This window comes from Megalops cyprinoides, chromosome 2 (assembly GCF_013368585.1).
Source record: "Megalops cyprinoides isolate fMegCyp1 chromosome 2, fMegCyp1.pri, whole genome shotgun sequence".
NCBI classification, from domain to species: Eukaryota; Metazoa; Chordata; class Actinopteri; order Elopiformes; family Megalopidae; genus Megalops; species Megalops cyprinoides.
The window spans coordinates 40,509,886-40,785,580 of NC_050584.1; the positions used below are offsets into that span (position 1 = coordinate 40,509,886).

Below are 275,695 nucleotides of genomic sequence, written 5' to 3' on the forward strand. Positions count from 1 at the left end.
TAGCGTCGCGACTATTGTTAATGCACTCTCATAAATGAATTACTTATAAAACATTTTGCGCTTTTCTCACATATTTCGTATTTTCCTTTCATTATCTTTCAGACGAAGCAGCTCGTCGTGCCATTCTTTTGTTTCGCCTACCCCTCAGCACAAACTGCATTAGGCATACTAACAAAATTTGCATTGATACATTAGTCAATTATACAGTATTTTCCTGACAAAGCAAGATGCAGAAATGTATGTGACTGTTGAAGCCTGGAATAGGTGGTGGAACAAATACACCGGAAAAGATCTTTCCTAACCGTCCCTGGGTCAGTTACGCGTTACCCTGTCTCTGTTCCTCTACGCCCACTGACCCTGTATTTCCTCTGGGAGGCAAGTTCAGGACAGGTCTCCCCTTACTCACCCGCTAGTCTGAGAGCTGACATTCGTTGAAACTCTGGCTCTTGCAGCCATTTCCACATCCTTCGAAAGGTCTCTCGGCCCGACTTGAGTTTACTCCACGGTTTAGGATTCCGCAACAGGTCAGACAGCGTACCCTGTGAACGACACAAGATCCGCTGGGCGAAGATGGCCTGAGGGATGCTGTAGCGCTTAAGCTCCGCTGTTATTCGCTGTGCCACTTCTTTGGTGTTAATTTCCTCCACCTGTCCAGACCCACTGCCTTGAACGCCCCCCGCGGTCTGTCTCTCCCGCTCAGAAAGCATGGACCCGTTAGCCTGAGAGTGCGGGTGGCTGTGATGATGCATGCCATTTAGGGTTGACATCATGCCAGCTCCGTGGCCCCCTAAACCTCGGGCCAAGTGCTCCTCGCTCCGGGACAGCATCGCTGCATGCGACTCGAAGCCCCCCGGTGAGAGCATCTTGTCGTTTGAGAGATGGGCGCCGGGGCCGTAGGCGGAGAGAGTTTGCTGAGAGTTGTGCAAAGTACCAAGGCCGTTCGAGAGCGGGGACAGAGGTTGCCCCATGCCGGACATGTCTTTGGGGTAGTGGCTGTACAGATTGCTCATAGAGGCCAGGCTTCTGTCATCCCGCATAAGCGTAAAGCTACCACTGACGTTGCCGGCGGTGAGGCGCTGATGTGCCGGGTGGTGGTGCGGATGCGAGTGGGGATGGTGATGAAACTTGTCCGAGACGGTGGAGATGGGGGGCAGGTGCTGCAGCGGGGTCAGCGTGGTGTAAGTGCTGCTCAGGCTCATGCCCGAGTCGCACGACATTGTCATCGCAGGGTGCAGGGGACCGGACAATGCATGGTCTGTCCGGTACTCCCCGGCCCCTTCCAAAATCGAAGCCATGCTGGACACCATCGCTGACCGTCCGTGCGACACCAAGTTCCGATGCGATGCCGACGACTGCCGTCCGTGAGGAGAGCTCATCAAGTCGCCTGTTTGATGAGAGTGAGATACGCCGTGTAGGTTCCCAATGTTTTCCATTGTAAGTTCCATCGCTGAAAGAATCTTTATTTTCGCCTCCCTCCCCTCTCTCTCCCGCTCGCTCTCTTTCTTTCTCTCTCTCTCGCTCACTCTTTCGCTCCCTCTCGCTCTCTCTCCCTCCACACACTCCTCCTTTCCGACCGATAAAATCCAAACGATTTCAAAGCCGAGCCATTGATTGCTATAGCCCCTCTGTAGTTAATCCAGCATGATTTCAGGAGATGTTTCAGTCTGTCGGCGAGGGAACGGTGCCTCAACCCAACGCACGCATGGACGACTGGACTGGCAGTGAATGTGCTTGTATCTGATTCGCTATAGATCAGCGCGGCTACAGAATGCTGTGGCAGTGCTGTCAGTGTGTATGTTCGCGCGCGCGCGCGCGCGTGTGCTTAATATGTGACTGTGCGTGTGCATGTATGCGCGCACTGTATTGTGGTGTTGAAAACGAGCAGACTGCACAGACACGGAGATGGAGAAACAGACAGGCTGCTGGGTCCTTTACCCTCCTGACGTCACCTCTCAGTTGAGTTTACCAAATCTTCTTCACTACGTGCTCGACAGGAGATGGAGTACAGCGCGATCGCTTTGCAAACCAATAACTCTGTTTGTTTTCCCAGTCAATCAATTTTAAAATGCACAATTTAGTTACAACCACAAAAGCAAGATAAGATATAATAGCGACTGTGAACTGGGCTTCTGAACACAATCCATGGTTGTACAACGTTTTTAAGATAGACTAGACGCTGAGAGGTCGTCTTGGATAAGTGGCGCGCTCCAGTGGTTTTCCCAGATAAAACCTGGCGCCAGCATATAATTTCCACATTTTGGTTGTTTTGTGGTTTGTTTTCATTGCTATCGTTCTTTCTGAGAGCGTAGATGTGGCATATTCTTCTTACGTGAATACAATCACGGGATCAAATCATTGTAAAACATTTACCATTTGGAACCCAGTTCAGAGGTTATTCAGTTTAGACTAGCCATTGTCTTTCAAGGAGTAGGAGTAGGCTATATGTCAGCATCCTAGTACCCAAACCGAAATGTCAAGTAGGCTTTTAGTAAAATCCTGGCCCATTTAGTAAATCCCACTCAAAAACATCACATCACTCCTCATTTTCCAGGTCTCCTTGCTGAAGATGAGATGATCGCAAACATCTTCAGTTTTCTGTTCTTGAGTAGAACTAGAGCCACACGTTGAGTTACAGCAACCTGCAAGTCTTTTTACATCTAAACTTTTACATCTAACTTCTGCTATTTGTCAAAGTATGGAGGCAAGAATTATTATAATTCCAATTTGACATGATCTCAATTTTATATTTTGAGGAAAAATAAGGGCTGATCGTACTAGATGTGTGAATGGGTATAGCCTTTGAAAGTGCATTGAACTTTACTGTAAAAGTGAATACCTTATCACGCCTTACGTATTTTTTCTTTAATTATCAATGCCCTTTAATTTTGACCACCATAAAGACCTAATATATCAAGCTTCAGAGTTTCCAAGCAAAATCGATGTAGCTTTGCTGGAAAAAAACAACTGTCAAAATAACAATTCAGCAAGAGCCTATTTTTGAAATCAGCGACAGTTAAACCGTACACCCGTGAGATAAAGTTAACAAATGTTTTACTTTTTCACTGCTGTCAGTGAGCTATTGCAGGTAGACATTGTGATTAGGTCTGTAATGGAAAACATTACAACAAGTCCGAAGGAGAATGTAAAGCTTTTTGTTTGCGAATACATGTGCTGATGATTCAATGTTTTCACAATCTAATTAAGCTATATATTCCGTAATAACCAATATTTTCTAGATGTAATTAACGGGCTGATCTCTGGTTTTAATGCCAAGAGCGCGCCTCCTGAAGTGTAAGGGCACTGTGCGGTACAGGCTGGTGAAAATATAGTGAAATCTACAACAGAAGAAATATTGGAGTGTTAAGATTGCCCTAAAATGCACAATGAGCAAATTGTGGAATTAAGAAGGGAGTGCTATCTATTTATCTATCTATCTATCTATCTATCTATCTATCTATAGATCGACCTTTCTCCTTCTCTTCTCTCTCTCTCTCTCTCGCTCTCACACACACACACATGTATGTGTGTGTGTGTGTCTGTGTGAGTGTGTGTGTGTGAGAGAGAGAGAGAGACAGAGAGACAGAGAGTGAGAGAGAGAGAGAGAGAGAGAGAGAGAGAGAGAGAGAGAGAGAGAGAGACACGTGGTTTGCTATTATTATTGATATTGTTGGCATGGTGAACACAAGCCAACAACATAACGTAATTACAATAATGCTCACCGTTGGAGTAGGCCTACTCTGACTACTGAATATGATCACATTTTGAAGAAGGCAAAGAACAACAAGTATATCATAAAATCTTACCTATTACCTCGAGTATATTGGATGATTTACATTTTTTAAACAATTTTCTTTGAATTAAGTTTTCGTCCCCATATTCTACATATCATATCCAGGGGAGTTAAGTTACGTCTTTAACATAACATATTGTGTCTTTGAATGCAAGACAGAGTTGGAGAAATTATTTTATGCATAAAATGCATAACTCCAGCAACGGTATATCGTGCCATTCACGAACATTTTCATAAACAGGTCTGTTTTCTGAAAGCTGCAACTACTTTCAGTGTAGTTATTATCGTTAAAAGACAAAAATGAACTTAATGCCATTTGATTGCATACTATCATAAGCGACAGACATCCCTTTGCCTTTCAATTAAGAGTACGCAGAAAACCACGTGAACAACAGGCCTAAGAACTTCAAACACAATTGTATGAAGCCTTTGTATTAAAATTACGTTTTAACCTACAGGTATCGCGTAGAAGTATACAGGGTAACTTTGTGAAATTGGTACCGCTTCCTAACTTTTTCCTCACTGTTCACACTTTCTGACCTGTAGTTTCGTTGCTCCCTGACGTCACCTTAGGTCGACAATCCTAATTCATCACTGTCAGTGAATGTATAGATCAGGTGATTCATCGATATTGAAGCGGTAGAATGTACAGGATCAGGTGCACTTCAATGGAAAGCGTGAATACAGGGGTGTCCAGAATCCAAACTTACCTTTCAGGTATTTGTAAATTAGTACAGATACAGTACAACCGCAGAGAAATGTTTTTGTCTGTTGAGTCAAACGACGGAGATGCAAACTGAACTCTAGCCTACCAAAAACTGAGCTCTAGACGTTATCTTATTAGGACAGTGGTACGTGTTCAAAACTCAGTCAATTAAACAATTGAGTGGTGGAATTTAGCCCAACAATATAAAAAATGTCCACAACTTTTTATTAACAAAATTAAGTGTTAATTAGCCATTTCTTCGTCACTAGTTCAGTTTCTTAAATTTATAATAACCAATTTGTTTAACTTTCGTAAAGCAAAGACAAATGGACAAATCCATTTAAGTTGAAATCCTGTCCCTTACATGAATGATCCTTACCCCACCGTTGTTCTTGCAGTAGTGGTTAAAAATAATTCAGATATGAAAAGAGAACATCTAATATAAAGCGGAATGTTGGCTATAGTACATTTGTTAATTTTATTTATTTTTATTATTTTTATATATTAATTTCTTCCCTTATTATTTTGGAGATCATTTGACAGCTATCCCATGCTAATCTATCTCAACCTCAAGGCCAGTTGTTAAGTGTCACAATGAGGAGAGCACTGATTCTGTAGACCTATACCAAATGCAATCACTGTATTGTCATACGATACTGTCATTATCATAATCGCCATCAGCATCAGCAGTAGCAAGACAAACACCGAAATAATAATAAAATAATCAAAACCATACCAATAAAAAGTTAAATGTCAAAACCTGCAAGCTTTTAATTTAATTAGCAGGAAAGTCGTTTGCGTCTTAAATCTGGACTGGTGGAAATGTCAGATCGCGTCTTCATGGTACGGGTATAGCACGTACTAAGGTACCAGGCAGAATCAGAGGTGCTTCTCCACCCAAGTCCCCAGATGTGGCCTTGTTAAACGCCCAAGTGGAAAGCAGTGCCAACGGGGCAACAACGGTGTCCGCTTGGGTTAATGTCCCCCTATCGATCCAAACAACCACTGCTATCGGAAATGAATTACTGGAGCCAACTGTGAATCCGTCATCTCCACACAGCAGGGCAGGCAGCAAGCCCTATTGGCCGCCATGGTGATGGATGTTAACTTTCATCTTCTCTCGGTGCTAATTCATATGGGTTTACAGCACTGGAGGAAAAAAAAATTAAAATGGACAAAACTAAAGACAAGTAAAACTTCAAACATGCAGATATCGTTAAAGTTGTAGGTATTTATTTATTTATTTTCATTTTGTACTGTCAAATAGCTTTAATCTTTTATAGGCCTACTTATAAACACTCTTGGCCGAGCACTGCTCAAATGTAATTTCACTCATCAACTTTTTCTGTAGATGTCTGCGATTAAAGTCGTCGCCGGTTTTGGTTGGTTCTTTTTTTATGTTAATTTTTTGATAAGACGTGTATACTCACAATGTAAGGCCATATTTCTTCAGTAGGGTAGTACCTGAAGATGGAATGAGTTCAAACTGTTTGGCATGTTCACCTTTACAATTGTTGTTAAATGAATATGTGCAAATACTATAAATATATAAAATTAAATAAACTTGGTATGCAACATGAAGAGTGAAAATGAGAAACTCTTTGGGAGCTCTTACATGCCATGTCATGAATAAGCAGACAACACCGAGGCTCGTGCTAAACGCCTTAGCTTCAGTTTAAAGTGATGACGTTTATCATGGGATTAGTAAAAAACTGTGTGCATCCTTGTATATTTAAAAAAAGTATATTCCAGTGTGATTTTTTTTTCCATTTTAGTGGTTATTTTGAATTTGAGTTTTATATTCTAGCGATCAATCCAGGTTATAATTGCAATAGCCTTTTATTATTATTATTATTATTATTATTATTGTTGTTGTTGTTGTTGTTGTTGTTGTTGTTGTTATTTCAATTTTCACTTTTTCCTTCTCAAAGTTTGCAAGTAAAACGAATAGATCTAGCGGTACGGTCCCTCAATCCCATACAGCTCCGTCACCTCTGACACGCGCTCCTCCCGAAGATAAGGCCAAGCTGATGATATTTTTAAAACTAATTTCACCACCTTTTTTGTTTGTAAGTACTGATTATATAACCTATATCATTTCTATCTGAAAACGTTGTGTTGACCTTTCAGGAAAGCCTTGGAAAACATAAACAGCAAAATAGCAAATTTGTTCTCGAGTAAGACTGTCCTGAATGACAACGGTCACTGCCGAGAATAGAATGTATTGAATATTGCTTGTATGAGTGTTGCTGTCTCTGAAAAGACCTGAGAAACAGTTCTCTCCAGTCCTTTTTTTCGGCTTTAACCAAACCCATCTCACCACGCACAAATACTCGGAAGCATCCGCAGACACGCGTTGAAATGATAGAGAATTCACCCGTAAACGTTCAGTTTATTCAAATGTTGAAGTATGCTCTTGCCAAGGATTTGAGTCTAACTTTTCTGAGAGTAAATGGATGTAAATTTTGATATCCTCCATTGACCAATCCGGGACCTCAGGTTACAGGCAAAGTTCTGCATTGCAGTTTTAGAGCCTTCGAAAGTTACTTAATAACGTTTAAAGGCAATAAAGTTTACAGGTAAATAACTTGAAAAATCACTACTTCAAGGAGTCTTTCACAAATATTTTTGGAACCTCGTGAACAATCAACAATCTCCTTTAGCTGATTTAATCGACATGTAGTGTTTTAATTCATACGCTGGAAAGTTCTGTCTTTGGCCTTCTAAAATGTAGCCTGCAGCTATGCCAAACAAATTGAAAAGGACAATGAACTTTTGTGCAACTCCATGATTTCAGATTTCTTCTTGATAGTACTAGGCCTAATAAGTAATGGATTTCACAAATACTAACGCCGCATTTGACAGTTAAATGCATGAAAGCTCACCATCAAATGAATTTAGAATTTATAACTGAAAGTAGTCCAACTGATATTTTAATAACGTTTGTTATTGAGAACAAATAGCACTTACTGGTTGTTACATATGTCAATTGAAATTTACTCCTGCCGTAGCCTTTATGGGTTATGAGCAGCTTACTGTCTATAACGTAATAGGTATGACAGGCCTAGTCACCTATTCTCAAAATGATTTCATACATATACAGTCATACATGTTGTGTGTATATAAGTACTGTGTTTTTTAATCAAATATTTTGTTCCTTTGAAGTGGAATCATTGGCTGGCTGTGTATCTACTCTTGGCATACTGCAGTAATTAAACATCCTTTTGTGCCACTCTGTTTATGAATATTGTTGAACCAACAGCGAAAATATGTTAATAAGAATCTCCATGCCGAGCACCAAATTAAATATTAACGCTGTCGATAACAGTTGAGCGACTGGGGGATGCCGCATAGGCGCAATAATTTATTTCACATTAATAACAGCGGGTGAGTCGGTGGCTACAGCAGCACTCCGCCATCGACCCGCGTTAATCCCCGCTCCGCATCTCGCCGAAAGCCGCACTGACGCTGCTCACACCGCGGTAAATGACCATGCGGGGAACAGAGAATCCGGTTATTAACTCTCTGCGTGCCGTTTTTCTGGCCTGAAAAAAAATGTAAAGAATGGCAATGTCTTCTCATTTCAAAAATTGTGGTTTTCTCTGGTAATATTATTCTCTGATCATCTTTCAGTTTCTGTGCTAGGAATGACACCGGAGGACTTTTGTTTACATAATTGTTTCAGCAGCTTTTATTATGTGCTTACAACAGATCTATTTTACTTTTCCCAGTACGAGACTGTTCGTGAAACTCTGGTCTAAAATTCATACCCACAGGTATAAATCATCCACAGGATAGTAATGGCCCCTGCACTTTTTACAGGGAGTTGGGGCTACATACACATTGTTAATTACTGCTCATTTTTAAGTGAATGTCAGAATAGGCTAAATCAACATGGGTCAATGTCATTTAGCGAATGGAGCAGGCCTGCACTGTAACATCTATAACAGAATTAAACTGAACACACCTTTGCTAACACCGACCAGGAATATACCAGGAATATACTGTTGAATCTGAGATCGGAGGTCACAAAAAGCAGAGCTGTGTAAGAAGAGTGAAAATGTGATGGCAATGTTTTACCTGCATCTGTGTATAGCTGTAATTCATACAAATCAATGTTTTGGCAGATGATCCCTCTTTTTGCTGTGTGTTACACTCTTTCCCTTTGTTATGGGTTAAAATTGCCTTCATTAGGGCATACCAGGGCACACCACTGCACACGCAGGCAGTGGTGCAAGCTGTAGTGTGCTGGGATGTAACACAGGCTGTGGGCCTTGGTAAAAAAGAGGAACATTTTTATAACAAAAGTCAAAACTCACAAACAGAAAACTATTATGTTTAAAATAGAGCCTGTGAATGGGAATGATATAGTGTGGAATTTTGGTGACTGTCATGATTTTTTTTTTTTTCAAAATGGTAATTCATCATTTTTATTTTTGGAAAATTTAAATGCAAGCAAATACAACAGCTATTCAAACTGTGTATATTGTATACTGCTGTATATTGTCCCCTGTTCATTTTATATTGCTCAAGTGTTTTAGAAGAATTGTTGACTTCACAGGAGCTTCACGCAGACCAGAACAAGCTGGTTAACCTTCCCCAAAAATATCTAGACATTCTAATGCTGAAAGGGAGCAACAGATAATTAATGAGTTTGATGTATGAGTTTGGATGAGGTAACAACAACAAAAAAAAATGTAATTTAACCTGACCTTAAGTTAAATATTGATGTTGGTATCATCCAAGTTGATGATTTAAAATAACTTTTCTGAGGACAAGAGATGTGAAAATTTTCATCAGTAATATTTTGAACTCTTTAATCCTGGTGCTTGAAGGCTGCAATGATTCCATCAGAGCCCTGAGTTGTAAGACTGAGCTCATATCATGATGCTGATTGAACTTGTCATGTCTCACAGCACCTCAGAAGCACTACACCACAGCCCTTCAGGCCCGCTGTAACTCAGCCCTGCTCTTTTGAATATGTACCCGCTAATTCTCCTCACTCACAACACAAACCACAACCTAAATGCCAAAATCCCATTTTAGTAAAACTTTCATTCAGGCTAATTCCTGGATCTCTGTTGTTCAGCAATAAGACAAACTCTTGGTGATGTCTGAAACCAGTAAAAGACTCAGACCTGTCGGGTCACAACCTGTTTTCCTGTCCTTGTTGTTGAACTGAGAGAACCGATGACTTTGCCTGCAACATGTTGACAAGTCATGAGAACAAATGATCAAAACTGAGTTTCAACACTGTTGCACCAGGATTCAGCCTCAAGTGTTCTGTGGCTCCTCCTGACATTTGGCTGATCGATTAAAAAAAGTATTTTTTTTATCTACACACTTTTGTGAATGTCAACAACAACACAATGATAAAATGTAATACTGTATGTTAGTGACGCATTAGAAGAAAAATGTAGATATGTTTTACATGATAACTTCTTTCTACATAAACTGGTGAAAATTCTAAATCTCAAATATACCTCTCTGAATACAATTACCTTGCTTTGATACATGCTTTTTTGTTTGATTGTTTTTTGCTACCACAACATTTTAATCTAATTTATTTTGTTTGCTTATAAATACTTAACTGATTTTTGGGGCATTTCATATGCCACATACAAGAGGAACGAACTTTGTTGAAATATTTACAATTAAGATCACATATTTTTATCAATTTTATTGAGTTAATTTTATACCTTGGACAAAACAATCTAATTATGACAGTATTACATAGTTCAGCGTCTTAATTAATGGACAGACAGATAGATAGATACATAGATAGATAGATAGATAGATAGATACATAGATAGATAGAAAGAAAGAAAGAACAGGAAAGTCTTCTTAGACCATCCTTAAAGCTAAAGTCAAAGGGAAAATAAATAACAGAAAGATTAACAATTTGAACAGTTATAGAGCCCTGTCAATCATTGCATTTTGCAATAGCAGTATAAATACAAAATTGAATGAATTACAGTACCCAACAACATTATATGATGCAAAGCCCCATAATGGCCCTGTACAACTTGTATCTTACAACACCTTTTCTTTCTTACCATGAAATGAAATGAAAATGTCCATATATATCTATGGTGAAATACTGGTGTAGCAAAATGGAATTTTACACATCCTGTAGTTCTTTCCTGGCAATACTCATACAAAAATGTTTCTTTCACTCATTTTTTTTATTGACCACAGTTGGTCACTGTTAAGAATAGCATTTATAATGTGAAAATGCACTAAAACCTTTATACACAAATCATTAATGGGCATGTCAGGGAACAAGGGGTGGGTCTATTGAAAGGTTCACTGAGAGAGTTAAGCTACAGATAAATAAAAGTATAGCCTAACAGTACTCCAATTTTACAACTGTGAACTATATACTTCTGTGCCTATATGAAATCAATACAAAAATTTATATAATACTCAGCTGTTGTATTATGTACAATATATTCTGTATATAATACAATATATTTTGAATTTATTTTGGACATTATATTCAAAATATACACTGTTTTTTTTTTTTAACCACAACCTCACCTAAGCTGAAAAATGAACTGAAGACATCACGTGGTTCATGAGTGTGTTGCAGGACATCAGATATGTGTGATGAAAAAAATCATGATAAACCTGTGATCATTTTTCAACCACCAGAGTCTCTTTTTACCTTATGATTGTGAGTTCTTATCTGCATTTAGTTGGGGTGAGCCTATTCCCTTCTTAAGCCAATCTGCAATACATTCAATAGCAAGAGAAACAAATTCATCGTGGCTTACATTTTTACCCTGTGGTACACTGAAACTGAGAAAATTAAGTATAATACTCATGAAAACTTGGGTCTGCTGACAAACTGTGCCCTTGACGTATATAAGAATTCTGATCCACACCCTATTTCCTTTGAATCTTAGGTAATGTGCATGATCAATGATCTTTGTATTGTACCTTTTTGTTATTTTATGAGTTTATATTTTGTTGAAAATGATACAACGGATTGGATTTAGATTTACGTATACTTTGAAGATTAAGTTGAATCATTAATTTCAAACAACTGTTGAAATGTGTGTTTTTACAAGCTATCGTCATAAAAAAGAGTTTTTTATATTTTAGTTACCTTGTTCATTCCAAAACCAAGCCCTCGTGGTGTTTGTGATCAGGTTCAAAGACAATATGTGTAAATTGCATTTATTAATAAGATCTTATTAAGATATCTTTTTGAAACAAATAAGGGCAATTTGTTTACAGTATTCATCAAGGTATTTTTTCAAATAATTTCATGTTTCAAATGAGACCAGATACATAGTTGCTCTTTGTATCTCAGCTGTGAAATTCATCTCTTTCATCCATTTTACATCGCTAAAATGTAGGCTATAATAGATCGACCTCACGGGCATGTTTCCTGTGCTGTTGTAAAAACAATGTTTCGACAGAAACAGCCAAACCTTCATGTGACTGCCGCTGACCTACTACTCCTAATGTATGCTAAAGTATATTTGCTTGAATGTGTCTATTGGCAAAAGTTAAGTACCCGTGTTTAGTAATGTCCCATTGATCAGGCTGGAGCCGTAATAAGTCAGCAGGGTGCAGGCTGTGGGAGGTTCGAAGGAGCAGTGTTTTGTGTGAGGAAGAATAAGGAACAGACAGGGGTCGTTTGATGAGTCTGTGTTTAAGTGACTGACTGTGCGCTTCTATGGGCTCTCTTTTCACTGCGACTTTGTTAAATTATTACGCGTCTGTACATTGCCGCATATCAGTATGTGTGATTTTAGCGGTGTCCAGGTTTTTTTTAACGGTGTTGTCCAGATTAGAGAACGTATTTGCAAATGCGACTAAGAACTGTCAGATTTACATGTAGTCCGCGCTAATATCTCTGAGACTCGTTTTAACTGTTTGTGTGCGGTAGCCCATCCCTATACGCCTGCCTTGTCACAGAGACAGCTGTCTCTCGTTTATCCCTCTCTGTCCCCAGAGAAGTCATTTCACCTGAACAAGTTTTCCTGTATCGCGCTCTCTTTCTTCATTTTTTATCCTTACAAGACGTGACATAGCTATCTATAGCCCACACAAACTACATTTATACAAGCATTAGTATAAATGCTTTATCTGTGAACCGCATATTCATATAGTTTTGAAAACTGAAAAGTGTGTGTGTGTGTGTGTGTGTGTGTACGCATGTGTGTAGCATGCATTATTATTTCCGGACTGTTAGTTTTCCGATTGGACACGTTTTCGGAAAGAGTACTTCTAGTGATGTATGGCGCTGTTCCTAGATCGATATATCCGCAATCTGATCGATTGGTTAAGTGAATTGGATTCAGAAAGCCCTGGAACATTCATACTATTTTGGGTCTATGTAATCAATGTATTTATCTCACATTTTATGACATGGTAGTTGCAGGTGTTTTGTCAACTAAAAGCTCCAAATATTAGCATTTGAAAGCAGCATAATCAATCTGTTCCTATATAGCCAAATAGACTAAAGTGTCACTGAGGAGAAGCATTCATTCACTCTTGCAGCTTGCAGCAGAGTGTATACTTTGTATGCCTATTATAGTTACGTAAAAATAATTATTTATCGAACAATTAAAAATATTCAGATTTTTATTTCATTTTCTAATTCCACAATTTAAAAGTCAGTTGCAATTGTATTGGACAAATATCAAATACATTTTAACACCAAATGGCCCTCTTCAGATAATATAGAGAAAAGGGGAAAAGGGGCTGTATATATTCGTCCAATTATACTTTCAGCTTCATATGCCAGTGCTGATATTGTGACATACTAAAACGTGTTGTTTTCGATTGGATAATATTTCACTTCCAAAATGTGTAATCTTAACCATGCTAGTGACATCAGACCATGCATTTTAGATGTTACTTGGCGAGATGAGAAAGAAGGGTCGTAATGTCTCTCTGTTTTAGGCCAAGACGAATATATCATTTCGTCAATAAAGCTCATAGATCGGTAATCAATATGCTGAGCCAGTGTAAACCTACGTGTGTATTTATTGAAAATTTAAATAAGTAACCGTCGACCCATTTCTCTGTGAAAATATTTTAAAGATTTTTCGAATGTAGAATATTTGCAATCGTTTGCATCAGTAAACCCTCGAATATATTTAAATATATTCATACATATACTAGGTTTTTACTTCCTGTTTTGATTAGAGCTAATGTCTTAAGAACATTCAGCCGTTTTGTTATTTGGTTATTCAGTTATAAAGTAATTTAGAAGTATCTCCGGAGACAGGACCAAAAACAGCGTGCATATAACACTTTCATTTTAACATGCATTGTTTGGCAGTTTCAAAAACATGCCATAATTATGCAAACCGTTTTCCATACGATGGGATTAGAATTTTTATTATGAACTGCAAAATGTCAATACATTGTTAAATATGAAAAAAGTGTCATCATATTCTATATTAAATATTCTGTGATGAGCAAACACGACTCAACAGAAAACGTATTTACATATATAAAAATGACAAAAGTAGAGCAATGATAAATGAACAAATGACGCTGATTTCAGATCTATGTACACATTATGCGCTAAAATATAACTTATAAAATAAAATATAACTTATAAATAAATAAGTTCCGAGAGCTAAAGTTGTGACTTCTTACGTGCATCGATTCGAAAGTATTTTCTGGATTTTGTGACTGGAATAGTGACTGCAATGTCTACATTTCTTTGAAATATTTTGAAATTGACAGTTTCTTTTCTGTTTGCCATAAAGACGTTAAGGATCAATCCAATCAATGTATTGATTTCAATAATACTTTCTCATTTTAAAACTTCCTTTACTCCAATTTCTTTCTTGGTATATTCTTTGAATTGTACCAGTGTGTGGTTCCTATATAAAGTGGTTCTTCCTGAAAACATTTTAGACCTCGGTGTCGCATTATTTTAGGATGGTCGCGTTATTCAGGAACTCTTGTTGCTGTGGTCGATGAACTGTAATGCGTTGGTCTAAATTCGTAATAATAATATTCGAACAATGGATACTGCAAAATGTACTTTTGTACTGCATACATTTTTGTGTTGTAATCAAACGAGTGTCATGACACACAATGAAAGGTATGACTGTAGGCCGCTTCACCCGTTATCTTCGTCTCATTGCAATGATTCCACACGAGTAGCTTTGTTAGGATATGCCAGCAGCTCAATGCAACCTCGGGTCTCCAAGGTGATTGGGTAGTACCAGAAGACTGCACTGATAACAGCATATATTTTTTACCACGTAAAAATGTAAAACAAACAGTCAAATAAACGAAAACTTTTTTTGTAACAGGTGAAAATAAATGCGGCACACCATCCAGTGAATCGTTGAAAAAAGCTGTCGGTGTTTTCACAGGCTTACTCAAACCAGAGTCAGCCTAACGGTAATTGGACTTATATTAACCCTCAGAGCAATGAATGCAAGTCGATGGCGTCTTTGCAGATTTTAAGATCGCAGCCATTTTCCATTCCCATCCACCTCACCGCTTCACTGCGAGTTGTTGTATTCCCATGGTAGGGTGAAACAATTAGCTTTATGTGATTACAACTGATCACGTACCACCGCCTCACTTCAGTATGGATTTTCATGTATTTATTTTTAATTTGCTCAGTCTCTCTTAAGTTGACGCTTTGAGCTGTAGGTTAATGTTTACAAAAAAATGCTGTCTAAGGGATTTAGGCCCACTGTGCATTTGATGCCAAGTCGTAGAGTTTCTGACGATACCACCACATTATTATTATTATTATTATTGTTGTTGTTGTTGTTGTTGTTGTCATCGGCAGAAGCATCAGTAAGGGTGACGTCATTATCGTAATCATGATGTCAAGAAGAATAATTTTTGTTTAAAGTGTAAGACAGAAAGGGGCTACTCTGCAAAACGTATCGTCCTAGTTGCTTACGATAAGGTCCGTTGTCTGTCGTAGTGACCATTGCCATTTAACTGTGTCACATTACACCGTGGGTTTGCAGATGATTTGGGGAGAATCTACATGTTCAATACTATTATCATGGTGTCAGTCACTGTCCAGGCCAGACACTGATAGAATAATATATTATTCACTTGTTTAAATATTTGTATGATTCAAATGATAGCTAGTGAAATCAGACGTGAGCGCATGTGCGTGCCTATAAAATAAGAAGCTTTCTTCGCATAGACTATCCAAGATTATCAATTCAATTTACATGCAGAGGGACGGTAGATGTCATGTGAGTTCAGACATACAAGGTACTTTCCTCGGAGGCAACCCTCTTAAACCTGTTTGAGAGAAAGGTGATGCTCGCTTCCTCACATTCTTGTTTACGCTTTCGCAACAAAGACGCTTATTTCCCTTTTACTTTTGTTGAATAAAAAGACGGGGAAAATAGAAAGCAATCAATGTGGAGGCCTGTATTGAGAATCGTTGACTCATTTATCTCTCGCTCGCAAACATACCCTCTTTCCCTTCCATCACTATCCCTCTCGCTCCCTTGCCACTACTCAGGAGTCTGCGCGTCCAAACCCAAGGTGATCATGCCCGCAACAAAACAAGGTAGATCCAGTGTCCTATCCCAGAAACATGCTCTTTGTGGTGCTATGTGATAGGTCCTCATTAATGCCTGACAGCAGATTCTTTGAATTCTCTAAGGGAAACTTACCTGTTGAGGTCCAGCGGCATATGTAGGTGTACCAGCCGCTAAATGGAGGGGACTAAAGACTGGGATGAAGTTTTTTTTTTTTAAACATAATTTCTCCAACAATTTTGCGGCAGCAAATTTTCCCGTCCGTTCATCTGAGCCTCTGCCCTAATCTTTCATTGTGTACAGTGTTGTTGTCCGTTTCCCTTATCTTTTACACCTGATGGCCCAGTTCAATGCCACGGTCAATTGCATGTTTATATTCATTTGGAAAGTAACATTTAAAAAGAATTAATACTGAACTGCAAAAAAATCCTTCATAGTTATCATTTGGACTCATTCAAAGTATATAAACACGTGGGAAATATGAAACTAAGATTTAGATTAAATATACTCCATAAACTGATGTTTTCTTTAAATGTTGGTGGTTTATTTGGAAAAACCAAACAGACAACAGTGTGAAAACCTAATACAGGGATCAAAAAAATAATTAAATTCCAGCCTATTTTGGATCATTCCTATGTTTTTTTATCCAATTCAAACTTCAGTTCTACATCTACAATTAAATCACAGTCACACATAATTCCAGTCAGTCTGGAAGTTCAGCTGGCTGCTATCTTCCAATTACTCAGGGGCAAATTATTGCAGTTTATTCTCGTTCCTCTGCTTTAAATCACTCATCCTCAAATCACATCAAATCACTCAGATCATCCTCATCTTTGTCTTTTCATCTGCATCTCACTCACTCAACCACTGCCAACCCCCCCCCCCCCCCCCCCCCCCCCAAGTCTACACAGTCTATACAGTCTATAGGACCGGCCTGCATGTCCCCTTCTGATCACACAATATTTGAGTGGTGTCTTTCTTTTTGAACTTTGCCTGACTATTAGACATTTTTTCCACTGGTTTCTAAGCGGTTAACATGGTTGACAAGAAATGATTAAAGACTTATGCTTAACATTCCATCTTTAAAGGTGAACATACAATGTAAGTGTTATAAAGTTAAAACTACATTCTTTTTCAAAACACATAAATAAATAAATACATGTACAATCAGTGAGGGCAGAGAGATCATGTTTCTGAGAACAGAATTTAAGATGTCTCACTTTTTTTGCTTTCTCTCCCACCCCACCCCCTACATGATTTTACTCTCTTTGCCTATCTGTTATCCTCAAAGTCAGAGGGCTATCTTCCTGTGATGTCAAATAATGCCTCCCCCTCCAAATACCAAGCAGTCTTACATTAATCTTCAGTCTCCCATCTCTGGAAATACTCTCTTGTTCAGCACTGATAAGATTGATGGATGTAGCTTAACAGAAGTAAACTTGTATTGTAAACAGAAAATGGGCCATTATAAAATTACTACCTAGCTGTACACATAGGACATACCTTAACTAGCACAGTCCCTCATTGTATGGTGACAGAAGATTCTAAAAGTTAAAAGTGGTGAAAGGAAGGATTTATGAATGCCATGACAGCACAGTACAACCAGAGCAGAGGGTACAATTACAATTCATTACATTCTTGAATTGAATGACATGAAATGAATGTGTGAAAACTTAATTCAGTATTGATGGGCAGAGTTTTATTTTTTGCAATTTACCATACCTGTATGGACTAAACTGTTCAGAACTACATGTTCTTGATGCATCTTAGCATATCCAATAAAATATTAGAAGATGAGCAAATACACTACTCACTACTGTACGCTGTCATGAATAGCATTCAATAAAAATAATTTTCTGTGGCTGCAAAGAACCACATCCGCATAAACCAACACACAACATACACTGCCCCCCCCCCCCCCCCCCCCTCCCCACCAAAAAATATCTCCCAACCTCCACACCCGATAGAGCACTGGTTGCTAAGCGACAGTAGGAGAGATGGATTGAGAAGGCATAGTCGATCAATTCTACAGAGAGAGGGAGAGAGTGACCCAAAGAGAAAGAGAGAGAGAAAGAGAGAACGAGAAAGAGGAAGAAGGGAGGGGGCCAAAAAGCAATCCTCTTTTATTTGTGCTTTAGTATTGGGTAGGGTTTATAAAATAGTCACTTTACTGTAAAAAGATGAATCTGTGTTAGCTGCAATCTGTGTTACTGGATTCCACTTCTGTGAACAATTCCACTTGCAGATTTCTCCAGCTCTTCAATCTTCCTCACACTAAATTTCCATTTTCGCATTGTTATGAATTGCAAGCTCTGCAATGTCACTCTTAATGTGGCACTTTCTGCGTTTTGGTTTCCAACATGCACAGTCTGAACACAGCACAAAACACAACTACACAAACACACACACACACGCACACGCACAACTACACAAACACACACACACACTTGGGCACTCACACACACACACACACACTCGGGCACACACACACACACACACACACACTCGGGCACACACACACACACACACACACACCACCATCACCACCACCACATCTCCCCCTGTGTGTCTGTGCAGAGCTTGGTGTTGAGTGTATTGACTGAGTATTGATCCCTCCACTCCCCTCCCTGCAGTCAACTCTTGTCCTACATAGCATGCCCAGTCTGATTTCTCCCTTAATGGCTTTTATCCAGCTCCGATCTTTATTTAAACTGAAAAGTAGGAATTAGCGCTCGCCCCCCACCACTATCCCCCTTCCCATCTTTCTCACCCTGATTTCCAGGTAGTGTGAACACACCACTATCCCCCCCCCCCCGTTTACACTCTCACTCCTGTCCTTCTCCCGCTCTATTTCTCTCTCTCTCTCAGCATGACTGGAAAAAAAGTGTTCTATCTTCCTGGCACTTTGCCAAAAGGAGAGAGGGGGAGGGGGGGGAGAGAGAGAAAGAGAAACACTGATTTCTTATGAAAGGAGAGAAATATCTTTCAAATCTCTATGGCAACAGGACAGTACTGCTTCCCTGTGTGTTAAAAGTCTCTGAGCCTGCTGCGCCTCTGTACGTAGGGGGTATTTCTGTGTTTGTGAACTTTACACATAAATGCATGGTGCAAAATGGTCCAACTTCAGAACTTCATGGTCACATATGCTAGCATTTATCAGCATTATCTGTCAGCTTTAGAACCATTTATTTCAGTGAAACCTCTTCACCTTTGTTTCTCAACATGCTTCCTTATGTGTCCGGTTACAGTCATGAGCAGGTCAGCCTGCTTCTCCTCATTGTTTCTGTATTTCATTTGATTTGGCGCTTATAGTGAAAAGTGATGGGAGGCTCTTATCTTGCCTGTGCAGAAACAAGCTGTTCCTAATAAGACGCTGCATACTATCTGTGCTGGCACACACAATGGGGATTAATTGATCTCCTAATACCCACAGATAAATCAATTTAGACCTGCCCCTCACACCTTTCTGACCAATTGGGATTCATATTGCTTGAGTGACAGAATTTCTCTTGCCAATGGAAGAAGGGATTGAGGCAGATTGACAGCTGAACAGGGGTGGGCCATGCTTGAGGTACTGTGGAGAGTCAATCAGAATCCCATTGGCAAGAGAATTGTTACAAAGCAGTATAGCATAGAGTTAGTACTATATACATACTGCCCTTGCCTACAGTAAACTGCTCTGTGTTGTACAGAACGATTTCTTTGTAATATACGATTGCATGAACTATATTTTGAACTTTACAGAGGCACTGCTCACCCACACAGACATCATGGTGTATTCTATGAATTTAGTATGTACACAGACATTAATGAACCACATGTATGGTATTCTGTACTTTTACAGAAGCACTGCTGTGTTTACACACATACGCACACACCTCACAGTTCATAGTTTGCAGATGAATGTCTGTTTACAGTTTACATGTAGATATTTCTATGAAAGTCCACCCACAAAATCACTCAAATACCACAAATCAAAATGCCATGTTGCTGGACTATCCATTTCAATATTCATCTCCTAAGCTCTCACCCTGCTACTAGTCTCTTCACTGCCTTTTTTATGCTGTCCACTCATCCCATCCCAGTTCCATTCCCTCCATCTCCCACCCTCCTCATTCACACACAAGCTTTCATTTCTTTTGTTTTTCCCTTGTCACCCATCCCCGTCCTCACAACCAGCTGACCTCCCACCCTGTTTCTCTCTTTCTCACAAACCTGCTTCTCCTCAGCAGTCATATCAGAAGAAGCTAAAAATATGCCTGTCTTTTTTTTCTTGGAGGTATTGATTTTGCCTGTAGCATTGTCTATGAACAGAGAGAGATGGAGGAAGGGAGGGAGAGAGTGGGATTGAGGGGAAGCAGAGAAGGAAGAAGCACCGATAAAACAGCAGGGGAAGGATTTGTATTCATATCTATGTTCCCATACTTGCGTATCTGTCTGTGCTTTTGTTCCTTCTAGCATACCTGTACTGATAAATGGTGCATCAAGTATATGAGCTTGTCCCTGTTTGTTTCTACACAATATGGAAATATGTATGTCTGCGTTTGTGAACTTTGTGTCAAAAATTAGGAACATACAGTATATTATTTTCAACACTGCTGTACATTCATTTCACAAATGGTGTATTTACAGATACAAAGCACATATTTGCAGCAACAGCTGCTTACATTTTGGGATGATTAAGAGAGCAGGAGATGAATAGATGATGCATCTGATACACACACTAATTCAGCACTGTTATGCTCAGCACATTCATTTTGTGGATTAATAACAGAGGTGAAGGTTGGGGAAGTGGTTGCCTAGTGAAATGCTGGTGCTATACAGTATGGGAGAATGAGAGAGAGTGTTGGGCTTGTGTAAAGGTGATTAGTCTGGCTGGCCAGCGATAGAGAGAGCTGATCGATAGCCTATTGATCAAAGCTTGGAAGCATCAGGGGGATTGAGAGTGAGAAAAGGAGGGAGCTGGAGTCGGGGAGGTGGGAGGAGGGGAGGTGGAGGGGGTTGACTTTTAAAAATCCTTTATTCTGAGGATGAGAAATACTCTTTTTGAATTGAAAGGAGCATGAGAAGTATGCACATCCAAATTGCACTGAGCTCCATGAGCTTGTGGTCCTCGGGTCTTCAATGTCTAAGCTTTATGGATGAAACTGAAAGGGGGGGGAATTGAAACAACTGGGTTACAGATTGCTATTACTGGGAGAGTGATAGCAGAGTTCTACTCTAGGGCAAGGGTTTGCTGAAGAACATGCATATTCCCTTTGAAAAATAAACACAAGTGTCAATAAATATGAATGAAATGTCTGAACTCGGTAGGTTTGTGGTGCGAACGCATAGGCACAGTGGGATGGCTGCTGCAATCTATGTAAAGATGCTTATAGCTGGTGGTATTAGAGGAGCACAAAGGGCTCACAGCATGTGAAGGCAGATGTGTGAGAGAAGGCTCCAGGAGGCAGCAGTGTTATGGATTGGTCCATGAAGATAAAAGAACAGAGTCCAGAGATGTGTGCAATTTACCTGAGGGCTCTGGACACCATTTTTCAATGGTGATGTGTCTGAAGGAAATGAGCTTGGATTATGTGAAGCCAGTCCCCAGTTCTCATGCTCTAAGCCATTACAGCCATGGAGAGGGCCATCAGCCAACAGTGGATGAGCAAAGGTGGGTTGAAAGAATGCAGGCCTGAAAATGATTAAAGGCACTGTTGTCTTTCTCTCACAAGATACTGTACCTGAGTAATATGAGTTCCAAGGTATATACAACCTCTTACCATAACACTTATTTCCACTGGCAAAGATTTGGTTTTGAAGAAGGCTTTTCTATTGTCCTTATGTCTTGCTGCCATGGCTGTTGTCCATGACACTGTAAGTGTGCGCCATCTTGTATTCATTTTGTGGTCCATCACTCAATGGCCGATCTCCTTCTCCACCACTCTACCCTCGTGCTCATGCAGCTGTGTATCCATGTGTTTGTGTGCTATCTCTCGGATGGGGTGCGTGTGAATGTTATCTATACCCGTGCCATGGGCGGATGTGTGGGCATAGGTGTATATGCTGTGTTAATGTGCAGAGCTGGGATCCATTGATCCCTCTGCAGGATGTCAAACATTTCAGACCGGATCTTTCCATGGTTATTGCCCTGTACATCCAGGTGGTTAATGCATTAAAAATCGTTTGTCTCTATCTTTCCAAACCCATCTCCATGCACTGTCCGGAGCAACAGAAGAATACACCTCTGTGGTGTCATACACTACCCCTGCCCCCCCCCCCTTCCTCCAGTCCCTATTCCTCTCTTCATCTGTCCATCCTCTCTCTCTCAATCAATCTTTACGACACCCGGTTCCATCTCCCTAATGTTTCCGGACTTGACTGTATCCCCGTTCAAAAATTCTTAATTAAGCCCGTTCTGTCTGTTTACAGTTGGGCCAATTACAATCTGACAGGGCTAATAAAATATCAGAAAAAAGGAAAAAATGACAGTTCAGAAACACACTCTTCATTATATCCCCAACAACTATCCTCATCTAGCCCTGTTTTCACCTCACTCCGTTTTAGCAACTGCTCACGTCTTGGTGAGTGCTGGTAGAGCACTTTGGCTTTTAGCATGGTGAGTGCGTGTGGAACAATATGTAGCAGTATGTGCATATATCCCACGAATGCACATATTTATATTCATATCTCTGTGAACCATGATTATATTTATTCCTATGTGAGTCCTCCAGTTAATTTATTTTTGTGTGTTTATTTGCATGGATGGGCGTGGCTGAACTCTGACGCTCTAAAGATGTGATGGACACAGAGAGGAGAGAAACTGCGAGTGGTGGTCAGCTTCTCAATGCAGAGTCCATCTACACATGTCAGAGGTCAGAGGTCATTGCAGAGACAAATTAGAGCCTGTTTTTAAGCAGAGTGGCTATCAAGTGACAAAGCCAGGCAGGATAATGCCGCAAATATAGAGCAGGGTTTAAGTACAACCATCAAAGTGCCTCACGTTTCACCAGAAACAGTGTAACAAGTAGCAAAGGAATACTTTCTGGGTGACATTGTGGAGTATTGGTTACAGCCCTAGACATGTGACCAGGGTGAACAGGTTGATGTCCAAGGAGAGGGCTTAGCATTATTACATTTGTAATGTACTTTCAAAGCAGATATTGGAAATATTTCTTTATTACTGTCATGTTGGTTTAATTATTCACTGTATTTGCCCTAAATCTTTTCTTTCTTCAGTTATTCAGTGCAACAAGGAGTGGTAAACAGGTATATATGATGCATCATAGTCATTGCAATGGATTGTTGTCATTATAACAATGCAGCTGATGTTTGCCACCACCTCTACCCTTGAATCAAATGAATCAAAGAGGAGGTTAAACAGTTATATTTCACCTCTGACAGTGAACTATGCACATTTCAAATGTGTTTCTCAGTGTACTACACACAGAACCTCCTTAACTATTAGAAAAGCCTGTGTTGGGGGCTTTGAGCTTTAAAAAGTAAGGCAGCAAACCTCACAACTACATAGAAAATAACCCTTGACAAAGGCTACTATCCCATTTTGCAAAAAAGCCCTCCCACAGGGAACACATTTTTTTCACAGATTCCAGGGTGTGACATCACTATCCTTCAAAATGTGTCCATAAACACAATGATCTTTGTTTGACAAAAGTGGATTTGTGTTTGGGCATGTGTCAATCTACCATTTTCTATCACAGTGTTAGCAATATGTTCATGTGTTTGGCCCATAGAGAATTATAAACTTGACAGGCCTTCATTGAAGAGTGAGGAGCCACTGGCTGCAGCTCCCATAGGACACTTTCTGGCTCAGGTTCCTGGAATAGAATACCTGATGTGGGGATCCAGATTTGACAGCAGCGCAGAATGGGAGGGAATATATGGTGTAGTTATTTTGGGTGAAAATAAAGACACCTTATAGGGCATGAGGCTGATCCCTGTTTAACCCTCCACTGTTGATCACACAGACATTGGATGTGCTGGGCGACGAATCAATTTTAGAGAGATGAGTTATAAAAGCATATCTTCTCATTGAGCAGTGCAAGGAAAGACTGGAGCGCAGCGCAGAGTCAATGTGTCATTGTGTCAGCGTTTAAGTAAACAAGTGTATTTAGAGAAATCCAGTGCAGCTAATAAGAGGAGAGGACTGGAGTGTGTCTGTCAGCCTCAGCTGAAGAGCCCTCCAGTCTTCCCATCATCTTCTGACACCTCTTAACCCTGGTTATTCCTCTTAACCCCCTAACCTGCTATTTGAGCATGTCCTCCACTGCACCCTGACGAATGCTGACTCCATTTTCTCTCATTTTCTCAGGCCTGCTGTCCTTCTGTCATCAGTGGAGAGGTGCTCAGAGGGTAAAGCTCCTTCAGTGTGGAGTCAAGGCCTCTGCACACAAGCCCTGAATCTCACTTTAAATTACAGAATTAGTCCAAAAGCAAACAGTGGAGATTTAAAGCTCATATGTGCAATATAACTGTGGAATCCACACACTCTCTCTGCCACTCCTTCTCCTCCATTTTCTCAGTCCTCATTTCCTTGGCAATACAGTATAAACGGAAATGGTCTGAAAGAGTGGCACGGACATACACTATATGGACAAAAGTATTCGGACGCCTGACCATTACACCAACAGAGACTGTAGTGACATTGTATTCAAATACATATACTTTAATATGGAGTTGGTCCCCCTTTTGCAGCTATAACAGCTTCCACTCTTCTTGGAAGGCTTTCCACAAGATTTTGGAGTGTTTCTGTGGGAATTTGTGCCCATTCATTCTGTAGAGCATTTATGAGGTCAGGCACTGATGTTGGACGAGAAGGCCTGGCTCGCAATCTCCGTTCCAGTTCATCCCAAAGGTGCTCAATGGGGTTGAGGTCAGGGCTCTGTGCGGGCTAGTCAAGTTCTTCCACACCGAACTCATCAAACCATGTCTTTATAGTCTTTGCTTTGTGCACTGGGGCGCAGTCATGTTGGAATAGAAGAGGGCCTTCCCCAAACTGTTGCCACAAAGTTGGAAGCATAGGATTGTCCAAAATGTCTTGGTATGCTGAAGCATTAAGATTGCCCTCACTGGAGATAAGGGGCCTAGCCCAAACCCTGAAAAACAGGTGTGGCCAAATACTTTTGTCCATATAGTGTATATGGTGTGTGGAGCAAAAACAGAGATACTGGAGTGAACAGAACTAGAAAAATTGGGCTAGAGATATAACATGCAAATGTTGCATTGAATGCCTGTTTGGCAGAAGTCAGGGGACAGAATGTGAGACAGGGCAACGGTACCCTCACTTGCTAGTGTAAGCGGGGTCAGGAGGTTGGGGTCAGAGGTGAGAGGTTAAAGGTCACAGGGCAGTGGTCTTGTTAAAATACCTTTTAGCTTCCTACGGGGATGTTATGTAATGGCTAGGGGAATTGAAAGGGGGATAGCCGTTGTGTTTACGATCTGTCTTGGACCGGATGTATTTCATCTCTATTTTATTAGCATTCACAGTAAGTGCTCAAGGGTCCGCAAGGGTCAGGGTCAATGTTTATCTATTTTTTAAATTATCACTTAGATTTCTGTGCAGAGAAACAGAAAGTTTCACTGCCCTTCATACAGCAATAAAATTACATTCCCGTGCTAGGACTTCCTGTGATTACTTGCACCAGTGGAGTAAACGCAACAAAAAACGATGTCAGTGCTTGAGAAGGGACACAATTTGTGTTATTTATCCTTCCTGTTCCCTCCCACCTCTTTAACAATTGCCACTCTCTTCTCCCACATTGTAGTGGATAATTCACCATCTTTCCACAGCCCCTGCTGCTGTCTTTCTCAGCACATCTCTAACCTGCTCCCTCCCCTCCCTCCCTTCCTTGCTCACCCTTCCTCCCTTCCTCAGGGCTCTAACCCTGCCCAGTTCTCTTTATCAGTCTAGTGCCGTTAAATTAATAAATTGATATTGACGAGCTATCAGCTAGGGGGATAAATTATTTGGGAGCAGAAGGCTGAGATCACGTGACTTTTAGTACCCAGGATTCCATAATTACTCCCTATGAGAGGGGTGGTGGTGCATTACCCATCCCCCTTCCCACTCATATATTCACACCATCAACTATAGACATTTACCAGTTTAGTGGACTACACCTGACACTGAATGGGATATGATGCTCCTGCTGCTACAGCTAATTAAAATAGTAATAAGGAGAGAACTACAGGCAATATTTAATTAGTAGTAGAATTTTGAAAACAACAATACTCATTATTAGTTTTCTTCTCCAAAATAGCTACATCTACCCTGTCTGTACCCACTGTATATCTACTGTACCTATGCAAATTAAATACAGTATATGTGATATGTAAACTCTAACTAATAATAACTTACAATATCATACCTACAACAAATTTCTCAATATACACCTTTGCCACTATTGCTCTTTCTACCAATACTACAATTCCTATGCCTTCTACTTCCACATGTCTTTGCTAACGATTGTCTCACAAGTGAAATGAACACATATGTCTGCAGACCTTAATCATACTAAAAAAATGTAAACTAGCACCACTAAACATACAGCACCATACTTACAGTAAACACCATGCATGAGATGTAGTTATGCATGCTATTCTTGTGCAATTGTATTAAGTCTCGCCACGAGAAAACAGATGTGGTATGTATAGCTTCAGATGGTACAATGAAATCAAGGCCGGCCTCAGATTTTAAACAAGGCATGTAGCTTTGATGTGATACCACCCAAAATAAATCTAACATTAAAGTGATCTAGGTTCCATACTCTGGCAGCAACCAATTGGGAATAGGACCTGGCTGTGATGTATGTTACTCAATACAATGGACCCTGTCTGCACATTGACAGCTAACTAGTGAACCATCACATTCCAAGTGAAAGCATATTTTAGGATTAAAAAACACTAATGTTGTTATGATGAATGTAAAAGACATATTTTCTGAGCCATCAATGAGCTGCCTGCATTGCTTTGAAACACACCTGTGCCCAGTAAACCACACTGGTCATCCTCTACATCACAGACACACGGGATTCCAGGGTTTTCCAAAATAGGAGTCAATTGTGCTTAAAAATAAATTAATAAATAAAATAACATTGGACAGGGAACTTTCATTTTCATAAATGTGGTGTTAATTAATTAGTTATTACTTTGAACTGAAAATTTTGTCAGTCTTTGAAGAGACTGAGATTTTCATGCAATTAGGTATTTACAATTTACAATTAATTTACTGTATTTACAATGTGCATGTATATACACATGTAAACAACACATAAGTCATTCTATACATGGCTGTAAATACTTTTTTGATTCCTCTCTCCTAGAAAGAAAGTTGAATTTCTCTTTGTGCAATACAATAAGACAAAGGTCTGTACTTTTGAAGTCTTAGGCCGCATGTGTACTATATTTCATTGTTCCGCCGAAATGTCGAGGATGATGCCAGACTGTAAAGTCTGATATGAGTAAGATATGATATTGTAATAGTTGACACTTGGTGAGGCTGTGAAGCGAAATGTTCAATTAAAATTGCAGATGAGGTAGCAGGAGGCACATCTAGGAGCCAATCATGGAAGTGCTTTCACTGCCCTCAGGCCACTACTGACCCCCTGACCCTGGCCATGGCCTACAGGTCAAGGATCACCATCTTGGGTCAACAGGGATCACTGCTGCCCTGACCAGAGAACTGTCACCATGGCAACCCCACTGTCCCGAGAGAGTGGGCACTGGACTCCACACCATCCTCTCCCTCATTTCTGCTCCTGCATGATGTCAGAGCTGCCTGACTGAGCCTCAGTTGCCCCTTCAGGAACACATTGGATCAGCACTTTGATGTTTTCAGGAAAGGAACCGTAAACAGGGGGGATGCTGGGATTTCTGGTGGGAGGAATTTCTGCTGGATATTAAAGTCAATCCATATTTTACATGTTAAGTGTTTTGTTTTAAAAATAGGCCCACCTGAAATATACGGCATCCAGGCAGTAGTGTTCTGTGTTTTGTCACCTTTTTTCACACCCATGGCAGACCCCAGAAATGTTTCAGCCTTTAGCGGGAGACTGTCCCTAACACCACCTCTGCTACTGTTGCTGTACTGAATGAAGATGATAGAGTGGAAATTCTGTTAGGTTTGCATTCTACATTATGCCATTGATTGTGGCCAAGTGACATTTTCCACATTCAGTACATCAAATGTAAGGATATTAATCACAATGCATTAAAAACACCCCACTCCCATATAAAACTGTAAAACTGAATTTTACCCGCAAGTGACTTGCAGGTGAATGTGTGGCTACAGTAACGTTTCCATACTTGTGACATATGTGGAGAAGTTATTGAATGCATAAAATCACAGCGTTTTAATGACCTACAAGGCTGGAATTCATCCAATACAAATGCAATTACAACCACACAAAAAATTTGCAATCAAGGGGATTAAAAGATTTATTATTTTCAATTTATGGTTAAATTCTACATGGAACCATGTTCAGCAAGCAATGAATGGATGAACCTGTACTTTTCTTTTCTTTTCTTTTCTCTTTTCTTCATCTTTTTGCACTGTGATACCACGTTTTGGTCGGAACCAGACGTGTCCAGCCAACCATATTCAGAAGAGATCAGACGTGCTTGAAGCAAATGGACATGATTCAGTCCCTCTGTATAAAAGCTGCCCATGTATCACGTTACTGTTGCAGCAAAACTTACACTCAGTGCAGGACATATGAGTATTTAACACCTGCACTAATCAGTATTGCCGCAGCACATACAGGGGGGGCTAGCCTACGTTTTGTGGGAGCGCAGCGCACATTATTCAATGTTTTGCTGCGCTGAGCTGTGTGTCTCTGACCTAATTTTGCATGGGCATCTTGCACCATCTGGCGGTCGGTTTTGATACTAACGTTAATTGGCAGCACTGCAGCGCTGGTCTGCCGTCTGGGCTCCGCTGCTGCCTTCCTGCAGGAAAAAAATCACTCACGGTCTGCCTATCTCTCCTGGGAGCGCCGGTCGATGCCTCGTTTCACCATATGTCTGAGCCCAGCTGCCAATCAACAGGTCAACGCGACCCCGGGGAGGCAGAGGGAGATGGGGGAAGAGATCAAACAGTGCACCACTGGGTTGACAGATGCAGATGAAAAGAATGGGTTTAAGACATTACTTCAGAGATGGAAATGGGGATTGGTAACGCGGCACTCAGAGGCAAATTATTGTTAAGAATAGAGGGTAGAATAGCGCATGATGATCGATTGACTATTATCTGTCCTTTGACGCAGCAACAGCGCCTTTTGTCCCCAAGACTCAAGTCTACAGCAGCCGGTTTTCTCCATTATAGGAATGTTATTCTTTTACAAATTCGTTTCTGCTGGTCTGCCCGCTCCTACTGTATGTTTTCGGTGTAGAGATGCAGTGAATGCACTGAATTGAATGCATTGCGTTCAGTCATACAACTTTACGTTTTATTTGCTATGCGCCTGTCTCCAGTTTTAAGTATTGGATAGTGTCTGACGGCTCCCTTACAATGATGATTGGAGATGCCTGTATCTCTGTCTCTGCTTTCGTGTTCTAAGTCCTGTCGTCACTGTGTATTAATGGTTTATTTATGTTCTATAGGCTGTATAACATCGATCAAGATGCAACTAATTTTCTACATTGCGTTCTGTGGCATTAGGTGTATCCCCGTGCTTTAATCGCTATCGTCGTTATTTTCTATTATTATTATTATTATTATTATTATTATCAATGCTGATAACAACAATAATAACCCCCTTGTGACAACGGGGTTGTTGTACAATCTATATAGAATTCAAGACTGATTACAGAACTGTACTATTCAGATTTAAAGAGCAGCCTGGGTTACAGAACAATATTAGTATATAATGTAGAAGTGACTGTTTTCTTCTCACTAAGATGAGCAAACAAATATTAGCTGCGGATCTTTTTTTACTGTTTTGAGCTATGAAACTTTCTCTCCCTGTGGGCTTTCCACTGGCGCGCAGAAACCCGAACACTGTCCACTGTGGTCTGGATCATTGCACCAGTCTCAGTGCTGACTTCCCAACATTGGTAACTCTCTGTACTCCTACAGAACCTCCTACAGGTATCATCTTCGACTCTTAAACCAAATACGTGTAAATGAGCGCTGAATAGCTTGCAGTATTATCAGCTTTAGCTGATAGTACAGATATGTTAGGTCTCCACAGTAGGTTGGGCACACTAATGATTTGGATGTATATATGTAAATAAAACATGTCATGTTGGATCTTTGAAAATCACTCAGCTGGGTTGCCTTGTTTTTGCAGAGCCAGCTAGGTTTTAGGCTTTGGAACCCTTTTGCACTGAGGTGAAGGGGTGGTGAAGCTGGCTTGCTCTGCAGTGTGAATGGGGTTCTAAAACACATCTTCATTAGTCTGCACTGACTAGATCATCAGTAAAATGTCATCAAGATAGCTATGTAATGGTAAATGTCAACAAGACTATTATCACACCACAGCCAGATAAAGCCAACACATCCGCCAGCCAATGACAGCTGTTTTCTCTTTGCTCATTCCAAGAAACGTGACTGGCTCCAGCTTGCTAAAGAGGAGAAGAGACCTAAAAAGCATCAAGAGCATTACAGCCATGTGTCCTGTTTCTAGCTTATTTGCAGCTGCACACCACATTTTGTTTCCCTGTATTACATTTATATCTTACTGTCACCCTAGTGATGGAACGTGAATTACAACTATCAGAACATTAGCATTGCAATCCAACTTCACTCTTGGTCCCAGAATCATAACCTTTTCCTTCCTATACCTTGTACTCATTACATAATTACTCCAAACCCCGAGTGAAATCTGAGAAGGTATAATGTTGTTCTTACTAATAATTGTTTGAGTACATCAGTGTGATGTGAGTTAATGTTGCAGTTATGAATGCATTGTTTGGCACCATATGAGCATTGTGATATACGCTGACTTTGGTATTATAGATCATCATTTGGTTCTGTGTGTATACTGCATGGTTGTTGTTGTTATTGTTTTTGTTAATAATCATGATCATCATTATTACTTTCTAATGTGCAAAATATAAGAAATCAAAACATGCCTGGTTATGAACTGGATTCAGATTGGGGTTTTTTGCACCCTTATGATCCGAGACTGAAGGATTGCTAATGTGTTGTAACCAGTCAGGACTAAAAAGTGTAAATGGCAGACTTGATCACAGGTGAAATGCAGACTTTCAAGGCCTCTTTCAGTCCCGATTCACAACTGTCTTCTTAGGTTGGACCATATAAAAATTCAAGTAAGTAAAGATACTCAAACAGAATTTGAAAACATTTAATTTGACTTTTTCATTTTCATGTCATTGTCATGTATTTGTTCTAGCCATTCACTAAACAAGGTGATTTCACTAATTAGCTCCTCTACCTGGCTGAAAAGTTGTGCTAATTAAATTCAGCTGGTGCAGTGCATGGGTGGAACAAATACGTGGCAGGACTTTTACTTTCTGAAGCCGGGGTGTCCACCTCTGCTGGCCATGGGTGTCTTTAAATAAAATGGTAAAACCTTATCGTAACCTCTCCTTCTGTGGTATGTCTTCCCCCTGCTGGTGAACAGTATAATTTCAGAGATGCGCTGTGTGCAGTAAATGGTAAGCCAATTGTGCCAATATCATGCTGAATAAAATACTATCACATATCATATTTGTAGGTGTAAAATGAAAGGATATTTCCATAGAGCCTAAAGTTGCATGATTTAATGGAGAATTGTTTAAACAGGTGGATAGTGCATTAGACCTGGGGGTTGGTGGTTGGAAGCCAATGGGCACTACAGGCTACAGTTTTTTTTTAACATTGAAGATACTGCTTTATAGCAATTCCTTAGACAAAAGGCCACTACTGCAAGTTGGCATGTAAAACAATTTAAATTGCTGTAAAATACCATTGATAAGCACATACAATGTAATGTGTAAATGTAATGTTGTAACTGGTGGCAGGAGTTGAGGGATCACTGCTATTTCATTGGCAGGTTGTGCACAGTAACTTGGGCAGCGGAATAAAAGCATCCATTTTAAGGGGTGACATTTCATATTGCTGTAATTGATTCAAATTAAAATAGCGTCAGATTTCTGGCATTTAAGCAGATTGGGACTGCAATGTCCCAATGAACCGAATTCCAAATAACCATGCATGAAAAGTCGTTTGAAAATTCAGCCATGAATGAGATGCTGACAGCACTGGTGAATTGCGCTGGAATGTTGAGCACAACTGAACCAGGAACAGAATGTTTCAGCCGCCTTCACAGCAGGATTCATCTTCTTACCTCACTCTCTGCTAATCAGGCAGGAGTCCCCGGCCGTAATCTTGCCCCCCTGCTTTCTGCCTATCCTATTAGATTAAGAAGATAGAACAAAACCTGACATACCTCCCTTGTACACTTCTTTCAATCTAATTCTCATATAGGTATTAACACCCCAACTTGTATGTACAAATTGAAAACAAATATACCCTTACACCCAAAGGTAATCCACTAACAATGATATGAAAGGATGTGATGTTGGAATTAAGTCATATGGATACAATTATATATCATTTACTCATAGTTATATGTTTTTATATCTGTAAAAATGTGTGAATTTGTAAAGTGGAGGACATCTGAGCCATGTTTAATATGCTAACCTTAGAACTGATCATGAAAATACTGACATTTTCAATAGTTAAAAAATAAAAAAAGAGTTTGCCCTCCATACCATCTTAAACCACTAAAACTAAAAAACTAGATTTCGTCCTGAACACACTTTGTCTTCTACAAACTTGGTTATGCAAATTCATAGATTTTACATATATGTACAATTAATGTTGTACTACTAGTGTTAGAGGGAAGGGAACCAGTGATTAGTGACACAGTGATCTATATATTGTGTCTTGCCACAACCTACTTGAGATGGCATTCTATTTAACAGCAAACCAAGAAGAGTCAACACTGGTAATACACAAAGGAGTTTCACAGCTCTCGTATGAACTTCTGCTCAAGAACACTTGACATGTGAACTTGGGAACTGTTGGATCTGTTTTGAGTAAAACCAACTGATTTATCTGATCTTCAGAAGCAGTATGCAATTTCCCTTAAAAGAAAAAAGAAATCAAATATGCTATTCACATTCACAGATCTGAATTCAGCATTCAGCCATATTAGTCAGGACGACATCTGTTAATTACAACAATTAGGACATTCAATATGGACATATCCCAACTACCTCTATGAACATAATTTAAAATCCCCATTCAGATTTATCGAAATTCTTAAGATTTGCAATTATAGAAACCATGAAAAAATTTTGTGCAATGCATTAAATTACTGGTGTGCATGTGTGTGTGTGTGTGTGTGGGTGTGTCCAGGGGGTGGGGTGGCTTGAGGCTTGTTCCCTGCCGGCACACGGCATATGCACCGGAATTAAACCCCTAAAGCTGGCAAATGGAAGAGGATTTACTGCAGTGTGCTGTTTCCTAGGACTTAAACAAATTAGTGTCCCAAATTAGTTTTTTTTTCACTGAATGAGTGGACAGATTTGGCTGATTGGATGGTCAAAAAATTAATTAGATGGATTTGTCATTACTCTAATAAGCTAAGTCCGAAAAAATACTTGTTTGTTGTCGCTGTGTTGTGTCATTATGCAGTTTGATAATGGTATATTGATTTAGGTAGTATACCGACTAGAATTGTTTGAATCTTCCTCTCATTTTAACTGCATATCTTGAAGGATAAAGGCACAGGCGCATGTACGTTTCCTTTCATTGGTCCTGTAGGGTAGATCATTACCAGATGACCTTGAAATCACCCTGCTACTCAAATAAATTACTTGATTTCTTAGTCCTTTCAAAATCCTTTCATTATGGTTCTCCAGGGTCACATGTTAAAAAAACTTGACAAAGACAATCTTCTTATTATTTATAGAATTGTGGTGAGTTGCCAATGAAACCATTGCTTTAGTACCACAAAACACTGACCATCACAACCTAAGAACAAATTCAGTCATAAAGCTATGGAGAAATGCAAGAAGCAGCTGAAGAATTAAAATGAGTGACTGGTTTTTAATCTGGGACCGCACTTTTTTTAATGTAATTGTTTTCATAAACTGTATAAAACAGCTCATTGCACTAATGTGACCATACCATATGATTGCACCACCTTGACCTATCCTGTCTTTATATTTCTTGCCAATCAGAGACAAAAAGGGGATTCAGAACAACTATAAAAGGCTCTCAGAACAGAGGATGAATGTTGTAGATTTCTGATCTGAACCTTGTATTGTACACCATAACTAGTAATTATGTTTGCATTGTAATTGGAAAAGTAGGACAGCATACTTCGGTGTTAAAGAAAGTAATGTGATAACAAAGTAAAAATTAATATTCTTGTGCTAATTTTTAACCATTCTTGCTTTTGCATTCTTTTGCAAGAATTATCTTCTCCACTTATGAAGTGTCTCACAACACAATCACTCTTCAAGTTGCTTGTAATCCAACTTTGAGGGAACATTCCATTTACCAGTGTACAGTGTTTCAGCTCAAACTGTTGAAAAGCTCTTTCTCCTCCCCTCTTTCCATCCTTCCCTCCTCCTCTATCCCTCTCCCACTGTAAAGTCGACTACTTCATGCCCCCCCTCCTGTTCCGGCGACGGGTGTTAGCCCCACAACAAGTTAGCAGATTACGCTGTGTGATAAGCTGCCTATTTTTCGAAACTACTCGTGGATTTCGGGGCTTATCTGTGTTCTTATCCTCAAAGCCGGCTTTGGACAGCCTGCTTTTAGTCTCTAAGTGCTGAAGATTTGGCATCCCGAGAGCTCAGCCTGATTAGCTCTTTAAACCGGGCAGTGCCGCATATGTGTGCTCACTTTTAACACGCTACACACTCATATGCATGCACACACACACTCACACACATGCATACAAAGACACATGTCTGCACGTAAGAATGCACACACACAAACACACCCTGTACAAAGACATGCACACACGCTCACACACACACACAGCCTGTACCAAGATATATGTCCACACACACACACACACACACACACACGCAGACACACACATAGACACACTTACAATACACTGCAGACATGGTACTACAAACACTACAAACATGGTAAATAAAGTATTTTTTCTACTGAAGTAAAAACCTGCTCTTTATTATAACAGTTACACATAGGATTTTTTCACACTTGAATCAAATTTTAAATGAGAAAAACCTCTGTAATCTCACTGAAACTCCTCCACAGACTAATAAGTCAGTTACTGACGCTATTAATACTGCTAAGAAATGGTTAAAGCATTGACCTTTCAAGGTATCAAGAAAAAAGTATTAGGTGCTGTTGGTGTGTCATCATTGTTTGTTATATTACATTAGATTGTACATTTTCATATGAAAATGAACTGCATAGCTGCATCATTAAATTGACATACAGTGTTGATTTAATATCAGCATGCTAAGGCCATTTCCTTTCTTTTTAACGTGGCGCGGACCAGACAGTCAGCTCCATGCTCTTTGAAATGCAGTTGCATGTTAGCCTTAATTCATTGATGCTCTGGGAGTAGATCTGTTCTTTGCAAGCAAGGATGGGGAAAACTTTTTACTGCATTCCAGTCACAGTCAACCCTCTCATTGCGCTAGGGCATTCCTTGATGATCCTGACCTTGCCTCTTCTTGCTGTTTTGAACATTATATGTATGTAATGATGTTATCAAGCCTAATAATGTAATCTGACATTCAGATGAAGGCAAATAAACAATATTCAACACTGCTGTTGCTGTTAGCACTCAGTTCAAAGGCCTTTTGGAATGTACATTTTCCATTTCAAACATAAAAAATATGAAAATCTACCCAAATTAAACCTCCCAGAAATGAAACTCAGGTTTAAAATTGCTGATCTGAATTGCATTCATTCATATACGAAATATACTGAAATAAACTTAAGTTTTGATGAACTAATTAACTGTGGCGTGCTATTGGTGTGCGCACAAGGATGAGTGTGTAAATAATGAGCACTAGTCAAATAAATGAAATTGGAAATATTGGTTTTATTGTTACATTTTATAAAATAGAAATGCAATATGGTATTGTACACAATATTTACAGTATGGCTTCAGACAACCTGACAATATTACTCACACAAAAAACAACTATAAGTGCCATGTAGTACAGTACAACTGTAATAAAGAGTTCAAAAACAGCTATATTTGGGATACAGTATTTTGTCCAGTGCAATTCATGGCAACAAATCTTTCCAAAGTGCCTGGAGGACTTTAGGGAAAATATTACAGTATTTTTCTTCTGGGTAGCAACATTACTGTGCCTCTGGGCATGTGTGCAGGCCGTGTGCCTGTGTCCAGGACAGTTCATTCCTCTTTAGTCCTTTTCTCAAGCAAATAGGGCTGAAAGGAGCAGACTTAATGTGCACACCAGCAGTATGACAGTAAACACTGTCTTGCTAGAGAATAGAGAGGAAGGGTGGGGTGTGCGCAGCGGGCAGCGAGGCCCAGTTCCACCACATCCTGGCTGGGATGCAGGGGAGGCGGTGGTCTGGCGGGAAGCCCCAGAACGGTGCACTCCGCAGGCGGTGGATGGGGTGGTGCAGAGGAGGCAGCGAGTACGGAAGCTGTCCCGCCGCTCTGCGGATCCTTCGGCGGGCGCGGCGGCGCTGGTAGTCCCCTTTAGAAAAGTCTTGGATGTTCGCAGGGTGAATGGCCCAGAAGTGGCCCTTGCCGTTGTCACTGCGGCCGGCTTTGACAAAGCACTCGTTCAAGGACAGGTTGTGGCGCACACTGTTCCTCCAGTTCTTGTCCTGTGGGGCACAGAAAGGAAGCCCTGCTTAAACCTGGTATACCTTTTGGTCAGAACATCACATTTTTGTTTTTTTTCCCCACTTTTCATCCGTTCGGAATCACCATTAGCACTAACTTAAGCTTACTTCTCTGCACCACCCGCAGTGCTGATGCAGGAGCACTGAAGTAAGATGAATGCAATGCCCCATTGCCCAGTCCCACTGTGCACCACAATGATGGGAGTGCTGATTAGACGATAGACACAATTACACTGGAGTCAATCAAGTAACTCTCAGGCATATCAGAGCCAGAGGCTGACAAAAACAGCAGGACGAGGGGATATTGGCTGACGAATCTAACCTACTGCGGATTCCCATTGTGTTTCACTACTACGGGCTTCCAGTCATTGCCAGTGAATACCATAGCTCAGACTCAAACTCAGGTTTCAGGGACTTAGCCTGTTCTTAACTGACTGAGCCACTCAGGATCCTCCAGAAAATCAATTTAGAAACTTCAAGATGAGGACGAAATAGCCACTATGAGTAAAATAAATACATTTTATCAAATAGACTAACATAAAATCCTGTGGAGTGACTTAGAAACCTAACTGCTGATTTCTTAATCCTGGCATTAGTGAATGGTCTTAATAAAAATGATTACCTTACATTAATGATCCCAACAGAAGTGAGTTGGAACCCCAGATTAGAGTTGGGCATCTTATAATTATCCATTGCAAGATCTCCTTTTCCCAAAGTAACAAAACTAACACAGCAAAAACATCACCTCTTCTTACTCTGCTCAGCTTGTGAAAGGTCAAGAGGACTGTAATTGGATCATCTAATGGGAATAAGCTTTTGCAGGTAAAACAAACTAAAAGCTTGATGAAGTCATATGTCAATTCTACTATTGGTGTTTGTTAGCACAGTTACAGAAGTATAAAAAATTGATGTGTGAACAAAAATTACTTTTACGAGAGCTGAATAATATTTGGTGATGCGACCAAAACTGTTGCTGTGAACTGTGACTAAGCCCCAATGACGTCATCATCAGGTGCTGCCACTGTAAAGCTCTCAGGTAAATCTCTTGTTACCCCGATAAAGACCTAGTTTTAGTTCTTAGCAAAGAGGACTTTGCATTCTGTCAACTGGATTACACAGACTGTGGGTTGCTCAACAGACCTCCCAACAATAAGATCAATCCACCACCTGCACATGATGCAATTAAACCTGACACTGTGTTTGTCCAGTCACTTCTGACATAATTTGTGATGTAAAAAATCCATGACCTGGTCTGTCAGCCCTGACTGTAGGATGTAACATGATAGAAGTGGGGTGAGGACAGTGCTCTCTGCTACCTTATGACACTGTTCAACAGCCTGTTTCCTTCCCTCATTGTTAATGGCTGCTATTGATGTTTAATTGCTATACTTTTTGATGGGGTTTTTATTTCTCACATGACCTTCTCCTTTATATTCATACTTACACAGGGCTGACATTTTGATTCAGGAGAAGATGGTGGATGCTTTGAGTAAGCTTCAGCATCACAACACTATGTTCTATGGTCAATCAGATTTCTGGAAAAACACCCCCCTTGTACTTTTTGGGTCTGGGTTATAACTTTTGTACAAAAATGAGGTTTGCATAAAGCACAAATCACAGTGCTAGATAATTATTTTGCGATTTTGCACAGGAGGTGGATCTCAGTAATCATAGTCTGCCTAATGTTACCAACATCAGACAAATATCAATTGATACATTAAATCCTAGCTAAAAGCTATTAAGCAAATACAGATACAATTCAGTGATGTATAAAAGTGCTAGGAATAAATTTCATTATTTTAAAAATCATCAAAGGCCCAGATAGAACTATTTAATTTTACATGTCATAGTGTTTATTCAGTATATTTGTATAGGTCATTTGAAGACACTGAAAAGGATCTGACAATGAATCTAATGACTACAATATAAAGCTCCTCATTCAAACTCACTGATTCTTTTCAGATATCCCTCTTCACCTCTTTGAGATCATGCCACAGGTTGATGCATACCTTACTCTTGAAGTATGGGTAATGATCCATGATCCACTGGTAGATATCACACAACAAGAGCTTCTTCTCCTCAGAGGCCAGGATTGCCATTGAAATGAGGGCAATGTAGGACTGGGTTGGCTTATCCTGGGGGTTTTCTGAGCTGCTGTCCCCCTCTCTTCCCTCTCCTTTCCCTGGCTCTTCTTCATGCTCCTCCTCTGATCCCTCGGCCTCTTTCTCCTGGCCGTGCAGCTCCGGGCTGTCCCTGTCTGACAGGGTGCCCTGCCTTTGCTCACCCTTTATGCAATGGGGCATTGGATCAGCTGTGGGGCTCTGTGCCTCGTGATCCTCTCTCAAAGTGCTGCTCCCCTTGTTGAACAACAGGTAGTCGATCGTAAAGCGTATTCCCAAACGTTCTCTGCCACTGCTGCTGTCTGTGACATCCATTCTCCCTCTAGATTTTTCCATCTAGAATCTAAAACAGTTGTACACAATGAGGTGTTATCCTGAGGTCAACAGCGTACTTACTGTACTATGCCCTATGCAATAGCTGGTTCTGCAAATGATTTCAGATTTTTTTGACAGCACAGTGCTAATTACTGTGAACACTCCAGTTCCTTTTGAAAGGTACTTCAGAGGAAAATATCCTATATTGTGTCTTACTGGTGTTCCGGCAATGAACACCTATCTGGCTGTGTGAACGCTCTGTTACAGACAGTCAAACTGCGTCACGCTCCATTCCCTCCCTCAGATCGTACGAAACCAACAGGAACTCAAGTCACGGATGTGACGTCCAGCTTTTAATGCTGCACCATTAAGGCCAATCTATGGGTTCCGCAACCTAAGTCTATTTCCATCCACCCTGGAACATTCAGGTGCACAGTGGACTGTGGTCTCTCTGGGTCTTGTGGTGACTCTGGATCACTCTCTGTTAGGTTGCCGGTATTTAAATGTCCTAGAATTTACCCCTCTTGGAGAGAGACAGTTGGGGGAACCATGGAATTGGGGTCTGGGGCGTCTCAGAGAGGAGATTAATACGACCACCAGCAAAGCTCAGTAATTATGAGAGATTACGCACTGAGATTTAGCAGCCAAAGGTGTTTAGAGGACGGCTGTCCTGGCACCAAAGAGGCTTCTGGACTTTTTTATCCCACTTAAGTGATTTTTGGGTGGCAGATAAAGGAGTAGGAGGGTGAAAAGCACTTCAATATAATGGGAGCAAATATTCATGCACACACCAAACTGTATAGACATTCTCTGAGTGCTTCAATACGGCAATCAAGATGCACTACAGCAACAACGAAGATTACTTTTTAATTGTGAACCAATAGTTCACAATTTTACTGCAAATGCATCATATTCCCATCCAACATTTTCCAATCTTCCTATATCAATATGACATTCATTCACCTTAAGTTAACTTAGTTCTCTCAAGTTAAGAAGCTGACCTGAGAATCAGGCCAACAGTCTGTACAGGATGAAGATCTAACTTCTAAGATCTAAGTTCTACTATTGAACTACTCTTCAATTATTCCTCTTTGCCCTCAGCTGAAGAACATAAAAATATATATAAGAAAGCTCTGGTGAAAATATAGAAGTACAATTACACATATACACATAAATGTCACCTGTTACAAGGGCAATTGTGTCAGCACAGGTTTCAATAAAGCCTAACAAATCATTCTTTTGTGACCATGTTCTGAAATGAGGCAATAGCTTGCCATTATATTATCAACGGATTCTATATTCTATAATAAAACAGATTCAAATTCTATAATAAAATACACCCAATGAAGAATGATATCAATATGTTCATCATAAAAATTACAAAAGGACAGTGATCCAAATGTGTGCAGTCATCAGAGAGGCAGTCATCGATTGCAATTTTACATATAGTCATTCTTCCTTTTGTAATGCTATTTCCCAATTTATGAAAATTTAATAACTGAAGTTCATGAGGATGAGAAATTCCTATATCCACACCTACTCTCCGCAAACCAATCCTAGCCAGCAAATGATGCATTTAATCCACCTGCTAACCTCTCCTACCTGTTGCATCAGTTGTTCAGGTATCCTGCCTCCTTCCCTCTTTCCACCTCTTGTTCCTCTCCTGCTGCCTGTAGGTCTCCATCTCGAGCAGTATTCTTCTACCTGGATTTGACCCTTTTCTTGGTTGGATCCAGGGTTCTGCTTTCCTTGTCTTATGGCCAGGACTGGCCCCTTCTAAATTCATTTCAGTCATCTTAAAATTTCTTGTCTTAGAAAACCAGGTTCAGGTAGACTGCTGGTGCTGAGGAGAGTGATCCATATTTGGAATGAAAATGAATCAATAAACTCCAATTAGAAAATAGATAGGAATTTCTCTGTGAGGATTATGCAGGAGAGTAAACAAGGGTTTTAGTTTTATGCCAAATTTGTTAAGTTATCTTCTTTGTTCTCTGCCTGATATATAAGCATTTTTGCTAGTTAAGAGCTTCAGCATAAACAACATTAAATGCTGCATTTCCCAGCCCTAAGGTCAGGACTTGATTATGGGTCCCTATTAGAGACAACATAAAGAATAATAGATGATTTTTTTAGTTCATACTTACTGTTATATCGTTTTAATTTTATTTGAGACACAATGCTTTGAAGTGAAAGTATAACGATTCTAATGCTAAGTTTTCTTAGCAACATTTTAGTCAAAATGTTTTCAGTGAAAAAGGTCCGACACACGAAAAGGCTGGATAGATGTGATATAAGGTTTTCAATGTGGCACTTGCATGCAAGCAACATCGCCATGGTCAAGGATAGGGGGAACGAAAAGTTCTTTTCTTGCAACGGAGAGACAATATATACTGTATGTCTATAACAAATATTTCACCCAACACTATGTTTCCAATATTGTTTTATGCACTTTGCATCAGGCCAAATGTCAAGACAACTAATTCAGCTAAGTTCAGATAAATATTTTTATTATTTTTGAGTATGTAATATATATTACATGAGGTCAGGCATCTTAGCATTAAGCTTTTATTGTGTCAACAGATTCACAAATGTATGTGCCCAAAGATTTCATTTGGCGTAACAAGACTGTGAAATCATTCACTTCTCTTCAGAGCAGTGAAATATTACCACAATCCAAGTTTTATCATTACATACATCATTTTACCCAGGGCAGTGTACTGTAGTATATCGCCCCCTAATGTCTGGAGATGGGAGCAAGTCTGAGCACCAACTGAAACGAAGTATAACTTGATATAAAATTGTCTCATGTTTTATCCATAGTAGACAATGAAACAGTAGTGCTTTCATAATGCAGCTGACATTTTCAACAATGTATAAAAGCTCAGCTGTAACACTGACATTTTTTTTCATATTTTTTGCAGTATCAGCTCAATTAAACTGTCTTGTACAGTGAAGCAGTAGTAACTGCTAACCTTAGGTTATAAGTTCAAAACATTGAACAATTACCTTTTAAATTTCACCTTTAATTGAGCATTACAACCAAAGAGTTTCTACAGTTTCTGCATTAGACTGAAAGAGTTAGCTGTCATGATGAGGAAAGAAGGCCACTGAGGGCACTTGGGTGGCTGCACATGACTTGTCTACTTTGTGTCCTCGGTATTACAGTCACATTTAGAATAGGACTTATGTTTGGTACCATAAACTCTCCGACATTACTAACATCTTATTCTGAGCTACATCTACATAGCTTTCAAGAAATGTCATGGTTTATATTCAGAAATGTGTGCTAATATTGGATAATACTGATTTTTTTTCTTATTAAAAACATGTTTTCAGGGTTATTCAGGGCCTTTATCCTGCGCTACTCCACAACAGGAAATAAAAATGATTTCATTCAAATGTCATCTATATAGTATAATCAATTGGGGGGGGGGGATTGTTCCTCTTAACATACTGCCAGCAATGGCATCCAGGCTTAGCCATAAAAAGTTATGCTGCGAAACCCAGGGACACCGTGATAATATAACATAAACTGCTGCATAAGTAGCTAACAGAGCCAACTGATTTCATGCACCACCTGCTCATATCCTCTTCCACACAATGCTGAAACATGTAAAACCTGAAATGGAGCATTTGCTACACTGTACTTTATGTAACATATACATTGGCTCTAGACATTTATGTAAACCATTGTGTTGTCAAATCTCATTTCTCTTTTTCTTTATTTAAATAGCAGCCGACTAAGGTGAATAATTGACTTTACTCATGCACTTGGAGCTATTGTGGGAATATATTGTCAGTGTCTGTGTACTGTACACTGTACGTTCTATGGTCAGGACTAATTTGTGCAGTGGAATGCAGCACACGGACTGGAGTGGGCATGGGTCACGCGTTGTATTGGGACACTGCTTGTATGTCGGTGCTGCATAACCATAGCACCTCCGCTCCGTTTCCACTCAGTGTTATTAAGCTCTGCAAACAAAATCGTAGAGTTCAAAGTAAACTGAAAGTTCTCTCTTGGTGTCGTGGCCTATTATTATAGCGGGCGCCTGACTCGTAGTACTTTTTTAAAGGACACTGTATTTTTAAAGCCTCGTGTTCACGCCTCTCTACAACCCGTTCTTGTCAATCTTGTGACGTAGAGTCGCACTGATTGGTACTAACAGACCCTGGACATGTGACTTCTGTGTCTCTCATTGGAGAGGAGCTGGTGGCTTTCAGCTTAGGCTGTCGCGGGTATGCTGCAGGAAGATGGCGGCCGAACTGGTGGAAGCGATGGCAAGTTGAGCTCCCTTCGCGCGGGTGCACAGGGCAGAAGAGGGGCTGCGGGGCAGGGGCGTTGCGACGGGCTGTTATGGGAGACGAGAAGGGGGTGGATCTTACACAGTTAGAATTAGTTGTAACAGTAAAAGAATGGGCACCGGGTAACTGGAGCTGTCAAGTGCAGCTAAGGCTGGGGGACATGGGAAATGAATGATAGCTAGTCTGGCTACCATAAATAAAAACATTCGCAAGCAAGGAGTCGGCGCCAAACTGTAATAGTTAACTGGTCAGCTATTTAGCTAATGATGTGGCTTGTTCCTTAAGTTCATACATAAATGTAGCTAGCTGCCTTTATCAGTGTATTGTTTCTGTCGATCGTTGGCAGCACGTTATGTTGTTCACTTAGCTAACTAGCTAATATTTTGCTGGGAAACAGAGACTCGTCTTTCATGCACGCCTTTAGCTAGCTAGCCAGCCAGCTAATAATAATAACGTGGAAAGACGGCGATGAGCATAAAGCTAGTGTTATGTGCGTCTTCAGATAGCTAGCTGAAATGCATAGCTTGACGATTGGTGTTGTTGCTTCCTAGCTAGTTCGTGTTCTGGGCACAATCTGGAATGTTGACCGCAGTGTGTCAGCGATAAGGCTTCTGGGTTTGCTAGCAAGCAATGGAATACTGGGACTACAGCAAGCTACATGGTTTGAAGAACAATGGGATATCTGTAATTAGCTGAACTGACATTGTATGGGATGTGGTATTGTGGTATTATAAAGACGACTCCTTACAAGACGGGGTTATTAATATGTAGCAAAAACTGAATCGTTGTCAGTGTAATGTTACCTAAAAGTTTATCAGCAATCGATAAACAGTGCAGTGGGTTTTCCCACACTACATTGAATACCTGTATGTTTACTTTGTAGCTCTACCCACTCAAACACTTAAATTTCAATACATAACTCAGTTAAACTTAGGTTTGATTTTACAGTTTTTGTATGTGTAGTTTTCGCTATGCTTGTCCACTTGTACTGGCAGAAACACTCGAAGTGAATGAGTAAAGCATGCGATACTGCTGACGTTTGACTCTGTCACAGGAGCTGGTGTCATATTAAGCAGAGTGCCATAATGGCAATTGATATTGGGTCTGAAATGTGTATGTATGATCGACTTTCCTTCTCACCACCTCCACCCTTTTGTATTTGGCTTTTTCCCTTTTCCCCATGCACTCCTTCATCCATCTCCTACCTAGAACATGGTGAAGAGTTTCAGAGTGTCTGACCTGCAGACACTGCTGGCCTCCATGGGACGCAGCAAAAGCGGCCTGAAACAGGACCTGGTTGGGAGGGCCCTCAGACTCGTGCAGACAGAGTACAGCCCTGAGTTGCTGAAGAATGTTCGCCAGCTCTATGAGTCCCGTTTCCCCAAGGCAGCAGGCTGGCTGGCTGCCCGCCGCCCTGAAGGGATCCCATTGGCCTACACCCGAAGCTCCTCCCCCACAACCAATACGCTGGGCACAGACTACCTCAATGGCATCCCCAAGCCATCCCCTTCCCCTGCGTCTGAAGTCAAACTAGTCTCCCTGCCCTTCTATCAGACCCTGGAGACATTGATGCCCCCAACAGAGCTGAGTGAGTTGTTGTCTGTCATATGTCAAGTACATATCAGTAATTGAATTGTTTGTACTGATACTGATTGTACATAATGGTACAGTATTTTTCCACCGCTTTGTCCTGGAATGATCTATGATATGAAGTACTTTGGGGTATTCGGTTGTTTAAAATATTATATCAAAGAACCTGAGGAAATGTGCTTGAATTATGATCTCAAAAGGACAAGGTTAAGGTTATGGAGAAAGGAGGATTTGTATGTAGACCATCATTGTTGTCATGGTCTGCATCTTTCTCTCTGTTTACAAATAAACAATGCACAGCACTGCCTCCCTACCTCCTGCCCTCCTAATGACAACACATGGCTCATGAGATTTTGGGTCAGTTTGGCAAGGCCCCCTTCCCATTGACTCTGCCCCACCCGTCCCAACAGTTGCCCAGAACAGCGACAAGCTGCAGGACAGTCCATGTGTGTTTGAGTTAACGCAGAGCCAAGTGGACCAGGTCAGAAACTCAAGGTAAGTTTTTGTTCAGGCCTGGTCTCATTAAAAACGAAACACTCCAGTTCCTCATCTTTAAGAGAAGGGCAAACTCCGTCAGCATTTAAAAGGTACCTGTAGGTACAGCTAAAGGTGTTGCGTTTGTGCATGCACATGTATGGTGAAGTTGTACACAAGTAAGTGGCACACTGATTGAGCTTGTCTGTTCTGTGTGAATAACTGTACGTTTTTCAGACCTCAGTGACTTTGCAAGGTCATTTCTGTTAAGTAATTTCAATGTATGTTAATGTCCTCAGTTGTTGATGTGGATGATTCACTCAGGGAGAGTAAGCAGCTGGTTGGTCTTTGGCAAACTAAAGACTTACCTACTCTTTCTCTCACAGTGAGCTTCGACCAGGGTTAAAGTCAGTCCAGGTGGTGCTTCGGTGAGTTTGAAAGATATTCTTCCCAAATCAATAGGCTGATTAGACACTGACTGTACACCAGTCACAGCCAGGGCAGTAGTGAAGTCATTTTAGCATGAAGCTGAGCAGACTGCACAGGTAAATGCAGATGTATTGAGAATTAGGTTATGAGTGGAATGTTCCAGCACCGGCTGTTATTTAAGGACCATGCGGCTGAGATGGCTCAGTGGCTGGGTCAGCGTGCTTTATAGCTTGCATGCCAAATCACAACATGTCAGATATAATAGAATTTTGTTTAAAACTAAGTCTGACCTCAAGTCAGTTAATTTAATAACTGCGATCCTGTTCATCACATTGCATCCAGAGTATTTGACGCGGTTTGGGTGGCTAAAACACAAAGTCAGAAAGGGCTTATATCTTCAGGGGATATTCCTCTATATTCTGCTGTGTGACTGTCAGTGCTGGTCTGTTTCAGAATCTGTTACACAGATACCATTGGCGTTCAGGAGGATCAATATCCACCAAATATTGCCGTCAAAGTGAACCAGTCCTACTGTCATGTACCGGTAAGCAGATGTCAGACCTTCCCTGTACATCGTGCAGGGGGACAATGGCCTGGTGGTGGCATCTGGTGACACTGCTTGCATGGATATTTTGTTCTTGTTACAATGCACTTGTATGGAGGTGTTTTTTTTTTGTTTTGTTTTTTTTTGCTTGTGTTGTAGTCTACCTCATTTGTAAGTTGCTTTGGATAAAAGTTGCTGTCAAATGAAATGAATTTTCAGCAATTACTCTTAGCATTGTGATGCACTTATTTGGAAGTTGCTCTGGGTAAGAGCATCTGCTAAATTATGTAATGAAATGTAAATGTAAATGTTGTTTTTGCCCATTGAATTATGATTAAGTTATATTTATTTGAGCTCAGGTGCCTCTGTAAAGATAAAAATTCAATGTTTTTAAAATACCAATTTGTAGTGCAGGGCGAGAACAGTCATCCCACCTGGCCTTGAGCCAGGGGTGCCAAACTGCGGTTTTGACTGTAACGCCAAAGAGCCTGGCTGACTGCTCTTGCCCTTCGCTACACAGTCTAGCAGGCTCAGGTGTATGGCTGAATATGAAAGGCACGGATATATGGCTGTAAGTGCTTATCTCAAATGCATATGCCACCATGCTATCTGTTGATGTGTTCTATCCAGGGTTATTACCCCTCTAATAAGCCTGGTGTGGAACCTCGCCGGCCCTGTCGTCCAGTCAACATCACGCCCTGGTTACACCTCTCCACTGCCACCAATCGTGTCAACATCACCTGGGGCAATTTTGGAAAGGTACATTTCTCATCCATGGGCAATTACAGTGTAAAGGTGTATGTATCTCTCTCAATGGGCAGATGGATGGATAGACTGATCAAAAATATAAATGTAATGCAAGTTAAGACTTCTGTGTTCTTCAGGCACTTCAGTATTCTGTTTGTACTCCTTGCATGTTTTTAATACTTGTAATAGTTCTTTTAGCGTTAGGGAATTAGTACAATTTTCAGTGTGCTTTATGTGTATTCCTGGGCAAGTATTAAGTACGTGATATAATGTAAACTCAGAGGGGAAACTAATCATATCTGAAGGCCTTTAGCATACTTTGGACTCCATCCATTCGAGCAGCGATGGCGGAGTCACGACTCATTTGTCCTGCTCTCTCCCTGTGTGCGCAGCGCTACTGTGTGGCTGTGTACCTGGTGAGGGTCTTCACAGCAGCGGAGCTCTTCAGTCAGCTGAAGCACTGCTCCGTGGAGAGCGCAGAGCGCTGCCGGGAGCGCAGTGAGTACGGCCGCACGCTGCCCCCTCCCGCCTCAGCGTTATCATCATCACTATCAGGAGGAGCTCAGTAGCTCGAGTAGCAGCTGAAAGTGACACATTCTGTGGGAAGAATATTTTTATTGAAGCCCAGTTCATACACTTGTCATCTCTGATTTAAGGCGCTACATTTAATGTTGCCTTCGACGCGTTATCATGGCGACGTTGTTCTCCTGCGTGCAGTGATGCAACAAAATGAATTTTAACGATGAATTTTAATCGGCCCAATTGCCGTCATTGTACTTTTGGAAGTATACATTCAGTTTTTATTTTATCAAAGGTTTTGTCCGTGGAAGAAGATTGGGTGAATACGTTTCCCATGTATTTAATTAGAGTTAAACACTGATGGTGAAAGCAGATCAGCCAGTTTGGATTCTGTGTAGGTGTGAAGACTGAAAACTGGTTAACTGGTGGTTTCTGAAGAGAGTCATGCAGTAATGCGTTGCTGTTGTGTGGTGTCTCCAGTCCAGGACAAGCTGCGATTTGACCCAGAGAGTGAGATTGCCACCACAGGACTGCGAGTGTCGCTCATCTGCCCAGTAAGTGCCTGATCTTAGCTCAGTCGCCCCACAGCAGAACCAGACCTTGGCATTATTATGGTACTCCTCTGGAAGTTCTCTGCAAACCGCAGACTTATTTTCTTCTCTTGTAATGTCTACAGTTTCAGCAGAGCCCTGGTCAAAAATGACAAATGGCTATGTTTTATGATACTGATCTAAAACCACACTTGATCCTTGCAGTGGAGGATGGGCTTACTGAAAGTCTCGTCTTGTCTTACCAAGTCATTGCTTTTCACTCAGTTTTATACATAAGGGTTGGATTCTTATGTTAGGGTTTCATATTCTTCATTGAAATTCATAATTTGAATGAATAGATCTGGTGGGTGGTAAGTGCAGCTTGTGTCATTGACATGGGGAGGGTCAGGTTCCAAGGATACAGGATAATATATGATGTAAGGGCTTATATATGTAACACAAATCAACCAGTCAAATTTTCATTTTTTCTCCAGAATTTTCTTTTATATGTTGTGGATATTAGGCTTTCTCTCAGACAGTCACAGCTGCAGAAGTGTTCATGGTGGCGTGTCTCCTTCCCTCCCCTCAGCTGGTGAAGATGCGCCTGGGCGTCCCATGCCGGGTGCTGACCTGCGCCCATCTGCAGTGTTTCGATGCGGTCTTCTTCTTGCAGATGAACGAGAAGAAGCCCACGTGGACCTGCCCCGTGTGTGACAAGCCCGCCCCCTTCGAGCTGCTCACCATCGACGGGTACGCCTTGTCGGAAGCACTCCTTCAGTTCTGATGCGTTTCTGTCTAAATTTCCATCAGTTCTGTACAACACTGTTATCCAGACCGTGGTAAATCACATCTTTCCACCACTGATTATCGGCATGAGTTAGGTGACAGTATATGACCAGGTGCTATCGACGAAGGAAAGTTGCATTCTAGTACAGCTACAAGATTGTACTATCTGGTGGGTTTTGAAAGTGAGATTTACAGTACAGTACAGGATAGAATTAATCTTATGGAGAGATAAATTTTACTCAACTTTTATTATGCACCTCGGAAGTACAGAAGATGTTAGACATTACAGACTTTCAAGGAAGCATCAAAACATGGACCTCCGAGTAGAAAACGGTGCTCTTGGGGATTCAAATTCTGCAACCGTGCGCCTGCTTATAAAGCTTTTTGGTGTCGTCAACCCACAAGTGTTTCTTGTTTTATGCAAGTCTGTAGGGAGATTTGGTCTATGAAAAAGTGGTTTAATTTTCTTTACTGAGCATTACTTTTTATGTGAATCCCACATGTGACCCCTTTAAAAAAGTTAATATGTTGTACACGTTATGGAAAAAAACTGTTGAAAATTAAGCCAAACCACTTTGTGATCAATTTTGATTTAATGGCATCTTTAACAATTTAAGCAAGCACATTATTGCTTCTGTTCTTGGTTCTGTTGTCTCCCTATTTGAAATGGCATAAAATGACATAAAAGGCATTCAGAACCTTAGAGTAAAGTAGCTTTTTATAAAAGGCACCTTTGATCTCCCCTTTCATAACAGATTTTTTGCAGTTACCTGTAAGTTTTACGATGCCTTGATGAATCTGTGGACGGAGCATAGAGAGGGCCAAAATGAGCTGATCATTTTCCTCTGCATGTTAATGATGCTTATGTCCTGAGTATATATTTTATGTATTTAAAGTATTTATGAATATGTCTTATTTATGTCATTTCATTGCATAGAATCAAAATATCAATAAAAAATTAATATGGGTAACATAATTTTAAGTTCCAGAGTTTACTGATGAGTATTCTGCACTGTCCAAACTACAGTAGTTTTTTGGATTACTTCCATTACTTTAACATCAAGTTCTGTTGAATCTGCAAGCATTGAACAGTTGCTTCAGTGTGAATAGGAATGAAGAAAGGGTGGTTTCCATCAGGATTCTGTGCCTTCCTAAGTAGGGTAGGAGTTACTGTCTGATGTATGTGCTCAACTAGTTGACCAAGTAGTTTGTTTCCCATGAGTAAAAGTCTATTATCTATTTGTGGGTATAGGTTTTCAATGAGCCCTACACAGATCACAGATCACAAGATTAGTTTCCTCTCTTGAGTTTGGATTAATGCACCCATATAAGATAATCAGCTGTGTCCATTATTACAAAATATAAGCAAGGAATGAGCATTCTCACACAAAAATAAGATGTTTTAGGTGGGATTAACAAACAACTGCAGTAATGGTTGCTGCCTTGTTTCCTGTGTACAATGTGTACATTCACACAACAGTGCATCATGCATTATACAAACTGCACTTGAATCGGAGGGTTGGTAAATGTGTTCATGAACAGAATGGAGTGAAAATTCACTCATTGGTGTTAACTTAATTGGTACTCACCCCATACTACTTCAGGAAGTGTCCAGTTGTATAAAGGGACAACATGTAAAGGTTATAAAATTACATGCTGTGTGCTTATGTACTGCATACTGTAGTAGAGAGTGTCTGCTAAGCAAACACTGTAATGAAATGTAACGTCAGTGTACGAAGGAATAAATTTCTGATCATTCTAACATGATCTTGAACGTACACTGTTAAACTGCCATCATGTTTGACCAACCTTGCAAAGATGTAACTTAAAGCAAAGTTGAAGCTGAAATCCCAAACATCCAAGTTATTTCACGGTGTTTAAATGGTGTTTTGTGCAAGTCTGGACTTTTAAAAGTGTTTTCTGTTTATTTTTGAGTTGTAGAAATCTCTCACGTAAAATGAAATGCTTTGAGCTTGAAGTGAAAAGGGCGAGCAGTCACACATGCTAAATGACATGCTACTCGGATCAGAGTCAGACTTCATTGGCCAAGTATGCTTTTACACATATAAGGAATTTGACTCTAGTTCCAGTGTCTCTCACGGTGCGTTCATACTATGATTTACGTTGTGGGGTGGCTCCGGTAAAGAGTGTTTCCACCTTAGGTTGCTGTCTGAGATCCTGAAGGAGACGGAGGATGTGGAGGAGATTGAATACCTGACCGACGGCTCCTGGAGACCGATCCGAGACGAGAAGGAGAAAGAGAAGGAGCGGGAGCGCAGCAGCACACCTGAGTACCCAGTGCTGGACATATGTAAGGACCGAGCACTCACACATACAGCATTTCTGCCATTGCTGGACATACAGGGGGTAGACGAAATAATCGAAACAGCAATATGTTAATATTAAATATGATAATGAACAATATATGAATATTTATTCATTAATAAAGAGTTGGGCCAATTTTCACCTTCAGAACAGCCTCAGTCCTCTTTGAATGCTGTTATACAAGTTTTGAACTTTTTCTAGTTGTATATTGGATCGTTCTTCAAAAAGGAAATCCTGTAGTTCTTCTGCACGTTTCAGAACTTCTCATACAAATTCAGTGATGTATAGATCTGATAATTGGGGAGGGTATGGAAGGGGTGTGACTTAATTGTGATGTTCATGAAACCACTCTTTAATCTGTTTAGATGTGTGTACGGTGGGGTTATCATCTGGGAAAATGGGAACATCTTAAGGAAAAAATGTTTGCACCATAGGGTGCACCTGGTTATCTGAAACGGTTTTGTATTCCTTGGCTGCCCATAGCCTAACACATCCACCACCATGTTAAACAGGTTGGAACAGGTAATGTGGTTTGAAGGCTTCCTTTGGCTTTCTCCATACATAAACCCATTCAGATGTAGAAATACAAGAGTAAAAGATGATCGATTAGACCTCATTACTTTCTTCCACTGTTCAGAAGTCCAGGTGTTATGATTAATACACCAGGTTGGGCATCCCATGGTCTTGGTTACAAGTTATTTCTGAATGGCAGCCCTAACATAAATATCAGCTTTGTGAAGCTCATGATGTACAGTGTTTGTTGAGTCTAGGTCATGGAGGTATAGATTCACTTCTGTGGTAATTTGAAGTTTTTGTTAAGTGTCTGTGTATTCCTGTCTGTGAGGTTGGACTTGCAACCTCTGTTCCTCTTTTCCTTGTTTGGCGAATGCTGTCATGACTTTTGACACTGTTCCCCTTGACACATTGTATAATTTTGCCGTCTCTGTGACTGTCACACCTGCAATTAGGGCACCAACTATTTGACCTCTTTCAAAATCTGGTAGACCTCTCATGTTGCTTTACAAACTCACATAGTAAAGTGTTCATTTAAAATAACTTTTATAACATAAACATGGTGACAATTAGTATTGACATTAATATGAAACACATGTGCAGACTCCAATTTAATAGTGATTTAGGTACTTCAAAATACGAGTATTTTTCATGTGGTGTTTCCACTAGTTTGTTTGCCCCCTGTATGTAAGGCCTGAACATATACAGCATTTGTCTATCTGAAAATCAGGGTTGAATTTGCCTGGTATCAACAGCTATTGTCAGTGCCTACAGAGATGGTTTTTAATGCAAGCTTAATGCCTCACCTCTCCCCAGGCTCTTCAGAGGCGAACGGTCTCTCCCCAGCACACAGCAGTACCAGCCAGACTGGGAAGTCAGGTGCAGGCAGCGGTGTGTCGTTGGCTGGAGCTGCAGCCGGAGCCGGAGTTGGAGGTGGAGCCGGAGCTGGAGGTGGCGCAGTAGTAGATCTGACTCTGGACTCTTCCTCTGAGGAGGAGGATGGGGGCGGTACAGCAGGAGACAGCGAGGACACAGATGACAGCCAGGACAGCCCCCCTCCCAAAAGAGGCAGATATGGCTATGATAAGGACCTGGTCACCGCATACTGACTGGCTGGACCCGCAGACTGAGTGGAGGGGCTTGGGATAGAGCTGTGGAGAGCAATTCGGTGGTCCCTGCACCCCCCTCCCCATGCACATACAGAGACACATGCATACGCGTAAGGGTTCCTCAGTGTACAGTGCAACATAGCTGCCCCCACGATGCTGTCCTTCCCTCCCAGTCATGTTAGTTTGTTTTCTCTCCATCTCTCACTTCTCACTTTTTTCCACTGTGTTTAACATCCACTCATCCACTCATGCACTCACTGCTGAGTTGCTGATATCGGACAGGAACGGTTTCTGAGGAAGAAGGGCTCAGTCCCTTCTGTTTTGGGGATAGGATGCAAATATAAACCCCCCTCCATCTTTCAGCATTTCCAGCTTTTTAATTACTACAGTTAAATGGTATAAAACCATTTTAACCCAAGATTTCAAACAGTAGTATTTTATTTTGGGAAAAAAAGATGTTTGTTTCGGGGTTTATATTTAAAAGTCCATTTAAAAGTTAAAAGTTTTATTTTTCTGTATTCGTTCCCAGAAGCTGACAACCTACCTCAGTCAAATGTAGCAAACTTGACTGGAAACAGCCTTCTTGATAAACAAAGAAGCAACTGGAATACTGTTTGTGGAGTAACACTGGAGAGAGAAGCTCTGTTTTGTGCTGTACATTGTATGTTCCTTTTTCGCCCATCGGTGGATAAAAACCATTCTTTGTCAGTAGAGGAGTCCAGTCATTAGCTGTGGGATTTCCTGTCAAACGTGAAGATCAGGCTTGGATTTCAGGCTCCATGTTTGCTCTGTCTGATGGCTGCATGAGAGGTGCTGGTTCATTTAACATCATTTTGCTCTGGATTGCCGCAACTGTGAAAAGTACTGGTCCCCTGACAGTCTTATTGGTGGGTGTGCCAAAGTAGGTCAGTCCCTCCAAGAATAACGGTTAATATTGTAGTTTCAGTGGAAACTTGTGACAAAAAAAAATTGACCACACAATCCTAATCCTTGGAAGTCAAGATCTTTTTTTGTTTTGGTCATGAATGCAATAATCTGGAAGAGAAAATCATCTACTGTGGGGAGAGCAGCCACTGCAACTGTGTTTTTTGTTCATGGTGCCACTTTTGTATTTGAACAGGGAAGTGTGTAAATGCTGTTTATGCAGAGTCCTCTACAGCAATCATGAGGAAAGGAGAAGGAGGCAATTTGGTGGCCAAGTATCTCCCTGCATGCTGTCTCTGAGGTGAGGGCACTCAGATGACAAGCAGCGGAGGTCATTCTAATAGGGGTCTGAAACTGACATATACAAAGCCTCCCACTCTGAAGAACTTTTTCTTAAATATTGCATTCCACATTTTCAGTGTTTGTTGATGATATGCTTGTCTTGATCAAGTAAGTAATAAACATCTACAGGAGGTTTTGTTGGCTGCCTACATAATGTCAGTTGGCACCTGTTGGAAGATTTGTCTTTAGCTGTTACTGTCAAGTTGAAAAGCTAGACACTAAGCTTTGCAAACCTTCATTGTCCTTTGGGGAAAATTCTGCTACATAGGGTCACTTTCCATGGCGAGAAAAGCGCATTACATAGTTGTAACTCAACTCAACAGTTTTGTAGATAAGATTTTAATTTAACCTGCTTCTTTTGAATAAACTTGTTTGCAAATCTACAAAAAAAGTGAAATGAGTACATCGACCAAACAGTGAATAAAACGGAAAATGTTGCAGAATTGGGGTGCTGCCAACGTGGGGGTGTCTTGTCATTGGATGAAATCCTTTTTTGGGTGTCTTAAGGTGTTGCTTTTTGCCTTCCAGCCCCAGGTGTACAGGATGTGTGTGTTATCCTGAGGCGAGGCAAGAGGAGAGAGGGTAAATGCAGAATTGCAAATGCAAATTGATTTATGTCTTTTTTTAAATTTAATTGCAATTTTTGAGTTGAAACCAGTACTAAAATGACAGAAATGTGCCGTGACTGATGCTCTCAGTAGAGGATGGCAGAAGTGGCACTGCCCTTGAGCTGACATAGTTCATGTCAGTCAGATGAATGCAGACCAGTTTGATCGATTCAGGGTTTCCCAGCTGTCTTTCCCAGTTGCTACCGCAATGACACTGCTTCCTCCACCCACCTCGTCTTACTTGAAGATGCTCTGTATAGAGAGCGCCAATAAACGTGCACATAAGCATTTAATGCATTTCCTGGCTCACTCTGCTAAGTGAAACATAGACGGCATGACTGCGGCGAAATGGGAGCGTGGACATTTTCCTTGGTATTGCTGCGGTGACCTATCCCGTGCGACATTATTTGCTTGTCTCAGATACAGTGTAATTACAACAATTCATGTTTCCCTGAGCAGGTTTTTCCTTTTTTGTCTGTCTGCAGTTGCACAGTAGTTTAAACAGTAAGTCCAGCTGAATACTCTGAAAAGTTGCAGGAAGACCAAAACTCTGAAGGTTCAGCACTATCTGTTCACTTGCCTCCACGTAAACAGGTTGGTAGTTTGAAAAGCTATGATAGAATCCTCCATCTCAGTCATCTGACAAGTAAACCTGCTTACACCCCTGGGTGGTCAGACTGAATTGTGTGGTAATGATTCTAATATATTAGTGTTTTGTAGAGGGTATTATGTGTAAGAGGCAAAATCCAAGGGTTACTGAGGAAATACAGTCAGAGGAATTATCTTTGACATTACTTGCTTCTTAACATACATCAATGTTGAATTTTTCAAAACATCAGTGTCCTCTTTGAATTCGAGCACAGGTCTAGTACTATATGCTTATTTCAGTGGTGCAGACTTACCAGCATATCTCATTTTCAAGGAACCTCAGCCAAGTTTGTTTCCTTTTACGTTAGTTTGGTGCTCCATCAGAATATAGAAAACTCATTTCCGTTATGTTTGTTTTCTGATATAAGGGAACTGCCAATTAATTTGCTAGACATACTCACCAAGACAAAATATTCATACCTTTTGTCATTTAGGGTATTCTTTTAAAAAACCCAAACCCTCTGCTTCTGCCCATGACTATTACCATAGATGTATAGCTTGTGTGGTTAAGCAAAAATAATTTAAGTACCTCTTAAATATAATCCTGTCTTCTCTGAAGCCACGTATTTGATGTGTGAGACCAGGCAGTAGTGTAGCAGAGAAAAATATACCACTTATTTGACATAATTTATTGTTTTATCATTTAAGTGTAGAAGTACAGAACACCACTGTACAAGTAATTTAAAAAGCTTGCACTGTAAAGTGAAAGGAATGGGGTGCAGACTGTGTTCTTTAAAAGAATCCAGCTAGACTACATTGAAGCCTGGGGTGGGATCACAGAAGTTAGCGGGGTCAAAGTATGGGAGTCTTTGCAGTGGCACCCCTTCTTATTCTGAACCTGGGCAGTGGTTTGCAATCCCAGATGTGATTGTTTTGTGTGTTATGTATCATTTTATATGTTCATACTGAAAGCCAACAATATTAATAAATGATATTTTATTAAACCCTTCTTTGACTACAGTTACATGCAGGGAAGTCTGAGTCTGCTATTGGTGCTACTCAAGTACATGGTGATAAAAACTTATAGGCACAGGTGTGATTTGGGATGGCCACATGCTAATGCCTGTATTATGTACGAATTATGAATAAAACTAATTGAAAGATTAACATCTGTCTTGCTGCTTATTTTAAATGCAGTGGAGTTAGCTAAATTAATATGGTGAATAGTACATTTTGAGTTAGCAGGCAAATATTTATGTTCACCATTTGCTTAACAATCCACATCATGAGCAATACTCTGATCTATATTTTTATCTATTTTGTGGTCAGTATTGCTTATTACTAATGTTTGTAGTCATTAAATATTTATTTATCAGCTGAATTCTAACATTAGCATCTAAAAGTTGTTTGCAATCTTACCATAGTAACTTACCTTTTGCCACTGCATTAGTACTGAACGGTAGCTGGATGTCAAGAAAACTTAATTTCTGAGTATCGGCAACCGTTCATCAGTCAGATGAATTTTTTATGTAACTATTGTCCAAAAACATACTTTTGGAGCATTGTGGAATCTCATATGGTATGCAGAAGTGAATACTATGAGTTAGGACTTGAAAAAGAAGCTCTTGAAAAAGGCAGTATCCCTCACTGACCACTGCCTAACTGATTGAGTGAACAGCTCCCTCAGCACTGACCAACAGTACCTACTTTTACTACTACATGGTGCAGTGTTTCAGACTTGTGGTACCATGAGGTAAAACACTTTGCTAAGGTTTTACCTCATGGTATCACCTCTTCACCTTTTTCAAGATGGCACTGCAGAATACAATCATGATGTCTTGGCTCTGTCAGTGTGGCAGGGTCTAGGTTACCCCAATAATTGTTTTTGAGAGTTCTCACAACTAGGATGACCTGGCAAATTAACAGCTTGTCATAAATTTTCTGTCACTCAGGCATCATAAATGTTGCCTGTGAGAGGAAATATGAGACAATCATCCTGCAGGCATTGCTAATACCCAATAAGAAGTGAGAACAAATGCAAAGCTGATCACAATAAACACAGTGATGTGGCTGACACTCACAATGTACGGCCCCACCTATGGTGGTAGCAATACACCAACATTTTTTATAAACTGTATGCAAAATAATTTCTGATTGTTTTTAAAGTAGCTAATATTTATGCCTACATGAAATGCAGACGTGAGTAAAGCAGACAAATTTGTATTAGATTGTTGCACTTTTAGAATGCTGTTTTGACTGGTTTTGAGGGAACTTTCGGAAAGTGTCAAAACGCATAACTAGCTACGATTTCACCTGTTTGCTTTTCCTACCCCAGTTACACCGCATCTCGTTTGCGAGATTTTCCCCCTTTCCCCCTCTATAAGCATGAATCGATACACTGTGACTCATACGTCTTACCGCCAGGGGTCTCGCTTTGTGAGCGCCAACCATCGCGATATTTTTCCTGCCTATACGACTAACACATAGCTAGATCATCTCGCGAGATTGTAATGGTTCCTCCTGCACCACTTGCTGCCGTTTCCTGAATCGAAAGTCTCCAACGGACATCCAGCAGTTCATCCGAGGCGCACGTTTTTGTCCCATCCCGGAACATCCGCTGCCATACCCAGGTCTTCCTCTGTGTAGGCCGAACATCCTCGGACTTGAGTACTAGCTGTCATCCTCGGAAACTGCTCCCCCTTCCTCATTGCCAAGCGAAGATAGGCCCGGGCCGCTTCGAAGGAAAGCAAAGAGCGAGACAAGATTCTCTCGAGGGAGAGGAGGACACGATGCAAAATGCGGTGATGTGTTTTGCACAGAAAATATTATTTTTGCTCAAGTAGCTTCTGAGTTATTGTAACCAGCCAGGTAGCAAGCAAGAAGCTACAAATCTGAACACTTGGCTAGCTACCCTGCCAGGCAGCTAGCGAGCTATCTTACGCATTAGTACGAGATGGTGCTAGCTAGCCTCTAACAGCACTTGGACATGTACAGCTAGCTAGCTAGCACTCTGATACTGATCGCTAGCTGGCTAGCTAGCTAACTTCGCTAACTGTAACACTGCTTTGCTATAGTGGCAGCTCTCGACTTAGCTAACCTTGTATGAAAGTTCCAACGTGCACAAATTGGCAGCTAGGTAGCTAGCTAACTGTTTGCTAGCTTGCCAGCACATTGAGGTAAAAGGCTAGCTAGTTAGCTAGCTAAAATATAATATACCTAGCTGGCTTGCTAACAACCAGGTAGCTAGTTATTTAGCTCACATATTGTTGCGACTTGAGGCAAAAAATAAAGAATAGTGATTTTAGTTTACAAAATACATTTGTTAATTTGTGTATAAAATAGCTACTTTAACTGGTCAGCTAAGGCAGTAAAGACGTCCCTGAATCGCTAAAATCAGACATGGCCCCAAAGAAGAGACCAGTTCCACTAAACATAACACCCACCGGAGAGGGACAGTCGTCTTCAACCACCATCGACGCCGCCTCAGAGTGAGTGCCACTGTTTGCTGACTGATAAGGTGTCTAGGTAGTTGAGTACATTTTAATGATAAGTTTTTGTTTTATGCATGCAGAATCCAGGCATCATACATTCTAATGTCGAGCACCTAAAGGCAGCGTTGGACTTGTTTTAACAAACTGATAGCTAGATCCATTTTTATCCACTGTTTCCGAATATACATTCCTTACAGTTCCTTGATTTGGCAGTTGCTGTTTGAGTGTCGTCGTTTCTCAGGGTCTCTAATGCACAGTTTTGATTCTCCTCTCCAATCATTCAGAAGTGGCTCTGCTAGGAGTCTGCTAGACCTGTCTTAGGTCTTCTGTTTGGCATGCAGCTACACAGTGTAACAACGTAAAAGTGAACTGTAACAGGATATTTTCTCACGGCCACTGAACAGTCAATACAAGGATTTGAAATTGAGCTGTGTTATTTCGCACTTGAACATCCTCCTTGAGAAAATAAATACAAACTTATGACATGTCCTGCAAAGCTTGTATTGCTCACATTTTGTGACTCGTTCATGCTTATGGGTTTGCACTGGAAATTACTGCATTAAAATATCTTTCTGAAAGGACAGTGCCACGCCCTTCACCTTTTGACCCTCTACCGCAGACTCGAGTTCTCACACAAGTCGTGTATGTTTGTGTGTGAAAGTACCTTTATATGGAAACAATATATTTTTTTAATCAAATGAAACCCTTTCCTGTTTTTCTCTTCTCCCCCTTGCTGTTCCTCAGGGCCAACTTGGAGGCCCTACAGAAGAAACTAGGGGAGCTGGATCTGGACGAGCAGCAGAGGAAGCGATTGGAGGCTTTTCTCACCCAGAAAGCCAAGGTGGGCGAACTGAAGGACGATGACTTCCACCGCATCTGCGAACTTGGTGCCGGCAACGGTGGAGTGGTCAACAAGGTCCGCCACAAACCCTCTGGGTTGGTCATGGCCAGGAAAGTAAGTTAAACCTAGAAGCGAGGTGGCCTCAGCATATTTAAGGAAGACTTGCCCAACTAGCTGCTGAATCTCAAGCCCTTTACACATCTAGGAAGATTTCTTAAACCTAGAACAGATGGATTGGCCCTCTGGGTACCATTTAAATGTGTCTTGAGTACATGTTTCAAAGCTCCAGGTGTATTTCAAAGTAGGCTGTTAATACTTGTAGCTAGCTAGCTGCTTGGCAAAGTGCCAGCTATGCACCAAGGTTAAAATAATTTCAGCATGCTTGCTAACTTAGTTAGATTTTCTTCACCTAGTTAGAAATTTGAATGATGGATCACTAGGTAGTTAACTCGGAAGCTAGCCAGCTGACTAGCCACCTAATAAGGTAATTTGTCAGTTTTTGTGAATTTGTTTTTAGACCTAGCAAATATGTTGGCTTTACAATACCTTCAAGGTAGTATGAAAGGCTGAATGGGGTGGTACCCTTTGCGCTGAGTGGATTCACATTGTATGGTATGAGCTTTGGGAGGTTTGACCAGTGTGAAGGTGGACACTGATCTCCATAAAAGGAAAACGTTTTGCTCACTGTAATATATGAAGTGTGATAGAGGAAGTTGCTGTTGTGGTGAACACTGCCCATTCATTGTGTGCCCTCCCTCCCCTACTCTTCTACAGCTGATCCATCTGGAAATCAAGCCAGCCATTAGAAATCAGATCATCCGGGAGCTGCAGGTGCTGCATGAGTGTAACTCCCCCTACATAGTAGGCTTCTACGGGGCCTTCTACAGTGATGGAGAGATCAGCATCTGCATGGAGCACATGGTGAGGCCCTGAGGCTGACAGGCACTTCTGTTGTCTTTTCCTGACCTAACACCCTTAGTGTTCTGGTTGCCTATTGCTGCTGCTATTTACCAGTATATCACTCAAGTATGCTGAAAGACAGTGGACTGTGTGCATATATGTGGTACTGTTAAGTCAGGCAAGGTCTTGCTAACTTGTTTTCAGGTTGTCTTTTTATGATTGTGCCTATTCTGTAATGGAGGAGCATCTTTGCTGGGCAAAGCATGATGTTTTTTCTGCGATTTTCTGCATAACTCTTCTCCAGGTGTCTCTTGTAAAAGAGATTTTTGATCTCAATGGGACTTCCTGGTAAAATAAATAAGGATAAAACACTTGCTCCTCCTAGTATGTTAATGACTAAGGAAGTGATTTTAGCACAGTTAAAATGCATTGTACTGTTACTTTTGCTGCAAGAACTCGATGAGCCATTCTGTGAAGAGTAACGCTGTATATATTTCTGACATGCTGTAAGAAGCAGACAGGCCTAATGGCTTGTCCTTCCAGGTTGGGAAGGCGTGATGTAGACTGTGTGTCTATGCTGATCCCTGCAGGATGGAGGCTCATTGGATCAGGTGCTGAAGGAGGCCAGAAGAATCCCAGAGGAAATTCTGGGCAAAGTCAGCATAGCTGTGAGTCTCAATTTTACTTACTGGAATGCAATTTATTATATAGTGTCTACTTCTAAAGTGGTAAAATGTAACAAAAAAACATAATGATGTGATTGAGTAGTTTTTTTTTTTATTTTGTGTGTATTCAATACTTATGTTATAAAATATTTAAGTGCACTGCAATTAACTTAAATGTCAGAAATGCCCATGAATGTATTGCTATATAAATGGGAGTGAAATCAGATTGTGCGTATGAAATTCCTGTTCATAATACTTCATTTCCAAGTTCACTTCTTCAGGATGCTGTCATGCATAATGTGAAATGATGTACCTAAAATATCCACAAAAGGAGGACTTTGGATGTATTGCTGATGAGAAATGCACAGTCATAGTTATGATGGCTATGAGGATGATAATTATGCATTTAGTACGTTGTGGACAGTGACTTGTCTGAAATATTAATCTTTTACGGGCACATCTAGGGCAGTGTTATGAAATTTTTTACTCAGGCATGCATTTTGATTAAGATACCATACAGACCAAAAAAGCCACTTCCCTGGTTAAAGTAGAGACTTGAGAACCTCCAAAAAAGGTGAAATGGTGTAACTGAAAGTTCAGAGAAAGTATGGGTATTACTGCTGGATATTTGATTAGCTTGATTACTGTGGCACTTTAGGAGTTTTGTCTCCTGTCTGTCGGTAATGTGCACTTTTGCTCTCTTGCATTGATCTCTGACAGGTCCTCAGAGGGCTCGCCTATCTGCGGGAGAAGCACCAGATTATGCACAGAGGTAAACGCTACCACGCAGAAATTGAATCTGGGTATTTATGCATGCATGAACGTACATGTGAAGCAGTGTCTGCTGTGCACCCCAGCTCGAGAGAGTGAGACGGAGGCAGGAACCGGAGGCGATTACTCTCAAGGACTGCATGAGTGGCTGGGACTCTGTGGCCAGCGCTATCCTTGAGATTGTAGGGGGTAGCTGGGGAAAAAAAATACTGTTAACGCCTTGCAGGCAACACGCATGATGAAATTGTGTGTTTATTACCTTTGTTGTTTTTTTTGGTTTTGGCTGTGACGCAGCGCTCTGCCAAGCTCAGTAGTGCTGCTGTGCTGTGTGTTAGCGCAGAGGGGATGGTGTAGCATGGTTCCGGCTCCTGCAGTGTGGAGCTCGGGGGGTGGTAGAGTGAGGGGCCCCGGGTCCCCTCGGGGCTGAAGGGGTTAGTCTCAGGACTGTGGTGAGTGGCAGGGTGAGTGAGTGCAGAGCTGTCTGGGAGCCCAGGCAGTAATTACAGGCTCTCAGATGTGATTACATGGCAGCCGCACCCTGCAACCCCCTCCCTTCCCCTCCCTGTCTCTCCCTCTCACGCCACCTCTCTCATGCTCTCCCGCTGTCTCTCCGCGGAAGTGGGCGGGCAGGAGGGGGTCACCACAAAGGATGGGTTGCCGGTCTACCCCATTATTTGGTTTTATTTTCCCAGACTGTTTGTTTCCGGGGGGAAACTGAGGATCCGGCTGCTCGCGTCCCCTTAGGTTTTAACCCTGCTGCGGTCGGTGCTGCGCGGTGAATATGCTGCCGGCAAGCGTGCTTTCTGCTCCCAGGTGGCTGGCATGGTTTGGCAGGGTTGGGGTGGTCGGGCGGGGGCGAGCAGGAACTGTAGAGGGGCAGGTGGTGCCGCAGGGCTCCGCTAAGGATCTCACCTGGGCTCTCCTCTGCTCCGCCTTGCAGACGTCAAGCCGTCCAACATCCTGGTGAACTCGCGCGGGGAGATCAAGCTGTGTGACTTCGGCGTGAGCGGCCAGCTCATCGACTCCATGGCCAACTCCTTTGTGGGAACGCGTTCGTACATGTCGGTGAGTCAGCCCTCTCTCCCTCCGCCACGCTGCCAAGAGCTGAGGCCATGCCCGGGACCAGGCCGCGCGATACCAAGGTGGGCAGTGCCAACGCTGCCCCGCCCCCCCTGCCGTACCTGAGGGGGGGGGAGGGAGAGCACACAGCACAGTCCTGCCTTTGCTCTTGGCCACGGCACCTGCGTGTGACACGTGTCTTTGCCCCGACAGCCGGAGAGACTGCAGGGCACACACTACTCGGTGCAGTCGGATGTGTGGAGCATGGGCCTGTCCCTGGTGGAGCTGGCTATCGGGCGCTATCCCATCCCCCCTCCTGACGCCAAGGAGCTGGAGGCCATCTTTGGCCGGCCTGTGCTGGACGGAGCAGAGGGAGAGACGCACAGCACCTCCCCCCGCCCCAGACCCCCAGGACGGCCAGTCAGCGGTGAGAGCAGTTTTGAACCCCGACTGAAGTTTGTGGCTCTTTGCAAGAAAGTGTTTTTACAATAGTAGCAATATTACTGATGTTTGTGACATTTGTGAATTTTTTTCATTGAAACAAAATTTCAGCCATTCATGCTAATCAGTGAGCTTTATTAGGAGAAGTCTCAGTTAGTCATTTGTGTGTGTGTGTGTGTGTGAGAGAGAGAGAAAGAGAGAGAGAGCAGCTTGCACTTAAGTTGTCCTGTCCTGACACGGCTGTTTGTCCCTCAGGGCATGGAATGGACAGTCGCCCGGCCATGGCTATATTCGAGCTGCTGGACTACATTGTTAATGAGGTCAGAGGAGTGGCCTTTTCTCTTTTCGCATTTTTCTTCACACCCTCTGTGTGCATCGGGCTGTTCATGATCCGTGTTCATGTGTTTACCCACAGCCTCCGCCTAAACTGCCACTTGGTGTCTTCACCTCTGATTTCCAGGAGTTTGTGACAAAATGGTGAGTCCCCACGCTTCCACTGTCTTCACTACTCCTAATACAACATGTGGAAATACCGTATTTTTAGACAAAGGTGATTGTGGCCAGAGTGTCAGGGCAGCATTTCTGAAGGCTTTTTATATCAAAAAATCATCATATGGCCTCCTTTTTATTACTAGTCAATATTTAGACTAGGTTGACAATTCCATTTTATGGGTCTAGAGATGTCAGTGTATGATGATCTGAGATTTTACTAATGTTTGTTTTTTTGTTTTTGTGTTCTTAGCCTCATCAAGAACCCAGCAGAGAGAGCAGATTTAAAGATGCTAATGGTGAGGACTTTTCTGCTGTGACTGTTGTCACGATATCAGCTACTTACTTTATGTAGAGGTTCAGAATATCATAGCTGCATACTTGTAGCTAGTGTTGATCATTGTGACTGAAAAATCCGTCACTTGCACAGTTTGTCCCCTGTGAATAATGTAACATTTTTTTCTGCGGCAACCTTTTAAGAATCTTGAGAATTCTGCTGCTGATAACAAGAAATTCTTCAATCGTAAAAAAGGGAGAGAGTACTCTGAATATGTACTGAAATATGAAATGGAACCACGGTGATGCAGCTGAACGATGCATATGTGATGTAGCGAAGAGGGATTAGGCTGCACATTTTGAGCCTGTTCGAACAGAAACCGTTATTTAACTGTCACCAATTAGTTTTGACTTTCCACTCTTCACAAATTTGAAAACCTGAGAGAATTGGTTTGTGAAATGTCACCCAGGAGATTCATGAAACTGTGTGCCAGATGTGTGGAATATACACAGTTTGGGAACAGGTTAGCCAAAATATCTTGGAATGTTTTTCTTCTTCTCCACTGGGCATTGTTAGTACCCACTGTTTGATAGGTGGCTGAATGTCAGATAATGTGGAATAAATAGGGGGCATCATTGACTTTCAGGCAGCAGAAGTCAGCCCCAGCTTTTCCCTCCACATTCAAGTGGACCGATCAGACCATTGATAAAAAACAGACATCAACAGTGATGGCCAATGTTGGATATGTATTTAGAGCGTCTTATCTTCCTTTTCCCTGGGCTGTAATGTCTAGAATGGTATGTTCGCTGTAGACCCGGCCAGCATGTTCACAGTGGTATCACCTGATTTTTCAAGGGGGCATATTTGCTTCGCATACGTTTGGACTCATACTAGGCAAGTCTTTACACGGTGGCAGTGAGCAGCTGTGGTCTTTTGGAGTGAAGTGCTCAGCGATGTTTGCCTTGCTGTACATTTCCAGTGTGCATTTTGGAGAATATATTTTCTCTTATGGGCCGTAAGTACCTTATAGGAATTCACAACGATATCTCCCGTCCTCAAACAGAAATTTGGGGTACTTCCGTGCTCCGTTAGCAGTAGCAGGTTTATTGCGTAAATGGCCTAATATAAACAATTTTGTCCTTTTTGAACACAAGACTGTACTCCTTTGAGGTTTGAATGGTGAGGAATCAGTGGAAAAAAAATGGTGCACCCAGAAGCTGACAGCTCCATCATTTAGTCTTGTCTTAACGTTTTTTACTTTGCTCTCCTGAGTTTCTATGAACTTTCTAGTTCAAGACATTTTGCTGACAGTGAGAAAAACCTGCAGAGCACAATGTGTTTGGTGAAATTAGGCCATGGTCCATGATAGTTATTCATGAGGCATTGAGCCGTCAGTCATTGTCGTGGTCCTATTTAATGGATGTGCAGCCTCTTGATGTGTAACATGTGTTGCGTTGCCCTTCTAAGATGGTAAGTTCACCTGACAGCCATGAATGAAGTGTATTTTCCATGATAATCCTGCCTGTCCTCCTATGGAAAAGCCATGGGAAAGAGCTCTCCTCTGCCAGGGATTCTTTTTCACTGACACGTCACCAGGAGCCGCTCCTGCAGCTGCGTTTTGATTAAAGCAGTATGGGTGAAGTGCAGCGGTTGGTGGTGTCCTGCGCTGAAAACGTGTTGCGTGCTGAAAGGTTTTCTGTCTGTCATTTCTGTGCTCAGAACCACACGTTTATCAAGCGCTCGGAGGTGGAGGAGGTGGACTTCGCAGGCTGGCTGTGCAAAACCATGGGTCTCAACCAGCCCAGCACTCCCACCCGCAGTGCCGTCTGAGCTCCTGCCTGCCTGCCTGCCTGCCTGCCTGCCTGCCTGTCTGTTTACGCCACCAGGATGTCTCTCACTCACGCACACACTCTCACTCGCGCACACCCACACTCACACTCGCACGCACACATGCACACAGGCACGCTCTAATATCTCACCCCACATGTGCTCATTTGATATAAACGGTTCCACCTTTCTCCAGAGCTACAAACATCCACAGGGCCCCTCTCCTGTCCTTTAGTCTTTTCGGATTTCATATTCGCAAGGTGTTGAGACAGTGTTCCATAAAACACAGCATTGCCGTCAGTATTAGAACATACTGCGTTTCCACCACATGCTTTCTCTCTCAAATCCTTCTCGAGATGTCAATATACATGTTTATAAATTTATGTGTCCTCTCCCTACAGACCGTTATTTTTCACAAAGTGGATGCATTTCCATAATCCTGTGTCAATGTTACATTTCAGATTCCTCTCAGAAAACACAGAAAGCTGTTAACCCGTTTCCTGTGTTGAAGTGTTAAAACCGTCAAAATGGTGAATAAAGAAGCCTGTCTCCTGGTTAGCTTTTTCCAGCATGCAAAATTTACTGTGTCCATTGTCCTGGCCTCTCTTTATGCCATCCTTTTCCCGACAGAGTAGAGCTCAATGAGAGGTGTTGGGACTCCGGAAAATGAATGAGTTAAGGTCTGATGCTTTCATAAGTTGTAAATGTATGTTGAGGACAGTTTACCCCAGCATATTTCAATGTTTTGAATTAAGTTTAATGTTTTAAGATCATGGTACATGAAATGGTTTGAATCTTGAATCAGGGTGTAATGTCGTATGAAATCAGTGTGGATATATTTAGGGTGATTTGGGGTTTTGAGAGGTAGAAAAGAATAACTGCACTTCACATGAGGCCTGTAGACTTTTCACTGCCATACTGTCCCAGGAAAGAGGAATCGACACAAATGTGGGTTGAGTAGTTTTGTCTTAGTGCCGTTTGTTCACAGGGGACATTGTTTAAGGAACATCTCCATTTGTAAATTATTTTCTACATCCGAGATGAAACAACATAGGGTTGTCGAAAATGAAAGTACCTGCCAATGAGATATTTACACTTAACTCTACAAATGATGTTGGAATTACTCAAAGCATTTAATGAGAATATCATTCATGTTGTGTTGCAGGTGATTTAGCATATTGCCTCGTTGCACTGGGCCTGCATGAAACCATGAACCACCCACAAAAGGCAAAACTGTGTGGGTGCAGAGTATTTTTACTGGGATATTTAAGGCAGTGTCATAATCATGCCTCATGTCATCTGGGTTTTCAACCATCGAGAAAGAGAATCCAGCAGAATGCTCTAGTGCATATTAGATTTGTATGGGGAATGCTGGTAGCGGGTAGAATGCAGGGGAGGCTACCTTAGATTCCTGAGGTCAGGGCACCAGTATGCTCAGTATTCTCTCCACAAAGCCTGTAAATACTAACCCTTAGCAAACAAATCACCCTTTCACTTTCAGCTCCTCCTCACCTTGTCCCTTCAGGTATTACCCTTAGCTGGCACGCATGTTTTACAAGTACAGTGACAAGGAGCTACAGTTTAAAGCCAGCGATTATAATACTGCAGCATACAACTACTGCTAGGAGTAAAACTATGTTTCTGGGACTGATATGCCTCTTTTTGCATAATTATCTTATTTTAGTATTCTGTAAGTTTCTATCCTGCAAAACTGTTAGAAATGACCTCTAATGGGTTGATGAATGTTTCTGCAACATATATACTTTCAATGTTTTGTATATGTAAGAATTGTTGGGTAAAAGTGTCATAGATGTATTTGGGGGTGGGGGTGACTCTGGTTGCTGCTGTTTGGGGAAACCCCCACATGGAAACCATTTGCCATCACTTTTAGCACAACAGCTGTACATTTTGCAACTGGATGCATTTGTCCCTGAGCCGATAAAAATACAAGCTGAATATAGAAACGATCCACAGGCCGTACGGACCTGCACACTGGGCAGCATGACTCGCTTGTGAAAAGGAGAGCGCAATATTTTTTTTCTGGAGCATATAAACACTCATCCAAGTTCTTCACATGCTGGATTTTTTTCCATTTAAATGCTTTTCTCTTGTTTTCTAAATGTATTATCTTAGTTTTGCCCAATTTCTTATTGTGAATCATATGCCACAAAGCGGTTCAATGGCCACATCTGCCATCAGTAATTTCAATAGGCTGTGATTGGTTCTTTTTTTTTTTTGTTTTTAGTTTAGAAAAGAAAGAAATGTTTTGGCATATTGTTGATGTTTTTGTTAGTATGAAAGCATCACCACTAGGCCACATTGCAAATACTCATGTATGCATATGTGTAAAATGAATATGCATATGTCTATAGATATGTTATTTTGTCCTCTCTTGGCTGGTAAACCATGTGGATTGAATGTATTATTTAAGTGTTAAAATAAAATATATAAATGAATATTGCATTGGTGTCACGTTTGGCACATTTGGTGTGCGTGGCCTGGTGGGGTAAGAGCTGAAAGATCCTTACTGTCCAAACTTGCTGCTGTGGAGGGCTGGAATGAGGACACTTTTTGGTGAGATAAAGAAAAAGAAATCTATATTTATAAAATTTGGGTTGAAAGTGCATTTCAATGTTGGTTTGACAATGAGGGGGTAGTCTTCTTTGCCTCTGTCCTGTGCATTGCTCAAAAATGGTTTAAGTTCTAGATGGTTTATACTAATGCAAAAATTATGTCTTTTTTAAGTCAGTGTTGTCAATAAATGGCACATAACATGACAAAAATCGTGCAATAGTTGTGCTTGAGTTTATTTGGGGGCGTGGGGGGGGGGGGCATTATTGACACTTGTTAATGTTTCCTCATATTAACAAGTGGCATTTCTACCTGTGATGGTCTGACCAAGTACTGCTGTTCATTTCTGACCATTAAATAAAACACAACTGGCTTTTTCTATTCTCATTTATACTTGCAACTGGATTGTCAGATCAGGATTTATTTTTTCAGCCTACAAGCATCTAGAGATTGAGGATTAAATATTTCAAAGCTTTGGTGTGTTTGACAAATAGAAAAAGGGAGTTTACCCAGTACATTAATTGTATCAAAGTGAGACACCGGACTTCAGTACAGACTTTCTGGATTGATGTCATACATATTACTTCCTGAATCGAAGCTGAAATGTTTCAGTGGTCTTGGAAAAGAACAAAAGCCAACCATCAGCGCAAGAAACTTCTTGTTCGCATTCTGAATATATGTAACCAACAACTTTCATCAGCAAATTGACTCCCTCAGGTTTTTCACGGTAAGTTTATTTCAAATGCTGTTGGAAGCATCTGTAGGTGAAGAGGGTAGGGAGAAGAAATGTATTTTCTTTTACTGACTGATTGATTGTTGGTAGAGAGAAGTTAAATTTTACTATAGCATACGTTATGTTGTGTTGTATCTTTGCTGTTTCCTTCTTTAATACTGAAACTGCCCTCTGTGGCTGGTGCTTGGAACAACATGCCTATAGTACTCTGTTTTGCTCTGGGTGTCAATGAGTGACTTGTAGACAGCGGACGATACAGACACACAGGCTGCTTCATGGCACCAGACACAACAGGTAGGGTATTCATATTGAATCCTATTATATACATGTAAAATGGACTGAGCAACCTGTAATGTTAAGTCTTGTTTGTACAAAACTTTGTAGTATCTTGACAGCTAAGGTTGAGAAGATACCTAACTTTTATACAATCATTAGGTGTGTTGAGTTTTGGACTGAGGATGCAGTGATGCAGTGTGGAAAATGTCAGGGGTTTGGGTCAAAAAATAGGAGCACATGTACTTATTCAACACAGAGCTGATATTTTTGTAAACTGATTTGTCAATCGGGATTTATCTGGAATGTCAGTATCAATCCAGAAAAGACAAGTTTTCTATTGCAACGCACTGATCATATGAATAATCATGATACATTTAATTCATACAGCACTTTTCAAGAACTCAAAGGTGCAATGCAAGGTGGAAAGAAAAGATAACAACCACACACCCAATCAAACTGCACAGGTGTGATCTGATAAAAATGAACAAAACTGTAAATCTCATTTAGTATGCTGAGCTTTTGATCAGTATACCATCAGAGCATCTTATAGTCAATTTATTAAATGTGTCCAGGGTGTGTGAAAGTGCTATTCATTTCTGCTGTACAACATAGTTAAAGGTAAAGGGATAGAAACACACACCGCATTGAAATACAGATTAACACCAAGAACGGTAAAAACAATGAAAAATACATTAGTAAAATAGCTAGTTAATAGTTGAAGAATGTAGAAAAAGAAGATTAAACATATTCTACAGGTTTGTATTTTGGGCAAAGTAATCAAACAAAGTAATCCTGCCTCACAATTATTCTACCAATTTGTTTATCCTCTTGCATTCACCCCCATGTCTAAAATCAGGGTAAATTTGCTTTTCTCTCTAATACTCCTCAGCCTGATTCAGCCATTGGGAAAAAAATGATGGAAGTAAATCGAAAGCAAAGCTTTGAGAGTGTCCCAGCAATGACATGAGAAGAAAGAAGAGTTTGGGGTGGCATGGTGGCTGTGGGGGGTGGGGGGGCCTGTCAGCATGGAGCCCAGCTGGCGTGGGTCTCTGCCCGGGAGACCTCTGTGAGGCAGCGCATGGAGAAAAGGGAAGGGAGAGGGAGAGATGCGGGGGGGATGCTGGCAGCCCCTGACTACCCTGGAATGCGCCAGGGCTTGCTTTTGGGGTGGGACAGTATGACCTCAGGCTGTAGGATGGGCGGGTGCAACTCGGTACTCACGGAGAGAGAGAGAGAGAGGAGGAAGAAAAAAACTGAGTTACAACCATAAATAGACCATGCTCTTGGTGTAGCCGTACTTTCTCAGTTTTTCCAAATTCATCATGTACCAGTACAAATCAATTTAAAGAAAAATAAAAAGTGAAGGGGATAGGAATACACAACATATGTTTCCCGTTAAACCATTTTATTAATCTCGTTTACATGAATAAAACCTGATAACACTGGCGTTTTGATTAAGAGATAATATCTTTTTTTTTTTTTTTTACTCTCCCCAGAGGATGAAAGGTGAGAAAAACGAGGGGAATGCTGTTTCTTTAAGAGAGAGGGAGAGAGAGAGAGAAAGGGAGGGACCTCTTTGCCCTCCAGAAACCAGGAAGGGAGTTGAGTTGATCTGCTGCTGCTCGGTTAGCGCATACGAGGCTCTGAGCAGCAGACACTTACAGAGAGCGAGGGAGAGAGAGAGAGAGCGCTCCAGAGAGGAGGAGAGGAGGGCTGAGCTAACCCATAAGCACCACCACGGCGATCACAGGTGAGCTGAAGTCGTCCCCACTACCCCCCACTGTCTGCCCAGGGCCTGCCGACAGGAGGGACCAGGCAGTGGAGGAGAGGAGAAGGGGATGAGGGAGGGGGAGAGAGAGAGAGAGAGAGAGAGGGAGAGAGAGAGAGAGAGAGAGAGAGAGAGATGGTGGGTGGGAGGGTGTAAAGCAGGCAGGAGTTTAGGATCTTTTTTAATGCTGTAAAGGAAGTTCCCTTTTCTCTTTCTACCCCTTTGACTTTGCTTGTGCTTTTACTTTATTTTGATGTGTTTGCTCTGGACTTTATTTTATTTGTTTGAAGCTTTAACTTTTTTCTGCAGGTGTGAGTGCTTGGGGGAGGGGGAGGGAGCTGGGGGCAGTTGAGGGGAATCCGAACGAAAGAAAGGAAGCACCAAAAAATTGAATAGGACAAGGTACGGCGACAAGCAATGGGACTACTGTTTGGAACGCTGCAGTTTCTGGAGGACATGGCCTTAAAGTGAAAAGTGAGTTATCTGCGTTTAGTACATTCAAAATTATTTGGTGGATTTTTGATGCAGCCTGGCATTTTGTCTGGAGGGGAAAAAGTCTTAATTTAGGTCAGGGATCTTGAAGTCCGAGGGAAAACGTAGACAGGGGCACTGTGTGACTGGAAGGGATTTCCGAGTCTGTTTGTAGCTCAGGGAGCATGAGAAGATGAGTGTTTCTCATATGGAGCAGGGCCCTGTTTGATGGCTGGTTTGTACTTTCAATACCTGGCATCCTGCTAGCAACATACTGTAGTGTATAATTTAGCCCTGAGTGCTTACGTTGGAACAGGCTTGGAGGTGGCAGGGGGGGAAGAGGGGTGCAAGGGAAAGCTGGGACTCGTAGTTCAGGAGTGAGGCTTTGGAGCAGGTGGAATAGCATTCAGGGACTCTATATCCCAGAGTGCCTTGCCCTTGGCCACACAGGAAAGGGAACAGGCGCCAGCCTATCAGTTTAGGGAGGTGTGGTGAGTGATTGGCAGTCAGGCCAATCACAGAGGGGGAATGGAAGCAGGAGCAGTGGGCTGAAAATAGAGGGGGTGGTAGGTGTCTGCCTGTGTGGGATCAGGCTAGGGCTTGCCTGTATGACTAGGGCCACTCGGAAGTTTCCTGTCTCCGAAGGCTCCTCCACCGAGGCAGGGCCCTGCCCAGACACGGAGGCAGGCAGGCAGGCAGGCAGGGGAGACTGACTGGACTGGGCCCGGGGAGAGGAGGCAAATTTCTCCCCAGCTGGTAAGAGCAAATCCTGCATACTCTCCACTCACACTCACTACTTCCTTGTGTGACAAGAGTTCAATAACAACAGAAACTAAATGATCCCAAAAGGGGACAAAAGCTGAGGAAACAAACAGCAGGATCTCTGTGGAAGAAATGGCTCCTGATACTGTACTTGACCCACTTGCAGATGATGTGGAAGTGGAAAATACAGTAAAAGTGAGATCACATACTGCCACATATATCAGGGGCGGTTTGAGAATTAATGAACTGAATGATACATATATTTTTAACTCATTGCTGTCTGGGTTGACGACAGTGCACATTATAATAATAATCATAATGAGATGAGAGGGAAAGGGAAAAAACAAAGCGTTGAAGCAGTAGGATCAATGATATTGCATGGTCTTTTTCCGCAGGGGATATTATCTGTCAATACCTATACATCTGTTGTCATTTATGTCATATGTATTAATATTAGAATTACTGTTTTTTTCTATTATTTTACATGTGTAAAAGAATAAAATTGATTAAATCACACAGAAGGATCCTAAGGTGCACACAACACTACAGCTTGACACAACACTGCTAGATGTGACTAACAAACTACCTCAGAAAGTCAATTCTACGTTATATGGAAGATATTATTGACGTATGGTTGGAAGCAATGTTGTTATAACTGGTCGAATTAAAACATGGATTTAGACACTTTGATTATTGCCTTTGGGAATCCCTTTTAGTTCCTCTTCTGCCTGCTTCCTGCTTTCCCATAGCTCAAGGGAAGCCCCTGTCATTCCTTTGTTTGTTAACCTGACAAGTTTTCATCTGTATGTGTCCTTGTGAGTGTGGTGTGAAGGAAGAAGCTTTTATAATTCACATGTGCAGGCATATGTTTGCCACCCTGTGTTTGCTGAACTTGTTTTTTGACGATGGAGGTGGGTGCATTTGACATAGTGCTACCCAAAAAAACGGTTTCTAAGTTCAGTTGAGGCTCCTGTTCCTTCATGTGTGCTCCTGAAGAGGCCTGCTCTCCTGGTCAGGCTGTGACTGGAGCATCATCTCTCTATATGTTACTGGCTCTGGCTGACAGGCACCGCCTCAGATACTTCAGGGTTTACACGCATGTGCTTGTGACATACATTACGATGCAGAAGAAGTGCAGGGGAGACAGCTGCCTAACTGCCGTTTTATTGGAAGTCAAGGGAAATGGAAAAGGGACTGTTTCAGCGTACTGTTGAACAACTTAAGGGGCAGCTCGCTAGCATAAGCCGTCATGCCTGCATGGACGGTGATGGAGGAATCAGCGTGATTCGATGATGCAACTGAATAGCAGGTGAAGTGGCAAGTGTGAGACGCCGGACAGGCAACGTTTTTCAGCCAAATGAATATATGTGAAAGCAAATGCATTATAAGGAAGGCAGAGAAGGTTTGTGGCCTGTTAAGTCTTGCAAATGGTGGGGGGTGGCGTTGAACATGCACATACAGAGCAAGAGACTCCCCTCTCTGTGCAATACGGCATTGTGCAACCGCTTCCCCATAAAGATGGCCCTCTGCATGCTGTTTTGTTTCAGTTGAGATGCAGGGAGGGAGTGGGCTTGCTCTAAAGCCTTTCTGACAACTTGCACAACCTGATCTAATTACAGGCTGAGATACATCACTGGACCGTGCCGTCATAGTGTCGTTCAGCTAATGGTAATCAGCAGGTTCATCTTGCTATACCCCCTAATTGCTTTTTTAACCAAGCGGTTCTCGCTCTCCCCCCTTACATTATTGATTGTGTGTTTGTTTTTGGAACGTGGTTGTAATGTGCATGTAGGCAGGCCCAGTTCAAGATGTAGTGTTGGTTGAACCCTGTTGACCTTAAAGGAAAAGGGTCGCTTTTTAGGCTGCGCAAACCAGAGTGATCATTAAAGAATAGGTTGCACCACGTATATATAACTTGATTTCATTGAAATGCCCCTCTACAAATTTCCAGCAAGTGGGTTCTGTTTTAGCCTGTTCAGCAGCAGCAGAAGGGGAAGTGGGCGATGTGGTGGGCTGACGGTAGGAGAGCGCAGTGCAGTGTCTGGGAGCTGGTCATCTGATAACAGAAGGGGTTCTGTTACACGCCTGCCACAGACACACAGGAAGTCTTCTCCCTCTAGGTTGCAGGAGGGCGAAAGAATGGCGAATTGCTCGGCAGAATGGCGGTGGAAAGGGGGGGGGGGGGCTGTCGGCGGCAATGCTGTCTTTATTCACATGTGGGTTTGTTCATGGCCTCTCACTTCCTGAAAGACCTCTCTCTCTCTCTCTGTGTCTCTCTCTGCAAGGCAGGGGTAACACTGCCAGATTAGTTATGGGCCTTTGAAAAGGCAGACGTGATCCAGCGAGGTCCAACCATATGAGGCAGCTGATCCGTTTAAAGTTCTTTCTGGCTTCCAGCTGATTCCCCTAAAGAGCTAAGGGGTCTCAGCCCTAGTCCCAAAGTTCCTCCTGTGTGTGCTGGTTCTTACTGCTGCTGGGTTTTGGTGGCTGCCCTTTTGTGAACTTAGACCTTTGGATTTACCTCGTAAAACAGGCCAACTTCCAGGCACTTGTAAAATTTTATTGACAAACATGAAAAAAAACATGAAATAATTATAAAGTTCTCTGTGGGTGAGTGATTTTTTTGTGGGCTCATGAAAGTACTCAGAGAGGTGGCTAAGGACTGCAAAAACAGACAAGCTTTTTTAACTGTCTTACACTACCCTCCCATTCAGGAAGCCAGTAGTGCAGTGGAACTCAGAACTACTACGGTGTCAGAGCAATAATCGGATCGGTGGTTAATGTGCGGCTAGGCGTTATTTAATTTTGTTTCAACCACATAGCTCTGAGTTGTAATGGTAGATTTTGCACTGTACTACCCAATACCTTTCAGGGGCCATGTGGGCGGAAGTCTGATTTCTTGCAGCATCCTGACATGACCTTAGCCAAACAGCCCAACCCCACAACTCAACTTTTATCAGTTGTTCTCTCTCTTCCTGCTCGCTCACTGTACGACCAGTCAGGCTTCCTACCAATGCTGGCAGCAATGACTCACTCTCAGAGCTTGCTCAAACCCCCATCCTTCTTGGAACTCACGCCCCCCCCCCCCCTCCCCATTACACTTCCTATTATCCTGTAATATCCCCTAGGCCTTGACCTTGACCCCTCCTGTCCCCTGACCAGAGATCGCCCTGCTTCACAGTATGTGGCGGCGGCTAATCAGAATGAGAGAATCAGAGAGGGGGTTGAGGGCATGCGGTGCCGCAACTGGTAATGCAACATGCTTTCATCCTGCTCGCTCTATGTGTTGGCCACAGCCCAACGTCGATGGTCCAGCTGAGTTACTGTAATGCACAGGTGTGCTTGTGAACTACACCTTTTCTTTGCCCTGTGTTTGCTCTGAGTTTTTTTTTCTGTTATAGTCCAACAAGAAGGTAAATAAAGGCCTTCCCTGGTAAAATAACAAAGATGTGTGAGATGTGTACATTCCATGCACAGCAACACTTTATACAAGGCAGGAAGGCTATCAATGTTATGTCAAACCCTTTCCATGATATACAGAGCCGTCCGCTGTCCTGTAATTGACGCCTAGTCGAGCCGGTTTGTAAAATTCAGTAAATACTGGCCATATGTAACTCCCCTGTGGAATATCCTTTTGAGTCACTATTTTCCTGTCACTGGACTGTTTTCAGTAAGAATTGACATGGAATTGAAGAGTCTGGAGTGAGTGTCACTTATGTAGTTGAGTCTAATCTCCAACGGAAAACCCATCTTGATAGGAGCATCAGCCGTCCAGTAAGCTGTGGTTTGACTTGCAAAGCAGAGTGCCCTGTGCGTGCGGGCCCAGGGCGAGCCTGCAGCAGGGCCAGCCCTAGAAACAAGGCATTTGGGACATGGCACAGCCCTGTCACCCAGCGCCATGAATAAGTGATAAGGAATGTTAACGCCACGAGGAGGTGTCAGGATCAGGTTTGTTTGTGCGCACGCTTCCTCCTCCTTTTGCTCTTCAGGTTATTCAAGGACTGCACATCAGAAGGTCTCTGTGTGCACCTGGCGTACAGGAGCGCAGGGGACGGGCCGCCGGGGGGACGCGGGCTAGGAGCTGCACATTCCTCACCGCAGCAGAACTTCGAGCTGCAGTTCACGGCGTGCCGAGCCCAGATCAGGGGGATGTCTGTTGCAAGAACGGTGTCTTCATCGGCTTGCGTTGGCACACATTCTCGGAAGGGGAATGCTGCACGTTTTCTGGATTCATTTCTTTTTTTTTTTTGTTTTGTTTAAACCTCATGGGGTGCTGACCGTTTGATCACCGGCTGACTCTTCTGTTTTAGATATTCAAATGTGACAATGATAATAGAATTTGCCCGCATTGTAGCGGAGGTTTTATCAGGTGTGGTCTGTAAGGGGAAGGGGGAAGTTGCAGAAGCTGTGCAGTCAATGTCATCTTGTTTGCAATAGTTAAAGGAGGAAGGGCTTTGTCACCCTTGAGAGCGGCTTTATCATGAACAATATACTACATACCAAACGTTTCCCAGGGTGGGAAAAACAAACGTGTGATGTTTTTGCTTTTTTCTGTTTTTTGAGTGAATATGAGACCGTCAACAATGAACAAACTGAAGTGGCTGCTGGATGTAGACTGCGTATGTGAATTGTAGTGGGAAAATACGAAGGTCGAAAACCAAAAAGAACCAACTGTTTCACTTTATCCAGACTCTGCAATCAAAAAGACATCCAGTCTGAAAAAAATGAAGTTTACTACCACTTCTCCTCAGTATTTTTTTTTAAATGGTCTTTACCGAAAAAAGACCTGTGTTGTCCTCACCTTTTGCAAGTGCTTTAGGTGTGATGAGGCATGTGAGTTTGTGAGAAGGTGTAGAGCTGGAAGTCTCTGGGTTGAGCAGGTGCACATTGAGCACATGCAGAAGGCCTGGGGGGGCTTGATCTGAAGGAATGTTATTTGAATACGTTGCTCTTATAGAAAATAATCCCCCCTAGCCTTCCCCCCTGCTGGGTCTCAGTGGCAGATGGAGGGGGGGGGTAGGGGTTGTCGGTTTGCGTGTGTCCGCCCGTGTGTGTGTGTATCCGTTGACAAATTGAGGAGGGTGGCTTTCCAGACCCCCCCCCTCCCCCCCTCAGGCTGCAGTCGATTATTTTAATCTCCCCCCACACGTGAGCAAGAGGACAGCCTTTCCCGAAACTTGGCACGCAGCGCAGGGTGGGGTAACCGGCTCAGACCGGATTGACAACCTCCCTTTTTAATACCGTTCCCTCACAGCTTGCTGAGCGTGTCCTCCTCCTCCTCCTCTTCCAGTGGGGTTTTTCCACTACTGTGTCTGCAGCGGGCAAAGCCCCCCGCCCCCCCACCCCCACCCACCTCACTACCGACACACAGCGCGTACCACACGGCCCCGCACACACCCAGCACGCACACACCCTCTTCCAGCACGCACGTACACTCACGCCCAGCACGCACAGAGCCACGCGTCCAGCACGCAGACGCCCACGCGCACAGCACATTCACAGCCCCACGCAGCAGTCCTGAGAGCTGCCAGAGCTGCCAGTGCTCCCAGGCAGGTGGGCCCGCAGTTCAGCGCCAGCTAAGAATGGGGTCACACTGGGGTCAGATGCCCACGCATTCAGCAGAGACGGTGGATACTACAGTCCCATATGTTTAGCAAGAGCAGACTCTCCGATACCTGTTTGGAGGTAGATGGTGCAGAAAGGACTGAGCATGCTCTATAATGTCTTAACATGGCTCCAGTCCAGGGAGTTTGGACCCCTGGATTAATGTCTCATTAGATTTGGAAAAGCCTGGCCTGCAGTACGCAGGGGGGGGTGAGGACACTGTGATTCACGGTGGCCAGGTTCTGGGTTTGAACAGAAGGGGAGGAAACTGTTGCTTCACTTAAGGGAGATTTTTCCTTCTTCCCTTTAGTAGGACTCATATGAATACTATTAGTGCTGTGCACCATTACATGGGGGCAGAGGCTGAATAAATTCAGTGTCCAGAATTTGGCATCAACAAAGGCACCTGCTCAATTGATGTTAATGAAATTGAATGCCAGGGTGTAGAGTGGACAATAATACTAGACATAAGTGTAAGGTTGTTATTAACTGCTGTAGTAGCTATCATTTTCACCTCATATTAGACCTGCGAAAATACTTTGGGAAGTATACAGAAGAACTGCAACTAAAGTGGTTTTGGGAGCCTGAGAGGTAATTACTTTAATATCCAGTTCAGCTGCTGTCAGTCAGAATGCCACAAAACACAGCAACATGAACACTCTGTCAGTGTGATCATCAGAATAGATTCTCCCACGGGAAGCGCATCGATCATGCTGGGAAATATTTCGAGTGATCCCAGTGTCTCTGCAGTCAGGCGGCCGGGCTGCTGCAAAGCGACTGGACGTGTCTGAAGTCTGCTGTTCTCCTGCACAGCCGAAACATGAGCCCTCTCTCCTCTGCTCCTCCCCCCGACAGACAGGCAGACGGACAGACGGCAGGACGGACACACGGGCGGCGGCTGTGATTTGCGGCTCGGCGGCAGGCTGGTGGAAGATGTCGTCGGGGGCCGGTGGAAGGGGTGGGCGGAGGGGCCGGGCCGGGGCGGGGGCGGGCGGGACGGAGGAGGGGCCGGTGGGGATCCCCTTCCCGGAGCACAGCGCGGACATCCTGGGCGGCCTGAACGAGCAGCGCCTGAGCGGCCTGCTGTGTGACGTCCTGCTGGTCGCCCAGGGCCGGGAGTTCCCCGCCCACCGCTCCGTCCTGGCCTCCTGCAGCTCCTACTTCCACAAGCTCTTCACCTCCGGCGCCGCCGCCGATCGCCAGAGCGTCTACGCCATCGACTTCGTGCGGGCGGAGACCCTGTCTGCCCTCCTGGACTTCGCCTACACCGCCACCCTCACCGTCAGCCACGCCAGCGTGGGGGACATTCTGAGTGCCGCCCGCCTGCTGGAGATCCCCCCTGTCCGAGACGTCTGCGCACACCTGCTGGACACCAAAGTGCTCTCCCCGCCGGTGCGCCCCTCTGCTGTCTGATGCTGTCAGCAGCACACACACTAACACCACAGCCGTCATCATTGTCACAAATTCGATCGCTCCGGTACACTATCACTCACCAACACTGGTGCTGTCTGGAGTAGCTCCTGAAAAGACACAAAAACAATGCCAAACAATGGACCCATGTGAGTATGCGTGTCCATATGTTATTATTGGTCATAACTACAACAGAAAAGGTTATTCATTATCTGTGGGAGGTACATATGATTTTTCACGTTCCCCTATTTTCCCACATTTATTGACACAGTTTAAAATATATATCGACATCTATAGATAAATATATAGATATACATGCATGTGCAGATATCGACATAGCTTGATAGATTGATCTACTAAAAACGACATTTAATATCTGGCATCATTATTTTTGAGACCTGGCGTACAGCAACACTGATGTCTAGCAGCTGATGCTCCTGGTGTGTGTGAGTGGGAGAGTGACTGTGTCCCCGTTGGTGCTCGCAGGCGGGCAGTGAGCGAGGAGAGGATGAAGAGGAGGATGAGGAGCAGCTGAAGGGCGGAGGAGGCGAGCAGGGGAACCGGCTGCGGGCCCGCGAGTACCTGGAGTTCTTTCAGAAGAGTGCGCACTGGGACAGCAGCTGCAGCACGCCGGAGCTCAGGGACCTGCCCACGCACCCGCACTTTAACCAGCGCAACGGGGCCAGCAGCAACGGGACGCCCAGCGGCCCCCGCGAGTACTACTCCCCCGTGGCCCTCGCCCTGGCTCAGCCGCCCGCGCAGGACCCGGAGGAGGAGGAGGACGACGACGACAGGGAAGGGGCGCAAGCTGAAGACAGGGACATCCTGGCCTGGGCTAGAGGCGCCGCAGTGCCGCCCTTTTACGCTCCCTCCCAGAACGGACACTACTACCTCCCGCAGGACCCCAAACTGGAGCAGCAGCTGGAGCAGGGCCGGGAGCTGGACGGCGGCTCGGCCAGCGCCCTCCTGCAGCAGATGATGGACTCCATCGAGCGGCAGAAGGAGAGGGTGGCAGCGGGGGAGGACGTCCCGGACGGCGAGGACCCCGACATGGAGTTTTACTTGAATTACTTTAACAGCGCGCAGCACGAGGAGGCCGCCGCCTCGCAGGGCCTGCTGCCCTTCACCAGGGGCGGGGCCGGCTCGGGCGGCGGAGGGGGCAGCGGGGAAAAGAAGATGCGCTCCAAGGCCTTCCAAAAGTGCCCCATCTGCTCCAAGGTGATCCAGGGCGCGGGCAAGCTGCCCCGGCACATCCGCACGCACACCGGAGAGAAGCCCTACGAGTGCGCCATCTGCAAAGTGCGCTTCACCAGGTGAGCTCCGGGGGGGGTGCGGACAGTGCAAGGGCTGGGGAAACGAGCAGCTCTGAGTGCCAGTTTCAGTTTGATACACACCTCTCTCCCACTCACCAGAGTGCTGTTAGGGGGGACAGGCACCAAAAACACCAATTCTGTGACTTGTGATTTGCATGTGGGTCAAGGCTGCATCTAGCCTGGTGTGAAAATATCCCAACCTCACACAAGAGCCCTGATACGACAATAAGCCTGGCCTCAATGTTAAAACTGAGGCACCTTGCATTAAAAAAACTTCATTTACACAACTCAATGAATCATGAGCAATCTTGACATAACACTCTATGACACATACATCATGAGTAAGACCAAAATGCAAATATTGTTAAGCATTACGTGTATGTACAGGTGCATTTGGATATGCATGCAAGTGTGTGTGTGTGTATGAGTGTGTGTGTGTGTGTGTGTGTGTGTGTGTGCGTGCGTGCGTGAGTGTGTGTGTGTGTGTGTGTGTGTGTGTGTGTGCGTGCCCACTTTTTCTGTTGAACACAAAAATACCTCTTGCCAATGCACCTGTAAAAATGCTAATCGGAGCGGCAGTGCTAGGTAATTGTCTTTATAAAAGGTCAGGCTGCAATAAGCTGTCCCAGTTTTATAGAGATAGGCTACATGACAAAGTCCTGGAATTATAGTACGGAGGTCTTATAAAAGTGGGCTGCAACGCAGCAAGCTTATCTGGGATGAGGCCGCCATAAAGCGTTCATGCCTGATGTGGAGGGGCGTTGCAGTGCTCTGCCCTATCTGTGCCAATGCAGTAATTTAAACCTGTGATCCTGGGTGACATTGTTATTGCCCACTGCTCATGTGCTCTCCTCTGAATCCCTGCCTAATGAAATCAGGTGCGTGCCGCGGATGAGCTCGGAGGGCTCCGTTTGCATTGTTTTCATTGTATTTCGACACACATCCTCTTCCTTGAGATCATCCCCTAATGAATTAATCAGGGGGACCCGCGTTAGAAATAGATTCGGTCTGAAACGCCTCAGAACTTGTTTGTGCGAGGGCGATCTAAATTTGACGTCTGAATGCAGCCGAGGCGAGGGGAAGGGGGTATTGTAATCTTAATCCTGTTTGATCAGGGTTAAGAGTGCACCTTGCGCCGTAATAAATCACTCCTGTCCTTTAAATAATTCACCCCTGTCAGCGTGCCACTTTGTTCCGAGGCCCTGCAAGCGCTGATATGCCAGAGGCAGCCCCCACTCCTAGCCCAGCTGCTCAGTCGCCTTAACTACTACAGTTTGTTTAGTTGCACTCTGCCCCAGCTTCAGGGCTTGGGGGAGTGAGGGGAGGGGGGCACGGGGTCAGTTAAGGTCAGGAATACAGACAAGGCATTTGAATTTATAGTTATGAAATATAAAGATGTCCTGCTTTTTAGGCAAGATTGCTTGTTATCAGTCTGTAAACGTACGGAATGCCAATAGTCACTTATTTTCAGTTTTTTTCCTGATTAACCAAGTACAGCACAAATGCAAAGAGAATTGCAGAGAGAAAGTAAAAGAGTGGAAGAGAATTTCTTTGGAGTCAAGTGTATTTCTGCTTATGAATTAAGCTTTTTGTAGCACAGAGAAACTCATATAAAGCAAATAAAGCTTAATAAACTTCTGTAAAAACTGACAATCCTACTTTAAGGTTGAAACCCTAAGGTTAAAACCTAATTTTAGGTTGTTGATTTTTTTATTGCTAAGAATTACATCTAGTCTTGAACCAGACTTCTTTGTTGCTCTCAAAGGGTAACTCTGCTGCAAATGATTCATTCGTAATGTTGTTTCTTATAAAATATTTGGCATCATTATTCTCACGTTACAAATCAATGTACAGCACTGTTACTTTATGCAACGTTTGGCTTTTCCCACCTCAACAATCAATAAGAATGTGAGGTGGTGTGGCTCTTATGCTGAATGAGCTTGCTGACTTTGTTGAGCAATTGATTGAGGAAAGATCTATTAGCAGGTCAAGAACAGAGTTTGTATGCTCTTATGAGTATAGTTTGTGTAGAGAGATACCGTACTGGCACAACCATATGAGTTTGAATATAGCCCACAGATATAAGCATAAGGCGGTTCTGTAGCTAAATGTCATGTGAAATGGCAGGGTGAGAAGGACAAATCAGACCTTCATTTTGTTGGAATTGAAATTAAGTTAGAATGATATTCTTTCTTCTTACTTTAATCCAAAAAAAGTTTTAGTGCTTTCCCCCCTTTTTGCAACCATAATTTGGAATTGCCAAAGTATACACGGCTGTGTCACAGTGACAACTGTTATGCCCCAGTTGCAAGGTTTTAAAGTATTTCTTCTCTCCCTTCACCCATACAATAATGCAAAGGAATTATTACATCAAACCTTTGACTAATCGCTTGTTATAGAACTGTACCTCAGTACTGTACCTGTACATTTTAGGTATCAAAATGGTAATGCTGTGTATATTGTGCTATGTCTTCATAAACGTCTCTCAGATGTTTGGAATTGGCTTATTTTCAGTTCTAATACATTCTAATACATGCATTTTATCAGCATGTTCTTATGTGCATTCTTGTTAACATAAACAGCACTATTTCCAAATACTAAGGCAGTTAAAATTGTTGATTGGTTAGAATAAAATGTAAATATAATCCGATTAATATTTATTATTTGTTGACAATGCATATGAGGAGACTAGATAAATGAAATGCAAAACATTATATACAAATATATATCATACAATGTCAGATGCAGTATTTTGCAGATGTCTGAAATATGTTTAAGAGAATAAGATATAGGATTGGATATATTGGATATAGGTCTACAGGATTGTCAGGCAGGTTTATGGGAGAATAGACAGAACCAACATCAGAACCAAGCAATTGTTTATGGCAGGATTAAGATGTGCAGTTGAATGTAAAAGGACATGGGCAGGTGGTGTGATACAGTTTAAAGGCATCTGACAAAGTGCTTAGGTACAATATTTATTTTTGGTAAGCACATCAATTTCAAAGATATGTTGTTATGCTGTTTATATGCAGTCCCACATGTGTACTGTAAAACAGATTTCTTAATATTCCATAAATTATCTGGTCTCAGAGATTTTTAATAAAGTGCTACAGAGTTAGTGTATTTTCTATTTGATTAATGGCTGAATGCTTTCTATTCTTTTGAATCAAGTAATTGTTCCGCCCATGGTTGGTGGCTTTCCTTGATTTTATTCTTTGAATTCCGAGGCAACAGATAGATGTGAGTCACCTTCACTTCCATATATAACAACCAAATTTCACTTTCTCCTTTTGTGTGAATCATTTCTATTTATCACTCAAAATCTCTATGGGGTGTGACTTTTGGACATCTTTGTATATTATGCTACAAAATGAATTTTGAAATTTGCATTAAAATTTGACTTAAATTGAAGGTGAACAATGATCCAGCTAATTCAGCTGTAGCATATTTACTATGTATAATAATGGGCACAAAGAAAATTTAAACCCCAATGCTGTTTTATTTGATGATTTCTTTGGACTCCCATTGAAAATATACACCAACAGGGTGAGTTTTCTACCTCGTGCACTGTCCATCACATATACCGTAATAATTACCAGAGATTGTCACTAGATTCTGGTGCACACCTCTGCATCTTGTAACTGAGTAAAATACCTGGAGTTGTCAGTAACCAAACTTGTTGTGGATTGTGGATAGGCTATATTGCTTCATTATGATGCATCCAAAAGCTTTAATGTTATGAAAAGTTGAGTTCTCTTATTTCATATAATTATTAAATGCATACACAGGGAGTGTTTATGTGCTTTGGTTATGTGGATGTCTTTGAATTATCAAGAAATCAGCTGTGGTGAAAAGAGTGGATAGTCAAATGTAAATGTAATATTGCTTTAATATTAATATTGTGTTTGCTATTGAATGTATTGTTCTCAAAGTACTGTCTGTGTTTTTCAATATTACATTATATTTCAATATTTACATTATATTTTTTTAGTAGGCAGGAGTTGCTTTGTCTTGACAAAAAAAAAAAAACAAGTACTAGTACAATATGTAGTGACGCTTCAATCATCAGAGAAAGATATAACAATTTCAGAATGTAATTTGATAGTGGTAATTCCTACTCCCTTGCAAAGAGATTCATGTCCAATAAAAAGAAAGTCACTCGGTTGAAGAAGGCTAAATTACAATTTCCTTTCATGAAGAAAGGTGAAATGTACAGCTTTATTTATCTTTAGGTATTATAGCTTGGGATCTGTGACTGGATTCATACACTGCATATTTTACATGTGTGGTTGGCTTATAGCAGGAGCTTACAATGGGTACTTTTGTGTAAAAGGGGGTAATTGCAGCTTTTTTTAGGAAACCCATTTCCACCTCCATGAAGCTGAGGCAGCTGTGTCTTATGTGAGCACTGAAAATTTGGCTTTGTGGGAGAATATGTGCTTTTGTCTTCCATCCTCCCAAAGAACTGTATCCCTTGCAGATGACTCACAGGTGCCTATGCAAAAGCTAAAGTTAAAGTGGGCTGGTCCTCTATCAAGTGGGCTGTGCACGCAGTAAAATAGCTCATAACCATAACAATCAACAGAGGCTTTGCTCTTAGTCCTTGAAAACCAACCAAATTCTCACCAAAGAATTTAATTTGATGGTGTCACACATGACACCTCAAGACATACCTTAGAACCTTAAGTGCTGGTTCAGCTCGCTACAGACAGATAGAAATGCAAAGCTTCTTTTTGATGCATTATGCAAACAACAAAACATAAAAACACATGATTGCCTCTGCTTCCAAAATACCTTTTAGTATTGAAAATGATGTTTTTGACTGGACTTGACATTTCTCCAGTAATGACTTCTAGCTTTTATCCATTGGAAGTCACAGTATAGAATTACATAAACAGTAGTTTAGATTAGTCACAAGGAGGCTAAGAACATTTGTCCTCATTCCATACCCAGGGCACCACTATGTAACTGTGAGGTACATTATACTGTGATGTATATTATTTGTGTCATAAAATTATTTTGTAAGTCACACAATCTTAAATCTTGATTATCCCCCAATAAAGCAGGTTTCATTACACTAGGGCCTGAATAAGAAATATATTCCACATATTGTAAAATTGATTTACCTTATGCTCTTCCATAAAATTCTTTCGAGGGGAATTACACCATTTAAATCTTTGTGCCGTTGCTGTATTGTGGGTTGTTTGTCTGTTATCTAATTAGTAAGACTCCATTTTCTTGCCACAAGTAATGGAGTGCAACATTAAATCTTGCATAAAATAACAAAGTGATGAAAAGCACACCTTCTCCAGTCAGCAGCTTCAGTTAATGGTACAGTTTTGCTCAGGGGTGCTAGAATCTGAAAAGAATAGTGACTTCTGGTAAGAAACCACCTAACAAAGCTAAAATGAACACTTACTATTAACCTTCACTGATGTAGAACTTTTTACAACAACGATAAAGCTGTATCTGAATTCAGAGCTTCAATGGTTCACCCCGAGTGAGCAACCCAACAGTAAGGGTACATTTTCACATGAAGAGTCGTCACTTTTTTCTTCTTCACACGTGATGTATGAACTCTTGTGCCATTTTAAATCAAGTTCCCATTTTAGCTGATGGTAAACACCTATTAATGGTGATGAGTGGAGGGTAAGGACAAGCCATCTCACACTACAAGGAGCAACAATCTGATTCTGCACCGTTAATTAGCAGCATAAGGCTGTGTCAAGGTCGGATTCATAATGAATTGTGTGTGTGTATATATCTGAAACACAGCAAAAAAAAAAACATGTTATTGACTCATTCAATGTTGAATGATGTAAGGAGGAGAGGTTTCAACACCCACCGTCTCAGAACCTGCTGTCAGTTTATCAGATGGTATAAAATGATGAGAGAGATGTCCCTTAGACATTTTTGTAAATATTTAATAATTGCAAGGATGAAAATTATGTTTTACAAGTCAAACAAGAGAGTTACTTTTATTAAATTTCTGTCTTTCAAACGACCAACTCCAGGTAGCATCATCTAATGGACAAACCTGCTGACAATAGAAACAGATGTTTTCAAAAAATGAGACCACAAAACCCCATAAATGTAATATTCTGGACAGGAAAAAATAATCATCTCAATTTTAGACCCAAACAATCTTCTAATTCTTGAGTATTTACCCTGAGAAGTACAACTCCCTACTGCTAGTCAAGCATACAGAAATTACATTATATGCTGTTCATTTAAATGTTGAAATAGGTATGGGGCTTAGAGGCTTAGAAATAGGCTTTTGGCAGCTGATTTGGATTTCTTTAGCCCTCAAATATTACTAGAACCAAGGCAAGTCCAAATCTGATTAATAGTTTTGAATTAACCAATTTTTGCAGGAAACACCAAAAACAAAGTTAGCTAACTGGGTCAAAATTAATTCCCCCTTATCCATGCAACTAATAAACTTTTCATTAAAAAATTTTTCATTAAAAAGTTTAGGGACATCTCTGTCATTGCTTTGCACCCTCTGATAGAGTGGTAGCAAGATCTGGGATGGTGGGTGTTTTTTGAGATGGAGCGAGCAATTTTTATTTTAAATAAAACTAATAAGTCAAGTGAATAGTTGAGGAAATTAAGAATTGCCTTGTTTGGATTTTCCAGGAGTTAGCAACCCATAAATATCCTTGACATGGACTTGTACAGCTGTGTTGATGGTTTAAAATTGCTTATATAAAGGCAGCCAATTGAATAACACTGAAGAAAGCTGTATGCCAAAACTTTTCCTTTTGCAAAACTTGCATGAATGCAGTTTGTACAATTTACAGTTGTATGTTTTCACAGTGTCAGAAGTTCAGGTTTCCCAATGACGCCCACAGGCAACTTTTCATCACACTGAAAATTGGACAATATGGAGTGATACATCAAATAATGAGGCTCACTCTGTTTGAACTTGCGGTGAATATAATTGTTCAGTCAATGAAGTGGTCATTATCTTCCATGGGCCAAATGAACAGTTAAAGTTCAACCTAAGTGTTAGGTTTGGAATAGCTAGCTTGAACTCATGTGCGCTTATGTATATCCCCAGGCAGGACAAGCTGAAGGTTCACATGCGCAAGCACACGGGGGAGAAGCCCTACCTGTGCACGCAATGCGGGGCCGCCTTCGCCCACAACTACGACCTGAAGAACCACATGCGTGTACACACCGGCCTGCGCCCTTACCAGTGCTCCAGCTGCTTCAAGACTTTTGTGCGCTCTGACCACCTGCACCGTCACCTCAAGAAGGATGGCTGCAACGGCGTCCCCTCCCGCCGAGGCCGCAAGCCGCGTGTGCGGGACCCCGGGCTCCTGGAGGCTGGGGGGGTGCTTCCGATGCCCGTCCCCCGCAGTGGCAGGGGGAGGCGGCGTCTGGAGGCGGCTGCTGCGGTTGTCGTGGAGGGGGGCCCTGGAAGCCCCGCCCACAGCCCCCGGCAGCAGGAGGAGTTGGGGGAGGCGGGGCAGTGAGCCGGAGGGATGCTGGACGCCAGAAGGGGTAACAAAACAAGGAGGAAAAAAACAAAGGCAAACAAAAAAAACAACTAACTACTCCTCTATAAACCAAATCAGGGTGTCACAAAATCTAATCTTAAGTTTCCTTCTCCATTTGCTTTGGAATACAGAATTGCCACGTGAGCAGAGGCAGTGGTCTGGTAAGGAGCAAAGAACACTAAAAGTCACGCTTCTGGAGTCTGCTTCTTTCTGAACCATTTCTGTGTGGTCTGGGTTTTTTGTATTGGCAAATATTGCTTTCCCATATGCAGTGAAAACAGGAGTCTAAGAGTAACTATGCAGCTGAAAGATTTAATGTGTTTTGTCTGCTTTAAAGGAGACACTAAATACCACAGAAAAGCCTTACAAAAGTTAGAGGGTGGTGACATACACCTGTTGCACTGGTTAAATGGATTTTAGCATGCACATTCAAATGGAAAGCAAGCAATCAGCTCTCATATTTTAAAACAGTTCTAAGTACATACACTATAAAATGTCATTGTCCCATATCGATATGGCAATATATGCAAGGACAACACAAAAGGAACCATGCCGGTGCACTGCCCTGATTCTAAATGTTCCAGAAAGTATCAGACAAAGGTTTGGGTTTTAGTGTTTTTTACTCTGTGAAAATGGTTCATCTTTTTTAAAAGGTAAATGTTGAGTCGAATCCATGTTTGGGGGCTCTTCTTATTCCAGGGGGAAGAGAGGGGTTCTGTGTTTCTCAAGCACTACCACCATCATTCTGCCATGGGGCAACACCACACTGAACCCCCCTCTCACCCCACCCAAACCTGTCACTTCAGCATTTTCATTTTTTTCTGATCTGTCTTAATTTTTTGTTGTTTGTATTGTTGTTTGTTCCTTTTGAGTTGACTGCTTTGGGTACTTGACACTTTAAATTTATATACATGTATATATCTGTATATTAGGTGGTGATAATATTGGTCCCCTTTTTAAGCTGAGGCATATTACCAATTGGGTTATTCTTTCAACTTGACTTCAGATCTCCCTGAGCGTGAGGGTTGGGAGCATCAGGAAATGTAGAAAAACCGTTTGATTGACTGTAACAAGCTTGGCCTAAACCAAACACTTTCTCAACTGAATTAGCTGTAGAGCTCCTACCCAAAAGATGTGGATTGACATCTTGAATTGTGTGCACTTCTGCAGGTATTAGCCTTGCATGCGAAAAAAGGGGCCTGTTTTATGACCAGCTGGTGAAAGACAAATGTGGTGAATCTGACAGAATGAGAAAAGAAAAAGAGACGAGCACCTTTTTACAAATTTGCACATCTGTACCAGAGAAATCTAACAAAAAATGTATATTTAAAGAGACAGAAGGAGAGGAAGTGGGAGTAGTGAGCAGTTATTCCAATCCTTTGCCCTGGGGACCACAAAACCATGAAGCAACCTGTGTGATGAAGAGAGCAATAAATACCTGTCCGAGCTGGGAGGCCAAATAAGGGCACAGTTGCAGCTGCATGGTGGGGGCGGGGGGAGGGAGGGAGGGGGAGGGGAGAGGGGGGATTTCACAACATCTATTGCATTCCAAAATAGAATCCAATCTGTCCAAAACAGCCATGTTTTAAGGCAAGCTGGGATAAATTGGGCTTTTTTATCTTAATATGAAAGGTGCCCCAACTTAATCTCAAAGGAAAGGTTCTGCTGGTATGAGGCTGGACTGGGGAGTAGGGCAAAGTGCACCAAGGAGGCTAAGTTTGGCTAAGTTTTGGCATGCGGTGGGCCCTGTCAGCCACTTCAGAGCAGAGTGACTCACTCAGTGGCTGGGAGTGGCAGCGTGTCAAACTGTGGGTACGTTTAAACACATCCCCAAATCCGCCAGAGTGCTCTGAAGCAGGCCTCCGCTCAGCTGGGTAAACCAGAAGGAGGGAGTCTACAGGGCTTGTGTCTGTATTTCACGGACATCGATAGTGCAGATGGGTGGTCTGTATCTTGTGATTTTACCACTCCCAATTCATCCAGATAACCTTGTTGCAGTTTGTATGTATGTAGAGGCACACCCATGGGCTGTAATGTTGGTCTAGTGCCGAAGTTTCAGGGCAAATAGGGAGCTGGTGACTAAGATTGTATTCCCCCACCACTGTTGCTCGACTGTGCCCTGAGTATCAGTCCTTTGCACCTTACTGGGAAAGAAGCAGGTTCTGAATGCACTTTGTTACTGAGAAGGGCACTTTGTCAAAGAAACGGGTACTTTGAAACAAAAAAGAAGAAAGCGAGAAAAAATCTACTCATCTGGTGATGTTTCGCGGTTTCTTCATTTTGTTCAGTTTTTGACGACGGGCTGCCAAAAAGAAAATGTCTGCAGAGTCTCACTGAGATGTCACAGGGAACAGTCGGTTTAAGAAACGGACGTATTAGGTTTTGTGACCTAAAAAAAAAACTTTTAAAGAAGAAAAAAATCCCCATGTAACTGATTGCACTTGAAGTTAGCTATTGGAAAAGAGATAGAGCTGTCTTTATTCATGTCTTAATGCAGAGTGGGGGGGTTGAGCGCTTCGAAGGGGTGGCAGTGTGTATGCGTGGCACCAAAGTCTCAGGGCATGCCCAGGTTAAAAAATCTTTGTCCTTCCCGTCTGGCCCACAGCTCAGTTCTTATAGCTTTGATAGGTTTACACATTAAAAAGAAGGCACATTCACTGTACTTCAGAACTAGTTTCCTCTGACCGATGTAATTGCTGGGAACTCGTGGACATTAAGTTGTCCACAGAGTGACCAGCAAAGGATGTTTAGAGTTGTCCTTGAATGTCCATTACTTAGTGGGTTCTGAATCTCATTTTACTGTGGGTCATCTTACTTCAGCCAGATATGGCGTTAGAAATCGTTAAATGATTCATTTTAGGGAATAATTTCTTCAGGCAGTGTGCACATCTACACAAATGCACAGGGTTTTATCTGTGTATAGATGTGATTTAATCAATTGTCAGAGAGTGTATTTACACTGCATCAAAGTGCCCCCCGGGAGTTGGACACAGCTTTTCTCACAAATGAAGCAATTACATTCCTGCAGAGACGTTACACTCGTGTCAAATTTGTGCATATGAGTTCTGCTTACCACATCAAGTGAAAAGATATAAAAATATATGTCACTTCTCCATTGATTGAGATAGATGCGCAATTATAGGTGTAAAGAAAACATACAACATCACACCTCTGTGTTCTTTGGGATGCACCCACAGTGGTGTGTACATCCTCTCACTTTCTTAAATCACCGACATGTGCAGCCCCTGTGCTCAATGAGTGCTAGTTGCTATTGGCTACAGTGGCAAAGGCCCTTTGCTTTGATTTATAAATTATTTAGAGCAGAGTCCCAATATGTCACATAACGCAAAACTCAAATGATACTAGTTAGGGTATTGTGTTGCTTTACCACCCTGATTTGAAATAGATTTTAACAAAGAGCTCATATCCCTGGAAGTGAACTGTGCTTATTGGACCAGAAGAGTTAAAGTTGGCTCTCTAGTCCTAAATGTTTTTCGAAGCATTTCAAATAAATTTTCGAGTAAAATTATGAGTATGACTAAGATGTAGTTCTGTATATAGTAGGAGGCTGCCCCTAACCATGCCACACCCTGAAGCTCACCCCCCCTTGTTACGTATGCAACGATTTGTGTGGAATCATACAATAATTTACTTGAGTTCATTTGTTTTCTTTGTTCCATTTTTTCCAGTAAGCTGTAGAATCTATTAATTTTGTAGGTTGAATAGCTTCTCTTTTTTCCTTGTCGTTGTTATTTCTCTTTGAAAAAGGTGACGCTAAAGCTTCTTAAATTTTGTTTTCCTTTTTTTTTCAAAAAAAAAATTATGGCTGTGTGTGGGTGGGGGAAAGGGCTGGGGATGTGGTTTAGGGTGGAGTATCCTAAATTGGGTAGGGGAAGTGTGTGTATGGGGTGGGGGTGTATAAAGCCTGATAGCACTGGAAATGGTGCTTTAGCTGAGACAGCAAGAGTTTGCACTAAAATAATGTTCTTGTCCTGCTAAGAGCAGAACAGGAGAACTCTGCAAGGCCTTTTGGTTTCCGTGGACGTAGAGTGTAATACACACAGCAGCCCAGCAGAGGGAGTCTGTCTGAAAATAGAGCAGGCCAATTCATGTGATTTCAGTCCTTAAATTTACAGTGATGAATGTGGTATCATTCATAAATAAAAGCAGGAGTCTTAAATATCACACACAATCATTGTACAAACCACAAATTTCTCAGTCGTTACCTGTTACCTAGCATGTAGCAGTGCATGGATGGACACATTGAATCAAAAAGAATGAACACATCCAAAATAAAATCCTTTAATCTAATCCCCAATCACAAAATTCTGAGTGTGCTCCGGGGTTGAAATGTTAAAAACGTGGAGACCCGAATCCAGTGTACATCAATGAACTACATTAAAGAGACTGAAAAACAGACCCTTTGAATGGGGCATTAGTATGTACAAATGAATGACATGTACTCACGTGCCAGAGAAAACAGCAGACAGGGAATGTGGGGTTTCTGTGTGTACAGGGGGACTCGGTGGCCTTGTCTGAGTGCTGAGCTTTGTTCAGTGGGTCCAGTAGGAGGCTGCAGCTAGGGCTGAGGTTCTCTAAGAGGGGTCAGGGAAAGAATGTGCCTTAAAATGAATGAAATGGAGATAGCCTTGGAAAAAATGAGTGCTCCTCAGTGTTTTCAGAAATTCTGAAGTTCCAATTCCAGATCTGTAATGTTGGGGTGTTAATGGAGTTAGAGGAGTGATCTGTGTCAACTCAATGAGGAATATGATGCCAATAACACAAACATCACAAGTAAATTTCCTTCAAGCGAAATTGAGACACAAAATAACTATTCTTCTGATTCATTGAATCCAAATCTGGCATTAGATTTAGGCATCCTATTTGTATCATTACTGTATTCTCTAAAAAAGCAGAGTATCTGCATTAGTCTCTGGGCAAATGATCAATAAAATGAACAACTTAAAAGAGTTAAATAATGCAGAGTTTGAGATCAAAGGACAGGACTACTGAGTTCTGTGCTCCCCTGCACACCCTACTGGCCATGGAGAGACCTGCAGCCTCAGCCTCAGTCTACAGTTACTAGTTGGACGCCACACTGAGAGGGTGTCTCACAAGTCCTGAAAAAGACTAAACATAACTGGTGTATATCCAAATGGAGGGTTTTTTTTATTTATTTGAAGACAAACTTCCGAAAGCATTGAAACACACAGAAACTTTAATGACAATAATAACTGTAATAATCATGTAACAGGGAGGTGATGGCGGGAGATGCTTTGCCATTGTTACTGCATAACCTGATCTCCGTGCTCATAAAACACAACAAGCCATGCCGGTGTGTAAGGCAGCCTTGTGGGAATGATGGACAGACTGGCTGTTACACTTCCACGGGCCTACCCCTGAAAGGCCCAGCAGAGCAGCCACTGCCAGAGGCCAGCTCAGACTGTTTGCACTAATACCCATTTTGCACTGATATGACTGTACTGAACAAAGCCATGCTGGAAGCAGTCTGTGCCTGGCTGACATGGTTTGATTGGTTCGTACTGCCTGCAATAAGTTGCAGCAGTTTGAGTGAATGGATTGATATCTTTAAGCAGCAGGAAAAATGTGGGTTCATACAGTTCTCAAGCTTTGACTTTTTTACATATTCTTTGTAGTGTATGTAAAAATGAACATAGCTACAGATAGCCACAAGTATCACACACTTTTATTGGCAGGGACTAAAAGAATGAACTGATTTCTGATTGAAAGGCTGACTAACAGCTCCGCTTTGCACAGTATATACTCAGCCAATCTCAGCATTTTCTTCCGCTCGATATTTCTGGAGCCGAGTAACCTAACGTCACTAAACAGTTCACCAACCCAGCCTCTCATTTGCTTGTAACCTGGCCAGCACCAGATGGGTTGTGGAACCGAGCTGGGAAATCACCCAGTACCTGACCTCAGCGAGTCAGACTGCTTCCAGCCGTACAGTGTGAAAGGGGTATGAGTTCCTTTCACATCAGTGGGGAACAATTGATTTGCACAAACCATGGGGAGAGGGATTGGGGGGGAGGGGAGAGGCAGAGGGAGGGTAAGTGGTGTTCTGCTATTTTAGATTCCCGGTAAAGAACGTTTCATCTTGTTGTGTTTTATGAGTGTTTACACTGATATGATGTAGAGTGATGGCAGATCTGGAGTGGTCACTGACCTCATGATGGAATCTTGTGGTTCCTTACTTTGCTGTCAAATTTTCTCATCGTTTGAAAGAAATGGCATTGTGATATCCATTCCACCTGCTCTGTTTTGCTTTAGGGTACAGTAAACTGCAAGCTGGCTTTCATTTAAACCCACTCTCGTTTCAGTTCAATAGTACTTGGATCTGGGGGACATATTCTGTTCCACAAATAAGTGATTTATCATTTGCATCAATTTTTGAAAGACTTTTTTTTTTGTTTTGTTTTGTTTTTCTTCCACATAGAATCGCAAAGATTCACTGATGCTTTAAAGGCGGAGTGCAAATGAGAGCCAGTAGTTCCTGCTGTCATGTGCCTGTGACCTCCCCACTGTTCTGCCCCATGTGTCCCCTCCGGGAGGCATCCTGCTGTGTGTTGTAGCTCTGCAGTTGGAACCAAGCACTTTGCGGAAGGCCATCCAGAAAAAAAAAAAAAAAACGTGTGTTGTTGTTATGGTTATTACTGTTGTCATTATTGTTGTTATAATTCTTGTTGATATTTCATTGCTTATTATTATTATTGATAATGTCATTATTTAAATGCAAAAACTACATGAAAATGAAAAAAAAAAAAACTTGAATATTTGATATATTTGGGATAGAAGTCCATTTTTACTGCCGCCCCACTAAGTCCCAACGCTGACATCACAGCCGAGTAATAGTTCATTCATGTCAACCTGCAGGTATTGACAGGCATGTTTCAGCCTGTCTCGCTCAGTAAAAGCTAGAGGGCAGTGTTTCCCCACGCTTTTTTAAATGCTGCATACGCCTATCCTACTCAGAAACGCAGATACATACTTTACCCTTATGTCAGCTGTAACTGTGCTCGAAGAAACGTACGGAGGGAGAGCTTTGGATATATTCTTCTAAAATTTAGACAAGACACCGAACTCTTAGTGGCCATGCTAGAAGTTTTAAACCACCCTGTGAATAACAGCTCACTGTAGACATTAACGGCAATGTTTTGGGTGGTCTTACAAAATGGCACAAGTTTCCCAAGAACCGCTGCCCCCCTTGGCATACAGTAAAATAGCAAAATCCAGTCATCATCTGGATAAGAAGATGCCATCTGACATGAGCCCTGCTGTCCATAAAACAAACAGTAGCAAACATATGAAAACATTCTGGAAATATACGTTGCACTAGGTCTGTGCAAATATGCACTAACTTTGACATTACTTTTCACATTTTCACGTGTTCCCCCTTCAAAATGCAAATAAAATAAAATGGAGTAAAATCTAATCTATGATGAAGGAGAGTTAAGGACAAGTCATTGTTGTTGGGATTTTTCACTGGTCTATAGAGTGGTACACAACAGGTCCAGACACATGGCCTCCCTCTTAGGAGGGCATTGGAGCTGAAGGGGCGGCAGAGGATTCCCTATGTCTCAGGCTTGGACAGTAATACCTCTGTCCTTTTCCAAAAAAAATACTATTCCATTCATTGTCAGTCAGAACGTCTGTTGAAAGTGAGGAAGGGATAAGTGACTGGGGAGAATTTGCACTTTTGGCTACAAAAAATATTTGTATTGTATATGAGAGACCACTAAATCAACATAGTCCAAACTATATAATTCCATTGTTTGTTATGTTATGTTTTTTTTTTTTAGGTTTTTTTTTTTGTTTGTTTTTTTTTTTACAAAATATATCCAAATATCTCTGGCGTCCTGGTTTAAAGAAAACAAGATCTTTCTATTAAAAGATGAACTGTGTGCGCCTTTGTGTGCATGCATGTATGTGTGTGTGTGCCCATCTGTACGTTCGCAGGAGGCTGTGTACCAGATGTGGGATGTTTTTAAGTGCAGTGTGAAAGAAAGGGAATGCCCGTCACTCCTCAGGTCGCAAACAAGTTGAGAGATTGATGTCTCCATCCACACGTCAATCACCATAGGAGAGGATTTCATACCTTGTGTTAAAATGTCAAGTCAATAACATTTTAAACAATAATACATTTCGCAAAATAAAGGTTCAATGAACTACTTACAACTGTGCAGAAATTATACAAACAAGCATTATTGAGGGAGGGACCATGCAGAGTTTGAAAGAACAGTTAAAATCTATACACAGCATCAAAACCCCCCTTCCACATTTTCCTTCAATGACAATTTCATGAAACCTCCTTTATCAAGCAACTCTACTCAAGTTGTCTCCCACTTTTCCTGTCAATGTATTTTAGTGTCCTTTTAAAGGATTAAAACTGGAGCCATATATGTGAAACACAAAAGAGCTTCTGCAAAGTTTGCACAAACCAATTCTTAATGGTACATCAAAGATATTTTGTTGCAGTTTTGGAATGCTGTTGTTCGTGGGTGTTGGTTGAACTGCTATATACCCTGGGACACACAGGTATGTTTAAACATATTTAGCAGGATATAAAGTTCAGGAAGTACAGTAACATTACAGTAACATTAATATTAGGCTACATAAACAATCACTGTAGATTAATAGTCAGTGGAAATTATCATTAGGCACTAATAACTAGGCAATTAAAAAATTAAAAAACCAAATTCAGCCCAGATTTCTGAGCCACATTTGCTGTAATGGCAGTGTAACTACATAAGGTCCACTACACACATCTTACTCTTGTCTACACACCTTCAGTCTTTTTTGCAGAGGTTTGTCTGGCTGCTCGCAAACATTTTTGTCATGCACTACACTCCTTTTGCCATGAGGTGGCAGCAAACCTCACATAATGGGAAAGGGACAACGACTATGACTTGTGACAACTTACAAGGTAGAATGGCAACACATGAATGTAATGTATGAACAACTTCTACAGTACGGGCATATACATTCCTTGTGTTAGGATGTGGCCTGCTATCATTCTTGTTAGACTCATTTAATCTCCTCTCTGTGTTGTTCTTGGAGCCACCATACTGCCTTCCTGTGTCACCCGGTGTCTGATTCCCTAAAGCCAGCCCATGCGACCTGAGAGACGGGAATCCAGGTCGTCGGACAGCTCATTAACCTCATGAAACCAGGCCTGGTTTCCACGCAGCCCCCGGCCCGCCCATATTGCATCCCCCCACTCACTCTCCTAATTCCCCTCTAATGATATTAGAGCTGACTAAGAGCCCAGCGAATGAGTGGCATGTTTTCGGCATTCGTGTCTCCCTCCGCTTCTTGCTGCGCAGGGCTTTCAAATACTGCAACACAGGAAAGTAAACAGACCCGCTTCTTGAAGGGTACATCAGGCCGATCTCTAGGGTTTACAGTTACCATTGACCACGTATGTGAAACTGAAGACTGAAATACATTTGAAGTCATTCTGAAAGAAGTGATGTGAAGTTTCTGAAAATGAAACCGGGTGTTTAGATGGAGGAATCAAGTCCAGGGCCCTTATAATGCCAATTTAGAAATGATGAATATATTCAAGTATAAGCTTTTCGTTGGCTTTATGTTGTCTTAAAGCCACCTTAGATGTCTATTAACATGTGACTTCTCCTATGCCACATGTCTTAAGCTGAAAATACAGTAGTTAATACTTCACATATAGTATAGTATGGTGTAGCGGGGGGAGGGTGGACCCTTTAAAATGATTCAGGTGACTCATTGTCTGCCTGTCTCATCTCAACTGAACACTGAGTGTGACTGTGAGCATAATTTCAGCAATAGAGAATGAGCTCTGCAGTTCAGCCATTGACATATAGCACCTCTGATGATTTTTCTCCATTATTTACTATCTGGGTAATGCTAGCTTAATAAATGTCCAGGGTAAGTAACTGCATTTTATTTTACACCTTATCTACATGCAGAGGACTATAACTGACACTCAGGGCACATGCCTTGTTGCAGAGCACAACATCAAGATGCTGTCCAAGATTTGAACCGCAAGCCCCCTGGACCATTTCCATCAATACTACTCCATGTTGCTCTCCTTCAAAAAGGCTTCATTTGTACATTTCGTGACACCATGTAATTTGTGTTTTATGTGTTGTCTTTCACAGAATCACTTCAGCTTAGGCATGTGTTTCTCAGCAGACGTGCCAAAATATGGTGTGAGTTTCTTTGAGACTACACTTTCAGACAGATTGTATTGCTAATTAATTTCATGTGCTGATAATTTGGCTTTGTTCAAGACTTTTCTTTCTTATGCTGATGGGAGACATTGCCCCTTCACCCCTGTACCCTTACTTCCCTCTGGCCTCCACTGATCTCCAGGAGGACTTCTGAGACTGTGAGGGAGGCCTGGAGCCCTGCCTCCTGGCCATCTACATCCCGACAGAGCAAGAACGAGGTGCCTTTAAACCACTGCGGCAAAGCCACCCCCCCCCCCAAACTCTGCATGCATTAATATGCAAAAATGCAAATGAGTAGGTAATTAAGAGCCTGAGTTCTCCAGAGGCTCTTTGATTGCTAATGAATTCTAATCTGTGAAGAAGGGGGAGGGGAAGGAAGAGGAGGAAGGAAGAAAGAAATAAAAGAGAGATATAATGAAAGAACCTTCACCATCTACTTGTTCTCTAACTTTTCAAACCAGAGTTAGAGCCCAAGTCATGAGGATGATGCCCTGAAGGTTCAGCTCGGAGATACATGGAGAGGTTCTATCTGAAGCAATTATGTACATCTCATACACATCAAACAGAAGCCTATCTACATGAGAAGCACATACAGACAAGGTGACGTGCCAGTCTGTGGCAGAATCAAGTCTCTCTGTTCTCAAAGCAATGTTACAGAGAAGATGGCAAATCAAGCACTTTTAAAACCAAAAGTATCATAGTAAAGCCTTGCAAAGCACAGCTAAAAGCAAAGACTAAAAACAGCACTGTGGAATAAGCATAATATCATGAGGCTAAATTCTCTAGTGAGAATGAAGAGGCCATCTCATTGCAGGATGTGAAATATTAGCTGTGGGTGAGACATTACGGGCCGGCTGGACAATAATTAATACACAACATGTTCAAATGTACAATAAACTGGCTGATGTAGGGAGAGTTGTACACAAGGGAGCGGTGCTGGTACACAGCGACCTACGACCCCTGTTATAAGAAAGCAAAAAGAAAAAAAGGTCAGGTATTTTGGCAGGAAGAGCATGACGGCAGCAGCTGCGCTGTGGAGAAGTGATGTCATTTCATCACTTTTGCGAGCAGCGACCCCCCCCCACCACCACACACACGCACGTCCACACTCGCACACACACACACTGCTGTTATTGTTGTTCCAGCACTCCCCCGACACCCACCGTCCCTATCTCCCTCCCCCCACACTCACATCCATCTCCCTTTCACTCCATCTCCTTTTCCTCCTCCTCTCTCCCTCTCAAAAACCCGACCCCCCTCTTCCTTCCCTTCAGAGCGTGCTCAAGGTTCGCTGCCAGGGTCAGTGTTGACAGAGCTCAGCTCCTGGTGTAGTTGTAACTATCTGATTTCCTTGACACCTCCCACACAAGCTTAGAGCTGAAAGGGACGTGAGTGTGGAATTCTGCACTCTGGTGCTGTATTCAAAAGTTACCTCTTTTGCAGAATGGTGCAAAGCTGGTAGTGTAGTAGATTTGCATAGGCCCAACTTCATCCCACCTTGAGTTCATGAAATTCTGCCTCCCTGCACCCCTTGACTTCCCTTCCCCCCACCACCTCACCACTGTCTTACTCGCTCCTGTGACCGCAGGTTTGCACACCGGCAGGGTTTTAAGGTGCCTGAGTTTGTCAACAGGAAGCCCTCACTCCATGCACTGTACTTGAAGCGTGGGCGACTGCAACAGGGTAAACCATACAATAGAAGATGATGCACAGTTTTGGGATTTCAAGAAAATGGGGGCGGCTGACATAGTGTAGGGGGTGGTGGATGGTGCTAACCCAAGGAGGTTCCTTCTCAAAGAGAACAATAAAAACACATATTTTGTCCCTCTGCCAACTTTGGGGCAGAGAAACAATCAATGGTCAAGACATATTTTACTTACTATTTCCTCTGTGTAAGGGGTGCTGTAGACTAGTACCTTTGATGAAATCAAGCATGATTCAACATTAGTTTGAGTAATTAATGCATTTGGTTGTAATGTGTTTTTTTTGTGTGGTTAATGTACCAGCAGTTCAGTTTGGTTTCCTTCTCAAAACTATAACACAGTTCTGAGGAAATGAGATGCTCAGATCATACCTGGCAGGACACCAAAATTTGTGCACTGTTTGTATAACTAAGGGGCCAACAGAGGGGATTTTTTTTTTTCATTTTCACGTAGTTTGCACGGGACATGCGACCTGCACCCCACTAACCAGCAGTTTTTTGCTATGTTACTATCAGAGATGAGCTCAATTAGGGATTCACTGGACTGCTACAGTCTAACGCCATGTTTATAATCATTGAATTGCTGCTATGGCACATCGCCACCCAGTAGTCTGCCGTGACTGGGCTCAAATTATCTTTTAAAAAACATGGAATACAATAATATGACTGGTCAGAGGACATGCAAAACCAGTTCAGGTGGGGGTGAGGGCTCAGTTTAGTCGTTCTTTGCCTGGCTATGACAGTGCCAGCTCAGCAGGGGTTGGTTTACTGAGAGCAACAGAAGCAAAACATATAGATTCTCCTCTCCTCCCCTTCGCAGAGATAGAAGCAGGAAAGAGGAGGAAACATGGGCAGCAAGCCAAAGCCATCAATCTATTCTGCCTTAACTGCAATGCCTCTCTGAGGCAGTTTTGTTAAAAGGCAATGGAATAATGAATCCTCTTTATGAAAATTTGTGAGTTCAGGAGTGATTTAAGCATTGAGGTTAAGAATAATTTAAAACTGACTTGGAAACAAGGAAATTCTTGAATGTTTGTAAATACTCGACACAAGTCTTCCACAAGCTGCCTTAAAGGGAGGGGCAATAGTTTTAGGAGATAGCAGTATTGGCCTAGTTTCGTGTCTGATCAGAATCCTATGCCCCCCCTTCTCCTCCCCCACCCTAACCAAAGCCATCGCCATGTGTGAGTGTGCGTGAGAGAGAGAGAGAGAGAGAGAGAGAGAGAGAGAGAGAAAGAGAGGGAGAGAGACAGAAACAGAAAGAGAGACGCAGAGAGACAATGAAAGAAAGAAAGAAAGAAAGAAAGAAAATAAGCAAGCAAATAAACTAGTAAATAAGGGCTTTAGAATAGCAAATTGCTCCTCTCTTAATGATTATTGTCTGATTTGTCTCCATGGATGGGTTGGAAAAGGGGTAGGACCATTCTATCCAATGGACAGAATTCAGGCAGCATAACATTGTTACAGCAGGTAGCTACAGCAAAACAACCAGGCCCCACCACACATAGAAAACGGTATGACCCCTCTCCTGTGTGGGGAAAAAGCAGAGCTGAGTCCCATCACCAGCACCACATAGTGCACAACAATACTACAGAATTACTTTTACTGTTAAACCGGTTGAAGGATGCTCTTCTCCAGAAAATGTATAATGCTTTTTTGTGGCAACACATCCACACTCCTAAGAACTAAACCTCCCACTGCCTGTTTACAAGCCCTTACTGTAACATAACAAGAGTATAATTAAACATTAACCACTGCACTGCACAAAGCAAGTATGCTACTGTGACTGCATTCACCAGGAGGTTCTTCATTTAATTCTAAAATGGGAAGACAGTAACAATTTTTTCTGCTCAAGAGCCAGCAATAACATCTCAGCATTTGATTGACGCAGGCCTAGACAGGCCTTGGTTGTATATACCATATATCTTGTGAAGCAAGTGGATGTTTTGGGAGATTTAATGAAAGGTTATGTTGACTACATCAGGAGAAAAACAAACCTTGTTCAGTAAAACTACACTCAAATGTTATAGGATAAGAAGTGTTGATCATATATGTTGTCTATTAATGTGGAAACCTTTTTAATAATTGAAACAACAGCACCAGGGGGACAGTCTGAACTGAAACATTATCAGTGGGGTTTGAAAGGGCAACCTTTACAACCACACAGAATGTGTAACGTATAAATGAATAAAACGAATACAAACGAATAAAATGTATACAAAGAAAAGTAACAGGGCCGTCACTTTATCCGTTCATCTTTCTATTTTTCCGACTAAGTTTAAAACCGTTTACTTTCTGCGTTATCCACGCGCCATAAACTTTCGGTTATGCTGTATTGTGCGGTGCATACCATACCATGCCTCCGATACCATATTACTTCTTAAAATGATATATATTTTTTTTAACCCAATGTACCGTTTCTGCACATTTTTAAGTTTAAAATGTGTCATTTTACTTTTTTTCTAATACATATTTACATTTTACCATTTTTAAATTTGGGTTACGCAGAATGTCTCGGGGTTTATAGCTTCCAGTTAATCCCCCTCCCGCCCTTCGCTGTGGCTGCCCCAATACAAGCTCTCCATGTCATCCCCAGCTGTTGCTTCAAACGGCTTTGGTGGGCTGACGGACCGTGGGCTCTCACAATTTTATCATGAACACCAAAGCATGCTGAAAATGTAGTTTTCTGGTAAGGTGTTACATTTTTACTGAAGCCGACAAACAAGTATTGAGTGTCCGTTTTTCAATAACGTTCAGCTGGGCCAGAAATACCATTATAGCCGTCTTAATAAACGATATAAATACTTGACTTTGTTTTCCAAACTGCCAATAAAACCACAACCGCCGGAACGATACGTTGTTTTTTTCCCCCTACGGTTGTATTACCAAAACTATGACATACTCTTTCTCTTGCAAGTTGCAACTACAACGGCTTCTAATGATAATAACAATGACAGAAGTCTTACGAATCAGACATAGTATAAATAAACATGAGGGCTGCATGCATATATTTGACACGTCGTCACACATGTTTAAACAAATAATCCAACATGCCATTACTTGCAGTTTCCATGACCTTGCTCGCTGCCTTGTATTGGCTGAAGGCAGTGCACCCAGAGACTGGTTTGAACAGCAATTACTGCTCAGTATGCCTTCTTTCCCCAACACAAACTTGTAATGGGAGCTTGCAACCAGGCAGGCATGTGCTGAACATGTGTCAGTTTTAAACCATTACCTTGTGATGTCTGTCATTACAGTTCTTTTATTATGCCTTTTCTATTATTCGTATAAAAATTAGGATGCGTCAATAATGTGTGTAAACAAGGAGGGAATCAAGCAAACATGTAATAACTTGTGGCTCTATACTTATTAAAGCAATATCTCTGCATCTAACACTGTGGGTATGAATGACCATGCATTCTTCACCATACCCCTCCGGATGACACAGCTGGCCCAGGGGAGTCATTATTATACCATGCTGAGGCTTTTTCTCCTCCCCTGGGAGACTTATTTCATTATTTTCCTATATGTCTCATGTGCACCTATACCCTCTTAGTCCTGTGATTGCATTAGAACTAAAATCCAGGCTCTTGGGAAAATCCATGCTTATTGACAGTCCCCTTTGCTATAGCTCACTGTTGCCATCCGCATCAGCTTTATAATCAAAAATGGCACCTGCTTCAGGGCTCTCGCTCTCTAGCCAAATCGTGTGATTATTTTCTAGTCTGTAAGGGTTCGGATAAAAGTATATAGGCAATTATTCTCATTTTCTTCTCCCTGTCCCGTTTGTACCGACAACCTCCTTCCATACTATGTCTCTCTGATACCTCAGCTCTATTCCTGTTGGAGACCCCTGTGGAACCAAACACTCTTACTCTCTGAATGGTGTATTATGCAATCCCAAATGTCATGACAGCTCCACCAGAGAATATTTGTGAAATATTTCTCCTTGACTGTAATCTGGGTCATGTTATCATATTCAAACAGAACCAGGTCATGTATAGTTCAACTTTAAGACTGTAACCACACCATAAAATGTAAAATGGGAAGGCATATATTGTAACTCTGCCAGGAAATGGATTACAAAACTGCCATGTAATGTCTGACATATGATTCAATGCTTAAACAATTTCAGTGAAAAAGGATTACTTTAAAAATGTCACTCCTGCAACAACCACAACAAAAAAAACCTCACCCACGATACAACCAAACTGGACACAGAATTAAAGGCATAACTGGTCAGCATGAAAAAGGATAGCTTGACTCATTTGGACAATGTGTACTGTACGTCTGCAAAGTGTTTACCATGTTGATTGTTATTTGAAAAGCATAAAGGAAAAGAAAGAAACTTTTTTGTGTTTGTAAACAGTGGTGAAGGAAGACGGAAGTATTATCCACTAAGAAATAATCACCCACGGGACCTAGAGGCTAATCTGTGCCCTCCCAGTTCATCAGGAAAAGGGGATCAAGATAGGATTTTGGAAGGGTACAGTGCTGACTACATGTGTATACCATTGTGTATGAAAAGGTGCAAATAGAATTAGGGTTATTTTTTAAAAACTGAGGAGCAATAGCTGGATAAATGCAGTTTGGGGTATGCGGCTACGATAAATCAGGGTCCTCTTAGATGAAGGTGTTTAGGCGTAATACCTTCTTAACAGCATACAATATTGTAATTATCATTGACAGACACTGGATTCTTTTCATTAGCAACAATGAGTTAAAATTAGCAGTTTATTTAATTGAAATTAGAAGTGATGGCAAATATAAGAGATTGCATGAATGAAGGTATGTAATCATTAAGTTAATTGTGAAAATGACAGTGATATATGGCATCAAGAAACCTTGTCGTCAGCCATATAATTATTATAAAAAATAAGAGCAGGATTAGCAAAAACTTATTAGGTTCAGTCGAGAATTAGGTCAAACATTTTTGTTCCGTTTAGAGTACATTACAGGTGTCAATGTCACTCTGCTGTGTGCTATTGCCAGAGACCATCCTAAACTATACACATATTCTGGACATCTATATCTCCTGTATTCCCCTCTTCTTTCTTCCTCACTTCCCTCAGTCCAAATGTTGCCTATCCTCCCCTCCCCTCCCCCACACTCTGGTCTGTTATGATCCCCGCACTCTGTGATCCCGCACTTCTCTCTCTCTCTCCCTCCTTTCCACCCTGGGTCTATGAATCAGTCACAGTGAGACCAGGAATGGTTTATTTTCTGTTTCATCTCACATTTTTTGGGGGGAAACAGAAGCAAGATGGAAGAATGCTGAATGTTTTCAGAGCATGCATAGCATATTTTTAAAAAAGTCTACATGACAATATAAAACAAAATTAAAACCACAATCTGAAATATTTTTGAAAATAATAACTATTCCTGTCCTGAATAATGATTTTGGGTTTGTGCAACACTTGTTTTGAGAAATTGTCACTCTAAATTCTTTCATCAAAGTACACAGAGATATGAAATCATGGTAAGAAAAGTGATGAAGTGATTCAAATTTTGAACACAGCAAGGAACTTAAAAATACATTGGTAATGGTTATAATACTAAAGTTTTAAGTGATGAAATGGTACATCCTGATATTGTGTACCTTTTTTAAAAAATGTTCTCTACGCTGCTCAACACACAAAGGTTTATTGTGAGATTTTTCAATGGTGCTGAAGTGGTAAAGTCCGGTGTCACACACTGTGAAACAGAACCCTTGGCTCAAACTCTCATCTGTGCCTCAGCATAATGTAAAAACAACATGACTTTTCGACTCACTACAGTATTAAACTACATGTTACACAGTTGAGAGAAAGGGCATCTTAAATGCAGTAAAACAAGCACTTGTTAAAAATATAACTATATATCTATAATATCTATAATGTATTGCCTATACCCTAATCTGGCTAGGCTATGCCCCCACTGGCCCTTGTGGCTCCACACCCAGTACAATAACTGTAGCTAACTTTGTGCCGAAATTATTTGTTTTAGCTGGCATATATGGTGCATTCTGGTTTATTAAAATCTTTTCGCTTAAAGAAATTGTCTTATTTTTACCTACTGTTTCTTTGTTCAGGTTGCAAGCGTCACTAAAAACCTTCAGCGAAGCTTGGCAACTTTGCCCCTGCTTGCAAACGTATGCACGGTACGTATTGTTCCACGACTGGACAAGGAGGGAATGTTAACCACGATATTATTATGATGTCAGACGCTCAATGTTCAAGCCCCCTTCAGACAGCCCCACTGAGCACACAGGGAGAGGGAGCATGGAGAAGAGGCTGGCCAGGATCACGTACACGATCGACTATTGGCTATTTTATACGCTAATCAACTTAGCGTGTCATTCTATTGGGCGATCTCCTGCGGGTTGATCATTCCATCTCGTGCTGCTCCTGGTTGTTGCAACCAACTTTGCTGCTGTCCTCTTCCGCTAACAGGAATAGTTCCTAAGATATAATTTATTAATAAAACACAGATAAGTGTAAACGAGATATAATTTACATGACTGACCGTTGATGTTATAAACTATAATTCTTTCATTATTTTCGAGTCTTGAGCGAAACAGTACGCGCTTATTGTTGGGCGTCTGAAATTGGACACCGCTGGCATTGAGGTCCCTATTTCTTGCGGATGGATACGTTGGGTTGACAATGTGGATGGAGGTTGTTAAGATGTCTACTCGAAGGATGAAATGGTCTAAATTGTAGCAACAAAAAAGGGGACGCGAGTGTAGTAGAGTTTGGATGAGAAAAGGGAACGGTGTTTTAATGACGTGGATGGTTGTACAAACCAAGATATAATCAGAAGAGGAGAAGATACCGTCACCCTTTTATCCAGTGCTTTTGAAGAAGCGCTGTGGGGTGAAAATCTCTTGAAGTTTTATGTTATTTTTTCTACGGTGGTTCGTCTACCTAGCAATCTATTTTACAGTTGGATGCTGCACATTTGAAAAGAAAAAGGTAACTCCTCCACTACATGCACGTTTTCCTGATGATAGCAATTAGTAATTAGCTAACTTAGTTAAAGTTAAAGGGGAGAGTAATTTATTGTGAATGTTTAACTTTTGAAAAATACAGAAGTTTGGGGAATGTGGGTTTGGATAACGTGGGAAATATTAAGTTTTTCCAGGTTTGTTGTGTGCCAGTGAGTTGTGTATTTTTGTGTGAGTGATGTCGTCTCCACACCAGTCTTTCCGTGTGGAAGTGACTCCTTTGTTCACTTCAGAGAAAATCTTGACAAGTTTTTGAAGTAACACTGAAGTTGCCTGAAATGAATTTACGACCGGTACTGGGTAGACTACTCTTACTTTCAACCAGTTCTTTTGGTTATATGGTAACTCCAGAAGAGGAGAGCATGAGTTAATTGGGGACGTTAAAGTTGCACTGAGTTTTCTTTTCTTTAACCACCCTTTGGTGAAGGCCAAATGTAAGTATTTTGCCGGTATGCAACATTAACGTAATATTTGACTGTGGGTTTCACCTACCAATCATGAGTAAAGTTATTGTGTGGCTGGTCACTTTAACTTATTGTTGCTTGTCTGTTTATTGCAAATTTGCTACGAATTCCTCCCCCCAACCCCCTCACCCTATCACCCCTACCCCTCCTCTAAGTGCAACTCTTTAACGTACGTTTAGGTGGATGTAAACTACTTTTGGGGGCTTTACAAAGCTCTATATTATTTTGAGACTGCTTGTAAAACTTCACTTTTAAATTACTTATGCAGCGTTTGATTTCAGAAAGACCTAACTCTTTGTGTAAAGTGTGTCTTATAAAGCCATTGGAAGTGCTTCACGACGTCACGGCTTTCGTATACCCTGAAACGAATACATGGTAAGATCAGTGAAATACAGAATTCTACTTTCAAATACGGGACATGTGTGAAAATTTTCATGTTGGTTGTCTGTAAATGGATTGCATATCTATAGCTATTGTCCTTGGGTATGGCCCACAGCGCTGAATTAGTTTGCAGGTCAGAATAAATATTTACATTGTTTCAGTGAATGAGCTGGAGTGGCCGAAATGAAGGAAAATGGAAGCATTGCCGAGGAAATTGAGCGAGATTAGGGCGGTGTAGAGACGGGTGAAACTTCCATTATTAATATTAAATGCGTTCACACTCTGAACGACCTTTCCTGCTATCGATGTCATGTGTCGGAGGCATATTTCTCTTTGCCTTTGTTTTGAAACAACTGTTGCATCTGGTCTCGTCGTCAAATTCAGGCATTTTTTTATGTATTTTATTTTCAGTGTCTGAGTGGTATAGAGTGGATAGATAGCTGTGTAATTCCATGAAAACTTCAATAGCGATGCCGTAGTACAACCCATGAATTTCCAGTAGTGTGAGCTGTTAAATGTCCCGGATTGTTGTTCGGTATTTGGCCGTTAGTTGAATATGGATTGATGCGACCAACTATGTTAAGTTACCCTAATTTCTTTTTTTATATAATAATGTATTTTTATAGTTTATCACTGCAGATTGTTACTCTAAAATTTTGCTTTCTAGAGCTTTTCCTAGGCTACAAATGGGTAGTAAAATAAATATGGGTTAGTTCTTTGCGACAGTGTATCTTGTAACTGATAAAACGGCAGTGTTCCCAGCGATTGGCAGGAACAGTAAGTTTTGTGGTTATGGCTCGTGTTTTGCACTCTACATGACTTGGCAAAGTCTAATCGAGTTCTGTCCGTGCACCTTAGCCACCGTGCAGCATTGCATGCGCATGCTGGGGTTACTTTTACAAATATTCCTTAAAGTGAAACTAATAAAGGGATATTTAAGGAACAGTGGATAGGTAGTTTATTTGCTTTTATCCATAGATGTCCTTTCTTATATCGTAGAGACAATACCGATATAGCAGTTTAAAAAGAGCTCATCTCACTTCGATTTGTCATTTTCAGGTTCTGTATTTCTCCCGTTATGTAGCCCTTTGTCTGTCTGGGTTTGAATCCTGTCGATTCAATTTTGTCGGAATTGAAGACGTTTTTAAACTCAAGGTGCCCCTCTACATCTGGATGACCCAAAAATTGTTTCCCTTCCCTACTTGCACATTTGTCCTTGGGGTCTTAGAAGCTTTTAAAGTGTGATACTAAAGCAAGGCAACATACTTGCATAAACCTCATTGATGAATTGAAGCAGAATTATTTTGTTGCATGCTGTTGATATTGCATTGCTGTTTTGATGAACTTGTTGCGGAAGTACTTGGTTTGTTGATTTGACACAGTACAGTGACCTTTGGCCTCAGCAGAGTAAGTAGTATTTGGCTGTTGTACAGAAGTAGTTTAAGTACACCACCTGTTGGTACTGAAGTGTTTTTCCCTGCTACATGGTGTGTCATTATGGCAGTATAAATTGCATTGTTTGATGTTACAGCACTGCCTCTCTGGATACACACATTGGATATATAGAGAAGTTATGAATACCCATTTTAATGCCAATGACAATAAATTTTAGGGTGTTGAATGTAGTCTGACAAGATTTCCTGAAAGTGACATTTGTTAATTGAGTAATGACAGGTTTTGGTGCAGTCGTTAGCACCCTGCAGTTGGGAGTTTTGAAGAATTTCAAGAACAATGCCTAGCACTTGCAAATTTCTCAGCCGGTGAGCATACTGGCAGGAAACATCCAGGCAATTGTAAATGCACAAGATAGAGCTTCTTTCCAAAACAGGTAGGAGACGTCAGGGTTTTGTTGTGGAGAATGTGTCATTAAGAATAAAGGCAACAGAACTTTGTGAATGATTTAGCTTCCTCTTTCCAGCTGATTGGGGGATGAAGTGTGTTTTTTGTGCCTCTTGCTTAATTTACATGGACATCCAGGAAAACATACAGGAAAGATTAAATAATGGGTAAATAATGGGTCTTATGTGTTTCATTCTGTCATTTCAACTGATGTTTGGTCATTTTACATTGTGATTAGATTTAAATTCTTTTTACTTTTGTACATCACCCTAATTGAAAGGAATTAAACCTGTGACTGTTAAAGGAAAGAAAAAACCCAAATGCACATTCTGTGGAGTCGTGTGGTGGTTTCAGTGAGCAAGGAAATGTCTCAGTAAAGGAACTTCATTCATGAGATTTGTCAGCTTCCTACATCTTCCACATGTTTGTAAGGCAATTGAGGAAAAAAACTCATGTGTTAACAGCCCCATAATACAATCTGTGAGCTCATTAAACGGAAGAAAAAATGAAATGCAGTGGTATATTGTATTTACTGTTTTGGTTTACTCCTTTTCTGAACATTCTTTTAAAAGGTACGGTGATTTATGTCAGTGCATCCAGTCACTAGAATGTCCTTCAGGAAAGGCCGGACACACACGCGCACATCTGAAAATAATTACTTCTGCAGCACATCCTCAGTTAGCCTAAGGGGACGATCATGCTTAGTCACAACATTTTGCATACATAAACAGAAGTGAAAACAATCTCACAGGTAACAGCAGTCTTTAGGATGATACCCAAATTAATTCAGAATTCAGATGAATTGAGAATTCTTGCAGTGGTCAATAGGTTGGCATCTTAATTGCAGAAACACCATGTAACAGTAGTTAAGCACGTTTTACATGTAGATACTATTCTGATAAAATCAAACAAATGTTTGAAAATTATTACTGAACAATGTTGTCAATGTTGTGGGAATTGCACACGAGTAAGAATTTAAAAGACCAGGCTTCTCTGTTAGGGTGTAATGCCTTGGAAAGGATGGACAATTTTTAAACTGACTTCAATGTGTTACAGTATGAATGAGTTGTGATATTTTGTCTCTGGAATAAGAGTAGCACTGTAACTGATTTATATGAAGGGGGGCTTAAACAAAAAATGCTGTTTTGTTAACCTGTTGGGCTTTAATGATTATGGTCACTATTTGATATAATCTAAATACTGGTCATGTTGTATATCATCTGAATTGCACAGAATCAACTTCAATCCTTTGTGTAATATCCGGATAGAATTATTGTGTATAGATGTCTTCAGTTTATCCAAACAGTGTAAAAAGACGTTAATATAATGTTTGCAATTAAAGTCCTTGAATATAGCCACTGAGAAAGCAAAGATGATAGCATAAGCTGATGAGAACTTTCTTGTTGATTGTCAGCTCCTTGGCTGACGGTTAAGGAAATAAGAAGCTGAAAGAAACATTGCTAAAATACGTGTCTTTAATCCAACTATGTGAGCTGCAACAACACAGGAAGGTACATCACATTATGTATCCGTTGTTAGTACCACACAACACTAAAACTTTGGGAATGATCAAACAGTTCATGTGTTAAAGGGTTTGATTACTTCACGGTAGCCAACATACGGACAAATGTGGAGAATAGTCTGGAATGTTTACAAAATGGGAACCCAGGGCTAATAATGCCTGATCTGATGTCAATTTAGAATAGGTGTACCTACTGTTAAAAAGTTGTATTGATGTCTAGTGAAGGTTACCTGAGGATCTCTGTGAGAAAGTAATAGGCCAAAAGATGTTGAGTAATATGTGATTTGAGCATGCTGGTTTTGACAGAACGATGAAAAGTCTAGGCCTGTAAGCTTGGTAATCCTCTGAAGGAATGGCTGTAGTGTTGAATGAAACTTTTTGTTTAAAACCATCAAAGTGTTCATTGCTTTTTGATATTTTTAGTTCTCTGTATTTAGTTGAAAAGACAGTTGAAAAGGGCAACTATTGCAAGGTTGCCGTGGCTTTGCTTGAACATTGACCTGTACTGCTGGGCCACTTGTTAACTGTTTGTTCTTTACAGTTGGAACAACTTTCTGTGTGCTGCTGTAAGCTTGTTGCGGGCCATTACTGAATGACTTGACACGGCATTGGTTGAATGGACAGAGGAATGAAAGCTGCTGGGCCTCAGTGGCCACCCTGTTACTCCAGTGGCAATATCACTTACTGCTGAAATATGTAACGGGGGAATCCATGACATAGTGGAGAACACGACGAGCGTGTTTGTTATGTCAGCATCTGAGCTTGTACGTACGAGCGCGACAGGCATAGAGAATGGGCCTGTTGGGGAACGTATGGAGGAGATGAAAGGAGGACTGTAGTGACTCCTTTTTGAGCTCTATTGCTGTAGCTTCAGAACAACTTCCCTTTTTATCTTTTAGTTATTCAGTTCATCAACCCAGATGTGAGGGTATGTGGATTGCAGTTTGTTGGCAGTAAATTACAACTTGACTGCACAGGGAACCCACAAGGATTCGGCAAATTTAACCTCCATGGAGGCATAACAAATATGGGACAAGGGAGAAAAACACAGAAAATGGCATCTCTGGCGCTTTTAGTGCTGTTGGTTTTTCCTCTGGTTCTGTGTTTGTAAAACCTCAACATCCAGCACTCAGATGCATGCCTAAAAGAAAATTAGCCCAGTTAAAGCTATGCTTGCCTTACAAAATACATGAGTATGCATGTAACAGACATAGGTTCGCGATGTAGTTAATAGGAATCTGCATTCCACATAGTTGTAGCACTCAATAGTAAAAGAATATTAAATTTCAGATACCTAAGGAGAAAAAAGGTAATATTTAGACTAGAATTATTACTGTGTCTACAATAATAATCGCAGCTACTAAGATGAAATGCATTTTAATGTTCATGACTGCACCTATTCACTGTTTAAGTGTGCTGTACTGTGTTTCCAAAACTATTTTAATCTATCTGACCTTATTCTAAATTGAGCACAGTCACGTTGGATGTCAGTAGTTGCATTTACTTGTTTTAATATATTTGGCCAAATTAAACACAAAGTTAAACAAATTTGATTAGTCTGTAAATATCAATCTCTTCACATCACTGAAACAACAGCTGCATCACAGTAAAAGTCCTTGACAGCCAGACAAAATGAATACTGTTTATAGATCTTTTGATTCTGACAGGTTGTAGTCAGGATATTTTAACACTAGCCAAATAATGGCTTACTTGGAGACTGCTAAGTTTTAAGTTTATATATTATTAGTTTTAGTGAAATATTAATTGCATAACAGAGCAAAGGATGGTTTATGAGCAAGGTGGATCCAAACAACCAGTCACTGCCCTGTAAATGCATTGATACTGGCTTACTTTTCCTCCATCCACTGGCATGGTTTGTTCCTATAGTTTACATGGCTCCAAGCCATCTAATCCATCAAATCCTGCTGCTTTCAGCCACTCTAGGTAATTTGTAAAACTGGAGGTTTGTATGTGCCCTTTCTTTTTAAAGTATCTTAAAAACTTGTCTTTTTTCCCCAAATTTGTTGACCTGTTAAAATATTTCAAATGATCAGACTGTGTTTATATGCTCAGATGTCTCCCTTATGAGACTGTTGAACACCCCTGTACTCTAGAACTGGTTCATATCATTCAAATTCTGGAAGGTGTTCCTGTGGGGGTAGGACTGTAGTTTGATTTTTCATTTCATTGTAGGCAGGGTCCATGTCCGATAGCGTAGCACATGGCCTCCCCAAAGTCTTCCCAGAGTCTACAAGGTAAACAAAGTTGGTAGCTCCGCAGGCGCTAGAAGGAACAGTCCATAACTACAGTGAGCAGAGATCCCAGGGTAACCGGAGTGCAGTGTGTAATAACAGTGATATCATTATGGTTGCCAGTACTGACTTTATATCACATAAGTGAAACTTTGGCTTGCAGATAAACCGATTCAGAAAGGAACAAAAAAATATATGTATCAGGTCTGAGCGTGAGACACAGTCCCAATAATGTCCGAGGCAATGAGTCATGCATCCCAGTGTGATGCACGACAGGCTGCAGTAGTGTGTTTTTTTCTGTTTTTTTTTAAAGATGTTTTACTGCACTTGACAGGGGAAAGAAGCGAACCGAAACGGAAGCAGTGCACTTCCTCCTCGTACAGTACATATGCAACGCTCAGAAGAACATGGCCCCCAGTCCTTAGTTTAGGCGATAAAGAAGGCTTGATGTTGTAATGGAATTGTAATTCACCTATTGCATGGAAGCAACAGCCTTCAACCACAGGAGATTAAATTTCCCCCTCAGGCAAACTGCTATAAGTGAAAGTGACCTCAGTGGCCAGCATTTAGATGTTGAAATGAAAGCATATGGGTTCTCTACCAAATAATTTTATTCTTGCTTATTAAACAACCTTTTAACACCATTTCTATGCTGGACAGACACATGATTTTTCTTCAGTTTTTGTTGGAGCATTGCATTTTTTCTGGTGACTATCACACAAATAGATTGCAGTCAAATCCATATGTTCATCATATTAGGGAGCATTTTCTAGACAAAATATGGGTAGGCATTGTCTGGTTTTCAGTAGAAATGTGCGTGTGTCGGATGATTTGTATGGACGTTGGATAATAAAATTTGGATGTCATGCTTTATTCTAGAAGAGACAGATTGTGTCCGTGTTAATGGAAGTTGTCGTGTTTCACTTTGAACTTCTTGACCAATGTAGCTGTAGATACCATCTGTAGTAGTCTGGTATGGACAGTATTTTTACGGCTGGACAGGTCTGAGCCAGGTTGTTGGTCTAGCTGGTGGCTAGAGGTAGGGAGTGCCCCATGACTCAGCCTGTTACATTCAGAGAGGGCGAGTCACACAATCTCATGAGGAGTTCCCATATTCAGAAAGTGGTGAGTTTGTCATAACATAAATTGGTCCACTGTAGGCCTTACCACAAACAATGAAAGTTAATGAGAAACTTGCATTGTGTATTAAATGGGTTCTCGTTCTTAAAGTTGCATTAAAGATGTGTTCAACCTTTGAAAATTTAATTTGACAGAAGCTTTTAACCAAGATGACTGGCAAAACATGGCTACATTAGTCCGATTTTGATGTCACCAAGTTAGCAAAACATATTCCCTGTCTAAGACTTTGTGCTGCTCCTGCCTCTTTGTCATGATACCACAACCATTGCATATTCTCATAATTGCATCTTTCATGTGATTTAACAGACATTCTGGCAACTCTTTTTTTTTTTTTTTTTCTCCTCATTTGTCCTCAAGTTCAGTTAAGTTTGAGTGTGCGTGTGTGCACATTTTTAAAACTGTGTCCATGCTTCTTGTAATGTTTTGTCAGACTGTAGTGTAATCCCAGTAATGGTCAGTCTGTCCTGGTATGTTTTGTAGGGCTGTTAGTGGCTGTGACTGTGGCATAAACGAGCAGCAGCAGAGAATGGCTGTAGTGGGAACAGACAAGGAACTCAACGACCTCCTGGATTTCAGTGCGGTAAGAAGAGTGGGGGTGGGGGGATGCAGGGTGAGGTGCTCTTTGAGGAGGGAGGGAGGAATCCAGTGATCACTGCACAAATGCATTCCCTTGGGTTTGTTGGAGAGATTGTTGAAAGTGCAATTAAAATAGTGTACATACCAAGTGGTGTAGCAGTTTTAAATGGTGAAAGCTTTTAAAAAACTTTAAAATTACATTCTTTTTTGTAGTAATGCATTTATAATGTAAAGTGAAATGCTTGTACAACAAGTTCATGTTTTTCTTCAAGTTGAGTATCTCAATGATAGATATAGATAGGTGAGGAAATGCTCAAAGTACCACGATAAATATTTTTTTGAACAGGTGGATACCCCTTAAATTAAAGCTGTCCATGCTGGAATATATTTATTTCACATGTGGACAGATGTGGTTAGTTTCACAGGTTAAAACTGCATTTATGATGACACTTGAGGTTTTTGCTATGCTTCCCAATATGCTGTCTATAGCAAACAATGATTTGTAACAAAGACAGAACAACAGCACAAAAAAATCCTGATGAAGGATGCGTCATTGCATGTTGATGTGTGAGTCACTTGTGCTGGGGAGCAGAGTGACAGCTGGCCTGTGTTAACAAGTTAGGATGACTTTGCTTTGGGGGTAGCTGATGACCTCAGCTGCAGAGTAAATTCATCTTATGTAAGAAAGTTTGAGGAATTACATGTGTGTATGTGTAACTGAGTGTGTGTTCACATCACACACTAAACACAATATACACAATATACTATATTATGTGTGGATGCATGTGTGTAAGACATAGAAAATTACATACATCTGCCGTGCCGCCTTCTAAAATGTATGGTTTCATTAAGTTAGTTGGTGACTCATGACAGCTTTAAATGAGCATGTTAGTCTCAAGTTTTGAAAATTGTTACATGTGCATTGTTACATGTGTGTTAATACTTCGAGAACCTTTGTTTGAGGCCTATTTTTTTTGTTTTTAAGATGAACAAAAACATATGACATGATAACTGCTTTGAATTCTCAGGAGATGTTGTCCAATTCTTAATCTTTTGATTTTCAAATTTGAGACCCAGATTTCAGACATACAGATGATTGGGGGGGTGTCACTGTGCGTTCAGTGTGCTGACCTCACTGGCCTGTGTCTGATTAAGCTTCCGTGTGCATTTTGGCCTGTGGTGGGCAGACTGTGGGCTTGGCAGCCATGTCTCTTGGAGGGCATTGCTACTCACAATGCAAGGCCACTACAACAAAGCCAGAGTGATAAGCTTGGGATTTATTGAAGAGCTTGGTTTGACTTAATTGATTGTAATAGAAAATTGCTGTCTTTGGAGGCTGTCTAGAAGCAAGGCTGTGAATCCTAATTAAGGAAATGTTCTTGTCATCAAACTTGCCAACCCAAATGAATTATGATTTCACAACTAATTAGAACTTGCTTGTATTAAATCTGCCCATACATTTCATACCCAAAAAGTGTTTACTCAGTAATTACTGAACACTGAGTGATTACACTCAAGCCTTATGGTATGCCATGTCTTACTGTAAATCAAAAGTGTAATGTACAAAATACAAATGGCCTGTTTGAAATGGTCCACTTAACTTGATAAACCAGGCTACACTGCTTTAATCAAATCTTATTTTAATGGAAAAATGAGAAAATGTCATTATTATTATGTAAAATGTAGCCTGACAAGGAATGCTAGGGTTTAACTGTCCTCTGTTGCTGCTTGTCTTAAATTACCCGCCTCACACAGACCAAGGCTCTTTGAAACGAGCTGAATGCGAAAATGCCACCCCTCCCCCTTCTCTGTACTGCGTCTTTCTCTATAGTAGCCAGCTACCCTCCAAGATCATAAATCCTTGGTATTTTTCTGTATTTTTAGAAAGTGTCTCAGCAGGAATAATCTTTTTCCATGACTGACAGAATGGTCCAGTGAGCGTCAGCATCAAAGCAAAGGCATTCTGTTTACTGAAAGAACTTGTGTTGCCATCTCTCCTTTTCTCTCGTAGATGTTTGCACCACCTGTAGCTAATGGGAAGAACAGACCAACGACGCTTGCCAGCAGCCAGTTTGGCGGGTCAGGTATGCATCTTTCTGATTCTTTTCTAAGCATCTCTGTGAAGTGTTAGATTTGGCATTTTAACACTCAAGTAGATATTAAGTCGATTTTCGTTTGAGATTTTGATTTCTTTTGTGCCTTCAGTGTTGGAACAGTACTACTTTCTCTGTCAACGGCTAGCTGTATAAAGGGGTCCAGAAATGTTGAGTATGAAAGGCAATGTCCAGTATAATCCCCACCCTCAACACAGTAATGCTTTGTTCTCGCTGGCCTCATTAAGGTGTAGGCGAACCCTACTGTGTCATACTGCTCAGGCTGGATTCATTCTAGCTACATCACAGGTGAACTGCTCCTGTTGTCAGATGTTATAAATAGTGACAAAGTAGTACTTGTGAATAATTTTTTTTTTTTTTTTTTTGGTATGTGTACATCCATAAATTCCAACATGAAAGCTTGGAAATTCATGAAATGCAGAACCTGAAGGAGACTTAAATGATAATGCTGTTGCTTGTCTGTCATTTTGTGTCCATTTTGAGGGATGTTCATTAGCACTGTACTGTACCTTTCTATTGTACCCAAATTCTAGTTCAGATTTATGATTATAAAACACAAGATGCAGGGACGCGGCTGAGATCGCGAGCGTGGAAACAAAAGCTCATGTACGTATGAGTAGGCTGAGGAGTCTAAATGCCACAAATTAGATGAACTCCAGTGAAGGAGCTTGCTATTTTGTGAACAACAGGTCTAGTACTTGGTTTTGCTAACTTAAAGGTGGCCTTGAGCTCCCTCAGGCATAGACTGAAGTTGATGGGCAGCTTCTCTCAAGTGTCTACTGAAAGGTTGGCTGTGTCATTCCGTGTTGCAAGTCAGTAATGGTTGTATGTCTCACTAGCTTAGTGAGCTGGTTAACTTAAATAATTATGTTGCTCTGAGCTGTTTAGGCACCACCAAGCTTGAGTGTATTATAAAAAACAATAATCTTTAGCTCCTGTAAAGCATGTCAGCAACTGAATCTAGCCAGGTGCCGCTATGAATGTTGAGCTGGAGGAAAGTGTTGTTCCCAGAGATGCCTTAATCAGATACCGATTTTGCGCAGGGGTGGAGTTGAATAGCTGCTTTTGGCCACTTTCCATCGGGGAGCTGAGCTCATCTGAATTTATGGTGACTGCGTTTGTCTTCAAAGCAGTCTACCATATATGGTGTAATACAAAGGGGCAGCTGAAAGATTAAAAGTTTGGTAAGGCTAATTCTTTGGAATGAAGTGAATAACTATAGTTTTGTTAAGTAGTAAAGATGTGCATCTGGAGAAATTTGAAACAACATTTGTTTTAATGCATCTTGGTGTATGATATTTATACAATAGTGGATATAGACGAGCATGAAAATTACCCTTTGTGTGGGTAAGTATTTCTTGGCATGGGTAAATGTCAACTGCAGGTTACCATGTCAGGCAAGAAATTTTTGTCAACTTTGTCATTTGAGTGGACAAAAAAGGGGAGGGTTTTCTAGACTGGAGCGTGTTGGTACTCATTCTGACCTGTAATTAGCACAAATATACAGACATTTTGCTTGACATTACAGGAACTAAGAATTTGTTGACAGTCAGAATTCTTCCCCTTTGTCTTCAACACTGACATTTTGTGGCCTGCTGCTTGCTATTTTGTGTATGTTGTAGAGAAGCCAAAATTAGCAGATGGCTAACTCAATCAAAAATATTTCTGCACTGCCCCTCAGCCGCTGCCTTTATTTCCTGTGGAATGCTGGAGGCAGCTATGCAGCAGCATCAGACTTCCCCACAAAATCAAGCTCCCCAAAACTTCAGCTTTCGGTGGATGGGAGGGCTTGTTCACATGCTCTCCATCAAAAACTAACAGCTAATTACGGTATCTTGTCTTAGCAGTGCTGCTGCTTCTCTGGGTGGCTTGTGCATGCTTTCTGTTTATGCCATTACATTAGATTCGGACAGACTCTTGTCTGTCCATCCATTCCTTAGCTGTTTGTAAATAAAGAATACTATGCATAAATTCAAAACTATAAAAATGAACATATACATTGTGCATTTAATACACTTTTGGAGTTACGTATAATTGTGTTTCTGCTTTATATTTTAAGCTGCAATTAACATTATTTTCATGTCTACTCAGTCCTGTAATGTTCTCTCAAAGAAGTCACCATTGTGTACATTATGTAACATCTAGTATGACATTCAGCAGTCTTTTTCTGTTGCAAAATATCAGATTTAAATTAGATTATTTAGCAGCAGATGTATGTAATTCTATAAATGTATTAATTCAGTGTATATGTATTCATTTATAATATTTTAAGACAACAGGGGAAAATGCAGAGCCCTGCAGGTTGTCATAGAAACACATCCCAATAATCCTATGTACTGTTTATGGACTTGCCTCTCCCAGCCTTCTCAATCTGCATCATATCTTCATCTGATCAATTTGCTCCTATGGTTGTCTGATTGTCCCCAATCTAGATGTTTTGTTTAAAACCTGGGTGATGTTAGATAGGCTGTCCTTTTTCTCTCAGAAATTTTCTTTTACAGTCAGTGTTGAAGAAGCTGAATTTAGCCTTACTGTCCTGATCCCATTTCATTTCATTCAAAGAGCAGGGAGGAATCGCCACCCCTAGCTTGTCGCGGTGGAAGCAGCCCTTAAATCGAATTTTGAATCAAATGAAAAGACAGCGATCAGGAACATAGTTGCATAAAGAAATAATGTGGAACAAAATGAAAAGCAAAGTAATTGTGGTTTCATGTGTTGAACCAAAAGGCTGATTTGATCTCCCTCTGTTTTAGCAGCTGCTTGTTATTGTTTTGAGTTGCCTTGATGAGTCTCAGTTCAGATGGAGCAGGAACTGGGCCAAAATTAACTGCACATCCAGAAAATCATTGCTATTCTTCCAAAAAGTAGTGTTTCACAAGATTAGACCAGTACAAGCCTTTGAAAACAATTTCGTGTTTACCAGTGAAAACGAACAAGCCCTCAGGCCTTTAGACCATGTGGATAATGCATACATTTCCAAAAATGCTTTAATGGTTTTTGTCATGGTAAAATAAGACTTTTTTCTGAGAGTCTTAAGCATATGCTTTTAAAACAAATGCAGCATTCCTAGCATGGTTGGGTAATGGGGTAATGTTACTGTTCTGTCCCCTCTAAGGTTTTGGTTAGTCTCTGAAGGCTTTGGTAAGGTTTTGGTTAGTCTATTTGAGAATTTTATTTTATTTTCTACTGTGAACTTAAGTTTTGTCTCTGGGGTTGAGGTGTTCCTTGTAATATTTTGTAGTCTCTATGTTTTCCTGCAAAAAAGTTACGCTGGGAAATTTTATGTCCAAGGTGGTCTATGAAATGGAGTCTGCAGTAGTATCAGACATGGGGGCTTTTGGCCCTTCTTTGCCCCTCCTCCCTCCCCTCCACCTCCACACTGTGAAATTGAGACATTCTCATTGGGCCCCCCAGAGTGAAAAAATCCAACCAAAGAGGAACAAAAGCAAAAATGGCTTATGGACTTTAAACGATTCACCCACCCCTAAGTGCAAAACATTCCTCCCCCAACACACAGCATAGCCCCCCCCCCACTGACCCTCAGGAAATAGCCTGGAAGGGTGAATCAAAGCCCCCACCCCCACCCCCTTTCTTGTGCATGGCTCTTTACACCGGCTCAGTGTGGAGAGCCCTGTCTGCGGGAGCAGTCACGCGGCGCTGCCTCTTCCAGGCGTCCCCTCGATCACCTCTGCAGCTGCCGCCCCTCTGTCACCCACTGAGGAGGATGTTAGGACAGGCATGAGAAGTGAGCCCATTTCCCCTCCCATCACCACCCCTTCTTTTCTAAGGCAAACATCACCTGCTCTTTTCTCACCTTAGCCCCCCCCCCGCCCCCCTTGTGTTTTTGAGAAACGCCTTTAAGGGAACAATTGTGTTTCCCTCATGCCAAGAAGAGGTGAGAGAGGATTGAAAGCACAGTGAGCAGGTACACATGAGCCTCTTTTCCCAAGCAGCAGCAGCAGCAGCACTTTGTGATTGCTTGAATTGGAGAAGGGAAGGTGTTTACAAAAGAAGACGGTTACCTTTTTCTGTCATTTGACTCCTGCTACTGCTGGTGTAGTGAGTGACACTGTTAACCACACAATGGCCGAGACAAAAGGGCTAAACTTACAAAGCAGCTGGAGCGCCGTATGTGAGGCCAAGTGTCTTCTTTAACCCCAGGTTTCCATAATGTGGCAGAAGCTCATGTCTTATCCACACATCTTCCTCAGATATTCTGTGTCATGCTAGTGTTTTATTTAATACCTTATAAATTTCACTTTTTGTGAGACTTCTGAGTACTGCTTAGTGGCACTTTGTGGCCTGTTGGGCCTAAGTAGATGTACCTTGAGTGATTTTTATTTATTTTTTCTTTCCTGCAGGGAGTTGAGGGGTAACCATTCCTCACTCCACCAGGCCTCACTCCCACCCACATGGTTTCATTTACTGAAAATCTGAAAGTGAGATTTCAGTGTGATATTTTTGAAATGAGGTCTGGGTTAAAATACAGAGGAAGGGAGGAGTTTCTGAGGATTTTTTTTAACAATCAACAGTTGGTAGTTTTGTCTTGAGCCCATGTCATAATGATAAATTGTACTGCAAAGTAAATAGTTTTATGTTTGTTTTTGGTAAACTGCTTTCGTCATTGTGTGATCACATAACTTTCTCGTTTGTAGGAGCCTCATGGATCAGAGGCATCCCTCAGTGATGTAGGTTGTTTACACATGCACATTTGCTTCTAAAGGAAATGCCAGTTGGTCTTGTCTTCAGCTTCTGTGGTGTATGTGATTAATAGCTGCAGTCTACTTCAAGGAGTAAGCGGTGCAAATTGCTTGGATGTAAAATGTGGCTTACTATTCAAATGCAGTTGTATCAGATCCCGGCCTTTCTCATCTAGGCCAAGGATTGAGAGATTGTGTTGAACACAGAAGAGGGAATAATGCTGCTTTAGTTTCACTCAGTTAATTTCCACTGTGGAGAGCAGACAAAATGATTCAAGAGTCGTCATCTGCTTATTGTGCATCATGTCGCCCTGTATGAGGCATTGTCTCAAGCAGTAATTAAGAGATAAAGAAAGTGTTAGACATTGTTTGCTCTGGACTCTTTCTGTTTACTTGCTGGAATTTACGTGGAGTCTCACTTCACAAACAACATAAATGACATACAAGGCAGAAACATCTAGGACACCAGCCACAGTGTCAGCTTCAGTTATGTTTTGTGCTCAAGGATCATTCAAAGGTAAAAATGACACCTTGGTGCTGCCTCTTGAGTTTCAAAGGGAGGCTTGAATGCAGCTTCAGCTACATTTGTGTGGGTGCCCTTGGAATCATGAGAAAGAAAACAAGAGGTGACAGACCTAAGGTAGTGTTTTTTTTTTCCTCTAACTCCCATTATCTGTCTCCCTGTTGCAGCTGATGACTCAGACTGTGACTGGGCTCTTTCAGTATCTCACCTCTGTAATTATAGACAGGGTCTGCGCAAAGGGGAGAGAGCAGCAGTGACTGAGTCTGCTCTGACTCACGACTCCTGGCAGCTGGGATGGCTGCATCTTATGTTTCTTATGGTGGCCCTGGGTTATGACTACTGTGCAGGAGGTTTTTTTAAATCGGTAGTACATTCTCGATCACCTGAATAGTTACTGAGAACCTGAACAAGCTGATTTTTGACATGTGAGTCCAACTTGGACAACAGTGACCAAGCAAGGTGAGAGAGAGCCGCAATCCGCCAGGTGCGGATGTCTCCCATTACTTCAGAATGGGTGTCCGTTCTGTCAGGAGTTTTAGAGTTTGCTCTCAGGGAGGACAGCTAGGAAGATACAGTGCGGCCATTTCTGCTTGGCGGCACACTGTAATCTTATGTTGCCTCTATGCATGTGTGTTTAGTGAGGTGTAAGACTAATGCTTCTTGTTAAATGGCAAGAATTAGGAAGGGAGGGGTTCCCCAGGGAGATTCAAAGAGATTTTATTTGCCTTAATGCCACTTTCTACCTTCAGATGCTACAGTGCAGTACGGTGCAGATCCAAGTAATATGACTTTGCCTGAGACATGATTATAAATGAGAACTGACAAGGAGCTTTAACGTTAGACTTTGCCTTAAAACCTTTTATTTTGGAGCTGAATAATTTGTTGATGAAGCTTGTGAGAGAGGCCTTTGTCTCTAGCTCAGGAAGCATTAGGGTAGTCAGTTCTGCAGTGATGCAACTTAGTGTTTGAAGTTACAAAATGTGCCACATTTATCCTTTTATAGTAAGTGTACATGTATGTCTTTCACATGAGCTTTTCTTATCTCCTTTCTCTTCAAGTATATATTTTTCCATTGCACTGTGTTCTGTGTATAACCTATAGAGCAATATAAGAGAAAATGATGATTTTCAGGGTGTCCCACAGAAACAATCACTGACCCTGAGATCTGACTCCTTTCAAACATTTAACTCTGCCTTTCAATACACAGAATACAGAAATCACAAATTCATACCTTCACACAATAAATGGTTAAACTTGGAAAAATGTATTTATGCAGCTTCTGCTGCTTCATCTTAACTGCCCTATTGCATTGCATCATAAATCCTCCATTACCTGTAATACTACTCTTCACCATTGGTCTCTGTCTGGATATTCTTAATTTGATTGCATTCAGTCTGTGGGTATACCTGTTTATTGTAGTCTCTAGCAAGTTAGCTGCCTCCTTCAATTTACAAAGGATTATGGGGATTATTACATCTTTAGCTGCTGTGGACATGACTGTAAGGGCACAACATGCAATAGGTGCATGTAATAGTAGGAATTAATAGGGTATTAGTTCTTTTCAGTTCCTTCAGATTGAAAGTTTTCAATGTAATATACATTCAGATGCATCAAAATAGTTCTTAACATGTTAAAGATTTGCTGTCTTCCATAGAATAAATCACATAGGACTTGTGTGGCATTAGTCTTGTGTTGTGCTGTGTGATTGGGTTGTATTACATTTGCTTCACTTCCCCAAATTCATCTGCACATTATCAGTCTCACCTTAAGGCACACTATAAAAATATCTGTAATAAAAAAGGCAGCATTACTTATACACAGAAAAGGCACTGTGTTTTCTGATTGTCAGGTTCTGTTTTGGTTTTCTAGTTTATGTTGAATTGCAAATAATGTCTGAGTTTGTGGTTCTTACTGATTAACAGGGCTAAGTGGTTGAGTAACAAGGGCGTACTGTTGTGCACTGGGGTAGTCATAGCAATAAATTTCTCCTGGCTGCTGTGGTCAGTGGTCTTGCTTTGGTATCAGTAAATCTTGGAAAAGTCTTGAGACTGCTGGTCAGCAACCAGATTTAAATGCTCAGTATGGAAGCATGTGCAATTGTCACATAACACTTGTTAGTGCTATTGTTCACCAGAGTAGCGTCACACTAGACTTAATAGTTTAGCAAGGTACATGCTTGACCTTTTGTATGATTCATCGGTACTTTAATTTAAGGGTTGGGCTTTCATTCAAGATATTTTACTGACTGTGGCAGGTAGGGTTGGGTATTGTTTGGGTTTTTGCCGACACTGGTGCTAAAGCGGTACTTAAAAAAAAAAAAAAAAACGGGGGCAAAACGACGGTCGACGACATTAAAGAACGGCTTTTTTTTATTGCTAAGGCAAATTTTAACTTGAAATTGAACAATATACTAACCCTGTTGCACGTAACTTATTTTTATGCTATGTAGCGTGCATGTTACGTTACATGGTTCATTATGTTTTCATTAGCGTTATTAAAATTCTCATAGTTTTTAGTTAGTGTTTGTTGTATTTTCAAACGTTAAATTGCTGGTTCCTCAAAGCTGAAATTAGCTAGAATTTTTCCAATCTAGTGTTCTAATCGCACCGGTTTTAGCATACTCGCTAAACGGCTAATCACACCGGTGTGACCATACACGCGAAAGGGTTAACTGTTAAAAGTTTAAAGTATACTTAAATATATAAATATAAATAAATACAAAACCTTTAACAAATTGACATCACAAATCCACATAATAAATAAAACCTAACCCAACTACAGTAATTTAACACTAAATAACAGTTACAGTACTGTACTGTTCGTTTCGGAGCACCAGTTTCAGTTGGGCAATTTCAATCGACAGCTCAGGGCAGGCATTTAAGTGGCACCGAAATGAGGGACTGAAATCTGCATTGCGATTCGGTCTGGTGGATACCGGTCGTATAGGAATATGGCACCGGGTTTCGTTACCCAACCCTAGTGGTAGGTAGCTCCAGGTTTTTTTATTTTAAGTTGATGGCCATGTGATCTGAGCAGTGTTTTCTGTCTATGTCTGTCTTGGAAAGAGGCCTTTGTTTAGTGTAATCTCACTGAACAGTTACTTGGTAATAAGTGCTGAGGGCCCAGCCCTGCATCTCCATATGACTTTATTTTTGTTCATCTTCTGGGGCTGTCCCTGACATTAAGGTGGATGTTGTTCTGAGGACAGAATGCTTACTCATTTGGTCTCTTAGCTAGTCTCCAAGTTGCTGTGAAGAAAGTCTTTGAAGCCAAGTACTCTCTGCACATAAATGAAAACAAAGGATATCTTTTGTCATGATTGCCTCTGATTAAACGAGAGACCAGGGCCATTTCTCATTGTTGTACAGACAGTCATTTATGTTATGACTGACTAAGTTTTTCTTGAACAAACTTCGGTGTACTCACAATTATGCGCCTCTTATGAGGCATGGTTGTATGTCCAGCCCAGATTTGTCACCAAGACAGCTAGGGCCTGCTTTAACCCTAGTTACACATTACCAGTAGAGGAAAAAGGAAGACTGTCATGCTGTGGCCAGTATTTCTGCAAAATTGAATTTCACCGTAAATGTTAAAATTCTCAGAGGAGACAGGGTTTCACTGTCTCATGTTTTTCACACCCATGAATCAGGGTGGACCCTGTGTATTCTGCAGTGACTTCTAGTCACAGTCATATTGGATATGTTTTAATTAGGAATGAAAATTGAAACTCTATGAATATGTATGAAGAAATCATTAATGTGCACAATTAAATGTCACTGTCCCCTTTTCTCCACCCCCTGTATTTTTCCTGTGCTCTGCTTTTTTTTATATATGATTCAGTTTCAGTGTGTAGAGCTTGCCTTTCCCCCTTGTCTCCTGCTCTGTCCATCTCCCTGCTGCTTGCAGAATGTCTGGATAGCATTGGGTCTAGGGTTCTCACATCTGCACATTCTGTGTTTGTTTGATCTCGGCAGAGCTCTGGTGTGTCATCTCACAGCTCTTATGCACCTTGCCTCTAATTGCTGCTGAGTTAATTACTCTACACTCCCAAGTTCGGTAAACAGTGTAGTCGGTATATTAATTTACTTTGGGGGGGCTTTCTAGTCTGTGTCTGTATACTTTCATTCTAAATATCATTTAAAGCCAAGTTGTTCCCGATGGGTCGTCTTGGACTCATTTACTATTTGAGCATTTAGGCAGGTAATCCTGGAGGTGGCCATAAGGCTGACATATTTTTGTCATGATTGATAATACTCCAAAGGTATTTGAAATTGATTTAAATATTGAATATTGCCAATAAGGCACCAGTCTCTTGATAACTTCTGTGTGTAGCAGGTTTGGTGAAAATTGTCCAAAGTGTACAAACTCGCTTAAAAATTCAGCTGCAAAATGTTTTTGTCCACACTTGCAGTGGAAAATCTCGTTGTGACCTCTCTGCTGATTGACATTGAGGATGTGGATTTTTTTGAGAGGTAGTGCTGATGCTGGGACAGGGAAGCTGTGTTCCCCTAATTCGCAATGCATCGGCTCGGGCTCCATAGATCACTTCTGTCACAGTGCATGTAGGAGCACGCACTGCTCTGTTAGTCTCATCACTCATTCTCCTTCTCCACAGTTGCTGATCTTGCTGAGCGTCCCCCCCCCCCCTTCTTTTTTAATTAGACAACAAAATCCAAAGAAAATATGAATATTCATAAGTTAGCCACATTAATATGCACAATTATGCAAATCAGTATGCAATTAAGCCTCTTCTCTCCAGAGAGTGACGGCAGCGTTAACACAAGACAGGGAGGGGAGAGAGGGGTTATTAGAAATTTCTGCTTCAGCGATCTTTAAAATGTTTTCTCCCACTTTTCCAGCAATCTTTTGAGTACATTTAAAGGGAATTGAATATCTGTTTGTGTGTTTGATTTGTTAGGATGGGTATATTTGTGCATGCGAGTGTGCATGTGTGTAAAGGGGCAGGTGCATCACCTTGAGCACTGTGATGGGAGGTAACAGCAGTGTGAGAAAAGGAAAATAAGTACTCCAAAACTCTCAGTGCTGTCTTAGCTCAGCTGTGGACTGTTGCAGCACGATCCAGGCTAATTAAGGACAAGTGTGTTTTATCAATGTGAAACGTACTGCAGTGCTGCGGCAGGTGAGGGTGTGCTCAGAGCCGCCGGCCCGGGATCAGAGCAACCCACCCTGCAGTGTTGAATTGACACCACTGACTGAACTTCTTGGCTCAGCAAATCACAGCACCCCCTGGCCCCTGTCTACGGAACTGCACCTAACCCCCCCTCCTCTCACAAGCAACTGGGTCCTTGCTCATTAGATGGCAGTTTTACTGGTTTTATGGTATCTATGTAAATGATGGATGGATGTAATATGAAATGGAAATGATCAGTTTGATGCATGGAAGATTCATTACAAAATGACTGTTTCTCTGAGATGAAAAGTGTAGATCTGTCTAAAAATGTTATAAACATGAGGGTACTTAAATTGATATGTATCTCTGGCAGAGATCTATATTTTATACTTTTCCCAAGTACCATGTTATTATAAATCCATCTTACGGCAGTGAATCCCCCGTAGTTGAATATGCACTAGTTGCTGGCTGTCTGAGCGTATCCGAGTGGCCACTTTAATAAAGCATTTGATACTAAGCCCTGTGAAAGACATGGATATTGAGGCCCTGCTGGTTGACTGTAGTTCATCAGTCTGCTCTGTGGGTCATATGGAGCCTGGCCAGGCTCGTTGATGGACCTTCTTTTGGTCAAGCTGTGATATCTCAGACCTCTGGGAATGAAGGTGTGGTTCTGATTAGTGGAGACTGCAGGCAGCATGACGATCTTTCCCCCCCACTGCTGCCCTGCTCACCCTGGACTCGCCACTGTTTAATAGGAACTATTCATATCTGTCGCTCAGTTTGTGTTAGACTCTTTGTTTTAGGTGTTTACCTTTTGTGCATCTCCTCCAGGGTTGGATGAGCGCAGTGGTTCCAGTTCGTGGGGCCCCGGAGAGCAGAACAGCCCCTCCTTTAATCAGGGACGGGTAAGAGCCTTTTGGGTCTGAACACCCTCACCTTCCTTCGCAGCTTTGAGCTTTGACAAATTAGTCCGACTGTTAAACTGTTCACAAAGGGCACGATGTAAGAACAGTATTGTTGTATGACTCATCCATTTTATGTCTGAGAAAGGGACAAGTAGGGATGAATGTTGGGAAAAACATACCTCCATTTCCTTAGCCAAAAAATCATTCTCACTAATGGGACACCAGGTACAACCTGTCCTGAATGTGCTGGAGCAACATCATGTTAGTACACACTATACACAAGCACAGCAGCACATACAAAAGAACTATGGACCCCTGTCACTTCATTGTGATGGGTTCATTGTATGCTGTACAAAACTATTTTTGGCATTATTCCATCCATTTTTAATTTATAAATAAGTATTTTGCATTTAACTGAACTGTAGTTGGTGAAAAGTTTATCTGTTCACCCCAACAGTTCATTGTGGGTTACCTTTTCCAGTATTTCTCTTTTTTTTTTGTTGTTCCAGGCAAACCGCATCCCCACCTACCCTATATACACCTATATCTACCCTCTGAGTGTCATACACCCCCTTGTTAAGTGCTGTCTACTCCATCCACTGATATTTCAGCTTTATTGTTTGTGATAAAGGTTACCCCCAACAACACTGTTTGGAAATTCTGTCTAATTTTGTGTGGTAGTGTTGAAACAATGAAAGCATTGTGGAAGTGCAGCATGTTGTGCTAACTGTCACCACTTCTGTGTCTCTCTGTCTTTACAGGGCTATGGGGAAGGCTCTCACTATAATGAGCATGATGGACTGTCCTCTTCCCCCTTCCTTACCTCAGGGATTGTTGGTAAGCTATGTTAACTAGATAAGAGGAAGATGGTCTGGTTGATGGGCAACTTTTGAGGTTTTTTTCAAGCTCACAGGCTAGACTGTCATTGCCCCATCTGAGTTAAAGAAGTGTCGCTCAGATAGTTTGCATGCAAACGTAGTAACACGGTGGATGTGAGGCTGTAATTTTAGGGGAGTGTGGGGGGGGATCTATAGTCATGGCAGTCTCAAGTGAGACACAGTGCCAGGAGGCTGTGGCTCAGCAGCCCATGATATTCGGAGGGGGTGGATGGAGGTTAAGGGCACTCAAGCACAAACTCTCCCTCGGGGCAAGGCTCTGGCCTGCAGCTTCTTCCCAGCTGAGCAGGCAGGAGGAGGGGGGCACTTTAATTACCTCTGTGCCATTTATAATGTGGCAATTTGTCATTGATTTCCTCTCACTCCATAAATATAACACATACAATAGGCAGAACTCCATATGCCGACTTTGCTTAACAAAAGTGGATGAAATGCAGAGTAAGGAGGCATTTAGAAATTAATCCAAAATTCAATGTGTCAAATCCTCGTGAGCTGGCACAATGGTCCCATGTTGCAAGTTTTAAATGCCCTTATTAAATCAGTGTGTCAGCTTAAATGTAGAGTGACTTGCTGCAAGTGATGTATGCTTCTAAATCCAATGTTTAGTATGCTTTTCTGTAGGTTTCCTGTCACCTTTTAATTGCCTGATGCCTAGAACAAATTGCATTGAATAAAGTGGATAAAAAAATCCATCCATATCTGTGGACAGTAGTCGTTCATATTCTGTTCTTGGTATGAGCTTTGAAGTGGACATAGGCTCACGTCTCATTGATTGTTTTTTTTCTTGTAGGTAAAAATGAAAGAGTACCTTACTCCTCCTTTGGGACACAGGTAAGGGAAGATACCCATTTGTTTAGTCTTCTGCCTGACCTGCGGCCTAGCATTGTGCTCTTTGATGGAAAATATGTAATTGCACCAACATGTTTCCATTTCAAGTCAGGTTGGCGTCAAATGAAGAAACTGTTTTTCTGTGCTGTCTTGTGCTGTCTTTTCAGTTAAGCTGGTGCCTCTTATCAGTGTCAGTCCTTTCAGCTGGTGAAAGTATTTAACTCACTTCACCGTACATGAAGCGTCTTTAAAATAAAACATTAAGCACTTTCGGAGAGCTTTGATTTGTTAGGTGTTTGTTCCAGTCTGACTCAGCTTTCACCCCCTCTGTTGTGAAGCCAGATTATTTCTGTCCCTGCTGACAGCTGTGTGGATTTCTTTTGGCTCAAATTCTATGTGGTTTCATCCAATAAGCCCCGGAACCAAGGATGTGTGCATACATGTATTCCTGTGTGCTTGTGTGTGTCTTCCCTTTGCACTGACCCTGATCTCCTTGTTTCTGTCTAGCCTGGTTTCCTGCCCAGTGACATGGCAATGCCCAGCCCAGATGCTATGTCACCCTCTGGCCTGAAGTCTGGCTCTCAGTTCTACCCCTCATATCCCAACAACCCCCGTAGGCGGCCCTCAGAGGGGAACATTGGTAAGATATGTTTAGGGGGTTGGGGTCATTACTACATGTTGGTCGATAAGGTATTTTGCCAGATGTGGAATTTGGCAGATTAAAGGATGTTGCAGATTATTATATGATGCAAGAGTAGCAATGGAACATGAATAAGGTTGACAAAGCAAGAATACTTGGGGCCTGCATCTACTCTTTAAAATGAATGAGAAATTTAGCTGGTGTGTTATGTTTTCAGGTCATTCATTGATTGAAATATTCATGCAGTTGAACAAAATTTTTGCAAAGCTAAATATGCCTGTTTTACAGGTATTCAAAAGTTAGAACCGGCAGTGTTATGATTTTAAATTGTTGTAAAATGTGTGCCTAAAGTATTTGAATACACAATCTTGAATTGTTTTCACAATGGCCATAATTTTTTCCTCCCCTCTTTTGCCCTGCAGACACCCAGCCAAAGAAGATAAGGAAAGTTCCCCCTGGCCTGCCCTCTTCTGTGAGTGTCCATTTCTCCTCTCCACACAGTCAACATCGCCCTTCAGCTAACTCCCTCCACTACATACTGAGGGCATGACTCAAAGTTGCTTTAACGCTGCTGTGAATTTTGCCTTCTAGTGATTCATGCCCACAATACTGTCAGAGTTGATCATGCCTAGTGTTTGTGATTATCCTTATGTCATTGATGCCACTTGATTTTAGTGGAAATGCCTTGACTCATGAAACTCCCTCCCTTTATATAACCAATGTGTGCAGTTCCTTGATTTAAGATCCTTAAATCAATCAACCTTTTATAAAGCACAACCTAATAATGTGGTCTCTTCTGCTAATTAAAGATATGTTGCTGAAACGGTGTAACCACTTTCAGCTGGGCACACCTCAGAACCACCCCTCTGTAGAACAAGAAGAGTGCCTGGCTACCCAGCTACCTTGCTTTGGGAGACTGAGGTGGAGATGTTGGATTGCTACACTTGGTGACCTTATATTTATTATTGATGTAACGCCTGACCATGCAGCCAAATATGATGCATTGCAGACTGAAGGAGATTTTTACTGCTCTTGGTGGTGAAAAGAAATCGGAGAGCTGGCATAGTTTGTTCTTGTACAAAACGACTCATACTGTTTCGATTTCCCTTCAACATCGAGCAGAAGAACATCTAATATCAATACAAACATTGCATTTGGTGCAAGTGGGCCTCCCAAGTGGCTCACTCAGCAAGGCAGTCATCTTGAGTGCAGGCAGAGCCCTGTGGCTGAGGTTGGAAACCGTTTGTGTCATCTGCCAGAAGTGACCAGGGACCCAAAGCAATGGAACAATTTGGCTTCATTCCACCAGAGATGGGTAGCCAGGTCGGTCAAGGGTTTCCTTGTTTAACTACTCTCAGGCTCCCTGTAATTCATCATCCCTGCTCAAGTTGCTGGGATGATATCAGTGGAGTAACGCACATCATCCAATCGCACCCTCTTCAATGTGGGGCAATATGTGTCTTGTGCAAAAAAAAAAAAAAAACTAGAACATTGGCTCACAGCGCTTTGCACAGATGAAAAGGAGTCAACCAGTTCGAAATCAACTTGTAAATCATCTTTCACATCAAAGCAGTTTGCCCTTCTATTTCCTTCAGAAGGAAATGTGGCTGCTGTTCACATGTGCTGCAGAGTTGAAAGGAAAAAGGCCAGTGGAAGTTCACTTCAAAGTGAACATGCATATGGGAATACAACCTAATGTCACCACTTAGCTAAAGCTCTCCACTACACATTGACACTGTCACCCTTAAAGTGGCCTTTTCCATCTGTAGGAGATTTTAAAAAAATAGAGCATAATATGTTTTTATAATTAATGCAATTGCTGGTCCCTGTGTCCAAGTACACATATTGTGGAATTACACCTACTGTACAGGTTAGCTGGTATGTTTTGGCATGTTGCATCAGTTTTGAGTTAGTGTTCAATTTTTTTTGTTTTTCAATGCAGTAGAAATCACTTAAGGTGGTTTAAATTTGCTGATTTTCAAATTAAACCAAGCCATGAGGAGTGGGTGCAAATAAATGTCTACTACTCCTATGTGTATGGGACTCTCTTTTCCTCCCTTTGTCAGTGTGACCCAGTTGAGAGATGGTATACTCCCAGATCAATGTCTCTGTCTGAGCTCAGATTAAGAGCTGCTTGCTACTTCTGTCTCGTGGAATCTAGGCTTTAACCTCTTCCTGTAACACCCCCCCCCCCCCCCCCCGCCCCAACACCATCTTTTTTAATCTCTTTATACTTGTGCGCTGTGGCCCAGGCTATTCTGTGTATTAGAAAACCCTGCAGTAATAATCCAGGTGTACTCTGGCTTTTGCCTGTCATTAAAGCCATGTATTATTTGAGAGGTAACTTCAAATGCTTGTTTTTGGCAAGTGGAACTGTTACTAATTTTGGTCAGAATATGGCACATCAGTTACATCATAAATTGACTTTCTCTCTATTTATAACTGTTTGTTGTACCATATAGGATCATTCTTCTACATTTTGATTGCTTTGTGGCCATCCCAACCATATCCAACCTTCTCTTGTTTGTGTGGTTTTACTGAAGGTTACATTGTGTTTTTTTGTGTAGGGTGTATGTTGCACTTATGTATTGAAGCATGTACACACTCACATCACTGTCTAAGGGGATGGCACATTTTGAAATGTGCGCAGTTGTGCCCTGTATGTACCGTCTTTCTTGCAGCTTTATAAAATGGATTTTGTTCTCTTCAGTTCATTCGAGATAACAGTGTGTTGTATGCATCGACATGTAAATGTAATACTCAGAAAAGGAGCAACTACGTCTCTCACGTGTACAACAGTCCCCATCCCCACTCCTGTACTTTTGGCAAACTCAAAAGCCTCCCCCGAAAAGCCTGCTCAGCATTTTAAAATGGAGACTTCTATAGCAGGGGTACCCACGACAGCCCAACCCCGTCCGCTGTGGAACCTCCCCCTTCCATATGCTTAATCTAGGCTTTACTATATTCTCATTCCAATTTCCCACCCTTGTTCTTTGCTCTCATTTTCCTTGCCTCCATCTCCATTAGGTCAGACCCTCTATTTTTTACTCTCTTTCCCCCTCACTGTTGCAACCTCTCTCACCCTGCCTTTCTCTCCCAGCCCTCCCCCCTCAGCCCTCCCCCCTCCACTCTCCCCAACCCCCTCTCCTCAGCCCAGCTGCCTGTGGAGTTGGATGGGGTCCAGGAACGGGCAGATGGCTCTGTAATTAGAAGTGCATCTCTCCATTCCCTTTCCACTTCTCCCTGTTAAATCACATTACAGAAAAAACTCAGTGCTGGATTTGCATTCTCTGCTGCTTCCGCTTCTGTCTCTTCATACATGGAAAACATAGCAATGAGTAATGAAGGTGTATGGACGGGGAACCATAACATGCCTGCCTGCTTCATGGGTCGGTGTCTGAGCATCAGCACGTGGTGAAGGCAGAAGATGGCCACTCCGCTTCTGTCCATAAGCCTCTCAGTTTAGGTTTCAGTTGCGTTGATAGCGTAACATAGCATTGTTCTGGTTTGTAACAGAACTGCAGGCACAAGTGTGCGTCTCTACAGAATTGAGTTTTTTTTTTTCCCACTTTTAACCTGTGTGCGTAGCTGAAAAAGCTTAACTGCAAAGCTCTCTAAAGGCACAGTACAGAAGGGTCACTTTTGGACACTTGCATGTCGGTTGAATGTATCCCCTCTTAGTGGTGAACAATGTCCCCAGGCATTTGGACACTATAGGAGCCAGTGCGTTGAAGAAAATGACATTGCTCATGTGTTTAAGTTTTGGGTTGGCTGGCAGTGGGAGGGCAGCGGTGCTGCTTGCCCCATGTGCGGGGCAGTCCCGGCTGAGCGTGCAGTTGGAGGGGGAGGTGGAGAAGGGGCTGCAGTCAGCAGCCTTGCCGTTTCCCTTGGCTCCAGGGAAGGAGGAAGCGCGTGCTGTGTGATGAGCTTTCCCACAGCGCTGCTCGTTTCTCCTCCATGCCAAGCCTCGGCTGCCCCCTCTGCTTCTCCTCGCTGCTGCCCACTGCGAGGAGCGCAAACACTTCAGTGGAAGTGCATGCCAAATAAATGCTGCTATTTATGTTTGCAAATGATCATCTCAGGCAGTCGCTGTATTCACCTCCCTGCCCTGTCTGTGTTCAGTATTTATGAAGGCTGAAATTGCTTTATTAGAGCTGTATTAGAGGTAGTATCAGCTGAATTTTGTGGTGCCTTTGTCTTTGTATTGAAGTGTGTTGACCGTACACCACTGAGTCACCACGCTGTTATGTTTGGTTCCCGTAGGTCTATGCCTCCACCTCCGGGGAGGAGTTCACCCGCGATGGTGCTGGATACCCTGCGTCCAAGCCAGGGACAGTGTTCCCCGGCTCTTTCTACATGCAAGGTTAGTAACGCCTGCATTTCAACCTGACCTCATTCATTTGAAAGGATGTGCTCACTTCCAATTTAATCATGATCAAGTGTTAATTTAAGAAATTTATTGCAAGTTTTTTGCAACTGAATTGAATTTGGCGCTAAAGAGTGTGAACTGAAACTTAGTTTTTTGTATTTTTTTTTTTTTTTTTTTGCTTAGCTTCAGCTTATTTCTGTCAACCCAAAAATATAACAGTTTTCATTATATAACAATTTTACATTTATTTTATTTTACAAATTTTATCAACCATCAGTAAATCTGTGGATTTATTTTGTTAGAAATGTGAAAGGAGGCAAATGACAAAACCCATATGTTTTACTATTGAGTTTACATTTCACTTAAAAAAATTGAGTCGGTTTGAATTAAGTTAGATTTAATTGAATTTGACATTTTTACCACAATGGGATTGGAATTGTTTCAGCTGGTCCTTAAGTTTCAGAATAGATACTGTGTGTTCAACATGAGAAGCTAGTGCTGAATGAAGAATGAATTAAGTTGAAAGTTGATCTTGTGGATATTCACCATCCTCTCATTGTGTTGCCAGAGCCCTTGCACCCTTCCCCAGACCCCTGGGGCACCTCTGGGCCACTGGGTCAGCCGGGGTACTCTACCATGCTGGGCAACTCCCCTCACATGGGCCAGCCGGGCCCCTTCTCTGCCATCAACCCCCAGGACAGGATGGTAAGACACCACCTTTCACTTTGTTCAAGTGCCTTTTTTCCCTTCTTTTTTGCCATAGCAGAAGACTTTTAAACGTAGACAACTTCAGAACTCGAGAAACCATTTTGACGCCAGTTTAGCTTGGGTGTGTCCTGTGTATTCTTATGTGTTGTGGTCTCTAATGCAGAGTAGGTTAAGTAGAGGGCAGACAAGCGATGATTAGAACAATAATGTTGATGCAGTGATACACATGGATACAAAGCCATAAAAATAGCTCAGCCCACTGCATGGTTGCAATCCAGCTGTTTTCTGTGCCTTTCTCAGTAGCACCAACCCCTGCCTTTGTCCCCACAGAACTACCCCCTCCATGGCAGTGAAGTGAACGGCAGTTTGCCCTCCGGCTTCCACTCCAGTTCAGGGGGATATGGCGTCTCCAATCATACGCCCCCCATCAATGGCACAGATGGCATCATGGGTATGGCGCTTGACATAATACACGCATGCACAACCGTTGAATGTTTTTACCCCAGTATGATTTAATTGGCATCCTGAAATGTACCTTTTTTCTAGGCATGTTCTCCTCAGTCGGACGGGATTTATTATTTAAAGTTAATTTTCCTTGAAGATGTCCGGTTTGATTAGCATTGCTTCAGAGAATTTGTTTCTAAGCATAAAAAAATGAAGACGTACGGTGTACAAGTGCAGCAGTTTAGGTCTTCAAATTTCTCTCCCGTTTAATCTCTTGCAGCCAACCGAGGCACCACAGCAGGGAGCTCAGGAGACGAGATTGGAAAGGCTTTAGCTTCGGTGAGTGGAGCTCTTTCAGAGTGGCGTCTTCAGGCTGTGCCGATTCAAAAGATGAATTTGACTCTGTGGAGTGTTAAGGTTTCCTTGAAATGACAGTTCCATTTACATTTTTGGTACACTTCCTATTACACTGTCCGACAGCAGATTGTCTTTTTTTTTTTCTATAGATCTACCCCTCGGACCACAACAGCAACAACTTCTCCTCCACCCCCTCCACTCCAGTGGGCTCTCCTCAGGGCATTGCAGGTACATTGTGAGCAGAGCCAAGGCCACAGGGGCATTGCAGAGTAGCCTATATTCAAAGTGGAGAGCATGTTAGTCACAGATGCAGCGAACAGTATCCGAACTCTAGCAACGTCATTCACTGCTGAATGGGTGCTGCAAAGGAGGCCGTTCACTAATGCCATGAAACCATGACTCTGAGCGACAAAAGCCTGAGAGTGGCTCTGCAGCTCCATCTGCTGTCCACAAAGAGAACCTACGTGAATTTCACAAATCCATTTAACTAGCCAGTAGCAGTGTCAAGTTAATGCATCACATGACTTGTAATTGAGATTTTTTTTTTGTTTTGTGTTGCTTCACTTACGCACAGTCACAATGACTTCAGTAAAACTACGTCAGCGGAGATGTCTGTAATATCTGATGTGAATGATTCCATGTGTTTTCTCCCCAGCAGCTGCATCTCAGTGGCCCAGACCCTCTGGTCAGGCTGCCTTATCACCCAACTATGAGGGTGGACTGCAAGCACTGGTAAGCTATAACTGGATTTTTTTTTTTTGCCGTTAACTGTCTATATTTGCCAGATACTACAAAATATCCACTATTTTAAATCTCTGATGATTAATGCCTTAGTCCCCTGACATCTGCTGCTGCCCACCTGATTGTGTGTGTGTGTGTGTGTGTGTGTGTCCTTTGCAGCAGAACAAAATGGAGGACCGTTTGGAGGAGGCCATCCATGTGCTGCGCAGTCATGCTGTGGGGCAGGGCCCAAGCATGGGGGGAGCTCACTCGGACATGCATAACCTGCTGAGTGCGGTGTCCTCTGTGCACAATGGAGGCTTGGGGGGGCTGGCACAGGCTTTCTCCAATGCTGGGCTGGCCCTCAGCAACCGTCACCCTGCCATGGTGAGATGAGCGCCCTTTTGTCCCTGTCTGCTGCCCTGTCTCTCCAGCTTGAAACACGGGTTACTTTTGACTTTCGTTGATTTAGTATGTTGAAATACCTCCCTGCTTTGCTGATTTTCTCAGATGGGCAGTCATCATGAGGACTCTGCAGGCCTTCCTCCGAGCAGTGCGCTTCTGCACGGTCACCATGCCTCAGTCCCCGCACAGCCTGGCGGGCAAACTGAGGGCTTCACCAGTGAGTACCTTTCCACCCCCCCACCCCCCCCGCCACTGCCACTGCCACTGCCACTGCCACTGCCACTGCCACTATGGAGTCATCCCATTCCCATCAGGGAACCGAGGATTCCATCTGATTGCCCTGCAGCATACCCTGATGGAATAGATTGACCTTGTGGGTCGTGTTTGGCACAGAACACTACTGTAGAGATGGTATGCACTGATCAGAAGAAGTACATAGAGAAAATGGCTCCACCTGTCTCCACAGGTCTGTCTGGAGGCATGACCCGCTCCACACACTCCTCTAGCAGCTCAGACATCAAGAGAGAGGACAAAGAGGATGAGGAGAACTCCACTGCAGAGAAGTCTGAGGATGAGAAGAAAGATGGAAAGGTGTCCCGCGGCAGGACAAGGTGGGTTCTCCTGAACCCGTCTCACCTGATTGTCTAATGCCACATACACCCACCTCCACAAGCTCCATATGTGCTTAAATCAACTGCACTTTTTCAGTAGCCTTGACATTTCAAAGCATGATAAAAAAAAAACATACAGGATCAAAGAGACAAAAGGAAATTCATGGTCTTAAATCCCTCAAAGGCTGAAAATACCAAACTGCTAGATTGTGGGTATACTAGACAGCCTCTGTTACTATTTTTTTAAACCCAGACATTTTTATTTTACATGGACTTGCCATTGATTCAGGTTACTCATTCCTGTGTTAATGTGTAATATTCTTGGTGGTGGACGGAATGAATGAATGAATGTTTAGCTAATGCTTGTCTCGCCTATTCCTTCACTTAAACCTGCAGTCAAGATGAGGACGATGATGAGGACCTTCCAGCAGAGGTCAAGGTGGAGCGCGAGAAGGAGCGGCGGGTGGCCAATAACGCTCGCGAGAGGCTGCGGGTTCGAGACATCAATGAGGCCTTCAAAGAGCTGGGCCGCATGTGCCAGCTCCACCTCAGCAACGACAAACCTCAGACCAAACTGCTCATCCTCCATCAGGCCGTCAATGTTATACTCAACCTGGAGCAACAAGTGCGAGGTCGGTATCATGGGTCCAATCAGGCAGCCCACCCGTGGTTTTGCTAGTGCCCTTGTTAGCGTAAGTTCATTGAGCATGGTTTGGCAGAAGAATGCACAGAGGTCTTCAGAAGGCCGGTGTCTGTGGTTACTCTATTTGCAGTATGCCTTGCCATTCCTTTGAACTTGTTGCATGGTATAATTTAGTCATTGACAAGTTGAACTGTGTGCTGTCATGTCATTCGCATATTTGGCTCATGCCGGGTTTACTCCTCTCCAAAGAACGCAACCTGAATCCAAAGGCTGCCTGTCTGAAGCGCCGCGAGGAGGAGAAAGTGTCCGGGGTGGTGGGAGACTCCCAGATGCAGCTATCAGGGGGTCACCCTGGCCTTGGTGGGGACGGGCATAATCCTGTCAGCCATATGTAACACCCAGGTAAGTCCTTGCACACACAGTCCCTGCTGAAGAGCTATCATCTACTCATAGGACACAATGTGCCTTTTAGACATCTTGTGTATCTTATTTAAAAACAGACTGATCCACTGTTGCCACTGGAAAAGGCATTACATACAGTTCAACCAAGAGAATAAGGGCAATTTCACACCTGATTTGTTTGTTTGATATGAATGGAAGTGCAGTTTGTAGCAGTATGTGTGAAATGCTGAAAGTAAAACAAACCAGTTCCTCTACAGAGTACTGGTCCCAGACGTTTGAAACCTAACTCGCGTGTTTGTAATTTTGGTCCACCAGTTTTGGACAGTATGAAAGCAAACAGTTTAAAGTTCAGCTGCAAACAAAACACTCAAAAGTACTAAACTTTGCAGACTTCCAATAATAAATGCAGCATTTTTGACATTTTTCCATTTCTACTGCAGTTAACTTGAGAAAGTACCAAATATGAACAGAAAATCAAGGGTACAGCATGTATGGCAACTTTATTCTGAATGTTCTATGAATGATCTAAAGCTTACCCAAACTGAAAAAAGTTTGAAATCTCATCTGATACGAATCAATTTGAAGGAAAATTTAGTTTTCCCTGATTTGAAGTGTAGTGGATTTTATCTGACATGGCTAGAGCTGGGATTGCGTTTGTTGAGATGTGATTAATGTGTGCTTCTTTGATTCCACAGATCCCGTGGAATTTCCTGGGCTCTTGGAAGATGTGGCCTTATGTTATTCTTCCATCATTCTCAGTGTGTGTGTACATATATTGTCTGTATAAACAAGTATAAATACGCATTCACACACCGTACACACATGCGTACTGCCAAAACTGACACAGCCAACTGGCCGCACTCCTGACCATGACTACCAGCGCAAATGTGAAGATTTTTTGTTTTATTTTTTATACATATGTGTTTGGTTCCATGACATTATGGAGCAGTGGAAGAGTAGTGTCCAACAGCAAATGGACCTTTTACACTGCTGAGAATGTTGCTCAGTGGAAAAGAAACCTAACAAACTAGGAAATTAAATCACAAGGATTTGTGCCTAATTGTTACATGTTTTATATGAGACATTTAAACAAATTGCTCACATGTTTGGAACAAAATTTGTTTTGGAATTGCTCATATATGAGTAATAGATTTTTTTTTTTGAAGTTCAAAGTTAGTTTGTCATTCCCAACTGAATGGTACAGTCTTACACACAGCACAGAAAAAAAAATCTGTTCCCCAGTATCAGTGGTGAAGTCAAGATCTGAACTCACCACCCAAGTGAGCTGGAGGGCTTTTCCTAGCTCTCTGCACAAAAGGAGGCAAGGACTTAAGGGACACACATCAGACTGGATCTCATGTTTTCAGCATTGCTGAAACTGATTTTAGAAAGTTGTTCTTCCACTCCGCAGACAAAGGGAAAATGTGGAGAGACTACAGTATTGCCCCTCACATACTTGTTCAAGTGGGACACACCGCTCTTGAGACTGTCTGATATAAAGGAGAAAAAGTGCTGTTTTAAAGCACTCATTTATGTAACGGGAGTTCCCTAGTTCCACTGACCTTTTCCTTTCATGCCCAACCTGACAGGATACTTAAGGCTTGACGGTAGGAACAGACAGAAGCTTCATGAATGCCTGTGGATCCACCCATCTGTCAATAATGGAGTTCCCTTCATTATGACATGCACAGTGTTCTCCTTTATGGGACTCTGCTGGGCGTCTTGTCTGCGCCGAATACCTGCACCCTTGTGCCAACATGCATGCTTTTATACGCTTCCCTGAGCGCAAGCCAAGAATACTTAACAGAAAGTAAGATTTTAAGAAGAGAGGATTTTTTTTCTGCTGCACAAGGACTCCTGAGTGAATAAACTTTGGGCAATCATCTAAGACCCCACCTGTGTTCCTCCCTTCGTAGAACCGTCTTGCTTTCCACTACGTTCCACAGAATCACATATTCAAGACGTGTTTTGGATCTAAGAATCGAGTTGAAAATCATTGGAAGATGGCCTCTGAACCACAAACCTCTCTCCCTCCATGATGCTGTGTATGGAATGGTGTTCAGTGCTGTTTTCCTTGCTGTGCTAGACTGGGCCTCCTGTTCATGTGTTAACATGCTGCATTCACACGTCTTCACATTGACACTAAGCAGGAGTTGAAACAAAGTCCAGTTCATGTATACATGAAAGTAGGGGTGTTCCTTTATGTAATATGAGCAAAATGAAATATATATTTTTATTAGAGTATCCATTGTAGATTTGTAGATGAAGTAGTTGCGAGTTTAAGTGTATTTTAGAAGGGAGAAAGCAGAGAATTGGATAAAATGGCTGTTAATGAATTTAATTTCCCTCTAATTGGACAGTCATCTTTAAGTGAAGAAAAAGCATTATGGATTTTTCCTTTTCAAAGGCTGTTTGAAAGGGTGGGGGGATTATGGGAAGGGCAGAGGGCTTTGGCAGGGTTTTAGAAATAGTATAAAGGTTAATACAACTTGTGTTAAAGCCGACTGCCACTTGTAAAATACAGTGTAAAATATATCTGGTTATCAAATGGACTTTGGCACTCAGTGGTTGAAGTTGAACTCATAATTCTCCCTTTCTCATCATGTGTAAATATGGGTGGTGGTCCAGTGATCCAGCCCTCTCATGGATATCAGGAAATTCTACATTGTGATGAATTAAAGTGGGGAAAATTTATCTTTGTTACCCAGATTGTAATTTCCTTTAAATGGGAAGGGATGATGTCATAACCCATAGTGAGCCATCTTGTTTCCAAGATGAGTGTTCTTAAAGAGTGCTGAAATAGCATCTAAAGGCAACATGTTTGCCATCAGGCTTTGAGACTGTATGTCATTCCCAATGGTTATTATGCAACCCTTCGAATGTACAGTTCAAATAGTGCTTTCATTTTCAGACATGTTCACTGGGCTGTAAGCAGCCATACTGTTCTTTTCAGTTAACAATGTTATAGTTAATCTGTCTGCATCCCTCAAAGTAGCAAATAAACATCTGTGTGACTACAGTATCAGTGCATTTTTGGGAGGGAAGCCTAACGAATGAGAGAGTTTGACTTAAACTGGAGTCCATGACCTGTCTGAAGGTGAGGCATACACAGTAGGAGGTCGCCACAGGAGTGTGCTTTGTTCATTTCTTGGTAGTAACGTCTTGGAGAGCTCTGAAAGTGTTCAAGTTAATTTTTTATTTTTTAAAAATAAAAATCAATCATGTGGCCTTTTCATTCTCAAGACTTCAAATGTCATGATGGGAAAGTGATACCTTATCAGTGCCTGAACATTTTTTCAGTTAATTCTTTATTTCAGGTGTTTTCAAAAGCATAATGTCATGTATTGCTGAGATGTGCGGTACACCTAGAGTGTTTTTCTTTAATTTAATGTGGCTTTATAAAAGGAAACTATTACAAGAAGGAAATGGGAATAGGGGAAAAATTGGCATTTTTCCTGTCCATTCATTATGATGGAATATACAACGTTCATGAGGAAAAAAGAGCAAAATGTTACTTGTTTTGTAGATCTTTTTTAATTTTCTTATTATTAAACTGGATTCGACCATTTCTCCAAGCTACTGTTCAGGTAGCATTATGGAGTATGTTTGTCAAGTCCTTCTTTTTTTTGTTGTTTTCTTCCTTGTGTGTTTGATAGCCACTTGACTGGTGTTGCTAGCTGGCCAGGAAGCTTGCAACACAACTGGGTTCAAAGAGACGCTTGTTTCTGTCTGTAGTTCTGTTTTCCGTCCCCTCAATTCCCCCTCATTCACAAGTTTCCAGCCACGGAGGGGGCTCAGCATGTGGAGCTTTTTGCATTAGACATGTAAACCTGTGGAACAGACTGCAGTCATTAATCATAATCATATCTACAGATTTTTATAGATGTATTTTAATATTAGACATCCTTATAAACATGCCTTGATTTGGCCCATATTCAGATTTTCTCTTGTCTGGCCCAAAACCCATGGCTAAAGGTGTTTTGTATGAACCCGTCATGTGGGAAAGCTGTAAATTTCACCATTCATGCCAATCCCCCATTTCTCAGACAAATTTTGTCTTAGGAAATTTCGGAAAGTGTGCCGCTCTTCAGTGGCTGACACCGACTGCTTGTGAAATATTTGATCTTCCCCCCCCCCCCTCCAAGAACAGATATTCAGATTTGTTTTATTGCCTGTCCAGGTAAACCATCAGCATGCTTATTATCATTGCAGATGTGCAGGCATGTACCGTAGAGCATGGTAGGTTGCTGGACAGGGAGTAGAATCAATGGAATGTCTGCCTTATGTCTTACACCCTTCCTTAGCACAGACACTTGACAGAACCTGGCGTCTCACACTTACAATGGGGACACAAACCAGCCTGCTGTTGTGTTCTTAGAGTGCCTCCAGTCCCAGTCTATTTTTTTTATATATATAAAGTAGCTATTGAGAACTGTCCTGTATATAACAGTAATGTAGCAATAAATGTGCCATTTTTAATAACAGAAGTATACCTTTTTTCAATGTCTGTCTTTTGGAACTTGTATACTTAAAAATAAAGTAATAAAGGTTTTACCATAACTTGAAACACAGATGTCTCTTTTTTTAAAATGCCTCTGAACCTTGTGATGATGCAGGTTCCAGATGGTGAGTTAATGACAAGTTTGTGGGCATTGTTTTTAACAGCTTAAAGTAACTTGCAGCTGCTGCCAGTACAAATTTATGCTGCTATAGCTCACAGTTTTGGAGTAACGGCGCGACTGACAGTCACTGTCTCAAAGTTCTTATAGTTCTTTTTAATGGTGATTATCCTTTGTCATTGAACTGATCCTAGTGGCCCCACACTAAACTACATCCTCATACCAAGGTACATTTGCAATATAGACCCCTAAAACACCTTGTGTTTTTTCATTAAGCTTTCCTTTTCCTTCCAAATGAGAGTACAAGCTTTGATCCCTAAATTAGGGTGCGTGACAGTGATTTGGGAAAAAAAAAGAGTAGTGTAGATTGCAGGTGTATTAAGGCAATCAAATAGCACATCAGCTCCAAGTAGTATTGGAGAGCTTTGATCAATCAAAAACCTTATGTAGACAACCACATGGTTTTAAGGACTAAACCTTGTTTTAGGGGAGGAACAACGAAAAATAGTTTTCTGTTAGTTTCTCTCAACTACAAATAGTTTTCTTCAGTGCTGAGTTGCAAATGTCCCTTCTGCTTATTGTAAAAGAGGGATTATTGACAACATACTGTGACCCAGTGATAGATTTGTCACCATGGAAGGGTGTTAAAATAATTTTAACACAACAGATGTGGTTTCCTTGGTGAATTCTCCAAGACTTTTGTGTTGAAACGCAACTTAAAATGGATGGTGCAACCATTGAAACAGACACATGCCAACTCCCTGTTGAGCCTGATCAATATTTCCTTCCTATTCAGTTGGGCAGCTAAGCTGCTTATTGGCAGCACACTATCAGGGAAAGACAAAAGAGCAGTCAGGTCCAGGCAAGGGTCATCACACAGTTTGGATACACACACAGGCCAAGAGTCAAAGCAGGTATTTGGACAAAAAAAAGATCTTTCACGGGTGGGCAATTGGAACTCAAAACAACATTTTTCCACACAGCTAGGTCTCCTCAACTCTTCACAGCATACACACATGCAGGCTTCTTTTGTGTGCCCCTGACAAGCAGCTAACCCATGCCAGGTGCATTCAACAAGGGGCAATACTAAAACTAAGAGGGGTTGGAACCACCTCTGGTGAAGATACTTTCCCCACTAACCACTCACCTTACAATACATAAAGTTAAGTTTTTTCAATTTGTGTAATTTTATTGTGTACAGATGTATGCGAGTGCTGTTATAATAACAAAAAATGCATTCACCAGTCTAATAGAATGCGCTTTCATGCAAATTTATCTGGTAATATAAATGATATAGCTTTATTTCTACAAAGTACTGCAGAAAACAATACAATATGAACTTGTTATTTGCACCTTCAGGATAGATAACAACAACTGTACGGGACTGATAATGGTTGCAGGGGACCCTCATTGTGAGTAAGGCAGTGTGTTTACGTGGATCACCTTGAAGATGTTGAGAGCACAAGCCAGCAATAATCATTACAACAATTACTTTTATTTAATAATTAATGATTATATGATAATCAAAATAGCATGTTAATTTGAATTCTGAAATATTAGGACAGATGAAGATATTATTATTTCTGCAATATTATTTGTGCAAATATAGTTTTTTGTGTAAAAATGTATGCTTTTCCTCTTATCATCTTACCAAGTGGCCTGTTTGGTTGTCAGTTATATGTTTGCAGTGAATGCTTGATGACCAGTTCCAGAACATTATTTACTTACATTATATTCTTTTTTTCTCTCAACATAGGTTGGTGACACAATGAATCAAACACTGACTTTGATATCTCAAACTTTGAATTCTGCTCAGTGATAATGTTTTAAATGATAAAGTTTTAAATGTTTCAAAGTGTAGCATGAAGCCATATTTTCATATACCGAAAAATACATCTCGTTGTCTCATTTATCTCGGAGATGTTTGCTTTTGTTTGCCCTGCAATCCTTACTGTTTGCAGCTTTATTATTATTATTATTATTATTATTATTATTATTATCATTAGTAGTAGTAGTATAGTTTGTATGGTGTCCTTATTGAGAGTGAACAAAGAGATAGTTGAAATCTCATTGGAGAGATTAAGAACATAAAACATTTACACAGCTACTTGAATCCAAGCAGAGACAGGACATCATAATGTTGCTGAAAAAGAAGAAGCTATTCTTATGCAATAACCCCATATGTAATGTATTGGGAAAAAAATTATGTCTACATTTTAGACAACAATTCTTGACAGATTCTCATTTTTAAAAATGAAGTCACTCATTGGATAGCTTTCATGCCGTTGCCTCCTGTGTTCCAGCAGCCTGTACTTGTCTGCAGTGTGGACACTCTGGATGGATGTATGCAGCATCTGCAATTCTGTCATCTGTGGGAATACTGAAAAACATTTGGTTTGTATATTTTAGGAAGCATCTGTGGGTGGCTGTGTAAAGTATTTGCATTTACATTTATTCATTTGGCAGATGCTTTTATCCAAAGCGACTTACAAGTGAGGTATAATACAACACCAGTGAAAAACCATACAGAGTCAACAATAATAGAAGCACTGCATGACCAGGTTTCAATGGTTGGCCAGGCAAGGTACAAACTAGCAGGTAAAGCTAACGAGTGCATTAAATCATTACATTACACTTTTTCTTTAATTAAATTTTATTTTATAATTTAGTAGGAGACAGTTCCTTCGGGGGGTAGTGTTTCAGATGCTCAGGTGAGAGTGGAAGAACTGTGTCTTCAGATGTTTCTTGAAGACAGACAGGGACTCAGCAGAATGGATGAAGTGTGGAAGTTCATTTCACCATTAGGGGACAACGGCGGAGAAAGTCCTGGATAGTGATTTTACGCAGCGATGCGACGGGACCACCAGGCGCTGTTCGGTGGTAGAGCGTAGCGGTCAGGTAGGTAGGTGCAGTTTTGTTGGTCACTCTGTATGCAAGCATCAAGGCTTTGAACTTGATACAGGCAGCTACAGGGAGCCAGTGGAGTGAGACCACGAGAGGTGTAACATGAGCCCTTTTTGGATGAAACCTTTTTGAAAACCAGATGTGCAGCCGCATTCTGTATCAACTGCAGAGGTTTAATAGTGCATGCAGGTACGCCAGCCAAGAGAGCATTGCAGTAGTCCAGTCTTGAGATGACCAGTGCCTGGACAAGGAGCTGCGCAGCATACTCAGAGAGGTAAGGCCTGATTTTCCTGATGTTGTACAGCGTGAATATGCATGATCTGGTAGTCATAGCAATGTGGTCGGTAAATTTTAGCTCGTCATCAATCACTAACCCCAGGTTCCTTGCAGACCTGGAAGGAGTTAGTGTCGTTAAGCCTAGCTGAATGGTGATGTGGTGCTGGATCGATGGGCTGGCTGGAATGACTAGGAGCTCAGTCTTGCATATGTTGAGTTGAAGGTGGCGCTCTTTCATCCAGGCTGAGATGTCTGAGAGACAGGCAGAGATCTGTGCTGAGACCGTGAGTTCATCAGGTTGTAACGAGAGGTAGAGCTGGGTGTCATTGGCATAGCAGTGGTAGGAGAAGCCAGGCGCCTGGATGACCAGACCCAGTGCAGTTGTGTATAGAGAGAAGAGGAGGGGGCCAAGTACCAATCCCTGAGGTACCCCAGTGGTTAGCTGGGACTTAGACTCCCCACCCCTCCAGGATACCTTGAAGGATCTGTCTGTGTTTAAACATTTAACACATTTCATTGAAGCATGTAATAGTCATATTGTGCATGTTGTTGATCTCGGGTATTACTGACTGTCCCATCAATACATTGGCTTTGTATTACAACACAAGTGTATACAGTGTAAAAATTGCCTTTTGGTACACTTCATAGCAGTATTAACTGTAAAAAAAATCTATCACCACAGTACACAGTCTCTCAGTATATCTAAAACATATTCTAATACATTCATTAACTAGTTACAACAAAAAACGGCACCCATCTAGTCTGGCACACCTTATTTTATTGTAATCACACAAATTAAACACTGTTATTAAACATTCTCCAAGCATTTGAGTGGTTCATGAGGTGTAGCACATACCACACATGGGATAAGACATGTAATTGTCACTGAATAAATAGTGATAGTGATAGTTTCAGAACAAGCTGAGCACATTCCTTTAAAATGAGAAATCTGACTGTAACACCTGTACTGTCAAAATGGGACAGAAAACTTGCTAGCATGCTATAAATTACGTGAGTATGATCAAATCAGGTGCTAACTTGCAAGGGCATGGTGCATTTGCAGATTTGAAATGCTAATGAAAAGTCACCTGAAGAGTGAGGTTAAGTTCCTTCTCACAGCAATGTCCAACAAATTTTTCAGGGTGGATCTTATTAACACCAACACAATTTACACTTCAACAAGTTTGCTGATCATCAAAAGACATATGTTTTTGAAGCTACAACTGGTGTATCACTACAAAAAAAGGAAAAAAGTTGAGCACTCATGCATAAATCGATAAATACAAATACTATTCTTTGTAAACCTGTAGAAACCTTTTACACTTGTAAAACAGGTCTGTTTTTAAAGTTATTTCTATTTGAATGAAGCCATGTTACTCTAAACTTTTTTAGTCCCAATACTTCACTGAGGACTGTTTCTTGCACTAAACAGGGAGCCAAATTACACAAAAAGGTCTAATGAACATTCCATGAGTTTGCTTTGGAACCAATCTTGTTCAGTTTGCATGAGTTGATGTGGCCCAATTTGTGTAGTTTAACGTTTTATATCATTACCAATAATTTAATGTAGCGTTTTTTATTGTTGTAGCACTGCTGACATTTCCTGAGAATAAAAATGAAAAACCATTAGGAGATTTGTCTGCTATCGGGGCAATATAATGCGCTTTGCATGTCAGACAAGGTGTGACTTGAAGAATAAAACGAATATTGTTATTTTGAGGTGTGCTACACCTTTAAGACTGCTTTACGGTCGTCTTGAATTTTAGACACTGCGTAGATTCTGCGCAGATTCACTCGTCTCCTATACTGTGTGGATAAGATAAACTGATTGCAACGAACATTGATACCTGAAGGGTTCAGGATCTTGGAATAGCACGCCACCCTTAACCCCTACAATGGTTACGGTTACTAACGGATTATATTTTAATCAATTTTTCGTAGAGGCTGCTTGGACTCGCCGCCCTTTAAACAATCTCATCCTATTGACGGAGCGCACTGTTTAGGGATCCACATACTATAAAGATTAGTGAATCCGTGCAGCATCTGCGCAGTATTGATAAAGAAGGCAATACCTTTGATAAACGGAGGTAAGTACTTTCATGATGCGTGATAGTAAATACATCACATGTCCTGATCTGCCATGTGTAAAGAAGCGTTTGTTTTATTTCAGGCGTATAATTCACGTGCTTAAGTTCTTGTTCACTCAAAACTACATCTGAACGCTATATAAAAGAAAAAAAATCCAGTAGCGCTATTTAATTATTTCATTCTGGCGCTCCGGGCAACTTTGGGTCCTAGCACAGACATCTAGGCCTCGCGCATAGAGGAAGGTCAGATTGGAAAATGCTAACCAAGTTGATTGGACCCAAGTACATTTCGATCCTTAGGACGTGGTAAGGGGCAAATAGGGCAAGATTCGGTGTCCACCTCATTTTACTTACAAACTTAATTTTGTTTTCAAGTTTCACAGGTTACCAGTTTTGTTGGCCATAGATGTCCTTTTCGAGCTTAATGTCGCAGAATGTTGCTAACGATCAGTTTTGGTAGCAAACATTTACTAATGATCTTTTGTCACATTTAATAGGGGTAACTGAGTTCACTAATATTTAACTGTCTATGTACTGTACCTTAACTGTGAAATGATGAAATATTTCAAAAATGTAATCATAAAAATCATACTTGACCATGAGACGTAGCTCGGTAGTCTGTTTAGTTAGCTAGCTAGTCCAGCTGTCTATCGTTATATTACTTACATCTAAATACTACTCTGTCCAGCTAGGTAACATTAGCTAGCTCGCTAGTCATTTCATTTTGATTTTGGTGACGGTGAGTTTTACGCGACTGATGAGTTGTCTGACTTGTTCAAGGTTGAATGTAGTTGTTATGTACAATAGCTACCAAGCTAGTTAGATAGCCAACGTCGGACGTGGTTCACGTTTGACAGGGAACATGCTAGTTGGCAACACATTTTGTGGTAAACAAGACATCCACGTAACGTTGCTGTGTCACTACGCTTTCATGCCTGTTCTTTTCTGCTTAACTTAGTTAATATTGTGTGCTTATTTGTTTTTTAATCTTTGTACCACAAGTTCAGCCATTAGTTTTATTGAGAAAACGCAACGCCTGCTGTCAGGAAATACCTGTGCGATAAAGTATATTTTTCTTTTCCTGGGGAACTTCATAAAATGTGACACAAACAGTTTGGCGAGAATGTTCACGTTTGGTCGCGGAAGTCGATTGTATTGGTTCAATTTGTTGCAATCTGACCTTCACCTTTTTTATCAAAGCATTTTAAAGACATTTTTAAAGGGACAAAAACCTGTAAACCTGATGCTGTTGAGGTATGGTTACAATTTTACCCAACTGGTGTAATTACACTGTATTGGGAACACACTGGACAGAAGTAGCCCAATGTCTGTGAATTTTAATGTTCCCCTGTCTCTCCTTTTTGTCAAGGGTTCCTACGATGGCTTGCTGGGGAGCAGTAGGTGGAGTGGCACTGGTCCACTTCACAGACTGGAGGCTGATTCTTGATTATGTGCCCTATGTCAATGGCAAATTCAAGAAGGATGAGTAACTGCTCATTGTGATGCTGTGGCATGGTACGTGGAGTGCAGGAAGTGTTCCATGTGTCTGTCCAAATTATAATGTATTAATATGAACATAATGTTGACAGATTATGGGATGTTGTGATGGGAGCACTGTGAGAGGCCAGATAATCCCACTGTGTTATGTTGACCAATGTGCTGACAATGTGTCTTTCTCCAGGATGGTGACGTGTGGATGGGCAGGTCCTGCGTTGGCTGATATGTGGCGCTCGGACACTGCAACCTGAGGGCTTGACTTGTCATGTTTGATATTTTTCCTCTGTATTTTGCTATTTATATGAATAAACATTTATTCTTCTTACAGAATCTGTCAAATCTTTCAGTTTGCACACTGACAACTGACAGTTTGTCTAAGAAACACCTGATGCATAAAATGAACTGTTGAAAATGATGAATTTAATGAGATGGCCAATCTACCCTGCTAAATCATCCTGCTCTGAGCAAACACTGGCTTATTAAATATCCATTTTTAACTCAGTTTGATTCCCACTCTGAACATGGTGTCATACAGTTCAAGCCCTCAAGAATGTAATGGCTGCCAACTGTAAATCAAATATGAATAAATATATTATATATTCTATAATATTTTCATAGCAAAATAAACACATACTTGTTAAAACCAATCCTGTGCAATGCTTTATGTTATCAACTGTCTCACTGGAAGGCACATGAGTGAATATGTGGCCTACTCATTCTGTATATACAGGCATTTGTATTAGTGAAGAAATGCATTGTAAATATGCCATTCTCTGGTTTACACAAAAATGGAAAGGACAGGCAGCATTTATCTGTAATTGCAATTTGACACCAGTTCGGATCTGTCCCGCAGATTCTAAAGGTCATTAGTCTCGTGTAGGGGTGCAGATCTTTTCCATGATATTATGTGACAAAACTGGCCAGTAGAACATTGTCAACTGGAAAGGTCGAACGAAATATACAGAAAGAAAAACGTACATGGAACAATACCGATGAAAGCAATGTTATAATGGAGTAAAATTGCGGAGTTGACGATGGTGGGTATATATTATCCTTACATATGCTAATCTTAGAGGGACTTCTATGACATACCACGAACTAATTTATGTGATATTTCATGGAAATGCAAGATGCATTGTAACGTTTTAGGCGCCCCCGCCCCGTGCTATAGCAGCGCCTCACTAGGTATCCCCGCCTCCTTTGCTGTCCACTACCAGTCCGCTTTAATCTGGCATCGTTTTTCCACACTGCTTGCACTGATGATGTCCTTCATTTCTCTCATCGAAGGGGGAGGGGAATAAGAGGCAAGGGGAGAAGGGATTAAACACATCCACCGAAAGAGAGAAATCGAGATACTTTGCGAAATGGACAAAAACGAGTAAGTACCAACAGGAGTGGGGGGCAATGTTATATACAGAACGATATTTTAACAATTGAAATGAGCGTGAAGTGACGGGTTGTTCTCTGGCAGGGGCTATAAAGTGTATTTTATCACGGTAAAGCCTTGGACAGTCGTTTAGACAGATTTTCATAGATCTTTCGTCTTTGGCTGCAAATGAGTCGGAGGAATGCACTGGCGTTCTTAAACTCGCAATCGGGGGGAATTATAAAATACACTTGGCGTTAAAAGGTCTAGTTACTGTTTTAGAAAACCTTTCTGTCTTGTCAATCGAATGTATTTTCTGTAAGAACGAACATAATTCCTACCCCCTTGTTTTTCTGGAACAATAAAATAGATGGCTACATCTTCTCGTGCAATTAAAGATAGTCTCTTTAATTAAATTGCCCATTTTCTAAACAGAGTAAATCTGTCAAATTGATGAAATATATGTGTACTTGCGATTGTTTTGTGGTGCGCATAATTTGCGGCATCTACTTATAAATATTGACCGGTGTCTGATACGTGCTTTGTTGTAATGACAAGACGACAGCTGTTAAAATGTGTTATAATGCATTCGAGTCTTTTGAATATCGTTTGATAGGCTGTTGCAAACCTTGCTTCTCAGTCATAAACGTTTGCTAAAACAATGATAAACCAAACGTCAGTAGATATTGATGCTATAAAATGTCACAGAAAATGAGTTATTTAAAATGATCATTTTATGGTTGTGACGATACTTGGTTGCTACACGAAACAATCACCATATGCAAAATCTACATATAGATTGTATAGCCTATAGACAACACAAACACCTTCGTGCTGGGTACTATGTGTATCCATATATGCGTTAAGGTAGTAGCTCGCCGGTTTACCAACGGATGACTGTAGACAGGACAGTTTAGTATTATCATAGTAGTAACAGTAGCTTTAGAAGTATTTTTATTTCACTGTATTTTGAGTCGAGCGGAGGTATCCTTCTTTGCCCCCACGAGACAGGCAGGTAGTGATGCGGCTCTGAGTAACGCGGAGCGATTTGCTCAGCGACAAAGAGATGCGATATTTGAGAGAAAGGAGAGAACAGTGAAACAGTGAAGGAAAAGCGCAGGTATTGAAGCGATGAAGGAAATCAAGCGTAAAGCCATTTAAGCTGTTTGTTTTTAATACAAACAAGCGCACTAACAAAGCGAGAAACGAACAGTAAAGACTCGTCTCCACTTCGGCGGATTAAAACCCGGGAGAAGCATGGAGAGGAAAAGGTGGGAGTGCTCGGCTCTCCCCAAGGGCTGGAAAAGGGAAGAAGTGACCAGAAAGTCGGGGTTGTCTGCGGGGAAAAGCGATGTCTATTATTTTAGGTACTGAGAGAGGAGAAGAGGGTGTTATTATGCAGATTTGTGGGCAGTTTGTATAGAAGGTCTGGACTGGATGCGAATCTGGGATATAGCTAGCTAGTTAGCAAGAGGAGGGGAAATTATAGCTTGCTAGCAAACGTTAGCTGGCCACGAAAGTTGGGGTGCTAGCTGGCTAACAACAAGTAGTACCTAGCTAGCTATCAAGTACGCAGTGTTGTGTCCACGTAAGTCTTCGTTTTTTGGTAGCTGTTTTTGGTAAGTTTGGTAAAACGAACAGTTTGAACGGAGGGGAACTGGCATTTGTAATTAAATATGATCACACATTCATAGACCCCCATGCACAGGAAACGACACGCGCTGTTCTTTTTTTTTTTAGCAGAAGCGAGGAAGAGGAGGAGGAGCAGAGGCGAGGAAGGGGGGAGGCGGGTCGTGTGTATAGTTTGTGGTACCGTATAATCTTGTTTATTTACCATGCTGTGCTGTGGTGCACGCACAAAAGCATGTAGTTAGCTAATTCGTTTGCTAACGAAATAGACCGCAGTAAAAAAAATGAGCCAAGTCCAGGGTTCAAGACTTCTGCATGCCGTATGCAAGCACGACGTTCTCATTGTATTGTGTCAACCATAAGAATTGTTCAAGGACTGCACGCGTCATTGTATCATAGCTGGCTAGATACATACAGTACCAGCTAACCCATTCAAATGAAACACTTTTTAATGTGAATAGCTGTTTTCCCATTTGTGGTTGCTTCGTTGAAGGGTAGCTAGCTTGATAACAATGATTTTGACAATTAAGTAAAGGTTGTTTACGACGCAGAGTGGGAGGGGTAACGACAGTTACTCGCCTTCCTGCTTTTTTTTTTTTTTTTTTTTTTACTTCGGATGGTCTTCGTCCGACAAGGATAAATTCCCCTTTTCTTATGGCTACAGTGTTGCTTGTTGAGTACAGCAAGAATTCACAAGTTTTGGTGTTCCGTCCCTAGACAGATTAGATCACAGCCTAGCAAGCTACACTAACTGTTGAGTGTCTGTAGCATGTCTGCATGTTCCACAGCAGTTCCATGATTAGTCCTCTGTTAAAGCACACAACGCCTCTGAATGTGTATCCTGTTTAGAGTGGTTATTAAATAGACTTTACCTAACACAATGTGCCTGATCTTCTCGACATATTAAATGGATCAAACTTATGTTGGACGCATTTTTGTGTTCCAGACATGTTTCAGTTTGGTCTCTGGATTAGATGGAAATTGTTGATAAAATGCAATCACAGTGAATTATTTAACATGGGTACATTGGAATAATTGCACTATGAAACAAAAGGATTGAGTATTAATGACTTGTTTTGGGTCCTTGATTAATTTGTTATAAGTCTCATGTAGAAAGGTTGGAGAACTGCTGGAATACAGTATGCATGCCTTGATGTTCATGCATTTTTTCCATGTCTGTCATTTACTACATTATTGAAGTGTGTGGAGGTTTGTCTGTGGCCCCTTGTTTAAGCTTTGCTTATCTGCTTTGATTTATTTTGCATGTTTGTGTTATGTGCTCTGTATGTACTGCACTGAGCCAGTGGTGGGTATAATGCAATGAAGTAATTGTGTCTTACTGAGTATGGTGCAACTGCCTTATGTTTGCTTCTTACCAGCCTCCCTTCAAGCCATCGAGCAACCCCCTCTTTCCAAAATGAAGAAAAAATGGTTGATCCTTGTAATGTGTGTAATTCTCCTTTGACTCCCCCAGCCCCACTGGAAAGAAGTTCCGGAGCAAACCTCAGCTGGCCCGTTACCTGGGCAACTCTATGGACCTGAGCTCCTTTGACTTTCGCACTGGGAAGATGCTGATGAGCAAACTGAACAAGAATCGACAGAGACTTCGCTATGACAACAACAATCAGAACAAGGTCTGGCAGCGTGGGCAGGTGAAGGGGTGGACGTTGAGTGGATCAGAACTTAAAAAAAAAGGAAACATACAAATGTAGAAAGGGGTTTTCTCTTTGTTTTTGATGGGGGGGGGGGGGGGGGGGGGGGCAGTTAATAAGGTCATCTTGGTTTGTTTCACAGTTCCCATGTAAAAGTGAAAAATATTGGTTTGCCAGCATTCACCTGTGTCAGGGAAGACCATCTCAAAAGATGTGGGTGTGAAATCTGAAGTCACTAACATATAGCTACTACTATAGCTTGCATTGCCATTTGCTGTAACTGGGTAGTTAGGTAAAAATAATTTACTGAAGAAGGTTTTAGATTGTGTGTCAAGATACTTTGTATTGTAAATCAATTGATGAATTATTCAGGAATTGCTTAACCAGCTAGCAAGCTGTGTTGCATAAATTTATATTGTAATGTTTCCATGAAGACAGCGATGCAGAAGTTTTGACACATCCTCAGATGCTACCATCAGCTTTACATGATGAGTATTATAAGTGGGCATATCTGTTTGAGAAATTTCTCCTTGGGCAGAAAATAGTTATTGCCACTGTCTTGTATTTGCTTTGGTACAGGGGGACAAGTAAAGCACATCAAAATGTACATTTGTGTACAATGTTTTTTACAAAATGATTGATAATTACTATAAATTACATTTGCCTTTAGCTGACTGTTCAAGCAACTTCAGAGAATGTGAAGCAGTTTCAGTCTAGGTTGAAATTACATTTTGCCTCCCTTGTTGAAATGGATTCTGCTTGCCTTTTAATGGTGCAGTCAAGATTTTATTGGATATCACACCTAAATGAAAGCTGTCTTGTAAGCTTAGGAACTAACTTTTCTGCTTATCATTCATTAAGTTTTTTTGCGGTTTATGTAGTTGTTAATGTGTACAAACAGTATTTGCCACACGTTCACTTAAGTGACATTCAGTCCTTTTTTGATTTGTGGTTGATGTTTTGAAAGAACATAGTATGAAGGGTACTGCAGCCAGTGGTTAATAGGAGTAATCAAGCAAGCATCTTTAGTTTTATCAAGCAGCTAACATGAAAGGGAATTATCAAAGCAACAAAGCCTAATTATCTTGCTGCTGTTTCTCTCTCCATGGCTATATAAACTATGCAATGTAAGATTGCAGCTAGCTTTCTGGCTAGCTAAAAGAGGCATAGTGTTAATGAAATAAGGCAGTACTATACCTCAATGTAGCTGGGCAGCTAAGCTAGCTAGGATGTTTTGTTAATTTTGCATGTGTGTCATCTGTTCTGAGGGTCTGTGACTGACCTGATCATGCTAAATATGGCAACCTTTGATTTGATCATGCATTTGGGGCAATATATGGTGTATGCATGTAAAAGAACACATGAATAGTGTAGTGGTGGCTGGATGAACAAACCCTCCTGGTCTTGGTTTACAACCCTATTGCAGTTGCATATCACTGTCTTTCCATTTCACTGGGATTTTATTTCCTGTTGCAGAACATCAACATGAAATCAGTAAACAAGGTCTTACACAGCCTTCTTACAAACAGGATTGGTATAGTTGGACTGTTGTCTGCCTAGTTTTGCTCAGAAAGGCGCTTGTCTGTCTAACATATTCAGGGGCCACTGAAACCATTCATAATTGTACAAAATGATGTAGATGTAGAAAATTTGGGCGAATAACAAATCGGAAACAAATTGCTTGGCTGTGCTCACACAAACTTCTTTCTATGAATCTGGCATCGAATAAAATGACTAGTGCCACCAGTATGATAATTGTGGCTGGATTGTGCTCCTGACCTGCGTCTCTTTATCTACTGAAGGGAAAGCCAGACCTGAACACATCACTACCAGTCCGACAGACTGCTTCTATCTTCAAACAGCCTGTCACCAAGGTTACCAATCACCCCAGCAATAAAGTCAAGACAGACCCTCAGAAAGCCATTGACCAGCCCAGACAGGTAAAGTCTCATCTTGCATATTGCCTTGTGTTCACACAAAATTCATACAGTTGAGTAGTTTAAACTGCCTTTTACACACGTGTTTATTTAGCTATGTGAGATTTCTTTTCTCTGAGGTCTCAAGTTCTTTTGTTGTATCACAGGGACAAATGTAATTCCAGTAGTAGTTTCATAAGGAGTGTAAGGGGCCGTGTCATATTGTCAGCCTGGTAGACTGGTATTAATATAGGTGTCTGTGAGCTGCTATATGATCTTTTTGCCTAATGCTACACCAGCTGTTTTGCCACTTAGCGGTTGCTTGTAGAGCATGTTAGCACCATCTGTGGCTATAATTTTCCTTTGCATTCTCAGCTCTTCTGGGAGAAGAAGCTGAGTGGTCTGAATGCTTTTGACATTGCGGAGGAGCTGGTGAAGACCATGGACCTGCCGAAGGGCCTGCAAGGTGAGAACCGGGTGGAGTGCTGTTGGGCTGGAAGTCTTGTCCTTTGTTTCTTGTCTCTTGCTATCTCTCATCTTTCACGGGTCAAATAGGCTCACAGGCATTTCCCACTCCTTCCATTGACTGTTGTTGAGTTTGTTCAATATGCCTAATAAGCTAAGTAGGTCTTCATAAGTGGATATGTGTGTCGTAGTCCAAAAATAAATTGGATTGGTGCACACTCAAACCAAGACAGCAGTGAGCTTTTGTAGTTCCTTTTGGTCCCCGTCTTCAGATGTGATTGGAATGTGATGCCTTGTCTTCCCTGCCAGGAGTTGGTCCTGGATGTACTGACAAGACGCTCTTGTCAGCCATTGCGAGTGCCCTTCACACCAGCGCTGCCCCCATCACTGGCCAGCTGTCTGCTGCTGTTGAAAAGAACCCAGGAGTCTGGCTCAACACCTCGCAGCCACTTTGCAAGGCCTTCATAGTCACAGATGAGGACATCAGGTACAGAACTGTGCCGTTGGCTCACGTGGAACAGACACACATAGGCACATGCAGAAAATTGATTCATGATGTGGAAGTCACAACTGAATGGTTCCTTCAGTATTTCATATTACTCTGTAAAAACCTCCTTTAGCAACTGTAGTAATTTTTTTTCAATCATAGCTGAATGTTATGATTTGACCTTTACAAGGGGTTTATGCTTTCAGAATAAATTGCAGTAAATGCATTCAGTCTCTTGCATGTAATCCATTAGATTTACTTAAGCATATTAGAAACCTATTAAGTAAAACTTAGTTCATCACTGAGCTGTGCATTAAAGCCTGTCTTAATACATGATTCCTTAGAGTGACATGCTCATGATGTTTGTTATGTTAAAGATGTGATTTCCTCAACATTCTAATCAACAGAGTAGTGTAGCAAAGACACACTCCCCTTCTGGTAAATTTTCCCACTGTTTAAAAGTACTGTGTTATGACTTCAAATTTGATCAATAATAAATATTATATTACAGTATTTATTTATTGTGGGTCACAACTGCACCTTTGCCTGGCCTTCTGTTTCACTTGTGTTGCCACTTCTCCCAGATACACTTTAGTGATGCAAAATGCAGAGCCGTCTAAGTATGCTTGGCAATGTATGACTGGATCTTGCTAAAGCTTGCTTCTTGGAAGTTGGCTTGGAAATAAGAGTTGCAAAGACACAGTTTAATGAGCAAGGACATTTATTTTTTCTAGCAACATTTAGTGTTAAACATGATGCCATGCCAGACTGGAAATATTCAATGGGAGGCTGTGCTTAGTTGGTTGGGTGGCTGAATAACTACTTGCTTAAATTGACCTGAGTAGAAACTTGGATGATACTGTTTAGAAAACTGCATAAATATCTATAAAAGGAGAAATCTGGTCAAAAATGTTTTAGATGTCAGGTTTTCACATGCACAATTGAGCATTCCAAATTGGACTTTTCATAAGCCTGCAATCCCTCATACATTCCATTTCTTGTTTGCACAATTCATCTTCAGTTATATCCATCCATGTTCAGAATGCATTCTTGTAAATTGTCAATAGTGTTGACAGTTGCCATCTTGTTGCTATAAATCATATCAGTACCCCACCTACAACGCTATTTTCTCTGACACAATAATTAGTTATTTACATAGTATTTAGTAAACTTCACAGCCCCCAACACTTATTCTGTATCTACAGCCTTACTGCAATGTGGCTACCTTGTATGAGTATTCTCCAGTCATTGTGATTCATGTTTTATCTTGTTCATACTCCCGATTTTCTGATGTACAGATCTTGATATTTTTTAAATCTTAGGTTTTTAGGCAGCTGAGTTCTGCAGATATGTGGGCAAAGTTGTTGCGCATATGCTTTCTTTTTGTGAATCTAACTTGTTTGAATGGAGTTCCATTTAACTCTCATGAATATTTTTCAATGAAAGTGATAATTCAGATGATTGTATGCATGATTTTCACATGGTGGGATGGCTAATAAAGGAAAGATAAAATGAAGAAATCAACATAGTTTTGTTGTGGCCAGTCAGTGACAAAATACAGTAAGCAAATGGACTTTTTTTTTTTGTTTCTGAAATTAGGAAGCAGGAGGAGCTGGTTTACAGCGTGCGAAAGAGACTGGAGGAGGCCCTGATGGCTGACATGTTGGCTCATGTGGAGGAGGCGTCCAGTGATGGGGACACGAAGGAGGAAGGGAATGACAACGATGATATGGAGGCAGTATAGCAAAGGTAAAGAAGAGAGCAGAGGCATACTGGGGAGATCTGAGGGAAAGTATCAGGACTGGGCTTCTCTAGGAGGGCTTAGTTGATTCAGTTTGACAAGAAACATGACTTGCCGCAGTATGACTTGTCATAGGAAGGATAAAGAAAACTAAAGTGTCACATACATTTTTAGAAGTAGGATAACGCTTTTCTGTTTTCACAGCTGAGCCCATGCTACCAAGTCTGGTAGACCTAATTAAGAGTGTAGTAATCAACTACCACAAAGTCTGCATGTAACAGCAGATGGAATTCTTACAAGTGAATCTTAAATCTGTTCATCTTAAACTACAGTGCACCCCTCTTCAGATTCAGCACAGAGGCTACTTCGTTTTCCATGTAAGGTCACGTTAATATATGTTGCCACAGTCTGAATTACCCTGCTGTTTGTGCTCAGAATCCTGGGGCAAAACTAAAAACAGAGTAGATTGGAAGTATTTGAATTCTAGCCATCTCCTGGAGAAGGGGATTTTCAAACAAATTCTGTAGCAGATTCCACCTGGGTAGGAAGTACTGTTGTCCACACTCCCAACAACTGGCAGAGATACACATATGAAATTCTCCAATAAATCAGTTTAGAGGAAAATGTGGCTGCTTACCACACCCCATTTGTTCCACTTTCCTCTCACATAAATTTTACCATTACAGTAACCGTTGTTATTGTTAATGGTATGTCCTGGAAAAAAATTGTGGGAGTCTTTGCTAAGGTAGATTATTTTAGATACTTTTCAACATACGAGTGAAAGGTACATGAATATTTGTAACTGTATTCTAATTAACTATTTTATAGTCCCCAACATGTAGTGCTGGCTGTGCAGAGCTGTCACGTGAGCCAAGAACATCATGCTGGCCCACAGGCATGAAAAAGAGCATGCTCAAAGCATGATATTCCTGTTTTTTTTTTCCCCCAGGGGACTGGGGGAGGGGGGTGGCTGTCCCAAAACAAGAAAGCTAATGGCTACAAGCAAACACATGATTCTGAGTGACATGTTAACACAGAGGAAACCTTGTTCCAATGTTGAAACTGTCACAAATCTCAAGGGCAGATGGCTTTTAACTGGGGTAAAGCCTAATGAATTTCTCACCCTTGAGTGGCTCACCAGAAGATGATAGTTTGGAATTCAAATGCTGTTTATGTAAGCACTCAGGTGAAAGTTATTTCAAATTACCCGTTTTATACGTTGCATAGTTTTTATTTGTTGTATAGTTATGTTTCCTAGCTGATAGTTTCCTGGCTTAAAAACCACCAACCTTTGTTAATGCTGCCTGGTGATCAGCTTGTATTTCCAGTTCTTTAACCAAGGCAGCATTATAATAATCAGAAACTGCTCATAACCTGGTGTGTTCTGTCCTGCAGGGCCTGGGGCACTGTAGAGCAGCCTGGAACATGGGAGTCTCCACAGGACCCTGACCAGGACCCTTTTACTAACCCAACAAAAAAACTGCCTCCCCTGTCCTCTGTCCTGCATTCTCCCTGGCGGACTCAGCCTCACCCCTCAGCCCTGCCCAGGCACAGCTTGAGAACTTCTGGCTTCACTGCTAGGAAAGACACTGGCTTACAATCCTGAATCAAATTGATTAGTTAAAAAAAAAAAAAGAGCAATCTTTTTCCTAAAAAAAAAATTACATTTTAAGGTGTAAAGAAGTAGGAGAAAAGTTACAGTAAGTTTGCAAATTCATCAGTGTTTCCTTTTAATTGTTTAATTGTATTTTATACACATCTACTTTTATGGACTATTATGGAGGGTGTGACAGACATGGGGGGCTTTTAGTTTTCTTAAACTCCATCTCTATTACATGTATCAATTCCTATACTTTGATGCAAGGAAAAAAAGAGAAGTATAAATGATAAAACTGCCAAGACAGTATGGTAATTTGAAGTAAGAGCTATGCACACAAAGCCCCCCCCCCAGTCCATCAGTTGCACATCCTTGTTTCTCTTCAGGTTAACTAAGAGATTGGAAACCCCTGGAGTAACCATTAGACTGGATTTGTGTGGTGCTTAAACTGAGAAGGGCTTTGATGATGTATGAGAGGGAACAAGATGGGTGTGGAGATATATTGTGCCACTCAATCTTTTAGCAATCTTTTAATCTTAAATTAATGGAGATAGATGGCTTTGTAATAGCCTGGTACAAGTTCAATCATGTTGGAAATGCCTGTTTTTTATGACTAATTTTACAATTCCATTACTCTGGTATATGCTCCAATTCAGTGGTTTGCCTGGTATTATCCAAAGAAAAAGTCAAGTAATTCTGGGAAGGATTGTTTTGCAATACCAGAATGTTACATAAATTGTTCTTCAGTATTGCTTTCACGTTCTCAGTTCCTGTCCAGCTCTCCTTAGCTGCTACGTAACCATGCTGCACCATTTATTTCTGTAATTATTTCTGTGGTCCCTTGACAGTCATTATGGTATGATCGTAACAAGGTTATGACTTTGCTGGATTGCTTTACAGTAATGAGCCGATCATAACTTATTCAGATGGGTATGAAATTACCCAAATTGCGTAGGGCTACGCAGTGTTGTATAACTTGTAACAGTTACTTTGTTCATAGAAAGGTGCTACCTGGAGCTCAGTGTTTCCGGTTCAATGATATTCCTTAATAGATCTGTCGATGTCCTAAGTTCAGTAAACACTTGCTAAAAATGATCATAAACTTTATTAATGTTATTACCAGTGCTGCTTACACCACCAGATCTATAGTGCAGTAAGTGGTGCAAGGTGTTGATGCCACATACTTTAGTATGTTTAATGGTTTATGTCATAATGAAAATTTCAGATGTTCCCACAGTGAAGTGACAACATGCAGACACGCTTAACACAGATTTATCCACTAAATTAGTGAATCACATAACTCCTCCTTTACCTTTGATGAGAATGACATTGCAAGGGTGAGTTTATTTTAACTGAAATTCTGCACAGTTTCACGCAAAAACTTTATCATGTGAAGATACTAACCTGATACTTTGAAGGTCAACAGGTGATATCGATGTCATTTTGATTTGAGTCCTTGCAAGAAGGAGTGTGCAGAAAGTTTACTTAAATTGAAAGCCATTGTTTCTGAAGTGTGCCTGCAAATAAATTCAACTAGGAGTGTAACTGCAGTCCATCTGATTTGATATCACTGTAGAAAATGTAAAACAAGCAACATGTTTGGTTCTTGTCCCACATAAGCAGACCAATTCGTATTTTGTAAAATTTAAATGGTGACTGATTAAAATGTCTGTATAACTTCAGAACATGTTTTCTGAATCTTGTGTGTTTTGTTCTTCAGGGGATTATGTCTTTACATAACATCTTTAATTGTTAACTCATAACATTTCAAATTTAAACAGTTTCTTGATTTGACTGTTAGAACTGTTTCTCAGCCCAATCCATTGGACCAACTGTATGCCCATTTTGTTCAGACTGACCTCTCAACATAGTCTGATTAAGATATGCATTGAATACTGTCTAATGTCTGCAGTTACTGTTAGAAATTATTTGTGAAAACCCTTTTTGCATTTATCAAAAGAAATTAGGTACCCCATGAAAATTTTAAGGGCAGTTTCCTCTCTTGAGCTTCATTTAATTAATTTTTGTTCTACGCTTTAATTAATTGGGTTCACCTATTTGTTTCAGGGACAGACATGACCAGAAAGTACTTGAATGTCTTAACATGGGTTCTTGGAGTTAGGGCTGAGAAACTTCCATTAAGTGCCCTGTTTCCATTTGTTGATGGATAAAGGGATCTTCCTTTTAAGGTTGAAATCATTGGCAAACAAATACGGGCTGTTGTGTTTAGTAATCTATAATGAAAAATATAACGAAAGTGACCTATAAATGATAGTGACCTATGATGATAATATAGTGACCTATAATGAAAAATAGACACCTGGGGTATACTGCCTGTGTTTTCACTTGTTATTTGGTGCTTTCACCAATTAACTAGTTTGTATGGGACAATGTCAAGAACTGGTACCTGTAGAAGACATGTGTCCTGTAGGAAACTAGCAGTAGCGACACAGGAGACCCCTCTTCGAGTGGGATGTTTCCAGTTGAAGATTAATGCATTTGAATTTACAGTACAAATTACTAGTGTACCAAAATCACAAACGCACCCAGTCCGTTTCCAGAGGCATCACACCTCAGTGGGGGCCTCATCAACCATACCGAGGTGCAATTGCGTCACTGTTAAGGTTTCACATACTACAAACGAGCCGAATTTCCAGTTAGAGCCAAACGAAGTAGTGAGTGTGCGTCCATATATAGTACATTGTGCCCCTCGTACATTTGTAAGTCAATCAGTTGCGAAATTGAGGCGCGAAAGAATTTACTCATTTGCAGTGCTGAAGGGAGAACCAAGCTGTACATTGTGATAATTGTGCATTGGCTTTTTTTCCTTTTAGCGGCGTTCATAGTAGCATACTACATGCAATACCCTCATTGCAGCGTATAGTTAACTTTATCCGGCGAGCTGCCATCTGAAATGCATCCTATAACTGTTTAACCCGTACATCCTGGACTATTGCGTTGTGGCCGACATTCAGTATTCGATTTACGAAAGAACAGACATATGTAGACAAACTATAAACAAGTAAAGTACAGTATATTCCCCTCGATTGAAGTCTTATGCCTCCTACTAGCTACATGGCCTTTGAACCTATTGTTATGTCGCGGGTGACGTCAGTGCTGTGTGCAGGGGTACAGGCAAAACGGTGTGCGCCTGCCGAGACAAAGACGGTGGACTGGAGATAGGTTAGAAAACGGGCAAATTGATTGGGAGGTGGGTGTACGGTCATAAATTGAGGTTAGAGCTACACAAAAGTGTCTTGGCGAGGGGGGCAAGTCGTACAAGCTGTTTCACGATTATCCCATTTTACCCTTGCTATTCTAGCTAGGTACCTTTTCCCCAACATCCCTAAATTAACTGTTTGAACGCTAGCTAGCCACCTAACGTTAGCACTGCACATACCGCATCCCAGATTTTAAGAAACAAGAGGGATGCGTTTGGTGGCTAAGAAGTGAGCTAGCCAACAAGTTAAGCAAGACAGCGTTAGCTAGGTTAGTTCGTGACAGTGGCAGAACATAACGTTACATTTTTAATGAAAGCGAATGAAGATGTATGGCTAACTAGCTAGACTAAATATGTTAGCATGGTTAACCACTATCTTTTTGAATTGATAAAAACGCGCAAGATAGTTAGCTAGTTGTTGACTGCGTTATTTTTCCTAGGTAATGGCTATGACAACGTGACAACTAGTTAGCTACCGTTAGCTAGTTCGGAGTTCGGGAAAGAGAAATTGACTGCTATAATAGTTATATTAAAAATCGAGTTTACATTATTGTCGCGTTCCTTCTTGTCATGGGGAGTAGGAGGAAAGCTTTATCTCATCTATCACTAGAGCTAGCTAAACTGATACGATAACAAGGAGCAACACCTGAGTCTCTAACGCAAAGTATAGAAAGGGTTGAATGTGAATAAAATAGAGGAGGGACCCAAGTGAACTAGCAAACGGTGTACCTGGAGGTAGAACCAGATAAACGCCAGGGAAAACTACTTTGGTTTTGCTAACGTTATTTCCCTGTGCCAGATTGTGAACGTGCGTTGTACCGAACATTTTACAAAAAACGTTTATAGTCTTGAGGGAGGATTATCACAATTGCGTCCAAAGCCGAATGATCAATCTCAGGGACTTTGCCTAGCCCCCTGCTCCATCTAGAGTCAGCTATCTAATGGATAATGAGATGGTGGTGAGCAACCAGCAAGCTGGGGTGGTTCTGCCCAGGATAATGGAGTCAGAGTCCCGGGACGATGAGCACCAGGAGACGCTCAGCTTCGCTTTAGACCAGTTATCTCTCATGGCTGTTGAGAAGTCGGACTGTGGCGCCGGAGGAGGGCTGGTCGACTCCCTTGACACCCCGGACTCTAATTCCGATGCATGCAACGGAGTGGGAAGCTTCATCGGGTTACAGATGCTGGAACACCCCAGTGGCTCAGCCGCATCCCCAGCTTCTTGTTCCCCACCCTCGGAGTACTACAGCGCGGGTGGAATCCACATGACCGGCCCGCACACTCACTCTGTACTCGGCGAGCCGAGCTCCGTGCTCTGCAGTCGAAAGAGGAGCGTTAACATGACGGAATGTGTGCCAGTCCCGAGTTCGGAGCATGTTGCAGAAATCGTGGGAAGGCAAGGTGAGATACAGCGAGCCCTAAATGTGGCTTGCTCGCTAACATAGTCAGATAGTTACACATACTACTCAATAGTCGCACAATTTCAGTGTGACAAACCAATGAGGTTTATAACGAAATAGGTAAACCTCTACTGGCGAACTTAACGAACGAACTTGGGCCCTAACGTTACTTGAATCGAGTACATTTAATTTAGCTAGTGTAGCTAACATTAGCTGGCAACAGATTGGTGTAAGGTCATGTAACTTTCCGCATGGAAAGTGCTGTAGCTAACTAGCTAATTATGTACGCTTGGCCGCATATGCTATATTACTATTTTGGCCGCTGAGTTAGCTAGTGACAATAGCTGGCTAGTTAGCGAACTCACACAGAAAAGTAGCTGCCTGCTGTGTTGCATGATTTTAGCCAGCCAACGGAGCATTAAAACACATAAGAAAGCTCTTTGCTACATACAGTGACTGGCAATGGCCACGCGTATACAATTTCATTAGCCAAATAGCAGACGGGTGGATATAAATGTTTAATTCAACAAAAGCTACCTTCACTACATTTACACGGAACGGTAGCTAACCAGTAGCTTTTAGTTAGTTACATTGTTGCCACCTGTCAGTTAAAACATGGGTAGCTGGTTAGGTAAATTAACCAACTAATCGGAATAAGAAGGGCACCTTTCTTTGTTTGCATACTAGTCTGCAAATATTGCTATTGCGGCTGGGTGGGACTGTCTTGCGGCGTTTTAAGTTCGAATGCTACATTCACCGTGGCCTAGTAGGATGTGGATTTATCCTGTGCATAATTTGTCAAGCGGCGTGTATTTCATAGAGGCACGCTAATTCGACGAACCAGTTGTGTTATTTCACCGTATTAAATCATATTGCTACATTTTTCCACATCTGTTTTAAATTAGGGTGGTTAGCTGACATGGTAAAGACAGAGGGGGAGGGGCATAGACACAGACAAAGCGACAGATTGTTATAGTCTGGACATGTCTAAACACCACCAATTGTACCAAGTAAAGGAAAGAGAAGCTTGCCAGATGGTCTGATTTGGCGCAGACATAATTGAGAGCAGAACTTTATTACATGCAAGTTTCGTTGTGCGTAAAATATATTTAAATAGCGCAAATACCGGACTATGTATAGTCTGGAAAAACCTCAGCGAGGCACTGGTAGAGTAAGATAGGTATACGGGTGTGTGGTGTTTTCTGTCCAAGTCGGGAATTATTTAATTGGAGTGGGGATCGGTGAATGGGTAGCTGAATATTTTACAAATTAATATGAACCAATAAAACGGGTTTGACTCGAACCGGCACGTCCATATTGCTAGTATGCTGTTACTGCTTGGTCCCCTTTGTTTGAAAATACCATGCTGTCTCTGACGATGACATCACAGCCGGCTTACTCTATTGGTTATTTGACAAGCCCCGTCCTAATTTAAAGGGACAGTACAAATAATCCAGAGCAGTTGATAAAGACAGCAACTCGCAGGAAAGGGATGGGATAAGGATATTATCTTCACAAAGTAATCGTCACTTCTATATTTTTATGTTTGTTTTCTTTTTTTGTTTGTTTGTTTGTTTTATGTATGTTTCCTTGTCATTAAGATGACAGTATATAGATTGAAAATATCAACTGTCGTTTTATGTAATTTGTGCCCCCTTCTGTCCAGGTTGTAAGATTAAGGCTCTGCGTGCCAAGACTAACACCTACATCAAGACCCCAGTAAGAGGAGAAGAGCCGGTGTTCATTGTGACGGGGCGTCATGAGGATGTGGAGATGGCCAAACGAGAGATCCTGTCTGCAGCAGAGCATTTCTCAATGATCCGTGCATCACGCTGCAAGGCAGGGGCGGTGGCAGGGGCCGGGGGAGCCCTCCCAGGGCCCCCGCACCTGCCCGGGCAGACAACCATACAGGTGCGTGTGCCCTATCGGGTGGTAGGTCTAGTGGTCGGGCCCAAAGGTGCTACAATAAAGCGCATCCAACAGCAGACGCATACGTACATCGTGACGCCAAGCCGCGACAAGGACCCGGTGTTCGAAGTGACTGGGATGCCGGAGAATGTGGATCGAGCTCGGGAGGAGATTGAGACCCATATCACCCTGCGCACTGGGGCCTTTGTCGACTTGCAGGGCGACAGTGACTTCCATAGCAATGGCACAGATGTCAGCCTGGAAAGCCTGGCCACACTGGGCATGGGGGGTGTGCTGTGGTCCAGGTCCAGCCATCCAGCTCCACCGCCACCCCCGCCTCTCCCTCTGTCCCTGTACCACCCCAGCAGGAAGGTGACGTCAGCCTCCTTCCACAACGGCGGGCTACGTTCGGGGCCCCCGGAGAACAGCAATCCCGGCAGTCCCTTCAGCACGGGAACTGCTGGAGGTGGGTTCGCCTGTGGCAGAGACCCTGTGCAAGGTCTCCCTGCCCCAGCTGCAGAGGAGCTGGGGTTCGAGCTCAGCGCTGCCAACATCTGGGGGCCACTTGTAAAGGCACAGCATCGGCGCAACAGCAACAGCCGGAGCGGAGGCGCGGTCACGCCACGGGCATCGCCCACCCTGCTGCCTGACCCTGCCGGCGTGGAGCACACTCTGGCCCTTTCCTGGCTGCATGCGGGCAGTACCTCCTTCTCCAGAGGCAGCGGCAGCAGCAGCAGCGGGGGCAGCACCACTGGTTATTCCTCGTCCTGCTCTGCCTCCTCCCTCCCCGGGGGCTCCCCCACAGAGTCAGAGGGCGGGGGTAGCACAGGGGGGCTGCTGGGCCGCTTTAAGGCAGATGCCCTGGCCGGAGGGATGGCGGCGGGCGCCAGGGACTGCTACGTGTGCTTTGAGAGCGAGGTGACGGCAGCCCTGGTGCCCTGTGGCCACAACCTCTTCTGCATGGACTGCGCTGGTCAGATCTGCCAATCAGCTGAGCCCGAGTGCCCCGTGTGCCACACCCCTGCCACCCAGTGTATCCGCATCTTCTCCTAATAACCATGCAGAGGTGTGGCGGGGTTTAAGGGGCGGGAGGGTGTATGTACTACAGAAAACAACTCAATTTAATAGAATGACAGCTGCAGTGCATTTATGGACACCAACAAGCTGCCTTCATCAGAATTACAATAACCGTATTAGCCATGACACTAATGTTAACCATTATGACAATTATAGTGATAACAAGCAATGACAATGGAAGCAACTAATGTTGCAGACCGCCAAGATTATTCTTTGGATCTGAGAAACTCATACTCTGAAATACTACAGATAGGGTTTTGGTTAAGGTATCCTGGGAAAGAAGTCAGTGTCTTATCTGTATACCCAAGTTAGTGATCTTATCAGGTGCATTTGGCTTGGTTGTTTATTTGTGCATATGTTCTTTTTTATTCTGAAAGCAGATTTCTGCTTTCTTTGACACAGGAATTCTTTTGAGACTTGTTGCTTTGAAATATTTACTACAAAGCTACAAACATTCAGTGCACTTTCTAATGCTTTTTTTTTTATAAAACAAAGAATATCAATAATTCTCAAGTGGCATGAGTGGGGTCAGATTTTTTGGTTACATATTTTTAAAATAAATTTTACCCTGTACAGATTGTTTGCATTTTCACATTTGGGGCACTATTGTGTGGATGCTAGGAGAATCACTGGCTTCTCCAAAGAGAACTCTGTGGAAAGGGACATGCATATGTTTTGAAAAGTACATCAGCTTGATTCATTTTACATCAGCCTGATGTCTGTAAAGGCCTAGTGTGCTGTCCCAGTGCAAGCATCTCAATAATCATCCTGTTTGTTTCTGGTTTTCTATGTATGTGTTTATATTTATGTTTTTGTAGGGACAATGTTGAACTAAAACATGAGCTATAAAAGTAACAAGTCAGACCAAAGCATTTACAGTAAATTTTGTGCTGGAAGAGAACATTCTGGAAATTTAAATAGACATGTGTTACAGGTGCACCAACAGAGGTTTTCAGGGCCAGTATCGATAGCTGATGTTCTTCCGGTCATATCTGCCTAACTCTAATGCCCATATTTCTGAAAGCTTTTTCTTGTGTACGTTCTGGGAAATTTAAAATCTTTGCATAGCTGTCATGTCCTTTCCAGTAACACTGGAATGCAAGAAAGATATAAACTATGAACTTTTTGAGGGACGATTGAAAACATTTCTCAGATCTGCTTACAGCTCCTTAGTAATTTCATAACCAGTTTGTTAAAGATGATTAGTTGGCACAGGAAGAGTAAGCAGATGTGAAAAATAATCAAAATTATATATAAAAAAGAATGCGACTGACCTACTTAACTTATCTTGCTCCAGGGATCCATTTTGTAAGGTCTCGTTTATTCATCTTATGGAATTCCAGAATGTTGTATTACAGTGCATTTGTCAAAAAAAGTGTGATGTTAATGCAAAGCTGATTTCAGCACTTTTCCATGTTTCAGAACTTTAAATGTGACAGAAATGGCCCTGGTTTTATCTGAGCCACTGAGCTCTTGAGCTGGACATATACGTCAACTGCCTCCTACGATTTGAAATCTACATAAATCCATTCTGTGGTTAAACTGAACACAGGGTGTTCTCCTGGAGTGAATGGATGTGCCTGGAGTTGCAGTACGATTCTGGAAGCCTATTTGGTGTGAAATAGCCTGCTTTAGAATAGACCTTTTGTGGAGTTAAGTATATTCTGTAAGGACATGAAAATTGCTGGTTATATTTGGCAGTACATTCCACTGTGTTTCATGTCCATGATTTTACACTCAGATTCTTGTCTATATTCTAAGAATGATGCAATGATTGCTTCATAGACAACTGCATTTGAGTTTGCTTTTCTGTGTTCACTACAAATAACTGAGCTTTTTTAGCCTCAGTTATTTTCATAGTATACTAGATCTAAGCAGTGCTTGGGAGAGTTCCTTCTGCACTTGCCTTGAGATTGGCAGAGCTGACACTGGAACCTGCGTTGGTTATTGAAGGTTCAGTTGAGTGGCGTGCTTGGCTAGCTGGACAGACGTTGTAGACAATCAAACAGATTGCTAGGTACACAGACAGTTGCTTTGTTTACGTCATACTTTTACCGCATTCAGTGTTCATTGTCATTTATGTTTTAGGTACATTTGAATCGCACTTTATACCCGGAAATATTAGTATATATAACATTGGAAATAAATTACATTGGCAGACAGCTGGTGCTTCTCTAATATGTATCGTTACACTGAGCTCCTTTCTACAGTAAGGGGATAAATACCAACATTGAAAACAAAGTTTTATCCTGCAAACAGAAGGAGCTTGATTGTATGATGACTGAGGTCTCTCCACCTTTTTGTTGTCTGTCATACTTATTCATTTCTCTTTTTTTCTATTGTGAATGACCTGGCATATCTGTCCATTCGTACTGTACTGACACAGGTCCTTTATCCACCTTCTTGAGGGTTCAAAGCCATGCTGATAGCCTGTGTGAAACACCTGTAGATCATAGCTAGCTGTTAGAGAATTTTCTGTGCTTACATTTTAAACATCTTTTAATGATACCTTTCCTGAGCATGTCGAATGTCATGCTTCAGAGAATCGCGTCGTATTTATTTTTGCATAATCGGTCTGAAGTAGAGAGTGGTTCATTTGTCAGTTTAAACGCATGCACTCCACATGCTTTGCAATGCTGACATTCGGCTGTCATGGCAGCACTACCCCTACATTCAGCAAAATGTCAAAGAAAACGTGGTAGTCACATGTCCAACTCTTTCTCATGCTTTATGCATTCTTTTGTCAAGGTATTGGGAAGGTCACAGTTTATCCATTCTTGTACCTCTGATTGTTTGGTGCGTTAACACTAAATGTGTATATAGTAAAGTTATAATGATTTGCTTTCTCTCAGGGGCGCTTTTTGAGACCCCTGCTTCTGGTCTTCCGCCACTCTGCATTTAAATTGGCTCCCAATGTCCTCTTTAGGCTGTAAAGTCAGATCACTCTAACACCCCAGAGTTTTTTCCTGTGTATTTTCCTAGTTTAGTACTTAACATTTTAGTGTACATTTAAAAGTGGCCTAATGGTGATACATTCTGGATGTAGCCCTCTGAGGTATATTAAAAGCAAAAACCCACGTGTGAAATAAGCCATAAACGAGAAGATCGGAACAAGGGCTTCAGACCTCCCTTGGCTGGCCACCACAGTTGGGGTCTTCCATTCCTGACCATCCTGTTGACATCCTAAGTAATAATGTGGAGTAACAGAAACAAAACCATTATGGCAGCTAGTACACAGGGCTTCCAGACACTTGAAGTGTTTTTTTTTTTTTTTTAAGAGTTTAGGGTTTGGTCTTGCAACTGTATGTCTGTTGTGTTAGTATCCATTTTTAAATTGATATATTAATGTTATATTATCTGCTATTTGCAGGTCACAAGCACAATTCTTGATGGTTCTATTCATTATAAGACGGCAAAGATCTCCCTGTTGCTGGGTGTGGAATTTGAAAGATCAGCCTTGTTCTTGGCCAGGGATGCTTGGTTGTCTTTGTGTAAATTGATTACATTGTTTTACATTATTTTATTTGCTTTGCAGACACACTTATCCAGGGTGACTTAAATAGATCACTTGGATGTGTGGCATACTCATTATATTACTGGTGGGGCCCATGCATAAGTTTGTATAATGCAGATTGGTTAAGGTACAAAAAAAAAAAAAAACAACAGTTCAGGTCCATATAAATCCTGTTACAAAGCAGACAGTATTTAACTGTTGTGGCTTTTTAGCTCAACCACATCTTGGTTTTCACCTCTTGGGAAACGGTTTCATCTGTGACTGAAGTTATTTTAGTATTTAACAGTAACACTAGTTTTTTTGTGCAGGGATTTTGGCTGTTCTCTGATAATCACTGTTACAAACCAAATTTCCACTCAGATCCGTCTAATTCAGGTGCTGTGGTGTGACTGAGTTAATGCTTATTACTTACATCTTAGTCTGTCAGGGCGCTCAGAGCCCTTGCCTCAAAGTCCTGCCGAATCATGCTACTATGGATGTATGTTTGCTTTGCAAAAGAGGCTCCCAGATTATTGAACGGTCCTGGAGTTCTAAATGCCCAGTGTCCTCCTCCCTCTCCGTCCTCCAGGGCCATCACTGCAGTTGTGGAGAGTCTCTCCTATTCTTTCATTTCAACTATTCGGGCCCATGCACAAAATGAGAAAATACTGATTGGCCGACACATGTTGCATCTGAATTGCACTTAAGGCCCCTCTCCAAATGTGTGGGAAATGTTGTGTAAGAGTCGAGGGACATGCAGGTGGCCAAGGAGTCTGATGGAGAGCAACGGACATTGGGGATCCTGACGGGAGATTTAAATAAAAAGTTAAAGGTGCACAAACACACCACATCTGAGGAGATCCCCAAAAGATTAAAACTGGGTTCATTAAGGAACATCAGTGTGTAGGGGGTAGAAGGCTGGGAAAGAGCCAGAATTCATTCTCAGTTCCCCCCCTTGCCACCCTCTGTCCTATTGCTTTAAGTGTTTTGTACACAAATTATTTTTATTTATTATTATTATTATTATTTTTATTTTTTTATTTTTTTTACCAAAAGTGTTTTAAATGAGAAGCCATTAGGCCTGACTGTACATACTACAAATACAGTCATTGGAAGTTGAGTGTGGGTGTTAATGAGGACTGATTAGGACAAGTGCATTTTTTTTTATCATTGCTAGCAAGTTCACAATCAACTGATGTGTGATGAGCATTCTGACACAAAACGGCTGTGCATTATCCAGGTGGTTGTTAATAAATGCTGGCGGTTGTGGTTAGTCCCCCCCCTCCCCACTGTAACGCACTTTGACATCCATAATAAGCATTGTATGAATGCAGTCAGCTTTTGTTTTGTATGAATCACCAGGCTAATTCATTTATTTTTTCTTTATATGGCATAAATATCCCAAACTATGTGACCATTTTATTGTTTTTTTTTTTCTTTTTTTGCCTTCTCCTGTGTACATCCATGCAATTTTTAACAGACAAGACCACCATTGAAGAAATTTTAAAACTGAAGTATATTTTATTTGAAAGTTTATGGACCTTTTAATCTTTAGGAGTACTTACATAGTGCATATATATTTAAACTGACTTGATGGTTGTCAGAAATTGTATCAAGAGTTTTATTTTTTACGCTTCTTTAATAAAATTTTTTTTAATTGAAAAAACAATTGATTGTCTGGTAGTATTTATTGCAGTACTCTCCAGGTTGTAAGAAAAATAACATTCTCTGGAACTGCCAAATCTAAGAATTGTGAGCATCTCTAAGTGGACCACACAAACATCATGTTATGAAAGAATTATATTCAAATTGAACCATTTAAAAATTAAAGCCATTCTGTGGCAGAAAATGCAACACAAAATCCTAGAATTGGACATTCATTCTGAAGCTCCACACGCATTTTGAAAGAGTTCCTTTTCATTGCTAAATGTCCCATCTTTAAAAAGTATAACTAATAAATGTATAATAAAATAAATAGCAAAATACAAATTAATTGGCTTGTAGCCATGTTGCTTCAGTTTGAAATGTTATCTTCATAAAAGGATGCAACTTGTATCTAATTAGTGAAATAGTGGAACTTTTAACTTGTAACCTGTCATGGTCACCACATTTTGTGAGGAATAAACCTGTCTTTATAGCAAAGTTCACAGGGGCAGAATGTGCAAAGTGTTTGCCACAATAAATGAACAACATTGTTAGGAGAATGATTTTGAAAGTTGCATATGACTTTCACAAAGTGAATACTGTCAGTAGCTGTCCAAAACCTCTTTTTGGAGGTGAGGACCTGGAAAAACTACAAGATGCTAGAAGGCATATCCTAGAATTGGAAAAAAAAAATGTTCCTCTTCAAGAGAAAAGAGCCAAGTCAATAAGGTTAATGAGGCAGGAAAGGACACATTCAAAAGAGAGAAAAGCTAGTTCAAACAGGTGTACATTCAAGTGGAAGTGGCCAAGGAAGTTCATTTAATTTCTTAGGGATATGTAGAAACAACTTAACTGAAAATTACAGCAGTGAGATTGTTATCACATAGTAACCAGGAACAAAGGTTTTGCAGTGAATGAGTGAGACAGTGTAATGTTGGCTTGATAGCAGTTGTGATGTCCAGGTGGTTTGCAGTCCTTATAGTTTTTATGACATTTGGTAAATGATATATGGATGGTGTGACACAGAAAACCTAGCTAGCATGAGACAACTAACTGCTCCTGTTCCTTAAAGCGGGCCCTACTGGTGCGAACTTGCTTATACTATGTTTATAGTGAGTGTAGGATTAGCTTGCTAATTGTTAACCATGACAATTTGGTAAATCTGTATTCTAATATGACATACATAGTTTTCTGCTCTCAGGTAATGGTATACTCACTTCTGGTCAATAACCATGCTTGCTGGAAAGATGGATTCTGTATGTTTAGAACAAAGGACTGCTCATAAAAAACATCTTCCTTTCCTGGAGATTAACAGTTAACTTACCGGTCAGAGATTCTTGTGTCTCTGTCTCTCTACAATGGTGCAAAGTGCACCAGCACAATTGCACTCCTGCAGAATACGAGAGGGGAAGTGGCCAGGGACAGTTCTGAAGCGGATGTTCCAATATTTTGCTCCAAACTGTTCCGGAGTCTACATCACTTCAGGCCCTTTTGGAGAGAGACCTGTAAAATCCCTGTGGCCAGATTCAACGATGATGACTACAGAGCTATACACCAAGGTACAGAGTATGGGTGGAGTTTTCATAACATCTTTTTCTGTCAGCATCCATATGTATAGACTTATCTGTGCTGCTGTTTAAATCAAGAAAAACAGTATTGTGTTCTTAGTCAGCTATCAGGAGCAGGGCTGCACATGCTTGGAAATCAGAGGTACACCACTACTGTGTGAGAAAGATAGGGGCTAATCCTGGCAGAGATATCATGTTCCGAAGGCAGCAGATTCTTCCATTCCTATATCTTTCGTGTTCCTAAAAAAAAGACTGAATCTCCATACTTTCTGTTAAATCTCTATGTTTTTTCAGGCTCAGTGTACAATCTCTTCATAGCTGTATAATTATGTTACAACTTATCCATAATCATTGAAAGTACACGAGGGTTTGCTCACAGCCCCCGAATGCTTCATATTTCTTGTCTTGTGATGAATTGCACAGTCCCTCCCAGCATTGAGCAGGGGGTGTGACCAGCATTTGATGTGGCTTGCTAGAGGGATTTAATGGCTGGAGGAAGTGCTCCATCAGGGCAGATGGGAGCTTCTGTCAAGATCGAGATAATGAGTAATCTGAGATGCCGGACAGAGAGGGATGACTGACGTTAATTTTTAACTAGGGAGATGAGAGTTTTCTGCTGATGGGACAGATATGCGGGCAGGGTGGGGCCGGGCAGCACTGTGGGCATCTTTCAGCAGCAAAGGGAGGGAGAGGCCCTCAGGGAGTTATCCATAGCCATTTGAGCTTCTATACTCACCTGCTGCTGTTTGCAACATGACATACACTGGCCATTATGTGTAAACCATATGGAGATATATAGTATTGCAGGCTTGGTCTATGCCAAGCACTGGAATCATGAACATTTTCATGGAGTGAAATTTATTTATTTTCACTAAGAATCCTTCATGTTTATAATAACATTTACTGTATGAGTTTTCATGTCAGAACCTGCACCATACAAAAGTATTAGGTTGTTGATCCATCTTAGCAGGTGAGGAGAGACCACCCCAGGATATGTGTGTTGTTCAGGGTTGATATGCTGAAATATCAGGGGTTCAATCACATCTGTGAACGTGCCTGTTTGTACTTTGAGTGTGAGTGTGAGAGTGTGTGTGTGTGTGTGTGTGTATGTGTATGTGTGTGTGTGTGTGTGTGTGTGTGTGTGTGTATTTGTGTGACGCATCAGACATCAGTGAGTCTGGAAAGAGAAAGGTTTTCACCTGTGTGTAAGAGAGAAGAAGAGAAGATGAAAGACAGACAGTGTCTGTGATCCTGTGTTTATGTGACAGGGTGTGTATGAGAAACAGAGAGAATATCTGCTCTGTTGTATGACCTTGTGTTTGTGTGTGACAGGGTGCGTGTGTGTGGGTTCCAGACCCAGAGGAGGTGTGGGTGTCGGCCAGCCTGCTACGGGACTTCAGTTGTGGGGATGCACACCTGCTGCTGCAACTCAGTGATGGAAGGGTGAGAGACACCTATGACATGCTGTGACATTGTTGTAATCCACTGTGCTGCCACTGCATTCGCTCCCACTATTACCAGGATTGGGGTCAATTCAGAATGCATTGGTAAATTCCACTCCAGTTATTAAACTACAATTTGAATACAAAAATCATACAGAATTCGAACACAAGGGGTAGTAATTAAATTTTGTCTCAGTTCTAAAAAGTTTCCCTCATGTTTTGAATTTTTATCAAAGTCATAAAGTGCGTGTTATGTACTGTACATATAGATGTTACACATCAGAAATATTCAAAACCCACAAAACACTTACATTATTTTTTATTTATGATTTCACTTTTAATTTAACCCTGCACTGCGATTCAAGCATTGTTACCTCTGGTCATCATAAACTTATCTCAGAATTTTCTTGACTTAAATGCCAACTTGCCTGAGCACCTTGCCCTTAGCTATATGAATTCCCTCCATTAGGCAGCTGAGGCTGGCATGCCAAGGTATATAGGTGGGTTTGGCTAAGTATGGAAAGCGGCTCTTGTTTGTCCTCCACTTTTCTGGTGGATGGGTATCCACTTATAGGCTTGATGGGTCCAAGTAAGTTGTGATTTCATCTGAAGCAGTTATTCTTCATTGGTTTGTGGAGAGTCTGCTCATGTTTTCAAAATGCTCTGTGCATTTCTTTTGGTGAATCTTTTGCCATGACAGCCATTTTTGGAGAAATAGAGATCATCTTGACCATCAGTATTTCCTTGCCATTGTTTTTCCTGATCAGCCTTGCTCTTATGCAGTTTTGGTCCAGGGTGGTGACAACCTGGAAACACTGTTTTCAAATTTGGCAAGGCATTTCTCCTTTGAGGATTGTACAGTCACCACCAGCTTTCTATTTCAGAGTGCCCGTAAGTCTGCTGCACAACAGCAGAAACCCCAAACATACACTATACATAAGCATATGCTCACTGAGATTACCCTGTGTTCCTTATGTACCCTATGGAATTTATCAGTGTCTTCCTCAGATGACTCCAGTCTTTCAGAGTTCTCCTTTTAGTTTTAGTTAACAAGGCACTAGCAGAATAGGAGAATAAAGCAACAAAAAAAGCTTCTCACTTACCTTCACCATTTGAACATTAGATGCCTTATGCTGTTATCCTGGGTTATTATTTTGGACTTCTAACGTGAACACCAGAATCGGTTACTGTTACAGACACATAGGGGTGTAGCATGTCACAGTCTTCCCATACATTTTGATGATATTCTCTACTGTGATACTTGCCGCTTAAAATGCTGATACTTTGTTGAGCAAAATCCAAAATAAAGTGGCCTGTGATGCCAAAAAGTGATTAAGTGAATGTGAGGCATATGTCTAGCTGCATCTGAAACCTCAGATGATTTCTGACACTAACAGTGCGCTGAGTAATAAGCCTCTGGCTGATGTGTTTCCTACTGGGCATTCTACAATGAGGTGAGCATGTTGTGAATATCATCATTTTTGACAGCGGGCAGCGGCAGGAGACCATCAGCTATGTAACTAACAATGCCGTCAGTTAGCTCTGCTTGGTGGCCGGAGGTCTGCCACTTGTGGGGCTGGGGGGTCATTCACTGAGGTAGGGTTAGGTAAGCATAGTTCTGTTACCATGATGCATGTAATGTCTGTATTTCAGAGGGACATACAAGCACATGATTACATCTAGGGCTACATGGATGGATGTCAAAGGGAAACTGAGGGATGCAGAAGCATTCTGTTTCTGCCATTTATGCCTCTCTGATGGTACTGCCTAACACAGTAGCTGATTGTCATAAAAAAGGTTGTCTGACTCTGCCCTTTCCCTCTTCTCCCCAGGAGGTGCAGTACCCAGTGTCACCCAAGTCTGGCCTCCCCCCGCTGGGGAACCCTGATATCCTGGAGGGGGAGAATGACCTGACTGCACTCAGCTTCCTGCACGAGCCTGCCGTTCTGCACAACCTGCGCGTGCGGTTCCTGGACTACAGCAGCATCTACACCTACTGTGGTGAGGAGTGACTGGACACCTGCAGCACGGCCCCCTGGGGAGGCAGAACACTTACTATCCAGAATCTGCTTTGACTGGGTTCTATCGTTAATAAGCACTGCACATTAGATGCATTAGCGTCCCATGACTTTTTACTCGATCGCATCTAATTTGGTACCTCTGATGGGAGATCTATTCTAAAATCAGCAGGCTTTTTGATAACATAAAGCAGGTTTAGGACCATTAGCAGTCTGATGGTAAGCTCTCTGCCTCCCCAATTTGTAGCTCACTGGATGACTTGGACTTTCAGAGGCAAAATCAGTAGTGTGTGCAGGCTAGACATATCTCTCTTTTTGACATTGTGCCATTGGCAGATGAACAGTGATGCCGGGCTCCTGTGACCTTTCTCCTTGCAGGTGCAGTTCACTGGGTGTGAATTCCAGCAGGGGCATGATGGTGCTCAGGGCCTGCATTACTGACAGCCACCATCCTCAAGCATCTGACATCTAACATTAGCAACAGAGCAGAGCCATCAGGTTCTCTGCATACCCAGAGCATCTGTCTGATCTGTTTGTCTGGAGACTTTCTGCCTTTGTTGCAGATTGAGATTGTTTACATCAGCTGTGAGAAATCAGCACTGAGAAGTATGGTGACCTACATTGTTAAGAGAATAGTTTTGTTCCTTAGCTGTTGTGGTGTCAATGAATCATCACATGGTCACTTTGTGTGACTGTGATTATGGCAGATGGCCGGTTATGTTGATGTGATGTTTTGGTTATTGTAACTGTGTTCTCTCTGTGTCAGTCTTTAACCTCTCACCGCCTTGGTTACATGGTGTGTGTATTGTCCCTGGAATGAAGCAATTTTTAAACGTTTTAGTGGTTGAAAAGGCATCACAAGCTCATGTGAGCTGTGCAGCTTTTGCTGAGGGAGAAATATCATTGGTGGTGCCAAACACTCCCTCCAACAGAATTTAACCATGCCTGCTGTGAGGTTAACCATGCCTGCTGTGTACTACAGGAATTGTGCTATTGGCCATCAACCCCTACGAAGAGCTGCCCATCTATGGCGAGGAAGTGATCGATGCCTACAGCGGGCAGGACATGGCCGACATGGAGCCTCACATCTTCTCTCTGGCAGAGGAGGCGTACAGAACCATGACCAGGTCAGAGGTCAGCAAGATCATTTCAGCTGTCAGAGGCTTAACCACTAATGAGTAAAGGCTGCTGTGCAACTAGAGCCATGTTCATGTAAAAATACTTGCACAGGCTTTTGTTGTAATAACACGCTGTGGTGTAAGGAACTGAAGTTACAACCAGAATATTGCAGGTTCATATGTCAGACTGCATATTGCTGTTGTTTCCTTGTGCAAGGTACAATGTAGCCTATATATATATCAGATACCCAGGATAAGGGTGTCTGACAGTCTGATGAATAACATGACCCACAATTATTTTACTGGGCTGTGTCTACAGCACAGTGCCAGAATTATCTTAAAAGGGTTCTCTTTTTAATTGCTTCAACTCATTGAAAACCGCAAATCTCAATTTGTGTGGGTGATAGCTAAATAATGGCTCATTTGAGCAGTACTACCGCAGCCCTTGTGACAGAGAGAGATGAACTCTACCGAATGATTAAAGGAGTCCTCTGTCTCTGTGGCCAGGGAACAGAAGAACCAATCCATTATAATCAGTGGGGAGTCAGGATCGGGGAAAACCGTCTCAGCCAAGTTCACCATGCGGTACTTTGCAGTAGTTGGGGGCGCAGCTCAGCAGACCAGTGTGGAAGAGCGGGTGCTGGCATCCAATCCCATTATGGAGGTACACAGGAGCGGGATGGGAGGTGCTGGTCCCTCATATCCAATCAATACAGCATTACAGCAGTCCCTTGGTGTTTAAGACAGAAACACTATTTCAGAGGTTTATGCATTATGTCAAAGATTTCTCAAGGTATTACGAATGTGAAACAGTTGAACGCCTGCAGAGTGCTCGGTAGAAGTGACAAATAACTCACGGGGTGTGAGATTATGACTCACTCTCGCCTATTTTCAGGCTGTGGGGAATGCCAAGACCACCCGCAATGACAACAGCAGCCGTTTTGGAAAGTATATTGAGATTGGGTTTGGAAGCCATGGTAACATCATCGGGGCGAACATGAGGACCTACCTGTTGGAGAAATCCCGTGTTGTCTTCCAGGTGTCTGATCATAAATTGTGATTAAACTCTCGAATAAACTGCTGCATCAGTTTTTCATTGAATATACATATCAGGATAATGTAATGGTCTTAGCCTGACTTTATTTGTGTAGGTTATGGTGGGGGTATTTGCAATGAACTGTAATTCAGTTAATTTTGGATAAAAGTGTTCTGAGAAGACCAGCCTCCTCTGTGTGAAATAGCAGAAATTTGGCTGATAGGGTGTGTCCATCTCCAGGCCCCAGACGAGAGGAATTACCACATTTTCTACCAGCTGTGTGCTTCCAGACACCTGCCAGAGATGAGAGTCCTGAAACTGGGTGAGGCTGAGCTCACAGACTGTGGCCGTAGATGGTGGTGGCACATGCCTGACCCTAATTCTATCGCTGGCACGCTCAATCCCATTCCCAACCTTATCCCATCTTCTTTGAACCACTGATCTAATACCAAAGAGATGATGTTTGGCGTTTGATCTCAGAAACAGCCGAGCCACACTTGTTCAATTCTGTGACTCCGTAGATGCAGCTGAAAATTTCCACTACACCAACCAGGGAGGGGCAACACAGATTCCAGGCACAGATGATGCTGTAGACCTGGAGCGCACCCGCAGTGCATTCACTATACTGGGTAAGATACTATAGAAAATCATATAAATACTCATACATACATACACTATGCCAAAACATCAATTCTGGATTTATCTCAAGGGTGCTGTAGTCTGTTCGCTGTGCACCTACAGGTGTGCGGTCTGATCAGCAGATGGAGCTGTTCCAAATTCTAGCAGCAATTCTGCACCTTGGCAACATCAACATCCAAGCCAGTGGGAGGGGTGGTGACCGAAGCTACATTGACGTAAGAGAGTGCTTTCTTTTTCACATATTAAACTCCTCAGAGTGTTTGGTTTGAAACGGGAAAGAGGCAGCCTGCGGCTTCTGCTTTTGTATTCTGCTTAGCTATAGCCACTGGGTTGAAATGACAATGATGTTCTTTCCCCCATGGTCCTACTTCTTCTGTTTCTCCCATGGTCCTTCTTCTTCTGTTTCTCCCATGGTCCTTCTTCTTCTGTTTCTCCCATGGTCCTTCTTCTTCTGTTTCTCCCATGGTTCCCCTTATTACACCTATGGGTAGAATGTGGCAGTGTGGCATGTTTGCCTCTGGCACTGGCATGGTCAGTGGGTGCACTAGCAGCTGTGGGTGTGTTGTTGCAGGTGGAGGACAGGTCCCTAGCGGTGTTCTCCAAGCTGCTGGGAGTGGAGCGTGCTCAGATGGCTCACTGGCTGTGTCATCGGCGGCTTGCGGTGGGAACAGAGATGCTGGTGAAGCCCATGTCAGGGCAGCAGGCGGGGGAGGCCCGTGATGCCCTGGCCAAGCATATGTATGGCCAGCTATTCACATGGATTGTCCAGAGGCTCAACACTGCTCTCCGGGTACAAAGGGAGAAGCCCAAGTCCTTCATAGGGGTCCTGGACATCTATGGGTTAGTGGATAGACTGGGATTAATTTAACAGGAACCTCTGTGGTCTTAGTCCTAAAAGCTCTAAAGGTAATATGGATGTTAATGGAGAAGGTAATGCATTGTGCTGTAAATAGTATCTGATATATATTATTTAAATGGGGAAGACCATTCATTGAACATAGATTGTGGGTATTTTAGAGCTGCACAGATCTGTTGTCACATGGCAATTCACCCTCTACTCACTCAATCTGGCAGGTTTGAGACGTTTGACAGGAACAGCTTCGAACAGTTCTGTATAAACTATGCCAATGAGAAACTGCAGCAGCAATTCAACCTGGTGAGTTTTAAGGGGTGTTTACAAGGGCTGTGTGTTTGGGCTCCATGCTATAAGAAGATATGTTGGCATTAGACCTATCTGGTGTGATTATGCCTTTTTATTTTGTTCTCGCTCCCCTTTTGTCCATTATCTCTGTGTGTGCTTACTCTCTCCCCCCAGCATGTCTTCCAGCTGGAGCAGGAGGAGTATGAGAGGGAGGGGCTGCCCTGGAACCGCATCGAGTTCAGCGACAACCAGCCGTGCATTGCTCTGATAGAGGGGCCTTTGGGACTGCTGGACCTGCTGGATGAGGAGTGCAGGGTGATGACCAAATCCAGATCCATAATTTAATAGGAGCAATCATCGCAGATGCCATTTGACTTCAGTCACTTTTAAACAGGGAGTATTTGACCAAATGTCTGGTTTTACTGTCCATGCCACATAGAATAACTCTAAATACCACTATGTGACACTCCGTGTGTTAGTTACATTACATTACATTACATTATTGGCATTTGAGCAGACACTTATCCAGAGCGACTTACATTGGTTACAGTTTTTTACAATGTTATCCATTTACATTTATTCATTTAGCAGACACTTTTATCCAGAGCGACTTACATTGGTTACAGTTTTTTACAATGTTATCCATTTATATAGCTGGATATTTACTGCTACACTGCTGCCCCAGTTAGGGTTGTAGGGTTAGGGTTAAGGTTTTAGAATTTTAGGGTTGTGTTAGGGTTTATGGGTTGTGTTAGGGTTGTGTTAGGGTTTGGTATTATGGGACTGGAGAGACAGACAGACTTGTGTTCTGATGGACAATAATGACACTCTGACCTGACCATTCAGTGAACTTCTGCTGGCAGATGCCAAAAGGCTCGGATGAGAACTGGGCCCAGAAGCTGTATGATCAGCATCACAACCACGGCCCGCGTCCACACTTCCAGAAGCCGCGCATGTCCAACACGGCCTTCATTATTCTGCACTTCGCTGACACGGTTAGCATGTGCAGTCATGGTGACACATTGCAAGAGACTGAGATTAAAATGATCATACAGGACCCTTCCCCTCCCTATAGAAGTGAATACCTTTATGTGTCTGTGTCCTTTAGGTTCAATATGAGTGTGATGGGTTCCTGGAGAAGAACAGAGACACTGTGTTTGAGGAGCCTATCAACATCTTAAGAGCAAGTCAGGTACTCTTCATTTCCTGTCAATGATAAGAACGAATTTGTTCCTGAAAACTTTGTGTAAAGTGCAAAGTGTTTTGTTCTTGACACATATTTTCACGACATTAAAGAGTGTTGAAGGGTGTAGGGAGATGATTAATCCAGTGATCACATCACCCAAATACACAACAAACTTGGCATTAACCTGCTGTTACCCCGCAAAAACCATCTAACACATCTCTTTTCCAGTCTGAACTGGTGGCTGAGCTGTTTCAACAAGAGCCAACAGAGGGCGCCCTCTCCCAGCCTGGAATGAAGTCCAGTTTGCCTAATGGCAGCCTTCGCTCTGGAAAGAGAGCCCACAGAGAGCACAAACTTACAGTGGGCTTTCAGGTGGGCTCCCTCTGGTGGTAAATCTCTGCAACTATATCAATGAGGATGAAACCCAGCACTGTGTTTTGTGGTAATACAAGCACTCTGATCAACATGAGTGAATTGCTGATTTCTGGTGATGAACCTAGTCAGTCCATGATCTAATCAGTAGACCATACCTCAAGTGTTTGTACCTGGCCTCCATTACGCATGATAGTCAACAGCTGATTCTTAGCAGCTCCATGTTAAAATGATAGAAGCATGTGAACCCATTGCCATTCCACCATTCTACCATTCGCCAAGGCTTTGCACGCTTTTTATTGTTTACTGATGCCTAAATTGATGACCACTCTCCTCCCATGCATGTCTGTCTGTCCACCTGTCCTTCTGTCCACAGTTTCGTCAGTCTCTGCACCTCTTGATGGAAACTCTGAACTCCACCACTCCACACTACGTCCGCTGCATCAAACCTAATGACCTCAAACAGCCTTTCTTGTGAGTCCGAACATCCCTTTCACCATCTTGTGTGTGTGTGTGTGTGTGCGCGTGTGTGTGTGTTTGTGTGTGCACATATGTCTGTGTATGTTACACACCGTTGGGTTTTTGGTATCAGGTTCGACCCCAAACGGGCAGTCCAGCAGCTGCGAGCCTGTGGGGTCCTGGAGACCATTCGGATCAGCGCTGCTGGGTACCCCTCCAGGTCAGCACATGATTTTCCATCTTCTGTAACAAACTATGTTCTATTTGTCAGAAAAGAGGTATGCTTTCCCAGGATGTTCTTTTGCACAGGGGTTGCTCTATCAGTGCTCTCCTGCTCTGATGGGCTCAGTCCTTGAACCCAATGCTAATTTGGTGGAGACGCAGACTGTGGCGCATTGGTTATCACGGCCTGATCTGTAGCAGGTTGCTCACTGTGATGTTCATGGTTCTCTGCTCTGTTTTGTTCACATATTCCACTTTTCCATGAGACCACATCTACAGCATTTTATTCAAAGGTGCACCAACAATATGTATAATCACTATCAGCAGGTTGATAGAATGCAACTATTTTTTTAAACCATGAAACAACATACAACAGCAAATCAGATGCATTGTCTGCATCTATAGTATGATTGTAATAAACAATAAAGTGCTGTAGGTACAATAGCTTCTATTATAAATTTTCTACCAAAATGACTTTTTATTGTATGTATTATTATATTAATTTAATATATTAGACACCTAAACAAAAGTTTTCAGGAATTTGCACATTTTCAGTCCCATCCAATGCCTGTGGATGGGCTAATTTCTCATAACCTGGCTTTACCATGGGTTCCAGATGGACCTACCCAGAGTTCTTTAACCGGTACCGGGTGCTGCTGCGTGGGCCACTGAACCAGGATCAGCTGCAGGCGTCCTGCCACCAGGCTCTGTCTGCTCTCATTCCGGACCCTGATCAGTACTGCTTGGGGAAGAGCAAGGTGTTCTTCCGGGCGGGTCAGGTGGCCCTGCTGGAGAAGCTGCGAGCAGAGAGACTGAGGGCTGCCGGGGTCATCATTCAGAGCTGGGTGCGTGGGTGGCTGGGCCGGCGTCGGTACCAGAGGGTCCGTTGGGCGACACTCACTTTGCAAAGATATGCCAGGGGAGGACTGGCCAGGAGGTGAGAGGCTGTGTCTTGTAATGTTTGGAGTGGGAGTTTTTTAGTCTGTCAATATTTTTGGCTGGATGGACATGTAGAGTACCTTTGAATTGAATTGTGCTTTAGTGAGTAGAGGCCCAATTTTTATTAGACCTGAAACGAATAGTTCAAAACTTTGAAATTGAAATGTTTTGGTTATTAACTTGCCTTTTAAACAGAAGGCACAGAGGTGGTAATATGTGAGAAATACGGCATAATTTGTAAATCAACTGCAAATGAGAAAAAAGTTAACAAGCTTTAGTAAACATTTCACCTTGCTAAATGGAAGTTTATAATATTTGGACCCTCAGTGAGGTATAGCCTGGTATGCTAGTGATTTAGTAAAAAGAGTACATGAAGGTTTGTATGCCCAATTCATAATACAAATGTTTTTTTTCTAAGATTTTAAAGAATCTAACCACAATAACACCATTAATTTACTTAAATTAATAATCTGCAGAGAAGATTCCTCTGATCTGTGCATTATTGTGTGGATCTTGTATATTTTTGTGCTTGTGTGTTACTTTGGCGCTCTGTGCTGCAGGCTGGCCCACACTCTGCGCTTGACCAGAGCGGCGTTGGTCATACAGAAGACCTACAGAATGGTGTCAGTGAGGCAGATGTACCTGGTGATCCGGCAGGCCGCCATCACCATTCAAGCCCTGGTCCGAGGCACGCTGGCACGGCGGACCTACAGGAGGGTGAGGTTACGCTTTGCTGATCAGCCCTTTAAAAGAGACGCTGCTGTTCAATTTACTGAACACTGTGACCAAGACGTCTCTCAACCTGTAAGACTGACATTGCTTTAGTACTTTTTAATATGATGAAAAGTGGGAAAAAGGACAGTTATGATATGAGAGCTGTAGTCCACAAAATTTATGTGGAAAGGGCAAAGAACCCATATGCAACTTTGATCATGTAAATTCTGGGTGAATACATATAACAAGAAAAAATGTTTCTGAAAACTCCTACACAAGAAGGATATAGAGGGCAAAGTGTTCATACATTAGCATTAAATCATTAGGTGCACTTTTACTGAATAAGCTTGTGTATGTTGTATTTTCACCCTTGTGGTGCTTACCTAGAATACAGCCCCTCATCCTCTCTCACACGTGTGCTGTTGCAGTTGCTGGCGGAGCGGGCGGCAGTGGTGCTGCAGGCGGGCGTGCGCGGCTGGCTGGCGCGGCGGGCGTACCGGCGCCTACGGGCAGCGACGCTGCTGGTGCAGTGCTGCGTGCGGCGGCGGGCCGCACGGAGGGAGCTGCTGAAGCTGAGGGCGGAGGCGCGCTCGGTGGAGAGGTACCGAGAGCTCAACAAGGGCATGGAGGTGAAGCTGATGCAGCTGCAGCTGCGTGCCGACCAGCAGGTGAGGAGCGGGCGTCTCCATGCGGCCATCGGAACCCGAGTTCCGCGCTCGTCGTGATCGGAACGTATCAGGCGCCTCCCGTGAGCGGGTGTTTGGCCGTCTGTTTGACGTCCCTGTGGTGGCGGTGTTGGACGGTGGTGTGGTTTGTCAGTGGTGGTGGCGTCTGTGTTGGGATACAGGCCCGGGAGAGCGCAGTGTTTGACGTGTCTGTGGTGGTGGTGGCGTCTGTGTTGGGATACAGGCCCGGGAGAGCGCAGTGTTTGATGTGTCTGTGGTGGTGGTGGCGTCTGTGTTGGGATACAGGCCCGGGAGAGCGCAGTGTTTGACGTGTCTGTGGTGGTGGTGGCGTCTGTGTTGGGATACAGGCCCGGGAGAGCGCGGTGCTGCGGGAGACCCTGCACGCAGAGCGCGAGTCCCATGCAGCGGAGCTGGCTCGATTGCGGGGGGCGCTGCTCAAGATAGAGGCGCAGCTACAGCAGCAACCCCAGGTGACCCCTGCTCTGACGGAGAGAGAAGAGGAAAACAGGAGGAGGACGGAGGAGAGGGCAGCTCAGGAGATCTCTCGACTCACACAGGCAACCTGCAATAACTCTTATTTACACTTTCATCTTCAATATGATAAAATTAAGAAAAATATGATCAATAGCACAGTCATGACATTGGAGCTGCAGTCAAAAAAATGAGACTGCAGAGAAGGGAAATAAATGTGTGGAATAAAATGTTTAAACAGCCAACAGCAAAACAAGATGCGCTTTTATTGAAAATGCTTGTCTGTTGTTTCATCCTCTTGATGCCACCCAGTATAGCTTCTTACCCTTTCACATGCATCTTGTCCTAAGAGACTCGTTTCCCATTTGTCAAACTGCAGCTCAGTGGCTCCACTTTCTCATAACAAAGAGCCTCTGTCACACACCACAGGGCCCTCTCACGCATGCTCCATGCCGGGGGAAACAGGGTCTGCCTTCATTCTCTTTCACTGTCTCTCTCTCTTTCTCTCTCTCGCAGGAGGTCCAGGTCCTGTCCTCAGAGAAGCGCACTCTGGAGGAAGAGAGAGAGACTCTCTGTGCTCGTTTACTGGAGCAGGAGAGAGTGCGGGAGGGTTTGTGCCTCTCTGTCATACTTGAATGTTACTCTTTGCATTCCTAATAAGTGCTATGTGGTTTTCTGAGGGGGTGTGCACACGTTTGTGTGCGTGCATCTCTGAATGTGCGTGTGTGCGTGTGTGTGTCAGAGTGTATAGCGATGAGTGTGGCCCAGGCTGGGGAGGGTCTGCGCGCCGAGCTGGAGGAGGAGAGGCGGCGTTACCAGGGGCTGCTGAGGGAGTTCACCCGTCTGGAGCAGAGATATGAAAACCTGTGTGAGATGAGCACGCTGGCTGAGGTACTCCAGCTCGATGATTGGTACAGCGCCTTAACAGTCAGTGTTAAGAGGGGTGTTGAGATCTGAAGTGTGGATACAACGCATTCATTTGCGTGTCTGTGTCGTGGCAGCATGCGCGTGGGCACAGGCGGACAGACTCAGCCCAAAGCCTGGTTCTGGAGCCCCTTTCCCCCTTGTCCCCCTCAACGGGGTTCCCCCCTTTCTCTCTGACTGAAGACGAGAGGAGGATCAGCGTGGCATCATCACCCCCCTGTGAGAGCAAACCATGGAATCCAGACACTCCCCTGGTAACTATCAGTCCATGTGGGATTCTGTGTGTGCTGATTTCTTTGCACATTGGTCCTTTATTTGTGCCATGGGGTGGGGTGATGCTAAACCTTTGCTTTGTGGCTTGCTGTCAGAATGCTTTGATGGGAATGATGGGAGTGGCTAAGGATGGAGCGGAGCGAATGAAGGGAGAGGACCTGCGACACGCCTATGATGCTGTTCGCGTGGCCAACAAGTGAGTCGCTGAAGTGGGCATAATAGACATTAGCACACACTCAAATACTCAATAATGTGATAAGTTGTCATAGTATAGCATTATTTTTTCCTATAGGCGTAATATAACATCGCACAACAGTTCCGTGCCATGCTTTACAGGGTATATAGTGACTCCAACAAAACAAGACTGTAAGAGATTAGGCATAGTGAAAATATCTCCCTCTGTGCCTCTGTAGGTTCTTGGAGGCCCAGCTGCTGTCCCAGCGCTCCCAGTGGGAGGAGGAATTGTCTGTGTTGCGGCAGAGGGTTCGAGCACCCAGGGAGGTTCCCCTGACTCATTCTGACTCCCACGTCGCCATGGACGTGCAAGACGCTGTCACTGTGCTGCTGTCTGACAACATGGTAAGTGAGAGGCACACCTTTGCACTTTTCATCAGCTCCAAGGGATCTTCAGTGGCCACAGTGAGTCAGGAATATCTCATCTGTAGCGTAGCACTACACTCCAGTCATTGCACCAAAGCACTGTATTTTCACTTTGTCCAAAAAGGAGCATGCCACCTACTGGTCCACCAGCTCCACTTCCCACAGCAATCTGTTTTTTCCAGACCTCCTGCCTGAGCACCAACAGAGCCTACCTACGCTTAGCTTAAGCTTTTTGGCACGAGAATGTTACATGGCAGCATAATTGCTGGTGCTAATGAGTAAGAGATCTGCTTTGTGCAGCATGTCTTTGTCCTTTAGTGTTTAATGGCTGTTTTGTTGTGTTGTGTGTTTTACTTAGTGTCCTACAGGTGTTACGTTGACCTTTTACTTTGTGTTATGTTGGTCTTGTTGTTTAGTGTTCAGTTAGTGTTGTGTTTAGGGTTATGTTTTGTTTTGTTATGTTTTGTTTAGTACTATGTTGGTATATTCTTTAGTGTTGGCGTTTTCCTTAGGGTTATGTTGGTGTTCTGATTAGCGTCGTGTTGGTGTTTTGTTTAGAGTCATGTTTTCTTTGGAGCCGTATTTGTGTTTTGCTTGGTGTTGTGTTGGTGTTTCCTTTAGTGCTGTTTGAAAGGTTATTGTTGTGTGGGTGCTTCTGCGCTCAGGATCTGATGGAGCAGGTGGACGTGGGGGAGCAGGAATGCCGCAGGCTTAGGAGAGAGCTGAGAGAGCTGAGACACACCGTCACGCTCAGAAAAGCACTGACACACACAGGTCTGTATCTCAAACACTGACACACACACATGCATGTGCATATGTGTGCACAAAAATATACAAACACACACACACATACACACACACGCACACGCACACATCCACCCTGACTTCCTCTGTTTCCCTCTCAGCCTCCGACGTGGCCTTCTCGCTTGGTCAAGAAGCTCCACCTCCTCAGCCAAAGAGGGCGGAGCTGACTGGACTGCTGGAATGCAAGAAGAGGGATGAAGCAAAACTCATGAAGAACCTGATCACAGGTCAGAAGCAGGGGCTCCGTATCACTCTGATTGGAATTCAGAGTGGTATTTCTACACATCAGCTTGTGTTCAGTAACACAGTTGGAAGGCACAAATGAAATCAGAAGCTTTCTACTACAAAAATACTGATTTTGACTGGCTTGGAGAAGATACAGATTTTTTCTCTGAATGAAAATGGTACTAAGCTAATAGTTAACCACGCTCATTAAAGCATGCTACAAAATATGTCTTTGACATTGTACTCATACAGTTGTGTGAAGTACTTCCTTAGAGCCTAAAAACATGACACATTGGATTGGCACTGTAAAACAGCTCACTGCAAACCAAGTGTATGCATGCTTATGACAGTGCTCATCAAATAATAAAACACTACCTTTACCTGTAATAAACCACTCGGTTTTACAACACCTACATTCTTGTATGTGTTTAAAAATGTTGTTGAAGACAAGCGTCGCTATGTTGCACACATCTTTCTTTGTTTGTTTAACAGGAAGATATGAGCTTTTCACAAATGCACTTTAGCAGTGGCTTGATCTATTGTGTTCGGCCCGCTCAAATACTATTAGCGAGAGTGACCCTTGCCCTCTGTGTGTCAGAGTTGCGGGTGGACAGTGCCCTCTCCATGACCCCAGGGCTGATGGCCAGTTTGCTTTTCCTGTGCGTGCGCCAGGCGGACTGTAGCGGGGACGAGACGCGAGCGCGCTCCCTCTGCACTGCCGCCATCGCCGCCATCAAGGGGGCACTCAAGGTGCGGCACTTTGGCCTTCGCGATTTTACTGTGCCCTCGCCGTCAGTGATATGAACAGGTCGTTATGTGTGCCACCATTTCACTCTCTCCTGTTGTGCCCCCATCTCCCTGCCTGCGTCAGAAACACTGTAATGATGTGGACATGACTGCGCTGTGGCTGAAGAACGTCTGCTTGCTGACTGACCTCCTGACTCAGCACTCTGCCGGCAAGGTCTACTCCCATATGTTTCACTGTGTCTGCATGTGGGGTGTGTGTGTGTCTGTGTCTGTGTGTGTGTGTATGTATTTATGAGTGTGTGCGTGTTGTGGTGGTGTGTGTGTGTGTCTGTGTCTGTGTGTGCGTATGTATTTATGAGTATGCATGCACAATGCCAAGATAAGGCTGAGGATCTCAGATTTGTTTGGGAGTACATCTGCCACTGCTTATTAATCAGTATGCCAGTCTCACAGAATTAAGATTAATCGAGTTCTGTGCAAGAGAATTCATTTTTGTTGCTGCAGTATTCATGTCATTGTTGCTTTACAGGAAAGAAAAGTGAGTTTTAGAAGTGCTTAATAAACTTTTTATAGATGAATGCCAGTTTCTGTGAAGAAGGCAATTTATTTAAAAATGCCTTCTAATATATTCAACCAGATGTTACAGAATGACTGGCTTTTCCGTGATTCATCAATCAGCTGTCTCTGATTTTTTTCCTTACCTCAGCATCTTATATACCAAATGGTAAATTACAATAAATCTTATTTTTGCCACCAGAATTTATGACACAGGTCCCTTGAGTTATCAAAGTAATTTCTGAAAGGGAAGGAAAGGTTGAATACTCTCAGCTTCAGAGGCTGCTTATTGTTCATAAATAAACAAGTATGTTTTTGAGGTGACAGTGTGAAATGCTTTATTATTTGTCCAAGCAGTTAAGGTTCATTTGCACCATGCTGCTTTAGATGTGTTTTCTTTTTGTTATTTAAATGAATGTTTATGAACAGCCTTTTTAAAGTTAATTTGATATTACATGATACGTCTATGAACACCAACATGTATGACACTGTCTGATTTTTTAACCAGTGACCCTTGCCTCCTAGGACAGTAGCAGTGTTTCAGAGGAGTTCATTCCTCTCACCTCAGACCTGAGTGACCAACACAGAGCCCTGAGAGACCTTGCTATTCAGGCATATCAGCAGCTCCTGTCCATCACCGAAAGCCGCTTGCAGCCAATCATTGGTACAGCTGCCAACTTGCCTACCTGTGTGTGTGTGTGTGTGTGTGTGTGTGTGTGTGTGTGTGTGTGTGTGTGTGTGTGAGAGAGAGAGAGAGAGATTGTCTGGCTCTTCTTGTTAGCTTTCATATGTGTGTGTGTGTGCGTGTGTACGTGTGTTTGTCACTGTCTGGCTGGCCTTGTTGCCTTTTTGGCTCTTGTAAGAGCACGGTCTTGCAATGTTCATCTCTGTGTCTCCTCTTCCCTCCCTGATTCTCTCTTCCTGTTTCTAAAGTGTCTTACTTGCTCTCTGGTTCTCTCTCTCAGTGCCATCAATGTTGGAGAGTGAGATGATTCCGGGACTGGGGGGGTCTGGAGGCAAGCTGAGTGGCACCCGGAAGCGGGCGGGGTCTGATGCCAGGACAGGTACATCAGAGACTCCGAGCATGGTGCCGGTGCTGAGGGAGCTGGGGGCGCTGCACACGGCCTTGTCCCGCCAGGCACTCCCCCTCTCTCTGCTAGAGCAGGCCTTCCGCCAGATCACCCATCTGCTGGCTTCCACTGCTCTGAACAGCCTGCTCCTTCGCAAGGACATTTGCAGCTGGAACCGCGGCCTCCAGATCAGGTGGGAGAATCACAGAGTGCCATCCTGAGACTGGCCTGTCCTGACTCACTGTGTCTCTGTGTTAAAGTCACCATGTGATAATTAATTAATATTAATTTTGTAGCTGTAGCATTGTAGTTCTGAATTCTGAATTCAATGACAGCTATTATTTAAGTGCAAAATGGAGATAAATGGCTTTGTGAATCCCTCAGATTTCAGATGCCCAGGTCTGAGAGATCTTGTGTCCTCCCCTTTGCCAGGTACAATGTAAGCCTTCTCGAAGAGTGGCTGCGCGGTCGGGGGCTGCAGTCAGAGGACGCTGTGGCCTCGTTAGAGCCACTCATCCAGGCTGCCCAGTTGTTGCAAGTTAGCAAGAAATCTGATGCTGACGCAAATGCCCTGGTCCAAACATGCACTGCACTCTCTAACCAGCAGGTGGGGCTGATCTACAATATTGTTGTGTCTGATAACATTTTCATCCATTCCAGTTACAAAAATCAACTATGCTTGATTTTTTGTCACCTTGTGTTGCAGATTGTGAAGATTCTGACGCTCTACACTCCTCACAGCGACCTCGAGGAGCGGGTGACCCTCAACTTCATCCGCGCTGTGCAGGTAGACACAGACATGCAATTCTTGGGTGAAAAGATTTGTGAAGGTCTTAAAGGTCTCTCTGGATCAACTCTTATCATAATTTCTTACAGTGAAATCTCCGTTACCCATCTTACTTAATGCCAGTTTTCATCACATCAGCTCACCTCAAATTTCCAATTTTTTTCCCTCATTTCATTCATAATCTCAATTCCTGTCATACGTCCTTGGGCATAGTAGTTACGCGTGTTACTGTATTGATCTATATTCTCTCAGGGTCTTCTGAAGGAGCGTTCTGATGGCCAGACCCGCCAGCTCCTCCTGGATGTCCGACGCGTCTTCCCTGTCACCTTTCCTTACGTGCCGCCCCCTCCACTGAGTGTCGACCTACTGGACATCCCAGACTCCCTCAAGATTTCCTTCCTAAGGAGAGTCTGATTCGCGCTATCCATTCTATCTGTGGCATTCCAGTTTTAAAGAAATCTTTTTTTCCAATGATGAAAAAACCCCAGCCATTCCTCCCCAGCCAAACAGAAGTATAGGGACTCACACCTCTATGAACGGGAATACAAACTGCTCTACCTCTTAACAATGGCAATAACAATGACACCAAAAACATTTTGGTGTGTGCTGTCAGTAGCATGTTAATATCATTCAATGACACTAACATACTGCTGCATCAAAAGGCATTTTGTCATGTTCACTTATTAAAAGAATCTCACCCAATTGGATTGATTAAATTTGCTGAGAATATTGCCTTTTCCCCAAATATTTGATGCAATAAAACTATCTGCTTTGTGAACAGCTGCTTCTATTCTGGAATAAAACTCCCATGGTTCCTTAAGAGGATGGGAGATGAGGCTGAATGAATTTCCACTATTGATTTTCTTATGTGTCCCAGAATATTGATTTTTCCTATAATTACTTCCTAGCTGTACTTCCTAAAGCATTGCGCATTTGAGGCCTGACAAGTGATGTCTCTCCAACAAAGAGCAGCTCTTTTGTGTTCAGTATACTAACCTACATGGGTTGAGTTGCAAATATATGTGCTGTGAATCCTGCCTCACAGAAAAGTAGGAAACGACAGTAATTTCATAAAATACATATGGCAGAACCACCCGTATTTACAGTAGGAGCAGCCAAAAAGACCACTGAGACAAAGATGGTACTTTTTAAAACTTTTTACTGGAAGCAGAAACACAGCGATGCTGCACTCCCCCCACCTCCATCCCCAATAAGAACAATCATAATAAAAAAAATTATAAACATCTTCTGTATAAAAAAATTCTCTCATGCGAGTACTTTGTACCACTACACATCAGTAATACATATTTATATATTCACAAGCCTTTGAAAAATAGAAAAAAATTCAATTACTCAAATATCCAAATAAAAAATAAAATGAAAAAAAAAGACAACAGTTGGCAAGTAACATCAAAAAGACGCGTGCTGGCACAAGAAAGATGTTCCCCATCATGCACTTCTTATTTACAGCGTGGGCATCACTGTGTGTGTCTGCATGGTAGTGTGTTGGTATGAATTTGTTGTTAGCTTTCATGTGCTTTTCATTGTGCTTCTGTGTGTGTTTCCATGTTAGGGTATGTGTGTGTGTGTGTGTGTGTGTGTGTGTGTGTGTTGTAGTGTTTGCATGTTAGAATGTGTGTGCGTGTGCGTATGTCAGTCAACCTCCAACACCCACGGTGTCTGCAGGCCTGGTGGGGAGGAGTTTGGGGGTGTGACTGAAATAACATCATTGTCAACGGTGTTAATACATAGTGCCATACCTGCTATAGTTACCTCCAACAATAGACTTTGAAGCGGTAAAGTGATGGCCAATGAGAGTTACAGGACTCTCCCATTTTTACTGTATGGAAGAGAGGTGCAAGGCTTGTTGGCCAGCCTGTCACATTACTGCCAACCTCTGAGCAGCAGCTTGAGTTCATGCAGCCGCCTCCTGACATTTGGTAGCCCTAAATGCAAACGTCCAAACCCACATTCAGTACTTCTCAGACTGTGGTACCTACAGTAGAATAGACTGGTGATATCGTGCTCTTCCACATGCTGAAACAAAGCCTTCACTCATGATGCTGCTCTCTATCACTACCAGTAGCAGCTACAGCTCAGGAATTTGGCCTGTTTCAAAACAGCAACCACACAACTCCACACACGTTTTGTGCTGATATTAATAATTCACATTGTAAACATTTCATGACTGTTCAAAACAGACTGACCTATTTAGCTAAATTTCATAGAATAAATGCATAGAGTTAAGTTGTAGATAAATTTAAGAGGTGGGGACGCATGTTTGAAGATATCACCATGAAGTGCTTTTTGGGGATGGATTGAGTGTTGTATCTCCATTGCTCTGGGTCGAGTCAGAATGTCAGCCACCCAATAAGCACGGACAATTCTGACTGATGCACAGAGAATGTGACACACTCCATGTTCTGTTCCTGTGTCAGTTTGTCCTGCTCAGTTTGATTTCTGTTCAGTGGATTTATTCAGGAACAAGACCCTGGAGTATTCAGTGGACCAAGGAGCATGAGATGGAATGTAACAGAAGATGGAGCTTCGGTGATCTGAGGTCTTAATATAAGCCAGTCTCATTAACAGTTCCAGTGTGCAGCTGGCAGCCTGTATTCATAGCAAAACGCACTTTCTGTCTTGACAATTAGATCTCCAGCTGCAGCCTGATGTATTGCATCCTCCCAGCGTTATCCTGAATGACGCAACTCAGGGGGGTAGACTGGAGTCAGGTTCCTTGATCTTGATAATACACCGGTGTGGGGGGGCGCTGCACTGACGCTTAGTTTGCAGCACTGATACAAAGTGTGCATTTTGAACGATTACACAAGACAATTCTGAGCTTTAAATCGTAGTATACATATGCACATCGCCCACAATTCTGCTCGTAACTGTTTCCACAAGTAATGCGAACGTGAAATGCAAGTGACGCCAGTTTAACCTGCGGACCTGAAGTGAATGTGAGTACTGGCCACAACCTTTCTGTAGTCTCTGTCAGTGACGGTGCTGGGCGGTGCTGGAGGACAGGGGGACGGATCTCTGGAGAAAGGGCTAGAACAGTACTGTAGCCCTTTACGTGAGTCATCTGTGTTGTGGTCCTTGTGGTGCGGCCTCAGGTCACAGCCAGGATGTCCGGGGATACGGCTCCTCGCGGGGGCCTGGCTGAAGGGCCGTCTTTGTGCTTTTGCAGGATTAGGAGAGGGGAGAGAGAGCAAGGGGGTCTGCAGTGCAGTTGTTCCTGTACAGCTGAGGTCCCTGTGGCAGCACTGTTTCGACGCTGCCGGACTGGGTCAGTGTTTGAAGGAGAGGCCTTCTCGCTTTCAGAGGCTATCTTCTCGAGATTCCGCTTTCCGTCAGGGCTACCGCAGTGTCTCTGCAATGCGTGGCCTAACGGGGCTTGCAGCCAAATGTTTGTTTAAACAAGCAAACCAAGTTCACAAATAATCTCCCCCAACTTAAAGACACTTAGGCAATTCTCAAAAATAAAACAAAATAGACCAGTATTATGTATAATCCTCCTTCCTGGTTGGCTCCTGTTTGTTATACATATATGTATAATATACATATGTGTATAATATAGTGACTGTATACGGTTCAGTCTGCTAGTCCACAAGGGCACATCAAATTAATCACAGTGCTAGGAGGCTTATTTTCATCACGCAAAGCATACTATGGTATAAACAGGGGAAGCTGTGATGAGAGGGGCAGACAAACCAAAAGACAAGGGCACCATGGGTATGTGAGACTATTGGGGCAGTCAGTTCCTGAACAAACTGACAGACAGAAGGAGGGGGAGTGTTCACTCTCACAAACCCCTGACATACACAAAATAACTCAAGTGCAAAGTCTTATTTCTTTTTTACATGTGTGCCACTAAAATAGTGTGGTATGGTAATAAGAATTGGTATTTTCTCCTTCTGTTAAGGTTTCCGAGGGTTTTGATTGGAAACAGGGATGGCTGTCAAATTCAAAAGTCTAGGCCTTATCTTTGTAATTACGTTCCTCCTATACTCAGTCCCGGGTGAAGAGGGGACTTGATTTCCGGGGTGTGACCCTCAAGGAAGTCCTGCTGGGAGTGAGAACTGTGCAACTGATCGGATTGGGAGAGAAGGAGAGGGGAGGGAATGAGAGGTTCAGGGCATGAAACATCCTCTGTCAGTGCAGTGCAGTGCCATGACAGGAGTCTGGGAACAGTTTTCACTTTTTCATCTGCGACACAAGCAGCAGCTGAGTCTTCTTGGTCTGTTACGCAACAAAATAGCTGGGAGACAGGAGGGGAAGAGAGATCACCAAACACCAGGGAAGGACACGAGAGAGGGAATTGTTGGAGGAGAGGGGACTTCTTTCTCCGAATTTTATGCTGTCATTCTGCCTCTCGTATAGATTCACACCTATTTTTTTTTTTTGCTTTTGATCATTAGTTTTCAAAAAAGTTTCTTACTGGAAAAGAATAAAATAAAATTGCATGTAAATAGAAAATTTAGTAAATACTACTTTTACTCCAGATGTTCATTATTGTCTAACTGTTTCAATGGGTCAGTGTAGTTGGTTTGTGAGTGAGACCATCTCACTGAATGAATGTATAAATATACCTGTTCTGCTTCATCTGCTTGTTTGTGTTTGAAAGTGAGGACACTGCCTAACTGCTGGAGTGGTGGACAGGGTCTCTCTCCATCGTACAGATGTTTATGAACGAAAGAGACAGCCAGTAAGACGGGGCAGTGTGTGTTTGTGTGTCTTTGTATGTGTAGTTTCAGACAGAGGGAGGGAGATCAGTGTGTGACAGGCCGGGCAGTGTACGGTACGGCGGCGTGTCCTTGCTTGATGTGGCTGCGTGACTCTGAGGCGTGTGGGTGTGTCTGTGCTTCGGTAGGCCAGTGCGTGTGAGTGGGTGGACACTGGGCGACGCAGAGGGCAGTGTGCAGTGGGCAGCTGGGCTCCGTCCCTGAGGGGGGGAGGGGGGCCGAGAGCTGTGCGGTGGAGCTTAGCTGCCCCTGCCCTCCTCAGCCGAGCGCTGGTCGGATTTGAGCTTGACGAACTCCTTGGCCACGTCGTCGTTGTTGCGCTGGGACAGGATGCGCAGCACGGTCAGGCCCGTCTCGTCCATGTGGATCCGCTTCCCCAGCGGCAGCCAGCAGGCCACGCTGCCCCGGGCGACCACGTCCTTCAGCTGCAGCACAGCCATGCCTACCGTGCGGTCCTCCCGCGCAAAGCAGTAGTCCTTCACACACACCTGCAGCTCATAGCACTCAGGCCCCACCTCGTTGCTCAGGGTGCTGGGGGAGAAATCAACACTACGCTCAACACAGAGCCACGCTATTCGAGCTTTCCCCAGCAGAAGCAATACTTCAAACCACTAAATCAACCTTTAAGGCTGCCTTTGAAGTTTTTAATGGAGCTATATCTTCCTAGGCAGGTTTGCCAGAAAAGCAAAGTCATTAGAATGCAAATGAGAACATACTAAAGTATAATAATGAAAACTGGCCAGGTGGCATTCAAAGGAATATTTACAGGTGCAGCCACTCTTTTATCTTCTCAACAGGGGCACACGATAAATAAATATGACAAAAGAAGAGCAATTGTAAAACTGTAAATGAAATTCATTAGACTTCCTCATGGATCTAAATTCATATCACATTATATGATGTTCAAAAAGCAGGAGACATAACAGGGTGACTGTGTTGTGTGAATGTATGTATGCATGAATGCAATGTGAATATAATATAATGTAATATTGGTAAAAAAAAATATATTATAATGCTGTGATTCTGGCATTGCTGCCAAATTGTCAAGTTATGTTTCTTTTTTGACTTTTGTTCTAAATTAAAATAAAAGATTTGACATTTTGCACCAATATAGATGCATGATGCTTACTACACGTAGTGCCTTTTTTCTCCAAGAATAACTCTAGCTTGCTGCTGGGATAAATCCTACTGATCTAGTGGTTCTGGAATGGGATGAATTTTATGCAATGCAGGTCTGACTAATTGGCCTGCAATTCCCTAAAAGGCTCTGACATCACAGACAAAGGTGCAGTGTTACATGTATGAAACAGAATGGAGAGACAGTGGTGCTGCTGTGGGTGGAAACCGAATGCAGATAAACCAATGAACACCGGGAACATGCAGGGGGAGGAGCTCTTATACTCACAATGAGAAGGTTTCGTTGTATTTAGGGGCCCAGCTATTGTTCTTTGACTTGGTGGCAAACTTCCTCTTCTTGTCACTCAGGTGAGGGCCGATGATGTAGACCTCCACGAAGGGCCGGAATATTCCTGATGTCTGCCACCGCAGGTCATTCGCTGCCACCACTGAGGATGGGGAAGGGGTGGTTTAGGAGTTGTGGTGGTCACACAGTCCAGCGCACACATTGTGGCGATCAGTGTAGGACACACTCACCCTTCACCGTGACCTTGTGCTCTCCGGTGTTGGGGTGAGTGAAGATCTCCACGTGGATAGACACCTCTCCTACTGCATCCTCCACACCTGAACCTGGGAGGGTAGGAGGTCAGCGTACCAGGACAACAGTCAGACATCTATACCATGAAAGTATTTCACCGTTATCGACAGCTGTCAGCCAATCAGGATGCCTTTGTCTCAATCCTTCTCCACTCAACAAAAAAGTACGCTCATGCTGTTCATGGCAGTACACCAGCCCATGGGCAGTGCTACTGACAGAGAGTCTGATATTGCTCTTACAGAGTACAGTACATAATGTACAAAGGATTTGAGACTAGACATCCTGAGTGGAGTCAGCCTATGAATAGGGTCATTCAGAGGTTACAGCTATGAGTTGGGGTGCTTTGGAAACAATGTCCTGGCATAATAATATTGTATCTTACTAAATATTTTAATTTATTTTTTCCTGAAAAGATATTGTCAGTGGTTCAGGGCACACTGAGGCACTGTGATGCAGACTGCTGGTCCACACTTCCATCTCAAATATTAACTAGATTGCAGCCTGTGGCGTGTCTGCTGCTGTGCCAGGACAGTGCGGGTCTTCCAACTCCCGAGCCATAGCTGCACTTTCCACCAGTCGGTGGGACCCTCGCTGAGTGCAGAGCGAGGAATGGCGTACAAGGAGAGAGAGGTGGTATGGTTCATTTGACAAGAAAGGTCTGGGGGTTTTCCTTTGGTGTCCTTCGATTCACTAGAGCAGGCAAGTTTGTAAAGTTCACATGCTGAAATGTATCCAGTCAGACCCATTCCTGGGTCCCCTTTGCCCAAAGCAAGCATGAGGAGCACCATCCCGAGCCTTGCAGAACCTCTGCGTGAAGGCTAAAACTACGCCTAGACTGTGAGAATCAGAGAGGGGTCAAGAACGAAACCATTCAGACGAGCCAAGCACAGGAGTACACATTACAGAACAGGATGTGTGTGTTTAAAACACAAACAATGCTACCAGGCGAGAACACTGAAGCCAGCCACATCTGTCCTGGGTATCTCCCCTCTTTGTATAAACCTGCCTTCGGGTGCAAATTACTACTGCAAGGTTCTGCACAGGTTTTTTTGTGGGTGTGAGGCGAGCCAGGGCCTCAGCTCCATGCTGCTGGTTCTGAGGGGCAGAGGGAAGCATGCAGTGCAGCCCAGCAGGGGGCTCCATTCAGACGGTGGCTCAGTTTGTCAGGGAGGGGGCTGTCAGGCTGCTCTCTGAGCTGAGATCAGGAGGATTCTGGAGAAGCATGAATCATTATGCTGTAGAACGTGACTTTCTGTCAGCACACCTAATTTCGAACACCCATAGCCAATGTTCTGTTTCAGCTCTTTTCTACTTTCTACTCATTTTGACGAATCGCCTGTCACCAAACTGTATACACAGCTCTCTGTTTCTGTCAGTGAGGACCGTTATGAAGTTCTTCACTATTTATTACCTCATGTTTTTAAATTAAACAATCATCAATTTACAGTGTTGTGGTGCCCACGGAAGCGATCCAGCGTAGCAATAAAACGGGCTGATGAAGCATTCTCTTGGTACCTGGAGAAGTTTGGCAGCTGGAGCCTGGCTCCTGCTTGCGTCACTAGCAGCGAGTGCTGGAATATAAAAATACCCCTTTCTCCTGATTTAACTTTTTTCCAGAAGAAACAAATTAATGCACAACCAAATCAGTAGCATAAAACAGAACAGCAAAAATGTGAGTTTGGCCAACAAAGGGAACCTACTCAGGTTATTTTATACAGCTAGTACATTCAGTGAACATCATGCTCACAGGAGGTCCTGCACTACAATGAGTTCAACAGGGGATGCAGGACCCTGTACCCTTGTGAAAACTCCTGACTGTCCCATAAAACAACTTCTTCCATACAATTAATGGTGACTCCTTTTATAATCAAGCTGTTTATATCTGACAGCCTAATAGCAAATAGAATAGCCCCAAACTGCTTTGATAAACCAACCAGGCTTGTTGTGAGGTCTGCTCTCACCATGTTTCTCCTTGTGTCTGATCACTTCAGGTGTACATATCTAAAGCAGTCCACCTGAGACTCTACATAGATGCTTGAACCAGAGGGCTAAGGTCCATTGGTTTAGCAGATTGGCCTGTGAGATGCAATGAGAAGCTAATGAGTTCGAGAGGGCTGATTGAGAGTGACAGATAGGGTGGCACCTAACCCTGAGGGCACAGCTGATTGAACTTTTCTGCCTCTTGCTGGAGGAGCCATGTCACCTCTCCTTGCTGCTGTACAGAGAGTAAGTTAGCTGTGCTAGAAGTAGCCAGCTCTGAGGGGTGATCAGACACTGGTGTGTGTGTGTATGTGAGTGTCTGTATGCGTGGGTGTATGGGAAGGGGGGGGAGCAGTCCAGTACAAGCAGCCCCTCCAGACAAACTGCGCCAGCCATCATTATCATCACTCCAACATTCAGAGAATCCAGGCAAAAAGAAATCTCTGCTTCCAAGATCTTGCAAGAAACAGACCCTGGGATCCTGTGACCCTTAACATATCCATGTTCACTCACTCACCCACCCACTCACACACTCACCACTCACCCTGTCACTCACTCACCCACTCACTCACCCACTCACTCACTCACCCACCCACTCACCCACTCATCCACTCACCCACTCACCTACCCACTCACTCATCAACACACCACCCACTCACCCATCAACTGACTCACCCACACACCTCTTGAACCTCTAACCACCCACCCACTAATTCATTCTGCCAAGCTTCTACCACCCTGTCACTCTCACATTCATTCACTCACTCTCGCTCATTTTCTTGCGCTCCACCATTCACTAACCCAAGTAGATGCACAGCCCAGCACACACAGGAGTTACTGATCCCCATTCCGGACACATGCTTAGAGTCATATCAGCACATGTGTCTCCACAGAGTGCCATTCACATTCCCCATGTATGCCTTTGTGTTTACAATCACACGTCTGAGGACTCTGTAAACCACCTGCACACACATAGGTTTTTGTCATACACATTCAGTTTGTTTCCATTCACATACAGGCACGCACATCAAACGCACACACAAACACACAGATCCAGCAGTATGCACTCCACACACAAAGCACGCATGTGCTCTGTGTGCAGTACATCAAGCTGTTTTAGGGAAATATACATGTTCTATATGTGCATATGTGTGCAGGGCATTCTTAGGACACTTGTGGGGTGGGAGAGGAGGGTGGTGGTCTGTTCTTGGAAGCCTGGTTTTTCAGGACCTAAGCCCAGTGCACACGTACCCTTCTCTGGGTACACATCCTCGCTATGGGTGTACCTCACCCCCTTCCCTCCGTGAACTAGCGGAGAGACAGGGGAAGAGGAGGGAGAGAGAGAGAGCAAGAGAGAGAGAGAGGAAAACATAAAAAAAGCAGAAACAAAAGAGAAATGAGAGCACAAAAAGGGAGAAAGGAGACAGCGGCAGTCAGACGGCCGTCTCAGTCCCTCAGACGGCTCCTGCTCTAATATTACATTTCTGTTTTGCTTCTGTTCACATCTGCAGTAATCCTTCAGCCTGCAGCTGATGGCACGCGGTTCCCCAGCATGACCTGCCAAACCCTTCATTAAAGTCAACTGCTGCCCCTGCACTCTTCTGAACAATGGAAAAAGTTAATGTTAACTGAGATCCTTGCCATTCGTGTAATTACATTTGAGGTTACCATTTTGAGAGAGCCATTAACACTACTTCAGTATTAATGCTACAGCCAGGAGCTGTTCACTGTTACATTGAAAAAAAGAAATGCAGAGAATCAATTCTCGCTGTCATATTTGATTCATGTCTAATCTCACAAAGCATTCTCCACAACTTTGAAAAAGCTTAAATCTTTCACCGGAACACAGAAATAACCCTCCGCATACATTTCTGCTCTATAAACACAACACTGTTAAAAGAAGGAAAAGCACTGCTTCTTTGGGTGAATGAACAGAAGAACAGGAAATGTTAAAGTTGAAGTTATTCCACGATCATTCATCAGAGAGGGAAAGAGCGTTAGAGATAACTCAGCTGTCAGAAAGTCCCAAAATCTCTCACAGATGAAAAAAAACAAACTGCAACATCAGTAATAAATCATAACAGAGAGAGAGATGAGATGAAAGAGAGAGAGAGGTAGAGGCAGAAAGAGAGGGGCGAAGGGGAGCCTTACCCTGTGCATTCTGTGACTGGACAAAGGTCTTGATGAGTTTATCGGTGGCCTGCGTGTAGAGGGAGAGGGCGTAGTGCAGCGACTGCAGGTCAGGGCTCTTCTCCAGGAAGGTCTTCTTAAGCCCCACCCCTCCTGCATGGAAATATTGCTGTGGTGGAGAGGCAAAGAGAGGGAGACTGGAGTGAGACTGACAGTCCTGATAACATCTCCCCATCGCCTGCTGAATCCGTACGCCATGATACAGTGAGCTCGTCACACAGAGCCGCCTCTAGTGAAGCTGACAGGTCTGATCGCACCTCCCCAATGATACAGTGAGCTTGTCACACGCTTGGCTTTGAGCAAAAAAGGTGCCTCTGCTCTTCTCGGTAATGAGGTCATCATTATGAATTGACAGCAGAGCTGGCCCTGGTCCTGTGATTACCTGTCCAAAAAATCCCAAAACCCAAAAAATCTAAATAGGAAAAAAGCCATTACAATAAATGTCAAAGTAATTTTCCTGTTGAAAGTCACATTTATTTCAAAATAAATAACACCTAGCATTGTGGAAAATGTGAATGTTTCCAGGCGTGCCTGTGCCATGTGTAGCGCTAAGTGTACCTTAATGGTGTCCAGTGCAAGCTCCACCACGGCGCACTGTTTGGGAGAGAGGGCTTTGGCCTCCTCACGCACCATGTGCTCCTAAGGGACAGACACAGGAAACTCATTACAGACACACATTCTGTAGTCCTGTCCAAAACAGTGGAAATAAGCGCCCCCCCCCAATACAGGTATAAATACAGAATAGCTCCTTCCTAAGAGGCTGGCTCAGAGGGGAGTTTTCTGCCATTCTAAGAGAAACCTTTCTTCCGGAGATGTCTGTACCTTGAGCTTTGAGAGCTGTCCCAGCTCCTTGGCGGCATTGAAGATGAGCTGAGTACCCTAGAGTCAGAGAAATGGATAGAGGGAGAGAGGGAGGAGAGAGGAGGGAGACAGAAAGGACATTTTATCATCACAACACTCTGCACCAGTAACACGTCAACAGACACATCACAAGGGCAGACGCAGACTGATAGTCCAGAGAGAGTCAGATACACACACTCATGGACCCACCCACCTACGTACACACACACGCACACACCCCCACACGCGCACACACATCCATGCACACATGGGTGTGCATGTATCCATGCACCCACACACAGAAATGGACATACTCGCAAAAACATACAATGAGAAGTACATACAATTTTTACAATCCTCTCATTACACATTTCACTCTCTCTTTCCCTCTCTCACACACATACACATACATGCACACACACACACACACACACACAGAGCCACATTAAACACACAGCGACACAAGGCATTGCAGACAGAAGACAAGAGTTCAGGTCACAGTGTGGATGCACACGCAGACAGAGAGAGACAGAGTCAAGAGGTAAAATCAACCAGTGGGCCCACAGCTATACGCAGTGGGACTGCAGTGATATATCATGTATCCATGACGCCGTGATACTATATTAGCTGGATATATCACCGAATGACAGTGGCATGAGGCACTCCACAGAGCACCAACGACACTGCAGTGTCTTCATTGGCTATGAAATCTTACAACAAAAACCAACTAACCAAACAAAAAAAGTATCACCTGTCCAGAAACATCTGCTAACCTAAGAAGAGTCCACTCTAGTATAAACAAATAAACATGTTCTGATGTCTTTTATGGCATCAAGGAAAACTGATGTGTATCCAGTAGTCACAGCCAACTGTCAACACTACCATTACATATCTCAGAGTGAATCACCCTGCCAGTCCTAAGAAGCCTATGATGTCTCTGTGTGATGTGCCACATTTCTAGTTCGCCATCACTACATGAGCACTGTAAGGCTCAGGCAACGCTAGGGGTAGGGGGCGACGGCAGCTTTGAAAGGGGGTCGACAACAACCACGCAAGGCTGAAAACAAAGCTGATCAACGGCTGCATCCACCGGTTTGTTTCAACCCAGAGCCGAGAAACACAGAGAAGAGAAGAGACAAAAAAAGAGAGAAGGAGAGTGACAGGACACATTGAGCTAGAGTGTTTTAATTCTTACATCACTGTGACAAGCAAGCTTCACCCTGCCCTGCAAAGAGAGGACAGTTGTTAACATTGCAGGAAGAGCCACACCTCCAGAGACTGACTGACTGATGGTTTTGCCTACCAGAGGGATTCACCTTTTCAGTGTGCAGTCATTTCCCCTGATCTATATGCCATTTCTCTATGATCAGAACCTTCTAATGTGATCTGAATCAACTAGACTGCATGCACCAGCTGTATAGCAACCAGACTCGTGTTTGGTGATTGTCCTTCCTGTGGTCCAGAGGGAGGGAGAATGAGTTTATTTCACCTAAAACCTTATATATGTAAAACAACCTGTCTCAGCCTCCAGTCCACACTTATGGTATCTTTGCCAGGACAGGAGTCAATGCAGTATACCCTTCTTATACGCTGAAGAGTAAAGGTTTGTATTAGGCATTGCAACAGAAGACACAGTGCTGTTTCAGGGCGCACAGAAGTCTTTCTCTGCTGCCAAACTACAGGGTTAGCAGGAGGGATCCCCACGGGACTGACAGCAGTGACTAATTCAGACACTAAGACTATGAGAAAAAAGAGTGTGAAGAGAGAGAGAAGATCATGGAGATCCAGCTGGGACTCTCCAGAAAAAAAAAAAAAAACACAACACACCATTCTGTTACCATCCAGCTATACGACTCATTTCAGAATTAAGATCACCATTTTCTTCTGACAAATTGGGAGAATATTTGAAAAGCAATGTCCTAAATGGAAAATAAAAATTTTAAATAATCAGACAGTAAGGTAACATTGATACAAAATGATAAACTTGTATTTAAACATACAAAAGTGTAAAATTAAAAATATATATTGAGTTTTGTACATTCATACATCCCCATCAGAGGTACTTGAATAATGATCTATTTGTGCAAAGAGTGTGCGAATATTTGGATGTTGCAGTATCCTTGCATGCTTGCAAGATCACACCACTGATTTTTAACCCATAACATAGCAGTTGGAGGAAGATGATGGGGGGCCTGTGGTGAAGACTTTGGTGTAGATGTACAGCAAAATGAAATGTTTTCCCTTTTGCTCTCACCATTTCAAAGAAAAAGATATGTTTCTGAAACAAGAAAACATGGAAACCAAACCAGAACCAAAAAAAGAAAAAAAAAAGACAGTAGGCCTGCATCAACATGAACTGGCAGATTACAGTGGAATTGAAGGAGTTCAGACGCAAGCAACGGATCCACATGAGGGAATTCAAACAAGGGTGGGGGGTGGGGGGTAGAGGAGCAGAGGGCAGGAGCAGAGAGGAAGGGGCATTAGATATTGAACCAAAACGCCAGAGTAACCCAGAGAGGAGTCCCAGGACACAATGCAAGGGAGGTACAAGGCAACACTGGGAGCGAGAGAGTGCCTCTTCCAAAAAACAGAAGTGCAAGATAGAGAGAGACAGAGGGAGGGAGGCAGTGGGAGATAGGGGGCGCCAGATTTTAGGACTTGAGGGGGGGGGCCTGGTCAGAGTCAGTCAGGAATGCACCATGCTGCTGCTGCAGATAGAGAAGGGGGTGGGCGCGTCAGAGAGGACAGAGAGAAGAGTACATGTCGAAATGGGAGAACAGGTGAAAGACAGGAGATTTGCGAAGGATGAAACCCGGGAACCCATAAGGAGAGAGATAGGTGAGCCAACGTGAGGTGGGGTGGTATTTTTGCAGCCACACATAGCAAAGGACTGACCACCTGCACTAACGGACTGCGGACAGACAGACGCACACAGAGGAGTGCCGTACTTACAATCATCTGTAGAGGCAGAGCGGTGGGAGCGGGATGTAATAACCAGAGAGAAGGGTCAGTGACGCTGCAAAGAGCCCCACATCAGCCAACCAGCATCAACAAACAGTCACCAGAGATGGGAGGCTCTCTGTCTACACCCCCCTTTCCGGGCGCTATCTGATAGGATGCGCCTTGCCCTGGCCCCAAGCCCCCTCCAAAGCCATGCCAGGCAGTTCTGTGAGGGGACACTTTTCTCCCTGCCATGACAGCCAGTCTGTCCCTTCCCCTGTCATCGATTGTCTGCTGTCACCCACAGAGGACAGCGCCAGGGCCAGTCCTGCTCCAGCACTGTGCCTCTGTACCTGTTCCTGGTGCCCAGAGCACTAACCGCTGGCAGGGGAGGGTGACAGAGCAAGACCTGCATTGGCAAACAGGCAGGGCAGCCATTCACATCCTGTCTCTCCTGTTCTAAAGATCTAAGGGAGGGATATGGGGCTCTTTTGTCCAAATGAAAATAATAACAGATATATTAAAATTAAAATAAATACCAGGCTGGTTTCCAAGCCAGCAGTCACAGATCTGTATTTACTTCTTACTCTTACATTCATTCACACCAGTTTGTTCTGATACTTAGTCTGCCAAACGTTTCCATCCATTCTAGGTAATAAATTTGATGAATGAGCCCAGAAGCACTGCTTCTACAGCATCTGCTCTGCACACGGTGAGATCTGTAGATTAGAAACTGTGACTGGTAGCCCGGAGAACAGCCTTGAGCCAGGGTTATGATATGGTGCACTCCCTTTTTCCCTTACCAATGGGCTTCAGTTGGAATTAATTTTATGAATGAAATTAGAACGGAAGGGGGTATTTTTGCATGTGGGTGTGTGGGACAGGGGTCGGGGGGGAGGGGGCGTTGGGTCGTTGGTCTGTCCATCCTCTCAGGGTCTGCGCTGGAGCAGAGTAGCCGTTACACATACACCCTGATGCACAGTGTCAGACACACTCCCTCGTGCCTGTACAATGGAACCCGCTGCAGTGGCTCTGGAGGAGTGTGTGCACTGTGTCACAGGGTAAATGCAGCCTGTGCAGACTTATGGGGGGGGGGGGCGGGGGGGAGTCATCCTCATTCCCCCACGGAGGTCTGCTTTCCTCAGGAGAATATTTGACACAGCCCTCATATTAACCTCGCAGCAGGGGGACAACCCCCACACTTCCCATGACATGGGGGGTGTCTAGTGTCTTAGAACCCTCCACAATCCTAAGGAATCATGCCAGACCGTCCCGTTTTTGTAGAGCTGGTCTTCTTTTATACATGCTTTTTAATTAATGAAGGCAACCCGTCCTCCACTGAGGGATGCTGTACACAGATTTGAATTGGGTGTTGGTCATACAGCTGAGACTCTGGCTAGCATGTACAGAGTGCATGTTTGGCCTTGTGTGTGGGTGTGAGGCTGCTGAAAGCCTGTGATTCTGTCTGCTCGCGCGCATGTGTGCGTGCGTGCGTGCCTGCATGCGTGTGAGCGCGCGTCCGTGCGTGTGTGCGTGCGTGAGGGCGGAGCGGCGTACTCACCGTCTGGTCGGTCAGGGGCGGCAGGACGATGGTTTTCTCCATGGTGTTCATGACAAGCTTCCAAAGCTCCTTCAGCACGCGCTTCAGCACGGTCTTCTCACAGATCTTAGCAAACAGAGTGAGGCTGGAGGGGATAACCAGGGGGAGGGAGGGCGGTCAGCTGGGCATCCACCACAAGCTACCACACAGAGGGTAAAAGATGTGAGGTGAAAGGTGTGTATGATCTATTTCGACTCCTGCTTCAGACAGATCAGAGCAGACAGACTATGTCTTGCGTGGTAAGTGGACTGCATTTTGCATAAGCGGCTAAAATTCTTGTGGTCTGATTGTGTCTGATTGTGACTCCTGCACGGGTCCATAGGTCTGGGAGGTGAGTGCCTTTACATTAGCACACACAGCATCTTGGTCTGTGGAAAGACTCTCACTTGCTGTCCAGGAAGTCCATGATGGGCTGCAGCACGTTGTCAGCATCCTGGGCCACGCTGCTGCAGGCGCTGGCCGGCACGTTGCCCGTCCCCTTCACTTGGCTCAGGATGTCCCCCATCTGCTTCACACACTCCTCTATGTGGGGCTGGAAGCTAGGCAGGGCAGGCAAATCACACACTCACCGTTAAATTAACCTGCTCATAGGCTTTTATCGTAGAAATGCTTCAGACAGACTATGTCTTGCGTGGTAAGTGGACTGCATTTTGCATAAGCGGCTAAAATTCTTGTGGTCTGATTGTGTCCTCAGCTGGGTAGGTGAGGCACAAGTTCCTCACACTGAGACTCACCTGGTGGCAAACACCCTGCTCAGATCATCCAGGACATTGTTGAGCTTCACCTGCAGCTCCTTCAGGATGTCACTGGCCTCCACATTCAGCTGCAACAAAGACAGTCACTGATGCTGGCACATCTATGACACAACAGTTTAACACAATGATGACATTGCAGTGTACAGGAAACATCTGCAACACGATATTCCAAGAAAGAAATTAGAACTCTTGGGCTGAGAGAGATGCAGCGATGTGCAGTTAACTTGCGCAGAGCTGAACACAGGGAAGACAGATCGAAGACACTTGCTCACATCTTTGCCTCCCATGGCCTCAAACATCTTCTCCAGCTGGACTCGCAGCTGCTGGATATTGTTGATCAGGATGCAGGGCTGCAGAGACAGAACATGGTTACAAACACACACACACACACACACACACACACACACACACACACACACACAAATGCTCACACACTCCCCTGACAGGTATGCACACAAACACACACATTGTTAGCAATTGATGAACACCCACATCTACGCACATACAAACACATACACACCCTTGTCAAAGAACAATTTATAAGGTGAAAATTATCATCTTTGTTTTGTTTCTCCTTATGAAAAAAACAGCAGTTGGGCTCATGGTGTTAGGACATGCAGTTCATGTCACACATGATTGCACTGTAAGCTGATTGGCTGCTTGACATTGTGAATTGTTTCTGTGAAACCTGTACGCAGCTGTAGTCTGCCATGACGACGCTTAGCGTAAGTGCACCCATTCAGAACAAATTAAAACAAATTTTTCATTGGCTTGTTTCCCACTGACTGCTTTCCACTGGTATAAATAGCTCCTTAAACTTTTGAAACAAATGTAAATTACTGAGCAATTCAATAGAACATTTGCAGAGGTTTGGAAATTGCCACAGTCAACAGGGATTGAATCCAGTCGTCTCTAAATAACTTCATTCAACAAATGATGGGCTCATGATTAATACTGAATGCTGAAAATTAAAAGAGGAAAAAGCATCGTTGAATAGCATGTTTGATCACCCCTGAAATGATATCAAGATGTTTGATAGATTACTAAGAGTCAGGGAGACATACCACTTTCTCCTTGGAGCAGTAATTTGCAAAGTCCTTGGCGATGATGTCAGCATAGGAAAGCAGCACGTTGCTGATGGTCTGAAGGGAAAGAGGGACAGGAAGAGAGAGTGGGAATGCTCTTTATCATTCAATACTTTCAGGAGACTTCATAGACTATTCCATTTAAGAGCTGGTCACCAATCCCAGTGGTGTTCCAGTAGGACATGCATGGGGTATGGATTTCACATAAAAACAAATTAAAACATGGCTAACTTTGTTTTAAAAAAAGCACGTTATATCAGAGCAGAAAAGGATCAGTAGCCATCTCTCGCCCCAGCTGGCAGTACATAACATATAGTATGTGACACCTTTGCAAATCTCTTCATGTAGTGGCCCACAATCTGAGGGTCAGGACACTCCAGCTTCTTGATGATCTCAAAGCTCTGGTTGAGCTGGGAGAAGACGTCCACCACGGAGCAGGAGAACAGAGCATGCTCAGAGGTCTGCTGGAACTGCAGGTGGAGGCAGACAGAGGCAGGAAGCGTTCAGACATGAGAGAGGAGAGAGAAAGTTTTGAAAGAACAGAAGAAAGAGATAGAATATAAGAACACAAAAGGACTGCGTGGGCTATTTGCAGGCAGACAGGGGCAGGTGGAAGCTGTTCTGTCTGGCGGTAATTGGGTCGGGTGAGACTACGGCTGCTCCCAGAGGGACACCTGACTAATGAACTGAGAACGGCTCCTATCGGCCTCTCTCTCTCTCTTTCTCTCTCGTCCTGCTGCCCAGGGTGGCTGAGAGCGTGCCCATTAATTCTCCGCTTCCTGCTAGCATCAGAGTGCAGCGTTCTCCCTACCTGGGCTCACATCTGTGATTCCGCTCAAACTGTGCATCTGTGATCATCTCAGACTCTTTTAGTCTGACATCCTTCCAGCCTGATGGTGCACCTGTAATACTACTGTAACCACATGGTCTTTGAAGAAGAGTGGAATATGGAGTCAGAAAGTTTGATAGGGATAAAAAGTTACAACATTTTTGAATTCGAGGAACTACAGCTATCCTAAAACAATGGTTACAGTAAATAAGCTAGGATGGCCTTGTAGGACATTAAAATTCATTGACCTGTAGGTGGATTGTTCCAGCATGAAGCTGATGATAAACAGCATTATCTTACATAATCTTGAGGTGCAGTGGGCTCTGAAAAGTTGTCAGATGTCTACTCTGCTTACACCCTACGTTTCACATTAGAAAATAGCTAGTAACCAATGTGAATGCTAGCTACCAAGCTGAAAAACAGCACATAGTCATGTGCTTGCAGCTAATTAATGATGTGAAAAAAAGATCCACAGATTTTAATATTCTTTGGCATTATTTATCTGTAACAATAAAATATAAGTAGTTCACTTTCCCTGTGCCTTTGCCATTTACACCTAGCTAGCCCCCAGTGAGAATGACATGAAAAGTTATCCCTCCTTTGTCCACACAGCAGCCAATGTTTCTGTCTAGCTGGATATGTGTATTTGTGGAAAATCACAATTTACTTCCCATTGTATCAGCTATTTCCCACTTCATTGGGCTCATAAACATGTTCACTTCAGCAAAACATACTGTCACCACACCCTAGCCACCCTAGTAAGCAGCCAACTGAACCTGGAGTGACCTGCTATCAACTACACCTCACCTACACCTGGCTGTAAGTGTAAATGGAATTTTTAGTGTGGCCGTATGCAAATGCAGTTGGATATGTGTGGGTGGGAAGAAGGCATTGGAGATTTGTTAAGATTTACCCCATCCTTTTTGTCTCTCTCCAGTGCTCCGTGCAAAAAGTCTCGTGAGACTTCCTCATTTTCATCCAGCCACTGGATCACAAATGGCTCAAACCACCTGGTGAACACCGAGAAGAGTTTCCATGCATGTCCCCTGAAGCGCCATTGAGCAAATTGCAAATAATGATCTCACAACTGAACAGTCCTGAGCACTCATAATGTATCTGCTGCCATTAAGTAAATGTGCTGTGGTGTGCCAGGATTTCCAGCAGCATGGGCCAACCGTGGCACCAGCTGTAAGCACTGGCTGACAGTGGAATGTAGACTGGGCCATAAGGTACAGGGGCAGGTAGTACTCACGCAGGGTACTCAGGCACACGGCTCTTGAAGAAAGGCAAGTCCTTACAGTACTCATTGTACAGCCACTTCACCTTGAAGTGCAGGTTCATGTAGTCCGCACTCTTACACAGCCGATTCTTCTCGTGCTCTGAGTCGAGAAAAAGGAAGACAAAGGGTTGACTTAACAACCATTTAGGCACTGATTAAATCCAAAGTCTATAAAACACTGGTATACAAATGGAAAAATCCAGGGTGGATTTTCTCTTGCAAAATCTAGAACAGGAGCCTAAAAGCATGGCGTAACTTGTGAAACATACAGAGGAGGCTACCCAACTGACAGTAGCAATACTGGATTCCACTCACCTTCCATGGCATATTTCATGTCCTGAGCAAACAAGTTCCACATCACCTCTGCACTGATCTTCCCCACATTCAACTCCTGAGGGAACCTACAGAGAGCAGATGGTGAACAATGTACACAGAGCTGGAGTTTCACTTCAGAACCACAGAGGGAGAGGGAGGTGCCCCTGTACAACCACAGGGGAGAAGGAGAGACCTCTGTAATATCAGAGGTATCATTATACAATCACAGTGGAGAGGGAGGTACCACTTTACAATCAAAAGCGAGAAGGTGATTGCACAACACTGCACAACAACAGAAGAAGAAAGAAGTACCACTGTGCAACCACAGGGGAACACACTCACTGGTTGAGGCAAGGTGTGTAGGAATTCTTGTCCTCTTCTATAATGGACACAATGAGGGTGATGAGCTTGGACCAGAAGTCCAGGTTCTTGATGCTGGGGCCCTGCTCCTCAGGAGGTACGTCTCCTTTCTTGTTCTACAGACACCAGGGATTGAGCCATGACAGCCTGTCACTGTAGTTCATTTCTGAAAGCAGCATGCACCATTCTGCAGTTCCTGCTCGCCCCCGAAGGTTTCACTTCATTTACAGAGAAACGGCAGTATATCTGCAGAATACCTGATTTTCGAATCTGACCAAGTAAAATACAAAATACATAAGTTAGCAACATATAGAGCCAGGTGAATGCAAAAGAAAAATAAGCACGCAGGAATTCCTTAAAATACCAAGATTTGTAACCTGATATCAATTTTTCTTTTATCTTTTGAGGTTTATGGAGGAAAATTTAAATTAAATTTAAATACAAAGGAGACACCACTGAAATCCCTTTCTCCTACTGACAGAGGGTGCCCGCACCCCCAACAGCATGCAGATACCCAGTCCTACTCACAGGGTCTGTCTGGTACTCGCGGCTGTACAGCTCGTGGCAGTTGTTGAAGATATACTCATAGGTGGAGTTGAGACAGGCTTTGACACAGTCCTTCACCACCTGACTGGCCCTGGGAGGACTCTGCAGCTCCTGGACCTGAGGAAGGACAGAAAAAGAGGGTGCTTATAATGCACACATGACCCAGAAAGAGGTGGAGCTATGGAAGGACTTCTTCACAGACAAAGAAAGGCAAAGTGTGGGTCATTATAGATACAAAAATAGACATAAAAGTCAAACATGAGGGATGCAGTGGAAGAAAAATAATTGACTAAAAGAAGGAAGAGAGTAGACAGGGTAGACAAAGAGGGTAAGAGAAAATGAGGGAGAAAGAGAGGGGGGAAAGTACCTTCATTCTGAAGAAAGTGATACTGGTGAGCAGGTCCACTGTGGACTTCAGGTCCTGCAGCCTTTCAGGACTGCTGGCTGGGAAATTGTTCTGTGACAAGCACACAAGGACAGACATACAAAAAGTGAGCTGGGCACTGTACTGTATATAATGATGGGTCTCTGTCTGTCTGAGGTGAGATGTCAGCCTAGTTCAGACATCACCCTTGTTTAGATCAGACCAAGTTCCGTGCCTGAGGGCTTCCCACAAGCAGCTTTCTGGTAAAGCTTTTCTGAGTTAAGAAAGAGTCCCCCCCTTCAGTATAGACACAAAATATAGCTTGAATAGTGACATTACCCTGTACATGGAGAGGTCAATCCTCAGAGAGTTGTGCAGCTGGTCCAGGAGCTTCACAAACCGTTCTTTCTACAGACACAAAACACAAAGTCTTATTATACCAATGGGAACAGTTTAACAGTTGATAAATAATTATAATTCAACACAGAAAACAAGCCTATGCCTGTACAGACATGGTGGGCAGGTTAACATGCTTTGCACTGCGCAGAAAGCTATTCAGTTTTCTTTTCTTTAATTCTTCAGTATGTGATGTCATGTCCATTTGTATTTTTTGTTTTCTAACTGGCACACCCTCAGCTGATGTTTGCCTTGGCCCGTTTGAATGTAAAAAAATCTTCTGTCATCTGCTTCAGAGATTGAAGAACAGCTGCAGATGGAACATGGGGAGAGCCAACAGTGGGGGGCAATAACTAACATTAATGGCATTAACTACAATCAAATAACTGAGTCGCAGCCTGACGCACTCAGCCCAGAGTCTGAGTCAGATGCTACTCTGGATTTCCAATCTGTTACCCTTTAGCGTGATGTGTACAGGAAGTGCTCCTCAAGGGGACATGGAAGAACAAGGTCATGCAGCTGCTGCGTAAACAACTCACCCCAAAGTTGGAGGCAGCAAAGCGGTCAGAGGCAGACACGTTGTTGGTTGCCTGGGTGGTGTGGGCGTAGTAGGCGTTGATGTTGGCTAGCAGGGTGCTCATCACAGCCGGTACGCCCGGGCACATGTATTTAGAAGACAGACAGGCAAAGTGACTGTGGAAAGACATGACAAATGCAGCTGGCATTAACCCCTGCTGGACTGTCAAAAGGTTCATGTTGGTACAAGAGTGGAATTTCATTTTACTCAGTATTGTCCTCCTCTGGTGCATATTACCGCATATAGGTTTCCGTGTACTTGTCACTGGCATTACAAATTACTGTGCGTTAATGTGTCTCATTTTTATTACCATTATTGTAATGACTAGGTCTCTGCACAAAGAGCACTATCATTTTTATTGCCTAATCTCCCTGTTAATGTCACAAGTGGGTGTAATAGTAGATGTCAGATGCTGCTCTCCTCATTCGTCCAGTCTCAGTCTCGATGTTCGGAAGGCCACATTTCATTCTGTCCATATTATGACCTGCTTGTAGTTTTACAATTAATACAGATGTCATTTTATCATTCCTCCAGCCCCATAAAGGACTATTACCTCTGTATCAATATCACTGTCTTCATTGTGCATGTTAGTGACAGAAAATGTTACCATTGGTTGTCGAGTTACTATTATCTGTGTACAATTCTCACTGTGTGTTCTTTGTAAGCAATAGGGTTAAAGGCCCAAGTGTGTTATTATGTGCACGGCTAGAAAGCAATGCCTGGTGAATTAAGGTCACTGTCAGTTACCAGAATACTGAGGCGTGCAGAATGTAGGAAACTTGCAGTCGCAGCCCCGTAACACCACGAATCAGACTGAGTCAGTGTGTCAGTGATGCGCTGTCAGAAAGTCACAGTGTACAGAGTGCCACGGTGTGCTGGCCGGGGCAGGGAGTCTGCACTCACGTCATGGCCTGGTAGATGGACTCCACGCCATAGCGCATGGCAAACTCGTCCACAATCTCCTGTGGCGTCTCCTCGAAGTACACCTTCCAGGCGTCATCGCCCTTGGCATCAGGAATCTTCACCACGCCGTTGTTCTGGATGTCCGTCACATAGTGGAACAGGTTCTGCACAAAGAGGCAATGGCTGTTGCAGGCTGTCTGTCACAGCATGTAAAAGAACTGTAATAATATAATGTATTCTGTGCTAAGTGGTGGGGAGCTTTGGACATCATTATTATGAGGCTGTTGCTGACGCCCAGGAGAAGACATGTTTTTCGCTAAGTACTTAGATTATTTACTGAATTATTCATTGGGTGTTCTTGGCTAATATAATTCCAGCAGAGCTGTCTATTATTCATTACTTCAATTTCACTCAGGTGTTAGGTTTTGTATAATAAATGAGCCAGTTAGTTTGAAGTGCCAGTGGACAGCACCTTCATTCACCCATTTACAAAGAATGCCAGACAAAATGAACCAGGAAATTTCTGTGAGAGTCCATTGTGGGCAGTCAGAGTCAGATTTTTATCTTTCAATGATGTGCAGTTCTGCGCTTTTGAATTAAATTACATTATTTTATGTGTAACTATGATGACAAGGCATGACTGGTTTTATCCTGATGATTCTGATGCATGTCCATATTTGCATATATAAATGTTAGATCATGATAGTAAGTTCAGTATATGGGAAAGAACAGTGACTTAATATTTCATCAGAGCCTAATGATACTTGTGTTGCTCCTCCATACACATTCTGACAGGGTGCTGCTCATACAGCAAGGGGTTACACTCTATAGAAAGTTCTAGCTTCTCTAATGCAAGCACTGTGACAGGTTATGAGGCGTTATGTTTATTCACTCGTCTGAATTGCTTCTACAATAAAACACAAGCACCTGAGTCAGGTTAATGAACTGATATGAGTCACCTCTGAAATGACACATTCGCACACTCACATTTAACCATGCGACCTCAGATTTGATATGACTCGAAAATCAAAGTGGTGCTTTGCTGCACACGAAACACCAATATGAATGTGATCTTTGGCTGTATTACATAAAAGCGGTTCACTTCAGACAAAAAAAAAGCTTGTATTTGTTGCCAAAAACAACTGTGAAACAATGGAAAACATTTTACACATAATGCATTTTCTGCTTTTAGAAGGTTTTCCCTCCTCAGTGTTTGGACATTATTATTGTGCATTACTGAGAAAATGAGTGCCTGAGGGGTAGATGATAGAGAAAAGAAAGAAAATAATAATGGAACATACAGTTTCCTTCCCCAAAAACTGTAATTATAGCCTTAAGGTATCATACCCATTTCCACTGACTTATTAGAATCCAAATCATGTAAGATCACATTTCAATTACAACAAATAACTGCATACCTGGCTGAATTTATTTTTGCTTTTATGACTGATGCCAAGAAATATAGACATGTTTGAGAAGCCAAATAAAGACCATACAAGGTTTACTGAACGTAATACGGAGTCACAGACAGTACTGACCTAATGCAGACAGGTGTATTGGATGTCATATGGAGTCACCAATCGTACTAACCTCATGCAGACAGGTGTACTGGACATGATATGGGGCCACAGTCTCCTCTCCCTTGATCTCTACACTGATGTGCATCCGGATGGCTCCTGACACTGCTGACTTGTCTGTGCGCTTGTCTGCAAACAGATCAAAGCGCGATGTTCAGTCCTCTGTGACTGTCACTTTGTGCAATATCTTCTCAGCACCTTTCCACTGCAGTTAGCACAGCAGTCAGCTCACTTACCACAATCCCATGTGTTTAAAAGGCACATAACATTGCACATAAATTCAAACCCAGGGAACCTCTTTCTGGATGTTCCAATTGTTTTTCAACCTACCTCATGAAGGCCACTGACTTGGTGTGTGTTGGTACATTGCAAGCAATCGCTTTTTGTGCAGGTTATTTTTACATGCAATTTGACCTTTTCTAGAAACCTTACATTAGCAACTTCAACCTACAGTTAAGTATACAAGTTAAAAGATAATTATGATGTATACAACATATACTTTTTCCAGAAAAAAGCTTGCGTTGTCCACATATTGCACACTAAATATACAGCAGCACTTACAACTCTTGGTAAGGGTCGTAATAGCAATGTCTTCAGTATGCTATTTCAATTGAGCAGCAATCTTCAAGGCCTTCTAAGTGTCTGAATACAAAGAGTGTTTTGTGAACTAGGCAGATATGCCACAGCTTTCATTGTCTTCCTTTCCAAGAGATGAAATAGGCTTATTTTTCTCCCCGACTCTTGCAGTACTGACCCAGGTTGTACCACACATCCATCTCCCCGCTCAGCGTGCGGACCTCGATGATGGTTTGCCCCAGGAAGTCATCTGACTCCCTCTTGAACTTCTGCTTCACACGGGACTTGATGTCATCGTCCTCATCCCACACCCGCACCTTGATGCGATCCGAGGAGTTGTGGCACTCGCTGGCGACAAAAAATCGGATATGACGTTTGTCATGTGTTCGGGGGGCGGCTCCCTCACTTCCTCTATGCTGTGGAAATTTTCCATCCTTGCAAATGTAAAGAATTCATAAAACACCCATAAACAACACAAATCATCTATTTCCTCAGGCCCCTTTTCTTGTTTTTTTTTCTGTCCTAGAGGAGGTCTGATGAAGAGGAAGAGGATCATCCTGACAGATGGTCGTGAGATTCAGCAAAGAAAAAAAACATAACTGAGACAGACTAAGACACTCAAATCCAAACGCTGCACTATACTTACAAATGGAAGTTTTCCTCCCACACAGGGTTGAGGTTACCGTAGATGGTCTTGGTCCTCTTCTTAGTTTTTCCCACCTGTACAGTGACGTAGGGATCGCTGGAGCCTGTCTTGTCCTTAGCCTGGAGACCCTGGGCACACAACACTGTAGGAGAGGCATGCATCATACTAGTGTTAGGAAGGGAAGCAGGAAGAGGTCTCTCAAAGTCCACTTCATATTCCACCCACACATTTCTGTATCTTAATTGTCAGCCATCTGTCAACCTTGTATATTGTATTGAATTATATAAAAATCTTTGCATTTACAACAACACAAGAACTACAAGGACCTCTCAAGAATGTACAGAATATAATGAATATTTGAGCTGAACATTTGCTTTCATGAATTGAAAGCCCACGCAGTGAGGTAAAGATAGAGGAGGCATGAGTAATAAAGCCAAAGCGAGGCCTCTTCTTGGGCGCTCCCTCACCTGTGATGCTGATCTTGGCCGACCACTTGGATGTGCCGTCCAGCACACTCTGCTTGATCTGCTTCATCTGCGTGACGTGGGTGGCCTTGACCACGCCGAACACCTCCTGGATCAGCTCGAAGATCTCCGGCTTGTTCCGCTCCCGGATCTTCATGCGGTCCTTCAGGACCATGATGATGTTCTGAGTGCGGTCCTCGGCCCCGTGCTTGGAGCTCTTCTCCGCTGCCCCTGTTAGAGAGAATGAAAGGGGTAACGGGGACGGGAGTTTCAAGATCCTCTACATTGCATTGCTCAATTTCAAACTAATGCTTATGAAATTCAAATTGCATTGTGCATTATCAGTCTTCATCTCGCGTTATTCTATTGAGCATAACATAGTGATGAACGCACCAATGCCTTGGTGAAGCTTGGTTATGCCAGGAAAACTCTTTTCATCTAAATTAGCAAAAGGGGTCAGGAGGTAAGGGCTGCATTAGAGGGGTATAAAACATATCAAACGAGACAGATGGGCCTTAATATCCAAAGAGGAACAGAGAAGTGGATTTTATACACAGGGGAGAGTTGAGCCCAGACAGTACAGAGGACAGAGAAAACAGAGACAGAAGACAGAGAAAATCTTCGGAGAACGAGAGCCCAAAAGAACAGAGGGACACAGAGAATGAGGGAAGGGAGAAGTGTCTGCTCCGACGGAGGACTCACTCTGCAGACAGTCGGCGTTGAGCAGGTCCTGGCACTTCTCGTGACACTTGACCCCGCACTCGGTGCAGCGCATGCCCTGCCGCGCGATGCCCCAGAGCAGACCCTCGCACTCGTAGCAGTAGGTGGGCGTGGTTGCTGTCCACACCTCGAAGTTGTGAGGTGTGGTGCAGGAGATGGGGTAGATGAGCGCCTGCAGGGTCTTGCGGTACACATGGCTCTTCTGCAGAGAGGTGGCAGACACACAGACAGCCGAGTCAAAGAAGGTAGGTGGACAAAAGCTAACCGGTGAGAAAACAAGCAATGCTAGCTAGAATACAGGAAGGTCTGGCAAATAACTAGCTGATAGACTGCAGCACCCCAATAGTGTGCAATAGTCAGAACCTGCAAATGAATATGCATTAATATTACAGCCAGAGTCACATAGCAGGAGACACAGTCAAAGAAACAGACGTTCAGTAAGTTAGGATGAGTATGAACAGACAGATGAAGGGAGGTAGACAAAGACTCTCACCAGCTCCTCATTATTCAACGTGCTGCTAGCCAGGGCAGAGGTGATTCCAGCCTTGCGAGAGTTCTGGACCAGAGACTGCAATGAGAGAGAGACAGTGAGGGAGACAGCCACAAAGATAAAGAGAAAGGAAGAGGGAGAGAGAGAGAGAGGGTATTTAGGGTGAAAATGTATCAGATATTTTTCACCTGATGATAGCTTACAGTTCATATAGCATAGCAGTAACACTATTTTCTCCTGCATGCATAAGTATTTTTTCTGCACATTTCCAAACCTTAGGAATAGCCATGCTTCAGGTAAGAAATCAAAACTCCAATGAGACTGCCTTGGTTAGGGCAAATGGTAACAGCACAAATAACAAATCATTCATTACATTACATTACATTACATTACATGCATTTAGAAGATGCTCTTTTCCAGAGTGACTTCCATCAAAATAGAGCTAAAGTCTGAACATGGCTGTTTCTGGAGCAAAACAATTCTACTCTGTCTTAATTTTCACCCTACATGACACACCTGTCAGCTACCCTGGAATTGACTGGCTGGCCTGAATCAGCCAAAGAACACTTTCTATGTGTGCTGTAGGAGACTGAAAAAGCTGGATGATACCCACGTGAACATGTGAAAAGCCAATGTTCTTCTGACCCCTACAGAGCCACCCCATGACAACCTGATTCCAAAGCAGCCTCTCATAAGCTGAAGTACATTTGATCAATGAGTGCCACAGGTACTCACCATTGCCTGTGTGGCAGGTCATGTAGAGAGAGAGGAGGGAGAGAAGCATAAGAGTTAGACATCATGGTACATATGGACCTTTGCCGACAAGCAGCAGGATGGAGACAAAGAGAAAGTCTAAGGAAGGAGAGATACCTAGAGATACCCCATAACTGTCAAATGAAGGGAAGGGCACATGAAAGTTACGGATGGAACAGGAATGAGGCAATACAAATGGAAAGAGTTTGAGCTGGAGTGTGCTGTGCTTTTTGACAACTCTGCCCTGACTTGTGACACAAATTAAGATTGCTGCAATACGTACTTTGTGCTCTGCACATATCTAAATTCAGTTTCTGCCAGTGAATTACCTGAATGACTCAGACTCTAGCAGCCTATGAGTATGACAGTAAAGCCGATTAATATAGACAAACTGTCAAGCTGTCTGGTGCAATATGGTAATTCTTTACTTCACTGCAATTTATGGCATCATACCCAAGTTTTACAGAAGACTGTCGGTGTGCACTCATCAGTTTGCCATGACTTTGACAGTGTGACTGTGTCAGAAGTTCTTAAGATGAAGCTGAAACTCTTGGTTGGCTGAAAAGTGAATCTGGGGAAGCAGAAACTGTATTATTTGGTGGGAACTCAAGTGCTGCGAAGCCACAGTCACCACAAGCCACAAGTCCTGTAGAACCCCTCCATTGATGTCACTTCCTCCTTGTAACTAAAATTTATGTGACAAACAGCAATGGGTATGTGGCTCAAAAATGACAGGCCATTTAAACCACAGAAAATAATATAAAAAATGTAGTGTTGTTATGATTGCATTCTTCAACTACATGCTACCTGTCTCTCATAAATGGAACATACTCTCTAGAAATTCAAGTTAGTGTACCACCATTGTAAGTGTTTTCAACCAATAAGAACTGCTGGTGATGTCAGCATGACCTGGACTATGCTTTCAGTTTTGTTTGGCTAAAAGAGACAGTGCTCACCCCTCATAACCGCTCCCATGTAATTCTGTCTATTCAGCACTTAAGACACAGATATCTCAGACACGAACCTTCATTTTTAGCTGGTCAAAATTTTGGAATATTTTTTAATTCCTGTATAAGCCTAATGTATGTATATATACACCCGATGAGTATGTATATTAACACTGAACGAGTGTTGTATATGAAGGCATAAATAAGTTTATTTATCTTCCTACAGAACTGGTCAATTTACTGCAGAATTCTGTTGTCACACAAAAACACTGGGGAGAGACTGTCCACTTAACAGCAGCCAAGTGCAAAACATACCACATGTCATATGACCCAATGAACAGTGAGGAATGTCAGAGACAGAAATAAAGAGTGAGGAGCTGTGTCCTTCCGAGGGAGGGAGGCCTGCTCCCAGCAGCTCCCCTCAGCCATCTGCCTCTCTGTGGCAGTGAGCTGCACGGCTCTGTACAGTCACAGAGAAGAGCTCTCTCTCCTCAGGCAAAGTTGCCACAATGACAGCAGGGCCTCCTCCCCTTTGAATCGCACAGCTTGCATCAGCGTGCACAAAACCCAAGGAGGGGAGAAAGAGAACACACAATGGAGCCGGGGTCCCAGAGGTCATTCTGCTCTGGGCTTTGGCAACATTCAGGCACTCGTGACAGGCATATACCAGGCTTACACCACTATGAATTGAATTTAAAAAAGAAATCAAATAAGAAATTTAATCTTGGCTAAATTGTATTATCTTTTCTGAAGGAAAACAGTAATGACGTTATGAAAACTGAATTTTAGTAGAGAATCTGTTAGTCAGTGTGGCTGTTGTGTGCTGTATAATTGCTCTGCTCTGAACACACATTGAAAGACATTAAAAAGGGATGACTGTGACTACAATTTTTACTAGACAAGAACATACAGGCAGATTTATTTTCCTAAGAAGAAAAAAGGGATCACACATAAGGCTGGGGGCATGAATGTTCTATCGTATTACCAGTGAATACGTTGAACAGTTTGTCCTCTATTTGCTTGCACACAACAGAGAGTTGTTATTACAAAGGTATTTATTTCCCTCAAGAAAATAATTTTTCAGTCAGCGAGAGGAAATGCCATATGCAGCTCAGCAAGCATACATGGCTTGAAACCTGGCAATATGCACAATGACCCAAAGCATGCCAGAGGGGCTCTACTGGGTTCATGTCAGGTGAGTATGGTGACTGCTCCATCACATGCATGTTGCTCCTAGCCAGAAAGGTGCTGGCCTGGCCAACAAATACTGGCAACATACAGCCTTATTGTTATGTGAAAACATTATTTTGCACAAAGTAAGGTGTGGAGACCAGAATACTGTCTCTATATTGTCTCTGCAGTTTTGTGTAGTAAAGGAACCACCAATACTGAGTGTGACCTCCATGCATACTATTAGTGCTGCCCATCCCACCAAACCTGCACTTTTGAGAAAGACAGCTTCCTATATGCCTCCTATTGCACACATGGTCATGTGCATAAAAATGCTAATAAAAAAGTGTGGTGGCACGCCAGTGCAGCTACTCTGCGGAGGAGACTCTGTCACCCAACTGTTCAGGGACAGAAGGAAGTCAGCGAGTCAAACAGGAAAAAAAGCTGTTACAATCGTCGAGTCCTTCAGGGACCTGGTGACATGGTCCAGCAATCAGTGAACAGCAGAAGAGCCCTTGAGTAAATCAGGACAGAAGGATTGTTGCCAGTTAGCTAATTGGTCCTGGGGGGAAGCTGAGTAACTAAACGGCCGCATGAGCCAATCATTGGGAGCTCAGGTGTCAATGAAGCTGTAAAGAATGAGTGTTAAAGATCATGGATGCTACAGACAGGGAATTTGGAGGATGCATATTGAGTGACATGCAGAAATAGAATATAGGTATTTGGGAAAAGGGGTACATTGGTGAGGCACCAGAACTGTACTTAATATAGAAATAGAGAATGAAGTCTGACAGGGGTAATATCACAGGCTACTAAACAGGGGGATTGGAACATAGAACATTCAACATTGGCGGTTATAGCGCTCACCAAATCTCTAACTAGAGGGATGGCTTTCCTCTTGCGGAGGTCTGGCATGCTGTCTATGCTATACAGCGCCCCACCTGGCCTGTGGAAAAAAACAACAGCATCACAACACTGAGGACAAAAAACAACAGCATCGCAGTGATGAGGATACCCTCTTTTGGGCTGAAGACACTGACAGAAAACTGGCATGCAGAGGCTCCGAGAGACTAGAATGGGACTGGTTAAATAACAAAATTATACAATTCCAAGTGAAAATCTTTCTCTTTACAGAAACACAACTAAGAAAGCAAGTTAATACTACAATAATAATAATAATAATAATAATAATAATAATAATAAGGAATAATACTACAGTAGCGCTTCACAGCTGCACTCTAACGTTACTACAATGCCAGTTAGCAGAGACCAGCTGTTCCAGGATTCAAGGTACAAAAATCAGTGCTAATTGGGTATCAGTTAGAAGGGAGCCTGAATTTATTTATAGATTTATTATTTATAGACCTCTCTTCAACCTGAAAACAATTTTATACAGTCTTACTTGCACCATCACAGCTAGGAAACCCAGACACAAAGTCAGAAACACCAGCCATCCCTCATGCACAGCACACTGGCGTGTACACACACACACACACGCACACACACACACACACACACACACACACACACTTATATGGTGTTGTGGTGGGGGGAACAGGGGGTATCAGGCCTCTGAAAATGAACCACAGCACTTTCATTGTTCTCCCACTGCTCTCTCTCTAGCTCTATTCGGATCACCTTTTGCACTCTGTCTTTCTCCCACTCTGAATCGGGGCACACTCTCCCACACATTCTCATTGTCTCCGTCTCTCCCCCATACTCCGTGAGGCTTTGCCTCGGGCCCCCGCATCTCACACACACATGCGCACACACACCCTCCCACCATAGTGCGAGGGAGGAACCACAGAGGACAGGAGAGGCAGACATGTCCTTGAATTTAAAATCAACACTTTCTGATGCAACTCCACAGCACTAAGGGACCATGCAGTGTGTATTAAAAAAAAAAAAAAAAAAAAAAACAAGACTGAAACTGATTACATATCAGGCCACCTATTATCACCCACATGACTCTGTCTAATATAGGTTATTTTATACTTATAAGCCTTTACATACAATATCACCATCCTTTTTGCATCTTGCGTTGATATTGGTGTAGGTAACAATAGCCCTATGTTTATATGCATCAGCATTAAATCAGTGTGTATTCATGTTTACTGCTAACACTGCTGCTCCCCTCTTGTTTGTTGCCCTGAATCCTGCTTTGCATTTCTTTAGGGAGCCAAATGTGAACTTACCCCCCTTGAAACCACAGCGACTGGGAGCCAGAAGTCTCCCCACGGGCCTGTGGAGAGGGGAGGAGCGTCAGATCCCAGTACAGTTCAGTCTTATTCCTCATTCCTAACAACATGGGCAGCCTTCCTATACACGTTTTATAGCACATACCTGCTCACAGTACGTGTCTTATATTGGAACTGGTGCACAGGTCATGGCTGACCCTGCATTGTGTCACCATCGTGCTAACTGACGGCAGAGACACCACTTTGTCCCCGTGTGACGAAACATATCGATATCATTTTCTCACTTCTGTTTTTCATCTTACAGATTCACACTTTTCTCTCTGGTCATTGGCCAAAACAATTCAGATTCTGTCACATCTTTTTAACCACCACACCCACCTGTTAGTCTGCTCCAGCCACAGCCAATCAGAGAGGACAAAATGAAAATCTCTATGGAAATGAAAACAAACTGAAACGAAACAAAATGAGGTGTGACACAAACCAAAGTAAATAAAATACAAACACCGACTGGCAATAAAATAATACACAATAAATAATAACAAATTACATTTTAAACAATAAGTAAAACATATATCTATGAAAGATGGTAAAAGAATAGAACGAGAAAGATACATTAATGAAATTAAAAGTGTGGGTACAGAACAGAAAAAGCAATGCAAATCCAAGGTACTAAAAGGATGGAGGAGCTACGACAATTGTCAGACAGAGTGGCCAGGAAGCAGTGGAGAAGTACCTTCTCTGTGACCTGTCAGAGGACCCCCTCTGGGTCGCTGGGGGGGACCTACCTCCTGCAGCTGCAGACGGACCTTGTTGAACAGGCGCAGCCAGTTGGCCTTAGCACGGGACATGGAGTCCTGTGGCTCATCACCCCCTGGGTAGCTAAGGAGGTGGAGAGGATGGAAATAAGGAGGATATCTGGAGTTTTGAGTCACTCAACCTGTTTCAAATGCAGTTAAGCAACGGCCACAGCCTAAGACTCAGAGTAGTGACCGTGTTTATGGGTTTACCTGCTTGGCCGGGGCTCTGCCTGCTCTGGAGGGGCAACAGGGCTGCTCTCGGGAACGGGGGCTTCGTCTTTCAGAGGGGGCTCCTCTGTGTGGGCAGGGGGCTGGGCTGCGGAAGTGGAGGCCTGGGCTATGGAGGCTGGGGGCTGTGCTGTGGATGAGAGCTTGGCTGCTGTAGCCTGTGGCTGCGAGGGGGGTGCGGTCTGTGCCTGAGAGGTTGGCGGCTCGGACAGGGGCTGGGCCTGGGGTGGCTGCTGCTGGTGTAGAGAGGCCTGCTTCTCCAGGGGCGGGCGGGTGGAAGGGGCGTCGGGAGGAGCCAAGGTAGGGGCGGTGCTGGTCGGGGTGGGCGTGTATGGAGGTTCCTGGTCTTCACTCAGGGTGCCGTCGAGGGGATAGAGGTCCTCGTCCTCCTCGTAGATCATCTCCTCGTCCTCCTCGTAGTTGTACTCCCCGTCCTCCGGCTCGTACAGCTCTCCGTCCCCCTCGTCGTACAGGGCCCCCTCCTCCCCGCCATCCTTAATGTAGCTGCCCTCGTCGCTGTACACGCCCTGCGGCTCGTCAGGGTCCCAGTCGGGTGACTCCTTGCCGTAGCTCACGGAGGAGTGGCAGGAGTGGTAGGAGTCGTTCTCGTCGTACAGCTCGGACCCTCGGAGGCTCTCCCCGTCCTCCGGCCCAAACTCCTCGCTCAGCTGGGAGCTGCCTCGGCTCAGCTCCCCGGACGAGGCATAGCGGCTGCTGCCTGTGGGGCTGTGGCACAGAGACAGGGAGAAAGAGGGAGTGAGCAGGACTGAGGAAGACAGAGAGGCAGAAGCTGTGAGGCCAAAGGGAGGATAAAAGGGCGTTCAAAATCAGGACAGGAGGAGAACGACAGCAGGAGAGACCAAGAGTGCAACGTGTAGAGTGAGATTCAGGTGAATCTGGGAAAAAGAGGGAAGAGCAGCAACCTACAAATGAAATACAGACAGAAGTGTAGGGACTCTGTTTATGCATATATAGAGAGACAAAGAGATATATGGGTATATATGGGTGTGGATCAGTAGTAAAGAAAGAGTGCAACTGTTAAATTAAAGTTGTGGTGTAGTCTGTCAGAGCCTGAATATTCATATACATACTCCACAGCAGCAATACACAAACACACCAAACAATGAACAGGGGAGGGAAAACAGCCTTTTGTGATAACAAATCCATCCAGGTGCGGAAGAGAGAAAAATCAAAGAGAGTAGAGAGGCGGAGATCTTCTACTGAGTTGACAGGGGGAAAAAGCAGCATCTCATTAAGAGACAGACAAAAGAGGACTATTTATCCCCTGTGATGAATGAGGCTATTAAGGAAAAGGAGAGAGAGAGAAACAGACAGAAAGACAGAGACAGGAGCTAGAGAGAACACAGCCGCACACACATACACAAAATTCCTCACATTTTCACACTATTGATTACAGGACTGAGGGTTCAATAATGCATGAGGCAGCATGAAAAAAGAGAAGAGTGTATTTTTCTGGAGTGTAACACAGCCTGGTGGGCTGTGAGCCAGAACCAGGGAGTCAGGAAGAAAGCAACACAAACACTGGGACACTGTTGACCCTCCTGCTGTTGCCCAGCCAGACACACACACTCACACACTCATTTACCCACATACATCAGCATGCATGCACTCGCGCACGCACACACACACACACACACACATGAGCGCACACACACACACACACCCACTTTCTAACACACACACATACTCAGACACTCATACATACACACAGTCACACACACAAACACAATACATGCACACACACTCATATGCTCGCATACAGAATTTTAGACATTTGACATTGCCACAGTTGAATGTTAACATGATGTGCTATTATTTTAATATTTAAGGTCACTGTCAATGCAATTTTATTGAAAATTTAATTTTTTTTAAATGCTCAAATGCAGTCTCTAAGTCTTACTCCTCTAAATGTTACATTTTAGCAAATTATTTCCCTTGGGTACTCAATGTTGCCCACTGTACAAGTAGTAGTACAAGAACAATGTAGAACTGCATTTTTTTGTAATAATAAATCACAGTCAGCAACAAATTTTCTTGCCTGTCCACAAAACGGATGGCTTTATTTTTTCCATTCAAGCTTCAAAAAATGCGGTAAGTGACAGAGAGCAGCCAGAAAACCATGTATACACACACCCACACACACGGGTACACATACATGTGCGCACACGTGCGCAAACACACACACAACCACACACACACACAGACCTGCTCCCTCAGTGCCAATCTACTTCACTACCCTACATAAACCTTGCTTTTCCAGCGCACTGGGGGCGGGGACTACACCAAGATAAGACGAAGTGAACAGCACGGAATACAAAAATGCAACTCCTAGATTTTACTTTCTAGAGCGATGCAATTATTCCAAATGGGCCCTTCCAAATTGGCATTTGCACTGCCATTTCTGTGCCAAGAATTTCTCCAGCCTCAGTGTAGGAGATGTGCAATGACAGCCTGGTTGGTAAGAATGCTGGGTCCAAGAGCAGTGTGTTGTGGGCCTGTGCCAGACCGCAGCTCTGTAACACAGAGCAGTAATAAGATACAGTTATCTAATAAAGAAGGTAGAGGTATGAGGCTAATTTTAAATTAATTCCTCCACATACCCCATTTATTTTTGCCTAGGACTTCTGAGATGGGGACAAGACAAATACGTTATTCACACTCAGAATTGACAGAAGGGGTAATAGAGAGAGGATGCAAATATGATATATAAACATTAGATATACAGATATAATCATAGAGTAAATATAGAGAGGGGGTCGAGCGCATGCATGCAAGCACAGCGAGGACGACGGGACAAGTCCACCAATGACATCACAGCGAGACGGAGTCACAGGCCGGAGCAGGAGAGGGGGTCAGAGGGAGTGGGGGGGAAGGGGGCGATTCGGTGACCCACCTATCAGAGAGGGAGTGCCTACTGTCTAGAGAGTACTGGCGGCTGGTCAGCCGGCTCGAACCTGAGGCCGAATCGAGATCGCTGCGGCCGTTGGTGGCGGAGTCTAAACTATCATAGCGTCTGGCGGGGGGGAAGGCAGGAGAGGAGGAACATCAGTTACCTCAGGCCCCAGCTTTCAAAGACAGCTGCAAGCACAAACCTGAGCCACACACTGCCGGCAAACTGCTGCATAAAGACTGCTTGCCCTAAGCCAGGGAGAGACACGGCCATACCGCAGGACAGTTTTAGCCCTCACAGACCTTTCGGCAAATGTGGCTGAAACCGAATCTCCTTGTGAAGTCGAAGAGCATTTTATCTTTTCTGCAAAGCGGAGCAGAGGTGCCCCGGTGTCTTTATGCAGTGGAGCATCTGACCGGTCAATGCGTGAGTTTGTGTGAATTGCGCCTTTGAAGAACAAACATGTACACACTCGTTTTGGTTCTTGGCAAAACAAGCGGCTGCAGGATCACATGGCTGTCTCTCCGGCACACACAGCACATGTGGAACACGTCACGATCACTCCCGCGGGATGCCCCGAGAGGCTCCTCCCGCACTGCTTGTATACAACGGCCGGCCACTCCTCCAGGCTTGTATACAGAGGCCATGGAACATTCTAGGGAAGTTCACAAGGGTTTAGTGACCACACAGCTGGACAAACCTGTATCAGTAACAGTGAGATGAGAGCAAGAAAAAAATAAATAAAAACAAAGGTGCATTTTTTCCCATCTCTTTGCTCCTTAATATGTACAAAATGCTGCAAGTGAATTAGAGATTTAGAGGCCCGGATGAGGCTGAAGTGAGCCCTAGTTAACAAAAAAGAGGTTACTGTTGGCCAGAGGGTGGGGGGTGGAGGTTTACTGGGCAGAAAGGGGAAGAGTTACCTCATGGCCCTCTGGTGGTCGTAGTCCAGATCACAGCTGTGCATGGAGTCGTTGTAGGCGTTGCGGGAGCCGTGGTGCTGGTGCCTCATAGGGTACTGGTGCATGGAGGCATTGGGCTGCGAGGTGGTGTAGTACGGCGGTGGGATGCTGTTACTGGTCTCACTACGGTAGTCGCTGTCCCTGTCATCGACCGCGCTGTCCGGGTCCTCATCTGTCAGGGTAGAGACTAAAGTCAGGACATGCTGCCTGCGGTCACTGTGTTCAATACTGCATGTAATGATGCTGAATGACCTCTGTGGACAGCAGTGGGCAAGATGACATGCTGGAACATCCTGTTTGGATATCATTCCCCTTTATTAAATCATTATTCCCTCTATTAAATTAAATTCTACCGGTGATTTTCGAGTGATTACAGCAAAATGAATGGCTCGTGGAATAAAAGGAAAAGTCATCCCCAGAGAGGGGACTGTGGTAATTATGAGTGAATAACTTAACACTTGCATGATTTATTTTGGAGAACTGGGATGCATTAGCAAATAAATAAGCTAGATAACTGGGACAACAAAAATATCAGGAATCTAAATTGAAATGCAGACATGGGGCACTCACTTTGCTGGTCTCCCCATAGACTCCAGTTACCTGAAAAAAAGGAAAGCTTTAAGAATTTGAGAATAACCAGACTTGGGGGACAAAAGGAGAACAGGGTAAAAGGATGAAAGACAGGACAAAAGATGGAAAGAAAGAGCGAGAATAGAGAGAAAGAAAGAAAAATGGAAGGATTGATGTGGAAGTGTTCTGGCACCAAAAGCGTGCGTAGATAAACAAGCGCTGGGTAACCTACATTACTGCTGCATGAATCTCATAGCAACAAGAGCAGATGCATAGAGCAGGGCGACCTTGCCAGGAGGGCGCAGGTTGTGGTGATTAACACAGTATGGTCGAATCACAACAGTATCTGCTGGCCGTCAGATTGGCAGCCACCCAGTGACACACCACACCCAGGCAGCCTCCGGCCCCACTGCGTCACCGGCAGACGCAGCCACACTCGGCAGGACAGCGCATGCCAGCGCACGCCAGCGCACATCTATCTTACACCTCACTCCATCAATAAATTGCTCACAACCCCACCCGGGGCAGACGTGCCAGTCCACTCATCTGTGTCTCCTTCCTGTCATTGCACTGCTGCCATTCCTCTCAAGGAGCTGGGAGGAGAGGGTGAAGGTCGCTGGGGCGGCTGGATGCGGGGGGTTGAGGAGGCGGGGCACTGTTGGTACTCACAGCACTGTGATGCTGGCACAGGAAGGGGCCTCTCTTGCTCCTCCTGGTACGTGTACTGGAACACAGAAGTTAAAGAGCGAGACGAGCCCTAAATCAATTGCTGAGGCGCCTGAGTGGCTTGCCTAACTGGCATATGAGCTCTGGTTACACAAGTCGACACTGTCGGGCTGGGCGATGTTTGAGAACCGCACGACAGCAGTCTGAAAAGGACGAGAGTGCTCAAAAATGGCATTTGTGCACAGCATAATTTTTACATTCAAAGTTAATGCTACCAAGCACTTCATTTCAAAATGTAAACAGAAAAACAAAGAGGAATGGGGAAAGTTGGCTTACATCCTGGTCCCTCATGGCATTGAGCTGCTCCAGTTTTTTGGCCCAGTAGCGGGCCTCCTCTTCAGGGATATCTGCAGCAGTAAAAAAGCTGGTCAACATTCAGGGTACAGCCCCTCACACAGCCCCATCACAGTCAGAACCTACTTTAAATTTTTAAATTTAAATACCAAGCTGCAACACATTTCTTAGTTTTAGCTGCATATACATGTGCTCATCAGAGCACATTTACCCATCTCACATGGTGTGCTAACCGCATATAGGAGCTTGGACCAGTATATGTCTGTCCTTGAGGACAGGCTGAGCAGACTGTGTGCTGTTTTAGTTAAGTGAAGGCTGGGTTAAAAATGGGTTAAATATTGCTGGCACTCTGCCAGAGCTGGGAATGGGTCACAAACAAATGTCAATTCACACGAATGGCATCCATCTTATCTCACCCAGAGGGAGCTCAAAGCGTGTGTCCAGCAGAACGCGGTGGAAGGTGGGATCTTTGGTGCCACAGATTTCATTTTCAGACATGATTACCTGGGAGTCCAGGGTCAGCCACTGCCCCGGCCCTTCCTGTTGGACAAGAGAAAGATGCACATAGCTCTTTGACTGGCTCAGAGGGATGCACAGAGACACAACATTCAGCTTTTCACATCAGAAAAAAAACATGCAGCAAACAGAGCAAGCCAGTATTTGCTGTCATTGAAGAAAAGTTTGAACTGAACATTTTTATCTTTTTGTTTTTAGTTGTAAATATATAATACTTTCATGATTCTTCAAAGATTTTTGTTTTATATACCCTACATAACGTATAGTTGATATAAATACCTCATTGGACTGCCGAATGTTGCGAAGCGGGATCCACACAGTGCCTACCATGGTGTCCCAGATCAGCCCTTTGTTCCACACCTCCACGGTCAGGCCCAGATCCAGCCTGTTAATCTCACTGCACAGAGAGAGGAGGAACGAGGGGTGGACAGAGAGCCAGGGAAGGGAAGTGAGACTTTCACATTGGCACAGATGTGCACAAACTGACCATCCAGACACAGGCTATATCATACTGGTGCGTAATACAGACCTTTGTGACTTCAGCGCTAATCTGATGATCATAGTGAAATATGATTTGGCCTTCAGGAAAATGACTCACAAAGCCCAAAATGGGAGTCATCTGAAGGGGGATATGCGAGGTCGTTTGCAATGTGGTGTGGAAGGACATGCCAAAAACCCGGGAAGAATTAAAAGAGGAAACAGAACGAACTGGAGCTGAGACCAGGCCATTTTTATCTCCACTTTGGGCATCTCTAATAACACACAGCAAGACAGGCTCTGTTGGCACACATCTCCTATTGTGTGCCTGGGTCTAATATTAGCTTCAGGTTTGATAAGAAAACACTTCTCTCTGAGACAGGACAGCCGATCTTGCCAAGGTGACGTTAGCACCATGTTACGGAGTGAATGAAGGGAATACAGATGACAGGGCAAAATCTTGAAGGGAGAGTGAAGAAAAGGAGAGGGGTCTCATTTGCAGAGGGGGTCAGACTTAAGGAAAACTAAAACGGTTCTTGTAAGATAACATCTTTTGCCTGCGCATTGATTCTTTTGAAAAAGAGTTCTTTCACCCCCACAGACATAATGGAGGAGTAAGACACTTCCATCATTTTAGATGTTGTATATCATATATACTATCATATATAGGTACTCAAAATCCACGATTTACAAGCGGTCCTGATGCAAACGAGTTCCAAAACTAAATCTTCACCTACAATTCAGACAATGAAAGATAATTGGATAATGTTGACGTCAAATGGTCAAACTTGCCACTTTCAGAGTCAGCTTGTGCACAAGGGAAATTCAGTGGCATTTGGTTATAGACCGTACTATTAGGGCTGCCAAGTGATTAAAAAAAATTATCTAATTAATTACATGCTTTGTGATTAATTAATCTACATTAATTGCATATACCAATATTTGCTGTGAGAAGCATTTAAAAATATTTACAGGTGTATTTATGTTCCAATTGTGCTTTATACAACAGTTAGTTCCGACCAAGTAATTTGATTGGACAAGAGGCATTCCATGAGTGATGATATTCAGTATAACAGCACTGGGAGTAACTATACATGTATCACTCCGCTTTGCAGATGTTGAGATGCAAACGCTGGTTACACCAATGCTAACTTAATTGACATTTACCGACAGTGCAAATATGGAACGTGAAACGTTTCTGTGTATGATATAAAAGAACCTAGCTATCCTGCAGTTGGGTATGATAAATGCTTAAATGCACAGTGACGTATGGGGTCAAGGGGCATCATAGAGTGCAATTAATCTGCGTTAATTTTTTTGATGCGTTATTTTTTCTATAATGAATGAATTAAAATTAACGTGTTATTTTGACAACCCTACTTACTATGGAACACATCTACACCTTAACCATGGGATATACGTACATCTCTGATACATAATATACAGAATGTCTAATTACATATTTTTACTGGGGCACTCCTTTGAAGTGCCCTTAGACACTAAGAGTTTCCTCCAGACCGAGGCTGAACTTCGGGTTATGAGTGAACAGACTGAGTCAATGCAGAGCATTTGGCTGTAGGTGAAATATGCTAGTGAAGAAGAATGGAGTAGACTGGCGTTCCTGAGATTCTGGGAGAAGGGACGGAGACACGGAGGACTCACAACATAAAGTCCTGCTCCCAGCAGGGCTGGCTGCCACGCACAGCGATGGTGGTGCTCTTAACATTCTGCACCTTCAGTGTCACGTAGGTGTTGAACTTTTCTGTTAAGGAGAAAGATACACGCCAACACTGTTCATGCCTGCAGGTTAATGCCCTGTGTTTTCTGCAGCACAGCACAACAAAAAAGGAAGACACACACACTCCACAGTCAATGGTCTTTGAGCCCCTATAAACTGTAGAACTCACCTTGAGGTCCATCGAGCTTGGCTTTCTTCACTGCAAAACGGAGAGAGAGAGTGAGAGAGAGAGAGAGAGAGAGAGAGAGAGAGAGAGAGAGAGAAAGGTATGAATAAGAGAAAACAACACAACTCCTTTGGGGAACGTAGTGTTTGGGGACACCTGAACCTCAGGGTCGGGTCTCAGATGTCACACCTCGTTACAGCAGTCCTGGCAGAGAATATTTCAAGAATCATTCTCTGTTTTCAGTTATTCTTAAGAACTGGTTTGGTATTCTGTATAAGAGCCAGCTCTTCTGAGTGACAAAAACTCTGAATAACACATACATTAGCATTAGCCTATAGAAACGCCAAACGTGGGGCTAGGTGCCAACCAACTGCTGATCTCAATTAATTACAGCGCAACCAAAAAGCCTGTTATAATTGTTAACCAATTATAATCTATAATCTATAATCTATAATCTATAAAATAGATAGATAGACCAATCTCACCAAGTGACTTGTTACGTGATTTATAAAATAGCCGACTAACTGAATGTATGGTTGTTGGAAGCTGTGGCTGTGTAAGTCTCCTATATTACATATCTTATCTTGGTGATAATGGTAATAGGAATAATAAGAATGTATAAGTAGGCATCAGTTGATTTCTTGATTTCTTGATTTGAAATTAGCCAGGACACACCCTAGGATTTGTACAATTTGCCATGAGATCTTTAATGGGCAGAGGGAATGAAGACGTTTAATGGCTGAAAGATGGTGTCTCCAACAGCACAGGGTCTCTGTCACTACACTGGAGCATTGGTTTCATGCGAGGTCGAGGGTGGAAGACTGCCCCCTACTGGCCCACCACTTCCAGCAGCAACCTGGTATTCCTAGGAGGTCTCCCATTAAAGTACTAACCAAGACTAACCTAGCGACTAACCAAAACCAACCTAGCTTAGATTCAGCCAGGAGGCAGGAGACCTTTGCGGGGAAGAATGGATGTTGGCAGACATGTAAACATCTAATAACTAGGTTGCTTGCCAAATTATTTTTTCATACTGCTTAGCAGAAAAATTCTACAAATGCCACCTACAACCCATAATTACTTAAATTGCCTGAATAAATGGCTGCTATACATGATTTGTTTTACTGTTATGCATGTCTGACCAGGAGCGTGCTGTGTAAACTGGAGAGAGCCCCTATGCACTGGCTAGGATCACTTTTCTTCATGTAATCCTTATCTTAACCATGATAGTCTTAACAAGACTGATCTTGGGCTATATATTGAATAGAAGAAATGGTGAAATCGAGATTGACATGTTGACCCCTTTTTGTCATTATATTATAATTCATTTTGTTACATATTTTTTTCATCCTGAGAAGGAGTTTCTGGTTCATAAGAATCACATCTCCTGTGCTTCTTTATGCAGTACTTGACTTTCGCTAAGTAACAGGACTAAGCACTTTAATTCTACTGTAGTTGCACTGACGTGCAGAATTTTTGAGCTACATATTTTTTTCAATAAGCAGAATATATGTGGAAAGAAAATATGCTCTTAATACTCTTGAATTTTTGAATACATATTACATTCATTTTTCAATCAAACTTTGAGAACTTCAGATTGGTCCTTTGGATTATAAACTGGCGACCTCTGCACCCCTGGCATACACTGTCTAACTCATCACAATACCCACGGGAAGCCTTGATTAGTCTGCTTGTATTTCAGCTAACACAGGTGACCCCTGGGTTTAGCTGTGTGCACAGGACTTTATTACCCACTGATTCAACAAATTTGTCTTAACTAATTATTCATTTTGATTTAATTTAGTTTAATTCACGCTTGATATCTGCCCTATAGCACTTTAGGAAAAAAAAATATAGACTAGTCTTTGAATTAAATATTTAACCACTCAAACAGCTATTTTGGAAAACCATTTCATTAAATAATTCAGCTAGTGTCCACAAGTCATAAACCAAACCTAGAGACTTGAACAAGATATTTGTTCATTCCTCTACTGATGCAAACAGTGTTTGGTGAGCTTGTTTAGTAGTGTGTGCATATGATTCACTAAGACACCACACCACCTTGTTGTTGATGACTGAAGCGGGCCAACTGATGCGAAGGGGAAGGAGCTAAAAAAAAACGCTGATCTGGCTGTTTGAACTGAACAGAACCAGATGAATCAGCTTGGTGAAAAGAACCAAAATACCCATGACTAGGAAGTACTGCTTTGATGGAAGCAGTACCAACAACCCCCAGACTCAGTTCTCTACTGACCAAAATGAACTGATAAGAATGGGTTTGTTTAATTTTAGTAGTAATTTTCAGCCTTGTTTAATGAGGACATACCTGTGCATGTCAGTAAGCTTGACTCCAATTAGTGTAAAGGAGCAACCCATCTAAACAGCTCTGATCTAAACAGATCGAAACAGTCTGATCACCCTCATCCATTCACTAATTTAACCATGGATCTTTTCAGACCCCTTGAGTAGCAAGCGCTAAGCACCAGGGAACTACAAAATGTACATTAGCATACGTTTCCTAGTCCTGGACCCATACAAGAAGGGAGGACTTCACCTGCCTTTCCTCTGTCAATTGGTTCAGCTTTATAAGTCTAACCATTGGAAACATTCTAATACAGCACTCCTGCATTTGCAATTCAATAAACTGTTTAAATTTGATTACACTGCTAGTGTGTTCTTTAAGACCATGTACAAAGACAGTGAAAAAGTATGACATCTGCTCACCCTATATCACTGCAACCACCTTGTTTTCAAAAACAAATGGTTCTAATTCACATGTCCCGACATGCATTGCAACATGTGCCATTTCAGAAGATGAAGACAATTTATTTGGCAGAGGTGACCATTTCTACAAGTGTTGTGATTGAACACATGGATTCTGATATCAAAGCCGACACCCTTTTACAGATGTTAAGATCTACTCCAAGGCTCTCAGCAGTTTGCTAAAGCCAGAGTGGCTCAGAGAGGGAGGCCTGCTCTCTGGCAGCGCCTGGGAGATGTAGATCTCAGCGTGTGAGATGAAAGGAAGCAGTGGGCTGTAAGAGACAACAGCAGCAGGATTCCAGCAGAGGGGTGCTCAGACTAAAAAAATGCTACTTTTAATGCAATGGGGATCTCTTAAAGAACATCCTCCAACTGCGGCACTTTTTTTTTAGCACGTCTTACGTCAATTGCTCATTCATAATTAATCCCAAACCCTTCTGATGCCAAGCAGCCCTGCATTCAGAAGGCATTAATATTCAAAGCCCTCATCTTAATCCCCCCGGACCCCTCCCGTGGCCTCATCTCCACTGCCGCTGTTAAAAAAGGAAAGAAACACATTTAAAATCCCTGAGTCTGCTAAATGCACCTCAAATACTCCACCCACAGCCATTGCAAAGGGAGGCAGCTTGCAGTTAGAGGGGCTGCCAAGTCTTCCCTCACCCCCTCCGGCTGGGCCGCGCATGAGCCATCACCTGGCTGCTGATTATACCTTGAGGAGCCGTCTTCAGTGAAACATGCCCCACAGGATTACGCTCCCCATTATCTGACTGCGCTAATGTAGTGGCTGCAAAAACATAACAGCCTCATAACGGGAGTTTAAAAGTAATCACTGTGGTAGTAAGGTTTAAAATCATAACGGACGAGCTGCATTTATAGAGCGTTTTTCGAGGATTTCAGAATGCGTTACAGACCTGGGGGGTCAATTCACCTCAACCACCACCCTTGTGTGGCACCCACCTGGGTGATACACAGCTGCTGTTTTTGGCTGGAATGCTCACCGCGCATCGGCCAAGTGGAGAGAGAGGGATTTATTTAGCCAGTTAAAGTGGTGGATGATTAGATGGCTTGCTTGAGAGAGCCAGATTAGGTTTTTTTTTTAGTTTTGTTGGGTTTGACACGTGGGAACCCCATATTGAAATAAATTTTAAGGGATCTTTCATGGCCACATCACCTTTCATGAGCCACAGGGGTTTGGTTTAAACAGTTAGCCTTCCCACGTTAATTGTTCTGCTTTTTAAAATACGTAAGGGTAGGCTACAATTGGTTTGTTAGTTTCAAAGCCACTTCCATGTGTTCACTCCAGTGCTCCACGGGGACATGCACATCAACTGTTTCACAATTGTTGTTTTCCAGGCTGTAACATGGGGAGAGGGGGAAAAGCAGACCCACTGATGCCCTCGGACACGATATCGCCATTCACTCCAGTCCTGCCAATTTCCTTCCCTGAGGGGTAATCCGACGGGACGCCTTGAATGTGACTGACAAAGGAGACACTGATCTCCACGGCTGCCTCTTTAGCCGAACTGATGCTGACAAGAGGGCCAGCCAGTCACTCACCAAGCCGCCTCAGCTGTCAGCTCCTCGGTGGCCCCTTCCTCTCCCCTGCGCTGTCCTTTCCCTGTTGCTCTCTTTTGCCGCTCTCCTGTGCCTGGATTTCCTCTCTCACTCCCACACTCTCCTCCTGCCATGTGGCTCATGTGCACGTGCGCCGCGCTTCCTATCTCTTCCTCTCGCGCTCCATTAATCTCTCTGTGCAGCCGAGCGAAGGCAGAGCGCGTTGCATTCCCGCCACTAAAAATAACCGCCACAGCGTGACAGAGGGGATGGGGAGGGGGGGAGGAGGGGGGGGGGGTGCAAAGGGGAAACTCGCATCACTCTGGGACGGCATTCAGGCAGCATTGCAGTGCCAGCATTTGATTTAAAACCAGAAAAAAAACAGCTAAAATTTAGTGCCAACCTTGGGGAGGAATCTGTGGGCTGGTACTAATTATTTATTGCTCTAAAATGTGAACAGGCCTGTTCTTGGCCTGGAGTACATCCCCAAGGCTACTACTTTAAACCCTTTATGAAGCCTTAAACACGTGCTTATGAGGACTCCATAGCTTTAATTATCGTCATCAGCAAGGTTTGTCCTGTTAAAAACAAGCTGAGGTATAACATGTTGCACTGAACTGATTGTTTTTGAAAACATGCATACAGAATTAGTAGATTGTAGGGATTCACCTGTAAGTGCAGCTGAGGCTAAATGAGGGAGGAACTTCCCAAATAAAATTTTTTTGTCTTTAACTCTTTTGTATTTTTGAATGAGTTACATTGAATGTTATTAAATGTATTTCCCTGAGAAAAGGACATTCAACACTTGCAATACATCAACACACGGGAATGATCAATGAAACTAAAATGGTATTGCTCAGTTCAGTAAAACGACTGCTTGATAGAAGCCCCAAATCATAAATCACTGTATTGTGCTAAAAAAAATTATCCATTCCTCATGGATGAGTCACTGAAAAACGCCCCATTGTAATCAGCAACAACAGTGTTCAAGAAAAAACTACAACAAAACAAAAAGAAAGGCAAAGATTATATAAAGAATTATATAAAAGATTATATAAAAATAATAACCTTAAAAGTCCTGATTCTGAATTATAGATTTTAGCTATCTGCATTACAGGATATGCTCCTATTTCATGTCTCTTATAGTTTTCATTTTCAGGTTGACTGTCCAGCAGTTATTTACCACTGTTTTATTGTAGGTGTTAAATTATATGCACAGTCTTTACAGCTCTAATATTTCCCCATAAAATAATCATCTTTGTGTATTGATTAAAAGAGGAAATGGATGACATTAAATATTTATTCATTGATTATGCACAGTGGTCTAAGTTAACATCCTTACAAAAACTCTTCACTGAAGATTTGAAATAATATGACCGCATGATATAAGGATATCATTTTATACATAGGGATGTTACAGGTCGGCTAGGTATATTGTATGCATACTGTATAAACACAGACTGAGAACCACAAAATTGAACGTGTGCGTTCCAATAAATTACACAATTAAAACAAATAAAGCAAGCCTACATGCTAAAGGCATTGAAACTATGCTCCAATTTCTGTGGAAAGAAATATTACTTCTATGGTATGTAAAATGTTGAGTGAAGAGGCTCAGTGAATAGTAATTGGTTTCAATGTGTGTATTTATTAAAAAAAAAAAACACAATTTATAAATATTCGCAATGCAGAGCAGCTTAAACAACTTTTTGACATAGTATATTTAAAGCTGGATATGTCCTAAGTTAAATATGGCTACCTAAACCTAAGTAAAAATGCAGAAATAATACATAAGTTACTGTTTTGCTAAAGATTTCAACCTGTAGTTCAGTCCAGTGCCTGAATTGTTACTTGGAATTGCAACTGGATGACCGACCAATAGAGAAACAAGGACAGCGCATAAGGTTAGATCCTATCTTTGTTCATGTGGTCTGAAGCAGGTTGGTGTGCACAGCATTACTTATGTGAAAGAATATGAACCTACTGCACAGTTGTTACTGCGTCCATCTCGTTCATTACATTACATTACATTCAGTGTGAGCGCCAAGTAGATACGTGGTAGGCACCATTTTTAAAACCTCACCAAGTACTGCAACCTACAGCACAGTCCAGTCCCACGCTGCCACGATGTCCACAAACTCACTAGACCAGTAAACCAGATTGCATAAGACAAAACACTTCAATAGATTTATGAGCGTTGAACATTTGCAGTATCCTGAGAACAATTCTGCAAAATAAATCAAGGATAAAAACAATAACCACATACAACAACCACTGAAAGAACAGCAGAGTAAACAAACTTAAAAGAAAATATGTACTGTAACACCCCCCCCCCCCTAACAAAACAACAAAAAACAGGTGCACCTACATACCGGAGTGGTTTTGGGACATCAGCACACACCACACTGTCTACAATATGACATCTGTGCAGTCATTTAGTTTAATCTACATGAATGCCAAGAAAGCATCCAGTCCTGACACACACCCACACACCCACTGTTAATTCTGGAAGCTTGTGGCAGTGCCTATCTCTGTCTCTATTCATTGCTTAGCCATGACTGACATGCTGTGGGTGAAAGTGTGAGTGTGTATCAATGAGTGTGATGTGACCAGGGACACCACATTGAAAATTAGCAGCTGCACTTCTGTAATCAACTGCAGCAGCTCCACTTGGAACCATAGCATCTAAATAGCAGCACACATAAATAACAGTACAGTGCACTGAGTGAGTCCTACCAATGGCAGTAAGCTACAAAATATACATACTGCAATGTTAACCTATGTTAATCAAATCTGGCAATCCCCAAAAACAGAGGAAATCTTAAACCACACCCAAACATGGACTCAGCAACCTCACACACAACGTGACAAACACATTAACACACATGGGTTACTGAACAACAAAGGAATGCAGTATTGATCTTGTCATCCTTTAATTTATTGATGGGAAATACTCACAGGGACAGTTTCATCTCAGACTTCTTGCTGTCACAATCAAATATGTGTGTATTTAGTCAATATGAACAACTCCATCCTTCTCACCAAGAATGAAAAATACAAATTTAGGCTACAACACGATCAGCCCACCGTATATATAGTGAGTAGCAGTAATAGTGACATATTTAGTAGTTCCTTAGACATCCCTGGCAAATCTAAGGTAACTCCTAATCACTCTTCTCATAAATTCAGCTCAGTATCTCTTCATGCAAAAAAAGCTTACATAATTATAAAACACCAGAAGTGCCACAATTTAGAGACAGGATGAAATCCCAAGGAAACATGAATGAATCAGTACACCCCTCTGCTAGAAACGAGCAGAAGCGTGCCATTTTAATCGATAAAAATCGAGGTCTAGTGTAATTACTGGTGTGCTTCCATCGATGCTGATATCAGTTGGCATTGGTAAGCGTAATACTTGCTAATTTTTAGATTAGGATTTTAAGAAACAAACATTTACGTGTCAGAACAGATCATTATGATGATCACGATGATTGTAATATATGGTAATGAATCTGACAACACCCCTCGAGCCAACCTCAGGATTCCCTCAGGACACAGCCTGGTTTACCCCACGCTAGAAAGACGGGACTCTCCCATATGTCTACATACACAGCAAAAAAGAGAAATATGAACGATGCTGCTGTCGCGAATTATGTCAGAACCTCAGTTGCGATAAAAGGACCAATGGCAGTTTCCTTCAGTAAAACTGGGGGTATCCGACGAGCCTTCTGTCTTGCTTCCTTAAGATACAGGTATTTTACACGCTGCTCTCGCCAGTAATAGTAATAATAATAATAATAATAATAATAATAATAATAGGTTAATAATAAAACAAATTTTAAGGATAACCCAAACAACGGTGTATGTTCATAGATTACTTCATATAGGCTATAGTATTTCAGAGCATTCCTGACACTCTCCTTGAGCAATTTAAGCACACAAAATCGCAATGTGCACTTAATGATGTATTACACACAACTAGGGATTAATGAGAAAATTGTTCTGTTCCAGTATTCAAATATGAGCGTTGCAATGTGTCTTTCTTGCATTCTGTTCATACCAACAAAATCTCTGTGAAAAGCTCATTTTCGCAACCAGCTGTGACAGCCTGACGACTGCTAACGTATTTAGCTAGATAGCCAGAGCATCACAGTCAACATGAATGAGAAGACAGTGTCGGCAATGCCCGAATAAACGATCATTCGGTCGTAAAATCAGACAAGCCCTTCTTTTTAATTCCCCACCTCTCCATCCTTGCCGCTCTGGATTTGCGTCCACTTACCTCCGACACACAGCAGTGACATCTCTTATATTGTGGCTATGAGTACTGCCAGCTGTCTCCTCCCGGCTGCCCGCTTCAATCGGGAGTAAAATTCCTTGTGATTTGTTGAAGGCGTGTGATATTACCACAACTCCTATTTTCATAACACAAAACAAAACTGATGTAAAATGGCCGTAGTCTGACTAAACACTAAGGAGTATCTTCTCCTTTATTTCTCTCGCTGATTGTTTCCTGGTCTGTTTCGGGCTCTTTTTTGCAGCCTCGCCTCAGCTTTCCACCCGACGTACAGCCATCTTGTTCAGCACCGCTGCTAAGGACAGTTACTGATGTGACGTCACACCACGCTGATGAGCGGCAGCATGAGGCTTGAGACACCTGACCACACTCGCATCTCATTCTCTTTTTAACTGTATCCTGCCTATTTTTCCTTTTCAAACATTTTCAAACTTTCCTCTGTTTGTCTTCCGTTGCAACAAAGAAAAGAGAAATTGAAGAGACAATTTTTCATCACAAAAAAGTTTCATCGTTCAATATCAACATCTTCAGACGTAACATTGTGGACACCTCACTATTGACTACCATTGTTTCACAATGCTCACCTTTTTAGACAACACTTGAACGTTTTCCTTCAGATATCAACACATGAAGTAGCACTAATAAGAAACAAGCACAGCAGTTTCCGATAATTGGTTATTGCATAGTAATATTTCTATAGCGTAGATTTCCCGGAGTTCTAACCAAGACTCATTTGCCGGGAAAAAGGATGAAGTGCTGACGAGATGAAAAGAGAAATGAACGCAAATGATGACATTATGTAACAGGAAATGCTCAAACACGGCAGTCGCAATTTTTAGTGAAGGTAACCCCGAATAGTATACATTGAAAACGTCATTAAACTTGTTCTGCTCATCACGATGCAGTCTTGTCAGATTTGTATGCATTCTTTATCCAGATTAAGTCTAAACTCGGAAAACATGGTTTGCCTACTGGTTGTGGCACACTCCCATCCAATTTCCCACATTTCGCTTCTTGGGTGGAACCAGACCTCCTTCCAGCTACAAAACACATTGAATGAGCCTGGGCTTCGAGCAATCTAACAACTGTTGCCAAAGTAAATGTCAAGATAGCGAAAAGCATTTTCCGCAAAATGCCAAAATTCACATTGTATTTAAAACATATGAAAACCATTGCTTTGAATCCTAACAGGCAACTTTGTACTTTCTTAGAAACGGAACTGCGTCCATATAGGTGTGCACACGATGCACAAACACGTGCGCACGCCCACCCACACATAGTGTTTTTATTTTTTTCTGGTATTCCTCTGCAAGACGTCCAGTAATTGTTTGGGATTAGCGCTGCTAGCGATACAAGTGAGAGGTAGTTGTGTGCCACTGCCTTGGCCATTTTGTTCGCAGCTTCTTATTTGGAAGGTGTGGGTAGACCTATCACACTGAAGCAATCCTGGCAAACAATGTCGCCCTCTCGTGGAAAATTAACATTCTTTTGACAAATGTAAAATTTCAGACCTAAAATGCCTTCAAGTGCTCAGTAACGTTTGTAACAAAAAGGCTTTACATGTTCAAACATGCCCATTTGCTCAAAGGTGCAAATCAATCTTTATGACAGTACATACGCATTTGCAAAAACAGTTCCGTCATTAATAATACTATCAGTCAACACGACGCCAACTTCACGTTAACATTACCTTTTAACAAATATTACTTTGGCAAAGAGCCTGTCTAGTGGCTAACGTCTAATTTCCCAACTGGCGTCAAACTGACGTCAATACGGTTTTTATTTATTTATTACAAATATGTATTAATTGATGCCAAGCAAATACATTCACACAGAATAAACATAATGGGCAATTGTGTATAACTTGTACATAGTCAGAGGAGATCAAGCGAGATCCTCTGCTATTTCACTAGTGGCAGAAAAAAGTAAAGCAACTGCGTCAGTGTTCTAGTAGACTAGTACATGTAGTACATCGCACTCCACTTATAACAACTATCAGCTTCATATTAACCAAATACAATTGGGACAGAATCATTTTCATATTAATGTGGTTTCAAAACTGCTTGAAAGAATCAAACACTCTGTTTATAAGAATACATTTATGCTCACAACATGTAATATGGTTTTCAAGGAAGTGTACTGGTGCATAGCTAATGAAAAACACTGAATCTGAATGTGTATTTCTTATTTTGCCCCAATTACCAAGGAACCAACAACATAAAATATCTTGACAAAAAGTTGTGGAGTTTAGATAATTGCCTGGATGCCAGCAGAATAAGAAAGGTGCTCACTACTAGTGAAAATCACCACATTCTTGAGTCTTACAATAGTCTTAACACCAATGAAAGAAACCCAGCTGACAAATTGGGCATTCAGTAGCCTACACTGTCTGTGTAGTGTCCTGTGATGATCCAAGGAGGCGTTACATCATGAAAATGAATGCAATCAAGCAAAGCACCACAGTTATCCCAATTATCATAGAAACACTCAAATGACTTAATGTTTGAATTCATTTGAGCACACTGACTGCGCAGGACTGTACTGAAACAGTTCCAGCAGTTGGCATGGTGACACGCAAAAATTGGTGTGAGACATGTAACAGTAATAAAGGATAGCACAAAAAATATTCAACACTTCAAACATGTTCAATCTCTTGTTTGAAGAACCTAGCTAAGACATTTCTCAACCAATTATGAGAAAAATGCAATTTAAAACATGAACATCTATCTATTCATCTGTTACTCTGCTTCAGGGACACAGTATGAAGCCTTTTACATAATAATCACACTATAATAAAAAAACGCCATTGCATCAAGATTTAATTTTCTGGTTTATATTTTTGAGATTCAGAATATTTAGATTAACTGAAATTTCTTGGGCCGGTTTCAAAGTCTGTGAAAGGCAATTTCAGCCCGTCACATCTGTGGTGGCTGCTTATGTAATGTGACCCATAGTGCATTGTAAGTTGAAGTATGCAAGCATGTAACTGGCCACAATGCACAGATGTAGCTATTGGCCAAATATAACAAAATCTATGCCACATAAACAGAACAAACCAATGAGCAGTTGTTTTACTTGCACTTCAATAAATTTTAAAACATTAACATACAATTTTAATGTAACTTAACTGATGCTGCATTCATTGATGTTGGATTTTTTTTAACCAAGAGTATTCACATGAATTGAAGTCTCATAAGCCTCGCAAACTGTAAAATGAGACAGTGGCCTTACCATCACACCTAGGGTGGTCGCACCTGTTCTTGGTTTTAACCACACTGCTCTACAGTAGGCTGTAATGAGCAGATGTAGCTACAGGCTGAATATGATGACAGTCTATTTAGACACATCAGACCAATAGTATAAAGTACTGGAGGATTTCCAAAGACATAATACTGCAGGAGAACAAAAATGTATAAGAAACAGAATGTGAGGATTAGGCAAAACGTGCAAAATGGTCCAAATTTGTCCATTTACTATGTGGACGTAAGAAGCTGAACTGGAATTCTAGATGATATAGAAGTAAATATACCTTTGGGTCATTGCAGTTATTTCTGTCAAACAGCCCAAAGAGGTCCAGAGTGTTGTACAGGTATGATACACCCACCTAGCATAGAAGGTGACATACCTGACATCCCAATATGTATCAAACATCACAGTTCTTACTGAAAAGTTCTTCATGATGTACATTTCTCCAATTTTGAATGTGAGGTAATGCATACGACATCAGTTTGGATAACATTTTAATACCAAAACACATACAATTAATAAATTGCTTAAGTAAATACAAATGTAGTCTAAGTATCATGATCAATGATGAAACTGAGCCCACTAACTGACTGATTGCTCCTGCTCCACACTACTGCCTGAATCTATGACTAAGATCTGGCTACTGTGTATGATTATAAGGAAGCAGGATTACAAGGCACCGTAAACAACCACCTTCCTTTAGGATTACAGGCAAAACAGGCCAATGAGTCAAAAATTGCCTCTTTATATTTTATTTCTTATTTTCACATTTGAACGCATGCAAATTATTTGACCAGATGTAACACTTCTTTAAGCTCCAAAATGATTTGACCAAAACAGACCCCCCAACAGATAACTTTTTTCCCCAAAACAGCAAAGACAATTTAATATTTCCATAAACATCTGATTTATCCTCCCATTTTAGCTTATTACTGCCAATAACATAATTTCAAATGAAGCTGGAGATGGAGAGGAACGCTGTTAACTCATTGAAGACTTGGAAATAATTCATACAAAAGACACCATAAAACCCAATAATACATGCCAGTTGTTCTGGTGTTGTGACTTTTCCATCATATGTTCCATGTTCCAACAGTGGGCATTGCTGTGGGAGTCACAGCAATGTATCAAAGTTCTCAGAACTTCAACCCCTCCTGTATTCCATTACCTGAAAGTTAAAATCAAGCCTAGATATTAAGACGCTCATCAACAAAACTGTATGTGAGCACGTGTCACCACGTAATGTAACTCACATACCTGGACCTCTTTTACATCCACCCACACATACACATACACACCCACATATACACACACATATACACACACACACACACACACACACACACACACACACACACACACACACACACACACACGCTCGCTCAGATACCCACATGCACACATGTACACGCACACACTGCTGGTGTCCCCTTCAATGGAAGCCAAAATGAGTGAGGCACCAAGTTAATGCCGAGGCAGAGCTATCATCCCAAGTAAGGTAGAGGAGTAGTAATGAGGTGCTGAGGTGGGGCTCTCCCTCTCTGGGACAAACCCAGTCCATAATCAGCCCTGCCACTCAGTGCACTCAAAGCTTCTCACTGTGGACAGAAGGGGGAGAAAACAATCGGCTACTTTAGCAGTGTTCACAGCACTCTGCCATCATCGTATGTGTGTGTGCTTAAATTAATCTCTGGATGGTCTATTGTGCAGCTCAGGCATGCCTGTGCGTCTGTCCTAGAGGCTTTAGAAATGCATGGGGGTGGCTGTCTGGCATTGGGATTATTTTGCAGGTACATACGAAAAGTAGGATGGAGTTGCGCAATGGCGTTTATGCAGACGTGTGTGTGTGTTAGTTTGCATGTGTATATAAGGTTCAGATATGCATGTGCCGGTATGCACAGCCCTGGTCTTCTTGACTCTTTCTTCGGGCGTGATGTTGGCAGAGCGGCTACCTGTCTAAGTGTGCCAGGATGTCCTGCAGCTGTGCCACCAGGGCACGGTGCTCATGAGGGCTGCTCTCCAGCACGCTGCTCATCCGGCTCAGGTATGAATCCAGCGTCCCCAGCGACGGGGTTTCATCAGTGCCTGGGGGAGGAATGAGGGGGTGAAGGATGAGATGAAGCCTGCCAGCACACACAAAAACACAGAAATACTGTGACAGAACAAGTGAGAAAAGACTGGAGACAGTGTGTATAAGGGCAGGTGGACTTTGCTTATCTGAACAAAAGAACAAGAACATAGACAACTGATGGACACAGAGCTGGTCACATGCATACCCAGCAAAATATTCATAAATCTTCAGAATGTCCCCCAAGTGTTATACACCATGATATAATTATTCAATTATGTAAAACTGCTGTTAATTTTTTTAAAATATGCATCTTCTCCACTTCCATTATTATGCTGAATATAGAACATAAAGCATGAAGGTGAACTGACTTCTTTGAAATACAGGGTATTGAGTCTACAGGGTATTCATGGAGCCATTTTTAAATAATTCTCTGACTAAGCAAGGGAAATTGTACAGCTAGATGCAGACAGAAGTATTTAATACAAGACTGAGCTCATCTGAGAACTCATACCTAAGTGATGTAGTGCATGCTCCCTAAAGTTTTTCCTAACTTTTTCTAACTGATGGCAACAGTGTTCAACCTACTGTGCTATGCAATGCACAATTTAATGTGTTATTGTCTCAAAACATACAAACAATTCATGGCAACAAGTTTTGTCATCCAGCCTTCAAAAATTAGCAACCAAAATATCTTCTTAGGTGGTGAGCTAAAAAGGAAACCATCTAGATGACTGTTGTAGATGACTGTTGACTAATTAATGTTGGTAAGTCATCTACAGTACACAAAGTACTCTCACAGCTGAAGTATTAGCCAGCTCCAGTGTGATTATTATTAATAATATCTAAAACGAATAAGATGCAAGTTTAATAATTGGCAGTATTGTCCTGCACTTACAATTTTCATACAAATATGTTCATGACCAACTAGCTAACCAATTAGCAAACAAGCTGCACAGCAATTAAAAAGTCTGTACAGCTATTATACATTTTAGATTAAAAGAAGCATGTCATTAATTGTTTAACAAAACAAGCAAGCTTGACGTCACATCTCAACACTTAAAACCATGTTTTATTCACATTCATAGGGAAAGGGGTTGAGGGAACAGAAAAAAACTGAAGCTGCTGTCTAAGAAAGAGAAATACCAGCAACACTGTTGTGACTTTCATGTGAACTGCCAGTTTACTAATAAATGTAGCAATCATGAATATGCAAACAGCTTGGAAGGTGGAATGAAACTGACTAGCGTGTTTCAACAACTGGCTTGCTAATGACCTAGCTGGCTTTAACTAACTTCTAGCGGGGTGAGTATCTGTATCCATCTATCAATATCTCCAGGTTTCTCCAAAAATTTACAGTGAAGTAGGTAGACTAGTTCTACATTTTGAGATGTATGTGTTGAACGGTAAGATGTATGTTTATATGTACAATACAAATTTATATACATCTCGATATAAATGCAATTCAGTCAAATCACTGATTGATATTACCAAGAATCCATAACCACACAGCCCTGGTTTACAGATGTTGGCTAAAGCCATGACCATGAGTAGCCACTTGAATAAATGAGGAAACACAACATTCACTGCCATAGGACCACTTCTCCTGGAAACTCAGAAGGAAAATGTATGGCTCACCTTCCTGCTGTACCATATTTCAGATACAAATCTCAAACTATGATGCACCTACTAAAGAGATATTGCCACAATAATGCAGTATCAACACATACACATATTATATTAATCCATTATAAAAACGAGTACCAAAGCAAGCTACTTATATTCAGTGCATGTGAAGGCATCAAACAGTTTTATCATGACCACAAACACCACTTCTACAGCTTCCGCAAAAACAACAAAATACAACTGATGATCTAGGTAAGGAGTATGTTCTGGATTAAACTAAATGTGATTGGTGGATTCTGCATGGGCCTGGAAATGGTACGTAAAGAGGACACAGAGACTTCTACAGGCACAAGGGGGGACCAAGGTGCAGATACAGTGACGGATCATGGGGAGACAGACCTGGCAGGGGCACCGCCGCTAGGCTGTTGACGAGGGTGTGCTTGATGGCCTGCAGATGCCTGTGCAGCGCCTGCGTCCGCCGCTCGTCCTGGCCCAGCTCCGCCTCCAGGCGCTCCTTGGCATTGTACATGTCTGCAATGTGCTTCTGCAGGACCGCATTCTGTTCCTCATACTCCACGTTGGCCTTCCGCAGCCGCCGCAGCTCAGCCTCCCGGGCTGGGGACAGACCAGAGGGAGAGCCTCAGCTACTTGTGAGGGAGGAGAGACAGTAAGCAGACACAGCGCTGTACACAGTCATGTCAGGCCTTTAACTCAGATGAAATGCAGCTTATATACAACTGGCTGTAAGTGGAGGGCTGCCATAACCGACTAACTCCCTGGCTTCCCTGCTTTGCGGCGTTTACCTTTGTTCTGGTCCAAGAACTCTTCTGTGAATATCGGAACATCAAATCTGTTGGAGAGATCTGAGCCCTTAGAAAGAGAGCAGGAAATAGCGAAGATGTAGGTCAAACAGCAACACATGTGACATCCAGTTTTGTATTTTTACCTTGTCTAACTGTATTTGAATCAGCCATTTGCTTTAGCAGTTTATGATAGTAAATATCTTAAAATATTTGTTTACTAAATTATCTTATAACAGCAGCAGCAATAAAATCATGTACCTTTAATGCAATTGGTCCAGAACTAGCGGCATTGATAATCACAGATGTCAGCTCTTCTGCAAAATAAGATTAAAAAAAGTGACATAAATATTAATGTTCAGGTGTTCTGTTGGCTTAAGTAGCTTTGAAAACCGGGCAAGCCCCAACACATTCATTGGGATAATAGTGCAATGAATAAGATACCTTCCAAAGAGTGGGCCACTGAGAAAACGACGATAGATTAAGCTAGAAATACACTGAGCCATTTCAGAAGAATTTTGCTACGATTCACTTGACGGTAACCATTTAGTGAAATCTTTACATCGTAAGCAAGGATCAGGCGGCTTTATTCGCACAGTTTTACAAGGTCAACAGTGTCCAATTAACTGCCTCCACATCCTCCAGACCACATTGCGATTCCCAGATGAGATATTCCCAGGACTGTTTGTTGTTGCTTGTGCAGTGTTAACGTTGTAACAAGGAGATTTCTGAGCAACCACTGTCACTATCCAACAGAAACCTGGTATACTGATCAAAACAAACAATGGTGAATAAGAAGGTGGCTGCTGCAGAGCAATCTGCAAGAAAATGCTTCAGGATCATTTGCTGATGAAGCAAGGAGAAACCGTAAGAGTTATGGCAGGAGCACAACTGTTTCGTTTATATCTCCTGTGACATTTATTGTGACAGCGACACAAAAGATCTCCACTGCAGAGAAATGGCACTGGCACTTCAGCAAGCTTGTAAAAAAAATACTAAATCGCCAGTTCGCTAAATGTTAACAATAACAATAGCATTTCTTGTTAGACAGACCAGGAGATATGCTGACATCCACACAAATCTCAGCCATGCATGCATGGGTGTGTGAGTGAGAGTATAAGAAAAGTATTGTGGCCAGTTGGTCCTATGTAAGTTGTAAGTTGCTCTGGATAAGAGTGTCTGCTAAATAACAATAATGTAATGTAATGTAATGCCATGGGATGTAATGGAAAAATAATGGTACAACCATGGCGATAGCCTGTCGCTCTTTAGTCGTCAAGAAGTCATAGAAATAATCTCAAACAGTGAAACCATCCAGTGTGGATGCCCAAAAAATGTGCCAGTTAAAGAAATGCAATGCACAGACAGTCCTGAATTTAACTTTGGCTGAAAGCCACAGACAGCACAGTGGATATAAGGATGTGTTGGGGAGAAGTCCTCACCTCTCTTGATCTTCTTGTCTTGGATTTTGGCACTGGTGATCTGATAGGCTTCACTCTGCTGGTACTCTCTCAGCTCACGTGCATATTGCTGTTTCTCCCTCTCTGCCTCATCCAGGTACCGCTGTGCGTGCACACACACACACGCACGCACGCACGCACGCGCACACACACACACACACGCACGCGCGCGCGCGCACACACACACACACACACACACACACACACACACACACACACGCACACACGCACACCACAAGGGAGGGGAACAAAAAAAAAACAACATTATTCAGACAGACAGTGAGGATCCCACATGCAAACAAACAGGCAGTCAGTTCAGTTGTACATATGAATGCACAGAGAGTTCAACAGTATCTCTCAACCTTTTTGTGTGTATCTATTCAAACACTTCTATGTCAATTGGCTTATCTATTCATCCCTCACTGTATTTCACTGCCACCTCAACACTGTGGTATCTGTATCTGTGACTTGTTTCAACATGCCAGTGTGTACCTGTTTGTCGTGGGGGGCCAGGCGGCTCCACTCAGCACCTAGTCTCTTGGTGATTTCAGGGAAGGGCAGATCAGGATGCTGTGCTCGGATCTGCTCACGCCGCTCATTCAGGAAGCGCACATACCCTGTCACCGGGGCCTTCGGGCCGTTGGGCAACACCTTCTTTCTTTTCTTACCCTTGGGCCAGCCTCTCTTCTTCACCGGCTGCACAGCGAGAGAAACCACATTCTGCCCGTATTGGGAGATAAAAAAGAGAACAATTTTAATCTTGAGTGTGTGTGTGGGTCGAGGTAGAAATGTTTCCTTGATTGTGATATGCAAGTGTTTGTTTGGCAAACTTTTTGACATTTAGAAACCCGCTCACCATTAAATAGTAATGGTGAGTGCTTCAAAGAGTAAGAATTATAAATACCAGAAGAAACAACCCAGTAACTACAGTATGGTAAACAAGTGGAGCACTTTGTACAGTATGAATACATGTGTACACAGTATTTCAGTCTTCAGATATGTGTATCCTCCACCGTGCCTACTTGCCTCTTCCTGGGTTGAGTCCAGGGGATGGGTGGCTCGGGGAGGGGGGACATCACTCTGCTCCTGCTTCACTCCCCCCATTACAAACATCCCTCCATTTACGCCAAGGTTAAAAGGCGGTCTAGAGGAGAAATGACAGGGATCTTCAGGTCAGAGATCCAAAAAATGCCATCACTTACATACGCAACAGTTGCGAGTCAAAAACAAAACAGAGCTAGCCATAAAATCGTAGTTTAGCCTCCCTGCACTCCCATACTCACTCCGTCTGCTGCTGTTTAGCGTTTTGAGACATGGCCAGGCCAACTTGCCTGAAAAACAGTTACATGCAATTTCTCCTCTTTTCTGTCTTTTTAGTAATCCTTGCACGAAACAGAAATTGACGTATGACTACTTCCAGTAGCTTTATTGCTAGTTTTACTCCCAAGTGCCAGTTGACATACTCAGCGTGCCTTTAGGTTTCAGAGAAAACATCTTACAAGCTAGATATTAAGCTATTTAGCGAGAATTAGTTTATTAACAACTATAGGACTGTTACTGTGCCAAAGCTACAGCTAATTGTTAGCAGTGCCACTGATCGCTTGCCAACTGCCTAAATGTAGTCTAGATATTAGCTAAAGCTGACCAAAACATCGCTGTCTTCACAAACCTGGCACTTAATGCTGTAACTTATTTTTTTCAGAATATCGCATTTACCAAGCTAGTTAACCGTATCTTACGGCGTCCCAGTCTTCGGGGAAAACATCCTGCTAAATTAGCGCACGTTCACAACCGCTCACTTTCTAGCAAGGTAGCTAGCAAATTAACCTAGCAAGCTAGCTAGCCAGCTAGCTAGTAACACTAGAACAAAGAGGAATATTTTCTCGTAACGAAACAAAAACACACGGACTTATATACGCTATGTCGGTAACTCATCGAATACTTTGCGAATATGAGCTATTTTATGTAAAATACTGGAATATTTGTATACAATAACAACTAAACATAATATTCCGCTTACCACGACAACTCTACTTGACGCCTCTCTACCAAACTCCGGGAAACCACATATTTCCCCACCCCTTACGAGTGATTGGCTCGCAAAAGAATTTAAACTATGATTGGCTTAAAATATCTACATTATACTGATTGTGCGATGGTAAAATATATCTGTAAATATATATACATTCTCTAACGAACGAAATAATTTTCATTACAAGTCATTGCCATTACATTACAAGATACATTCCTGCTATGTCAGAAAACGCACAATAACTACTTGTTAACACGTAATTATCTGAATGCATTTTGTCTAACTTTTTCTCCTCCTTCTTCGTCGTCGTCTGCTTCTAATAGTAATAGTATGCATTATCATTCACAAAACTAAATGGACCTCATTCAACTGCAAAAAAGAACCTCAAATATAAAAAAACAGACTTTGTGCAAGATTTTTAAAATTAAACTTGGCCGAGTAAATGGCAATATGCTCAAACATGATGTAGACTTTGTCACTCCTCAAGGCTTTAGGGCGGCATCAGAAGGCTCTCAAGGGCTGCTCCACAACACATTGACATGAATGGTGATAAATATTAATAGATGTTAATGTGACAACAGTGTGTTAATCACTACCCAACTCCAACAACTGAACTTCACACTGAAAGTGAAATGCACCCAGCGTGGAGACATATTACAGATCCAACGTACATCCCCCAAATTCAACACCTTCAAATTGTGGGCTACATCATTTCTAGTTCTTAATATAATTAGTAGACATATTTTTTCCTTTTTGTCATATGTAACATCCCTTCAATTTGCAATCACAGATACAACATCTAATCATGAAATTAATAAATATGTATAGAAATATGTATTTATGCAATTGTAAGTAATTAAATAATTACTTTAAGAATGGTCTAGTGGGTTCTATGACAACAACCCAATCAGTTTTTCACTGATTATACTATGCATTTATGAAACCAACTAACAAACAACTAACTGCCTGCTATAGTCTTAATTCAGTGAGGACCACACAAGCATATAATAAAAGAAGACAAAAAAAAAACTTTAAAAGCATAGTGACTGTTTAGTAAAGTCTTGTTTCACTGCTCCCCCACCCTTGTTCTGTCACTCTCCCTCCCTCTCTCCCTAATTCTGTTTCTCTGTCTCCATGATGCTGTTTATAATTCTGCTTTTGTTTCTTTTCTTTTGGTCACCCCCACCCTCAGTGGCACTCAGTGATGATATTTCAGTGGAACCAAAATTCAGTTTGTCTTGCCTTTTACAACATATTATTTTAGGTGAACATGAGCAAGTGATTTTAATGAATGGGCAAACCAAAAAAAAAAAACACTTACCAATGAATTTTACCTACAATTACATTTCATTTAGATAAGTACAGCACATGACAAGCACTGAAAACTACTCTTCCAAGTGTTACATTGAATGAGAAGATGCAATATTTCTCAAAATGGCCATGCCCTAATGTTCTGATGCAAATTCAACAAACATCTTAATTTTTCCTCTGTTCTGCAATAACACTCACATTATTCTTAATTCTAGTGACCACTAATGCACTTAAGTATGATGATGAAAAACATGTACTTACAACAAAAATCTCTATGAGTCTTCTCTGCTTCGCATACATTAGTCTGTCACACCTAGGTTGCTTGTATCCCAGACAAGGGGGTGGGGTCTGACAGATGCAACTTTTCTGGAGATGGAACTCTGCGCTGAGCTGTAAAACCGCAACCACATAGTGCATGTCTATCTAGCTGCAAACCAGAAAAACGCTATGCGATGACAACACTGAAATTTTAAAGTTAATGGCGATTCTTTAAGTTGCAACAAACCATCAACACAAACAATCAAGATAGTCCCCAAGGAACAAAAACTGACAAAACACACAGGAAATAATCTTATTCTGGTACTGTCCCTGTCCCTGTATCTTTTTCAGACTAATATCTCGCTTTCCTCCGCCTTCTGGGAGATGGTATTCATCTAGTTCGAGTTTCGGGCGATGCGTTGCTGTGTGTGTTTATTTCACCGCACTCTCCGGTGCCCTCAGTCCAAGATGGCTGCGGGAGAGGGCGGTGGTAGAGCTCCATGTCTCAGTTTTTCCAGTCCCGGGCCGTTAGGCAATGTTCATCCGAGCAACAGCGCTCATTCCTCGGCTGCTAGCAACGGAGGGTCAGCAGATGCGACTGTCGGGGCACAGGGGGCAGCGGGACATTCTAACCCTCAGCTAGGCCCTGGCGGTAGCGGAGGCGCCGGTGTTGCAGCTGGGACTCAACCGAGTACACAAAACTCTACGCCGCAGACGGCTGCTGAAAGCGCCACGAATGCAGGGATGGCTGCGGGAGAGATGACAACCTCTGCGACAAACATGACAGGGACAACAACACCGACCGCATCCCCAGCAGCTGCTCATGGAACACCTTCCTCCTTACTGTCCGCCTCAGCACCCGCTTCTGTGTTGGTTTATCGTGAGCCTGTATATAACTGGCAGGCAACTAAAAGCACTGTCAAGGAGAGATTCGCCTTTCTGTTCAATAACGAGGTGCTGAGCGACGTGCATTTTTTGGTGGGAAAGGGAATGGGAGTGCAGCGAATACCAGCACACAGGTGAGTCCGTAAATGCTGCCAGCAAATCAAACGATAGACGTATCCTTTTGCTGTAGACGGTAAACAGAAGTCAACGAAGCTGTGATGCGATTGAAGTCCTCCATTCGTTAATTATCAGCATTTTACTCAGCCAACTACGTTCATTTTAATACAGGACAGAGCTTGTAATCACTGCATTGCACTGCAGTCACTTGTATAGCCAGCTGCGGCCAAATTCCTTAGTGCTATCCGATTTAGTCTCCGTCCAATAATTTCTAACTGCAGATTAGTGTTATGCGTGTTTTAATGTGCCTCCTGTAGGTTTGTGCTTGCAGTAGGCAGTGCTGTGTTTGATGCCATGTTCAATGGGGGTATGGCCACCACCTCTACAGAGATTGAATTGCCTGACGTGGAGCCAGCAGCCTTCCTCGCCTTGCTCAAGTAAGATCACGTCGGTAGAGGACTTGCTGATAGGTGACTGCCTCATGCTTATTGTTGACCCCCACCATCTTGAAGGCTGTCGTTCATTTTGTGTTTTATATTTAATGTCCTTGGATGCCCTTAAAGTGGTCTGACAGGAAAAACATTTTATGGGTAGGTGTTTGATTGTCAGAGGTTGCGGTTCATTGTTTTCAACATGTGAAGTCTGAGGCTGGCAGGTGAGCAAAGGAACGCCATTCTGAATGTCTGAGGCGTTATTGTGAATGCAGGTTCCTGTACTCTGACGAGGTGCAGATCGGACCAGAGACAGTGATGACCACACTGTACACAGCGAAGAAGTACGCAGTGCCTGCGCTGGAGGCCCACTGTGTGGAGTTCCTCAAGAAGAACCTACGCGCTGACAATGCTTTCATGCTGCTCACGCAGGTACACACCCGCACCGGGGCTGTCTCCTCTTAGTGTGATGGGCAGTTGCTGAGCTGCTGGATCCATGTCAAATTGTTGTGCGTCTGTGTACCAGTGATGTGCTTTTCAGTTGCATGCTACTTCTTTTGCTCTGCTGTAATTTGAAAGACATTGATTATATGCTGCATTGCTGTATGTGTTTGATTGTGGAATTGCACATTGTAGAAATGTCAGTGTAGTGTATTTGCGTATCAGTATTTGTATGGGATCACTGCATGACCGTGAATCGGAATGATCTGTGTGGGTTGGTTGTATAGCACAGCTGTGTGTGTTTTCAGGCACGGCTGTTTGATGAGCCGCAGCTGGCCAGTCTTTGCCTGGAGAACATTGACAAGAACACTGCTGATGCACTCGCTGCAGAGGGCTTCACTGACATCGACCTGGGTACTGCAGCTCAGACAGGAAGTGCACGCATGGAAAGAAAATGTCAATTTGCGTAAATTTGGATGAGAATTGACAAAACCTAGAAATTATTTGAAACATGCATTAAAGTGTTAATTCACTCCAAAATGTAGGAAAAATTGCTTGCATAAGCAGTCCCCACAGCAAATAAAGAAGCCCTTGTGGAAGAATGCAGAGGAGAGTTTCTAAAATCTATTCAAAAAAAAAGTTTAGAGTGACACGTTATTTGTAACATGTGTGCCATTTTTAAAGTGTTGCCAAGTAGCTCTTTGAAAAGCAAATTGCTGGAGATGTGAAAAGTAATCAGAGATTCCTCAGTGTTGCAGTAGATAAAGAACAGTTAGACAGTGGGGCAAGTGCATGCAATATAGAGAAGGGGTTTTGCTTTAAAATAAGAGATTGCCGATCATTGGCAGGCCCTGATGGTATATACCTGAATGCTCAAAGAAAGTAGGGGAGATTAGATATTTACCGTTAAGGCAGGATTTTATTGGAGATACTGAATTAGTTTGTAAAATATCACAAAAGATGTGAGTATAGTAGCTGAAGTCTGCCTCAATCTTGACATTGTACCAAAGCGGTAAAAATGGAAAATGGGATGCTTGGATATATTGCAAAAAGTATGTATGATGCAAACTAAGTAGGTTATATTAATGTTATACAGTGCCTTCGTTGGATTACATTACGAGTAACATTGTGTATCCCACCCCTGCATGCCCTCTCTCAGACACGCTGGTGGCAGTGCTGGAGAGGGACACTCTGGGTGTTCGAGAGGTGCGTCTGTTCGGAGCAGCGGTGCGCTGGGCGGAGGCCGAGGCTCAGCGACAGCAGCTCCAGCCCACCCCGGAAAACAAGCGGCGAGTCCTGGGCAAGGCCCTGGCCCTCATCCGTTTCCCGCTCATGACCATAGAGGAGTTTGCTGCAGGTACGCCTGCGCCCGCTTTCGGCCCAGCAGTTCTGGTTGTGGTTCTGATTCTCTTCATATCCTGACAGCAAGAGGTGAATTTACCGCTCAACTTCATTCTGGAACATGGTTGAAATGTGCAGCTGAATAGGTCTGCTTGCCCTGATCTGCCATGGCACATAACTGACATCTGTGTGGAGGCTTGCTCTCTCCAGATATATTTGGCTTTTATTCCACGAGTTGGTATTGTTTGTGCATGTCTGGCTGCGTGTCTGTTCAGGCATTGGTGGGAGTGTGTGCGTCTCTTAGTCTGTCCACGTTTGATTTTGACTTTTTGTCTGTGTGCGTAGGCCCAGCTCAGTCTGGGATCCTGACAGATCGTGAGGTGGTGAGCCTTTTCCTGCACTTCACTGTGAACCCCAAGCCCCGTGTGGAGTTCATCGACCGCCCCCGCTGCTGTCTGCGGGGCAAGGAGTGCAGCATCACTCGCTTTGGCCAGGTGGAGAGCCGCTGGGGCTACAGCGGGACCAGCGACCGGATCCGGTGAGCCCTCAGGACAAATGTACTCCCCTGAACACTGCACACACGTTGAGACCAACCCTGTGTGTCAAGCACTGCCTTTACTTTTTACATACATTGTAGAAACAAAGTTGTGTAGGATCAACATCAGTCCACTGTGTAAGAAATGCACTGTCTCTATTGTAAGCTCTAAAACTGTCTTGCAACTTCTCTGCCCCTCTCAGGTTCTCTGTGAATCGTAGGATATTTGTAGTAGGATTTGGACTCTATGGATCAATACATGGTCCCACGGACTATCAGGTCAACATTCAGGTACTATTCACCTGCCATAAGTAGTCTTTGTCCAGAGGGGGTTCTGAAAAATGGTGTGTGTCTTACTGAGTTATGATTCCCTACACAGATTATTCATACAGACAGCAATACAGTCCTGGGTCAGAATGACACTGGATTCAGCTGTGATGGGTCTGCCAACACATTCCGGGTCATGTTTAAAGAGCCAGTGGAGATTCTTCCCAATGTCAACTACACTGCCTGCGCCACTCTCAAGGTATGCACAAGGCTCCAGCTCTTTCACTGTATGTCTATCATTATATGACAGCCACGTGGAGTTGTTTGCTAACAGGAGAAATTGTAGTCAGCTGTGCTATGCCTGCATTTTATTCACAGCATTTGTCCTTTAGAGTCTGCTTAGTGGTTTCATAATGTTAATGATAAAGTGTCCATCTGTTGCTGGCAATAAATTCCATCTGTTTTTGATTTGACACAATTCAAGTGATCAATGTGGTAATATGCTGAATGTGAGTGAGTAATTGGACTGTATGGTTCTCTCTAAGGGCCCAGACTCTCACTATGGCACCAAGGGCATGCGGAAAGTGACCCACGAGTCCCCCGCCACTGGCACCAAAACATGCTTCACATTCTGCTATGCAGCAGGCAACAACAATGGTACCTCAGTAGAAGATGGACAGCTGCCAGAGGTAATCTTTTACACATAATGACCTGACCTCTGGGGTTAACTCTGACATGGTGGCTGTTAACAGTACCCCTGTAGGTCATTATAGTGCAGTGATCCCCTGTCCCCTTATACTCTCATCAGCCCAGTGACCACCAAGGGATTGACATCTATACAATGCCATTTGAACTGCAGGGTTGTGGTCCATAACATGCAACAACTGACTAACTGCTGACAGAGAGGTTACCCTTTGCAGAGAAGTCCTGTTGATAGAGCAACAGGACTGAGGGCTGCCACTAATTGAATCGACATACATGCCTGTGTCTGGTTGACAGGATCATTTGCATGAGAGGGATCTCAAATGTATATTGAGACACAAAACTTGCCTCGTCAGTCAATTACAGAATCTGTTGGTCATCCAGCCAGGCTCCCTACCTCTCTGTCAGTCATTGGTCACTTCTCCCAGTCCACATTCTGCTGATGGACAACGCCTGCCAAAAAGCCTTTCATGGGACATTCCATTAACACCTCTTGTTGAGGGTGGAATTCAGTTTTCACTTGAAGTGAGGGAAAATGTGCACTGTATGGTCACACTTCCTTACATCTGTTATTCAGAGTCAAACAAAACCACAAAGTGGGAGGGTAGTGCATCCTGAGTAGAGCCCCTGTTCCTCTGGTACTGCATATAGTTTCTCTTATTTGCCTGGTCATCATTCCCCTATAATCACCCTTTCATTCAAATAATTGCCAAGTTGAAGAGTTGCACTAATGCACTTTTGGACAGGACACTGACAATCAACCAGTGAGGGCAATTAGTTTTGATGTCATATGTCATGGTACTTTATTTACTAGCATGACTTCCTATGACAGGATGGTGTGCATGTTGCTTGGATGCCAGTCTACTAGCTAGCAGCCTTTTTTGGTCAATAAACACAAAGCAAATTGGAATCAAGCCATAAGCAAACCATTTCCTATTAAATCATTAATGGGTCTAAGCAGCAGTGTGGAAATTCAATCAAGAGTCCCATGGGCGGGAAAAAAACGACTCCTCCACTGAAAAAGTGCCCTTTAGCAGAAACAGTGGCACGGTCCATACCTTCTGTCATTCCAGCCATCTTATTACTTTGACCATTCTATTTAGTTTCCCTGGATACCAGTTCAGATTGTGTCTTGTAATTAGCATATCTGGCAAAATTGACTCTTAGTAGCCAACCACTGCTCCCACTCAGAATCTTGGCAAACACTCACTGATGAACTGTTTGATTTTAGTCGTCTCCTCCTCTGCTCCTGTTAGACTGAAAGGCTATTGTTAGCTAGTAGACTGGCATCCAGCTCAGTGTGGACGATGATTATTTTGCAAGTTATACTTCAGTACATTTGCATTACAAGATTCATTTTCCTTTGGATTTTGACAAACACTATGGGAAATAGGCATATAATGGTAGCAAAAGAAAGTTCTTTAAGTGTGAATCACACATACACGGCACTGTAAGATCTCAAGACAGGTGTTAGGACAAAATAATTACTGTTTAGAAAAATGTAATTAGTCCAGTTTAGATGTGTGTATGCATGAACAGCACCATTGCTCTTTCCAATAGAAACGTGGAGATTTTCCACACAGAATACAACAAACCTCTTGGCAGCATGTTGATTCATGTCATATAAAGGAACGTAGACAGTTCTAATTTCCGTGACCTCTGCTGGAGTCCAGCTGTTCACCATGTTTTGAAGGATGAGAGATGTAAATCTTATTGTTCTCAGATTATATGGAAAAGTAACTTGATTGGAAGAAACTGGAAAATAATCAGCACTGACATTCTTCTGAAATCACAGTGAATAGTGGTAAGTCTTTGGGAAATATGCAGCTTTTAAAGACAAAGAGCTGGAATGTAACATCGCAAATCCATGTTGAATGTAAAACTAGTTCAGTACTGAAAGTTGTTTTGCAAATGCTTTACACTATGTGCGCTTAAAATAGAAAACCTGTAAATATTCATTGCAAACATTAAAAACCTTTAGGTGTCATCTTTGTGTGCGTTTGTGTTTTCCGAGAGTACAACCGAGATGAATGCTTGTTGATTGGGTTCACCAAATCCAATCTGTGGATTCATTTATATAATTACAAAAAAGAGATGTGAATGGAGGTTAAAATCAGTTTGTGTATATAAATAAGTACATATCTTCTGCTGGGTACATTGTCATCCTGAAAAGACTATGTTTAAATATAAACAAGCTTTGATGGAACATTTATACCTATACAGTGCTTGACCAAGTTTGATAATATTTAGTGGAAGACTAGTCTTTGTGTGCCTAGTCTGTCTGTAGATAAAACAATTCCCTAGGAATGACTGATGAAAATGTGTCCATACAAAGTTAATTTAAATCAACTACCCTAAAAAATCAGGCATGTTCAACCTGTACACAGCAACTTCAACAAAGTGACTTACTGAAGCTCTAGGTATGCCTTTTGTAATATGTGCACCATTTAACTTGAATACTTTGCTTTCATTGAACCAGGATTTCAACATCACCATGGGGCTTTGGTTCTATGATTTAAGTGCCAGAATTCACCATTGAAGTGGTGCCTAAAATATTGTAAAGGCAGTACAATTTTAGTGTTGGTCCAGTTCATCTTTAGTGCAGCTGACACACTGTAAAGTTGGGTCATACCATAGAAGGTACAGCCATGGGCAAAGTCTACCCAATCTGCACGAGGCTTTGTGAAAGTAGTGCCCATAGTTTTTTTAGAGTAATGGAATTACCATCAGAAACAGCAAATACTGCCAGGTTGGCATACAATGTAAGTCACTGTACCATGTCAGAGGGCAAGAAAATTCCAAATTCCACAGTGTGTTCCAACACCATAAAAAAACAAAAAAACAAACACAAACATGGCTGTGAAAGCAGTGCTAATCTGTACAGCAGCACCCTCAAGTGTGTCAAAGTTAAAGTCCCAGCTCTCCCACATAAAAAAGCAAACTCAATTTTTATTTTCCTTTATTGTCATTTCAGCTTTTTTTCTCAGATTGTTTAACTGATCAAAACTACACTTTGTTTTGGCAAATGTTACAGTGCTTGTGGTGTTGTACAGTCCTTTCCCTCACCCACTGAATGGGAGAGGGGATTAAGGGTGACCATTACAATTTGTCCAGGTAGTTGTCCAGAGCAGGTATGCCCTCTTTCAGCCCCTTGCGTTTGCGGGTCTCTGCGACGACCTGGGAGGGTCTTGAGGTGGCGTCATGGGGATCTCCCTGGAGGATCTGCCAGTGGTCGAACACGCACTGAGGGAAGGCCTGGCCGCCGGTGTTGGAACGCAGGTCAGCGGTGAAGCCTAGATAAGGGCAGAGGTGAAGGACGTCAAACTTATGAACTGATGCACATCAAGGGAGATTAAAAGTACCAAACGGGGTTCGTAACTCACCGAATGATTCGTTGACAGGCAGGTAAGCCTTAACGACGAACATGGGGGTTCCCATCACCTGGGACTCCTCGAACACATGTCCACGTTTCCTGTTCAGCACACCGTAGATGCCTCCCACAACCTGTTCTGGGCACTGGAGTGTAGAAGTACACGAGACGAGACAAACTCAAAATTACTACTTTGCACACAGACTTGAAAAAAGCATGCGGGGGATGAGGAAATCGGTCACTAGACGCAGTGGGAAGGCGAAACCTCTTCGTACCTGGATCTCAACCAAGTAGACGGGCTCCATGAGTCTGGGCTTGGCCGTAAGCTGGCAGGCGTACAACACTCTGCGAGCAGTGGGGATGATCTGGCCACCACCACGATGGATGGCGTCTGTGTGCAGCGTCACGTCGTGGATATCGAAACGTACAGCACGCATGTTCTCCTCACAGAGAGCACCCTGACAGGAGAGAGAGTGAGCAGAACGGTCAAAACCTCTTGTCACTGGGGGCTGGGTGTCCAACATTACCAGACAGTCAGGAAAGCTCAAATCACCCAGTTACAACCTAAAGACCTTGTTAGCAACTTAGCAGATAAACCACTTATTCTCACCTCCTTGGTTGCCCACTGGAAGCCAGCCACCACGCTGTCCTTGATCTCATTCAGGTACTGCACACCTTTGGTCACGTCCACCAGAACATTGGGCCCGGTTCCGTCAGGTCCAAAGCACCAGATCTTACGAGCTTCTGTCACCTCCCATTCGTACTTCTCGGCCAAGTAGCGGGCACGCGCCTTCAACTCCTGTCGGGCAGTGACGTCTCCTTTCTCAATGTCTTCAGCCAGGCCGTCAGGGAAGGGACGGGCCTTCATGAACAGACGGTTGTGCTTGTTGGGGGACTTGGACAGGCACATCTGGTCAGACTCTTCACTCACAGTCTCTCTGTAAGACACCACTGGGTCGGATTTCTGTATGGGACACAAACACACAGAAAAATAAACTCTTGCTACACAGTTCGAGAGCCAGATATTTAGCTGCAGTGTGTCAGCCATACAGTTCTTAAGAATTTACCATTTCAAAGCTCGTACCTTGAGTGGAATGCAAGCGTGGTCCTCCTCCAGGTCCTTAAGGCAGATCTCCAGGTGCAACTCTCCAGCTCCAGCAATGATGTGCTCACCGGACTCCTCAATGATGCACTGCACCATGGGGTCTGACTTGGCCAGACGCTTCAGCCCTTCCACCAGCTTGGGCAGGTCAGCAGGGTTCTTGGCCTCCACAGCCACCCTCACAACTGGGCTGACGCTGAACTTCATCACCCTCATGTTGTGCGCCTGCTCATAGGTAGTGATGGTCCCGGTCTTGACAAGGAACTGGTCAACTCCAACCAGACCCACGATGTTCCCACACGGCACGTCTTCGATGGGCTCAACATAGCGACCCATCATCAGAATGGTTCTGGGAGGAAGTGATGTGTTGAATCATGTACATGTCAGTTTTGTTAAACCCACTTTGCATGTGCACATTAGAAGTCACTCTGGATAAGTGTCTGCCAAGTGACAAAATGTAAATAAAAGTTAGCACACGTTCAGTATTTTTTGAGCTTCAGCAACTGCCTTTACAACAAACAAAGGCTATTGTGTTCAACTATGCCATAGCTGGTTGCAGGTATTAAGACTGAAATTCTTGTTTGGTACTCACCTCTGAATGGGTTTGAGGTAGAGGTCCTCCTTTTTGCCGGGGGTAAAGTTTGGTCCCATGATGCGCACCTTCAGGCCAGTTGAGACGCAGCCAGAGAACACACGGCCAAACGCATAGAAACGGCCCTTATCTGATGTCGGCACCATCTTGGAGATGTACATCATCAGGGGGGCTTTGGGGTCACAGTTCTTGATGCCTGTGATCAGGGGATGGAATCAAGGCCTGGACTATCATTTCGAGACTCAACACTGCGTGACAGATTCAAAGCCAACAGGCTAACTTAGGCTAAAATTCATTGAAGTGTCCCTTCCCTTTTCATTCACTATGTAGACACACAAAAGCAAGTAAGTTATTAAAACAAAGTACTTTTCAACATGATATCTACAACAGTACAGGTATAAAATATTACAAGTTACAAAAAATTTTAGTGTAACCACGTAACACTTTTCCGACTTTGAACTTGACAAGGAATCCACGTTCAAAGAATATTAACTGAACAAAGTCAGTTCCCCACAAAACCCACTGGGGTAGAAAGCAGGAATAATGGTCATACCCATAGCAGCCTCATCATCTCCAGGTCCCTCATACAGCAGCTCGCAGCGGTACTTCTGGGCAGTGACAGGGGAGGGCAGGTGGATGGTAATCATCTGAAGCAGGGCCTCTCCAGCAGGCAGCCAGCGACGCATCACTGCCTTCAGCAGGGGCTTGCCCTCCTTGTCCCTGTCCTCAGCGTCCAGCTTGATGTCCAGCTTTTCAATCAGCTTGGCCGTCTCCTCCTTCTTGAAGTTCATGATGGCATTGAACACCTGTTGCAGGGACAGCGTTTTATTAACTATGCACTTGCACACACCAAATATGTCAGCACCACAATTCATAGAACTGCAAGGTTGACTGCAACGCTGCTTTAGCATGTACATCAGACTGAAGTTTCTCATCACTAGACAGTCAGGTCAAAGTGAAGAATATTTTAGTCATCATTTGTAGGCAGCTCCTCTCCCACCCACATATACAACTTTGATATGTGCCCATCAGTAATTATTGGTGTGTGTATGAGAGCCCAAAGGACAAACTGTCTTCTAAGCGCCTTCCTGTCTCACCTTGAAGATGGGGTCCAGGATGAGCTGGGCAAAGGTACGTGGGAGCTTCTTGCCATCTGGTCCATTTGCAGTCTTGCTGAACTTCCCAGAATCTGGGTCAAAGTACCTGTGGAAAAAATTCCAGGTTTTGACATTAGAGGTCATCAGTAACTTAACTCGGATACATTTTTTACTAGAAAAATCATTTATTTAAAGCCAAATTCCCAGTTAAACAAAGTTTCACATGATAATGGAAAACTGGTATAGACACTGCCTCCACTGATTATGCAGTTTAAGCAAAGCACAGAGTGTATAACTTGAGCTTGGCCTGCTTTTTTTTTTTTTTTTTTTTTTACCTGTCTCCCCACAGCTTCTTCATCATGTCCTCCACCTTCTTGCAGCGCTCAGCTGGTCCCAGCTGAGCATCACCTTTGGCTGCAAACTTGGCCACGTACATCTCAGCAAATTGCTTCAGAGTAAATGCCCATCCATGCAGCCCAGAACCAAAGCCTACTGTGCCCACAATTGGGTCGATCTGAAATGGAAATAAATGCCAAAATGCCAATGTCAGCCCTACAGCCCAAAGCCAAACATTACTTCAATCTGTTAATAGTACCGGTCTGTCAAACAGGTCAGTTCCATCACTGACCGATCACTGACCCACAAGTTTGCCCTGACACGACGTGCCCCAGACCCAAACAGTGAAATTCCACTTGCGACTATTCAGATCCAGTGCTCACTCACCATGATGTTGCCCATTGGCCCATTCTCATCCTCTCCATAGGTGGAGATGATGACGTTGACATTCTCCACAATGCGCTGGAAGGTCTGGTACAGCTCCTCAGGGTCCAGCTGCAGCTCCAGCAGGGCACGGTCCATCTTGTTCATCATCAGGACTGGCTTGATCCTCTCAGCGATGGCCTGCCTCAGCACAGTCTCCGTCTGCACGCACACACCTGAACAGAAACAAGAGGAGTCAGACATACAAGGAATGCAGCGAATTCTGAATATGCAATGAACACAGGACTAAACTACATCAGCCATTCAGTTTCAGATTCTTAACAAGCAACTGACACCCCCCTGCACCACTTAATTCCAGCTCCCGCTTACCAGACACACAGTCCACGACCACCAGAGCACCATCGGTAACACGCAGAGCAGCTGTGACCTCAGAAGAGAAATCCACGTGCCCGGGGGAGTCAATCAGGTTGATCAAGAACCCGGAGCCATCCTTGCACTGCTTAATGAAGGCCAAATCGTTGTCACTGAGCTCATAGTACATGGAGATGGCACTACATGGAAGGGAAAAAAAGAGATCTGAATTGTATCTGCATCTGAATGTTAGTGGACAGTACTACAGATATGAGTAAACATTTCTACCAACAGTTCAACTTAACTCAGCTGCCGCATGCAGCAAAACACAAGATACTGAACTAGCATAACCTTGTACATAACCAATTGAAAAAAGAAAAAAAAAAAAACACTGCCAAAGTGCACCGTTTATGCAGTGTATTTGTCAAAATTCTGACTAAGCATAAGAAAGACTTACGTGGACTTGATGGTGATACAACGCTCCTGCTCATCCTTTCGGGTGTCGGTGAATCGGGTCTCTCCAGCACGGGCAGAGGCGATGATGCCAGCCTTCGATACCAGCGAGTCCGTCAAAGTGGACTTCCCATGGTCCACGTGCGCAATCACAGACATGTTACGGATATTGGACTTCTTGTCCATGATGGCACGGATCTGGTCTACGGTGAAGTTCACCTAGAAAACAAGATTTCTTTAAGAAAAGCGCCCTCTGACGCACGGTTCATACTGCCTGTAACAGGCCGACCAGATGAAGTTCTTATTCTCTTACCAAATAATGCCAGGAGGCATGGTTATCATGAAGTCAGAACCGCTTTATTCAGCTGAACACGTAACGATGCCCCAAACGACAAACTGGAGACTGGCCGTACACTTTCCCTTTCTAAGCCGATTCCTGGGCGCGCTGTAGATCGGTTTGCTGGTTAACTACGAAGACTAGGTTGCTCGCGGTAGCTTGATAATGGCATACAGTATTCTGCTCCTAAATCTGCAGCAAAATGGTTAGCAACTAAGCATACATACATTCGATTTGCTTGCGAAAACGTCTCCCAGCTCCTTCGGCAGAGGCCTACTTTGCTAAAATGACGTAGCTAGCTAGCACAAACGGGATAGCATCGAAACAAGGTAGGCCTAAAAACTACGTTATGGATCCAGAGAGCCAGCGAGTTACTTGCATGTAGTTAAGAATATATACATTTCCATAGTTACTGGTTCAGATACTTAACAAAATATTACCCCAGTATTTAACTGAAAACCCAGATCAAGTTCAATCGCGAGATCAGACGCACCAATACAAATGCTGGCCACGTGTAAGTGATGCAATGGACTACCGGCATTTTGCTAACCACCACTTTATAGCCGCTCTTAACACCGCTCAATGTAGCCACCCGAACTTTTTATTTTGGATAGCCATTACACTCGAACTGACTTCCAAAGTGTTCTAGTTACCTACGCAACAGTATTACATGAACCAATATTTTCGTTAGTTTTTTTACAAGCAGGTAGACTAGCTAGAGAACCGTTAGATGATAATGGCGCATCGAGAACTTATTGCGCTGTGCCATTTAGAAACTGTCAAACGTCATACAGCAACACTTAGGCCAACACTGCCCTTCCTTACATTTTCCAGATGTAGATAATGGTCACCACTGGCCTATGGACCATAAACCACTGGTTCCGAGAACTGACCGCTATGGGCGGCAGTTTAGTGTACTGCTAACCAACTCACGTTTGCAACATTACGTGGCAATATGGCTAGCCAGTTTGACACAGCTAAAAAGCGAACTTGCCAAAAATATCGAACAGCATTGTTTGTATAGGAAATGTCAACCCGCATTCAGGTTTCATTAAAAACATGAAAGGGTAAGCGACAACACTACGAATCTCAACTGAACGATTTTTATTTCATGCGGCTGAAAACAGTACAATGGGTGCCATTTTGTTTTGTGGCCGCCGCTGTCACCATGTCCCCCAGTCCATTCTCTCATCTTCTCTGCCTATACAATTCCCGAGGTCAAACATTTGTTGTAAAGGCAGCCTTGAGCCACCTGACAGCGGGTCAAAGCAAAAACTATGTTTGAACTTACCATTTTGACGGATGGTTGTGGATTCGCTTCGTGGAGAATAAGACACACGATTTACACTGCCCACCACACTAGGGCATAGGCAGGGAAGAGGATGCTGACGTCAACATGCACGTTTATATACTCCAGGTCTAACGTCGCCTGCGTCTCGTGGCGTACGTAAACGTAATACGCGAATAGCGTGTCAGAAATGCATGTCTTTGAACGTTGATAGGAAACGGCAATGTCTTCCAGACCCCAGTCTCCTTCCTGGGTACTCATGGTGTGTACTGGTTTTCGTTCCAGCTGACATCTGACGTTCTCGTTTCACTGCACTGATTTATATTTCTGTACCTTACATACCTTTTGTCTTGATATAAATTCTTTGCGAACGAAATATTGTTAAAAATGTGTGTACATATATATATATATATATATAAAATCGCGAATACCTGCCTCTTGAACAATTTTGGTACAGCTCTCCAAATTAATTACTATTAGTCTAGTTGTTCAATTTCTTGAGATAGTCTCATTGAATAGCTAATTACTCCTCATTTATGATGATGGATACTTGTTTGTATTACGGATTTGTTCAAGGGACTCCAATGAATGAACTTTCTTACAAAACTCAAATGTATAGCCTACCACTGTGTGAGCGAATATATCTTCAACAACCCATATCTGTAACTAAGAACTGGCAGTAGATATTTAAGTGGAGTCCAACAGCGACGAGTAGCCTACTCATTTAACAAGTCAATTAAACCTAATAAATTAACAGCGCGTCAAGATTGAAAACCAGCACACATAGTCAATCCTCAGGACCAGGGCTGTGAAACTGGGTTTTTGATCCCAGTAAGCAAATCAGTCAGCATAGTTTTATTCCGTATATCACGGTCACGTACTTTCTGCTTTTCATGTCCAACGCAAAGATCAACTGGAAATTAAATGGTAGTTACTCTAAAGTTTAACGTTTGGAGCATACAAGAATTCCTTATATGTGGTGTGGTGCAGTATCAAGGCACATGAATTGTAACCCAATTGGCAAGGTACTTAACCTGAATTGCCTCAGTAAATGTCCAGCTGTATAAAAGGAGAAGGTATAAATTTGGGAAGAACACAAAGAACAAAAGAGACAAACCTAATGTAATCCAGCGAAACGCCTACATTTGAGGCAATGCTTGACATACCTGACAAGTTTGTGATCAATTTGTCTTTGTGCTCACATTATAGAGCATCAAAAAAGTGAAGACCCTCAAAATAATTCAGTATTATATTATTTTAAAATACGTTTTTTTTTTTTTTTAGCATAGATAGCTGTTGTAATTTGTCATGGTTTAATATCATTTGTGGGTTGTATTTATATATTATACATTGGCATGTGTTTTGTTCATAAATTTGAAGTTTTGCTACTGAAATTCTCCAATTAAACAGGTGAATTTTATATGAAAAAATTTTCTTACTCCACTTTTAAGGATCAGATCATTCTAGACAGGAGTGATACTATAGAAACAGAGTGCACTGTATGAGGAAATTAAAATTATCATGGTATTCCCTGCACTTGTATTAGAATGACAGGTCCCATAACATGAAGGTACATTTGAAATACAGTGTACAGTGGTATATGGTAGATACATATACAATTGATGCACACTGCTTGGCCTTTTCATGTCAGTTGGGCTTGCGGACATATTTTATGTGAGAATGACAGTGGGTGTGCTTTGACTTTTTAAACATGTCACATGAGAATGCACACAAAATACATACAAATCCAGGTTATTTCTGTTGTAAAGAACTAAAGTATGCTGCATAGTGAAGTGTATATCCTCAATATTTCTAAAAAGCAGGGTTAATAAAAGGTTTTTTAGGTCACCTCTGTACTCATCAACTGAAATTAAATGATGAGAATTGTTTCATTGCATCTGTACAGGTTTGACTATAATGCATTTACATTCATGTATTGCAGAATATATTTGTACACATTATCAGAAATTTGTTACAGTGGCATTTCTCTTCTGCTCTTAAATATGAAAAACATAGCTTAAAATAGAACTGAAAAATGATTATGTCACCAGCAGATGGCGCCTTTGCACAGGTCTGAAGTTACCCTGCGCTCGCACCGGCAGCGACAACAAGCCAGTAGTCGCTGGGCTACACTGAGCGACATGGCGCGGCGTGTCGCCGGACGACAAAATCGCCGCGACTTGGCGACAAAAACGTTGTCGCTGTATATGTCGACAAATAGGGTAACCAGGTGTCCCGGTTTGCGCTGAACTGCACAGCATTTTGACCCTTTGTCCCGCATCCCACATATTGAGATAATGTCCCGCATTTTCATTGGTCATTTGGTTTTTAATTGTCAGAAATAAGAACACATGGATGCGTTCTTTAACCTGCCCGGCACATGAGCCGCTCATGCCGTTGCGGCATAGTTTCTACTCTACCTAATAGCGCTACGTCAAAAGCAGCAGCCTGGCTAAAATGCATCATAGCCAAGCTTTTCTAAAAGCCTGGCTTTCATCCAATGCCTGAGAAGAGAGCAGGGAAGGCGGTCAAACTATGCAGACGTGGGGCCAGTGACATGTTATGTTGCAAAATTAGTGTGCCTTTAGGATGACAAACAGCACTGTGCTCATCATATCTTTCATACAGCAAAAGCTGTAGCCTGTATCTTTCATGGCCTAACTGGTGTGCTG

At 42.6% G+C, this 275,695-nt stretch overlaps 14 protein-coding genes and 1 non-coding gene across 36 annotated transcripts in view; 9 read left to right on the forward strand and 6 right to left on the reverse strand.

Annotated features, from left to right (window-relative positions):
• Nucleotides 1-1,445, reverse strand: part of onecut3a (one cut homeobox 3a) — a 22,579-nt gene extending 21,134 nt beyond the window's left edge. The window contains exon 1 of the mRNA XM_036522494.1: nucleotides 407-1,445. Coding sequence (XP_036378387.1) covers nucleotides 407-1,445 — 1,039 coding nt within the window. The remainder of the gene's footprint in view (nucleotides 1-406) is intronic.
• A 35,013-nt stretch (nucleotides 1,446-36,458) lies between these two features.
• foxq2 (forkhead box Q2) lies at nucleotides 36,459-39,265 on the reverse strand. The gene is made up of 2 exons (XM_036519101.1): nucleotides 38,840-39,265; nucleotides 36,459-36,812 (listed from the first exon to the last, which is right to left on the reverse strand). The coding sequence occupies exons 1-2, from the start codon at nucleotides 39,263-39,265 to the stop codon at nucleotides 36,459-36,461; spliced, it is 780 nt and encodes a 259-aa protein (XP_036374994.1).
• Nucleotides 39,266-43,478: 4,213 nt separating this feature from the next.
• pias4a (protein inhibitor of activated STAT, 4a) lies at nucleotides 43,479-53,538 on the forward strand. Its single transcript, XM_036521412.1, has 11 exons — nucleotides 43,479-43,543; nucleotides 44,777-45,155; nucleotides 45,568-45,652; nucleotides 46,018-46,059; nucleotides 46,514-46,604; nucleotides 47,235-47,363; nucleotides 47,744-47,849; nucleotides 48,351-48,424; nucleotides 48,990-49,150; nucleotides 51,349-51,497; nucleotides 52,841-53,538. The coding sequence occupies exons 1-11, from the start codon at nucleotides 43,517-43,519 to the stop codon at nucleotides 53,131-53,133; spliced, it is 1,536 nt and encodes a 511-aa protein (XP_036377305.1). The 5' UTR covers nucleotides 43,479-43,516; the 3' UTR covers nucleotides 53,134-53,538.
• Nucleotides 53,539-58,044: 4,506 nt separating this feature from the next.
• On the forward strand, nucleotides 58,045-66,428 carry map2k2a (mitogen-activated protein kinase kinase 2a). The gene is made up of 11 exons (XM_036521728.1): nucleotides 58,045-59,083; nucleotides 59,831-60,041; nucleotides 60,702-60,848; nucleotides 61,418-61,495; nucleotides 62,213-62,264; nucleotides 63,204-63,328; nucleotides 63,536-63,749; nucleotides 64,019-64,083; nucleotides 64,179-64,240; nucleotides 64,506-64,551; nucleotides 66,249-66,428. Exons 1-11 carry the CDS (start codon nucleotides 58,995-58,997, stop codon nucleotides 66,357-66,359), a joined length of 1,200 nt encoding a protein of 399 aa, XP_036377621.1. The 5' UTR covers nucleotides 58,045-58,994; the 3' UTR covers nucleotides 66,360-66,428.
• A 6,355-nt stretch (nucleotides 66,429-72,783) lies between these two features.
• On the forward strand, nucleotides 72,784-88,805 carry zbtb7a (zinc finger and BTB domain containing 7a). The gene is given in 6 exon segments (XM_036522090.1): nucleotides 72,784-72,829; nucleotides 72,832-72,881; nucleotides 72,884-72,931; nucleotides 79,397-79,933; nucleotides 80,438-81,264; nucleotides 88,331-88,805. Coding segments are annotated over 6 exon segments (1,926 nt in total). The 3' UTR covers nucleotides 88,749-88,805.
• An 18,419-nt stretch (nucleotides 88,806-107,224) lies between these two features.
• tcf3b (transcription factor 3b) lies at nucleotides 107,225-144,727 on the forward strand. 6 transcript variants are annotated; one of them, XM_036521062.1, is made up of 20 exons: nucleotides 107,584-107,659; nucleotides 115,770-115,869; nucleotides 117,877-117,949; nucleotides 129,165-129,238; nucleotides 130,000-130,075; nucleotides 130,925-130,965; nucleotides 131,470-131,602; nucleotides 132,025-132,074; nucleotides 135,866-135,965; nucleotides 136,540-136,676; nucleotides 137,010-137,130; nucleotides 137,404-137,462; nucleotides 137,630-137,708; nucleotides 138,136-138,212; nucleotides 138,381-138,587; nucleotides 138,711-138,822; nucleotides 139,072-139,216; nucleotides 139,613-139,848; nucleotides 140,109-140,261; nucleotides 140,957-144,727. In XM_036521062.1, exons 2-19 carry the CDS (start codon nucleotides 115,816-115,818, stop codon nucleotides 140,252-140,254), a joined length of 1,920 nt encoding a protein of 639 aa, XP_036376955.1. In that variant the 5' UTR covers nucleotides 107,584-107,659; nucleotides 115,770-115,815; the 3' UTR covers nucleotides 140,255-140,261; nucleotides 140,957-144,727. The 6 variants fall into 6 exon arrangements, with proteins under 6 accessions (XP_036376953.1, XP_036376954.1, XP_036376951.1 ...); XM_036521060.1 differs by lacking the exon at nucleotides 115,770-115,869 and having other exon boundaries at nucleotides 107,225-107,659; nucleotides 138,139-138,212; XM_036521061.1 differs by lacking the exon at nucleotides 115,770-115,869 and having other exon boundaries at nucleotides 107,225-107,659; nucleotides 138,139-138,212; nucleotides 138,384-138,587.
• A 5,439-nt stretch (nucleotides 144,728-150,166) lies between these two features.
• On the forward strand, nucleotides 150,167-152,190 carry LOC118773218 (cytochrome b-c1 complex subunit 10-like). Its single transcript, XM_036522058.1, has 3 exons — nucleotides 150,167-150,453; nucleotides 151,517-151,662; nucleotides 151,829-152,190. The coding sequence occupies exons 1-2, from the start codon at nucleotides 150,404-150,406 to the stop codon at nucleotides 151,635-151,637; spliced, it is 171 nt and encodes a 56-aa protein (XP_036377951.1). The 5' UTR covers nucleotides 150,167-150,403; the 3' UTR covers nucleotides 151,638-151,662; nucleotides 151,829-152,190.
• A 673-nt stretch (nucleotides 152,191-152,863) lies between these two features.
• mbd3b (methyl-CpG binding domain protein 3b) lies at nucleotides 152,864-164,148 on the forward strand. Of its 7 annotated transcripts, none has more exons than XM_036522201.1 (8): nucleotides 152,864-153,022; nucleotides 154,751-154,819; nucleotides 156,114-156,273; nucleotides 158,094-158,231; nucleotides 158,583-158,673; nucleotides 158,982-159,159; nucleotides 160,759-160,908; nucleotides 162,296-164,148. In XM_036522201.1, the coding sequence occupies exons 1-7, from the start codon at nucleotides 153,009-153,011 to the stop codon at nucleotides 160,901-160,903; spliced, it is 795 nt and encodes a 264-aa protein (XP_036378094.1). In that variant the 5' UTR covers nucleotides 152,864-153,008; the 3' UTR covers nucleotides 160,904-160,908; nucleotides 162,296-164,148. The 7 variants fall into 7 exon arrangements, with proteins under 7 accessions (XP_036378094.1, XP_036378097.1, XP_036378100.1 ...); XM_036522204.1 differs by having other exon boundaries at nucleotides 154,754-154,819; XM_036522202.1 differs by lacking the exon at nucleotides 152,864-153,022 and adding an exon at nucleotides 154,062-154,281.
• Nucleotides 164,149-166,517: 2,369 nt separating this feature from the next.
• LOC118773699 (RNA-binding protein MEX3B-like) lies at nucleotides 166,518-170,078 on the forward strand. The gene is made up of 2 exons (XM_036522745.1): nucleotides 166,518-167,118; nucleotides 168,784-170,078. The coding sequence occupies exons 1-2, from the start codon at nucleotides 166,659-166,661 to the stop codon at nucleotides 170,076-170,078; spliced, it is 1,755 nt and encodes a 584-aa protein (XP_036378638.1). The 5' UTR covers nucleotides 166,518-166,658.
• A 6,693-nt stretch (nucleotides 170,079-176,771) lies between these two features.
• On the forward strand, nucleotides 176,772-195,649 carry si:dkey-110c1.10 (unconventional myosin-Va). Its single transcript, XM_036521413.1, has 35 exons — nucleotides 176,772-176,798; nucleotides 178,140-178,250; nucleotides 180,082-180,250; nucleotides 181,250-181,394; nucleotides 181,893-182,049; nucleotides 182,281-182,424; nucleotides 182,662-182,743; nucleotides 182,943-183,050; nucleotides 183,163-183,275; nucleotides 183,632-183,900; nucleotides 184,135-184,216; nucleotides 184,376-184,516; nucleotides 185,065-185,196; nucleotides 185,310-185,393; nucleotides 185,616-185,759; nucleotides 186,136-186,233; nucleotides 186,352-186,438; nucleotides 187,057-187,377; nucleotides 187,940-188,096; nucleotides 188,522-188,761; nucleotides 189,127-189,336; nucleotides 189,767-189,860; nucleotides 189,993-190,141; nucleotides 190,252-190,428; nucleotides 190,543-190,643; nucleotides 190,861-190,975; nucleotides 191,713-191,821; nucleotides 191,986-192,078; nucleotides 192,675-192,826; nucleotides 192,948-193,028; nucleotides 193,904-194,042; nucleotides 194,344-194,641; nucleotides 194,881-195,055; nucleotides 195,155-195,235; nucleotides 195,488-195,649. Exons 1-35 carry the CDS (start codon nucleotides 176,772-176,774, stop codon nucleotides 195,647-195,649), a joined length of 4,947 nt encoding a protein of 1,648 aa, XP_036377306.1.
• Nucleotides 195,650-197,667: 2,018 nt separating this feature from the next.
• unc13a (unc-13 homolog A (C. elegans)) lies at nucleotides 197,668-246,480 on the reverse strand. Of its 10 annotated transcripts, XM_036554615.1 has the most exons (45): nucleotides 246,179-246,480; nucleotides 237,583-237,612; nucleotides 237,338-237,437; nucleotides 235,478-235,595; nucleotides 235,099-235,222; nucleotides 234,665-234,735; nucleotides 234,332-234,386; nucleotides 233,663-233,692; nucleotides 233,054-233,264; nucleotides 232,134-232,253; nucleotides 229,202-229,945; nucleotides 228,980-229,073; nucleotides 228,192-228,238; nucleotides 226,864-226,942; nucleotides 223,862-223,867; nucleotides 223,130-223,204; nucleotides 222,619-222,838; nucleotides 221,920-222,147; nucleotides 221,453-221,594; nucleotides 220,985-221,154; nucleotides 220,244-220,359; nucleotides 218,654-218,817; nucleotides 217,713-217,866; nucleotides 217,117-217,185; nucleotides 216,781-216,870; nucleotides 216,396-216,530; nucleotides 215,850-215,983; nucleotides 215,508-215,593; nucleotides 215,166-215,292; nucleotides 214,827-214,923; nucleotides 213,411-213,554; nucleotides 213,064-213,141; nucleotides 212,272-212,349; nucleotides 211,979-212,067; nucleotides 211,631-211,783; nucleotides 211,206-211,329; nucleotides 209,657-209,662; nucleotides 207,900-207,929; nucleotides 206,687-206,743; nucleotides 206,423-206,503; nucleotides 205,826-205,973; nucleotides 204,926-204,982; nucleotides 201,634-201,726; nucleotides 201,386-201,545; nucleotides 197,668-200,511 (listed from the first exon to the last, which is right to left on the reverse strand). In XM_036554615.1, the coding sequence occupies exons 1-45, from the start codon at nucleotides 246,198-246,200 to the stop codon at nucleotides 200,220-200,222; spliced, it is 5,448 nt and encodes a 1,815-aa protein (XP_036410508.1). In that variant the 5' UTR covers nucleotides 246,201-246,480; the 3' UTR covers nucleotides 197,668-200,219. The 10 variants fall into 10 exon arrangements, with proteins under 10 accessions (XP_036410508.1, XP_036410515.1, XP_036410533.1 ...); XM_036554622.1 differs by lacking the exon at nucleotides 209,657-209,662; XM_036554640.1 differs by lacking the exon at nucleotides 204,926-204,982.
• A 4,329-nt stretch (nucleotides 246,481-250,809) lies between these two features.
• hmg20b (high mobility group 20B) lies at nucleotides 250,810-257,460 on the reverse strand. 2 transcript variants are annotated; one of them, XM_036554289.1, is made up of 10 exons: nucleotides 257,414-257,444; nucleotides 256,677-256,724; nucleotides 256,420-256,537; nucleotides 255,886-256,113; nucleotides 255,376-255,496; nucleotides 254,195-254,250; nucleotides 253,937-254,003; nucleotides 253,533-253,748; nucleotides 251,392-251,524; nucleotides 250,810-251,037 (listed from the first exon to the last, which is right to left on the reverse strand). In XM_036554289.1, the coding sequence occupies exons 2-10, from the start codon at nucleotides 256,706-256,708 to the stop codon at nucleotides 251,025-251,027; spliced, it is 984 nt and encodes a 327-aa protein (XP_036410182.1). In that variant the 5' UTR covers nucleotides 256,709-256,724; nucleotides 257,414-257,444; the 3' UTR covers nucleotides 250,810-251,024. The 2 variants fall into 2 exon arrangements, with proteins under 2 accessions (XP_036410182.1, XP_036410190.1); XM_036554297.1 differs by lacking the exon at nucleotides 256,677-256,724 and having other exon boundaries at nucleotides 257,414-257,460.
• Nucleotides 257,461-259,408: 1,948 nt separating this feature from the next.
• btbd2a (BTB (POZ) domain containing 2a) lies at nucleotides 259,409-265,720 on the forward strand. The gene is made up of 9 exons (XM_036554277.1): nucleotides 259,409-260,013; nucleotides 260,314-260,433; nucleotides 260,703-260,859; nucleotides 261,177-261,282; nucleotides 262,028-262,225; nucleotides 262,555-262,747; nucleotides 262,948-263,035; nucleotides 263,124-263,270; nucleotides 263,557-265,720. The coding sequence occupies exons 1-9, from the start codon at nucleotides 259,409-259,411 to the stop codon at nucleotides 263,716-263,718; spliced, it is 1,776 nt and encodes a 591-aa protein (XP_036410170.1). The 3' UTR covers nucleotides 263,719-265,720.
• Nucleotides 265,721-266,655: 935 nt separating this feature from the next.
• On the reverse strand, nucleotides 266,656-273,110 carry LOC118795633 (elongation factor 2-like). The gene is made up of 13 exons (XM_036554264.1): nucleotides 273,027-273,110; nucleotides 271,403-271,617; nucleotides 270,964-271,145; nucleotides 270,598-270,809; nucleotides 270,210-270,388; nucleotides 269,875-269,980; nucleotides 269,331-269,583; nucleotides 268,778-268,973; nucleotides 268,168-268,534; nucleotides 267,694-268,047; nucleotides 267,359-267,541; nucleotides 267,097-267,229; nucleotides 266,656-267,006 (listed from the first exon to the last, which is right to left on the reverse strand). Exons 1-13 carry the CDS (start codon nucleotides 273,027-273,029, stop codon nucleotides 266,813-266,815), a joined length of 2,577 nt encoding a protein of 858 aa, XP_036410157.1. The 5' UTR covers nucleotides 273,030-273,110; the 3' UTR covers nucleotides 266,656-266,812.
• On the reverse strand, nucleotides 269,692-269,759 carry LOC118773865. Its single transcript, XR_005004776.1, has one exon. It is a non-coding gene; the product is annotated as a small nucleolar RNA SNORD37 (small nucleolar RNA).
• Nucleotides 273,111-275,695: the final 2,585 nt, after the last annotated feature.

Excerpts from the sequence above, each read along its gene's own strand:
- btbd2a (XM_036554277.1), top strand. The coding sequence starts at position 259,409 with ATGCGTTGCTGTGTGTGTTTATTTCACCGCACTCTCCGGTGCCCTCAG. Across the intron at positions 261,283-262,027 it reads CTTCACTGACATCGACCTGG|ACACGCTGGTGGCAGTGCTG; the intron begins GTACTGCAGCTC and ends GCCCTCTCTCAG. Across the intron at positions 262,748-262,947 it reads GGGACCAGCGACCGGATCCG|GTTCTCTGTGAATCGTAGGA; the intron begins GTGAGCCCTCAG and ends TGCCCCTCTCAG.
- tcf3b (XM_036521058.1), top strand. The coding sequence starts at position 107,582 with ATGTTATTTTTTCTACGGTGGTTCGTCTACCTAGCAATCTATTTTACA. Across the intron at positions 137,463-137,629 it reads TTGGAAAGGCTTTAGCTTCG|ATCTACCCCTCGGACCACAA; the intron begins GTGAGTGGAGCT and ends TTTTTTCTATAG. Across the intron at positions 139,217-139,612 it reads GTGTCCCGCGGCAGGACAAG|TCAAGATGAGGACGATGATG; the intron begins GTGGGTTCTCCT and ends TTAAACCTGCAG.
- LOC118773699 (XM_036522745.1), top strand. The coding sequence starts at position 166,659 with ATGGATAATGAGATGGTGGTGAGCAACCAGCAAGCTGGGGTGGTTCTG. Across the intron at positions 167,119-168,783 it reads AGAAATCGTGGGAAGGCAAG|GTTGTAAGATTAAGGCTCTG; the intron begins GTGAGATACAGC and ends CCTTCTGTCCAG.
- hmg20b (XM_036554289.1), bottom strand. The coding sequence starts at position 256,708 with ATGTCTCAAAACGCTAAACAGCAGCAGACGGA. Across the intron at positions 255,497-255,885 it reads TGGCCCCCCACGACAAACAG|CGGTACCTGGATGAGGCAGA; the intron begins GTACACACTGGC and ends GTGCACGCACAG. Across the intron at positions 253,749-253,936 it reads GTTCTTGGACCAGAACAAAG|CCCGGGAGGCTGAGCTGCGG; the intron begins GTAAACGCCGCA and ends GTCTGTCCCCAG.
- mbd3b (XM_036522200.1), top strand. The coding sequence starts at position 154,268 with ATGGAGAGGAAAAGGTGGGAGTGCTCGGCTCTCCCCAAGGGCTGGAAA. Across the intron at positions 158,232-158,582 it reads CCATTGACCAGCCCAGACAG|CTCTTCTGGGAGAAGAAGCT; the intron begins GTAAAGTCTCAT and ends TTGCATTCTCAG. Across the intron at positions 158,674-158,981 it reads CCTGCCGAAGGGCCTGCAAG|GAGTTGGTCCTGGATGTACT; the intron begins GTGAGAACCGGG and ends CTTCCCTGCCAG.
- LOC118773218 (XM_036522058.1), top strand. The coding sequence starts at position 150,404 with ATGCTAACCAAGTTGATTGGACCCAAGTACATTTCGATCCTTAGGACG. Across the intron at positions 150,454-151,516 it reads ATTTCGATCCTTAGGACGTG|GGTTCCTACGATGGCTTGCT; the intron begins GTAAGGGGCAAA and ends CTTTTTGTCAAG.
- unc13a (XM_036554615.1), bottom strand. The coding sequence starts at position 246,200 with ATGTCACTGCTGTGTGTCGGAG. Across the intron at positions 229,946-232,133 it reads AGGCACTCCCTCTCTGATAG|CCCCACAGGCAGCAGCCGCT; the intron begins GTGGGTCACCGA and ends TCTGTGCCACAG. Across the intron at positions 226,943-228,191 it reads TCGCTGTGGTTTCAAGGGGG|GCCAGGTGGGGCGCTGTATA; the intron begins GTAAGTTCACAT and ends TTTTTTCCACAG.
- map2k2a (XM_036521728.1), top strand. The coding sequence starts at position 58,995 with ATGGCCCCAAAGAAGAGACCAGTTCCACTAAACATAACACCCACCGGA. Across the intron at positions 59,084-59,830 it reads ACCATCGACGCCGCCTCAGA|GGCCAACTTGGAGGCCCTAC; the intron begins GTGAGTGCCACT and ends GCTGTTCCTCAG. Across the intron at positions 63,329-63,535 it reads GAACGCGTTCGTACATGTCG|CCGGAGAGACTGCAGGGCAC; the intron begins GTGAGTCAGCCC and ends TTGCCCCGACAG.
- si:dkey-110c1.10 (XM_036521413.1), top strand. The coding sequence starts at position 176,772 with ATGATGACTACAGAGCTATACACCAAG. Across the intron at positions 183,901-184,134 it reads GGGGTCCTGGACATCTATGG|GTTTGAGACGTTTGACAGGA; the intron begins GTTAGTGGATAG and ends TCAATCTGGCAG. Across the intron at positions 185,394-185,615 it reads ACATCTTAAGAGCAAGTCAG|TCTGAACTGGTGGCTGAGCT; the intron begins GTACTCTTCATT and ends TCTCTTTTCCAG.
- foxq2 (XM_036519101.1), bottom strand. The coding sequence starts at position 39,265 with ATGGATGTCACAGACAGCAGCAGTGGCAGAGAACGTTTGGGAATACGC. Across the intron at positions 36,813-38,839 it reads ACCCATACTTCAAGAGTAAG|GACAAGAACTGGAGGAACAG; the intron begins GTATGCATCAAC and ends TGTGCCCCACAG.
- pias4a (XM_036521412.1), top strand. The coding sequence starts at position 43,517 with ATGGCGGCCGAACTGGTGGAAGCGATG. Across the intron at positions 48,425-48,989 it reads GAGTGTCGCTCATCTGCCCA|CTGGTGAAGATGCGCCTGGG; the intron begins GTAAGTGCCTGA and ends CCCTCCCCTCAG. Across the intron at positions 49,151-51,348 it reads GAGCTGCTCACCATCGACGG|GTTGCTGTCTGAGATCCTGA; the intron begins GTACGCCTTGTC and ends TTTCCACCTTAG.
- LOC118795633 (XM_036554264.1), bottom strand. Across the intron at positions 271,146-271,402 it reads TGTATCACCATCAAGTCCAC|TGCCATCTCCATGTACTATG; the intron begins GTAAGTCTTTCT and ends CCTTCCATGTAG. Across the intron at positions 269,981-270,209 it reads AAGAAGCTGTGGGGAGACAG|GTACTTTGACCCAGATTCTG; the intron begins GTAAAAAAAAAA and ends TTTTTTCCACAG.